The following is a 287,419-nucleotide window of genomic DNA, read 5'->3' as shown; positions in this document are numbered from 1 at the left end:
AAGAGTCCTTCCTGCAAGAAGGGTCCCCTTGGCTGAGCCTCTCAGAGCTGTGCCTTCAAACAGCCATGACTGCTTCCGACGCATTGTGCTCACCCAAAACATAGAAACCTCCAATACATGGACTTCTGGTATCTCCACTGAGGAAGAAAGACTAGCAATACGGTCATGAAGCTGTTTCAGCTGTTTCACAATCATCATAATTCCACAAAATCAGTATTTTTCAATACTGATTTTAGTGAAATCAAATTCTGTCATTTTTCATTCCAGTATTTTGCATTTTCATTATGTCTCTGCTAGCTATTAACTTTGCCATTGTTTAACCTCCACGGTGCCTTCAGTGCTGGAAATAACGCAAGGACCCTTTACTGTCCCGGGGCTCATAGCCAAGGCAGGGTTACTAGGGAGCCACCTCACCGTTGCTCTCACCTGAATCGGGGCTCCCGGTCAGGAGGACGAACAGCACGAACAGCTGAAGGGTGAGTTGGATAAAGGAAGATGAAGGAAGATACCCAAAGAGGAAATAAAGCAAAGAAAGAAATCTGAGACTTTACAATCAACCAACAAGAATTTCTTGAGCACCTATTCACGCTCAAGTCTACACTGGGCATTTTAGGGGACAAGAGATTGACAACTCTTGTCCTTGCTTTCAAGGATCGTGCCAACAACCTGGGCTGCCTAAGAAAATTGGTATCTCTTCACCCTAGATTCCATCTCGCCCAGAGGCACCAAACGATAGCATAATGGTGAAGTTTGTGGACCCTGGTGCCCTCCTGCCTTGGCTGGAGCCCTGCTTTGTGTGATATCTACCAGCTGTGTGGTATTGAGCAAGTTGCTTGAACTCTCCATGCCTGTTTCCTCATCAGTAAATTTCAGGTGGCAATAATGACACCTACCTCGTAGCAATGATGTAAGGATTAAATGACTTAACACATGCAGCATGCCTAGACAGTTCCTGGCACCTAGCAAATGCCCAGAAAATGGTAGCTATGATGATTATTCATTGCGGAAGGGCAACATTATCCTACTTGGTATGGTAATGCTCACAGGGCACGGATCACAATCAACATCTGCATTTCTCTCCATAGCCCATTATAATAGCCGTCATTTGTTGAAACTTACCATGCACCAGGAATCATAGTGGATACTTCATAAAGGAAGAAACTGAGGCCCTGAAAAGTTGGGGCTTCATCAAATGCCTCCCAGGTGGCAGGTGCCAGGAGTTTGTTGTCAGACACACTCACTGTGTGTTCTTAAGTATTTGAGCCAATAGAGCACAGAAAAACGTACTTTCTCCCGCAGACTCTTCTCTAAAATATCAGAATAACAGAGACAGCAGTCTGAACCCAAAGCCTGTGCATGTCACCATCACACTGCAACTCTCTCCTTCCAGTGGTACCATCTATGAACTTACCTAAAATTTTTTTAACTCACTTTTGTTTTCAGCCTGTGCTGCCTTTTGAGGTAGCAGTGAATGTGGCAGTTTGGGGGAAAGAAGAAACAGGATAAAGAAACATTAGGCTTGTTTAAAGAGGGCAAGTTCTAGGTAAAGCAGCTGAGACGTGGAGCCCGTTATATCTGTTTAACGTATCTGGAGGTGGGAGCCTCCAGGCTCATCAGATGACATGTCCTTTAAGTCACATGATTTTATGATACATGTAGGTATTAAGTGTTTTCTTTAGTCCAAGGACCATACTAGGAACCAGAGATTCGATGAGGTACCAGAATTTCCACTCTGTATTAAGAGGCACACTATGCCGGCAATGACCATGAGACCCAGGGACCTTGATCCAGCAGAGAAGCGAGGGCCTCCTCTTAGGCCAGAGCAAAAGAAGAGAGGCCAACTTGAGCCCCTGTTTCTATAGTGTGTGTTCAACACTGGGCAGGCCTGAGTTCAACAAGCGTGGCACCCTTGTTTCTTCATCTTGAAAAGAAAGTAATGATAGCTACCTCCCAGGGTTACAGTGAAAAATAACCAAGGAAATACAGATGAGTCATCCCAGCACAATACTTGGCACATGGTACACACTCTTTATATGTGTGGTTCCCTCTTCCCTGTCACCAAAGAACTGCCCCAGGAGCACCCAGAAACTGGTTAGCACAGCAGTTAAGAGGATGGGCTCTCTGGAGGCAAGCAGCCTACACTAAAATACTTGTTCTTCCACTTAGCTGTGTGACTATGGACAAGTTACTTAACCTCTCTGTGCCTCAGTTTCATCCTCTGTAAAATGGAGATGACAAGTAACTCCCTTGTCAAAGATGCGTGAAAATTTAATGTAGGGAATACAACAGGCCATGCTTAGTTAGGGCTCTCTACACGCTCTAGGTTTAACTCATTTAATTCACACAACCACCCTACAAGAGATATATTCTTTTTTCCCCACTTAGCAGGTGAGTTAACTGGGCTGCAGAGATGTTAAATAGGCTTCCCAGGCTCATACAGACTGCAAATGGAAGAACAGGGACTCAAACACAGGAAATCTCCCTCCAGAATCTGGCCTCTTAGCCCCGATGTTATAAGCCCAGTTAGTGTTACTAGTTATTACTGTATGGTTGAGACACCATAGGAGGATAAGCTGGGAATTCAAAAATGTTCCATTCCTTCTTCCCCCCTTTCCCCACCCCCAGCCCTTCTGCCCTCCTCTGCCCCATCCCCAATCCCCATCTTTGTTGTCATCCAACTCTCACAATGCAGTTTTTAGAAGCTTTATGTTCACCATCATCCAAGATCTCCACTCCAACCAAATTTAGATTAAATGTGATGGTTAAACCTAAGTAGAGTCAAATTCCTCTTTTATTTTGGTTTTATCTTAATCATCCCTTTTATCCACTGGTCCAGAAGCCTGTAATTTCAAACACAGGCACTCAGAGATGCTATATTATACATTCGGGACCATGAGGCACAGTTTGTGGTCATACACATCCACTGCCAGAAAACTTTCTACACTCAAATAATCAAGTCAATTAGGCAGCCCCTGGAGAAAAAATAATAATAATAATTGAGCCAAGAGAATATAGAAAAAATAAAATTTCTCCAAAAGACTCTTTTCTAAAAACAATATCAAAATGTTTTCCTTGAAAAACCTCTCCACTGAGAAGAATATACGTGTGCAGAAGCAAACATCAGCATTTCAGAAACCAGTGACAAGATAGGACAGTGCCCAAGAGTGGAGAATATAGTGTGTAGGACTTTCACAGTCCCCTAGAAACTAAGGAGGAAGAGAAGTCACAGAATTTTAAAGCATAAAGGAATCCCAAAGACCATCTAATCCAGTTACTTGCAAACTCTTTTTAAGTGCAGATTCTTTTGTCCAAATGAAATCTTACCCAGAAGATTTATATAAAAGCTGAGATGCTCTTACTGAGTCAAGAAGCGGGGGGGGGGGGGGGGGGGGGGGGGAGCCTAAAGCTTAACCCACTCTACTCCACTCTCATTCTCTCTCCCTCAACAGCCCTTATGAGGACTCTGCGGAAACCCTGGGGTTCCTCATGGCGCAGTCTGAAAATCACTATTCTAATCCCACTTCCTCCTTTTACCACTGGGGAGAATGAAGCTTAGAGAAGCTTCCCGATCTGCCTGAGGTTGACACAGCCAAGTCAGCGGCTTAGGCAGTCACCTATCTTTCTTCAACAATTTTTCCATGATGAAACCCTGAATCTGCTAATGAACTGCCTTTTGTTTCTTCAAACTATATGTGTGTTTGTATTTGTCTGTGTACCTATTCCCAGTGCTCACAAGAAAACCTAACAAACCAGTCCCTGCTTTCACTTTAAAGTTTAGAGTCTGCCATTTGGATACAACGTCTTGGCTACCCAAGACTGCTGGAAACACAGTGCCAAAAGGCACAGGGTTTATAATGCTGTCCCATAGATGACCTGAGAGAGTATTTCACAGCCCAAATTAGGTTGAGTTTCTGCTCACAGGAGGAAGTGCTAAAAAGTGGGCAGTTCTCAGCGAGACACTTGAGAGCCGGCACCCACGTCAGGCCCCCTGGCCTATTAGCTTTGGACACCTGGCTGGGCCACTAATCCTCTTCGTTTGTCCATCCGTGAAACAGAGGAAGGGAAAGGGAAGAAGCCACTACATGGCTCATTACTCCCAAAAGTGTCAGAAGTTTAATAAGTTAATGTGTATGACGTCCTGTTGGTGCTTAGCGAGAAAAAGCCCCCAAAGTGGTTCCACAGACTGGCTGTTTTCTTCAGCTGGTTGGAAGGTGTAGGCTGGAAGAGATGGTAGACTAGGGGGTTCTGATTAACTTGCTCTATCAAGGAAAACCCTATGATCACAGTAGCTAACGAAGGGCTTCCCACATGCTTCGCTTGCATCCCATGCAATCCTCACCACAGCTGGCGGAGAGGTACCATCACTTACATTAGCCTGATGAAGCCTAGATAGCTTAGTCAAGTTATTAAGGTGACACAGCTGGGAAATGATGGACCCAGAAATCCAAAGGCATCTAGCTGCAAAACCTGAGGTCTTAACCGCTGCCCCACACAGCCCTTCCTTCACACCACATGGGTAGTAGGGAGAATGACGTTGGATGTACAAACACACAGGACCCGGCCAGCCCAGGAGGAAGGCAGCATGGACAGGCACCGGGGCAGGATTTCTGAGGTTCCCCTCCAGCTTGCACGGAGGAGAATTGCTCAGCAAACCCACAGTCCCGCAAAGCTCTCAGAGGCAAGAATTCTCTGCTTGTTCACTGAGTCCCCTGGGCTGGAGGGAGTGGGGGGATGCAGGGGGAGCTGGGCACAAAAGCAGGGTAGAGGTAAACTTTCTGCATGTGAGAACCATGCCCCCCCTCCAAGGAGCTGTGTCACACTCTATGTCACCGTCATCAAAGGGGCTGTGCATAAACCTGAAAAACCAAACGGACCTGTCTGTAGGTGTCACTTATATCACAAGGCTACAGGTGCCTTTATTTCCACTGTACGCTAGTGCCGGGAGCGCCTGCCTTCTCTTGCCTTGAAAGCCTTCTCTTTGGACCTAGCCACCGCCATCCTCACGTAAGCACCTTTTCTTTGCTCTTTTGGATAAACGGTGAGGGGCGTCAGGGCTCAGAGGCTCGCCCTGGGGCCTGGCTCTGTCCTTCCAGCCCCAGTGCCGGCCCCTCTGCCAGGTCCGCTCACGGTGGCCCCGGGAGCCGTCTGCCTGCGAGGGACACATCTGCCCGCTAAGGCTGCGTGGCCACCCACCCCTCCTTGCGGGTCACTTGGCAGAACCAAGGGGACTAAGAGAGGACGCGCGCAGGCGCTCGCTTCTCCACCCCCCAAAGCTGTCTGCAGAAGGGAAGAGGGAGAGCAGACAGGAACATACCCCGCTGCAGGGAACGCTCCCCGCCCCCACCCCGCCTGTCCCCCTCCCGGGCGGCTCACTGAGACCAACAACCGCCTTGCTACAGTTGGCAGCACTTTCCATGAATTTCTCTGTACAAGCTAGTTCAAAGGAAGCCCCTTTTGCCCTCTCGCATCCCCCAGAACAGAAGGCTTCCAGGAAAGCAGTGGTTAGAGCGTTCCCACTGTGTTCTCAGGCCTGAGCAGACCGTGCGGTGTGGGGCTCCGTGGTCTGTCCCCTGCTGGCAGCCAGCGGAAGCACATGCTCCCCGCCCGAACCGGCGCTGGGGACCCACGTCGGGCGGATGGATGCGCTGGGGATTCTGCAAGCTGCAAAGTGCGTCCGCGATCTCAGAGATCATGAGGTCCAACCTCTTCGTCTTACAGATGAGGAAACCGAGACCCAGAAAGGCCAAGTGATTTAGGAGGCAGCTTTGTGTCTTAGTCAAGCTTCAAAACCCAGGGAAAGGGGTTGTTTGCCCATCCAAGTGAAAGCTTACTTTCGTCTCCATGTTCTCTGTAAGAATGTTTTTCATCATCTAAAGTATTCTCGACGGGAGTTTTCGCAGTTTGGTTGTCTCCTTTTCTCGGAAGTCGCCGGATACATTGTCTGCTTTTTAGATATATTGATGATGGTTGATTTTTCCCTCTGGGACAGGAATGAACATTTGTATTATACCCAGTCCTCTGCATATATTAACTAATTTTATTAAATCCTCAGGAAATCCTAAGGATTGGATGGTAAAACCCCCATTTTAGAGATGAGGAAACGGGGACTCATAGAAGGTCATGAATGTTTTTATACCATACTCGTTTGAAAAAAATCAAGAATTTCAGCAGGCTGAGTAGTAAGAAATGTGCCCCATGTCCCTTGCAGCAGAAGTAGGATTTAACCCTGAGGTATTTAATCCAAAACTGGTGAGCTTTGCATTGAAGCCCGTAGCAAACTATACGGCATAGCTTCTATGGGAGCACCGTAGAAAAATAGCTATAAACAAACAAACAAGCAAACTCCTTAAGCAAACTAAGGAAAAATGAGGAATCACTTGATAAGACGTCAGCAAGTTGGTTCTCACAGCTGCTTTGGTTTCTCCCAGAAGAACAAACACTCAAGCACCCAACCCACAATCCTTCCTTAGCAGTGAGTGTCGAAATACTGCACTGGGTTTTCCTAACATGTCCCTTCTTAAGGAGGTCCAAAGGGTGGGAAATTGACCCTGCCTTGAGACCCAGTGGACATTCCGCTGTTGCTGAGGCGTCAGGGAAGAAAGGACATCTTTCTCGCAATGATACTGCCCAGATGGTGGGATTAGGGAGCCCCCTTCTTGGCCCCCTGTGTCCATGTTTTGCACCCTCATTGCCTTGTTCTGCCTGGTGATGCTTTGGCACAGCCAATGTGCAGATGCTTAATTGGGTAGATTTTTGGTCACATGCCCAGAGTGAGGTTGATGATCCTCGCCAGGGTCAGAAAGGAATTTTCCTCCTCTGGCAAACTGGCCAAGGCTGAGTGGTTTGCTCCTTCCCCTCCCTCTGGAAGGCTGAGCAGAGGTGCCTGGTTGCTCGGGCCATGGGCACTGCACCTGTTATTGCTGCCTCTGATTCGTGTGGGGGCGAGAAGCCTGCAGGCCAGTCCCTCTGACTGGGTGGACCCTCTCTGCATGCACTTGGGGTGTGAGCCCGCTCTGAGAAGGGTTCAGAAGCCACTGGAGGCATCCGGGGACCTCAGCATCCATGCCGTCGCTGTCCCATTCCCAAAGGTACCTGCAGCCAACCTTTCTCATGCGCGGATGGGAGCCCACCGTATTCTGGATCCTTTTCTACTTACGACTCAGCTAGAATGGCGACTATGTTTTGGAGAAACTGATTCCAACCGCCATGAATCTGTTGGTGGGCAGTGAGTGAGGGTCCGGAGTGTTTAAGGTGCCCAGATAGCCTGGGGAAAAAAAACGTCCATCTGTTTTGAGACTTCTACACCAGAGTGGGAAAGAAAGTAGCGAGCTCAGGAGGGAAGGGAGAGGAGGAAGTTGGGGCTTTTTCAGACCTAAAAGTTTAATCTGTGCTTACACTGTTTGTATTTTCCTCCATTTTGGTGAACTTACTTGGCCAAGAATTCCAAATATAATCAACGTGTATGTGTATGTGTATGCGTGCCCAGGTCTGGCTGTGTCAGCACACTCAGGTGGGTGCCTGAGAAACTCACGGAGCTGGGGCAGATCTTGGTGTCCGTCTTGTCTGTGTCCTTATTTAGTAGACAGAGCGCTGAGGCTTGGCGAGGCACAAGGCTCAGAGTCATGTCCCCCAGCCCAGCTCTTTCCGTGATGACAAGCCAGCACAAAAAGACAAGTGTGGCTAGAGCAGCAGCCCAAGGAGCCTCCGTAGAGATCCCCGTCTTGTCCTGCTGCTGACGCTGGGTCTATGTAACCTGGTGCTTCTTAGCCTTTTTTTCATTATCACTTCCCCTAAGGAACCTTTTGAGACAATTTTTTTAATCACTCCCCCTAAGTAATATTAATATCACAAATACACTGTATATCTATGTATATACTGCAGCCTTGTGGAGGGTCATAAAACACAGTAATATCTAAGGTTTTTTTTTTTGGTTTTTTTTTTTTTGGTTTTTTTTGAGACAGAGTGTCACTTTGTTGCCCAGGCTAGAGTGAGTGCCGTGGCGTCAGCCTAACTCACAGCAACCTCAAACTCCTGGGCTTAAGCGATCCTACTGCCTCAGCCTCCCGAGTAGCTGGGACTACAGGCATGTGCCACCATGCCCGGCTAATTTTTTCTATATATATTTTTAGTTGTCCAGATAATTTTTATTTCTATTTTTAGTAGAGACGGGGTCTCGCTCTTGCTCAGGCTGGTCTCGAACTCCTGACCTTGAGCGATCCACCCGCCTCGGCCTCCCAGAGGGCTAGGATTACAGGCGTGAGCCACCGCACCAGACCATATCTAAGTTTTTTGACACCCTCCCCCCAAGAACCAATTCTTGTCCCCTGGGAGGGGCAGTATCACCCCAGTCCCGAAGGCCTGGTCTAACTTCAGGCCTGTGCCTACATATCGCTGGGCCTGAATGTCCTTATTGAGAAAGGGGGCTCCAAACAGCTGTCCTTTCCCTCCCCACTAACCCACTGCCTCTCCACAATAAAGAAATCTTTAAGAGCTAAAATGCTCAATTATCACAAGGACCTCAGAGGGGCTACAGAAGAGAGGATGCTGAACACAAAGCAGCCATTCTTCCCGGGCTCTCACGCCTACTGCACACCGGCTAAGTGGCCACTGTCTTTTGTGGAAAGCCCAGAGTTAATAATACCCCCTTCCACTACAATAGCAAAAAGCAAAAGAGAAAAAGAGGGGAAAAAAATCCTTTTTGCTGCTTTTATAAAAAATATTTTTTCCAAAAAGCAAGAAATAATTGCAAAAGAAAAATAGCATGGTGTACACCCGAGAAAGCCCTTAAGAAAATGTAATGGATATAATTTGCCACAGAAGGAATTACTGGAATCAGATACGGCATTGTGTACCGCCCTAGAGAGATTATGGATCAAGTGAGTGGGCTGGTGTCAAGAGGAAACAGTAAAACAATCCTTAAAGGAAGTAAATATCCTATCGATCAAAAAATTCTCAATTTTTATATGATTAAATTCAATTTACCAAATGACTTTTTTAAAATTCCGAATGGCGTTTGAGAGCTATTTGTCAGGCATGAACGAGGAAGATCTCACACGTGCTGTGGAGCTTTGTGTTTGATGGATTCCTGATTGACATGGAAGGCCTAGGGACTGCCTTCTGTTTTCTTCCATTTGGGGTCCACCTCTCCTTTCTCCAAACCCAGTGACAGTCACCTGGGAGGCCCGTTATCCTCTTCAGTGTCCTGAGCCTTCTGGCCCAGAGAGGAAGGGGGTGATTCTGCCCTTAGCATTCACTTAGAGGACCCTTTCTGCAGTGAGTCCAGAAAGCAGAAGTGGCTTTGGGCTGCAGGGGCCCTTTCCTCCCTCATAACCTCTCACCGCATCCCTCCTTATCCTGCCCCCCACCCAGGGCATAAAACCAGCCAATCTGTGGGAAAATCAGAACCCAAAGCCAGGCAGCCTTGACTTCTGTTTGATCCAGCTCCCAGGAGATTCTCGGTGTGATAATCTGTTGAGCACATTAACCCCCTCCCGGCACCAGGAAGGCTTCCTAGCAGGGCCTGGAGACTCTGGGTCATGGCCCAGAAAGATGCCTAAGTCTGAGAATTCAAACTTGGTTATATTGTATATGCATATCTGGACCCCAGTTCTCATGCACATTTGATGATGATGATGGTAGAATTGCAACCATCCCCAAAGAATTGGTTGTTGGTTCCGGAATCACGCAGTGCTGCCCCTCTTGGTATTAGGTTCCATTTGCCGTGTAAGTGAGCCTGGGCTGCAACTGCGTTTTCAGAAACAGAAGCAGATGGGCTGAGAGTCAGAAAAGCAAGGACCTCCCTACCGCTTAACTCTGCCGTCCATTGGCTCTGTGACCTTGAGCAAGTTATACAAATTCCCTGGGCCCCAACTTCCTTAAGTGTAAAACGGTGGGAGTGAGGAAAGAGATCAGACTAATTCAGTATTTTCCAACATGTAGTATTCACATCACTGGTGACATGCTGGATGAATCTGGCCAGGGATTACAAACTTTTCCTCAAAGGGTCAAGTATTGTAGGATTTGTAGGCCAAAAAGGCAAAATCAAGGATATCATGTAGGTACTTACATAATTATTTAAAATGTAACTATTTAAAAATGTAAAATCACTTTAGCTGCAAGCTATACAGAAATCAGTGGCAGGCTGGATTGACTGTAGTTTGCTAACCCCTGATTTAGGTGGTGCATGGATGAACAATTTTTATTTAAACGCTTACGAATGTTAAAAGAATCCTGACTTGAGATTTATAGTAGTGATAAAAATTTTCCTTTGAAATAAACATATTTACAGTAAAACAAAAAGGGAATTGCTTTTTTAAAAATATTTTAGGTAAATAGCACTCATAGTATATGGATTGAGTGAAGTTATCAGTGTCATAGGGAAATGACAGAAATTTGAGAGCTATCTATGCCTGACAAAAAGCTCTCAAAAGTCATTTGGTATTTTACAAAGGTCACCTGGTAAATTGAATTTAACTATATAAACATTAGAAATTTTTTGATTAATAGGATATTTACCTCCTTTAAGGATTTTTTTTCTCTTTTCTCTTGGGACTAGATGAAGAATTAGCTTGGGACCATCTTAAAATTGTGTGTTTTAATATCTCAAGACACTTCCCAGCGGTGTGACTTTGCAGTGCTGTGTCCCCTTGCAAAATGGGGGTAAAACCACACTATCTGGTTAATGTTATTTCAAGAATCAGAAAAAAGAAGTTGGGTGAACAGATTGTTTTAATCCACCAGACCTGGATTCTTTTTTTCTGAACTGTGGGGATGTGGGATGTGGCAGAGATGAGACTGGGACAGGCAGGAGTGCGTGTGAGTGGGCCTCCAGGCCCCTTCGCGTCTGCCCTCTTCCTGGCACCAACCAGACACATTTCCCCAAAGCTCCCTGCCCCCACTGACGTGCCTTGGGGAGTTGGGCACAGCGATTAGGATCGTGGGCTCTGGCTGCCACCGAGGCTCCATCACCTGCCTGCTGGGTGGTTTTGCACTTGTTACCTGGAACCTCAGAACCTCCATTCCTTGTCTATGAAGTAGAACTGCCACCAGTACCTATTTCAGAGTGCTGCTCTGAGCAGACACAAAGAATAAAGCTGAAGTACCGAAGTACTCAGCATGGAGCCCAAAGTGAAGTACTTGTTACAATTGTCATAGGTCCCCACTCTCTTCTCCAAAACCCTGGGTACAGATGTGCTGCAGAATTCAGAATTCTTCAGGTATCAGGAAGGTGACAGAGTATATACACAGCAGAATTCAGAATGCCCCTCAGAGTCCAGGATTGCTCAAAAACATCAATATTTCTGCAGTGTAGCATAGGAATATTCATTAAGTGGAATAAATAAAACTGTAACTATAGTTATAAAACTATATAACACATCTCATTTATATATATGTGTATATATATTAAACAGTATATAAAACTATATAACATCAATTCAGGACTATTTTTTGCCTGGAAATAAGATTGCACCAAAAACATACACACACACACACACACACACACACACACACACACACACACACACATACACTTTCCGTTTTCAGAGCTTCGGATTTCAGAATTGTGAGTACAATCAAAAATAGCAATTCTTGCCCTGTTTTCAGAAGCATATTGTTCGACATTATAAGTCAGAGTACAGGGGATCAGGTGTGAGCAAACAGGAGAACTAAATAAAGAGACAGTTTGCATAATTTGCCACTTTCTAGTTATCGTCTCAACCCTTCTGCCTCAGTTTTCTCATCTATGAAATGGGGATAGACAGGATGTGGCAAGGATTAAATATTGTCATCTGTAGAAAGCACATAGGGGTTTCCTGGCTCCTAGTGGGCAGCATGTGTTTGTTATAATTATTAAAAACCAAGTGTCGCCCTGCTGGGGGCTGTGGCACAGCGTGGCTTCGAGAGCCCGTCACCTCATGCCTCCTCACAGCCTCTCCCGCTGTTGCAGGGTGATGTTGGACTCAGTGACACACAGCACCTTCCTGCCCAACGCGTCCTTCTGCGACCCCCTGATGTCGTGGACCGATCTGTTCGGCAATGAGGAGTATTACCCCACCTTTGAGCATCAGACAGGTATGTACCTCCAGAGGGGCCCCTCTGAGGGCAGGGGGGAAGGGCTTGGACAGGAGGGGGTGCTGGCCTCAGGCACACAAGGCTGTGCTGGGGCCTAGAAATGCCAGTGTTCAGGGAAGAGGGCCAGGGAAGGCCAAGGCAGAAGGAAGGGCAGACTCTTGCAGAAAGGAGGCACTTGGATTCCTTGTTCCAGTGCCTTCCCCATCCATCTGTGGCCCTGGGCAGTGATGGGGTAGGGGGCTCAGTTAACCTCTCTGAGCCTCATTTTGCTACCAGGTAAAATGGAGGTGATAATGCAATATCTTTGGGTTATCATAATATTTAAACAATGTAGCAGAAGAGCAGAGACTGTATGCTGCGGTTGCTGGGTCATCGTGGTTTCACTGACCACTAGCTGTGCGCCAGACCTCGTGCCAAGCACCATCTCATCCTTCCAGAAGCCCTATTGGAAGGACCAACTATTATCCCCATTTTATAGATAAAGAAACTGAGGCACAGACAGGTTAAGTTACTTGTCCAACGTCTCACAGTGAGTTAAGTTCCATGCAAGTTGACTTCAGCACCTATCTTATAATATTACACTGAGGTTATTGATATTAATATTATCATGATTCTCTGAGCTTCTATTTCCTTACCCCTAAAACAGGGATGATGAGAACCGCTACAAAGATTGAGGGAGCCCAAGTGTGTAAACTTTATAGCACGGCACAAAGCAAGTGCTTAGCAAACATGAGTCCCCTTGCTGTCCCCCAGGCCTCCCTCCCCACCCTTCCTCCTCTCTCCACCCAGTTTTCTCCACCTGAGAAGGAAGCCTGGGACCTTGTGCAAGTCCCGTGCCAGAGGGAGGCCAGCCGAGCTTTGCCCTAGAAACCTTCCGAGGGCCCCTGTGCTTGAGCTGCTTGGGTGACTGCACATCTCACCAAACCTGGCTGACTGCTGGAGCAGCAGGTGCACACCCTGTGCTGCGGTGATGCAGGTGCTAATCAAGCTGTCAGCCCTCACCGAGCCCGAATCCTCTGCAGGAGTCAGAAGTCAGTGTTCAGAGGCAGGAGCATCCGGGAGAGCCCATACCTCCAAGAATGCTGCAAAATACCCCTATGACGGGGCCGGGGCCAGGGCACACACAGACTTGAGGCACTTGCCTGCACAATGCAATCCTACATCTGCCCCCCTCCCACACGTGCACACACACATGCACCATGAAATCGCTCACTCGCATAGGAAAGGTCTAGATCATTGCATTTGGACTTGAATCGTGCAGATACATCATACAATTCTCCTTTAGACCTAAGAATCACCTCATTTCCCAGAAAGACTATGAGAAATGTACTCCATCTCTGTCCCTTGAAATTTGGTTAAGAGATTACATCTGAAGGAGGAAAATAAAGACATTCAGGTGTCCGTCCCCTCCCCATGTGTCCCATGATGGTGGGGCCCAGCTCCTGGTGCTTCTCTCTAGTCACACACAAGACCAAGACGGCCATCGTGGGAGGCCCCTCCCTGCCTATTCTGCTGGGTGGCAGTTGGGGTGGCAGTGGGCGGGGACGGCCTTAACCACCTGCCCCGAGCAGTGCCCGGGCACTGGAGCAGCAGCCCCGCACTCACGAAGAGCTCGCACGTGCTAAATGTGAAGTCACCTTTGGCCCTTGCTAGCTGCGCCATCGTAACCTCTCGTGCCCCAGTTTTCTCATCTGTAAAATGGGGACGGCAGCAATGCCTACCTTGTAGAGTTGTCACGGGAATGAGATGAGTTCATATATGAGGAGCGTTTGAGGCACAGTCTGGCACATGGCAAAGCACACAAAAGTGCTTTAAATAGTGAAGGATTAGTGTCAGTTTGGGGGGATGAACAAGTTCTGGAGCCGGAGGGTGATGACGGCTGCACAACAGGGTGAATGTACTTAGTGCTGCTGAACTGTACCCTTAAAAAGAGTTAAAACGGTAAGTTTTATATTATGTGCATTTTACTACAATTAAATAAAATGAAGAGTTAACAGAAGGGATCCCCAGTGGGGCTGCCAGAATGGCTTAAATCCGACCAAGTCTTGGATATGCAGGTGCAGCTTTCTCCTGGCAGAGGTCTCTGCATTACCAACAGTGTCATGAAAGTTGGACCAGGTCACTGCTAGGATTCCTTCCAGAAGCTTCTCTGATTCTTGCATCAGGCAACATCTAAGACATAGCCTTCTCTTCCCAGCACCCACTGAGAGAATAGAAATTCCCACCAAGGAATGAGGCCAGTGAAAATAAAACACCCCTCAGGAGTGTCCCAGGTTCCTAATGTGCCCTGGGGGATGAGCCAGGCTTTGGAGTAGCCACCTGGCCCCTGGACTTCAGAAGAAGCCAAATTATCTCTGATCTCCCAAAGGTTGAAGTGGGTGAGAAACGTTCATCTTGAGTGAGCGCCTCTGGGAGCTGCCTGGGCACCCGGTGAGCCTCACGGTCCCCAGCCTTCCCCAGCATCCCACTGGTGGGAGGAACAGCCGGAGGGGCCTTCTGTCCTTTTCCAACAAGGACACTGCCACCCAGAGAGGCACATCAGTCTGAGTTTCTGCAAAAGCCCTCTCTGTGAGGGATGTGTCAAGGGACAGCTAGGTTTGCCCCTGGACACTGCTCTGCCAACCTTCCCTGCTCAGTGACCAGTGGGCTTGGTGACATCTCTCCTGAGGTCCTTGCCCTTCTCCCGGGAAACTCCATCCTGAATTCAGGGCCTCCCTCGGGATTGTCTTCCGGTTCATCCAGGTTCATCTGCTGGCACCGCCTCTTACCAGCCATGTGACCTCCAGCAGGGTTTTTGAGATATACTTTGCTCCACTGAAATAGAATCCACCTCCCGGAGTTGGAAGGCTTGAATGAGATTCAGTGTACAGAGTGTTTAGCAAAGTGCCTGGCACAAGGGAAGGGCTCGCTATAGCCAGGAACACCCCCTGACCCCCAGTTAGGGGGAAAAACAGCCTTCTCTCTCCTCTCTTCGTTTTTCACACTGAACAAAAGTAACATGGGGTCTCAATCTCAGGCTTCCCGATTCGGATTGTTTGACAGCTTAGGTACCCTGAGACCAAAGGGAGGGAAAAGGAGAAAGAAACGATGTGGCCTCTAGACAGATGATGTCTAGGAAGGGCAGGGAGGAATACTCAGTCTGTTTAGGAAAGCCAGCTATTCTCAGAAAGGTTTCCAATGACTTTAGCAGCATGCGGCTGACCCCTGCCCTGATGTGTTCACCACCAAGGCTTCTGACCCGCCCTCCGAGGTGGGACTTCTGCTCGGCCACACTCAGGCTGAAGGTGGACGCTCACAGATGGCAAAATATTCTATAATTTCATCAACTCACCCTGGCCTTGCCTTCAGCTTTTTCAAAATAAAGAACTATGAATATTGGAAAATGTATCCAAGTGCAGTGAGGGGCTGCGTATATTTCACATGCATATGGTATTTTTAAAAGATTATCTCTCCAATCAAGTTCCCGCAGCCAACCCTCTGATAAGTCATTGAGGATCCTGGCTCCACCCCTCCTTTCCTGCTGGAAACCTTCCCAAACTCCACGTACCCACCCGTGTCTACCCTGACTGCCAAGGTCGCCGTGCCAGCACACTGTACCTTGTTCACTTGGGAATCTTGCTTATACTTTGTCTGAAGCAGAGATTTCTAGACTGGGGTTCCTGATAAGCTCTAGGGGCTTCCAGGAGGTCCCTTAGGGACCACCAGAAAAGAGAGCTGTGGTGACAGTTGCAAAAACCAGCTCTCCCCTCTCCACCCCCACCCTCAAGCAGTTCCTCCGCTTTAATTCTGAAGACAGTAGAGCAGAATAGTTACTAAGGATTGGCTGCAGGAGCTAGAATACACCTATGCAACCTACTCCTAGCTCTGCCACTTACTTATCATGCTTCCTTGAAAAGGGTCACACACACACACACACACACACACACACACACACACGGGCCTCACTTTCTTCTTTTGTTAAATGGACAACATGATATAGGACCTCACAGCATTGTGTTGAGGACAACAAGAGAAAACACAAAGCATTTAGCATGGTGACTGGCACATGCATACAAAGTGCTCAATAAATAGGTTAGCTATTATTACAAAATGTGAGATTTTATTTGAAGAAAGAGCTTTTTGTTAAAAACAAAAAGGTGCAAACCCCACTAATCTTGGGTATTAATATCCAGAAAACCAGGGAAAGAGGCATTTGGATCCCCCATGGGCTTTACTAAGCAAGATCCCTGTGCTGGGCATAGAAGTTTGAGAGCAAAAGCAAAGAGTCGAAGAACCTCTAAACCGAAACCAGATAAGCAAATACAATGTTATCTGAGAGCCTGAGGTGAGCCCTGTGGCAGAGGTCACTCCCCAGGGGGACTGGCCATTAGCCACTTCTAGCCCATCCTACCTGCACCTGAACCTCCCAGGCCCCAGCACCAGGACCACTCAGGGCGGGGCTCTCTCTGCCCTCTCCTAACGCCACACACCCAAGGCCATGGCCCTTTGCAGATACCCAGCCAGGCCTTCTCTTTCCCCACTCGGTTTCCTACGCTGCTCCTGGGATTTGCTTTTCCATCTCAGGGTCTAAATCATGCCACAGGCTGGCCTGGGAAGCCAGGAAGGGCTATTGGCTGGTGCTACACTGGCTCTAGGAGGAAACCTGGAAGCAATTTATCATTTCAGGTTTTCCCTCGTAAAGTCCTTCCTTCCAGTGACAAAGCTGCAACTGACAGTGCCCCTGCTACCCGGTTCATGCACCACCTCTCTTTGGTGCTGCCCCAGGCAAAACACTTTCCCAACTCCCTATGCTAGTAAATCGTGCTAATTATGGCCCGAAGTTGTCTAGCCCAGGCCTCCTCTGACCCAGATTGAGTGTCTCACCCCAGCCCAGCCCTGAGCTGGCTTTGTTCTTGTTTCTCAGCTAGACTAAGGAAGGCCTCGTTTCCCTGAGAAAAAAGGTAGTCCCAAAGTAATAACTAATACCAGATGGCATATTGAAAGCTTACTGTTTTTCAGATACTGTTCCTTATATTCATTGCTACTTTTTCATAACAGACTTCCTACGAGGTTATGATTATTATTTCTATTTTATTGATGGAGGAAGCTGAGATCGAGGGAGGTTAGGAAACTTTGTTAGATTTGCACAGCTAATAAGTACAAGAATGAGGACTCCAAATTAGGAAGGTCCATCTCCACAGCCCAAGCTCAGTCACCCCACACAATCCTGTGACTCTCACTGGAAGGTCCCTTCCACCCCCGGAGGACCATTGGCAGAATCCTAGAATCGAGAATGGGAACAAGAGTGAGTGAATCCCTATAACTGTGGCAGCTGCATCTACCTTCATGGACTTTCCCATCAATGCTCCCCCAATAGGGTGGGGAGAAAAATGAAGTTGTCCTCCAGAGGGACATAGCTTAAAGCCCTAAATTCATGCTACTTTTGCAGTCTGCAAATTTGGCATTCTGTAGCATATCTATTTTGGTGTAATATAAAAATGAAAATATTCCCCCAAATTTTTGCTTTGAGTGAGGCTCCAAGAAAATGAACAATGTTGGCTCCAGAATTTCTATATAGGAAGGGCTTAGGGATGGCAAAAGGACTTGTCTAGAAATGGGTTTTAGGGACCATTGAGAAGATTTTAATTGTCTATAACAAAGAATGGAGGTGAGGGATTAATGGACCCACCCTCTGGCATTTCTACTGAAGATGCACAATGGATATCATGTGACTTCAACAGTCTGCTCTTGTGTACCCTGGGGATACAGCGCCCTCACCGCCACCCTCCCCTCTGGCCCAGTTTCAGACGGATGGTCCTAGTATGTGTCCTGATGATCAAGAATTTTAAAAAGTCACACTGGTTCACATGTGCCTCCTCTTTTAAACCAAAGATGACAGCATTAAGCCACTTTACGCATGCTGGCAATGCAATACAAATTAGCGGGGCTTCTACTATAATTTCCTTATTTTTTATGAAGAAAATAAGCCAAAGGTCTGGAAAGAAACAAAGCTGCTGGCATACACATTTTTAGAAATTAGAAGTGTTTTAGGAAATGCAAGCAAAGTGGTGGCATGGGGAGCCCAGGAGGGAGCCCTAACATTGACAAATATAAATGGATGGATGTAATGAGCCTTTACTATACGCCTGGCCCTGTTCCAAGTAATTTACTTAATCCTTTTAATAGAACATTAATTTTCAAGGAGCCTCTTGGAGCTCCACCTTCACCTCCACCCCTAGCAAATCAGAGCTGCTTTTTTTCAGGTAATTTTTAACTTGAAGAAAATACTATTCAACTAAAAAATGAACAACCACCAAAAAAAAAAACCTCAAAAGTCTTAGCAAGCCCACTCTAAACAATAATCTTTAAGACAATGAACCAAAAGCCTGTGGAATTCTTCATCCCCAGGTGATGGCCAGGAGTGATCCAGCCCATGGAAGAGTTTTGACTGGGCTTTCCCAAATTTGTTAAAAATCAAATAAGTTGCCACATTTAAAAATAGAAATCAGGAGATTTCAATTGACAATCTGGCGCTGGCAATGCAAGGCCCAGCTTTCACTTGGCCGTGGTCAATGAGAGTGAGGCAGCAACTGACCACCTGAGCATGAACTTCCCAAGCCCCACTGTCCTCCCCTGGGGGCCCCTCCAGGCATGGGCGTCACCTGCTGACCCTGTGGGCATTTGGTGCCCCAGCCCAGCTCTGAAAGCTAATAAAGTCCTCCTTCTGGATTTAACTGTAGCCCATGTTAAAGCATCACTTGTGAGAATTCTCCAGGAATTGCTGAAAACTACCTAGAGCTCCTCAATCCTTCTTCCCAATGCAGCTGGCTCTAAAACAAGTGTCCTGACCCACTTCAGACTTCAAAGGAGCTGGCAGAGCCCGATGCTTAATAGTGGCTTGTGGGCACTGGGATTAAGCCTCCCAGGCCCGGCGGCCTCAGCCGGTCGCCAGGCAGAAGGGCCCTCACTCAGCTTCCCCAGAGAGCTTAGATGGTTTTATGAATGACAGATGCGTTGGGAAGATCACTTTACATTTCCAGACAGTACCACCTATTAAGGATAATCAATTCTGTGGGTATAAAACCTCTCCTTTTATTTGCCCTGAGTTCATGTCTTCCAAGCAGCAAAAGCATCTTCTTCATGTTGTTCACTGGGGTTGTAAACACTGTCATCATCATTCCTCCACTCTCTTCCTGATTTTCCAAACCTAGATTACGTTTATCATTTTAATTTTATATGTATATATATCTGCCTGCATCCAAATTTTGTTTCATTCAGTCTTTGTGATGTGTACGTGTACTCACCTTGGTCCTCCCCAGCCAAGAAGAGTGAGGCCCAGGTCCAGAGACGGAAGGGCTGGCAGGGGCCTGACTCCCTTACTGACCGGCCGTGTGGCCCTACAGGGGCCAGGTCACTGCCCAGAACCTCGTCTTCCTCACCTGTAAAGTGGAGATAATAACTGTCGTCCAGTCGGTGGGTGGCACACACTGAGCTCCCACAGTGGGCCAGGCCGGGCTCGGGGCACTCCTGGCTTGAGGTCAAGGGGGAGAACGGTGACTCCCCTGCCCTCTACGGAGGGTGCCTGAGGGGCGCTGAGTGGGGACGGGGGACTCTGAGGGGGCGGTGAGCTGCGGTCCCGAGGACGAGCAGGAATTACTTACACGGGATGCCACGTCCCAGACCAGGAGGAGCCCCTGTGGGAAGACGCTGGGCCGTGAGGCCACCCCGAGGGAGCAGAGCAGGGCGGGGAGGCTGGGAGCCGGATGAGCAGGCCTCCCTCACGTTTGCGGCCCTCCTCCTCCTCCTCATGAGGAAGGGACTGTGGAAACACGCCACCACTGAAAGGAGCCCCCTGGGTGCCCTCGTGTCACTGGGAACCGCCATTTTCTGCCCAGCTCAGGGGGGCGCTGTGGGAAGGACTTGGCTGGTGAGGAGAGAGAGCCGCGGCCACCACTGTTTGGCTCCGGCTCCCGCCAGGGCCCGGCCGCACACAAAGCTGCTCTGTGGGTGAGCTTCAAAGTCGGGGGGGGGGGGGGGGGGGAGCAGGGAGCCAGCAGCACCTTCCTAGTGTCAGGGCCTGCTCCCCCCGGGCATTTCTCCGAATCCTGGGGGCCCTCCTGGCTCCCACAAACAATATGGCCCTCTTCCAGTGCCAAAGAAAATAACCAGGGGGGAGGGGAAGGGGGAGGGGAATGGCGACCTGGCGAAACCTTTCCGTGAAAAGAAACAAACCCTGTACAAGGGCGTCCTACTCCATAAGGCCCTAGCGCTTTGGCTCGGGTCTGTCCTGCTCTTTCGGGTACGCAGCAGCAGCAGGACCTTCCAGGCTCACCTCGACAGCCAGGTGACCCCCAGGCCACGGTGCGATGACACATGGATTGTGTAATCAAGATTTCTAATTAAGCTTTAGAACTCCTTATTTGTGTAGAGTGGTGGAAATGACCAAGAAGTAATAATATGAAGCAAACGAATTTGGAGAGATCAGGTTTTAAGTATCTAAATATTGTTTTTCTCATGACAAATTCTCACAGGTGTTTTGTTACACACCAGATTTTCATTTTTTAAAAAATGAAACTTGGTGGCATGTGAAATTTAGACCTACCACGCCGCTATTTCACTTTCGTCGCTTTAGTTGCTTAATATTTAAGCTCTGCTTCATGCTACCTTTTGTCTGTATTTCAAATCTTCATAAGCCTACTTTGTTTCATAGACTTGAGTGACAAAAATTGTTTCTCATCTTAAGTATGTTCAAGGTTTTAAATGATAAAGAATGTTGTGTAACATTTATCCAATAAAGTCTTTGATTTTAAAAACATTTAAAAAAAAAAGAAAGAAAGAAAGAAACTCTGACTGCGGCACACAGATAGCCATCTGGATCCGGGCCCGGCGCAGGACCCACGGCTGAAGAATTTCAAGGCTCATAAACATCTCTCATCAGAATACCAGGAAAGTCCAAAGGTCCCTTAGGTTTACTGAAGCCAGAAATCAGTAGATAAAAGCACAGGCCGGACTCAGGAATGGCCCCCTGCTTTCCCGGGAGACCCTGCCCACCACCAAGCACCCCCGTGGGCCTGGTGGGCCGGCTCCAGCCAGTTAGCAGAGAGCAGGAGCCGGGTGGTCGGCCTCACTGGCCCCTGGCACCTCTCCTCTGCCACGTAGAGGCTACAGCAGCCTCCACCAGACTGGCAGAGTGTTGGCTCTTTGATCTTCGTGCCTATAAACTATGGTGAAAATTTTTAAATCAATTAAAACAAATCTGTTTGTTTAGGCTCGACTGCCCCTCAATCCGCTCCTCAGTGGGAAAAGAGATTTCTGGAAGGGCTCTGAGTTTCAGGGGGAGCCTCATTTTCCTCCTTGTGAAAGAGCCCAATCACACCCACTGGATAGGATTGTTGGGAGGACGTGAGAAACCTGAGATGACGTTGACAAGGACACGGAATGCCTCGGCTGGTGCTTGGTGAGCAGCGGCACCTGGTGGGGCAGAGGACCCATTCCCTGCCTGGGATCAGAAGTACCATAGCTCTGTTGGGGACAGTGGCAGTCAATGCAGCATTTAAAGGGGGAGTGGCAGTAGCACCGTTGCTGTTTGCTGTGGGGGAGACAGCTCGCAAATGGCCCTCTCTGTCCTGGTCACCTTAGCTGTTCTCTGCCCCCCACGTTTCTCCTCAGCCTTCTCATTCTCTCCAGCTCTCCGTCCGCATCTGCCTCTGCCTCTCTCTCTGGGTTCCATCTCTGCCCTGCCCTGCCCTGCTGAGGACCAGGACAGTGGGATGGGAAGAGCAGTGGCTTTCGTGTTCAGGCTGGGGTTCAAACCCAGCTCTGCCGCACACTGGCTGTGGGATCTTGGGGAACTGTTCCATGACACTCAAGCTCCTCATCCGTGACCTTCTGGGGGACAGGGACCAAACCTGTCTTATCCACCATGAATCCGTAACACACAATTTGTTGCTTCACACACAGTAGATGTTCAACCATAATGTTAACAATAGCATTAAAATCATCCAGGCTCTGTTCCAAGTACTTTTATGTATATTAACTCATTCAATGCAGAACAATCCTATGATAGAGGTGCTATAATTACCCCCATTTTACCAATAAGGAAACTGAAGCTCTCATTTGTTGAATGAATGAATGAACCAATGACATAGCAAATACAAGAATTATTTATGTCAAAGAGCCTGGCCAAGTACCTGGTTCCTCACCTCTTCCGTACCATGTCAGTTTCTCCTGGGAACAATGGAACTTGGCTGTTGAGTATATTAACACCAAACTCAACAGCCCTGTGCATTGGGCATATTATCCCCATTCCACAGATGAGGAAACTGAGGCTTCAATGCCTATAGACCTTGCCCAAGTGGAAAAAATCAGGATTTGAACCCAGGCCTGTTAGACTACTGATTTTGTGCTCTTGATACCGTGTTGTCTGAAACCAAACAAGCGAAGGGCCTTTCTCTTCCCTTCCCCACTAGATCCCCTTTCTTCTAAGCACCAGCACTAGGCCTGGTTACTTCTCACCACTGTCATTCCCTCTCTGGCCCCAAAGTCCATCCACAGGAGCCAGTCCCTCTGGTTTTCTCTGCAGAATAGAAGGTGACCTGGGCCCCTGCAGAGCACCAAGGGCTGGAGGCCCTTTCAACACTCTGGATGCGGGATGAGGATGTCACCATAACAGGTGCCCCCTCCGGGGCCCTCCCAGAGGCTCTCCCTGGAACTGTCACCCCTGACCTCTCTCTCCTCTGGCGCAGCCTGCGACGCTTACTGGACATCAGTCCACCCCGAATACTGGACTAAGCGCCACGTCTGGGAGTGGCTGCAGTTCTGCTGTGATCAGTACAAGCTGGATGCCAACTGCATATCCTTCTGCCACTTCAACGTCAGCGGCCTGCAGCTGTGCAGCATGACACAGGAGGAGTTCGTGGAGGCGGCCGGCATCTGCGGGGAGTACCTGTACTTCATCCTCCAGAACATCCGCACACAAGGTCAGGGTCCAGGGGGCCGGGCCTCGAGGGGAGGGCCCGGGATTGGGACCCAGCCGCTTCAAGAGGTCTTTCCCCTCCAGGTGACTCGCTCAGCAAAATTCTATTGATTAGAACTCTCTGCTAACCAAAACCTCTCAGTAACTGGAAGGTCTAGTATGCTAGAATTAAGAATTTTAGGTAAAAGGGAGCAAGTTGCAAGAAAGCAAGTTGAGGACATTTTTAAAAAAAAGAAAGAAAAACTAAATGTTCAGGGACTGCCCAGGAGCAAGGCTGATAAAAACAAAATAACGCAGTGTGCTCATAAAGACTGGAAACCATAAAGGATAGACAAAAAGGGGTTTCTGCTTTACCTCTCATTAGGCAGAAGGAGAATCGAACTAAATAAGCCCTTTCTCTTCCAGTTTCCAGCGTCCACCTAATTGGCATTTCATCACATTCCTAATAGTCAGGCATCAAATGGCCAGAGGTGGCGCCAGTAGCATTATCCCTTCGAGGTGCCCTTTGAGAGCAGAATGTTGATGAACATGGTTTTTTTTTTGGGTTTTTTTTTCCAATCCAGAAAGGTTTTTTGAGAACATCTAATTCTGTGTCCCAATGTCACAGATAGAGGAACTGATGTCCAGAGCGGTTAAGTGACTGCCTCAAAGTCACACAGCCAACGGCTGATTCACAGAAAATCAGTACCAACAAGGGTTTGGAGATGAGAAAGACCCACATTCCAACCCTGGCTCCAACACGTCCCAGCCATAGGACCTTTGGCAAGTGGCTTAACCTGTCTGAGTCTCCTCTGCCTCCTCTGTCCAATGGGATAATGACACACACCCCCATGGGCTTCTTTTGGGGAGGATTCAGTGAAATATTACCTGGCACAGCATATAAGGACTGGCAATTCTCACATCAAAAAATACCTGTCCCTGGTCCCATTACCTCAGGGATCTGTGCAAAACAAATAAACTAAAAGCCACCTGTTTTTTTCAAAAGCTCTTAAGTTTACCTCTTATTCTAACGAATCCCTGGAGCCACAATGCCACCTCCAGTGGAGGAATTTCAGGCATTCTCTGTGCCAGGAGAGTTTCATGTTGGGCAGTAAAACTATCTACTCCGCCACCCTGCTGCATTCTGAAACCCCTCCTGCAGTGTTTCTCAGCAGGTCTGTGTATCGTGGATTGATTGTGGAGATATCCGTGCTGCAACCAAAGTTTCCTCCGTCCCCATTTGCCCAGGACACATAGTTTCCACCTGTTATCCTAGAATCATTATAATTAGCATTGTGCTGCTTTTCATTCTCAAAGGTGTTTCCATTTGGACCACAAATTATACGGTGAACCGGCTATTGCCTAGTGTGAGCTTTGTGTTACCCTGTAGACTAGGGCTCTGGCGGACTAGAACCCAGACAAAGAAGTTTTGACTCAGAGGGAAACTTGAGGGGGCTCTAGGGTCCAGGCGCCCTCTGGATCAGTGGGTATCACAGTAAGATGTAAGAGCCCAGGAACCTGGGGACGCAGGTCACTGGAAGGCGAGGTTGTGGGATGGGTGGGGGCAGAGAGTGGCTTTCACAGTGTAGGAAGGGAACGAGTCCCTCATCAGTGCTCGATTCTGTCCTTGGTTGGCCCTGTGGGCAGAGTCACCAAGGCATCGTGGCTGACCAGCTCCAACAAGAACACAGCACCAGGAATAAACAATCACAAATGTGCCCTGATCCAGCCTCCTTAGTTAATAGAAATTAGTCCTCATGTTGGACACCAAGAGAGGAAATTGGTGTCCTTTGGCCTATACTGCTACCTGAAAACATGACCTGAAACTCCTAACTCAACCCCAGCCCACCCTGTTCTAAAGAGGAGGGAACCGAGGCTGGGACACCATCTTCCAAATCATCATTAAGCTCGGTGTTCACGTCAGATTTTGCACTTCTTACACCTCATGCCCATTCTCCCCTTTGACCGGCATATAACAGGCATTCAAATCCCAGAAGGATTAGAGGCCACACCAGAGATTGTGGACTCTTAGAGCCAAAGAGGAGCTTAGCTGGTACTTTTTCTCATGTTGCCAATGAGAACACCAATGAGCCCAGAGACTGGGTGACTGGCCAAGACTGCACAGGGTCAGGGCCCAGCCCAGCTCAGAGCCCAGCCCTGCTGGCCCCCCAATCAGCACCCACCCCAGTGCCTGCTCAGAAAACATACAGGAGCTGCTGGGAGACCTGGCCCCAGGTTCGCTTTCCAAATGACCGTTAAAAACAAGGCTGCCACCTCTTAGGATCAGATGGTCTTCAAGATTCCTCTAAAATGAAACACCTCTCAGAAGGGACAGTCACTTCCCTTCCTTCCAACACCTCCCCTGGCCTGGCCAGTGGAAACCAGGATTGCATGGTATGGTTTGTGGATTTCTTTTTCTTTCCCAGGTTACTCCTTTTTTAATGATGCTGAAGAGACCAAGGCCACCATCAAAGACTGTAAGTAACCAAGGCTATGTCAATGCTGTCATTAGACACATGGGCTTGATCACTGTTTTAGGACTGTCCTGGAAAAGTCTGCCTTTTTATAGGGGTAGGAACTGAAGCTTAGAGGTTAAAGATGACATGGCTAGAAGGTGGCAGATGACCCAGGTGTGTCTAAATCTGAAGTCCTTAGTCCCTTTGGTCCTCTTATCCATTTCTTCCTTTCTCTTTTCTTTCATTCATTCATTGAGTCATTCATTCAGTAAATGTTTATTGAACATCTGCTGTGTGCTAGGCCCAGAGCTAGGCACTATGGTGTCAGCAACGAGCACAACTTAGGTCTTGCCCTCATTGATGCAAGGGAGGGGGAGAGACATTAAACAAACAATCCAAATAATAAGTATGTAAGTGCTAATCTTGATGCTATTTATAAAGGGAAAGGGCAGGGTGTTTTGCCCATGATGGAGGAAAGATGGTATTTCAACTGGGATCCAGGGAACATCTTTTAGAGGAAGAGATATTTAAATTAGGCCTAAAGGATGAGCAGAAGTTAGCCAGGAAAAGAGAGAGAAGAGAGTACAGGGGGAGAATGGCATGTACAGAGGCCCTGGGGCAGGAGCATTCTTAGTGTCCTTGAGAAAGAACCAAAGGAGGCCAGAGGGTCTAGCATCAGGTTGTCCAATGCAGGAGCCACTAGCCACATGGGACCAGTTAAATTAATTAAAATTAGATTATTAAAATTCAGCTCCTTGGTCGCACTGGCCTCATTGCAAATGCTCAGTGGCACAGGTGGCTGGGGCTGCCATATTGTACAGCTCAGGTGTCTACCACACCTGGACAGCGCACTGGCAGACTCTCGTAGCATTGGCAGAAGGAGAGGCGGGAGCTGAGGCCCAGAGCACCGCAGGGCCAGACCAGGCACAGCTTTTTGAGTAGTAGAGTTTGGATTTCATTCCGAGCAGGCTGGGAAGCCAATGAAAGGTCATAGCATGAAAATGATAAGATGAGCTGGGCGCAGTGGCTCACGCCGGTAATCCTAGCACTCTGGGAGGCAGAGACGGGAGGATAGCTTGAGGTCAGGAGTTTGAGACCAGCCTGAGCCCTGTCTCTACTAAAAATAGAAAACTTAGCCAGGTGTGGTGGCGCATGCCTGTAGTCCCAGTTACCTGGGAGGCTGAGGCAAGAGGATCACTTGAGCCCAGGAGTTTGAGGTTGCTGTGAGCTACGATGACACCACTGTACTCTAGCCAGGGTGACAGAGCAAGGCTCTGTCTCAAAAAAAAAAAAAGAAAAAAGAAAATGATAAGATGCCATCTACATTTTAAGATGCTCTCTCAGGCTGCTGTGTCTGGGAGAGTGATGGAGGTGGCCCAGACCAGGCGACAGGGAAGAGATGGAGGGAGACGTGGGAAGATGAGGACTCTGTGTTGTCATCTCTGGAGCATGCACTCGAGGAGACAAGTCTACTGATGGTGGCTGGTGTGGGGTCTGCCCAGCGTGGGCTCTGCTCAGTCTGCTCCAACTGGGAGACCAGAGCGAGCCTGAACTCAGGGTTAGGAAGCCTGGAAAGTCCACCTAGAAGCCAGCGCCACAGGCTCTGCCGTGTTCCAGCTTCAGCTGCCTTGGGCAGGACACCGTGGCCTTCTCCCTGGCCCCTGAGGCCCGATCTCTGGCTCTCCCACAGCCCTGACCACCATGCTTTCCAAAAACAGAAATCCTAATGGACAGTTCAGTGGGCACAAGGGAAGGTATGAGAACATAGGGTAGTCACTTACACAATGAGCCCATTCTAGAAAATCCAGGACATGTGGCCACCGTGCCTATGGCCCAGGTGATGTTTCATGGTCTCAGACATCCCCTGACCCAGAAACGAGAGGCCACCTTTTGATGTTGATGTGCCACCAGAGCCAAGACCTGGTCAATGAGGACAAAATGGCACCCTGGAGCTTCCAGCAATGTTCCCATTGGGTCATCAGTGAAAATTAATCACTATCGTTACCATTTATTAAGCATTTACTATGTGGCAGGTGTGGCACTGTGCCAAGCATCCTGCATACATTATCTTATTTAATCCTCATCCTGACCTCATTAGGTAGTGTCACTATCTCCACTTGCCCCTGAGGTAACCAGAGGTGTAGTAGCCTATGAGTAAATGCAGGGCTGGGATTCCAGCTCATCTTCTCAAAGCCGGTGCTCTTGTACATTAAGCACACACACACGTGCACATACGTTCCCAGACCCTTCTATTCACTCTGTTGCCCACTCAGTTGAGACCCAAGGCCCAGGGACTCCTCTAGGTCTGGACCCCATTTGACAATGATTCAGACAACAGGATAATTTTCAAGTTAGCACCCACTGAAGGTGCCCAGGCCCAGCAAGCTAGGAAAGCGTCAGAGCTAGCTGAAGTGAAGCAACCCACTCTCCCCACTCTGCCTCTGCTGTGCCCTGGGCCCCTCCTCCCCAACCTTCTGCAGCAGAAATGCCAGTCGGGGGTACACCAAGACCAAGGGCAAAGCCTAAGGCCCTGGACTCCCTGCTGGTACCTCCCTGCTCCTGAGCCTCGGAGAGTCCCTGTGCCATCCTAGCATGGGCTGCAGGCGCCATGGCTGGACCCACATGTCGTGGGGTGAGATGAGCTTGTTTTGGAAGCCCTGCCCCTCGGGTCTCCACCCCAGCGTCTAGAAGACTGTTGGCTATGATTTTAGTCGACAACTGGAATATATCCTTTGGCCACTTTTTAAAATTTTCCCATCTCAAGGCCAGCCAAACCTCTCCAAATCCCACAGACAGCAACAAGCCCAGGCCATGCCTGTCTCCACACCCCACACTGGGCACAGCCCAGCTGCAGGGACACACTCAAGACGACGACAGTTGCAAGCCAGGGAGGGCTGCACCCCTAGACACCACTGGCATTTGCAGAGAAATTGAGTGGGACCACGGTGCCGCTAAAGCCCCACCAGCCAATCTTGGTGGGGGTTTGATCTGGGAACCTGCCTCAGTAGTGACACCGCAGCAACGCCTCCTGCCCCTCTGCGCCCAACCCCACCCCGCCGCCACCTGCTCCAGCCAAGGGAGGCCTTGTCTAGTCACCCCATGAGTACCTTCAAAGCCACCACTGCAGAACGAGGAGCAGACAGAACAGGGTGGTCTCTGGCATGACCCAGAAGGAGAAACTCCCACCATCCCCATTACCCCGGCTCGTGCCGCCCTGTGCTGTGTCCATCCTGCCCAGCCGGGTACCCTTCCTCCAAAACACAGACGGGAAATCAGAAATCAAAAGGGCAATTTTCTCCTCCCACTTCTTGCCGTTTTGGCATTTCAGTGAAAACTTACTGTCTATTCAGAGTTAATAACTCACCTTTATCTCTATGAATCCATTTGTTTTCTCTCTTCCTACAAGATTAAATCAAAACAACAGACAGGTCTGGGACAATAGTAGATGTCCACCGTAAGAGTGGGTGACACAGAGCGAGTGTCTGGCCATAGCAAATGCTCAACAAACCTTAATAATAATTATTCATTAAATGTTTACTGAACACCTACTATGAAAGACATGGTAAAGTAGTCATTGTGAACATTAGCTTTAGAATGGACACTCTGGGTTCAAATCCTGGCTCCACCATCTCGATAAAAGTCCTAAACTCTCTGGGGCTTCAAATTCCTCCTCAATAAAATAAAAATTGCAATAATATTACATGGGGTTGTTGTAAGGATTAAATGAGATAGTGTATGTGAAGCACTTAGTATTTAGTGAACACTCCATAAATACCAGCTGTTAGTAGAAGAGGAAAAGAAACAAAATGGATCTTTACAGCAGAGTGGACCAGCGCTGTGATTCCAAGAAACACACAGGTGCTATCTATGCAGCTCAGAAGGGCTCTAACCCAGAGGGCGAGTCAGAGAAGGCTTCCTGAGTCAGCTGGGTAGAAAGGGGGCAGGGAGCCTGAGGCAGAATGCCAAGCCCCAATGGAACCCTCTAACCCAAGAGAAGGGAAGAAATTGGGGAGCAGAAAAAGATACGGCTAGAGAGCTGGTTGGGGGTCAGTTTGTGAAAGGCCTAACCAACGTGACAGCCTTCATCCTGGAGAGGACAGGGAACCACTGTGGGATGTTCAGGCAGGGGGTGACATGACCCAGTGGCACTGAGGAAGGTCACCTTGGGCAGCAGAGAAGTCCCTTGACAACACGTCTATTCCTTCACTCAGTAGTGACAGAATGCATTCTAGACTGTAGAGTAGGTACAGTTAGTCCAGTATGATCTAGTGGTTGCTCAGTGATCCTGCACTGTGCCAGGTGCTGGGGGCGCGTCTGCAAACACAAATCCCTGCCCTCTAGTGGACACAGACGCTGAACTACAGAAATAAATACAACACACAATATGCTCAAAGATGGCAAGGTAAGGGGAGTGGGTGTGGAATGCTGGGGAGGGGAGAGAAAGTGCAATTCCAACTCGGGTAGGCGGAGGAGGCCTCGCTGGAAGGTGATTTTGAGCGAAGACTGAGATGAGGGCATGAACCTACAGATATCCAAGGCAAGAGCATTCAGGCAAAGGGAAGAGCTAGCGCACAGACTCCAAGGTGGAATGTGCCTGCATCTTCAGAAAGAGCCAGAAACCAGGGTGGCTGGAGCGAAGCAGGCAAAGAAGGCGGAGATTGGATGTGGGGTGGGAGGGGACAGATCCGGGACTGTCATCTCTTTTTAATCATGTACTACTTTGGGACAATGCTTGTCCAAGTGTCTCAGATGGTTATGTCCAACATGAGTTATCCTTTAACTCAGCATGGAGTTAATGCCCTACCTTCTGCTCTTCATAAGCTCTAGTCTCTTTGCTTTTACTTGTGTCCCTTCCAGTCTATTCTCCATACTGGAGCCAAAGAGATCGTCTTAAAATGTGGACCTTTGCTTTACACTTTGATGTAAAATCCCAAGTCCTAACCACGGCCTGCAAGAAAGGCCCCGCAAGGCCTGCTGGCCTCCCACCTCCCCGGCATCCTCACCTCCCGCTCTGCCCCGGTACATGGCATGCCTGCCTCGCTGGACTCTGCACGTTTGGCTTTGCATGCGCTGTTCCTTCTGCCTGGAACACTCTTCTCAACCCCCTCACCCTGGTTCCTTCTCATCTTTCTCTCTTAGCATAAATGTCTCCTCTCCCTGAGGCCCTGCCCACCGCCCTATCTAAAGTAGGTGCTATGCTCAGTATCTGATGTCTTGCTTCCTTCCTAACACTTAAAACAAGGGGGGATTTGTTTGTGTCACTTGTGTTTGACCTGGCCCATTTGCAAAGTCCACATGAGGAGGGACCATGTCTGCGTGTTCACTCTTGTATTCTCAGCAGTAAATCCAGACAGAACCCGGCACACGGTAGGTCCCCAGTGTTGAATACAATGCCCCTTAAAGGTATATACTGCGTGTCTTTGGCATCTTTGCACCTCCCACCTACTAATCACCCCCAAAGTGCCTAACACGGTGTCTTCAACCACAAAGGCATTCAGTTAGTATGTGCTCATTTTGCTGTGATTTGAGGTCTGAATGCAGCCTCTATATTCCTTTCTACCGCTATAAATTATTGTATTTCAGATGCCGACTCCAACTGCTTGAAAACAACTGGCATCAAAAGTCAAGACTGTCACAGTCACAGTCGAACAAGTAAGTGCAGAGATGCCATTTTTCACATCTAATTTCTTAAAACCATTCCTGAGACAAAATAATCTACTTTAATAAGCTTTGAAACTAAACATTTGAGAGGGACCCATTATTTTCCACGGAAGGTAGTAGAGAAATCAATGATTGCTCTTATACAAGTAATCAAGATCAGATTTATTTCTTTTTACTTGGAAATGGCACTATAAGAATTAAAGTGAGGAAGTAAAGAAATTTTCTCCCCCATGTTGTATTTCAGAATAAGGGTTTATTTTTCCTGGTCCATCACAGTTTCCTCTTATTGAAGTACTCAGGGAAGGATAAGTAAGGGAAACACCCAGAGTTGGCAATCCTGTTAGTCTTATCCAGCACTAAGAAATCTACCCAGCACAGGGTCAGACCTGCAAGTTCACAAATTTGTGTGTAGAAAACAACCACTACATGCTAGACGTGGTTCTAACCCCCTGATACGTATTAAATCATGAAATCTTTCCTATAGGAAAGATTTTCCTATAATAAGAGTACCTATAGGTAGCTATAGGTACTCTTATTATCCCATTTTACAGATAAAGTAACTATAGAGATTGTGGTTACAGAAGGAAGAAGAGGTAAATTCAGGACCCAACCCCAGCCAGTGGGTCACCAGAGCTGGCCCTGACCACCATGTTGTAGAACAAGAGCTTTTCGTGAAAAACAAAACTTGCAGCATCGGTCCACAGACAGCTGTGGCTATGGGATCTCAGTACAACCACACTGCCTGTCAGAAAGAAGAATGAAAAGACCATTTGACTGTCATTTCATTCGTTCCGTACGAATAAATTTGCAGTTCCATAGAACATCTGTGAGCCACAGTACTGCTATCAACTTGGTGTCTCTGTGTGTGTGTTTTGCAATTGCTTTCATGGAAGACAGACGGTTCACGTCTTGGTAAGGTTCTGGGTAAAGCACTCAGTCACAACTATGGGAAATGTCCCCATGAAGCAGCAATTCTCATGGGTTAATGAGATGTACGACTCTTCTCTTAAAGTTAAAAAATACGTATATTTTAAGTGGCTAATTTTTTCCCCTTTTCAAAAGGCCTCCAAAGTTCTCATCTATGGGAATTTGTGCGAGACCTGCTTCTATCTCCCGAGGAAAACTGCGGCATTCTGGAATGGGAAGATAGGGAACAAGGTATTTTTCGGGTGGTTAAATCAGAAGCCCTGGCCAAGATGTGGGGACAAAGGAAGAAAAACGACAGAATGACGTACGAAAAGCTGAGCAGAGCCCTGAGGTAAGTTAACAGCATGAAACAACACGAGCCTACAAGAAGAGTTATATAAAATGGCCGGCCATAGAAAATTACACTGTTTTTACAGCTTTTTACTTGATCATCAAAAGGTCATGAGACAAAACTTGGTTCTTGGTTCCAGGTGGGATTACAGCTTGTAAATTGACACGCTGTCCTTTTCATTCTTGGCAGTGTTCCCCAGGGATCACCCCGTGTCCAGGCATCTCACACACACACACACAAAACACGTTTTGAACTGAGAACGGGGAGGTTCAGTCTTCGAGATGTCTGGGAAAGGTTTAAGTGTAAGCTGATAACAGGGTGTGAAAATACCAGTGTAACCAAAGACCAGCCTTGTCACCTGAGAGGAATGAGGAGAGAGTGTTTACATTCTGTTGTTTTCCTGAGGTGCAAACCCTCCCTCTTCTGCTTGCCTTCACAGATACTACTATAAAACGGGAATTTTGGAACGGGTCGACCGAAGATTAGTGTACAAATTTGGCAAAAATGCACATGGGTGGCAGGAAGACAAGCTATGATCGACTCTAGGCATCAAGCTCATTTTATGGATTTCTGTTCTTTTAAAACAATCAGATTGCAATAGACATTTGAAGGTCGTCTTTTTTAAAAAAAAAAACAAACCTGCAAACATGCTGATAACATTTCTCCACATCTCAGCTTCCGTTTGGATTCAGAGTTGTTATCTACTTGGGGTGCTGGCAGCAACCCTTAAGAAATCCTTTTTCGCCCCTAAGGGGAGGAGGAGATGATGCTTTATGGGACCTCGATCAAACATTATTTCCCTGACCCAGAGTTGCAGAACCACAATAGCCAATGCCATTGGTGCTGATCAGAGATAACCGATTCAATTCTGCCATTAGAGACACATCAAATACTTCTATTCCAAACGTTCCAAAGTTTTCAAAGGTTAACTGTGGCAGCTCACAAAGGGGGAAAAAAACGTGATTAGTTTTATAGTTTATAGTAGAAGGTGGGATGTAAGACATATATACTTTAGATTTTAAATCATTCAAGTCAAATTCCATAGAAAAGTTTCTTAATTAATAAAAGAGCTAAGCCATCAAGCTGGGATCTAATTGGATTTATTACAGGTTAATAGTAAGTTTCTTAAGCAGAGCATCTTTTTGACCATTTAGCAAAACTCCCATGGCCGTCCTTCTGGAACTAAACATGTAAAGTCAGCCACACTATTAATTGTTGCTCAGTCTATTTCCCCTCTTCTCCTGACTGATGGTTGGCATCAGATATGCCACGAGTGTCAACACATGCATCAATTTCCAAATCACTGCTGTTTCTATGATTCAAACTGTCAACAGGATGAAATCAGAATTCATTGATTCCGTCTGTGGTCAAGATGTTAAACCTTTATAGAACTGGCAATGTCCCAGCAACTCTGTAATGGCCAATTAAATTGTGAGTCTCTTTTGTCTTCCTACCTGATGTGTACTCAGATTGCTAAAACACATATTTCCTTGACAAAAATAGTGACAGTGAATTTACACCAGTAAATGTTCACGGGTTCAAGTCTGCACTGACATTTTTTCATCAGTCACTGGTATGTGAGTCATTAGTGACCACAGCTAGGTGGACTGCCCCCAGGACTTCTATTCTACCACTGCAGGAATCGTCACGAGATGAGGCACTGAACCGCTATACAGGCTGAAGGCCTCACACCTAGAGCTTAACTTCAGAGCAACTTGTTTTTAAAAATGTGAATTACTGTAGAATAATCTATTTTTGGACTCATGTGTTTTCCAGGTGGATATAGTTTGTAAACAATGTGAATAAAATATTTAACATGTTCAACTGTCTCTGTATCGTTCAATTCAGCATGGTAGACTCTGTCAGCAAAGCACTGACAACGGGTAAAACCTTTGATGACCCTTCCATTTCCTAGCAGGTGGAGGCTGGAGATTTTTAAAGAGCCTAAAAAGATGCAAGAAATATAAGGAGTAGGCCGGGCGTGGTGACTCACGCCTGTAATCCTAGCACTCTGGGAGACCGAGGCAGGAGGATCGCTCGAGGCCAGGAGTTCGAGACCAGCCTGAGCAAGGGCGAGACCCTGTCTCTACTAAAAAATAGAAAGAAATTAGCAGGACAACTAAAAATATATAGAAAAAAATAGCCGGGCATGGTGGCACATGCCTGTAGTCCCAGCTACTGGGGAGGCTGAGGCAGGAGGATTGCTTGAGCCCAGGAGTTTGAGGTTGCTGTGAGCTAGGCTGACGCCACAGCACTCTAGCCCGGGCAACAGAGCGAGACTCTGTCTCAAAAAAAAAAAAAAAGAAATATATGGAGTAATATTACTCACCACCTTTAATATTAATATCATAAAATAAATGGAGTTCATGAGCCAGCATAGCACTACAGATGCATTTTTGTTTGGTATACACACTTTTTTTTTTTGAGATTTTGTTTCATTTCTTACCATAAATTAAGTGCCTTATTTAGAAATCAGGAGATTTCTAAATATAGTGAATAATCATCACACAAGGGAGATAAGGATAGTTATTCTCCCCATTTAGAGATAAGAGAACTATTAATAATACTCAGGAGGAAAGTAAGTAACTTGTTCCAAATTCCCACAGATAGAAAATGGCAGAGCTTGAGTCTGAATCTGGGACTGTCAGGTTCTACGGTCACTCTAATATACTGACTCTCACTAATTTTATTCTCCTTATAAATTTGGCTCAGAAACTCTTAGGATGTATCTTAATGTCACTTAGAGGAACATAATTAGATAGTATCTCCCAGGAAGTAAGACCTAACTGGAGGAAGTTAACCTCATCAGTATTTATCTTTGAAAGTCACAGTAAGTCTCAAAAGCAGAACTGGGGATACTTCCATGTGTCAGATATTTACATACAGGAAACAGGTTAGATACACGTGATTTTAACCAACTTATTTTTAAAACACAAAATAGAACAGAAAACTGTTTCAAACACTCTGTCTTTATGTGTATAACCAATATTCAAATAATCTCCCTCCCTATTATCAAATTATATTAATTTTTATAAAGAGACATAACTATAGTAAAGTTACTATATTAAAAATATTCACCATTGGGTGCTAATGGATAGATCTATTTTCTATGTCTACTAATATATGTTTCAAAGCATGCTCAAATACAGGAGGAATTTAGGCAAGAGAGTTTGATAGGAGAGTAAAGAAGTTTGAGCTAAAAGATTGAGAGTTTTTATCTGTCTACTAATGGTCTAATGGTTTCCTGAAGCCTACATCTCAGGAAATACCTGAGAGTAAGTACAAACTGGTTTTGAAGATGAAGGGAATAAACATTTTCAAGAAAAATAGATTTTGATTTAGTATTCATAATTTACCTCTAATTACTTCCATGTGATTTTCAAGCATGATAGGCAAATATGGGTTTCAAGAAAAAGAAGAAAATAATTAGTGTTTCTGAGCTCTTATTTTAAAAACTCATAATCCTAAGTAAATGAGTTAATGGGCAAGAGATTTAAGTACTTTTCAAAGTTAGGGCATTTGCTATTTTCTCAGTGTCTCAGAAGGCTATCCAAAGACTATTGATTTAAACAAATAACATAGTAACTTCATGATATTGGTATTTTCATTTTTAAGGGTAAGCATCTGAAAATAGATGATGTTCAAATTCAGAGTTCAATGGTACTTTCCAAGTTATATATGGAGTCAAAAGAAACCAAATACCATTTCTATTCTTACGTACAGATTTTATTGTAAAAATGTAATATGTAATTACAAATCAATCTGTTGCCAAATCATTGCTGAATTTGCATAAATGTAATTCCAAGTGAAAAAAAAAAAAAAGCTGAACTGATGAATTACAGAAATAAACAGTAAGCCATGATGGTGCTAAAGTTATTTTCTGAAGACACTGATGCATTAAATGTGTTTTTCCTATAAGAACCTTAGAAAAATAAAAATTTTGAGTGGATCATCGTTATCTTTTCTTCTTATATAATTATAGCCATATTTTTATATAATAGGCCATGAGGTGATATATAAACATATTAATTTCACCAAGATTTTTTCTTATCAAATAAAATCATACTTTTAGTTAGAAATTTTCCTCCTAGTCATTTTAAATGAATACTCCAACCAACTGTCAAAAACAAGTATGTTTTTTTAAATGATTGTTAAGCCCTAACCTTCATTTTCCCCTAGGGAAATGGCATTAAAAGTCATTCATTACATTATTTTCTATAGAAACCTAAATTATCACTTTAAAGATATTAGCTTGCATTGCACATCTAGCACAAGAGAATCTTCTCTCCAGAGATGAATGGGTTACACGTGTGAACAGTAAGCTTTGCTTCACAGGTGCAGAGCTCCTTGGCCAGGCACTGGGGCCCTCCGGCTTCACAGATTAGCTTTCTCCCTTGCAGACAGGTGAGACCCAGACTGCACAAAGGTGTGAATCGCATTCTGTTTTGAGAATAAGACAGATAGGTTAATTAACTCACAGGCAGCAGCAACTTGGGTATTTTCCTAGTTTTAATTTGTACCCAAACGAAAATAGTAATTCAGAATTTATTCACTTTAAACTGTCTCATATTGTCCAGAGCTAAAATGAAGGGTGGTATGTGTTTTACAGGTGAGTTCTTTATATCTCAAATGAGTTTCTGAACAGCTGCATAAGAAATCTAATAGTTGCAGGTAGTGGCCCCTGAAGAGAACAATGCTAAGTGGAAAGCAAACGTGCCTAACCTAACCTAGCACACACATCCTCTGTCATGGCCAGGCTGCTCCGGGCTCACCTTGGGCTTCTCCTTGTTGTATTTGTCCAAAAGAGTCTGGATGCGTTTCCCATAGTCAGGGTGGACATCACTAAAGTTCTTGACCTAAAGCCAAACAAAAATAAATGTAAGCATCACCCCAACCCCCTACTGTGCCACTCCCCAGTGTCTGTTTCACAGTGTTTATTCCATAGGGGAGGAAGGACATTCCAGCTGAAGGCAGTGCCACTCGGTGGCTAACAATGGTGACCTCGGAGTGAGACTTGGGTGTCCAGTGAAAACTGACATACACCAGCGAAAACAACCTCAGACAAGTCACTTCACTTCTCTCAGCTTCAACATCCCACTCCATAAATGAGCAAGATAATTATGCCTATGTAGTATAATAAAATCAATATTTGCTTTCTCCCCCCAATTCCTGACACAGACCTCCTAAAATCCTCAGAATTTATTGTCTTTTATATGCTATTGCGATGACTTATGGGGGAGAGGGCATCCTAGATAGCTTCAGGATGGAGCCAGAAAGATCACGCATGTGGTTAGAAGGCTAGAACTTTCAGCCCCACACCCAAACCTCCAGGCAGGAGAGAAGAGCTAGAGATTGTGTTCAATCACCCATGGCCAGTGATTTGATTGATCGTGCCTACATAAGGGCACGTCCATAAAAACCCAGACACAACAGGGTTGGGAGCTCCTGGGTGGGTGAGCACATCAAGGTGGCACGCCCAGAGGGGCTGGAAGCCCTGAGCCCGTCCCCACAGGCATCTCTTCCCTTTGGCTATTCCTGAGTTGTATCCTTTATAATAAATTGGTAATCATAAGTAAAGCACTTTCCTGAGTTCTGTGAGTTTCTCTAGCAAGTTAACAAACCTGAGGAAAGGTTGTGGGAATCCTCAAATTTGTAGTCAGAAATTTGCAGAAGTTTGGGTAGCCGGGGCACCTCATTTGGCACTTAAAGTGGGAGCAGTCTTGTGGGGCTGACCCCTAAATATGTGGGTTCTGACACTAACTCCAGGAGTTACTGTCAGAATTGAATTGAATTATAGGACACTCAGTTGCTGCCAAAGAATTAGAGAATTGCTTGTCATTGGTTAAAAAAAAAAAAAAAAAAAACGAAACCCCACAACCCACCTCATAGAGTATTGTGAGAAAAATGCATTTACTGCATATAAAGAGCTGACCACAGAATAATTACTTAATAAGTTACAGTGATTTGTATTTTAAAATGGGCCTGGGCACCGCCTGAATTTAAAGTGAAATATGCAAAGACAGGGCACCTGCAGGGCAACTCCGCACGCCTCAGGTAGGAGTTCCCAGGCGACAGCAGGAGGAAGTGGAGCATGATGAACCGCTATGAAGCCTCACAGCTTCAGCACATGTGAAAGGAGAATGCCAAGGGTTTGAGCCCAGTGCCGCTACTTGCAAGCTGTCTTCCCCATTCTCTCTAGTAAAACGAGATAAAACCTGCCCTGCCCATCACACAGAGCAACCACAGGCTCTCTGCTGGAACTTGAACCTAGGCCCTTGAACACATCCCCGACAGCTGCTAGCCTAGCTGACCCTAGGAAGAGAGAAGCAGCCACCAAGGACAAGGCAACAGTGGGATTCCTAGCTTTACAAAAAGCTTAGCCCTGGGACAGGCCAGGAAGCCAGAAGGGAGAGGGTGTCACATAGCTCGAGGAGTTGCCATAAGAAATACCCTAGTACCTTAGCTCAAAAGTCCAGCCTGCCTTTTGGAAGCAGCTCAGTTCTACCCCAGAAATCATGCAAATTCTACTTTACATCTGAAGGAGAATCAAGATATCATGACATTAAGCCTTTAGACAGGCTTCAAAACACAAAAATGTAAGATCAATATACACACACATACACACACACTGTTTTTTTAGACAGGGTCTTACTACGTTGTCCAAACTGGCCTCCAACTCCTGGGCTCAAGTGATCCTCCCTGCCTCAGCCTTCCAAGTAGCTAGGGCTCCAGGTGCACATGCCACTGCACTCAGCTGATATATTTCGTATCATCCAAAGTTTAAGCAAAATTGTGGCGGGACCCACATTTTGATATTAGATAGACATTACTATCTTGCACAGAACTTTGCTCTAGTCAAACTAAACAGCATAGGATAAAATGCACCCTGAACTCAACTAAATGAGTACACACTGAACAAACAGCTAAGGACTGATGGATATGTCATACCAGACAAAACACGGAGAGAAAATAAGCAGAGGTTGATTGGGGATCATTACCATTTTTTTTAAGTCCTCTTAGCTCAAATAAAATCGAAATGGCGCTTCATTGTAAGGGTTCTCCCACATAGCTGCACTGACTTCCCTGGCCAGCAGGTGTCGCCCTTCCGCTTACAAAGACTCACCGCTTTCTTCTGGATGAAAAGCTGGGCGTCTTTCAGGTGGCCAGCAATGTTCTTACACAGGCGCGTCCTCTCCTCTTCATTCAGCACCTTCTCGTAGAATACCCGCACCTGCTCGGGGAAGAGACGGTGAAGAGAATCCAATAACCGATTGTCACAAACAAAACTCACCTGTTATGCCACTTATGACATGAACGATCAAAAACCTTTTGGAATTTAAGAATAATTTTCAGTTACAACTAAAACTGTCATTTGTGTTGAGTTCTTCACTTTATGTTTTGTTTTAAGCAAAACAGGAAGAATTCATTTGTTGATAATCGCTCATAACTGCTTTTTAATAATGTCCTTATAGTCTCTTATAAATAGATTTATAATTAAAAACCCTACTACATCCTTAATAATGACAACTCCAGAATGTGCAAGCTGTCTTTAAATGTAAACCTGGTACAATACAATCTTTGTTCAATTCACCCAGAACCATGGAGGGAAAAAATCTAATTCATTTATACACACACACACACACACACACACACACACACACCCGTAGCTATTCGGAAGCCGAGATTTCTTTGGCAGGACAGATATTAATAGTGATACTTTGTTTAGACTATTGAGTTTACCTCTAAAATGAATACCAATAGTTGAAAAAAAATAGGTGTTTAGTACCAGATATGTGAATCCTAGTAGCCTCTGCTCAATTCTGAAATTAAAAGGTTGTAGCTATGATTGTATTCTAACATTTCATTCATTCAACATTTATTATCTATAATGCACCTGACTCTGTTCCATGCACTATGCACTGTTCTATTGTTTGTAAAGTCCAATATTTAATTATCCAAAGTATCAAATTTATAAAATATTAAGATGTGTCATTTTTCTAAGCTATCAATTAAAAAATATTTAAAAAATACTTAATCAAGCATGTCTATGTGTGAGTAGAAGAAAGGCCTCCTCTGTCACCTCAATCTACCATCTGGAACCTTAATCTACACCTCAATCTACAATCTTGAACATCTTAAACTTGCAATTCTTGAATTACAAGAGTCTGTTCCTGCAATTCCAATGGAGTGTCGCAGCCTGCTTGCTCATGAGAGTAGAAATTGCCAAATTTTCAGGGATTTTGTAAGCAAGTTGTTAAACATGGCCATTGCAAAAATTAAATTACATAAATTTATAATTAAATAAATTATAGTTCAAACAAAAGTAATAAACACTTGAAACATCACCTTCTAACTAATACATATTACCTATTGCCTATGTTTTTGAGGTTATTTATGTCTTCTGTATCTCTGTGGTGGAAATACTATATAATGGTGATATTGAGCATCATTCTCAATGGCTCAGATTCAGTGACATCATGTTGGTAGCTTGAAGTCACCCCTGGGGAATATTTCCACCAAGAAAATTGACAAACACTACAAACCAGGGCTTTCTCCCCCAGAGAGCCAGCTTGTAAATATTTTTCAACACATCACAGAATAACATCCATATAAAATACTGGCTCTCTCAGAGATATGGTTAATCTACAGCATTAAGAGGTTTAAAAAAAAAAAAAAGTCCCTGTACATATACAAGGTATCCTGGTTCAGCATGTGGCGTGAGAAGCCTCCACTGTAAATAGTATGTAATCGTATGTGTCCTTCCCACCTAGCCCCAGAGTCGGCATTCACCGCCGCTCAGGTAAAGGCAGGTTGGGAGTCCGAAGAAGTTAAACTGGAGAGGTCTCTCAGTGACCTGACTTGCATATTCTTATGCCTGGCCAAAAACTACCATCTATATATAGCTGAGTCACTCATTGCAGGAGGGCATGGACTCCACATACATGACAGCTGCTCTACTTTCTAACCAGATAATGATTCTGAGCCATTTTATCAGCTCCACACTTTAACCATCTACTCTTAACAGCAGGACCAGACTCCTTTTAAAGGAAAAGTGACATTTTTACTAATCAATACAAAGTAAGAGAATGGTTTTTTTTCTTTAATAAGCTTTTTAATTTAAGTGTAACATGTCTACAGTAAAGGGCACCGATCCTAAGTGTGAAAAGTCAATGACTTTCCAGTGAACACAACTGTGTAGCAACCACCCAGATCAAGATGGAACACCCATACCTCAGAAATCCCTCCACAAGGGCTTCTGCCAGTTACCCCAGTCACTGGCCCTTCTCACTACCCCAAAGGCAATTTTTTTTATTTATAATATCATAAATGTCTTGTGGCTCTTTCTGAAATTTACATAAATGAAATCATACAGTCTAGGTTCTTTTCTCTGGCCTTTTTGCTTGATGTCATGTTTGTGAGATTCATCTGTTACGGCTTATTGCAATAGTTCATTAATTTCCATTGTTATACACTGTGGGCATATACTATTTATTTATCCACTTGTTAATGAACGTTTGGGTAATACGAACAGTCTTATAAATGTCTTCCGGTGGTCATAGGTACACATTTTTATTGGGTATCAACTGGATAGTAGACTCGCTAGGTCAAAAGGCATGCATATGTTCAGCTTTAATAGACACTGCCAAACAATTTTCCACAACAGCTGAACCAACTCTCTCTCATGTACCAGAATTCTAGCCATTCCAGCACATGTGTAGTGGCATTTCTTTATGGTGTTATTTTGTATACCCCTCATGACAAATGCAGTAAACTACCTTCAGCCATTTGGATATCCTCTTTCATGAAGTGTCTATTTCAGTCTTTACCCATTTTTCTATTCAGCTGTCTTTTTCATTGCTCAGCAGAAGTTCCTTACACATTCTGTACACAAATCATTGGTTAGATGAATTGCAAATACATTCTCCCACTCTGCGGCTCGCCTTTTCAATCTCTAAATGGTGTCTCATAATGAAGAGTTCTTTTTCTCTCGCTCTCTATGAGCTACTCTGGCTAATACCTACTGCTCTGTCTTCCAGTTCACCAATCCTCCTCTTCAGTCATGTCACCCTCCTTCAAAACCCATCCGCAAAATTCTTTTTTTTTTTTTTTTTTTGAGACAGAGTCTCGCTTTGTTGCCCTGGCTAGATTGAGTGCCATGGCGTCAGCCTAGCTCACAGCAACCTCAAACTCCTGGGCTTAAGCGATCCTTCTGCCTCAGCCTCCTGCCGAGTAACTGGGACTACAGGCATGTGCCACCATGCCCAGCTAATTTTTTCTATATATATTTTAGTTGGCCAGATAATTTCTTTCTATTTTTAGTAGAGATGGGGTCTCGCTCATGCTCAGGGTGGTCTCGAACTCCTGAGCTCGAGTGATCCACCCGCCTCGGCCTCCCAGAGTCCTAGGATTACAGGCATGAGCCACCGCGCCCGGCCTACAAAATTCTTAATTTCAGTTGTTGCATTTTCTAGTTAAGTATGTCTATTCAATTCTTTTTCGTAAGTTAAAGTTCTCTTATTAAATTTTCTGGGCTGTCATCTACTTTCTTGAACCCATTAGTCCCAGTTATTTTAAAACCTGTATCTGGCATTTTTCTTTGGTTCTCCAGCAAGTTTGTTTCTATTGTCAGTTTTTTTGGGGGGGGGGGTTCCCGCTTAATTTTCAGTCATAAGGTCTTAATGTGTTAGGTATGCCTGATAATTTATTACTGAATGCTGGAAATTTGCATATGAAAAGGTCCAGAGATAATTTGAGGTTTGATTTTCTACCAAAGAAAAATTTATGTTTGTTTCTGGCAGGCAGCTAGGAAAGAGAGAAATCACTCTAATCCAGTCTGAGACTGAGCTGATGCAGAGCTGTGCTTCAGTTTAATGAGTGCAAGTTTATTCTGGGTTTGCCTTTCTTCCTGGGCATGGCCCTTCAGGGTTTCCTGCTGACAGCCAGGGGTGGTAACTACAGGCTCTCCTCCTTAGCAGACCCTGAACTCCAATTTTCGTCCCTTCAGACCCATGAGACCGCTGTAAACTCTGCTCAGCTTCCTGACCAATGCTTACAAATTAATAAATGCCTGATGAGGAAAGGATGCCAAATGTCAAGCTTACTTCTTTGCACTTTTTTTTTTTGTACTTCTTTTCTGTCTTGATCTTGGTCATTTAAATCCTTGTTGCTTTGTTAGCTCTCCAAAGACTTAAATGCTTTTTCTATTTTATCTAGCATTTCAACATTTCCCATGACAGGATATGTCTGATACAAGCTAGTCTTCCATAGACAGAAGCAGAAGTCCAAGTGAATCATTTTTAGAGAGAATAAATCTGGACCTTCTATGTATTTCCCATGTGACTCTTATCATCACAAAATGATGCTATGAACCTGTAACAACAGTATTGTGACTACTTAAGAGCATAAGTCCTTTGTAGTGATACGAAAATCTCTCAATATAGTAAGAATGATCATGTAGTAAATTTTAATGTATAAGCAATAGCCTCATTATCTAATTAATTTTTGCAGAGGTTGTATGAGCTGGTTTAATAGCTATATTGACTTCACACAAGCAAAATTCTTTGAGAGGCAGGGAGTGTACTGTAATGTGCTTGGTTTCATCTGCCATCACCAAAAATAATGCAGTTACATAAAGAGCTTAGAGGAACTGTTTTAAGTGCATCTAAATATGGTTTATATCCTAAAACAAAATAACTTCTTTTATATATATATATACATATATTTGTATATACATAAATGTCTTAAAATAAAGATATCCTCATAGTGAATTAATTCATGTCTTTAAGTACATTTTACTTGGAACTCACATTCACAAACTGAGGAACTACAAATAGGTTCTACTGTAACTTCAATACCAAGTTTAAAACCAACTGCCCAAACAGAGCTCTAGAACAATTATACTTTTAACTTTATTCCGTTATTGTGTGTGGCATAAGTTGCAGTAGACACATTAATGAGGTGGCTGTCCACCACCTATAGCCCCTGAAAGAGCCTTTAGAGGAGCCACAGTTGACTAGAAAGAGGACAAGAACTTGACCAGGGCAGTTAACTATATAGGCTGACCAATGGCCAATGGTGCAACCTGGGGTGAAAAGATTAGCCAAGTCAATCTGACTCTATACCTCTAGAATCCGATACAGAAGTATTGAGAGAAGAAGTAAAAGGTGGTCCCCCAAAAAAGGAATACATGAAGAAAGAAGCCATGAAGGGGAGTTAGGTCATGGTCATGGCAAAGCCCCAACAATGATAAAACAGAAGCTATGAGGCAGAGGGGAGAAAAATAGGAAGATAACGGTAAAAATAATTAGTGGTGGAAAGCCGAGGCAGACAGACAGTAGCTAAGTCATGTGAATGGTGCAGATTATGATGGAAATGCCCACACTCTTGCCACCAAGTCTCCTAGAGCCATTTTGGATCTCCAGTTCTGGTCCACTGACTGAACTGGGCTCTCCCACCCAGATCCTTAGATTTGGCTGTACTTAAGCTGTACTTGCTCATTTCTTAGACTGCCATGAGATCACTGTTTCCCCAATCCTTGCCCCCACCCCTTGTACCCTGTCCATAAACTTTGGGGGAAAAAGTCGAGTTCCACACCTTGAACCAAAAGAGCATAGTAACCCAACTCTTCAACTGTACCCAATAAGGGACCCAATTTACAATTAGACATGAGTCTTTCCTGAATTCAATTTAAGACAAATTAGACACTTGGAGAGTGATAGAATATGCAGACATTGACAAAGACAATTAGCAAGTGACTCCCACAGCAAAGAAGCCATTACCTGAGAGACATTGTCATCGTTGGCACTGTTGAAGCGCCGCACGTCTGCAGAACATTGGGTGCTGTGCTCCAGGGCAGACGGCTGATGCTCTGGAGCCTCGAAGCTGTTGGGGTAGTAATTCGGAGCACCACCTTTAAGGGAAAACCACACAGATTCACTCAGGAATATGGATAATGAAGCAAGTCTGCAAATAGTCAATGTCATAAGAAATAAACAAGTGGTAATCGAATACGCATACACAGACATAAACACAACACACACGTTATCTTTAACTTCCAGTATTTAACTACAGGTAGTACTAAGATTCTTAGTGAAAACTGCCATCTTCTACGTGCTCTCAGGGGCTGTCTCACTCAGTCTTTTTTTTTTTTTTTCACCCCCCACCCCACCCCCAAAGCTCACTCAGAGTCTTAATGAAGAGATCTCAAGTCCATTTCAATTCTTCAAATGATCTAATCTATCATGTCATCTGATGCTTACCAGCAGAAGCATAAATTTATGTAGGTTTGATTTGGAGCAGAACCAGAACTTCTGCATCATAGCTTCTGTTTTACCATTGTTGGGGCTTTGCCATGACCATGACCTAACTCTCCTTTATGGCTTCTTTCTTCAAGTATTCCTTTTGTTGGGGCCACCTTTTACTTCTTCTCTCAGTACTTCTGTATCAGATTCTAGAGTTACACAGCCAGATTGACTTGGCTAATCTTTTCACCCCAGGATGCACCATTGGCCATTGGTCAGCCTATACAGAGATGAGACCCAAAGACACCTTTCAATTTGAGGGTTTCATTTGGACTTGGGCTCAGTTCAAACACTGAATCCCAGAATCCTTGGAAGCGACCTGAAAGTTCTGGCTCTGCTCCTTGGATTTACAGACACAAATGTGGAGCTCTGCGTTGTTACCTGACAGCTGCAAGGTCACACACTAGTTAGTGGTAGATGTGGGATTAGAACTCTGGGTTTTCTGCCTCTTGCAGCCCAGCATACACTGTATTTCCATTACAGACCTCTACTTCACTATTCCTTAAATGTTTTTAAGATTCCCAGGGTATCTCTCCTTTACTGACGATGATGACTTTACTCAATTCTAGCTTCACTGTCATGTCACTCCACAGATAAATAAAAAATGGATTTTTAAAAAACTCGTTTTGTAAGTTTGCAGCACTCACTTATTTGGACTTATAGAAAGAAATAGTAAAAAATACAATCAAAACATTTTATATGACTTTCAAAATAAATTACGAGGTTTTTCTTTTTTCATTTTATTTTCCTAACTATATTCTGCTTTTGCCAACATTAGCAGAAGTTTGGATCGTCTGAGCACACACTGCCTAAACAGGAGCAGCCCAGAAACACATTAAATGGTCTGAGCAAACCCGTCTGGGATTGGAATTTTACCCGACTCCCTGCCAGAACAGATTATCTACAGTGGATAATCAAGAGATGCCTGTCCATCACATTGGTCAAGCCACCAGTGTGTGGGGTGGGGCGGGGAAGGGAGGACACTATACACTTATGGAGCTCAACTATTAGCTCAAGAAATTCGTCCTAGTTCAGCCACATCGATATGAAGACTAAAATGCTCCAACAACCAGCCATCACAGTGCTTTCTGTATTAAGAATTAACTGTGAAATATGCCTATTTCGGTAACTTAAAAGACCACAGCCCAAATGCCCTACTTTTAAAATTAGGCAAAGGGTAAGTAAAAATAGATCCTTAAATATTTTTTTCATAAGTATGTCACTATAATCGTAAACAAGAAGCAATTACTCATTAGCAAAGTTCAAAATATACTTAAACCTCTCTGCTTTAGACCGTTTCAGTAAAGAAAGGACAACCAAGGAATATGAATTGAAAAAAAAAAGGGAGAAGAATAAAAATGCAGAAGACACTGGAAGTATCAATTACTTTGTGCAATAACACACCTCATGCCTCTATAAACCTCAGAGATCAGAAATATTGCAACCAACTAATATAATTATTAATAATAAACATGTAGGCCAGGCACGGTGCCTCATGCCTTTAATCCTAGCACTCTGGGAGGCTGAGGCGGGAGGATTGTTTGAGCTCAGGGGTTCGAGACCAGCCTGAGCAAGAGCGAGACCCTGTCTCTACTAAAAATAGAAAGAAATTAGCTGGACAACTAAAAATATATAGAAAAAGAAAAATTAGCCAGGCATGGTGGCGCATGCCTGTAGTCCCAGCTACTTGGGAGGCTGAGGCAGAAGGATTCCTTGAGCCCAGGAGTTTGAGGTTGCTGTGAGCTGGGCTGACGCCACAGCACTCTAGCCCGGGCAACAGAGTGAGACTCTGTCTCAAAAAAAAAAAATAAATAATAATAATAAACATGTAAACTTGTTAAATATATGGAAAAGGCTTAGTGATAATGGTAACAAGATCAAGGCACAAATTTACATATGCAAAATAATCTTAAGCGTATGAAAAATATTCACAGAAAAGAATAGCAAGAAATATAGCAAAATGTAATAGTTGTGACCTTTGGAAGTTGGAAAGATAAGTGAGTTTTTCTTCTTTCTTCTCTTCCTTCCCATATATTTTCCAAATTTCCTTTAGGGCACATGTTATTAATATTATTTTTATTATAGAAAAATAAACTTTGAATGGAGCCATGTATGGCTATAAATATGCATCATCAGTAAAATTTCTGAAGGGATTGATGTAAGCAGACTATTTCCAAAACACATGTGTCCTAAATAGGAAAATAAAATAACTAAGATCTATATTAATATAAACTGTGGAATACTAAAAGGAAAAAACATTAATCAAGCATTCTGTTTGACTAATTAGAATACGTAATTAGAACTAGAGGCTGGTTTGTACATGGCACCAAAAAAAGCAGTTAAAAGAAAAAAATCATAAATTTGATAAATGAGCTCCAAAAAACCAAACTGCAGTGGAGTCTCATCTTACCAGTTGGTTTACGTGACTTCAGCCACATTCACTTAGGAAAAAAACATGAGGGGGAGAACCCCTTGATTCGCTCAATCTCCCCTCCCTCCCTCTCCCCAGCCTGCTCTATCCCCTCCAAATGCCAGCTAGACTTGCTCCCCCAGGGCTTCAACAGAACCGCAAAGAAAAACAAAAGACATGAACTCAGGTTCTGCATGTCCAAGGATCTAAGTCTTGGTGCTTTTGAGTTATGGAATTGTCCATTTTTTAAAGTATCTTTAAAACCTAACTCCTAAGTTGGACGTTACTCTACTATAGCCAGCATGAAAGATCTTTCTCCCTGCCTTTAACTGTCAGAGGAAAGCAAGTACCATCTGAGCGGGGAACTCTCAGTAAAATATGTAAAATAGATTAAAACATGGAGAGTCGCCAGGCAGTTTAAACCTTCACTGCTGGGCAGAAACTCCGGGTTGTGGAGAGCACCCACACGGAACAGGACGGTCTGTGGGGCCAGTCTGAAAGCCACTGGCCTGGTGTCCTGCCCCATCTGCTTCACACACCCTCGACCCTCACAGGGGGAGCCAAATGTCTTGAGGCCTACCCTGATTGTCCTGAAAGCACATGGGGCCGTCACGCTGGTAGTTGGCCACTCGAGCACGGAAGGGACAGTTCACGGGTAACTGAAGATAATTGGGTCCCAGGCGGTGGCGGTGAGTGTCAGGATAGGCAAAAAGGCGGCCCTGTAGCAATAAATGCAACAGATATTGAGTAGGGGCAGTAAGATATAAAATAAGAATGGGCTATAAACTCCATTCTAGAACTTGAAGCACAAAGACTCTGCACATTGGTTACCACAAAACCCTGCCTGGGCCAAGTCTCTTCTTATGAAATGGGCTCTCCCTAACCGGACAGTCCTTCATTTCCCACACCACATGGCCAACCACAAATGTTCACATCTGTTTTAGATAATAACACCTCTTTTTTTACCCCAAATAACAAGTTAGTGTCCCGCCTTATACTGTATTACTTTCCATTCCCAAGGAAGTATTATATTGTAAAATAAATTTCCTAGAATGTGGAATCCTGAATTAATTCCACTCCTCCCCATTCCTCCGCTCTAGGGAAAGAAATCAATCATTTGGTCTTAACAGAAAGCAACAAATGGCTACAAAACCAACTGTATAGGAAATTCTTCAAGGAAACGCCTCGCATGTTGCCTTCTGAGTTATCTCAGATATACTCTGAGCTCTGAGACTTTATAGATATAAACAGAGTACCACAAAAAGAAAGCTATGGTTCAAAATGATGGTCCTACAATGCCAAATGCCAAAGGTAGTGAATCCAAGATTAAATGATGTTACATATTAACCAAGGCAGGATGGTACCCACTTTGAAATTTCTTTCAGGAAATGCTGAAACAAAAAAACTTTATGATGAACTCTATGTTAATTTTAATATCCAATTACTTAAGTATTCTCATTATTCAAAATTCTATGAGGAATTTTTCTTTCACTGATTTTATCGCTGGCCTTGAACCTTAAACTGTATTCTTATATCCCTAATTCTATGAGGCAAAATAAAAACCAAATTGAATATGGCAGCTTAAGCAATTATTTTGTACCCATTCACTCATACCAATATGCTTACTCCAGTTCCACTGTTCTGTCAGTAATTTGCTCTTGGCTGTAGGACTCCACCTCCCATAACCATTTAAAGTAGTTTGAGGCCATGTTGAGATGACTGGCCATGCAACCATGACTAACACTCACCCACAGTTTGGAAGCTGGTTGCCTCCTTTGGCTCAAAAAGTTGTGCTCTTAACTCTATCAACAGGATAGAAGATACAATCGCACCATGAGCCTGGATGTAGCCTTGGTAATTCTGATTCTGTACCACCTTATGTTTATTAGGCAACCCTACCCCACCTAGGGGTGGAGACCAACAAAGGTTGGGAAATGGGCACAGCGAGGCCATAGCCTGACACCAAGTTGAATCTAGGGCTTACCCAAAACCCTGAGCCTGAAATCCCTTGCTGGACCCAGGTGAGAAAGCAAAACAATCTTTTCCTACTCTAGCCGTCAGCCCAACTTCTGCAACTCCTGGCAAAGTGCAGAGTATGAGAGTAAACAAAGGGGCATCTGCATCATCAGACACTCGGGGGAAAGTCTGGGACTTGTATTGTACTTTGTCCATTTCATCATGTCTGGCTCACCACTTTGGATAAACTCATAAAATTTATTAACATGACCTTGGTAAAAGGTAACTGAGAACATTGTCCATTAAGATACTGACTGCCACCATCCAAGCTACCATGCTCATTAGCTCTCATCAGGAATAATTTCAAAGCCTTCCTAACCTGGCTCTCCTCATCCACTCCCTACTCTAATAATGCAACCTACATGTTCCTGCCAAAAGAATCTTCCTTAGGCCCCACTCAGATTGTATTATTTTCCTGCTCAAAAAACCTTAAATCATTCCTCACTGGGTCACCAAATGGCTAAATGAATACAACAGGCCTTCCCAGTTGTATGGCTCCTAAAATGCTCCACGGTATTACAATTCATACCTAAATGACCTAAAAAGTTATAGGAAAAGCTAGGCTAGAAAAAATAACTTAGCAAAACTTACAAAAGCTCCTTCAAATACTTTTTAAAAATTCTTTTAAAAAAAATTATAAACACACTGAATTTAAAATAGATGTATTTGCCAAACTGAAATTAATGCTAATAGAAATAGCGCGCACACACACACACACACACACACACACACACACACACACACACACACATTTTTTTCTTTTTTTTCCAGACAGGATCTCACTCTGTTGCCTGGGTTAGAGTATAGTCATGTCATCATAGCTCACAGCAACCTCAAACTCCTGGGCTCAAGCAATCCTACTGCCTCAGCCTCCCAAGTAGCTAGGACTACAGGCATGTGCCACCATGCCTGGCTAATTTTTTCTATATATATTTTTATAGCTGTCCATATAATTTCTTTCTGTTTTTAGTAGAGATGGGGTCTCACTCTTGCTCAGTCTGGTCTTGAACTCCTAAGCTCGAACAATCTGCCCACCTCGGCCTCCCAGAGCACTAGGATTACAGGCGTGAGCCACTGCGCCCGGCCAGGACATATCCTTTTAAAGGGATTTGTTCTGTGAAGTTTGGATTCTGTCAAGGGTCTTCACTTGAGGATCTGGAGGGCCACATGTGTCCTTGAGGCTGCAAGTTCCCCACCCCCAGCCTAGGGTCACTGTCTTGGCTTCTTCTGCTCCCCAGTTTCCATGCAACTTCTGCTTAGCCTCTAAATCAGCTTGACTTTCTTTTTCTATTCCCAATCCCCAGGTGCCTATTTTTTCTATTTACCACCAAAAGGAGTGATTCTACTTGAGACATATATATATATATCAAACCACATTTCTCAAAACTGAAGAAAATTTTTCTTTTCCTAGAAAAGAAATGCTTCTAGGCCGGGCGCAGTAGCTCAAGCCTGTAATCCTAGCACTCTGGGAGGCCAAGGTGGGAGGATCGCTCGAGGTCAGGAGCTCGAGACCAGTCTGAGCAAGAGCAAGACCCAATCTCTACTAAAAAATAGAAAGAAATTAGCTGGACAACTAAAAATATATAGGAAAAATTAGCTGGGCATGGTGGTGCATGCCTGTAGTCCCAGCTACTTGGGAGGCTGAGGCAGAAGGATTGCTTGAGCCCAGGAGTTTGAGGTTGCTGTGAGCCACAGCACTCTAGCCATGACAAAAGAGGGAGACTCTGTCTCAAAAAAAAAGAAACGCTTCTACTCAAGCATTTAAGGTCCCCTCTGCCACATACCCAATGAACCTGTTCAAACTCAACTCTTCTCGTTGAGGAGAGAGTGACTATTTACAGTTTGGCCTTTTTTACTCATGTCCCTCTCCTGCCCCGTTTTACCTGTTGAAAATCAAAATCCTATCCATTCTTCAAAACCCATCTCAAATGCTACCTGTTCATGAAACTTTGTGGTCAACCTCCTATCAGACAAAATTTCACCTTCTGCTTCACCATGGTACTCTGCCCTACGTTACTGTTACAGAACCTGGCACAGTCTATCACACATAATAGACAGGTACTCAATGTATACTGGTTAAATTGAACTACAAACTAATGAAAAACTTACTTCCTATACAGGCTTCAGATGTTCCTAATGTCATAGCAAAACTGTTACTAAAAAAGAAAAAAAACAAAAAACCATGGGAGTCTTTACTTGTCCTCCAAGGAGACTGAAACCTGAACTGGAATCAGATACTTACATAAGAAGCACCCTCAGTCATTGTGGTCTCATCGAGGGTATAATCTTTAACCTTTGTTTCATGGTCCCAGTCCAAAAACACAAAAGATTGACTTACACGATAATTATTAAGCCAATTATTTTCCTATTGATTCTGGTCCAAGATAGAATTTTTTATTCTTTGCCCTCTTGGAAGGACATGTTGGAAGGTGATGTAAAACATACTGACTGCCTAGCAACACTACCAAGACAAATTGTTGAATTAACCCGCTGCCTTTAGCCCTGGCAACATAAATTTAGTTCACAAAGACCATCCTCAGATCTCCTTACAGATTGAAAAACTCAAGCATCACTATGAAATAATAAATGAATAAAGTTATGCTGATCAAGGTATTATAATCAATCAACTACATTCCCTCCCATTACAGTTACAGACTGAATGGACCATGCTTTGCTCTACAAATACCTAAAGCATTTCTATTACATCTTTTTTTAAAAATTAAGCGACTATTCATGTCTTCACATATGCAGACACTTTACCATGGAATTTAGCTTCTACTTGGTTTATTCAAGGAATGCCTATCTAAGGGTGCTTCACCTCAGTGATTCCCATGAGGAACTAAGCACCCAGATTAAAGTTTAAGTAATGTTCTAGTTAATTCCTCACATAAAGATCATGCCAAACTGCACACTGTGTGTGTGTGTGCACATGGACACCTGCTTGCTTTGGAATATCTCAATCCACCAGGCTTACCTGAAGCATTTTGTCAGGGCTGGGCTCAATGCCAGGTGGCATGTTGCTTGGATCAAAAGCTATCTGTTCAACCTCAGCAAAATAATTAACTGGATTCCGGTTTAAGACCAGTTTACCAACTGGAATAAGAGGGTAGTCCCGGTGAGGCCAAACCTGAAAATAAAGTCATATTCACAATGACCAGACAGCCAACTGAAGGAAATTAAAGCTACCCATAAAAATATGAGCTTTCAAATATAATCAAGTCAGTGAAAATAATATTTTTTAATCTAATAAAACATGGTAAGAACTTCAGATGAGTGTACTAGTTAAATCTTTCACAATAGTTAATGGTAAATATTGACACTTTCCCCAGGCAAAAGTACATCAGCTTTTCAAAATGTGTTCCCTGCCAATAGCAACATATGAAGCCACTTATATGCATTAAATGAACTTCCAAATAGGAACATGGAAGTGAGATACAGGTGAGCGCTCACTCACAGGCCCGGAAGCTCTGCAGTGGTACCACTGTACTGTGTCTATGACTTCCCCACCATTGTGAATGCTTGACTGGAAATTTTTTTAAATTAGGTAAGAAACTTAAAAAAGAAAACAATATAGTTGTTACGGACTCACCTTGGTGACATCAAATGGATTAAACGGACAAGCTTCTGCCTGATTAAATGTCATGACCTGGATGTACAAAGTCCAGGAGGGGTAGTTTCCTGTGGCAATGGCATTAAAAAGATCCCGGAGGCCATAGTCAGGATCTTCCTGGGAAAGTCTGGCTGCATCTTCGACAGAAAGGTTTTTGATGCCCTGGTCAGTCTACAAAATGAAGGAAAGAAGCTCAAACTGCAACTTACTGGCAAAGTTATCAAAATTTAATCAGTAATTCATTGAAGGATTATGATTTCAGTCTTTCGGTAGTGTTACCCAAAGACTGAAATTTCTTTACAACAGTACTTCAGTGGTTTAAATCTGATACTAATGAACTTATCAACAAGAAATTCTACTTGATTGTCTTGATTTTTTAAATTTCAAGAGAATTCTGCCTACACATTTCATATTTAAAATTAGTCCTATCTTTCCCTTTACATATTCTGTATTATTTGAACTTTTTACTCATGTTATTTTTGGAATCAGAAAAAAAACAAAAATATATTTTAAAAATAAGCAAAAAAAAAATCAATAAAATTAAAGGACTTCCCTTTTTTCATAAAGTAATTTTTAATTCCCATTTTATAATAGCTCAAATCAGTTACTGAAATTGTGCTCAGCTAGAATCCCTCTACAATCACCTCTTCCTTTTTTTTTAAGAAACCACAGAATCATAGTTCATAGAGTTTAAAGAACTTTAGTATAACTACTCTGAACCAGTTCTCTGACAATAAGCGGGTAAAATTAGTATTCTAACTTTCCGAAAAAGCCATTAAAATCCAAAGAAGTTATGTCACTTTCACAAGTGCTCCTACTGCCATGCCATACTGCTCTTCAATGGATGTCCACCTTATTCTGAAAGACCCAACAAGCCAAGTGCCATGGAAAGATCTTAGCAAAAATCAACTTTGAAGGCCCGTCTATTTCTACCACAGAAATCCCGACTCTCTCTAGTCAGTGGCAAGGTTTGAACTCTTTTTACCATTGGACCAGAAGTGAAGCCACCTTCAGGATAAAAAAATGAAGGTCACTGTCTGCGGATTACCCAAAGAGATATTACATTAAACTGTGCAATAATACTGAAATATCTTTCTAATTTTAACTGAAGCCACTTGGGTTTAGAAAAGAATAATTGTAGGTCAGAATAATCTAGATTGATGATTCCATGTAGATCTCTGGCTACTTTAGGGCCCTCTGCTGAACAGACCCATAAGCAATCCAATCTTTCTGGAACTGTGAACAGCTTGTAGTAGTATCCCAACATTACAGCGAAAAGAACTGGAGTACAAAGAACATTTATACTATGCCCCAGGCCACAGCTATCTAGGAGAGTGAAGATTTAAGTTCAGGCTGGCCTAACTCCAAAGCTACCGACTAGGCTGGCTGCCCTAGATACAATCATTTAGTCTTGCTCTAAGTGACAACACACTGTTCCTTTTGCCAATTACAAGCCAATGGGTCACTGTTTCTTAAAACTGTTACTTGTCAAAGATTATAGATCCAAGTCATAAATATAAAGAGAGGGGACAGTTTTCCTGTTTGACATGTCCACATTAGCTGTTCAAATAAAGATTAAGACAGGATTGAAGAAAGCAGGAATTTGGGGTGTCTTCAGAGGGAGACTGTGTTTGCCATGAGCCCACCTTTGTCTGCTTATTTTAGCACTGCTACTTGGAAACAGAAGTTCTCAGGCTTCTATTTTTAACAAACCCTCTGGAGTTCTCTGGGAATATCTCTAACACCCTGGCCATCACTGGTAATATTGCTTATAATAAATGTGCCAAAATCATACCAAGAGGGCCCTTTAAAACATTTCAGTTGATCAAAAGGTTCTAAAGGCCGGGCGCGGTGGCTCATGCCTGTAATCCTAGCCCTCTGGGAGGCCAAGGTGGGTGGATCGCTCGAGGTCAGGAGTTCGAGACCAGCCTGAGCAAGACTTCGTCTCTACTAAAAATACAAATAAATTATCTGGACAACTAAAAATATAGATATAGAAAAAATTAGCCGGGCATGGTGGCGCATGCCTGTAGTCCCGGGTACTCAGGAGGCTGAGGCACTAGGATCGCTGAAGCCCAGGAGTTTGAGGTTGCTGTGAGCGAGGCTGATGCCACGGCACTCACTCTAGCCCGGGCAACAAAGTGAGACTCTGTCTCAAAAAAAAATCAGCTTCCCCAAGAGGGAACTGATTTGATCTAACTACATGAATGTAATGAAAAAAACAGTATGTTTTCTGACATATATAATTAATTTTACCTATTTGCCTTGTTCAACCTCAATAAATTCTAAGTAAATGGATGGATGACTTAAAAAGTTAAGAGAGATGTTTCTGGAAAAATAGCAGCAGATCTTGGAAGTGATGGTGAGATCGGTATACGCTCCAATCTGCCTTAGTCCTCTTACAGACCCCAAAAGATATCTATGCTCAGGACAATGACTCAGGACTAAGAAAGGCAAAGCATCATAACACTTGACTGTTTTCTAGGGCTGACCCCAAACTCCAGCAGAGAACCCTAGAAAGACCAGGCCAAACCAGATGGAAATTTCCTGTAGCCTTCAGGCTGTATTATCTTTTTACCTTTGAGCCCAAACCAAAACCTTTCTCCAGAGAGAAAGGTGCAATCTCAGTGTGAACCTGCCAGCATCAGAAACATTACACCAGAGAGCCAGCACAAAAGGAGTATATTTTTCTAAATATTATGGTGATGCCCACAGGGTCCAAAAAGAGAAGAAAGCTTAAACTGTTGAATTGTTGACAGCAACCATGTGCTCTTACCTCTGGCCACATGTAAACATGTAAAGAGACCAAAGAGAGACTATACACAGTTTGTTGTTTTTTTTTTTTTTGAGACAGGGTCTTGCTTTGTTGCCCGGGCATGAGAGAAATAACGTGTTCATAGTTCACTGCAACCTCAAACTCTTGGGTAAGTGATTCTCTTGCCTCAGCCTCCCGACATAGTTATTTTTATCAGGCAATATCAATTTATCCACTCAGGTGGTAGCCAAAAAAACACTCACGGTGCCAATCAACTAGATCAACACCTCCCATCCTTGGGGGTGGAGGTAAAGGAAAGGTAGGAGAAGCCTTAATCTTTGCTCAATCCTTCAGGAGAAATAAGGAGAGGTGTGTGGTAGGGGCCTTATGCCCTCTGTCCCAAAGGCAACACGTACCTTGTAATGGAATTTGCAGTAGACTGCCTCTTTCTTTGCATTAACCAGCTTGAAAGTATGCGACCCATATCCATTCATGTGGCGATGTCCATCTGGAATCCCTCGATCACTGAACAAGAAAGAAACCTAAGGGATAGAAATATAAAGCCTAAAATTTTTCAGTTTAAATCAAAACATCCTAGATTTTTAGGACTTTCTTAAGTTTCCAGAAAACCCCTTAATGACATGAAACATACTGGCCAATTTCCCATGGGAAGGGTTATCATTATTTCATTTAGAGATAATAATAAACAGAAAAATTTTAAAGCATAACAATATATAAATCATTAACAGCATGACTCAAAATTCTACAAAGGAAAGCTAAAAAAAATCTGAACAGTAGCCTAACTTGCGATTCAAAATTTATTTTAATAGCAAATTTGGTACTACTGTCCCCCCATTTCCCTAATACAGAGCTTTACTTCATACTAGAGAAATTCATCCTTGACATTGCTAAATATTAACTGATAACGCTTCTAGCTATCTATCGTCAACACTTAAGGCCTATGAATGGGGGACAATTAACAAAATCAGTCATTATAAAACTCTTCATGATCAAGAAATCTGAGGAAGCCTCCAAAAATGAAAGTCAGAAGCCAATTCCAGTAAAATATCCCAAACTGGAGAAACACAACAAGAGGCAAAATTAACAGTTCCACCCCAGGTGATGTATTATAACACAGTGAAGAAAAGGGCTCCCACCTGATGCAGAGACTCCGGACGTAAGCTCCAGAAGTCCCAGACCATGTCCGGATCCTTCAGGTGCGTCTGAGGATTTCTCTTTTGGCTGTGGATAAAGGACGGGAACTAAACGGAAAAAGAGAGAAAAAACATCTAAAAACTAAGTTGACAGGAATTTTAGTGTTTTACATTATACATGGCCTATTCCTAGGCTTGTACATTATAATTCTAAACACAACCCTAGAATTTTAAACTGCCAAACCATAAAATAAAATTTACTCGACATATATATAATTAGTAGCTAAGATACTCTAAAGTATTTCCAATATACTCAAAGCTATAGTATCTCTTTAAGGACAAAAATGTACCACAAACACACACCGCCTGCTGACCCAGAGCATGTAGAGACACCCTTTATTTGTTTTAGGGCAAAGTCCCTCTTTTTACTAATCTTCAACACTCTGCAAGCTAAACTGGACTTAATTTCCATTAAGTCAATGAATCTTGAAATCTAAGACCAGTGGTAACTGTTGTTATTTGATCTTATTAAATACAGAAAAATGACCTTAAAAGGCAATCCAGACAACCCACATTCTCTTCTTTCTGCCTTTCTAAGGGCTTCTCCTCAAATGCCAATCTATCTGAAATCAATTTAAATCAACAACCATTTGTAGAGTGCAAAATACTCTATCACCTACCAATATGGCATCCCTGATGAAGAAAATGGGGGTATTATTTCCAACCAGATCCCAGTTACCATCTTCTGTGTAAAATTTCACTGCGAACCCACGAGGGTCACGAACTGTGTCAGCTGAGCCCGATTCTCCAGCTATAACATTCAAATGGAAAAATGAGGCGTAAACCAAAGTACTTTGCAACCAATAAGCCTAAATTCATAAAGACACATCGGGATCTACTCTTTCCAATCCACTTCCTAGAAGTAAATGGTATTTAAGTACCTGTGTTATTATGCTTCTACTACCCACCAGCTCATGTGGTCTATAAGTCAAACAAAAGAATTAATTGAGAGGAATAAGAGAGTATATATAATAACAGCTGAGAGATTATCTATTTAACATAATAAGATAACTTTGTTCAAACAGGTAATTAAAATTTTAATTAAAATAAGGAAGAGAATAATTCTGAAGATTAAGGTAGTGAACAAAAAGAATGTGAGTTGTCAAAATGATGAGGTTAATATTAAGAAAATGAGTTCATTCTTATCCTTCATTTATTTTTGCATTTCAGAGTATTTTAAAAGTAAACAGAGACTGACACAGAAACAAAATTAATCATGGCTTGTGGTGTGTTGAGATGTAGTAAGATAGAATTCACACTAGCTATGTGACATGTGAAAAATCACTTAACGTCTCTGAAATGGAAATAATTGCACCCTGCAAAGGAGATCTACAGATTAGAGATAATATCTAGAAAGCACCAAACCATGGTTGGCATAGAGTTAACCCTCAGTAAAGGGCAACTCTTGTCGTGGTTATTGAATAAGATCCCCATTCTATACTTCCGTTAGCGGCAACCACTTATAAGAAATTTCTTTCCAAATATCACAGAATTGCAGCTCTGCATAAGTATGATTTCCTAAGACTTCAACAAACAGAAATGTAAGTAACTTCCCATATGTCTCCAAATATTTTTTCGACTATAAAACCTTGCTGTCATTTGGAGAAGTCCCTGTTTCCTATTTTCTAATAAGTTTTTCTTGAAATGAAGTTATAAATGTCCCAGATAAGGTATAGGCTGAATTAAGCATTACCAGTCACGCCAACAGACTGACTTACCAACGGTGGAGAATCGAACTGCAATGGGAGTTCTCTTTCCAATATGCTCAAACACACTTGCCTTGGAATATTTGGTAATGTCATGCGTGACCTCAAAGTAGCCAAAGGCTCCTAATGAGAAAGACACAGAAATCCTCACCGTGAGACCACTGCTCAGACCATCAGGCCCTTAATAGGCATTTGGGGGACAAGAGAAATCAATGGTTTGGCACCAGCCTTCTGGGAGCTTCCAACATGATGGGGGAAGGGGAAATGCCCAAACACAAAATTACAAGAGTGAAATGCAAAACCCTATTATATATCAGTCAGTGCTGAACTAAGCACCACACAGCTGAAGCCAAGAGGAAGAGATGAGTGAGGCTGAAAGTACTTAAGGTTGACCCAAGGACACAGGGCCTCAGAGGGGTCTCAGTCAGGCAGAGCCTAGAGAGAAAGAGAACAAGGACAAAAGAAAATACAGGGAAAGAAAGAATAGTTCCAACACTTAACAAGGAAACAAGGACGCCACAGAGCCAAGCAAACTGAACAGCACATCAAGTCATGATGGAAAAGACACACACAAGGCCGGGTGTGGTGGTTCACGCCTGTAATCCTAGCACTCTGGGAGGCCGAGGTGGGAGGATCACTCGAGGTCAGGAGTTCGAGACCAGCCTGAGCAAGACCAAGAGCGAGATCCCGCCTCTACTAAAAATAGAAAGAAATTATCTGGACAACTAAAAATATATATAGAAAAAATTAGCTGGGCATGGTGGCGCATGCCTGTAGTCCCAGCTACTCGGGAGGCTGAGGCAGTAGGATTGCTTGAGCCCAGGAGTCTGAGGTTGCTGTGAGCTAGGCTGACGACGCTATGGCACTCTAGGCTGGGCAACAGGGCGAGACTCTGTCTCAAAAAAAAGACACACGCAAAAAAACTGGAGAAGCTGGAAAGAAATATTATCCAAGGAGATTAAGAAATTCGGATATCCTAACTGGAAGTCCAAGTAAGCAAGCTAAGCGAAACATTTTCTTCTTTCCTATGGAGCTAAAAAATTGAGTTTTTAGCTTTCTTTTAAATACCACCCCCATCTTTTGTGTCCATTATAAAAACAATATAAAAGTTTCACAGAAGTTTTGGACAAAAGGGAAGGAAAAATCCCCACAAACCCACCACTCTAATACAACTATCCTCAATTTTGCACTTCATTCCAATATTTATCCTGTCAGTGCACCATTTAAACTTAGTTGCAATTACAGTGCACGTGTCTATGTCTGTATTTCTGTAGAGCAGCAAGTCCTTGAATAATGTTTTGTTCAACGTTACTTCATTATAACGTTCATGAGAACAAAAAATTGGTTCCTGGCTGGAGCCAATCTGTGTGCATTTTGCATGTTCTTTCCATGTCTGCATGGGCTTTTCTCCCAGTACTCCCACAACCCAAAGATGTGTACGTTAGGTTAACTGGCATGTCTAAATGGTCCCAGTCTCAGTGAGGGACAGTGTGTGTGTGAGTCCGCCCTTGGATGGAAAGGAGTCCTGGCCAGGGTTGGTTCCTGCCTTGCACCCTGAGCTGCTGGGATAGGCTCTGGTCACCCGTGACCCTGAACTAGAATAAGTGGGTAAATAATTACCTTACTTGTTTTTATTACTCTTTCTTAAATGTATGTAAAGCTCACATTTACCTCAATGTTTAATATAAGAAGTAGTTTGGTCTTTATTTAGAAGTTTGATGATGTTTTTGTGATCAAAAATATGGTTTAGAAATTTAACTCGTTTATCTCAATTAACCTATGACAAAACTGGTTTTGTTATATGTCATTTTGCTTAAAGGTACAGTTTCTAAGAACCTATCGACATCATTAGGTGTGAACTTACTGTATTTTTATTCCTTCACTCAACTGCATGATAGAAGAAATGGAAGATTATCATTTTTAAAATAAACTATTTTACATTTAATGTTCAATCCAAGGAAGTAACTATCATTTAATTACCAATTCCCCCACTGATGGACATTTTTCCTTTCTCCCAGAATGGAGATTTGGCATTTCTATTAAAGGTCCTCCAACCCTTTGGGAAGTGATTTTTGACCCAGGTGCTATGAAACGAGCCTTTTGCAATAAATGAACACCTGCTCACCTGCTCCTTTAGCATGCACGACTCTCTCGGGAATTCTCTCGCGGTCAAAGTGAGCCATTTCATCAGTGAAAACCACATCCTGAACGAGAAGGGGCCCACGAGGCCCTGCTGTGATAATGTTCAGTTTGTCTCCTATTGGGTTACCAGCCCCAGTGGTCAGGACATCAGGTTTCTATGTGAAGATAAAGGGAAAAACAGCGCAGAAGAGTCAGTACAATCAAACCCTTAATTTACAGTCACAGGGTACATTATTTTACAATATTTATGCCATCTGCCCAAACTCTTCCTAAATTTCCGGTGTCAAAGAAATACTACAATATGTGCCATTACCTAAAATTTACAGTCAGATCTCAGAAATCCTTGACAAATCTCAACACCAACCTGCTAAGAAACCTGCTCTGAAGAACAGAAAGACAGGTTGTAGCCTGACAGTTTGCTCAGCACCTGCTCTAGAGAGAGCCATTGAGCTCCACACAGGAAGCCCCCAGACAGAAAGGCCCCCAAGAGGGCCATATATGCTTAACAGTGAATGTCCAAACCAATATAGAGAAGACTGTTTCCAGAGAAGCTATGCGGGTTAATGCTTTACCCAGAGCTTACAAAAGCTCTGCTACTGCTGAGGGTGTTCAAGTGAGCCACCCTGCATAGTGCGTTCACTTCCCTCAAGCAGCATATGCCAGCTATTCACAACACCTCTTTTCAATAAAAAAACAAAAAGTCAATGGCTTTTATTGTCACTGAAAATAAACTGTTATTGGTAAGATGGATTATAGCATTAATGTTCTACAGATGTCAAATGTTTTTGAAATCGGATAGGTTATTTTACTACATTAAAGAACTAGTTTTAATACACCCAGTTCTCCAACGTCAATTGCATCAGAAGCCACTTAGCTGTCCTTCGTCTAGGGTGAGAGCCGCATTCTTTAAGCCCCACATAATCTTGGGCAGCTCTTGGCTTCATCCAGTTCCACGGTCATACAGGATTTTTAAACACAGACAACTGCCTCTGCAGTGTCTTCCTCTGGTCACTGGGGAATCAGGAGGCACGTGTGGGTGAAGCAAAGCTAAGCCACCTCCACGCTAGGAGAAGAACTCAATAGCGTCTATTGATGAAAGTCAACAGACCAACTTCGCTCACCAAGAAAAGCACTCTGCTTAGTATGTATTTCCACAAACCTGGAGTGCAGTATGTAACTTTTACTCCCCATGCACTTCTGTCCTGCATATTAAAATAAAGTTAACACCTGCCTCTTCTCTAGAAGGCGATGTGGTGGGGAGTGGGCACTTAAACTTTGAAAGTCCTGTGAGCTGTTTGAGGAAAGACACTGAATAAAAGAGAGCTTGGAATTTGCAAAATTAATAAACAAGACTCTCACACACACTGTAAATGCCCCTTGCCCACTAGAATGATGTTCTCATCAAAATGGGAAGAGGCCAACATGGCACCAGGCAGAAACTATGAGTGCCGGCACCAGAGGCTGGGTCTGACTTCCACCTCTGCCAATTACCAGCTATGTAGCTACTGGAAAGTTATTTTTGAGTCTCAATTTTTCATCTGCAAAATGGACAGAATAATAACTACCTCCTAGAGTTAATATGTGAATTAAAAGAGCTAAATGTATGCAAAATGCAGGCCACACATTAGGCACGTGTACACTGCCACTTCACTGGCTACAAGAACATGACCTGACAGCAGAAGCAGCAAAGCATTTTAGCTTTTATTTTTCTAGTAATCATGACAGATGCACACGCTTCCATCCACACTCCCTGGCTCTACCCACCTATATCCCCAAACCCATCTAGCAGAGCCCCTTCCAAACCATCAGAAACTTTAAGGGTCCAATCAATAGTTACCAGTCACACCCCTGTTTTGAAGATACACATGTTGCTAATACATGTGACCCTCTGCAGTTTTTTTTTAAGGTAGAAAATGAGTCAGAAAAAGAACGAACAAAATTGTACAACTTCCCCTTTAGTTTAAGCCTAAACCTTAGTTTCCAACATTGGCTGTACATTGGAATCACCTGGAGAGCTTTCTAAAGCATGCTGGTGCCTGGGTCATCCCCTAGAAATTTCTGGCATACGGAGTCTGGGTGAGGCCTGGGATATTTTTTAACTCCCTAGGTAATTCCAAAGTGAAGCCAGGATTGAGAACCACTAGACCTAGAGCTTTTGGATTATCCCAAATTAAAATAGTAAAAGAGTCAGAGCAAACTAATTCTGTCTACTCTTTAAAGGCTCTTTTCACCATATAAACAAGGCACTACATGAAGTCTTAAAAAAAAAAAGAGAGAGAAAGAAAAGTAAAGGGACATCCTATAAAGGAGAAGAGTAAGAGAGAGGATACCAAGAAGCTTAGTAAAAGGAAAGCTAAACAGGTGAGAGTGTCACATGCTTGCATCCCTTAGGGATACGGCAGAAGCAGAGGCAAGAAGCAGAGCAGCCGCATTTTAAACGACAGATAAATTAACCGCAGTGTGGGGATTGGAGGTGGGGACTGGGCCAGGCGCTTTAATAAAAAAAAAAAAAAAAAAAAAAAACACAATAAAAAAGACAAACAGACCCCAAAGACATGGAGCAGGGGAGGGCAGCACCATCCAGACAGCAGGGAGGACCGGGGCAGAGAGAGAAGGCAACTTGTCCCCTGCCCCCGAAACTCCACCAGCACGGGGGCTCCTGTGTGGGGCTTCGGGGCAGAGATGGCACAGCTGGTGGGCTGGGACACAGCTGGGACACTGCCACTGAGAAAGAGATGAGACCACATCACATTCCCTCCCGACAACCACCAGGTCAGGGTAATACGGTCCAGAACAAAAACCACGCCCAAAGGAGACAGGTACAGAGTAAGTTGGATGAATGAAGAAAGTACTGAAGCATGAGATAGTCTTGCCTGATGACACTCAATCACGGAATCTTAGAGTGGGAACGCTGGAGTTATGCCACCATCAACCCTCCCTCCCGCCCAGTGCAGGAATTGCTGCTAGAAATGACCCGTGGTGTTGTTAAGAAAGTAGTCAGAGATCGTAAATTGTCTCGGCAAGGCAAAATCTTTACTTCTGATCAGAAGGGTGCCCAGCGGCAGTCAGAGCAGCCAGCCAGCACACGGTATGGGGGGGAGGGCAGGGGTTTCACCTTTTATCTGTAATGGAGACCTATGGCTGTGTCTCATCCCATTGGCCGGGATTTTGACTGCACAATCTTGTTCTTACCCAGCTGGCTAAGGTGTGTTGTTAAAACACAAAGGAAGAGGAGGTAAGGGGGCTTAGTGTAGTAAATGTTTACAGCTGGCAGGCTAGTCAGGCATAGTAAGGTATGTGGAACTGTGTTATATCCTGACACTTTGGCAGAAAAGATTAAGCCAAGGTTATTTCTCCCTACATCCCCTCCACATCAATCCTGTTAAGAAATGAAACGTGGGTTTTGAAGTTACAAATGGAGCATTCAGAATCTGTTCCATTTCCCCACTCTGATAGATTGATTGTCCTAATTTATAACGGCTTTCCGCACACAAGCTCTGGTACGTGCAATTTTCCTTCAAAATGAGCATGGCAGGAGGTGGCGGGAACAACCAGAAAGGAAAAGGTCGCTGACTTCAGGGGGTGTTAGGGCAACATTACATAAGAGGAACTGACCTCAACTGAAAGATAACAGAAGGTGGAGTGGATGCTGCATATTTAAGATAAAAATACTTAATGCAGGCCGGGCATGGTGGCTCACGCCTGTAATCCTAGCACTCTGGGAGGCCGAGGAGGGTGGATCGCTCGAGGTCAGGAGTTCAAGACCAGCCTGAGCAAGAGCAAGACCCCGTCTCTACTAAAAAAATAGAAAGAAATTTTCTGGCCAACTAAAATATATATAGAAAAAATTAGCCGGGCATGATGGCACATGCCTGTAGTCCCAGCTACCCGGGAGGCTGAGGCAGTAGTATCGCTTAAGCCGAGGAGTCTGAGGTTGCTGGGAGCTAGGCTGACGCCACGATAGTCACTCTAGCCAGGCCAACACAGCGAGACTCTGTCTCAAAAAAAAAAAAAAAAAAAAAATACTTAATGCAATGAAGATTTGCTAAATAAAGAGAGGGTGGGGCTGGGGAAAGGACCACACACGTGATCTCATGTAAGCCTCCCAATAATCCAGTGAGATCAACATTATTAATCCCATTTAATGGGTGATGCTATACGCTCAGAGAACTTAAGTACCTTATCCAGATCTCAGTGTAGTGGCACAGGCTTACCTGTTACATACAACAAGCATGGATGAGCAAAGGGATTTCCTCCAACTTGCAATTATTGTTTGCATATCAATTGAAAAATCACGTTAGAACCAGAATTTTCTAAAGATAGAAAAGCTTTTCTGTGGCTGGACAATTTTAGGAGCTCTCTCTTGGGAAAAGCAGCATTTGTAGCTGTTAAACGTTTACATCTTCCTGGCTGCTAGTTATCCATGACACCTGACACCTGTACATGCCTCTCCTGGAGCACACTCCCTACCCTGCCCACGCCACCCCTCAGATAAGGCTAAGGGCATCTTTTTGTGCCACATAGAACAAACTTATTAGAATTACCTGTTTATTTCACTGTTGTCCTCTGTAGACTGTGTACTCCTTTTACATCTCTATCCCTGATACCCTAACACGATGCTCAGTACATAACAAATGTGTGTGGACTCAACATGTAAATAAACTAAACTTATGGGCCAATATGAATGGCCAAGAAAGATTCTTTCCAAGCAGGCGGAGGAAGCAGCAACAGCCTACCCCTCTTCCTGCATCTCCCCTCCAAAAAATACCAGGGAAATCTTTTAATTCACAACTTCAAATTCTGAGCAAACACCTTTAGACAAACTTGTTATGAAAACTGCTGCAGAAATTGGCTTGGCTAAAAACCGGCACTATGATTAGAAGTAGGAACTTCAAGTAAAATTCCATTTGGACTTTGTTATTTTTATAGGCTTCTTTTGGCCAGAGCTAATACATAGGTTAAGAAATTTTCCTGGGGTTGGCTTTCTCTGGTGAAATAGTTTATCAACATGGTTTCCACTTATTAGTACCCTTCTGAAAACTATAAACTCTGGTTTATAAGCTGAGACTTCATCACGGGATGCACTTATATATCTTGTAAACAGACTTCATCATGGTTAAGCCAACAGGTGCCTCAGTTACAAGTCAACATGAGTCAGATATTCATCCTACTTTACATATTGCCTAAATTATCCTATACAAGCCACCTAAGCTGCTCGATAAATGAGGCACTAAATAAAATATTAAATAATATATCAGGGAAAAAGGGAAATCCAATAAGGGTAAGAGAAAGAAAAAAATGAAACCATTTTCTTGATAAAGAACACAGACAGTTACTGCTGGTGCTAAACAAAGTATAATGAAAGACATCTCAGCAGCATAATAACTGCTACGTGATCCGCAACCTCTGTGGCCTTAGGCTACCAACAATGCACAGAGCAAGGCAGAGGATAATACATCTAATAGGCAAGCAAAGAATTGCCTAGACTTGGTGTTTAAGTCCATGGGGGTCTGAGAGAAAATAAAAAATGCTTCTAAGAACCCCAGGGAATAGAACTAATGGGTAGTTTTTTTGTTTTGTTTTGTTTTGTTTTTGAGATACAGTCTTGCTCTGTTGCCGGGGCTAAAGTGCCGTGGCATCAGCCTAGCTCACAGCAACCTCAGACTCCAGGGCTCAAGCAATCCTTCTGCCTCAGCCTCCCGAGTAGCTGGGACTACAGGCATGTGCCACCATGCCCGGCTAATTTTTTCTACATAGATTTTTAGTTGTCTGGCTAATTTCTTTCTGTTTTTAGTAGAGACGGGGTCTCGCTCTTGCTCGGGCTGGTCTCGAACTCCTGACCTCGAGCGATCCTCCCGCCTCGGCCTCCCAGAGTGCTAGGATTACAGGCATGAGCCACGGTGCCCAGCCTAGTTGGTAGTTTTAATTTCAGAAAAAATAAAGTAAAAGTTGCCTTTTACAAGGAAGATAACAAATGTCAGACTTTAAGGTCACATGGATGGACCTCTAAGCACAGAATGACTGAATACAGCTCTTCCCTTATCTAAATGAGAAATGTTTTTCAAGCAAGGCTATGTCGTATTATTTTGTACAAAAGTAAACACGTCACAAGAGCTGCTAATATTTTTTCCTCTCTTCTTGGTGAACTGCCAAGTCACTGGCTTTGCTCCTTAAATGTTTCCAGCCAGAAATGTCAAAACACTACTACTGGCTTTCAATAATTAGCAAGCATTTAGAATAATCCTATTGAAAATAAAACCTTTAAAATACACAGAATAATCGGTATTGCAAAAGAGGTTTTTCTGTCTTGAAACTGCCTTAAGTCAGTCTGGTAACACTCGGACCTGGCCTAGTCCTTCAACCTTTCAAAAAACCAAGGAATAAAAGGAAGGGTTTGGAAAGACAGGCTCAAAAAATGAAGGAAAACTGACCCACAAATGTAAAAGTTTCATTTACTCTGTATTAGAAGCCGCAGTAGTCATCATACGTAGAGAGAAAATTAAGGACAAAAAATGAGAAAATAAATGAAATATTTGTTTATTTTACATTTTGCAATTAGCCTCTCTTACTTGGAGAGAAATTATGGAGTGGTACATATATCGGCTAAAAAATAGAAGTGAAAGCTTAGGAATTTCTATTTCATCTTTCATAATGTCTCTCCCACATCAGAGACTTATTAAACCTAAGTATCCCAAAGGAAGACCCAGGGCATTCTAAGCTGTGAGCAGCAAAGTTCCTATTTAAGTTCTATTCAAAGTGACTGGCAATACCTGTAGAACCACCTCCTTCCTGCCAATGTACTTTAAGAGAAAGACATAAGGATTTTTAAGTGAATCCAAGTCATACCTATCACTATCACATGGGACTGAATGGTCACTTATTAAAGCTTACAAAACTCCCAATTCACTTGTCAGCAACAAAATTTGACCACAAGGAGAGACGCCCAATAAATTGCTTTCACATTGGTTGGCACTCTGGTTCCAAAGGAGGATACACCCAGCTGGCACTCTGCATCTGGTTCTTGAGGGTGGAGACAAAGAGTGCCCTCCTACGGTAGTTCCAAAATGTAAAGCTCTCCCAGTCAAAGATCAAAGATCAAAACTAATTGGGGAGTGGAAGGGAAGATACTAATACAGAGCTGCCTACTTATATAAAAGGATTTACCAAGCAAGAGATATTAAAAAAAGATATATAAAAATACCATCTGTTGCTTTCATAATCTTCTAACAGAGAGAATATTTTAATATCAGAAAGTAAAGAGGACATATTCTTTAAAAAGAGATCTTGTCTGCCCATCACCACTTCACAAGAAAATGGCTGGATAGATTTTCATCAAATGTGGAATATATGTTTTGGATAATGTGGTGGAGTCAGCTGTCTGGACACAGAGGTAGACTACATTTCCCAGCTTCCCTTACAGTTAGTTGTGGCCTGTAACAGAGTTCTCAGAATGTAAGTGGAAGTGACCTTGGCCCCTAAACCTCCCACATACCTAGACACCCCTCTTCATGCTTTTAACCTTTGTGTGGCTGGATGGCGATGCCCAGAGCAACCTTGAAAGCCATGAGTTGACCAAGGGGGGACCTCCTTCAGCCTGGTGCCTTCAATAATGGTGGGGAGCAGAGTACCCACCCGCCCCCTTCAAACTCCAACCAATTTGGGCCATGATGTAAGAGAGACATAATTTAAAATATGTTTACACCATTATACATGTTGGCATCTATTACAACAGCAGTTTGCTCACACATGATTTCACTTAAAATATGGGCTATGAATCAATAAGAAAAAGATAAACAACCCAATTTTTAAAAGGACAAAAGATTTGAAGACACTTCAGAGAAACACATAGTCAATAAGCATGTGAAAAAATGCTCAGCATCATTAATAATCAGAGTAATGCAAACTAAAACCACAACAGAAACCACTTCATACCCACCAGCTAAAATTAAGACTTACAACACACCATAGGACGTGGAGCAACTGGAACTCTTGATTAAGTATAAAATGGTACAAGCACTTTGGAAAAAGGCTTAGCAGTTTCTTATAAAACACTCACATATTATGACCCAACAAATCCATTCCTAGGTATTTTCTAAGAGAAATGAAAGCATACATGCACAAAAAGACTTGTATAATTAGCACAGAAGCTTTATTCATAATAGCAAAAAACTGGAAATAGCTCAGGTGTCCAGCAACAGAATAACCAAATGGTGGTATAATCATACAATGGAATACTACTCAGCAACAAAAAGAACAAATTACTGATACATGAAACAACTTGAATGCATCTTAAAAGATGTTTGCTAAATGAAAGAAGTCTTACACAAAAAAAGGTACATGAATCAATGGTTCAAAATAATTGCAAAACAGTGGCTGCCTGGGGCAAGATTGCAGGGATTACTGGGAATGACCAGGAAATAGCATGAAGGAGCTTTCCAGGCCAATGATAATCTTCCATATCTTTTGATAAGACTTTAGGAATCACAGTTGTAAATATTTATCAAACCTCATGGAATGATACATTTAATATTTACTCATTTCATTGTATATAAATACTATCTTAAAAACATAAACACAGGGCCGGGCGTGGTAGCTCATGCCTGTAATCCTAGCACTCTGGAATGCCAAGGCGGGTGGATTGGTTGAGCTCAGGAGTTCGAGATCAGCCCGATCAAGAGTGAGACCCCATCTCTACTAAAAATAGAAAGAAATTAGCTGGACAACTAAAAATATAGAAAAAATTAGCCAGGCATGGTGGCGCATGGCTGTAGTCCCAGCTACTCGGGAGGCTGAGACAGAAGGATCGCTTAAGCCCAGGAGTTTGAGGTTGCTGTGAGCTAGGCTGACGCCACGGCACTGTAGCCCGGGCAACAGAGCGAGATTCTGTCTCAAAAATAAATAAATAAATAAAAATAAACAAACTAACATCGGTTGATTTGCATACTCAATGTTTAGGGGTAAAGTATACTGGTATCTACAACTTATTCTAAAATGTGCTTTAAAAATTAATGGATTATTGGACATATGAAGGGATGGGCAGATGGAATAACGTGTAATAAAAAGATACATAGCAAAATGCTAATTGTACAATCTAGATGGTAGATCTATGTATATACACTGCACTAGTCTTTCAACTTTTCTGAATGTTTGAAATTTTTCATAATAAAGTATTTGAAAATGGCATAGGCTATGAGGCATACGCACAATTTCTTTTGGAGGGTCCTGGAGGGGTCATCTCAAAGAAGCAAGCAGTTTTCACTCAGAGGAGGTAAAATTGAGGAACAAGACATCAATGTGACTGCCAAACAGGACAATGTACACAGTGCACTGAGATGCCATGGACAAAAGGAGATAGCACTATTCCAACTGTAAGTCCTCCAGCATGCTTTGTGAGTGAACTGTTTTTCACATGGGCAACTAGGTTAAGTCAATCAACAGCAGGGACTTAATGATACAAGAGTTCATGATTCTCCCAAAGAAGAAAGAAGCAAGCTAGTCTCGGAACAAAGGGAAGTCCTTTAAAAATGAATATATTTTGTTTTATGAAAATCTCACTACATTGTCTACATTTTTCTCAATTCACCAAGTATTCATGAAAACTCCAGTGTGAACCAGATTTAGCAATGGTATGGAAACAGTCCTGGCCCCATGAAGCTGAGTTTTGTTTTTGTTTTTGTTTTTTGAGACAGAGTCTCGCTCTGTTGCCCAGGCTAGAGTGCCGTGGCATCAGCCTAGCTCACAGCAACCTCCAACTCCTGGGCTCAAGTGATCCCACTATCTCAGCCTCCCAAGTAGCTGGGACTACAGGCATGCACCACCATACCCGGTTAATTTTTTCTATATATATTTTTTAGTTGTCCAGCTAATTTCTTTCTATTTTTTTAGTAGAGAAGGGGGTCTTGCTGTTGCTCAGGCTGATCTCAAACTCCTAGCTTAAATGATCCACCTTACTCGGCCTCCCAGAGTGCTAGGATTACAGGCGTGAGCCACCGCACCCGGCCTGAAGCTGAGTTCTAATCTTGAGTCTGCCACTAACAGGTTGTATATCCTTGATAAAGACTCTAAGTCTCTTTAGTTCACTTTAAGAATTCCTGAAAACTTGAACTGTCCTAGTGGTATATAACAAAGGACAGCGCCAACAGGAGAGATTGTCCAGACCCTTAGAAGAGAATGGCAGCCTTCCCCCAAACAGGGAACCATTAAAGCAATCCATGAGCACTTAGCATTGCTAACACACTAGTTTAAGAACACTAACAGGATTTTGAGAAAGAGCCCTATGCAGGATGAGGAAAGGGAAGGCTCCAGTCCTCTCTCTGCCATTAACCAGCAGCCATGGGAACTGGGCAAGTCTTCAGCTGGGCCAATCTGCCAAAAGACTCAGTCCAGATGCGGTCTCATCCAGTCCAACCTCCTCATAGATGCCCTCTGAGACTCTGTACCCCTAAGGACAGGACAGGCATGCCTCCCCACCACCACTGAGCTACAATCCTGCTCCTCTTTAAAGTTCCTATGCAGATGTTAACTGCTTTCTCCAGCCAAACTGGTAACTCCCTTTACGCTCTACAGATAACCTCTACTAGAGCCCTCACCACGCTGGGGGGTAATTACCTGTTTCTGCATCTTATCTCCCACAAGAGACTCTGAGCTTCTCAAGGGTGTTGTTCTTGCCTCATTGGAATGTGTACACCGTGTCCCAGCACAGTAACACATGCAGACACTCAACGAATATGTGTGAATAAACGCATTAATTAATCCCTAATGTCACTCCCAGCTCTAAAACTCCAGGCTTTATGTTTTTAAGTGCCAGTGAAATAACGGATGTAAAAATTCCTTTATTTAGCTGGCTTAATGCTGTGCGTACTACGTTCCACTCACCGTGTCCGGCCGGTGCTGGTGACATCAAGATGATAAAACACGGTCCCTGCCCCCTTGGCACCCCGCAAAATGAATGCGTGTAGATGTTGTTTTACAAAGATCAAAGCTAGAGCCTGCTTCCACTTCCCCCCTCACTTCCTTTCTTGCAGCTGTAGCTCTCTGCCTCTTTCCAAGCTGTGACCTCTGTCCCAGCTGGCAAAAGTGCAAAATTCGGAGCCAACCACCCGCGCCCCGTGGGCGGCAAATCCTGCAGGCCGCAGCCCCCGCCCCAGACCCCTCGCCCCTCTCCCGCGAGCGTGACAGCCCACGTGCACCAAGGCAGCCCCGTCCCCGCCCGGGAGCAGCGGAGCAGCCCCTCGGAGCGCAGCCGCGCCGGGGAGCGGGGCCGTTACTCTCCGACCACCCACTTTCGCGCGGGCCCTCGGTGGCTCGGAGAGCGCGGGGTGTACCTGCCCGTTCCGCTGCTCCTTCCAGTGGCTCATCTGGTTGCTGGCGGGGTCCCGGCTGTCCTCCATGGTGTCCGACTGGCGTGGAACAGCGTCGCAGGCAGCCTCGGCAGCAGCGTCTCCTCCCTCGGCAGACAGACGCGTCTCTGCCCCGCGGCTGAAGCGGGCGACTTCAGGCTCCGCCAATCAGCACCGCCCCCGGCCCGCCCCCTCGGGAGGGCCGCCTCCTGATTGGCTGCCCAGCCGTAGGCGGGATGGGATTGGAAGCCCAACGGGCGACGAGCGGGGACTCCCCGAGGTTAGGCGGGACCGGAGGACGCGGAGAGTCTGGGGAGTGGAAAGGAGGGGAGCCGCGGCGACGCGGTAGGTGGCGAGTCCCGCCCTCGGGCCCCAAAAGCCCAGGTTACCGAACCCCGGGTGGGCCTCTGGTTATCAGCATGCCTCGGACTGGCCTGGCACCCGGCGACTGATGGCCTGCCAGTCTCGCCAAGGCATGCCTAGAGTCGACCCTGCTGGGCGGGGCTTTGAACTTTGTAACTGTGCTGTCTCCGCTCTTAAAAAGTCAGAAATCCTGGGTTGAATTCCTCTGTGCAAAATTAAGTTTTGTCATAGCCTAATATAAGTGTTGTTTGCAACTGAAGGACGGATACTTTTCTTCTTCTCTCTTAACTCTTCTTAACTTATTTATGGGTTATCTCTTACTAGACTAGTATACTAATTATTTAATATAAAAACACTCTGAAACTTTATCTCAGTGCAGATGGGTGTTGATTTCCTCCTTCACTAGAGAAAAACAACTTAGAGGGATTGGCTTGTGATTGGAAAAATGTATTCAACTCTGCTCCACTGTGCCAAATTGGCTTCTTTAAAAACTGCAATAGTGCTCGCTTCAGCAGCACATATACTAAAATTGGAACGATACAGAGAGGATTAGCATGGCCCCTGCGCAAGGATGACATGCAAATTCGTGAAGCGTTAATAAAAAAATAAAAATAAATTAAATAAATTTAAAAAAAACTGCAATAATATGCTTCCCTATATTTTACTCCCAGACAAGAATTTTGAAAAACTCTGTCTTTAAGAAGCTATACTGAAGAGTAAAATACTTAGTAATATTTGTAAACTTGAGCAAAATATTTATTAAGTTACTGACTAGTTTTGATTGATTTCTCCCCTTAAAGTACTAGGATTTATCTTTAAACACCTTGAGATATAGATATATAGATATGTAAATACTATATACTATCATCTTCAGATTTTAAGTTTGATTTTTTTTTCCAATAGGACTACATATAATGAGTGGATATGTGATAGTGGAAATTTCAAGTGTTGTTCTTGATTTTACAAAAGTGTGATAACAAGAGTCTTGGGCATAGGCTGGGCGCAGTGGCTCATGCCTGTAATCCTAGCACTCTGGGAGGCCAAGGCGGGAGGATCGCTCAAGGTCAGGAGTTCGAGACCAGCCTGAGCAAGAGCAAGACCCCCATCTCTACTAAAAATAGAAAGAAATTATCTGAACAACTAAAAATATATATAGAAAAAATTAGCCGGGCATGGTGGCACATGCCTGTAGTCCCAGCTACTCGGCGGGAGGCTGAGGCAGAAGGATCGCTTGAGTCCAGTAGTTTGAGGTTGCTGTGAGCTGGGCTGACGCTCCGGCACCCTAACCCGGGCAACAGAGTGAGACTGTGCCTCAGGAAAAAAAAAAAAAGACTCTTGGACATAAAAGTTTAATTCTTGCAGTTCATTGGAAAAGCAGCCCGCAAATTGATCTTTAGTACCTTATTCCTTTCCTATATCACACGTAACACAATTGTAAAGATGCTGTTAGGTGTGTGATTTGTTTAATGTCTTCTGCTACTCACCCCATCTATACTGCCACTAGACTATAAACCCTTTAGGGTAGGGACCCCACATCTAGAATTTATTGAGCACTTAATATGTGCCAGGGATTATTCTAAGCTTTTGTGTGTATTTGCTTAGTTAACCCTCCCAACAACCCTATAAATTAGATACTAATGTTATTCCCATTTTACAGATTAGGGAAACTCAGGCATAAGGAGGTTAAATAAATAATTTGCCCAAAGTTACACAATTATTAAGGGATAGAGTCAGGATTCTAGCCCTTTCTGTTCATCTTCAGAGCCCATGGTTTGTTGAATAAATGAATGTTGATGGAATCAGACAAATCATTTTCTTCATTAACTAAGATAAGTATCAACAAAATCAATTTTTAAAAGACCTGGAGTCTTTGACTTTTGTTTTATTTTTTTTTTTGGCAGAGTCTCACTCTGTTGCCCAGGCTAGAGTGCCATGGCATCAGCCTAGCTCACATCAACCTCAAACTCCTGGGCTCAAGCAATCCTTCTGCCTCAGCCTCCCAAGTAGCTGGGACTACAGGCATGCACCACCATGGGTGGCTAATTTTTTGTATATATTTTAGTTGTTAGAGTAACTTCTTTCTATTATTTAGTAGAGACGGGGGTCTCGCTCTTGCTCAGGCTGGTCTCGAACTCCTGAGCTCAAACAATCCGCCTGCCTCGGCCTCCCAGAGTGCTAGGATTACAGGTGTGAGCCACCGGCCTGGCCTCCTTTGTTCTTTATATATACATTGTCCTGTGGTTGGTTGGTTTGTTTTCTTTCTTTCTTTTTTCTGTCTTTGTTTACTGTTGGTTTGGATTCCTAAGGAATTATTTCCAGAGAAAGAGAAATGGAGAAACAAGACTGGTTTCTGATCTTATCGTATCTTGTATTTTAAAAGAAGGTATGTGCTAACAAGTAATGACAATGAATTTATATTGCTATATAGGTAGAAATTTTATTCATTGGCTTTATGACTATAATTTAATTACAGTTTAAATGAAACACTTCTAAAACTCAGCCCTTATTTTAAAATACTCAAAACCAAATCTAACTCCTAAAGGTAATTCTAAGTGATACATTTGGTAAACAAATTCTGTCCCAGGTTTTAACATTTTAGTCATATAAACTCATGAGTATTTTTGCTGGTATTGAATAAAATTGTTATTTAGAAAATGCTGTCTCTGTTCAGAACCCAAAGAAATAAAATGTACTGGCATGTGTCATAATGTTATTAATCCTGATATCACCAAATCTAAAACCAAGCTTACAAAGTAGGCCATATAATAAATGTTCAAGAGAAAGGGTTGGGCAGTCAAGTAGGGATCTTTAAAGACAAAGTTCCTTTCATTAGTATTGCAAGAAAAGAATGGAAAGGATGAACTATAGGTCTGGTGGAGTGGCAGGTGTATAACGCAGGAGGAGTAACAAAAAAACCAACGTAATTATTATATTCTGTTTCCACTCCCTGAGAGGCTGAGAATGTTCTACATATTTCAGTTCAGTTCTCTTCACGGTGCCCTTGTGAGGCAAATTCAGAGGTAGGCAGAGGGGAGAAAGAAGACAGTAAGAGAAAGGATGAGTTCTAATTCAGAATCAGCCGTTGTCCAACCCATGGAGGAGCAGGAGAAAAAATTTAAAAAAAGAAGAAATAAAAAAAAAAGAAAATAATCAGCTGTTGGCTTTGAGGGAAGGGGGTGAACATCACCACGGCCCCGTGACTCCAGCCTGCTGTGGACCGGCTTTGAACAGGCAAGAGGAGGTGGAATCTGCAAAATATTTTTTCTATAGCTGCACAATTTGCAAAGGGCTGTTCCTTTATTTACACATTCCTTTACTGGAATTTACATTGACATTTAAAATTTTTCCTACAACAGCAGTACAGTGACAGCCTTCCTCTGTATTTGTATTTATTTCTTTAGGATCCATTTTCAGAAGTACTTTTTGGTTCAAATCATTTGAACATGTAAGGCTCTTGTGACATATTGTCAATTGTTTTCTGCAATATTTAAGACAATTTACACTCTCACTGGCTCTGAGAGTGTGGATTGGAAATAAATTTTTTTTTTTTTTTTTGAGACAGAGTCTCACTCTGTTGCCCAGGGTAGAGTGCCGTGACGTCAGCCTAGCTCACAGCAACCTCAAACTCCTGGGCTCAAGCAATCCTCCTGCCTCAGCCTCCCGAGTAGCTGGGCCTACAGGCATGTGCCACCATACCCGGCTAATTTTTTTCTATATATATTTTAGTTGGCCAGATAATTTCATTCTATTTTTTAGTAGAGATGGGGTCTCGCTCTTGTTCAGGCTGGTCTTGAACTCCTGACCTCAAGCGATCCACCCACCTAGGCCTCCCAGAGTGCTAGGATTCCAGGCGTGAGCCACCGCGCTGGGCCTGGAAATAAAATTTTAAAGAAAGGTGAGTAGCTGGATTCTAGATGTTTATAAACTACATGTTGTATTAGATTCTTCAGAATGGAGAACACCTCTCATGTTATGTTCAGCCATTACTACTACACCACAGGATTCATTCATCCAATCTATTGAATGTCTGCTGTGTCCTAGGTCCTCTGCCTGCTAGGCTCTGACAGTACAGCAGTGATGGAGGTAGACAGAGGCAAATAATGAGGCACATATGAGCACACTGAGGTGCAGAGAGGTTAAGTAACCTCCCAAAGTCACACTAGCTAGTTAGTGATGGGGTCAGGATTCATACCAGGCAGTGTGGCTCCGTAGATGATATCTCCACTCCTATATTGTTCTGCCTGCAATAAACTGGGCAGGAATGCAGGAAGATCTGGGGTGAGTGTTCCACATTCTTAAAATATAACTAAAGCATTGTACCATCTCCTGCTCACCAGAAGACCTAGCATTATGGGATCCATACTGATGTAAACCAATTGTGAAATCTATGTTTTGCACCCATATAATTGAGACTGCAAGAAAATGACATTCCATGCTGTCTTTGAAAGAAATAAAGGGAAGTGATTATGGATTTGCGATGCAAGAGCATTGCAAGCTAGAGAGCCACAGTACTGAGGCACAGCCAAAGGCAGGGAGAAGAGGCCTGGGGAAGGGGCAGTTTGCAGAGCAGTAAGGATGAAGGGGGAGGAGGAAGACCCACAGCCACTTCTTTTCCCTGATAGCAAAGGGCAGGCAGAGACTCAGACTTCTAAGGGAGTAGGAGGAATATACCCTGGGAAAACATGTCCATTCAAAGACTCAGTTTCCACCAGCCAAGAGGATCCATTGGCCTGTATTATCACTTACATGCAGCTCCTGCCAAGGGCACGTGGACGTAAACAGATTCTATTCTGAGGCATTGTGACACGAAGCAAAATTCTCCCTATTGTGCCGAGTGTCAAAAGCAATTGCTCCATGCAATCTGAAGTCAAAGATCTATTTACTTTCTTAAAGTTTAAAATCTTAAGAATACAACATAAAACATATACATTATATGCTTACCGTCTAGCTTACTTTCTGCCACCGTTCAAAATGTGCCCAAATTATCCCTCCTAGCCTTCCGGATTTTGTTTTGTTTTGTTCTGTTTTTTGTCCCTTGCCCTATCTTTCTCTCATTATTTGATTTAGCAAGCACTAGCTTAATTCTCTGAAACTTTGCACTGGGATTACATTCCTCCTAATCCCATCCCCATCCAGTATTCTAAAGATCAGTGAATAACAATCTCTGTTACTTTCTCCTGCCTAGCTGGCCCCAGACATACAAAACAACTTACCTGATGGATCAATTATGGAAGATTCAATATTAGAAATTGTAAAGACCCTTTAAACTCTGCCACCTCAAAGGAAAGCAGAAGCCACATGGCTCTGCCTGTGAGCCTGTGGTTTACCATGTTACCTTCTCAGGAAGAACTTCTATAACTTCCTCATTTAATCTCACAGTCTCCTCTGACATTTCCTGCCATGCCTTCCCTGCTTTGTATTTTCTCCATGACACTTCTCACCTTCTAACGTACTATCTAACCGACTTCACTGGTTTATTGCATATTTCCCTCTACTAGAATAAAAGCTCCTTAAGGATTGGTGGGTTTCTTCTGCTTCATCTCAGCACCTGGAAGGAAGAGTTTTCTGGCACTCAGTAGGTGTTCAACCAACAGTAGTAATGAATGAAAGGATTCACTAACATCAGGATAAATCATATTACAAATAAGCAGAGTAGGTGACATTTGGCCTTTAGGGATTCAAGAGAGAATTTGATCAGATCCCTTGCTCAAATATAAGATACACCCCCTTCATTTCATTTTTAAATATATTTTCCTGGCCGGGCATGGTGGCTCACGCCTGTAATCCTAGCACTCTGGGAGGCTGAGGTGGGAAGATTGCTTGAGCTCAAGCGTTTGAGATCAGCCTGAGCAAGAGCGAGACCCCCTCTATACCAAAAATAGAAAAAATTAGCCAGGTACAGTGGCGTGCACTTGTAGTCCCAGCTACGCAGGAGGCTGAGGCAGGAGGATCCCTTGAGCCCAGGAGTTTGAGGTTGCAGTGAGCTCTGACGAAGCCACTTCACTCCAGCCTGGGCAACAGTTCCTTTAGCACTTGAATGCTTTCCCATATTCTTTCCAAGAGTCTTCTTTTAACAAATAAATATATCACCCACATCATAAGCCTCCTAACTATGGTATACCAAGGAGGACATAACATCACTTCTGTGGCATTCCTACCAAAAATGCATAACCTGAATCTAATCATGTGCAAACGTTAGGCCAGCTCAAATTTAGCAACACCCTACAAAATAACTGGCCTTTTCACAATGTCAAGGTCATGGAAGAAAAGGATTAAAGAACTATTCCAATTTAAATAAGACCAACAAGACATGCCAACTAAATGTAAATAATGTTCCTGGATTGGGTCCTGGGACAGAGGAAAAGGTTTAAAGAATATCATTGAGACAATTTATGAAATTTAATATGGGCATAAACTTAATATGAATAATAATACTGTATCAGTGTTAAATTTCCTGGTTTTGTTCATTGAACTGTGGTTATGTAATCTCTTACATAAGAAATTTATTTTGTTCTTAGAAAATACACATTGAAGTATTTAGTGGTAAAGAGGCTTGATATCTGCAAATTACTCTTAAATGGGTCAGAAAAAATGCATATATGAACACATATAAATAAAGAGAGTAAGCAAATGATAAAATAAATAGGGCAAAATCAGGGTAAAGGGTACATTGGAGTTATTTGTACTATTTTTGTAACTTTTTGAAACTTTAGTATCATATATCAAAAATGTAAATGTTGTCCTAGGAAAGGCCATACCTAAGCCTTTTCTCAGGTAATACCTTAAGTATAAGTCATTCAGTAGCTGAGAGCCAGAATGAGGCCCAGGGCAGACCTCACATGGGGGTGAAGAAGTAGCAAGAGCAAAGAAAGGAAGATAAGCACGAGGCAGAAGCATTGAATTCAAACTTCACCTAGGTCATAATTTTGCCTTGGACCCAGTGACTTTTAGGAGGAACATGTTAAGACACAGAGAAGTTAAAAAGATAGATAAAAAGATAGAACTTAAAAAGCAGGAAGCTATAAACACAGCCAGGCTTCACAGAGAAATGGCAATATGATTTTCTTAATTCTTACATTAATATATATTATGAGATTTAATGTGTTAATATTTATAAAATCCTGAGATCATTTCATGAAAAAGTACTTACTCTAAGCTTACCTTATATTATTATCCTGAGGTAAAGAATTGCTTGACCATGAACTTTCGTTTCTAATTTTTTCATTACTGTATAATTAGTTATTAGTTCAGTAAATGGCACCTATTATCTTCAAAATAAGCCCTGATCTTATGGCTGCCTTTGGTGGTGTTTGGAACACGACCTATCTTTCTGTAAGATCCCGCTGCTAGACTTAGAGATTGTTCTGTATGTTGTTCTGTTGGCAGGAACCCTGACAACATACGTCTTAGCGTCTGAAGTTAAGTAAGTAGAGGAAAAGTACCCTAACTTGAAACAGCACACATTCCTTAAACCGTCTGAGCTTCTGTTGGCCAAGTGTCTACAGAAATAATCCATCGTGAAGTTAACCTTGAGCAAAGGGAAGTGTGATGTTGGAAAGGGTCTGGGGCAGTTGAAGCCCACAACAAACAAAAGGTGCCAAAAATATCAAGACTCCTCATGTGCCATAAGGAAGTTCCCAGGGAGCATCAAGCTTGGAGAATGATTCAGCAATGCCCAACCACAGGCTGCACAGACGGCGGATTCAACACAAGCTTATGGTCCAAAGTATTGCACTGGGCTGGGGGCAGAACAAGTATGTGGTTTATACCAGAAAAGACACATGCCCTCCTTTTACCATATTCCTCCAGGTTATTATTCTCTACCAACACAAAAGCCTTATGACCTAAAGATGAAAAAAAAAATCATTTGTAACTGTCCAAAATATTATGTAATATGAAACACAAAAGTCTGTGAAATCAGCCATATAAATTGTGAAACCAAAGTTCTATTTGTTCCATGTCAGCGTAGGAAAAAAAGGGGGGGTGGGGCATATATTTAAAGATAGAAACTAAAAAAATAGAAAAAATTATGAGTACAAACATGTGGGAAGTTCTATCTACACCGTGTCAGACGCTCCAAACTCTTCACTCCCGACCATGTAGCCACCCTTTGCATCTGTTTACGGCTACATCCAGAAAATGAAAAGCAGATGGCAACATTGTCACTGCAGCCAATATTTGTAGCAAACATTCCATCCCTCCAAAGCATTAGAAATTTGTGAATGTGGAGCCAGAAAGACTGAATCATAATTAGATGCAGATGTGCTATTATTTTATACTATAGTGGACCTAAAAGAAACAGTGACCTAGGCACAAAGCCAGTGCCTCCCTGAGACAGCCCCAAACTGCAATTGGAGCAAGGACAGACTTCACTGTGGGGACCTGTCTGAAAGAAAAGTAAAGAGATAAGAGTGAGTTGATGAGATTAGAGAGTCAGCCTTTATCAGTTTAAAAAAAAAAAAAGTAGAAGAAACAAAGACATTAGAGAAAACAAAAGTGTTGATCAAGACTAGATCTCTACTCTGAAATGTTGAGGAAAGTACCATTTGTCCAGGATAAAAGGAGGAAATTTGCATGGGCAAAGTCCAGGGAATAGTGGAGAAGGCAGAGATAAAAAATGGCTTTGGGGCCCGGTGCTGTGGCTCACGCCTGTAATCCTAGCACTCTGGAAGGCTGAGGCGGGAGTTCAAGAGTTCAAGGAGTTCAAGACCAGCCTGAGGAAGAGCAAGACTCCATCTCTACTAAAAATAGAAAGAAATTAGCTGGACAACTAAAAATATATAGAAAAAGTTAGCCGGGCATGGTGGTGCATGCCTGTAGTCCTAGCTACTCGGGAGGCTGAGGCAGGAGGATTGCTTGAGCCGAGGAGTTTGAGGTTGCTGTGAGCTAGGCTGACGCCACGGCACTCTAGCCCAGGCAACAGAATGAGACTCTGTCTCAAAATAATAATAATAATAATTTCTTCTCTAAGATGTGCTTTATTGTCTGGCAAGGTTGTTTAAAAAAAAAAAACTTGAATTTTTTTTTTTTAAGCGCTGAGAATCTTTTATACACAGAGGAAGGTGAACAAGAAAGATAAGCAATGATGTGCGTAGAAGCTAACAGTGGCTCCAGCCCTCAAGGGCCCTGTGAAGCCGGGCAGAGTCTGGAACGGACCAGCCAATGCTTCCCAGTCCCAAGGGTAGGGAAAGACAAGAGAAGGGATGTGGGTACACAACCACAGTGACAGTGTAAACACACCCCAGGGGCCACTCACACTATGACGCTGGGCTGGCTAAAGGGAAGCCATTTGGCTTCCAGTGTGCTTGTAGGTTGTCATGTCCTAAAAGTTTAGAATTAACCCGCTGCTTGCTTACACAGCTGCCTGGCACAAGATTAAAGAACAACCTTAAGGAAAAATAGATCAAAAGTCCAGAATAGGCCAACAGCAGACTGCTGATAACAAGTCCACCTGACTGTGGTTCCCAACCACCCCCTACCCCAGGCCGTGGCCCATTACCCTTCCGTGGCCTGTTAGGAAACAGCCAAGCACCACCACACCCGACCCCACCACTCCCACCACCCCTACCCCCCACCTCCCATCCCCCATCAGTGGAAAAATTGTCTTCCATGAAACCAGTCGGGTCCCTGGTGCCAAAAAGTTTAGGGATCACTGCACCGGCAGACCTATTGTTTGCTGATAACCACAGAGCAAGTCATGATGACTTGCACAAAGTTTGCTTTCTGCCACCAACTCCCTTTATTCCTTCCCTTTATAAGTTGCTTAGAAAGCAGAAGAGATGAGACAGTCTTTGAGACAATAGTCTGCCATCTCCTCAGGCTGCTGGCACTTGAATATAGCACCTTTCCTTTACCAACTCTTCTCCTCTCACGTTGGGCAACAAGAGCTGTGTGGTCTCTGTGACTGTAATTCCACTGCTGCCCCTCACCTCCATCCCAATGCCTTGGATTTCCTGGCTGCAACAGCAATGGAAAAACTGAAAGCCCTTCTTGCTAGAGCTGTTGGCTGGGCTCTTCACTTGGAGCCCAGGTCCCTACCACCAAAGGCACCACCATATCTGGCATCTTTTCTAGTAAACTGCACCACCGTCTCCTTGGCAACTGTTGCCTCCTCTCATTGAGTTGCCATGGCCTCCACCAGCTTTTGCTGCCTCATCCAGGTACCTCTCCTGGTCACAGCTCATGTGCCCACCATAGAGTGAGACCAACAATCCTGGTTTGTCTGGGACAGAGGGGTTTCTTGGGACATGGGACTTTCAGTGCTAAAACAGGGAAAGTCCCAGATAAATCAGGATAGTTAGTCACCCCACTGTCATAATTGCCACAACTCCACCACCACTGACAGTGTCTTAGAATGCAAGGTGGGAACAGTGGAGCACACTTCTGTACTAAGCCTACTTATCAGGAGCACATTCTGTCCTAAGAAAAAGTGCAGGGACAGTTTCTTTTCCACCTTGAGTGTCCCACTGGGCCCCCAGGGGAAACATGCACCTCCATTTTCCTGGAAGGAACCATGCCACCTGAGGAGGCTGCACTGCCTTCCCTCGGGCTATTCTCTGTGACAGCTCTGTGTCCTTCCTGTTGTCCCCAGCAGAGATGTTGCCTCCAGCAAGTCCTCCCGTCTCACCAGGCCTCTTATCTCTGGGGAGGACCTTCACCGTACAACCTGAATCATGTGAGTATTTAAAACTCACTGCAATTGTCTATATGTGTGCCCCAGTATAACCTGTAGAATATTCACTTTTTTTAACCTTAAAGTCTGCTAATGTGTTATGCTCAATGGTAAAGTGTAGGAAAAGGATACTTTCAGATAATTTTTTTTTTTAAGACAGAGTCTCACTCTGTTGCCCAGGGCTTGAGTGCCATGGCATCAGCCCAGCTCACAGCAACCTCAAACTCTTGGGCTCAAGTGATCCTCCTGCCTCAGTCTCCCGAGTAGCTGGGACTACAGGCATGTGCCACCATTCCCGGCTAAGTTTTTCTATATATTTTTAGTTGTCTGGTTAATTTCTCTCTATTTTTTTTAGTAGAGACGGGGTCTCGCTGTTGCTCAGGCTGGTCTCGAACTCCTGAGCTCAAACGATCCTCCCGCCTTGGCCTCCCAGAGTGCTGGGATTACAGACATGAGCCACCACGCCTGGCCAGATAATTTTTTTAAAAGAAAGAAATGAAATCTTTAGAAGAGAAATTTCTTCTTTCTTTTATTTTTTTCTTTTCCTTTTTAAATTTAAATTTAACAGAAAGAAGAGAAATTTCTTAATCTCATCAAAAGCTTTTTACAAAAAAAATCAAAATAAAATTAATTTGCTAGTTTTTATAAAGCCATATATGCTCACTTCTAGTACTTTAGAAAACAGAAAAAATATATAAATTTAACTCCCCAAATCCCACCATCCTAAAATAAACACTGTTAATATTTTTATCAATTTAATGTATATCCTTCTAGCTTTATCTATGCATATGTATGTACTGAGATATAGAAAGCTTTAAATAAAAATTAGATTATGTAATATATATTATTTACAAATATGTATATATACATACTATATAACTTGTTCTTTTCACTTATTAATATGTCATAAACATCTTTCCATGTTGATAAATAAAAATCTGCATGATCATTTTTAATGACTACATGATATCCCACGTATTCCAGAGTAGTCCATGGATCCTTACTCTAGGCCTCCTTTAGCTTGAGTAGGTAGCAGCAGAAATTTCCTAAGAAGTTGTTAAGAAAGCATTTTTCTTAGGGACTACCTCCATTTCACTGTAGTGTTGGCACCTCTTAAAAGCCCACCATAACTCCAATTCCTAAAAATAGTTTGCAGAGTAGCCCATAAAATAAAATATCTAAAAGTGCATCTTTATCAAACATCACCAAAAAGAGAAAATATTTAGAAAACCTGGAGGCACTCTGGTCTGATAGACAATGATTCATGTAATGTAGCCAGGAAACCTTCTAGAAAACAAAACCAAATAGGAGAAAGCGACTTAACTGCCAAATACTGGCAGTGTGATCCAAAGAGGTAAAAAGCAAATTCACAAGAACTGAATAAAGAAACTAGCAATCAGGAAGGAAGTACAGGCAAAATCACAAGACCAAACAGAAAAGCAGCACTTAAGATAAGAAAAAGAAAGCAAACATGAAAAGGGCTGTTCAGAACTTGGAGATTACAGGCTGGGCGAGGTGGCACAATTACAGCTCACTGCAGCCTCAAACTCCTAGGCTTAAGTGATCCTCCAGCCTCAGCCTCCCCAATAGCAGGGACTAGAGGCACACGCCACCATGTCCAGCTAATTTTTAAAAAATTTTTTGTAGAGACGAGGTTTCGGCACGTTGCCCAGGGTAGTCTTGAACTCCTGGCTTCAAGCAATCCTACTCCACAGCTGTGCTTTGTGTATCTGATAAGCAAGTGAAATTTGGGTGTTGATGTTAACGTGGCTCCATTTGCACCCTGAGCCTGGTGAAGTCTGAGGAAAGTGCAAGTTACAACCATACTTTGTCAGAAGGTGACCAGGTTAGAAGTAAAGTACTGCATGGGGTGTACAGGGATAACTCAGTTTGCCTGGAACTTAGGATCTATGAAAGTATTGATAACTGGAGGATAAGTCATGAAAGGTAGGCTTCTCCCAGGTGCTAAGCAACCTGGAAGGCCAGGCTAAGGGCTACGGACTTTTAAGACTTATTCAGTAGAAAAAGGAGACATGCTGAAATGTTTTAACGTATAGTGACATATTCAGAACTGTGTTTTAGGAAAATTAATATGCCAGCAAGATAAAAAGAGACCATAAGACGGAGAGAGTAGAGATCAGAAACCCAATTAGAAGATCTCTTCTAGATCGTTGACATAAGAGCCGTGGGACAGATTCTAGAGCGATCAAATCAGTGAAGTAGAATTGATGAGGATTTGACACTGTATCAGACACGTCACTAAATGCTATTTGCAAATAATGATGTCCTATGAAACTCTAATATATTTCAAACTTCCTGAAAGTTAATGCCTAAATATAACTATTTGGGATAGGAAAAACCAAAGTACTTTTCCTACTTTCATTGTCACTGTCACACTTCTGACAGCAGATGTGTGTGGGGGGGAGGGTTCCCCATACATCAAACAGTGCTCCAGCAGATACCCGCTGGGTGTCTTACAACTTAACTCAATTTTGACGCTATATACCTGGAGACAGCATCAGATCCCACACGATGAGGGCTCAATCCCACCACACTGCACCCACTTCAGGTGCCAACTGCAAGCCCCAGGTTGTGACCTGTGCTTCTGACCAGCTAGCTATAAACCAGGGTTCCCATGACCTCCTCCTTGGGTTTGGTTATTTTACTGGACAGCTCACAGAGTTCAGGGAAACACATTTATTGGTTTATTATAAAGGATATTACAAAGGATAGAGATGAACAGCCAGATAGAAGAGATGCACAGGGCAAGGTATGAGGGAAGAGGTGTGGAGATTCCATGGCATCGATGGGCACACCACCCTCCTGGTACCACCATGTGTTCAGCAGTCTGGAGGCTCTCTGAACCCTGTTCTTTGGTGTTTTTATGGAAGCTTCATTAGGGAGGGATGATTGATGACATCACTGGTCACTGGTGATCAACTCAAAATTCAGCCCCTCATCCCTCATCACTCCGAGGGATCGTGGGGTAGGGGTGACAGTTCCAACCACACCTTCGTCTTTCTGATAACCAACCCCTATCCCGAAGCTATATAGGGGGCCCCAGCTTCCAGTCATCTCATTAGTATAGGAAAGACATGCTTTTCACTCCAGAGGTTCCAAGGGATTTAGGATCTGTGTGCCAGGAACCAGGGACAGAAACCAAATATTAATATATATTTCTCAGTATATCACGATTATCACAATAACATTTGACATATTAATCTAGAGTGTTGCCATTCGGGTCATTGAGCAAATAAATTCATTCATTCAGTGCCTACAACTTCTCTTACTAAAGCCATGTATGGATCTTTCTTCTACTCCTTGAGCCTTCTAGCTACAGGGCACCTGTGTCCTTCAGATTATTTTCATCTTCTCCACAGTTTTTCAGTCGTTTCCACTCATGCTGTGTGGCCAGGGATGACCAAACTCCAGATAAGCTGTCACTCTTTTCTCCTTTTGCTTCTTGGGTCATATCACTTTTATGCTTGAGGTTGTCTTTGAAATGTTAATATACTGTGAAGACTCTAGCCATATTTGTACAAAAGAGGGGTTTTTATGTGTAGACCTGGAAATCTAACTACTGTTTAGATCATTATTTTCATAACCCAGTATTCCAAGTTCAAATATAAGTGAAAGGAGCTAGCTAGGGCTACAAGACATTTTTGCCAAGTCACCAGACCTGTTAGAGCACCCTAGAGAAGAAACCAAAATGTAAGAAAGAAAAAAACAGGTGCACAGAGAATCCTCAGGTTCCCAGGAACGGACGTGGTTTCTGCAGTGGCCCTGTGTAAGTCCCCATGCCCTGCCCACCGCTGCATGTCTGCTTGTGTTAGAGCCCTGCTCGCCCCAGGCCCTGCCGTTCCGTGAGAGGACCTCGATCCTCTCTGGTTGCCACTATGAGTCGGATCAGTGCATGCCATTGCTTGGCTTGTTCATTTGACAGCTAGACATTTTCTGTTCCCTCCTCCAGATTCAATTTCTATCCTTCTCTATCCTAATCTGTACTCCAGGAGTCTTTGGGGGGGGCGTTGACAAAAAGCCATATATATTTATTGTGTAAGACATGATGTTTTGAAATACGTATACATTGTGGGCTGGCTAAATTGAGCTAATTCACTAACACATTACCTCTCATACTTACTGTTTTGTGGTGAGAACACTTAAAATCCACTTTCTTAGCAGTTTTTGAAAATATATTGTTATTAACTATAGTCACCATGTTATACAATAGATCTGTTTAATCTACGCCTTCTGTTTAACTGAAATTTTGTGTCCCTTGACCAACATCTCCCTGACACCCTCCCCTTCCATCCTCGAGTAACCACCATTCTACTCTCTACTGCTATGAATTCAACCTTTTTGGATTTCACATCCAAGTGAGATCATGTAGTATTTGTCTTTCTATGCCTGGCTTATTTCACTTAACGTAATGTCTTCCAGCTTCGTCCACGTTGTTGAGAATAACAGGATTTTTTTCTTTTTTATGTATATATGTATCATACATAAGGATGCTTATGTATGGTTAGATACACCACATTTTCTTTATCCATTTATCTGCTGATGGACACGTAAGTTGATTCTGTATCTTGACTGTTGTGAATAGTGCTGCAGTGAACATGGGAATTCAGATATCTCTTTTACGTACTGATTTTATTTCCTTTGGATATCTGCTCAGCAGTGGGATTGCTGGATAATACGGTAGCTCTATTTTTGATTTTTTAAAGAATCTCCATACTGTTTTCAGTAATGGCTGTACTGATTTACATTCCCACCAGGAGTGTACAGGAGTTCCCTTTCCTCCATATCCTCCCCAACACTTCTCTTTCATCTTTTTGATAGTAGCCATTCTAACAGCTGTGAGGTGATACGTCATTGTGGTTTTAATTTGCATTTCCCTGCTGATTACTGATGTTGAACATTTTGTTTTCATATACCTGTTGACTATTAATATGTTTTCTTTGGAGAAATGACTATGCAGGTCCTTTGCCCATTTTTTAAATTGGGCTATTGGTTTTCTTGCTATTGAGTTCTTTGAGTTCCTTATATATTTTGGATATTAACCCCTTATCAGACATACAATTTGCAAATATATTCTCCCATTCTGGTGGTTGTCTTGTCACTCTGGTGTTTCCTTTACTGTGCAGAAGCTTTTTAGTTTGATGGAATCCCATTTGCCTATTTTCACTTTTGTTGCCTGTGCTTTTCGGGTCATATCCAAAAAATCATTGCCCAGACCAATGCTGTGGAGCTTTTCTTCAGAAGTCCTGACTTCCCCATGCACTTGGCTCCGTGGTACCCTGGTTTCTTGTTGGGTTCAGCCAGTGGGAGGCTGCCGTGATACGGGAAGTCAGGAGGAGAGAGAGGCCAAGGTATTCATTATCTCAGCTCCAAAGATGGATTTACCTCAAAGCTAATGAAGCTGAAACTTCAGAGTTTTTCACCTGCCTGTGTTCCTTCCAAACCTCTTGGAAGAGTCTTCACAATGTGTTTACATGTAACGTGTTTTCATTAAATTTTGGAAGTAAAAAATTTTAACCACTATTGAACATGACCATTGTCTCTGTCCACTCTAATTCTCCTCCATCACACTGCTTCCCTTATCGGGTGTCACTGTAGTAGCTGTAGGTATTTTTGGCAACTGGCTAAGGAAACATTGAGTTGGAGATCCATTTAGTTGGGTTTAGTGGAATACAATTATGTGACTAGCAGTCTCTTCCATATATGGTTAAGTTAAGTTATTGCTTGTGAGGTTTCAGAAGCTAGAAAGCAGCAGAACTTTGCCTGACTCTAATGCTAAGGCTCTATGTTGCTTTTCCTGTATGTCTGGTGATCATCAATGAGGCTTAGGCTACCTAAAGTCACTTGCCAACCTTGACACTCTACCCACCTCTGTATCAGACTCCAGCACACTTTTGTGGCCTCATCACTCAGGTCTCATCCTCCACCACTGTACTCCTCACTCTACCCACCAGGAATTCTTGCCTTTGCTGAACTTTGCTTTGCCTGCACTCTTCCCTAGGCCTGAAACGGTCTTGTCCAATTTCAAGCACTCAGCTTCTTATTAATTTCTTACTGGTTTAACACAAAATACAAACATTGATGAAAATAGTATAAAACTCATAATGTAGTACTACAGCAAGAGTGGTTGATACGTGTCATCGATTCAAAGAGTGTCGTTTACATTTTTGCGAATCTCTTTGTTGTCTGACATAACAGAAGACAATTAGATTCTCATATCTGCCCTTGCATTCCATCTGTTACAATATCACATGTCATGTAACTTTGGAAAACTCTACTATACACTCATAAGAGAATGAGAGTGAGAAAGGCAAATTACGTCTTAGTATTATTAAGATAGTTTGGACCTCATTGACCTCCTGAAAGAGCCTGGAGACCAACAGTGTTTTCTTGACCACACTTTGGGGACTATATTTTGGATAGAGGGAAATGGGCACTGATTTGGGAGTCAAGATCCTTGGGTGTTAGTCCTACCTCTGCTGCCTCCTACCAATGTGGCCAGGAGGACATTATTTAACTTTTTTTTTTTTTTTTTGAGACAGAGTCTCACTCTGTTGCCCAGGCTAGAGTGCTGTGGCATCAGCCTAGCTCACAGCAACCTCAAACTCCTGGGCTTAAGCAATCCTTCTGCCTTAGCCTCCCGAGTAGCTGGGACTACAGGCATGTGCCAACATGCCCAGCTAATTTTTTCTATATATACTTTTAGTTGTCCAGCTAATTTCTTTTTTTTTTTAGTAAAGACAGGGTCTTGCTCTTGCTCAGGCTGGTCTCGAACTCCTGACCTCCAGCAATCCTGCCGCTTTGGCCTCCCAAAGTGCTAGGATTACAGGCATGAGCCACTGCGCCCGGCCTATTTAACTTTTTTAAAACACAGTTTCCATATCTACTGAGTGAAAGATCCAAAGGGAAGAACAAAAAATATTGCTAATGCTAAAATTCTTAAATTCTTTAATTTGTAACCTACTGTTTACTAAAAGAAATAATAGCTGCCTTCAAGTCACTCTGGAAGTTATTGAGATGTCAGTATGATCCATCCAAATATTAATGGAATAGTAATATTCCCTGGAGTTGAATGTCACTTCTGAAGGCAGGTATCAGAAAAATACAGAAGGAAAAAAATTATAGTGTATCTAATTATGACTTATGTTGTTGAGAAATTAATATACATATTGAAACTCTCAATCTGAACATTGCCAAACATCATTCAAAGATAGGATGTGGTTATGATGAGGCATATTAAAGCTTCCTAGGAAAATTACAACAATGACTCCCAACTTTCCATTAGCTAGGAATTTAAAGAGTTGCAAATATGTGACCAGCCTCAAAGATACTTTGTATGAATGTTTTAAGCTCTAAACAAGAAAAGTAATTATGGACAAAACAATATTACTAAATGCTGAGAAAAGTTCACGTTTTAAGAACCAAGTTTAGAAAAAACAATCCAATCCCCTCTGCTGCTTACTAGTTCAGCTGAACTAACGCAGGAATGGTTTTTGTAACTTTCCCCACCCTTCCTGGGATGTGTCCAGCCCATTGGGCAACATTGTTCTGGAACATCCAGTTAAACTGGATCTCTGGAGGTGGAGCTAAGGTTGCAATTCATCAATCTGAGATGGGTACACCAACAACATAATCCCTGCTTTTCCTCAACTTTTCCTGGGCCTGGATCTTATATCTATACCCACTGGCACATGGGGGTGGTGATGTTGGTAAATGCCTAGGGTAAGAGGGAGGAAAGAGGGTCTGGATCCACTGGAGAAGTCGGTTATTGTTAGGTCAGGCAACATCAACACAATAGACATCTGTTCCACTGAGAAAAGACCTTTGTTGAACTTATGGAGCTGTCAGCATAAGTCATGCTCTTTGGGTATATCATGTAATGATCTAACCTGTAGAGAGTAGGCTGGAGTATCAGAATCCTCACCCCTACAGTCAATGGAAGCTGTCATTGCAGAATTCAGTTCTCTTTGTAGTTTCTGCAAATGTGTACTGATTATTAACTTTTTGATTTATAGCTTAAGGGCTATAGGTAGAGCTAGCTAGTATATTGCCAAATCAAATTCTGCTGGTTAGCCAGTCCTCGGCTGTTCCACATTCAACAGGTTTCTACCGGTGATTCACATGTGCAGGCACCAGGGGTTCAACAGTTAATAAGACAGTTATGATCCTTGCCCTCTGGATCTTATGATCTAGTTGTCCTCCAGTGAGCAATATTACAGTTCCAAGAATTAGTCAATCACCTGTTCCCAAAGGACAATTGACTGAGCTGGAAGGAAAGATCCAGTTTCCTCCTTTTATCAATTTAAAAATAACTGAAAAGATTATATCTGTCTATCTGGGGTTCAGAACTACTTGGAAAGACAGAACAAGAACCAAGCTCTACTGTCACCCTCTTTGGTAATATTCTGCTCTCCAGCCTTGCTTCCTCCCCAGAAAGCCTAATTTCACATTTAGAGTCCTCACACCAGTAAATCTGCTGACTCATGCAAGAATCAATGATTATTGATTGATTACTCTGGCAAAAGCAATATGTTCTTTGTCCAGTATATTGCCAACTGCTAGAACACCGTTGTGTCATAATTTTGTTTTTCATGAAACTTTCTCTCTTTTTAAAACCAAAGTCCATACTCTGGTGTCTCTTCAGATCATATAAATCTTTGGCCTTTTAAAACCAAAGTCAAGGCCAGGCGTAGTGGCTCACACCTATAATCCTAGCACTCTGGGAGGCTGAGGCAGGAGGATCACTTGAGCCTCAGAGTTTGAGGTTGCTGTGAGCTAGGCTGATGCCATGGCACTCTTACCTGGGCAACAGAGCCAGACTTTGTAAAAATAAATAAATAAATAAAAATAAAAATAAATAAATAAAACCAAAGTCAAACAGAAAGCTGAACACACAGGAACTATTTCACATATAATTTTAATTGATGGACAGATTTAAAGGGATTTAGAGCTTTAAACATTAAATAATGGCATTATTCTCTATTGTTTTATATGTACCAGGAAAGTCTCATCTACCTTTCATAAGCATGAAACATTCCTCTAAGTTGGCTTGCCAGATTAATAAAAGGACCTTTGTACCAAAGATTTTAAAAATGTGTTAGACTGAGACAAAATTGTGAAATATATTTAGGAGTGGGAAGACAGGCTGAACTTCAAGGACCCAGTGAGTTCGATGTCTTTTAGCCTAGTGTATCCAGTTAGAGCAGTTGAATTTAGGAGAAAATTGACAAGCAGTTCATATTCTAGCTGTCTCAAAAATATTTGTTTTAAAAGAAGACCCAGGAAAAACACTATCAATACAAAGCATTGAATGCTCACGAGGAATTTAGGCAACACCAGAAAAGTGTCTTTGTGGGGGAAAGAATGGGGCGGAGGGAGAGAGAAGTGGGAAGATGTGAAAGAAAAGAAGAGGAAGTTACTTCCATGTTGTTCCTCAATTCAGTGGGAAAGTCACTGATAACCACTCCTATATCATGGATGAAGAAACAAAGTTCTAATTTCTCACTTCCTCAAGGTCACATGACCAGAAATGCAAAGGCTGATCTGAAGTATATTCTCCTGATTATAAACTTCATGTGCTTTTCTATTACCCAGGCATTGCTACTCATCAATTGTGCCAGGCATGGCATATCTAACATTGTGTTTCATTCTCACAACAACCCCATGAAATGAACGCTGGTCCCAATTTCAAAATTAAGAAACTGCCTCAGAGAGGTTAGGTTATTTTGCAAAAGATCCCACAGTAAAACAGAGCATTTAGGAAGGGAGTGATTTCAGAGGTCTGCCCTTTCTATTATTTCAGTGTTTCTCAAACAGATGCTGGGGGTTTATAGACCTATTCTGAGAAGCCTGTTCCTTTAAATTTTGCATTTTTATTTTAAAGAGAGTGTTTAAAAATTAATAGAAGCCTATTTTGGATAGCCACGTAATGCAAGGAAGTTTCAGTGCAGGCATTTGTATTTATGTTTAGACTCATAGTAAGACTTTAACCTTTAATATGTTGGCAACAGTGTTTGATTGCCACTGGGTTGGTATGTCCTCATGTCGAAATGACAGCAGTTCTCTCACATTTGTCCCTAATGCCTGTTAGATTCATACCAGCAAAAGGCTATCTGATGTCTATGTGCAATGGACAAAGGAAGTTTTACCATAATTGAAACAGAGAAAAGTGCTAGAATATCACATGGCATACAGTAGTAAGGCAAGCTGAATTCAAGATAATCTATTGCCCAGGTAAACCATTGAACTAAAAATTAGATAACACAATTGCTCAATAGACAGAAGTCTCAGCAGCCAGAAAAATGCAAAGACAATGGAAAGCAACATTTAAAAAAGTATAAAATTATAAACTTCATTAAAGCTTGTTTGCTTCATTCTCATGTAATTAATATATTTTGTAAATCAGTGGGCAGGGACCAATAAAATAGCTTTTATTACATTTTGGAATATATTTTGTATCTCATGGAAAGAGTATCACAGTGGACATTTGCTATTTTTGCCCAAGCATCATTGTATCTACTGGTAGAAATATCCTGGCTTTTATTTAAGTAGCCACCCCTTCTCTGCAGCCCTTGTGGCTAGTAGCTACTGTACCAGACAGAGCAGATTAGCACATTTCCATCATTGTGGAAAGTTCTATTGGATACCACCGATCTAGATTTCAACTGAGATGATATAGAGTAATAGTTATTAAAGTATTTTATAAACATCAAAGCACTTATAAACATCAAAACCCTCATTATTATTATTGTTATTATTAATCATTTCAGCCACTGTAAGGGAGTGATTTTCTACAAATAAATTGAGTTCTCCACAGAGCACAGCTATCTCCAAGAAAATCTTTTAACACTTTAATAAAATGATCATTACTCAATTACTGCTTAATCTCTTTCCCTCTTGCCAGTTTGTTTAAAATAAAGTACCTTTCCCCCAGAGTATTGTGTAATTTTTTGACTCTAGTAACTTTGAGTCTGTCCTGATGGCTCAATTTAAATACAGGAAACTGTAAAGATACTTAAGCAGTGAACATGGGCATGGCTCTAATCAGAGCTTTGCCCTCAGGAATCAAATTGGCTTGAATTTGGACTGCTACAGATTAGGAATAGTATAGATTTTAACTGTTTAAGTCACAGTTTTCTATCATAGAGCTTTTGATTTCAGAGATACAAGTTTCTCTTGTATCTAAACTTACCCTCCAAACTCTATCTTAACCCAGAAACTGAATTCACTTAGACAGCAAAAGATAACTGTGTAAAGAATAAAGCATGTCCCCAAAAGCTTTGTCCTTAGAAAGCTCTTCCATAGAGCCAAAAAAACAATACCGGTCAATGACATTCATTCCACAAAAAAACAGATTTCAGTATTTGTTTCATAGGTTCTTTTATACCTTTTAAACACATACTGAAGACTGAGGATCATTTGCTTCTGATGTTGCAAAGAAGTCATTTATTCCAATGGCATTTTAAAATAGTTTATCTACACACCACTATACAATATATACATGTAACAGAATTCAACTTGTGCCTCCAAACCTATTTTTTAAAGTCAAAAAAATTAATTAAAAAAAATTTTAAATTGCAATAAATTCAACCTAGCAGTAAACAATAAATAAATACTTTGTCTAGAAATGCAATTAAAAATAGAACTATAAGAGGAAAACAAATAGGCATACCTTGCAGATACTGTGGGTTTGATTCTAGACCATTGCAATAAAATGAGTATAGCAATAAAGCGAGTCACATAAATATTTTGGTTTCCCAGTGCATATAAAAGTTATGTTTACACTGTACTGTAGTCTATTAAGTGTGCAATAGCATCATGTCTAAAAAACAATGTACATGCATTAATTTTAAAATATTTTATTGCTTAAAAAATGCTAACTATCATCTGCGCTTTCAGTGAGTCATAATGTTGTCTGCTGACTGATCAGCGTGGTGGTTGCTAAAGGCTGGGGTTGCTGTGGCAATTTCTTTTTTTTTTTTTTTTGAGACACAGTCTCGCTCTGTTGCCCGGGCTAGAGTGCTGTGGCATCAGCCTAGCTCACAGCAACCTCAAGCTCCTGGGCTCAAGCGATCCTCCTGCCTCAGCCTCCCAAGTAGTTGGGACTACAGGCATGTGCCACCATGTCTGGCTAATTTTTTTTAATGTATATTTTTAGTTGTCCATATGATTTCTTTCTATTTTTAGTAGAGATGGGGTCTCGCTCTTGCTCAGGCTGGTCTCAAACTCCTGAGCTCAAACAATCCACCTGCCTTGGCCTCCCAGAGCTCTAGGATTACAGGCGTGAGCCACCGCACCCGGCCTGTGGCAATTTCTTAAAATAAGACAACAATGACGTTTGCCTCATCAACTGAGTCTTCCTTTCGCAAAAGATTTCTCGGGGGCATGTGATGCTGTTTGGTAGCATTTTACCCAGAGTAGAACTTCTTTCGAAATTGGAGTCACTCCTCTCAACCCTGCCACTGCTTTATCAGCTAAGTTCATGTGATATTCAAAATCCTTTGCTGTCATTTCAACAGTGTTCACAGCATCTTCACCAGGAGTAGAGTATGTGTTAAGAAATCACTTTATTTGCTCATTGATAAGGAGTAACTCCTCATCTGTTCAAGTCTGATCATGAGATGACAGCAATTCAGTCCAATCTTCAGGCTCTACTTCTAATTCTAGTTCTCTTGCTATTTCTGCCACATCTGTAATTATTTCCTCCACGGAATCTTGAAGCCCTCAAAGTCATCCATGAGGGCTAGAATCAACTTCTCCCAAACACCTGTTAATGTTGATATTTTGACCTCCTCCCATGAATCATGAATGTTCCTTTTGGCATCTAGAATGGTGAATCTTTTCCAGAAGGTTTTCAATTTACTTTGCCCGTATCCATCACAGGAATCACTATCTGTGGCAGCTATAGCTTTACAAAATGTATGCCTTAAATAAAAAGAGTTGAAAATTAAAATTACTCCTTGATCCATGGGCCACACAATGGATACTGTATTAGCAAGCATGAAAACTACATTAATCTCATTGTACATCTCCATCAGAGCTCTTGGGTGACTGGGTGCATTGTCAATGAGCAGTAATATTTTGAAAGGAATCTTTCTTTCTGAGCAGTAGGTCTCAATAGAGGGCTTAAAATATCCAGTAAACTTTGCTGTCATCTAGGCTTTGTTGTTCCATTTATAGGAAATAGGCAGAGCAGATTTAGCATAATTTTTAAGAGCCCTAGGATTTTTAGGACTGTAAATGAGCATTGGCTTTAACTTAAAGTCACCAGCTGCATTAGCTGCTAACAAGAGAGTCAGTGTGTCCTTTGAAGCTTTGAAGTCAGGCATTGATTTCTCTCTAGCTATGAAAGCCCTAGATGGCATCTTCTTCCAATAGAAGGTTGTTTCATCTACACTGAATGTCTGTTGTTTAGTGTAGCCACCATCATCAATGACCTTAGCTAGACCTTCTGGAAAACTTACTGCAGCTTCTACATCAGCACTTGCTGCTTCACCTTGCACTTTTATGGTACAGAGACAGCCTATTTCCTTAAACTTCATGAACTAACCTCAGCTAACTTCAAACTTTTCTTCTGCAGCTTTCTCATCTCTTTCAGCCTTCATAAAATTGAAAAGAGTTAGGGGCCTTGCTCTGGATTAGGCTTAAGGGAATGTTGTGGCTGGTTTGATCTTCTATCCAGACCACTAAAACTTCCTCCATATCAGCAATAAGGGAGCTTCACTTTCTTAACATTAGTGTGATCACTGGAGTAGCACTTTTAATTTCCTTCAAGAACTTTTCCTTTGCTTTCACAGCTTGGCTAATGGTTTGGTACAAGAGGCCTAGGTTTTAGCCTGTATCAGCTTTCAACACACCTTCCTCACAAAGCTTAATCATTTCTAACTTTTGATTTAATGTGAGAGATGTCCAACTCTTCCCTTCACTTGAACACTTAGAGGCCACTGTAGGGTTTTTAACTGGCCTAATTTCAATATTGTTTTGTCTCAGAGAATATGGAGGCCTGAAGAGAGGGAGACAGGGGAACAGCTGGTCAGTGGAGCAGTCAGAACACACACAACATTTATTGGTTAAGTTTGCCATCTTTTATGGACACAGTTTGTGACATTCCAAAGCAATTACAATAACACCCAAGATCACTGATCACCAATCACCATAAGAAATATAATAATAATGAAAAAGTCTGAAATATTGTGAGAATTACCAAAATGTAGCACAGAAACAGGAAGTGAACACCTGCTGTTAGAAAAATGGTGCCAATAAACTTATTCAATGCAGGATTGCCAAAAACCTTCAATTTTTTAAAAAAATCAAATTATCTGCAAAGCACAGTAAAGTGAAGAGCAATAAAATGCGGTATGCTTTTACATTTTTGAGATTCAAAAGGTGGATAGATGCCACTGCAGAGATTTTAGCAATTAGTTGCATCTTCAGGGATGAATGATTGTAAGAAGAAAAAACTCTTGCAAGCTATGAAGACATTATTAATTTGAAGTCTCTACGCAGGTTGACTTAGTGGGGAGGAAAGTAATTATTTAAAATCTTAGAACTAACTGTCTTCTCTTTTGTCTCCTAAGAGAGTTAGGGAATGTGTAATCTATGTTAATGAATTATAACATGAATGATTATACCTCCAAACCACAGCCTTCCCCTTGCAGTCAATGATGGGGAGAGACAGAGAGTGAGCCTGGCCCAGGGTCCGGCCCTGACGTCAGTGGAGGGGAGGAGGCCTAGAGCTCTGGGGGCAGTGGAGAGAGCTGCACGATAAAGACCCAGTGGTGTGAGCGAGAGGGAGAAACCTAGAAATGATGAGGGGAATTTCGAAGAACACAAGAACCTGATACGGTTTTGTTATGTGCTGGATAGGACTGCAGCATAATCACCACTACCCTTTTCTCCAAATTTTCAGTAAATGTCTGATTCTGCAAATGACTTTTTCTTTCTTGTGGGGATAACAGACATTAAGAGAATGTGACTGAGCTGCATGTACCTTGAATGTGAACGTGTGCTGGTGGTAGTTGGGGGGGGGCAGCCAGCCCCAGGCTCCAAGCTCTATTGTGAAACAGCAATACTCACACTATAGTGGGAATGGGATCCCCTGGGGTGCTGGGGTTGTTAAAAGGCAGATTCTGATTCAATGGGTCATGGTGGGGCCTGAGATTCTGCAATTCCAACAAGCTTCTAGGTGGTGCTGATGCTGCTGGTCCAAGAACCTATCCCCCTCCTTGTGGCCCATGTTCCAGGCGCCCTACCCAAACAGCCCCAGCCCATGTGCGGAACTGCACAAGCTTTGTCCCTGGGTCCATTGTCCCAATTGTAGGCCACAGTGCTGTTATGAATACCACTAGCACTGAGGCTTGCTCGAAGAATGGCTATTGGAGAGCAGTGGACAGAGCTTAGACATGCCTAGATGTGCATGAGTGCATGTGAGTCTCCTCGTGGTGTGGACAATGGGGAAAGGGGCAAGGAAAGAAAAAAGCGGGTGCACTAGGGGTGGAGCTGAGGGTGGGCAGGGTCCAGGTCTCCCCACACTGCCGAATTCCAGGGAAGAACCAGAAGAAGTCCAAGAATTCTAAATTTCAGCTTGGTCTTCTAGGTTGTGGTGAAGGCCACCTTGATATTTGTCAAGGTAGGAGGAGAGTACATAGTTTATTTAGTAGTTTCTTATATATTTAGACAATGAGCTTCCCTTCTTATTCCTGCCTTGCCCTAGCTCTGCAAATGTTAGGGGCAGGTCTGTGCAAAGAAGACAGGCCTCCAGCCAGACCAAGAGTCCTGCTGGAGCTGGAACCAGCCAGAAAGAAATCTCACCAGGAATGCGCAGAAATTCTGGCAAGGGTGTGCAATGGGAGGCCTGAACTGACACCTGGGTTACATTTAAATATTTGGAAGTTATCAAAATATTAATATGATAAGGCAAAATATGATAAAACTGTACTCAATAAAAAGATGGCCTCATCCCCAGAAAACTTGCAATCAAATTAGAGAACATTAGAAAATAAAAGTCAAACACCACATTAGCAACAGTTTATTTTGTACTTTAAAGCACAAGAGGGACGATTGAATACTCAAGTAAATTAAATAACACCTAAAACGTTGAGTGTATTGCAGTTTAGTTTAGTTTTTCAGCCAATAAGGCAATGGCAAAAACTAGAGAGAATTACCAAATATTATTTCAGCAGTCTGTACTTGAACTTTCAACCTGAAGGGTTAAGGTAAGATTACAAAACCAGTCACACCCCTGTGTACACAGAACACCGTGGTGCCAAAAGACTTCTGCACAAGGTCATAGCGAGTCCTGACCAGTCAGACTGGGAACATACTTGCTTTGAGTACCCATCAGATTTTCTTTCTTGTTGGCTAAACGCAGTGGCTATTAGAGATGAAGTTCAGCCGGGTTGATTAGGGGCAGCCTGAAGTGTACGGAGCATTAGTCCAGGAGCCAGACCCCTGGATCTTAGCCTCAACTCTGCACTCTAACAAGCTGTGTGACCTAGGGACGCCATTAAACCTCCCTGTGGACCATCTTTAAGTTAACAATACTACAATGCCTTCAGGACATTCTATGGTGTATATGAATACATTATTATTTTCTCTCTTCAGGTACTGCTGCTGTTAATTTCTGTCACCAGAAGAACTCACATATATATCACAGAGAAGAATAGGAGACATAAACCAAATCTCATTTTTACTGGTGAGAATACTGAGGCTAGAGTTCAGAAGGAATTGTTATCAGTTAAGTCTTACACACGGCCGGGCGCGGTGGCTCACGTCTATAATCCTAGTATTCTGGGAGGCCGAGGCGGGCGGATCGTTTGAGCTCAGGAGTTCCAGACCAGCCTGAGCAAGAGTGAGACCCCGTCTCTACTAAAAATAGAAAGAAATTATATGGACAACTAAAACTATATATAGAAAAAATTAGCCAGACATGGTGGCGCATGCCTATAGTCCCAGCTACTCGGGAGGCTGAGGCAGGAGGATCGCTTGAGCCCAGGAGTTTGAGGTTGCTGTGAGCTAGGCTGGTGCCACGGCACTCTAGCCTGGGCAACAGAGGAGAATCTGTCTCAAAAAAAAAAAAAAGAAAAAGAAAGAAAAAAAGGCTTACACACAAAGGAAATTTATTGACTTGGAATTAGAAAGTCCATGAATAGGCAAAGTTTTTAGGTTCACATCTTTCTAGGTTTAAGTTCAATGACAAGGTGAGCTTGTCAGTTCTTTGGTCACCTTCTGAGTTCCTTGTTCTGAAGTCTAGGATCTTGTCTGAATTTCCCAAGAACCCCCATGAGGTATTAATAGGTATTGCTATTCCCCTTTATTAAATACAAGTACCTACTTCATGAAGTCATTGTGAATTTTAAAGTAAAACCATGCATGAAAAAAAGTACTCAGCATAATCACTGGTACATAGTAAGAATAATAAATGTTAGATATTCTACATACATATATGTTTATATCTGTATATTATACATATCTCATTTTTATTATACATATTATTATATATGTTTTATTATCTGCACTAGTGGTCTTCAAATTGTGCTCCAAGGAAACAAAAGTTTTCATGGGTTCTATAAACAATGAGATATTTGCTATTAATAATGAAAATTACTAAATGAGGAATATATTTATTGATTTTTAGTGTACTTTATGTACTTAAACATACCATCTAAGACTTTGCATGAAAAATGCATTTCACTGCTAAAAATAGATTTAAAAACTACTGATAATATTCCAATCTATTAATTTTATTAATGATAAAAACTAAAGCACAGAGAGCTGAAATTTTTTAATTCTTGGCTTTGAACATCTTAATACATCTGTTAGGACATATTCAGTTGCAAATTAACTGGCTTAAATAATAAAGGCAAAACATCAATCACATAACAGGAAGGTCCAGAACTAGGGTCTAATTCAAGGTTGGATTGATTCCACAGCTCAGTGACATCATCATGGCCTAACTATCCTATCTGCCTTCCCCTGTGGGTTTCATCTGACACCTGGCTTCCCTCATGGATGCAAAATGGCTGCAATTGTTCCAGCTTTGAAACCATCCCAGGTCATTCAAAAAAAGAGTGTTTGAATGTCAGCATTCCAAGTGATAATTCTGACATTCACTGTGATTGGATTAGTTTGGGTCATGTGCCCACCTCTGAACCAATTACTGTCTCCTAGGGAATTAAATATGCCCTTCAGGGAACACCTTAGAAGTTGAATTGGATAGTTCAGCTCCCTCCAAAGCACACTGGCTGTCAGATAGGGTATATGCTCAAAGAAAAACCTGAGTATGGTTAGAAAGGAGGAAGAAGGAATGAGCACGTGGTAGGCAACCAATAAATGTGCCCTACACTATGTGACTTTGGGTAAGTCACTTCCTTTCTCTTACATATAAAATAAGGTTTTGGATTTGATGAGTGATCGCAAATGTTAATATGCATTAAAGTCACCTGAGTTACTCATTACAAACTGCTTAAGGCTTCATGCTAAGGCTCCAGTTAAAGGCTCCATGCTAGGCAGTTTATATTTTTTAATAAGCTCTACAGATGACTCTGATATAAGTGGTCTGTGGACCACTCACAGAGAAGCACTGGACAAGATCAAGGTTACTCAAAGTGAAGTCCAAGAACACGTACCAATTTGTCAATGCTTGTCACTGCTCTGTGTGAGGTAAGGAGCATGCTCCAGAACACAAATCAGCTGTGACACTAAGTCAGCTGAATTTTCACAGGCAAGACTTTCTTGATGAAAGAAGTTGTACACTGATAATTGGATGGCAGTAGAGTTTTTCCTCTAATTGTAATAGTTATCTGGGGGGATCATTTCTACCACACGCTGGTAACCAGAGACTAGAGAAGGTAGGTCACAGTGGAACATACAGGGATCCAACCCAGGGGGATCCAGAAGGCTCTAAATGCTGCAAAATCTAGCATTTCAAGCAGCAGCATTGAAGGAGTTAAGGCACAGGTATTTTGCATGGCCCTGGGGGCCTTTTATACTTACTGTGCCACTGCTGCCAAACAAATAATGCACCAACTTCCTTAATGTGAAGCTCTGGGATTAGGCAGCTATTTACAGGAAAGCTAAATTCAGAAATGGCCCCATGCCACTGATGAAGGCTGGGCAACAGGGCAAGTTGATACCAATCCTTGTTTTATTTAGCTTTCTTGATGACACACATTCTATGTGACAAGTTTTATATCCTTCTATTTGTATGTTCCTCTGGGGTACGTTAAATTACAAACCACTATTTTGTAAGAATGGTTTCAAAAGGGATAATGTTTCAAAAGTTCTGTTGGGGTCAGATAAAGGGACTTAAATTTAGGAAATGAGATTTACCAATTTCAATGTCCTTGTATTTTAGAGTTAGACAATTAGAGAAGTGGTACTGGATAATATAAAAAACCCAGACCCTGGCAATAAATAGATCTGGGCTCCAATCCCAGTTCTTTCCCTTCAATTGCATCACTTGGGCCTTATTTTATAAATGTGGGTAATATTTGTACCTACTTCTTAGGGGTTTTGTGAGAACTATAGGAGTAATCATCTAAAGCACTTAGCACTTAATAAACCAAATTAAATTAAATAAACCAAATTAAGTCAGCAAATTAAGATTGGCCTGTAATAACCATAGCAGAAGTACTAGTCGTACTGGTATGAAAACCATGCTCTGGTTTTTCTCTGAAGAACCACCTATTCCTTCCCCACTCTCCCATGCATGGGCTTCAGGATGAGTTGATACCACCCCAAGTTCCAGTCATGGACACATGACGAAAGCCTGCCCACTCAGGCCATTGTATTCCACTGGCGTAGTGATGGCTCTGGGGTGGAGAATATGACCCAAAGAGCCAATGGGAGACAATGACAGCTGTGCTGGGAAAGCCGGGAGAAAGAAGCCTAACCTTATTCTGTTGAACATGAAGCTTGAAGAAGATGCCCTGTGGCTTTTGGCAGTTATCTTGCTTCACATGAGAAAAGACCCAAAAAAAGCCAACACAGGGAAAAGCAGAGCACAATGAAGAGAAATAGTCCTGGTGACATAATTTGATGGTTAAATTCACCTGTGCTGAAGTTATGGTTAAATGAGACGATAAGTTCCCTTTTGGCTTATACTATTTTTGCAATCAAAAAAGCCTGAATTTGACTTACCCAGATGCATGTTTTAAAAATATTTATGTTAAAAAATTGCCCTGGAAACTCCCCAGCCCATTTTCTCAGGCTAACATATAAATAGATTAAGGGGAAACAGAGCATGTGATCATTTCAATAGGTGCAAACCAGAGACTCAAAATCTGATGTCCTTAATGATGTTTTTGAAAAAAGAAAAGAGCTTTTAGCAAACTAGGAACAGAAAGAATGAGCAACAGGGTAATCCTTGATAAAATCTGATAAAGGGTATCTGGAAAAATAAAACCACAGCAAATAACAAACTTAGTAGTGAAATCATTGAAAGTTTTCCCTTCCAGATTGGAAACATGACAAAGATCACTCTGATTACAGCCTTTACTTAATATTGTTGGTTATACTGGAGGCCCTAGATGGTGCTGTAAAGGAAAGAAAAAAAGAAAGAGAGAGGAAAAGAACTATAAAATATGAAACCTAACATCATTTTTAGATTTTATAATTACAAACATAGAAAATCCAAAAGAATCTACCTATACATCATTAGAGTAATAAGAGATTTTAGCGAGGTTGATGGATAGAAAGACAATATACAAAAATAAACAGCATTTCTATACTAAAAACAAAAAATTAGAAAATGAAATTTTAAAAATCATACTATAAACAATAGCATCAGTAATATTAAGTACCTAGAAATAAATCATTTTTAAAAGGTACAAGATCTCTATAGGGATAATTCTGTAAGTACATTGAGGTATATTAAAGAAGACATGATTAAATGGGAAGACATACCATATTCATTGACTGAAAGACTCAACAGAGTTTGGGTTTTGTTTTGTTTTGTTTTTGAGCTTGACAAGCTGATTTCAAAACATATATAGTAACGCAAAGGGCCAAAAATATTCAAGACAACCTTTAATAATGAGAAAAATGTCAGAGAATTTGCTCTAAAAGATACCAAGATACATCGATATCAAAGCTACAGTAAATAAAACAGTGTGGAATTGATACAGTGATAGACAAAGAAACCAAGAGGTAACACAACCGAGTACCTAGAAACAGACCCATGCAAATGTATACCTTGATTTAGACAGAAGTAGCAATACAGGGCATGGCAAAAGGCAGTATTTTAATAATGATACTGAGACACTTGATTATCTATGTGGGAAGAAATGAAATTGGACTTAAAAAGTTGCTGACCTCATCACTAAGCAGGAAAATGCAATTTAAAAATCATAATAAAATATGACTACGCATTCATCAGAATGGCTAAAATGCAAACCATCCGAAATATCAAGTGTTGGTGACAGTGTGAAGCAATACGTATTCTCATGTACTGTTGATGGGAGTTTAAATTGGTTCAGTCACTTTGGAAAATAGACTGCATGGTCTATTAAAAGGGAATAAATGCATAACCTATAACTTAGCAATTCAATCTGGCTTTAGGTACATAACATACAGGAATGTATGCATGTGTGCACAAGAATACACATAGAAGCACATACGTGGTTTGTAATAAGCAAAAGCTGGAAATAATCCAAACATCCAACAACAGGGAAAAGGAATTTTTGTGCTATATTCATACAAGAGAATACTATATAGCAATCAAAATGGACAAACAGCAGCTACACACAACACGAGTGGATGTTAAAAGCAGTCGAAAGGCTGGGTGGCTCACACCTGTAAATCTAGCACTCTGGGAGGCTGAGGCAAGAGGATCGCTCGAGGTCAGGAGTTTGAGACCAGCCTGAGCAAGGGCAAGACCCTGTCTCTACTAAAAATATTAATAGAAAAAATTAGCCGGGCAACTAAAAATAGAAACAAAACAATTAGCTGGGTGTCGTGGCACACACCTGTAGTCCCAGCTACTTGGGAGGTTTAGGCAGGAGGATCACTCGAGCCCAGGAGTTTGAGGTTGCTGTGAGCTAGGCTGACGCCACAGCAGTCACTCTAGCCCGGGCAACAGGGTGAGACTGTTTCAATAAATAAGTAATAAAAACAGTCAAGAAACAAGACAACAAAAAATGGTAAAATTACATTTTAAAGTTGAACAAGAGCAAAACTTAAAATGTATTGTTTAGAATGCTTACAAAAGTGGTCAGATGATAAAGAAAAGTGAGGATGTGATTACTAAAAAAGTAAGAAAGGCAGGAAGAAGCAGTATGATGGAAAAATCACAAAAAGGGAGATCCAACTCCATGAGTGCCACCCAGTAGGCCTTTCTGTGTGGTGCAAATGCTCTAGATCAGAGTGGGGCAATACTGTAGCCATTCATCATGTGTGGCTATTGAGCACTAGCAATGTGGCTGGTGTGACTAAGAAGCTGAATTTTAACATTATTTCATTTTAGTTCATTGAAACTGAAATGTAAACAGCCACATGTGGCCAGTGGCTATTATTTGGGAGAATGCAATATCTAGTTTGTATCAAGCAAGTTTCCAAAGAGAAACTGAGGGTTAACTCACAATCGAGCAATGTAAGGAGGGTTCATTTATGAGACAACTAATCGCACAGGTGCAGGTGTACAGGAAACATAAGAGATGGTTTTGCAACCTGAAGCTAACGGTGGTCAGCCATGACCACCCCCAGACCTGAAGAGACAAGGGAAAAGTGTGGTTCCTGGAAGTGGAAGGAGAGAAAATTAAGTAGATTCTGTCATATTAAGAGAAGTGACCTTTAGTGGAGAAACCCAGCCATCCAGAGGTAACACCACACCAGAAGCCAAGGGAATAGACGCCCTGCCACCACTCTCTTTCCTCCCTGCGGTCTCCTGCTGGGGCTGCCCTCGGCCAAGCCCAAGAGGGAGTCAGACAGCAAAATCTCTCACAGGTCCAGGTCAGCCTCGCAGGCCAACAGCAGGTGGGGAACAGAATGGGGGACAAACACAGGGCCTTCAGCACATGGCCCTTGACCCAGATGTTTGCTTCGTTATTATTTATTCCACTATACTTCTATGTTTTTCCTGTATGAGATTATAGTGTACGGAAAAAGGAAGGAAGGAAGGAAGGAAGGAAGGAAGGAAGGAAGGAAGGAAGGAAGGAAGGAAGGAAGGAAGGAAGGGAGGGAGGGAGGGAGGGAGGGCTCAAAGAGGAAAGACAGAAAAGGAAGGTGAATAGAAAAGAAAGAAAACAAACCTGACCAGCTAGCTCCTGCAGTATGTACTGGTAAGAATCTGATGGATTTATCAAAACTGAAAAATAGTAACCAGAAGTCTGAATAAATGAGTGTTATCAAATGTTTTTGTCCAGCCAGTAAAACAATAGAATTTTTAATTTTATACATTGTATTTCTTAAACCTGTGATGAACCTTAAACAAGAATCTCATCTATTTTTTTAACTTTAATACTTTCTTTCTAAAGTCACCAGAAATTAAATAAAAACACATAACAAGCTCAGAAATGCCACAAATACCACAATGGGGTGGGCCTTTGATTTTGTTTGTCTTCCGATAGCGTGGGAACTGCACCTCCACATTCTGGGTAAAACTAGAGCCATGAAAGTGAACTATGTTTTTTTTTTTTTAAATGTGTACATCAGTCAGGAATGCTTTGGCTAAAAGTGAAAGACAATCTGACTAACAGTAGTGTAACACACAGGGATTATTTTCACCTATTAAAAAAAATCTGGATATGGGCAGCTGCTAGTGTTGACTCAGTGGCACCATCATTTCAGGGCTGGCATCTCGCAATTTTTCTGGCCTCTTCCTCCCCATCACAAATAACCAAGACAGCTTCAAGTTGAAGCCAACTGGAGAGGGGTGGCAGGAGGTATTATAGAGCATACGTGTCAATATTTTGCCTTAATCAGGAAGGCAAAGCTTTCTTCCCAAACCCCCGACAGATTGCCTTCTACATCTCATAATCTAGAACTGTGTCACCCCTAGCTGCAAGGAGGCTGGGAAATGATTATTTAGCTTTTTCAGCCTTGATAGGGAAATTGGCAAGGGAGAAGAGGATTGGATATAGCTATTAGCTAAGCCAGCTGAGTTTGGGGGTTTTTTTGTTATTTTTGTTTTTGTTTCGTAGAGACAGGGTCTCCCTCTGTCTCCCCAGGCTGGAGTGCAGTGGTGTGATCATAGCTCACTGCGACCTCAAACTCCTGGGCTCAAGCGATCCTCCTGCCTCAGCCTCCCGAGTAGCTGGGACTACAGGCATGTGCCACCATGCCCGGCTAACTTTACATACATATAGTTGTCCATATAATTTCTTTCTGTTTTTAGTAGAGATGGGGCTCACTTTTGCTCAGGCTGGTCTCAAACTCCTGAGCTCAAATGATCCGCCCACCTCGGCCTCCCAGAGTGCTAGGATTACAGGCGTGAGCCACTGTGCCCGGCAAGGCAATATCTTTTTAAAAGTTTAAATCCACACACTGTGACCCATAATCCCACTTCTAGGAATTTATACTATTGAAATAATTGCCTGGGTGGAAAAAAATCCATATATAAGAAAGTTTACCACAATATTGTTGGTATAGCAAAGAAAAACAGAAATTTAGACAGAGAGAAAGGTAGAAAGAAAGACGGGAGAGAGAGAGAGAGAAAGAGAGAATGAGGGAGGCAGGGAATGAGGGAGGGTGGGAGGAAGGAAAGAAGGAAGGAAGGAAGGCAAGAAGGAGAGAGGCAAACTACTCAATAAAGCACTAGCTGGGCCGGGTGCGGTGGCTCACGCCTGTAATCCTAGCACTCTGGGAGGCTGAGGGAGGTGGATCGTATGAGCTCAGGAGTTTGAGACCAGCCTGAGCAAGAGTGAGACCCCGTCTCTACTAAAAATAGAAAGAAATTATATGGACAGCTAAAAATATATATTGAAAAAATTAGCCAGGCATGGTGGCACATGCCTGTAGTCCCAGCTACTCGGGAGGCTGAGGCAGTAGGATCGCTTAAGCCCAGGAGTTTGAGATTGCTGTGAGCTAGGCTGACGCCACGGCACTCTAGCCTGGGCAACAGAGCGAGACTCTGTCTCAAAAAAAAAAAAAGAAAAAGAAAGAAAGAAAGAAAGAAAAGTCTAAAGAGGCTGCTATCTGAACTCTGAAGATCATTTCCTCCCACTCCATTTGCAATTCAGCCATACCTGTGCTGGGGCTGCCTGCAATCATTCCTAATATTAAAGCATCCTTGCTTAAGGGCAGAGACTTCTTCAGATTTTGGACAGAATTCATAAGTGGGAATAGTTATTTGGTCCCAGATTTATCCACTTGGGAGATTCAAAACTTTTTTATTTTAAATCCACTTCCTGAGTAAAAAAGCTTGACTTTTGGGGGACAAGTTCACAGCAAAATGAATGAGAGCGCCATCTGCCGGGAACACCTGAAATTCCTGGATTTGCATATTGAAGAGCAAGTTTCCTGAGCAGAGCATTTGCATCATCTGGGACCCTCTGGTTAAAAATAAGGATTCACAGGCTCTAGGCCTACAGATTTGGCATTTTACAACATGTTTTGGAGGCACTTTGAGGTTTAAGAAACTAATGCCTTAATTCCCAAACGTGCCTGCTAAGAATCATCTGGGAATGCTCATTTAAAATATTTTTACTTGGATCACATTACAGGCTTACTGAATCCAGATCTCCAAGAAAGGGGCTTGGAGCTTTAGATTTGTATAAAAAAGTGCCAGGTAAATATTAAAAGATGAAGGTTTGGTAAATATTGCAGAGTTGAATGTCATATTTAATTCCAGAGACTCTCTATACCAGGGTAGAAGAGCACAGTTGGTCTTTTTTTAAAAGCAGATTATTGATAACTGGTATATGGGACATCTAGACATGGGGATTTGGCAACATTATCATCCTTGTCCTCCCTGGGTTTTCTGTCCTGTAATTCACCTGTGTAGTTTTAGGTTTCAGCCCATCCCCTAAAATTTTTGCCCTTAAACCCCAGACTCCCAATAGCTTCATTTCTGATACCAGCTAACAAATTTGTGATGCCAACTGCCTGATGGGCAGAACTCCTATGGGGAGACCCCTGTCTGCTTTGCGAACCTTCCTACCTGTGCCGCACACACGCACACCTCCACCCTCCTTTTCCCCGGGGACTCATGTCCTAGTTTCGAAATTACCATTGGACTCACATTGTGTCCAACAGATAACCAAACGTCAGCCTTGTGCAGTGGTGAGATGGTGAACTAGACCTGCCCTAAGATCTATCTGGATTTAGGCCAAAGGTCCTGCCCCATCACAAGTGCCTGAGCAGACACACAAAAGATGGCCGATGTCTTCTCTTCTTCAAGTTAAATTCAAAAGTCCCAATTACTTTAGAGTAGCCCTGTGGGATTAATTTTCTCTGCCCAGTTAAGCCAGGGATAGAGCGGGTTAAAAGAAATACAAATAGAGCCTTAAATAACTATGGGTTATCATGAATACGGTAGAGGGAGAAACAGAATGCAAAACTTCCCAAACAAAACCACCAAATCCTTTTTTCATAGACCATCTTATGAGACCAACCATCCTGCAGAACATGCTTTGAGGAAGGATTTTTTTTCCTTCTCCATAACCATCCTGAGGGCTCTTTGTTTCAAATTATCTGTGTTTCTCTTTAGCCCTGAGGTCCAGAACAAATACCTGTGTCAGGAATGGGCTAATCTAGCTTGCATGGAATTGAAGGATACCTCACAGCTTCCATATCATTGGTTCCTTTTTCAGCAACTCAGTGTTCTGCTTGGATGTTTGACTATAAAGCAGCTCTGCTAACCATAGCATGCTTGTTTGTCTACCACCTTGGTCAGCTCTCCTTGCATTCTGCACTATTTCCTTCCTTATGGTCATACCATTTCTCCCCCAGGCGCACCAACCTGTGTGGGTCAAAGAACTGGATATGGCCTTTGGTCATGGTTTTCCACCAAGTTCCTGGGAGGCTGCCTGAAAAGTCATGTGTTGGCTCTAGACCCCTCCACCCACATGCCCAAATCAAGCGCTGTGCTTTTACGGATTTCATATAAGGGCCTGTGTAAGACTAGAAAAAGAATTTATCAACTAAGCAATTTGAAAACTGTTCATTTAAATTACCATCCATGCCCAGGCATATAGTGTCAAGTGTCCCGAGAACAAGCAGAACAGTTGTATAACACCCCAATGTGGCACGATGTGGCAAGCAAACCTTTCGTAATCATCTTGTGGGTTCCCGCTCAGTGACTCTCTAACGTTGGCAGCTGGAGCTATCCAAGCCCCACCTCATCCTCGATTCTGAGACAAGCCTGGCACGTGTTAGGGAATAGTGGAGGATTCCCAGACCACCGAGAAGTACCTCAGAGATTCAGGATTGGATTACATGACCTGTGACTCCTGACCTGGCTCAGAAAACCTGGTGCCCAAACTCCTGCCTTGGACCCCAGAGTCCCAACAACTGGGCCCCTGTCTGGACTCTCTGCATCATCCAGTTCCTGAAGGCTCAGTCCTTCCTTGCCCCCTCCCTAGGGTTTTGGGAACTGCAGTCTCATACCCATCACCCTGGTAGGGGCCCTCTCTCTGAATGCTACTTACCATCTGTGCTTTTGCCAGTTGCCAGGGGTGGGCACTGCCAAGCCCCTAAAGGCCTGTTTGATTTCTGGATCCAAGCCATTCCTGGCTTGATCTGCTCTCATCTAAACAGCTTATTGTTTCTGCCAAAGCCAGGCTTAGACTGCCTTTAAAATCCAAGCTGATAGGGAGACAGAGAGACAGAGAGAGACAGAGAGAGAAAGAACAATAGATAGATGAGTCTCCTGCTCCCTTAGGCCTGAACTTCTCTCAAAATGTTCCCTGAACAGTCAGTGGACCCTGGACCTTGTATACACAAGAGCTAGTTCTCTATGTCCCCAGGACTTGTTCAGTCTTTAGCCACCCTTGGGGGACAAATCTGTCTCTTCCCTACATACTTTCTCACCAATTCAACATGGACTTTGATGACTTGGCAATGGAAGTTTGTCTTACTCCTTACACTTGGGGCTAAGCTCACATTCCATTTAAGACCTTGTATATGGCTTTTCCAAATGGTTTTTATTGCCCAAGGCCCTGAAATCTGTCTCCTTTCCTGACAAAGCTGCCACTGAATTCCACCAACTCTTTGGAGAGGCCTAACAACAGCATCCATAGTCAGGGAGTTTTTTACTTCTTAGGACCATTGACCTCTTTGAAATTTTCATGAAGGCTACAGACCTAAGCTCTCCAAAATGGCAGCACTAGCCACGTGTAGCAATTCAAGCTTAAAATTAAATTAATTAAAATTAAATAAAATTTAAAATTCAGTTCCTTGGTCACACTAGCATGATTTCAAGTGGTCAACAGCCACATGGGATTGATGGCTATTGTATTAGATAGCACAGATATGGAACTTTTTTTTTTTTTTTTGAGACAGAGTCTCACTCTGTTGCCCGGGCTAGAGTGAGTGCCGTGGTGTCAGCCTAGCTCACAGCAACCTCAGACTCCTGGGCTTAAGCGATCCTACTGCCTCAGCCTCCTGAGTAGCTGGGACTACAGGTATGCGCCACCATGCCTGGCTAATTTTTTCTATATATATTTTTAGTTGTCCATATAATTTTTATCTCTATTCTTAGTAAAGTTGGGGTCTCACTCAGGCTGGTCTCGAACTCCTGACCTCGAGCGATCCACCTGCCTTGGCCTCCCAGAGGGCTAGGATTACAGGCATGAGCCACCGCGCCCAGCCCGGAACATTTTCTTTATCACAGAAAGTTCTATCAGATAGTGCTGCATAGACCCTGTCCCCAGAATAAAGCAAATCTGTACTTATATAAAAACTGTTGCAGGCAATTTCAGATGATTCCTTAGCCCACCTCCCCAAGGTATGAGGAACCCCTCTCACATATGGATGAGGAGCACATGGTCATTCTGGGGTATGTGGAGGAGGCAAGTAGAAGGCGAATCGCAGTTCAGGTGTCAGTAATCCTTTTCCCAATTCTTAAGCACATGTGGGTTCCTTGAGGGTTTGAGAAGAAACCTGGCCTTTCATTCAGTTGTCCCATTCATCATGTTAGTTTCATTCATTCACTCATCCAATATTTACTGGGCTCCTACCTTATTCTCAGACTGACCTAGCCAAGGGGATACAAGAGTGAACAAAATAAAGAAGATCCCTGCCCTCAAGGAGCTTATATTCTTGTAGGAGAGAAAGACATTATTTTTCTTTTTTTTTTCGGCCTGGATACATTCTGCAGAGAGAAAGACATTAAACAAACAAGCAGGTAATGCTCCCTGCTCTATAAGCTTCATTTTCTTCAATGCATTTCAAATCTATTTCTGTAAGCCTGAACATGTCATTCGTCTGCTTAAAGCTCTTCCTTCCTGACTAGTAAATTAAAATCACCTATGGGAGTTTAAAAATATATATAGACATAGATACAGATATAGATATAGATATGCCAAATGCACCACAGGTGATCCACAAGCTAAATTAAACTGGGCCACTCTCCAAAGTCAAGGCCATAATCTACCTTTCTCCTAAGAGAGTTCTGCCTATACTTAAATAGCTAGGATTATAAAACCCTCACTTTCAAGATAAATTTCAGGGTATTTTGTCCTCTAATCTCCAGATTGTTTTTGATTTTATAAGAATTGTATAACCAAACTGCAGACCTCACCCCAGGTAAAGTTTCCAAAGTTTATTTCAAGCTACCTCCCTTCTGTGATTTTTGCACAGGCAATCCCAGATCTGCTTTTTAATTGCTTACTCCACTGGGAATTTCCCCAATGTTCTTTTCAACTTGTCCAACCACACGACAAATGTTTTTCTTCAAGATTACGTTTGGGCAAGACCTGAGTTGGGATATTTTCTCTTCTCCTAATGTAATTTTCATTCTTATAATCAAACACATTACCACCAGATTTGCTTAATGAAATGCACACATATGTATAAGAAGATATATCCTTTCTTTCCTTGATCCAAAGTTTTGTATTTCACCACACTTGCCAACTTCCCAAAAGATTAACTGGAGTCCATCGGTTGGTTCATTTCTAAGATGGCTGGATGTATGTTTTGTTCTATCTCTGTCTCTCTTCCTTCTTTTCTTTCTCTCACATCACACAAAACATAAATCACAGACACTCTAGATTTACTTGGTACTTCTAGTCCTCAAGTTGACTAGAAGACCTTGGGGAAAATTTGAACGACAAGAGATCTACAGTCTTTCATAACTTTGAAACCCCTTTACCAGATTTTCCCATAAGGATTTTTCTCCCTTTTTTCCCAGAGGAAATCAAGTCCTGAGAGTCACAAAACATTTATTTCAAAAGATAAGAACATTTAATAAATATAACCACACTACCATTACCACATCAAAGAAGTAACAATGATTTTGTAAGAGCAAATATTGAGGCAGTGCTCCTGTTTCCAATGGTTTCATAATATCAAATATTTGCTGACTTTTTTTAAAAAAAGAACCAAAACACAAATAAATTCCACACCTTGGAATTGTTTAATAATGTCTTTTAAGTTTCCTTTAATGTATAGACTTCCTCTTTTTCTTTCCTTGCAACTTATTTATTAAAGAAACTCAGTTGTTTGTTCAGTAGCATTTCCCCATGGCTGAATTTTGCTGAATATATCCTTGTGGTGCAGTTTAACATTCACGGGGCTCTGAGATTTGCCTCAAGGCATGTTTGATTATCTTTACACTTTAAGTCATCAAGTAATTTGAATATATTAATAAAAATTCCATATGCTCTTTTTCCCAAATAAATACTCCAGATAATTCCCCATATAGCCTCTCCATGCAGTAAGTTCCCCGTTGTAAATTTTCAGCTGAGTAATTTTCTTTACTTTTGAAAGGTGCGTACAACCAAGAAATAACAAAGAAAAAATTTTTTTACTTCCTCTAGATAGCCAATAGAGGGCGACATTTCCTTTAATATTATTATATTCCCCAAACAAGTTTTCAGTTACGTCAAATTTGTTTTCGTATTTTTGACAAGTTGAACCTCATTACCTATTTTGACTTCCAGTCTCATGTCTGTAAGATGCGATGTGTTCTCTGTTGATTTGATCTCTGCTTATTCGTGTTTTCACATTGCATTCTTGACTCCGTTCCCAATTCTAACCATCAGGCGGCGATATTGCATTAATAAAGACCCGTGGAAAGGAAAAAAAAAAAAAAAATTAGCTAAACAGCCAAATAAAAAGCAGTTTCAACGGGGGAAAGGGTCATTAATTTAAGAAAGAAAGAGACAAACCAGACATTTCTAGTTCGTATCCAACTCACGACCCAAGGTCAGAACTGTGTAAAATACAACACAAAGGAGCCATTCAGGAGTGGGGGGCTGACGGCGGGGGCATGTGCACAATCCCCTCCTTGAGTTTGCGGTTTCCCCGGCGGGGCGCGTGGACATTCGCGCACGTGCGTGTCACGGTTACGGGGCAGCAGCGGCGCGTGCGCGGCCCGGGCGCGGATCTGCTGAAGCAGCAGCGCTCGGGAGGACGGCTTCGGGACTCATGGCCCGGACAGGTTCCGTCGGCGCTTCCAGGAGGTCAGCCATTCATCCTCCCCTGGGGGATACTGAGTCCTGAGGGGCATGGGGCTCGCGCACCGGCACTCCACGGGAGGCTGAACACCTGCATTCAGCGAGCTGTTCCCAGCGCAGCCAGTGCTGGATCTCTCTCTGTCTCTCTCACCTTTCTCTTCCTATAATCACAGCCCCACCTCCACCCACCTGGGACAAACAGGATCCACCTGATAGCAATTGGTATTATTATACGGAGGTAACAGGGAAAGTCACGGATCCTTTGGAGAGTCTGACAAAAGTTAGGACCCTCTCCCCAAAGTAACACTCGGAAAACTGCGTGTGACACTACCAGCGGGGTGGAGGAAGGCCTCCCGGAGCCCGGCCACTTAGCAGATCCCAGGTGAAGAAACTCTGTCCTCCCTGGAGTCCAGATAGCACCGTGAAGAACCAGACGGATTTGGGAAGAGAAGCAAGGACGTCCTTCTTCCCTCCAAACACAACTGGCGTTTCATCTCAGAACACGGAAGGGGCTCGGCAGAAAGCGGAGGAGAGAGGTGGTGTGCCCGGCCTGGCCCGCTCCCCCACCCCGCCCCCCGCGGGACGCTTGGCAGCAGAAGGCTTGAAAGGGAGCCGCGAAAGCCCAAAGCCTGGATGGCGGGAAGGGGACAGCACACAGTGGCTTTTCCTTGACGTTTTTGTTTAAACCTTCCGCTCCGGAGCCTAAGGCTCCGACTGCTCCTTTCCCGGGCTGTGCTCCCGGCTCCCTGCCCGCCCGCCGCTCTCCCCCCTCCTCCTCCCCCATCCCGGCCGCGTCTCCCGACCCCGGGCCTCCAGCCCCGCCTCCGCCGCCGCGGGGTTTCACCGGCGGCGGAGTGAAATCTGCATGGTGACCGCCCCCTCGGAGATCATTGGTGCAGCGCCTGCCCGTCGCGGCCGATGATTGGTGGGCCGCCCGGGGTTATTTGCATGCCGGCCGCCGAAGGGTACCCAGCTGTGCTGCCGGCCGGCGCAGCTCAGAAGTTTGCCGAGCGCTTGCCAGCCTGGCTGGTCCCGGACTCGCGCTGTGCCCCGCACCGCCTCCTGCCGCCGCCGCCGCCCTGTTCTCTCGGGATTCTTTCTCTGTGGAGGACGGACGCTCTGCTGCGGGACGTAGAGGTGGACCCGGGGGAAGTGCGGAGGAGGAGAGGCGGGGGGCGTTCCGGTGACAGCTTCGCGTCGGGACGCGGGGCGCGTGGGGCTTCCCGCGGCCGCCGGGCGGGCGATGCGGCCGCCAAGCCCCGCGGCGCAGAGAGGAAGGAGGGCGTCCCGGAGAGCCTAGAGCTTGCTTCTGCCCGCCTGGGGAAGGGGGCATGGAGTTGTGATCGCCCTTCATTCGACGAGGCCGCCCCCGGCAGGCTCCCCATGGCCGGGACGTACAGCTCCACTCTGAAGACGCTGGAGGACTTGACCTTGGACTCCGGGTATGGGGCCGGGGACTCGTGCCGCTCGCTCAGCCTCTCGTCCTCCAAGTCCAACTCGCAGGCGCTCAACTCTTCCGCGCAGCAGCACCGCGGGGCGGCCTGGTGGTGCTACTCCGGCTCCATGAACAGCCGCCACAACAGCTGGGACACGGTGAACACGGTGCTGCCCGAGGATCCCGAAGTGGCCGACCTCTTCTCGCGCTGCCCGCGGCTCCCTGAGCTGGAGGAGTTCCCCTGGACCGAGGGAGACGTGGCCCGGGTGCTCCGCAAAGGCGCCGGCGGCCGGCGGCTGCCCCAGTTCTCCGCCGAGGCGGTGAGGCGCCTGGCCGGGCTGCTGCGCAGGGCGCTCATCCGCGTGGCCCGCGAGGCGCAGCGCCTGAGCGTGCTGCACGCCAAGTGCACCCGCTTCGAGGTGCAGAGCGCCGTGCGCCTGGTGCACAGCTGGGCGCTGGCCGAGAGCTGCGCGCTAGCCGCGGTCAAGGCGCTGTCCCTGTACAGCATGAGCGCCGGCGACGGGCTGCGCCGGGGCAAGTCGGCGCGCTGCGGCCTCACCTTCTCGGTGGGCCGCTTCTTCCGCTGGATGGTGGACACCCGCATCTCCGTGCGCATCCACGAGTATGCGGCCATCTCGCTCACCGCCTGCATGGAGAACCTGGTGGAGGAGATCCGGGCCAGAGTGCTGGCCAGCCAGAGCCCTGACGGCGGAGGTGCCGGGGGCGGGGAGGTGTCTGCCGAGGCCCTAGAGATGGTCATCAACAATGACGCCGAGCTCTGGGGTGTCCTGCAGCCCTATGAGCATCTCATCTGCGGCAAAAACGCCAATGGTAAGCGCGCGGGACCCGGGCCGACCCAGGGAGTGAATTTCCTAGACAAGGCTGGTGGGTGTGCCAGTACTTTGGGAGAAAGCGTTTGTTCTGAGGCTGGAGTTCATTAAACGGCTTTTGCCAGAGATTGTGCTGAGGGTGACTGGCTTTTGGAGGGTGAAGTCGTGGTTGATGTTCTCCATCCTGTTCTGCGTGGCATTGTGACCATCTGGGGGCCGTTCACTGATTGGGTGAGACTGAGCCTCTTGACCGAGCCATTCCTGAACCTCTCTTGAAGTACAACTTACTGCTCTTCTGCTCTTTGCCTTACTTGACTGGGTCTCTAGTTGCTCTCTTTCTCCAGCAGCTGGGCAGATTGGCTGAGATTCTGGCCCCTGGTTTTCTCAGCCAGAGGGTCTGAACTCCAGGACTTGAACCTTGGATAACAAATGGGCGGAGGGGAGCGGGAAGCCCAAGACCTTGTGCTGCGCCTAGGCCTTTGCTGGGCTAAAGGATGTGCTCTCTTGGGAGAGGGAGGTGTAGTGGTGGGTCCTTAACCATGTGTGCCCAGGGGTGGCAGAACCTGGTGACTCCTGAATCCTCTTCCCAGAAAAAGAACCACATGTTGGCTCCCAGGGCCTTTATTCCAAGCTATCGGTAACCAAGTGAGCCATTGGTTAAAACTCTGTGTTGTATTTAAATGCACAACCTTATGGGCTTTCTCAAAAGGAATGATGACCCACCCAGTAAACCACATTTTCAAGAAGGGGTACGGAGGGACAGTGCCAAGCCTGGGGAAAGGAACCACTGAATGTTTTTGCGCGTCTCTGAAGAATGGCATGGCTTTAGTGCAAAGGGTGGAAGTGAAGCACTTGATTTTCTCCCTGGCGATGTTATGGTGTGACGTGCGTTCAACAGCAAATTGCCTATCATGCTTCAATTTCAGCAATCTGCACCATAAATTATTTAGAATGGTACTATGGTTAGACATCCTTGTAATCTGATTGGAAGGCCATTTGAGGGGCAGCTTTCAGTGGGAAGCAAGCAGGCAGTGGAAGAGGCCAGATGGGTACTGGAAAGAGATAAAGGAAGCCAAATTCCAGCGTGGTTTAACATCATAATAGCTGAAATTTAAAATAACAATGTGTCAGTCACTGCTCTTAGCATTTTATGTATTAACTCAAGTAATTTTAGCAACCCTATTAGGCAGGTACTGTGTGGTATCATCCCCATTTTAATGATAGGGATAGGGAAACCACCATACCCAGCAGTTAAATAATCTGCCCAAGATTACTCAGATATTAAGTGACAAAACTGGAATTTGAATCCGGGCAGGCTCCAGAGTTTAAGTTTTTAGCCACTGGAGGAGAGGTGACAGTCTTTCTTTTTATGAGTCCAATTCCCAAGGAGAGCAGTTGACTTGTGAAGCCCCATTTTGAAAGATTCTCAGCATGACTTACTTTGACATTCTTTGGTTTTGTTTTTAAATTCTGGCACTGCCAAAGCAAATACCTGGAATGGAAGAGCATTTGCCTTTTAATTTTCCTCCTCTTAGGTCAGAGTTGAGGTCAGTCCAGAGTCTCAGTTGATGATGTCACTGCTGCTAATTGTGCTTCACCCTCCAGGTTTATGGCACCAACACCGGGAATACCACCTCCAGGCCAGGAAGTGGAGGGCAGGGGGATTTCCACCTGTCGTCATAGCTGAGGGGAAGAGTTCTGTACTTTTGGCTGAGGGGCGGCCCGCCCAGACTGAACTCAAAGAAGTAAAGCCTCCTAAGAGAAAAAACTAAAGCCCTAACCCTGTAAACCAAACAAGAATGAAGGTGGAATAGTAGGTGCAAAACAAAACAAAAACTTGGCTGTCATGCAGAATGGGTGCCCAGCACATTGAGAAACTGCTCCCCAGTTTTTCTAATTGCAAAATAAGGCTAGGAAGAACAGCTACCTGTCCGGGATACCCTGAAAATTGCTAGAAAACAGATGTTTTCTTCCTCTAAAGGGCTTCCAGCCGAAGAACCATTTCATATCTAGGGTCAGCATTCCTGGGGATTTCCTTTACAAGATGGTTTTTGACTCCATGATTTGACCTCTTCCTTACCCCTACCCTAAACAGTCCTCCCTAAGCCATGGTAGTCAAGATTCAAGACTCTCTGTGTGACAGACAACAAAGCTCCCTGGATACTCAGAGCCGAAGTATCTCCCTCTGTACATTCCCTGATCTCCAGGGAACTCTCTTGCAGGCAAGGTAACCATTCGCTTCCACTTAGTAACGTGGATGTTCATTTTTTATACATGAAAACCAGGGGGTGGCCACATTAAACAATAACTAGGCTGATTTATTAAGTCTCTTTAGACAAAGTGAAATGAATGTTTAGTAGAGGAGTAATGAATTACTTATGCCTGAAAGCTGGCTTCAGAAGGAAGCATAAACTGCTTAGGGAAAAAAATGGAGAGATCCAAACCTTTATATTGAAATTACCCTAAGGCCAGCAAGTTTACAGTTTACACAGCTGAAAACCAACTGGGGGAATGGCTACACATGGAGGAAGAGTGCTGTTAGTATTCTTGTCCTGCTGGTCTTCCCTTTAAATTATATATTTATTGTTGTTAAGCCTGCTAATTATACAGCATGGCACATGCATTTGACTTAGCTATATAGGGCTTTTAAAGTTTTAGTGTCTTCCAACCAGGAATTTAAAGGCCCTGATCCATCTATTCCTGTCCATTACTCAGAATGCTGGACAAATATGGTTTTGCTCAGCCTAAGACAGATAATAAAAGTTCTGTAGCATTTATAAAACATCATCCCAGCTTCACAGAGTAGCAGGAGTTATATATTGTTGCTCATTTGGTATTGATGTCACAAGTCCCAGGGCAATGCCATTAAATGATGATATCTTCATGACTTCCTCCTTATGGGAGGTAGAAAAACCACTTCAGTAGAGTAGTATTTATAAACAGGGAGCTTGCAGAAAATAGAAACTGACCCCATCCACTCCCCTTCTCCCGCTCCTTCCTTGACTTCCCATATGCGAGTTTGATGCTGAGCATCACTTGTGAGTTTCTCCTTGGCTGTTTTTCTTACTAAGCTTTCATGAGCATCGATGGCATTTGAGAAAATATTCTTCGATTTCTACATTCTTAGTTAAATGGTAGGATATTGGTGAGAATATCCTTACTCCAAAGCAGTATCCAGAATGTACACATGTGTTGCCCTATTATAGTGGTGAAGAATACAGGCTTTGGAGTCACTGCGAGGGTTTGAAGCCCACCTCTGCTGTTTATATGAGTGGCCTGGCACAAATTTCTTAACCCTTCTAAGCTTCAGTTTTGCCCTCTGTAAAATGGGGAATAATAAAAGCACCTAGCTCCTAAGGTTGGTATGAGGATTAAGTGAGAGCATAGATTTAGAGATCTTAGCACATAGTAAATCCTCGGCAAATAGCATCAGTTCATTCAACAAATACTGTTTGAGCACTGACCCTGTGCCCATCACTGGTAAAAGTGCTGTGGATGAAAATGGCGGAAAGTCCTCCTCTCTTGAAGTTTATAAACCAGTGGAGGAGACAAGAAAAAGTAAACAAATAAGGATTTACTCTTAGTAGTAAGTACTGTTTACCAAAAAAAGGGGCAGAGTAAAGGGGTAGTGTGACTGGGGCTAATTTAAATGACGGTCAAGGAGGGCTTCTCTCTGGAGTTTCATTAGTAATAGCCGGTAATATCAATACTGCTATCTAAGGACTTTTAGGCCAAAAATAGTAACTGTGGACTTTTCTGAATTATTCCATTATTTCCCAGCCGAGGCAAGTCTCAACATCTCATTCACAGCTGAGAAAGAAGAGGGTTGCATCTACATCAGGGATGAAACCTCTTTTCCTGGTTGTAGAATTCATTTAGCGAGGGGATTGTAGGGTGTCTTTCCACTGAGAAGCAACAAAAGGAGCAAGGGTTAATTGAGCTGGCTAGGTGCTGTTTAATCAGTTTCCACACCTGGGTAGTCTGAGGGAGGCGGGCAGCTTCCCTTCTCTTTGACCATTTGACTGAAGCCAAGAGAGCTGGTAAAACTGAAACAAAGCAATCTTTGGAAACAAAAACTTATTTTTTTTTCTTGCATTCCTGAGAAATGCAACCTCAGCCTTAAGTAGTTAGAGGAACAAGGTGGAGTTGTTCCACTTCCTCCTTCAGAAAGCTTTTACCTGACTCCCCCAACCCCGACTGGAAGAGCCGCCTCTCCTTGATAGTTTCCACAGCACCCAGGGCATGTTCTTGAATCATTTCCTGCTTGTGTCTGTCTCCCATCAAAGTGTGGGCTCACAGGCATGGTTGTCTCCCCATGCCTTGCACGGTGTCTAACGCATAATAGGTGCTCCCATAAATGTTGGGCAAATGATAGATCCCACTATACATGTTTAATTCCAAAATTTGCATTTGAATTCCTTTGATACCTTGGAAGAAAACTCCTATTTCTAACTGAGGCAGAGAATTTCAAGTTCTTGATGAATAGAGGCAGCATTGTGCGGGGGTACCCACACCATAAGGACATTATTCAACCTTTTGATACCCTAATTGCTAGCAGAGTTCCCAAGGCCAGCTGTGATGAATAAGATGTGAGTTGGGTGGGTTTTCAGGTTAGGAGGATGCCTTCAGTGTAGGAAATCTAATCCTCTAGGCAGCAGATAAATTAACAGGAGGATTGAGTTGAAAGTTTGCTTATGAATAGCAATACCAATCTTCCCCTTGCCAGCAGAACTGCCCCAGAGGACAATTTATGTTGATGACTTATTGCTCAAAAGAAGTTGCAGCTGTGTCCCACCCCAGCTGCCCCCGGTCTGAGACCTGAACCTAGGTAATCAACTGCTGAGATCACCTGGGATGCATCAACAACACATAAAGTTCTGAAACAAGCCACAGATCCTGCTGCGCATCCTCAGGTCTGTGTTTATTCCTCCTCACCATGAGTATTTCCCCTTGGCCTCTATTCCCTCACTTCTGCAGCTATAGTAATAGGTCTGACTTTTCCTGCAGCATCTTAATTAAGACTTTTCTCATCTGTGATCTTGCTGGGTCCCCATAAAAATCCTGAGAATGGGATGTCCTTTCACAGAAAGGTCTCTGGGAACCCAGAATTCACAGCTTGGTAATGGATGGGCCAGGACTAAGTCCCATTTTGCTCAAGCCCCAAGCCTGTGCTTTTCCTGTAAAGAATCACAAAATCTAAGGTAGCAAATACAGGTTAGTATTTGGCCCCCTTTAGATGGCAGCTGGGGTCAAACTCATAGCAACAGCAATACTTATTAGAGATCTTGTTTGTTAATGGCCTGCTGTGTCCAGGCACTTTAAATCTGTTAGGCCAGTGAATCTTCACAACCACAGCGACAGACCAGGCACTTGCCGCCTGGGTGTGTATCTTTCTCTGAAGAAGGCTGCTACTCTGTTTAAATGCTTCTTGCTGGCTCTCCTGGCCCTGGAAGCATGCCCTGGAGGTGCCATTGATTTTAAGGAGCCATTATTGCTGCTCTTGAGTGGGCAGGGAGCTCTGCTGCCCAGGGAGGGCCTTACAAGTGTCAGCCGCTGGTGATCAATAAGCTCAGCTGAATAGAAAAGCTACAGAATCCACTTCCAAAGGAGGGTGAGTCAGCTCAGGGAAGGTGGACACACAAAGGATGGACAGCACCAAAAGGGATCCTGGTCTTGGGGATCTGAGCTTATGGGCCCTGGAGTTGGCAGAAAAGCCTTCATGAAGGGGGCTTTGGTTTCCTCTGAGTCCACCATGGTGTCCAGCTGCTGAGTAAGTCTCAGTGTTTGGAGCACAGGGAAAGAATGAATCAGTGGCTTAACAAAGCACTGAAGTGCCCTGGCTTTGCAGTCTGAGTAGGTCCCAAATTGCTTTTGCCTCTTACTGCTCCATATCCTTGAGCAAGTCACTCCAGGTCTCTGTTTCCTCTACTGTGAGATGAGGGGCCAGTGCTTGTACACAGGGCAGCTGTGCCTGGTGCATACTAAGTGCTTCAGGAATGGTAGGGATGCTCTTGGGCTTGGTGGTAAGAGCACAGCACAGGGTGGGGCTGCCTGGGTGTGATTCCTGGTAACCTCACTTGTGAGCTCTGTGACCCTGGGCAAGTTGTTTCACTTCTCTGCCTTAGTTTCTTCCTCTATAACTGGGTTTCTCGACCTTAGTAGTATTGACATTTTGGACTGGATAGTTTTTTGTCATGGGGCTGTTCTGTGCATTGTAGAATGCTTCATAGCATGCCCCCCCACACACACACACCAGTCGTGACAATCAAAAATGTCCCTGGGCTTTTCCAGATGTCCCCTGGGGAGCAAATTCACCCGAGGTTGAGAAATACCACTCTACAAGACAGGACAGAAAATAGTAGTACCCAACTCATTGGTTGGTTGGGAGAATTTAAGAGCCTCTATAAGGGATTTTGCATTATGCCTGGCACATAAAATATTCTCATTATCATTAATTTTTACAAACTTGTGTTGAATGCATTGATCATGTTCACTTTGCCAAAGTGGGAGTCTCTAGTGCAGGGGAGGATCATGACCCAAGATCTAAGGCAGACAAGTATTACTCACAAGGCCTTCCTTGGTGACTAACGGGTTGGTTTGTGGAGGTAGGAGGAAGTTATAGAATCTGGCAAAAGCACCCTCAGTTATGCTCGGTTGCCCCCAAGACAAAGTGGCTTGGTAGTGGACGGTGAGATCAGACCTCTCCCTCTGAGCTCATGTGTGCCCCTGCCAGGATGACAGCGACCATGCAGATCCAAAGCTCCAGGCCGCCAGAGAGCACTTCTGCTGTGGATATCGCACTCTGCTTGTTTTAGCCACCACGTCCTGAGCCACAGAAATGGCAGGTGTTTTGTGTTTTGCTGGCCTGTCATGTAAACACACTTTGTGGTCTTCTTGCTTGTTTTAAAAAAGGCCTAAACGGTTTTGCAGCTTTGGCTGTGTGTCTGGGGCTGCGTGTTGTATTGGGAGGAGACACTTAAGGAACACAGCCCAAGTAAGCCTGAGCAATGCCACGCTGGCGTCATTAATCAAACACTTACCGAGCGCCAGCTACATCCGAGGCAATGGGGACAGATTGGAGGAGGACAAGAATTGATCTTGCCTGTCATGGAGTTTAGAATCCAGTAGGGAAAGCACGTACATGGATAGTTAGGAAGGAGTTTGTAATCACTGCCTTCCAGCAATGACGAGGACGACACTGAGTCTCCACTTACCACATGCTGGTGCCAAGTCATGAGTGCTTTTCAGGAGCTGTTTCGTTTAATCCTCCCAGCCCCTCTGTAAGGTAGATACATATGATTTCCATCCCATAGATGGGGACCTTGAAGCTTTTGGTAATTAGAGAGCTCAAAGGGAAGAGGGGCTGCTGTGTGGAGGAGGTGGCACGTGTGCCAGTGATTCGGGCAGGCAGAGCTGCGACCGCGACGGGGGAGGTGGTGCAGAGCACTCAGAGCCTTCCAGACAGCAGGAACAGTGTGAGCAAAGACCTGGAAGCCGAAGCGTGTGTTGGAGAATAACAAGTGACCCTGTTTGGCTGGAAGGTTCAGATACATGACAAGGAGGAGCAGGGGAGATAACGCAGTGCAAAGGGAAACTTTCCCACATCTTTTATCCAGATGTTCAGGAGCCTGCCAGAGTGCACGGTGAGAGTGTTCCAAAACTTATTTTTATAATTCAGAAATCAAATGTGTCTGCTCCCCAGCTCATCTCAACCACAGCCCCAGACCTTGCATCTCTCGGTGATGGAAAGCTTGACCTCAGAAATGCACCTTTCTGCTGTCCTAGCAGCGAAAGTAGTGAAAGACCTTAGCCGAGCAAGCTCGGGTTGAACAGGGATGAAGAACAAGGCTCCAACCAGCCTTGCTTCTCCTGTTGAATTTGGATTCTGACTCTTCCATTTCCTCCATGGCCCTGAACATAGCCTTCCAGGCCAAAGCTATCCCAGCAAAGAATGAAGGTCGAGTCTGGCAAACTTGTCAAATGAGGCCATTGGATTGACTTTAGCCGAAACAGGGTTATCAGTCGTGGCCGTGGAAAGCAGCATAAAACAGGGTGAGATAAGAGGATCCCAGAACTTTTTTTTTTTTTTTGGTTTTAAGTCTGACTTGATATACAGTATTCAACTTCCCATTTAGGGTTTATCATATTGGAAAATAAGAGCTCAGTTCTCGGAGAGGTTCACTCACATACTAATTCTTGGTTAAGGTGTTTCCAGAGCACAGATAATAAAGATTTCCAGCATGTTAAATGTTTGATATTGTGGAACCACCTTAGCTCAGTGTCATCTGAATGAGAGTCCCCAAGGCCCAGCTGAATCCTGCTGACGATAATAAAATGTGGTAGATGATCAATGGATGTGCTAATAACTGAGGCGTTAGTCCTGTTCCTGACCCTGGTGTTACAAAGGAATTTTCTTGTCACTTGAGAAAGATAAACTCCATGAACATATTGCAAAAATACACACATAGTCATTTGTAGTTAGTGATTTGAGGCCCACTATTTGCTTTCTAAAAGTAAGCTGAAGAGAGTCAGGCCATGATGGAAAAATTAAACAGGAAAACTAAACTTGGAAGTGCTGGAGATACAAGGTTAGGGTTGAGGAGAGGTTAAACTGGACCTCAAAGAGTATGAAGCGGGCCTTTCAGTGCATGAAAACCATCCCTACAATTGAGGCCAAGCTTTTATTGAAACCTTTACAACTTTTTTTAGTCTGTACCTTTTAAAATATGAAAATCAGTATTTGCTGTGAGGAGAGCTATTAATAAACACAAGCCTGAGGCTCACACACCAAGTGAGTGTATGTGCACCAGCATCTAGAGCATTCCAGTGCAGAGAGCTTGAGGATTTGGATCCAGAAAATTCTGGGGTGGAGCTTGGCCCCTCTGTGACCTATAGTGAGTGAATCATTCCGTCTCCTTGGATGTCTGTTTCTCTCTCTGTGGTGTGGAGAGGTTGAACTAAATTCTCCAGGGACCTTTCTGTCTCTGATAATGTTTCTAGACCCCACATGGACACTGTGAAATCATTTTCCGAAGGTCAAGCCCTGTAATTAGTATCCTTGGGAAAGAAAGCCCAGGATGGAGCTGGACATGCTCTCCGAAGACCTGGCTTGCTAGTAGGACTAAACACCAGCTTTTTTATATTAGGATTAACTGTGATTACTGTACTTAGGGTTTTCCTTCCCCCTTTCCCCAGAAAGATGAGTCCTGTGTGTGCCGGACAGCTGTGTCCAGGCCCTGGCAGGCCAGCACTGTGGCGAGATCCAGCCCCGAGGTGACTTCATGCAGCCGGTGTTTGAAGCCCTCCTACCCAGACTCGGGTATTTATAGCAGAGGAGAAGCTAGGGGAAAAAAAATTAAATATGCTACACCCTTCTTTATACTATGTGGGACAGAGACAGGCATTGTGAGGAATTTAGAAGGCAGAGCTGTATAATCCAGCAAGATATTTTTAAATGCTGTTTGTTGCAGTTGGCAGGACCAGTGTTTCAGAGAGGAGGGAAAATGAGAGTAACTGAGAATGACAGGCTGCCAGGAATCCTGAAGGCCCAGACGTGGAGCTCGGCACTCTGAGGTGTATGGGCCCTAAATCCCAATCTATTCACAGTCACGTAGTTTGGGCAGGTCGGGATGAGAGACTAGAGAACTGGGGTGGCTCCTCTGTCCATCTTACCCACCAGCCCATGCACTCGTCAAATCCCAAGTTGAAAATCAATGGAATATTCTGGAGAAGGCAGAACATTCAACTCATCTCAGCAGCCGGGTAAATCAAGTTGTTCATGGGGATACAATTTAGGGGTGAGTTACTTGCAGCTGTTCTTCTGGACTTGATCCTCCCAGGACAAGCTGGGACCCAATTCAGCAGCAGGTGAGAAGGCTTCAGGGGCAGAGCTGCCTCTGAAAAGGCATCGGGATGACCCCACCTGTCCTGAGGATGCTTGTGAAGTATCCTAGGTAGTTGGTCTTTGAAGAGACAGATAGTGGTTAGAACAGGTGAGGAGGCCAGGAATTGGTTTTGGGGTACAGTCACTTGTTCATCAACAAATACTGAGGACTCTCTCTGTACTGGGCGCTGTTGCAGGTGTTGGTGGTAGAACAAATGAATAAAGGAGACCTGAGGAGGAGAGGGCGAGGGCCCTGTGGGTGATGAGGAGGAGCAGGGCATGCTGGGGACACCCCACGAGGCCAGCGTGGCTGAAGACAGCTCTGGGCAGAGGCAACAGTAGGTGTTCCTGGTGGGTTTACGGAGCTCCAAGGAGACCCATATGGCTGGGGTGAGTGCAGTAGGAGATGCAGCTGGAGAGGGAATGGTCGGTGGTGAGTCAGGTAGGGCTTTGTGGGCCATCGTGTGATAGTTCCCTGGCTTTTAATTCTGAGGAAGCTGGAAGCTATTGGAGGGATGTAAGCACAGCGTGACATGATCTGATTTGTATTTCAACAAGGCCCCTCTCTGCTGTGTTGGAAATGGACAGTAGCATTGAGTTGGAAGCGGGGGGACCAGGTAGGAGGCTTTTGCAGCAATCCAGGTGAGAGGGGATGGTGGCCGGGGCCAGGGTGGCAGCCGAGGAGGCTGTTGGATGTATTTTGAAGTTAGGGCCGAGGGCATCTGCCAGCAGCTTGGATGTGTGAAGTGTGAGAGAGGAATCAAGCGTGACACCAGGGTTTATGGTCCGAGCAACTGTAAGCAGGGAGTGGCCTTTGACTGAAGTGGGGAGAGCTATGTACGGAGCAAGCAGGGTCAGGCCAAAGATCCCAGTGCGGTTAGGGTTGTTTGTCTCCAACTTTAGCATACAGAGAGACACACGGGGCTGGCTGGGAGCAGGCCACCTTGAACTGAAACGTCGCCCGCCTTTGCCCTGCCAGAGGGCAGGCACAGCCCGGCAGGGCTGGGAGGGGCTGGGGCCGTAGAGATTTAATTCTCAGCCTTTTGCAGTCTTTGGTTGATGGCCTCATGAGCCTCTGAATTTAGCTCTCTAGTGTCTTTGCAGGCAGCCAACAGGCCTTAATGAAGATCATCAGCTCTGTTGTTTCCTGTCATTAGCATGGGGCCTGTTTAATTAGGTCCAGTTGTTCTGTGGATCACTGTGACTGTGTGTGAATGTCCTTCAATTCTAGAAAAGCGAGACTCCATTTTCAGGCAGCTTTGGATTCCTGGAGGTCAAGTCTGGGTCAGAAATTTAGCCAGAAAGAGAATCCTCTGAGGTGGTTTGAGAGGGCGTAGGGGCCTAGGGCAGTGTCAGAGTGGCTTGGCATCCCTGTGCCTGTTAGATGTTTTGACCTCAGCCCCTCAGGATGGGCAGGGTGCCCAGAGTGGATCAGAGATGGAATGGGAAGAAGTTGCCACTGCCTGACCTCAGGTGGTTACTTGGTGTTCCTGAACCTCATTTTTCCTCTTCAGTTAAATAGAGATATTGGCCAAGTGTGGTGGCTCACACCTGTTGTTAGAACCGGTTCCCCGTTCAGCCCCAGGAACAGAGAGGCAGAGTCCAAGGCTGCAAAAGGCAAAGGAGTTTATTGGCTGGCTCGAGCCAGGGTCCAAGTCCCAGAGCACCAACGCAGTGGTCTCTTTAAGAACTAGGACCCCGCCCTGGGGTAAAAACTGAGCTTTTATGCCTTTCAGTAGGTTACATACGCTGTGCACACCATTCCGCCTCCCCCCTTAGTTCATTTGCTCCTTCAAAGGTGGCTTGATCAAGTTGTCTCCTGATTGGTTGGCTCCAAGGTGCTCCACGTCCCAATACTTTTCCAGCTGTTTTGCAGAGTCACTGGGCAGGAAGAGGAGGACCCATCCCGGGAACTCTTGACTTAGGCCCACCCGTCTTGGGGAAACTGAAACTTAGGCCTGTGTCAGGAGATTCAGCCTGTCATGGAGTCACTCCTGCTCCCCCTTCTGCCCTTCACTGTAATCCCAGCACTTCAGGAGGCTGAGACAGGAGGATCACTTGAGGCTAGGAATTCGAGACAAGCCTAGGCAACACAGCAAGACCTTGTCTCTACGAAAAATAATAAAAAGTAGCTGGGTGTGGTGGCGTGTGCCTGTGGTCCCAGCTACTCAAGACGGCTGAGGTGGGAGGATCACCTGAGCCCAGGAGCTATGATCAGGCCACTGCACTCCAGCCTGGGCAACAGAGTGAGACCCTATCTCTAAAAACATAAAAATAAAAAATGGGGATATCATAGTTTCCTATCTCATAGGATTGCCATTTTAGTGGTTTTTGAATCCTAGATTCTTATTAGAATCACCTGGAGAGCTTAAATATTAATGTGTCTGACTATGTTAAGGCCCCACCTCCAGGTCTGGAGTGGGGCCCAGACCATGTGGGTAGAGCTCTGGGGAAAGTCTGGTACACAGTGAGCACTCAGACATTAGCTGTTATTAGTGGTCAGAGCATCATTGTTCTGGAGTGATCTCTTTTGCCCCACCCAGGATGGTGACTTTCCTTCACTTCACAGCTGTGCCGCCTGGGCTCACTGCTCATCTGGAGGGGCCACGAAGAACACCCAACAGTAGCTTGAATTGTGAGGTTTACATGGAAAGGGCGTAGTTAGATCTAGAATGGCAGCGGCACCACAAAATGTTATTTACCCCACTAGTAAATGAAGTGGGTACTGTTAATTCTACCTTTAAGAGGAGGAAACAGAGACAGAGAGGTTAAGTAACTTGCTCAGGGTCACACAGGTAATAAGTTGTAGAGAGTGCAGTCAAACCCAGGCAGGCTTGCTCCACATTCTCTTGCCCCTGACCGTGCATGTTCCCTCCCCAGCCAGAGAATTCTCAACTCTGATCCCCACCAGCGCATTCCTCCCATGGGTCAGCCTTCACAGAGTGCCTGGCCCTTTGCTACGTGCTTCACATATGTCATATATAGCATGTCATTCTTATCATATATATTTTTACTTCCATTTTGCCGCCGAAGAAACTGAGGCTCCGGGAAGTTCAGGTGGCATAGCTAGTAAATGACACGGCAGGATTCAAACCAAGGTCTGTTGGGCTCCCAAGTCCTCATTTACCCTGCTGCCTCCCTCCTCCTGCTGTCCTGGGGAGTGGCCGGCTTGCGGATGTAGCATTTGCAGGGATTTCCTGAGCAAAGAAATGAATAGGTTGGGGAGAGCAAGAGGAGCTGAAGCAAGGCCAAAGCATCGCTCACGACTTCTGAACAACCAAGCCATTTAGGTGCCTTAAAATAGCAGGTCACTCAGCAGGGTGGCCGTCCTGAGACCTGTGGGGAAGGTGTTTGTTTTTCTGCGTGTTTAGAGACATGTCCTGCGAAGCACGTTGCTTCTCTTCTGTCAGTGTGAATGAAATCGCCTCTGAAAGATGGTGTCTTGGCTGCTTAAAATAGTTCAAGAGGAAGAATGTTTGGAAGCTGTTAGCTCCCTGGGTCTATTTCCCTGATTTACAACACCTTAGAGAGCCTTAGAGAGCCGGGGCCTCTCCTTGTTTACCCTTCTGGCTTTTCCTTTCTACCTTGTTTGAGTCCTTGTGTCATCAGAAGCCAAAGGCATTTGTCACCAGAAAAAGTGGCAACCTTTCTTAAGCAATTTAATTGGGGGCCCTTTACACATTTCATTTTTTTTCTTTTAAGAGAGAAAAAATGGAGGAGAAGCCATTTGTTTTGGACTTGGCCATTTCTCTCTTCCAGCTGCAAAGGTTCCAAGAGCACAGCCGTGGCGTTTGCTCTGGAGTGAGAAAAATTTATTTTTCTGTTCACACCGAGGCCTGCCCTGGGAAGTCATGAGTTTTCTCGCAGTCTTCATCCTGTGGTGCCCAGGAGACCTGACAGGCTGTGGGAGAGAGAAGCCACAGAGCTGCTCTGTTCCATGTGGAGGCCACTAGCCGCATGTGGGTATTTAGATTTAGCAAAATTCAATAAGGTTACAAAAATCACTTCCTCTGTCGCACAAGTCACATTTCTAGGGCTCAATCATCACGTGTGGCTAGTAGCTACCATATTGGACAATCCGACTGTAGAACATCTCCACAGCAGACAGTTCTATGGGACAACACGGCCACTAGAGTCAGTCAGTCGTTGGTCACTTTGGGCCAGCTTTCTGGGTTTTCACAGGTCTAAAATTTTAAGCCATTCCCCAGCTTCTCAGAAACCCTCTGTTTGCAGAAACAGGAAGATTCATGGAAGTAGAGATTAAGGTCATTGATTCTTGTGGCTCTAACCTCTTGACCTTTGACACCATCGAGTTTTATGATCTCCAAGCTGTGTGGCCTAGGGCAAGTCACTCAGCCTCTCTGAAGTTGTTACCTTGTCAGTGAAATGGTGACTTTAAAAATACTTCCTAGGGATTTTGTGATGATTAAACAAAATTGCAAAATGTGTGTAAAGTAAAACAATTAGCATAGTGAGAACTTAGATGTATTATCAAGTTGTACATGCATTTTGTCATTTGAGCCACACAGTGTCCTTCAGAGGTGGAGACTGTTACTGATCTCAAGATGGTGAGCGAGGCTTTAGGGCGTGCACTGCTACTCCACTGCTGCGCCTACTGCTCATGTCCTCAGGCTGGGTTCTGCCTCTTTCCTCATGAGCTTGTGCACTGACCCCTGGCCATAAGTCAGAGGACGTCTGATTGAACTAGGAACCGAGCTCACTTTCATTCAGGAACTGTCTGTTCCTTCCACGGTTTGAGGTGAGCCCTTTTCAGAGGCATTTTGCCTAAAGCCAACCTGTCGATGTCCACTTGGAGAGCTGCATCCGGGAGACCTACCCCAGAATCTGGGGCTTCTTGGAACTTGAAGTTTACCCAAGAGGTTAAGGTTTTTAGTGCTTCCCACACCTTGTGGTCCTTGTGCATCCTTCACTTTGAGGACTGAGCCTAATAGAGCCCTCGGTGGGATTTTAGCAGAGGGTGTCTCTGGGAGGAGCATCTTTGAGAAGAGTAGGGTCAAGAGAGGCCTCTCTTGAAGCTGCAGAAAGGATCCGTCTCGAACTTCTGACCTCAAGCAACCCTCTTGCCTCTGCCTCCAGAGTACCAGGATTACAGGCGTGAGCCACTGTGCCCAGCCCAAGAAAGGATCCTTCTGAAAGGATATTTGGTCACACCTGGGGCCTGGGTTCAAACCTTGACTCCACCATTCAGTGGCCTAGAACATGTAGCTAATTATTTAACTTTTCTATGCCTCACCTTTCCCATCTGTAAAGTGGAGGTAATTCTAGAACCTGCCTGGCAGGCTGGTTGTGAGATTTTAACAAGATGATTCAAAATAAAGCACTTAGCACAGCACCCGGCACACAGCTGCTACCAGCTATGAGCTGCTATTGCCGTTCCTCATCATCGTTGCTTCCCAGTGATGGTGTTTGGTGTGCTTTTTCTCTCGTGTGTTTGCATTTTCTACTTGAGGATGTATTACCTGTCATAAAAGTGACCCAGGAGGGGTTAGCACATAAAGTGAATGTCTAAGTCAAATATTTCTATCATGGACTCCATGTGGTCTTTTTTCCTCCTTTCCTCCTTTCCCTTCTTTCGGGAGGATGGTGGGGAGAAACAGCACCGCTCTGTGAGGTTACCATTCCTGCTTCCCTCCTGCTGGGTTGGGCTGTATAACAAGCACCACTCAGTCAAACAGTGTAATCAGAGCTGGGTTATTTCTATAGGATTAATTTGTGGTGTGAAGCACCCATATATTTATGCAATTGCCACTCATTTGCCAGCACCCAGAATGTCCTAAATCTGCCACTTGTAGTGAAATCCAAATAACTTGGAACTGTATGTAGAGAATCCACTGATTTTCATCACAACTGTTACAAGGGATGAGTTTAAACTTGGGGAATCCAAACGCCACTGAGAAATGATGATGTCCCCACTTTCCGATGGTTCTACCAAGGGAGGCACCAACTCAAAGAGAAACTTAGAAGAAAGGAAGGACACGAGGCCAGGATATTGCATTATTGTGTTGCCATTTGTGTAACTTGGGCCCCACTGTGGGCCCTCCCAGGCCGAGCAAATCGTCCTTTGTGTAGCTTCCCTGGCACTGACAAATCGCTTGTGGTTAATGGGTAACACTGTCTCTTCTTGTCAAATAGTTGCTTTGTTTGTTATCTGAGCTGTGGTCTCCTCCATTATCAGTACGGCCCCTCAAACCTCAAAAGAGCGCAGTGTGTGGTGTGGGGTGCGTGTGTTGACCTGTGCCATGAACCCACATATCTGTTCCTCCTCCTCTAAAGTCCGTCATTTCCAGGCCTGGCTGGTTGCTGAAACATCTTAAAGCGCTTTAAAAATTCATATTCTGGAACCCACCCTGGTATATTAAGTAAAAGCCTCTAAAAGTGGGGCTAGAACATCTGTATTTTAAAAACTCCTAAGGTGATTCCAGATAAACAGGCAGATTTGTGAATCTCATCTGATGTCTCTGGGAAACGGGTTTTGTTCTGGGTTCCTCTAAGAGTTTCCACTGGGCAAAGGTCCCCCTTGAGGGGGCACAGCTTGGGAAAGGCCGGGCAGAGAGGTCTTTGTGGATGGTAACATGAAAATGCTCAGAGTGATTTGAGCAGGGAGAGAGGAGGAGAGGTGTTGCCTTGGAAAAGGTAAGAATGGCCAATGTTTATTGGATGCTGCCTTGTTTAATCCTCAACTAAGTGTGAGGAGGCAGTGGTAAGAATAGAGGTTGGTATTTGCTGAGTGCCTACTATGAGATGAGATAAGATAACTAAGTGACTTGCATGCGTTATCTCATGGAATCCTCATTATAGCCTATGAGCTGAAGGTCCTATCATTTATCCCTATATCACAGATGAGGAAACTGAGGCCTTGAGATGGTTAAAATGACTGTCCAAAGTTGCACAGCCGGTAGCAGAGCAGGCATTCAAGATTAGTGCAGTCAGACTTCAAAGCCTGTGCGTTCCATGCAACAAGTGTGAATCAAAATCCATAGGCTATTAGGAATGGATCAAATAAGAATTCTGTGGCCGGGCGCGGTGGCTCATGCCTGTAATCCTAGCACTCTGGGAGGCTGAGGCGGGCGGATTGTTTGAGCCCAGGAGTTCAAGACCAGCCTGAGCAAGAGCGAGACCCCGTCTCTACTAAAAATAGAAAGAAATTATATGAACAGCTAAAAATATATATAGAAAAAATTAGCCGGGCATGGTGGCGCATGCCTGTAGTCCCAGCTACTCGGGAGGCTGAGGCAGTAGGATCGCTCGAGCCCAGGAGTTTGAGGTTGCTGTGAGCTAGGCTGATGCCACGGCACTCACTCTAGCCCGGGTAACAGAGTGAGACTCTGTCTCAAAAAAAAAAAAAAAAAAAAAAAAAGAATTCTGTGTCATAAGTAGAATGTCAGTCTTTCAAAAAGAATGCTTTATGCCAGGTCTCCTCAGTGCTTTGTCCCTTGGCCCTTCTAGCCCTGGCTTTGAGCACTTTGTCACCCTCCTCCAGACCCTCCAGTCAGCTGCGCCCTTCCTCCGTGAGGCTGCCCGTGTTCTGGTCTGCTGTTCCTCCTTCACCCCTCTCAGCTCCTGCATGCAGCTCTTCTCCCAGGACAGAGACTAAAGTCGGGGCCTTCCTCGATAAATAAGTCAGATTCGGGGAGTGCTGCAGTCACCACCCGGGGTGCCAGCTCAGCGAGTCTGGTGACTCGTGCTCAGGTGGTCGACCTCCTCTGTAGACTGAGAGGCAGCAGGGCTTTGTAATTGAGGGTGTGGGTGTGCAGCGGCACTGCCTGAGTTCACATCCTGTATCTGCTTCATCCTTGATAAATTACTGCACATCTCTGCGCCTCAATTTACTTGTCTGTAAGCTGGAGATGATACTTCCTTCATATGGTAGTGGCAGGGACTAAGTGAGTTATACCTTCTAAAATGTTTGAAACAGTGCCTGGTACATGAGTGTCCAGTATATCAGTCATTATGGTGATGGCGGTGGTGACGACGACTATTTGGCCATGTGTCTTTGGTTATCCTTCCCTGGGTGTGGAGAGGGAGCTCTCTCATGTGCTGGCACACCCTGGAGAGATCTAGTGCTTTGGAGACAAATCTGGGTTTAACCCTAGCAGCTTTGTAATGTGACCCTGAGCAGGTCCTTCAGCCTGTTTTTGTTTTTTAATCTCTAAAGTGGGAGTGACAGTAGTACCTGCCTTATGGTGTTGTGAAGGTGAAGTGCAACATGTAAGCAACACATCTCATGAGGTGCATGGGCTCGGCTGGCCCGGAATGAATAGGAGGAAAAATGAGTTGAATAAACTTTAGTAATAAGGGAGAAACATCGGCTCAAAAGTTTACATACATAATGATACATGTTAACAGATTTGTTTCTTTCTGAAGGATTACATTCCAGGTGTAATAACACTGTGTAAAAGGGACAGTGGGGGGATGGGAAACATGGATAATGGTTTTCTCATGGGGAGAGGGGAGGGAGGATCATATGGTTTAGATGTAGGCAGATGATTATCAAGGCTCTAGCTTTTGTTTGGGGGGTTAGTTCACATTATTATAACTAATTAAATATGGTCATGAACCAAGGATTATGATAAATCTAATTTGTGCACCTGAGGTTAAAAATCAGTGAGTTCTCAATAGGTGGTAGCTATTTATTATTATGCCATGACCACCTGGACCATGCCACAGGCCACCATTCATACCCTTTGAGATTGCCTGTCATCTGTGCAAAATGCCCTAAGAACCGAGTTTTTCCTGCTCCGGCCACAGTGGCTTCCACATGGGGAACACAGAACAGTAGGGGTATTTAAGTTGCCTTGTTTCTTAGGTTTGGGGCAGGTCTTGGGCATAAGCTCTGAAATAGCTGAACAAAGATGGAGTTGTTTCTGTCCTTGCTGTGCCAGTTGTAAAGGCTTTCGTTAGAGTCGCTTTAGAAGCATTTACCATAGCCAGAAGATTTTCTTTCCAAGGGAAGGAAACGTTTGGGTTGGATCTGATGGTGTTTGCCTTGGTATGAGCCTAGACCTTTCTGCCTCCTCTGCTACCACCCAGCACTGTGACCTCTGCCTGTGGCTTTTCTTCACCTGTGGTTTCCTTCCCTTCATGGAGAGGGGAAGCATGGAGTAGTCCGACACACCTCAGTCATGTGCTCCTGGTTCCCTGGCATCTGGGTGTAAGTGGTCCTCACATCCCGCCCCTCCCCTCTGAATTTGACAGGCCAGAGGAGACAAGAGCTTAGGTTTTGGACTTAGGGAGATCTTGGTTCAATTTGGGGATCTTCACTGTGTGATTTGAAGTAGAGGCATTATTTGTTTTTCTTGTGGTTTTTTTTTTTTTTTTTTTTGAGACAGTCTCCCTGTGTTGCCCGGGCTAGAGTGAGTGCCGTGGTGTCAGCCTAGCTCACAGCAACCTCAGACTCCTGGGCTTAAGCAATCCTACTGCCTCAACCTCCCGAGTAGCTGGGACTACAGGCATGTGCTACCATGCCTGGTTAATTTTTTCTATATATATTTTTAGTTGGCCAGATAATTTCTTCCTATTTTTAGTAGAGATGGGGTCTCGCTCTTGCTCAGGCTGGTCTCGAACTCCTGACCTTGAGTGATCCACCCGCCTCGGCCTCCCAGAGTGCTAGGATTACAGGCGTGAGCCACCGCGCCTGGCCTTTCTTGTGTTTTAAATTGAGGTGTATAAAGTCCAGAACTTAAGCGCATGGTTTGATGAGTTTTTACCCAGGCTTACACCTGCACAACCTACCCAGCTCAAGATCAACATCTAAAACACTCCTGCCCAGGAGGTGCCCTCATGGCCATTCCCTGTTAGTATCTACCCCAAGTAGCCATTATTCCTGACGTTTGTCACCACTGGTTAGTTTTGCCTATTCTTGAACTTCTGAAGGTGGGTACGTTATTAAACATTTTTGAGCCTCAGTTCCTTTCTTTTTAAAAGTGAAAGTGTAGCAATTGTGCTGTCCCATTAGGAGAATCAAATGAGGCAACTCATATAAAATCATTAGAGAAATACTTACGAAACAGTTAACACTCAGTAAGGCAAAGCCATTTGTCTGATTGCCATTGTCAACTTCAGAGTCTGTGCCTGTCTCACCCAGACAGCAGGCGTCTTCCTTCGGTGCTGACTGCAGCTCCCTCCACGTCCTTCCATGGCCTGTGACTCCCGAACACACTTCAGAGTCAGAGATTGTTCCATCAGGCTCTGAGAGTTTCTTACTGAAACCAGTTCTTCTTGCTTAATAAGGCAGAGGAAACAGGCAGGAAGGCAGAGTTCTGCTGCTTCTGTCACTTTTTCAAAGAGGGTCTGTTTGCTCTATTAGCAAAATCAACAGAGGCCTTGCTGGATGGTGGGTTAGGCAGGACCAGCTCTCCTGGGCTGGGGTCCCGGGATGCTAGGTTTGCTGAAGGGCCAGGAGTTGGTCACTTTGTGGTTTCAGACGCAGCAGGAGATATTTTTCCAGCTCCTCCTTAAAAAAACAAAACAACCAACAATATCTACTCCTGTGATTGGCTAAAATCCTACAGTTGGAATTTAATTCCTTAGGTCTATGGTTGCAGAAGCATCATACGCTGAGTGTGTTTGGGGCGGGGAATGCATTGTGGGAGGGTAATACTTCGGATATATGATTCCATTTGTCCATAGTCAGAATGATTCGTGGCGTATCCTTTCTTGAGGGTAGGCCTTCATGAAGGAGAAGGTAGAACTGTGCTTGTATAGGCGGCAGAGACGAGGCGGGAGGCCAGGAGAGGTTTATGAGGGCAAATGCCCTGAATTTATGATGTGGTCTAAGGCTAGGTCTGCTCACAGCCCGTTTCACACGCATTTGCAGAGCACCTCCCTTACATCAAGCGTGTCACAAGAGAGGTGAAAAGGTATAGTCCCTGCCCTTCAGGAACTTCCAGTTGGAGAGCAAGAATTGAACAGGTAGTTGTAATGTAGCCTGTGTGCTATCCTGGGAGGGCCGTGGCCCCTAAATCAGATTGGGGGCATGGGGTTATCATAGTCCTGCAGGTAGTGTCATTTGTGTTGATCTGAAAGATAAGCAGAAATTAGCCCTCAGACATCTAAAACATGTGACTCATACCAGTGTATCCATAGGACTCTCATCAGGAAATATATTTCCAAGGATAACTTCTGCTCACCCCACGCGTGAGATTTGGCTTTTACTGAACTACTTGACTCTTTTGCTAACGGTAAAGCCACTGGTGTTTTTGTTCTTTGTTTTGTTTTTGTTTTTTCCTTTCTCAACAATCTTGCAGCCCTTCTACCCTGTGCAATGTCATTTTGAATATGTGGGTCTTCTGACTCGGCAAAAGGTTTTCATTTCCTTCTGAGGTGGGTAAAAGAAGCTGGATGGGAAGATCTGTTTATTAAACTGAAGACTTTATTAGTAAGAATTTATGAGTAAGAGAGGAACCTTGCTGCAGAGCCAAAACAGAGATATATGTTTGTTACAGGGGAGATACCCACTTGGCATCGCTCACATGGCTAGTCATGGCGTTTGGGGCCAGCATGCCAAATTTCTCCAGTTACCATGGGACCCAGACTTAGACAGGAAATCATGGTAGGATGGGAAGGAGTCCAAAATACACATGGCTGGTATACAGGCTACAGTTAGAAAAGAGAGTAAGAGAACAGTCTATCTATTTTCCTGAACGAGTATTGCAATGTCAAATGGGGTTGTTTTTCTAAGACTCCTTACATTTTATGGACCTGATTTTTCAAGCTTTAATTTTTTCCACGTTAAGCAATACTTAGGGGAGTTGAAGTGACCCTTTTACATGTTTGTGGTGAGCACTTCTTAGGCTTGTTATGTATGTTTTTTAAAAAGCCTCCAAACTAAAAAAGAAGCAGAGTCCCTTCAGTCAGGAACTTTTTTCCCCAACACCTGGAAGGAATATCTTTTTGGTTTTACCGTGGCTGTCTCTTTCCTGCGAGCAGCACATTTGAAACCCAGCATGGCCTCCTTTTATGGGATGTGCCAGTGGAACATAGGAGCGGGTCTGCTGTGAGGCTGGGTTTCTTGGAAATCTCTGCTGCCAAGTCCAGCAACTGAAATTTCTCATTCATAAAGAAGCACATTTGCATCCTGCCCGTGAAGTTGTTAAAAAAAATTGAAAAATCAGGAAAGGGATCTTACTTGTACTTTTGCAGATGTAGCTCTGGAAAAGTTCAGAAGGGGCCTGAGTGCACGTAGCTTGGGAACAGTTCCAGGTCTCCAGAGGAACATTTAACAGGTCGCTATTGATAGCATTTTCCATGAACCGCCCTGACATATTTCTTGGGGCGTGTGCTAAACTGTTGGTGAAATGACAGCTATTGCATGGGGTTTGCACCCCTGTGCCCCATCGACAACTATCTCTCTCTGCTGGGTTGGGTATAATTTATTGATTGAATTCATTTCATTGAGTTTATTGCCTTTACCCCACACTATGATCTTATAACCATGGTCATTTTATGAGTGAGAGGTGATGACGATAATCCCTAATATGGGTACAGTGCCTTATGGTTTTTACAAAGTACTTTCACATTCTTTTTCATTTGATTTCACAGCTCTTATAGCTACCATTTATTGTCTTTACTATATGTCAGACACACTTCATAAACTTAGCCTTATTTAATCCTTGAAACAATATTCAGATTTATTCCTATTTTTACAGATGAGGAAACTACAGCTCAAAGAGATTGGGTCTCTTACCCGAGATCACATAACTAGTTGAGGGTGGACTAGAGATTTGAACCCAGATCTACCCAACTCAAAGCCCACGTTCCTGATGCCATGTAGGACTGCCTCCTATTCTCCCTGTGTTAGAGGCAAAGGGCTTTGTTATCCTATAGAAGAAAATGCGGTGCAAAGGGGTTTATTTGAGGTCCCATGGCCAAGAAGTGACCCAGCAGGGACCAGAAGTCAGGTCTCCTGTGGGACCAGTGCTTTGTCCTTACCCAGGACAGGTTTATCTGAGCAGTATTCCCCAAGTGAGGTCCCTGGCGCTTCCAAGGCAGCAGCCACTTGGTCAGAAGTGGCCAGTCCTGTGCTTATACTTCGGAGCAGATAGGGAGGAGTTCTGGGAATCCAGTGCATCATTCTCATATTCAAGTAATTTGATTGAAGCTAAGAAGCCATAAAGTTGCTACTTAAAAGTATTCTTCTTTTTAAAATTTCTGCATCAGGACTCTTTGCAGGCTGCAGACACAGTTCAAACCAATTTCAGTACAGGAAATTTACTGGCTTATTTAAAAGCCCCTAAGTAGGGTTGGCTTCAGCTGTGCTTTGATTCAGGGGTTCAGTGGTGTCTTTGGGACCCTGTTTTTCTTGCTTACTCACTCTGGCTTCTCCTGAGTTGGTTGCATTGTCTGGCAGCCTTTCTCCTGTGATTATAAACTGGTTGCAGCAGCCTCAGCTTTAAAGCCTAATGAAAAAAGAGGCAAGTTGGCTTCTCTGATAGCTCAAAAAATTATGGATTTATTGGGTCCGATTGGCCTGGCTTAGGTCATGTGCCCATGATTGAACTAATCACTGCACTCCAGGGCCACATACTTCCGCCACGCTGGGAGGGAGGGTTGGAGCCCTCATGGTCTCTGAACCATAGGTGGGCTGTGGATAGAAGAGGAAGGGTGGATGCTATGGGGACAAGGTGCTGGGAGATCTTGTGGTGGGAGGTGGCCTGGGAGATCTGGAGGGCAAAGTAGAATGGAAAAGCCAGTCTTAAGGGAAACACATTAGCCAGGGCAAAAGTAATTTCTTTATTTGAAGAGTTTCAACAGACCATTAATGAGAGTGTCTTTTTGTTGCTGCTGTTAGAGCGAATATTATTTATTATATCCACCGACTTCAGTGTATATTTGTTCTAATGGAACCTTCCCTTTCTGGAAAACACTTCTTTAGAGTGCCTCTTAAATATTCAGATTAAAAGTTTGAGGGAGAGAGCCATTTAGGCCCTGAATAGCTTGCAGACCGGATTTATTTCTGTCTTAATGGTATCTTAAATTATGCCAGATGAATTAAAATGTCCCATCTCCTTCTTCCAGTCTGTCTCCAATTCAGTGTCACCTTGACATGCTTGACGTTTTAGTTAGACTGTTTGGCCTAAGGTGCCTGTTGACAAATACTATAGAAAAGTTTATCTCATAGATTCTTGTTTTTAATCAGCTGCAGATGCAAATGGAAGGTGTGACGGTATTAGAGACCACATGTTTTCAGGATTCTGGATGGCAAAGTGGCTAATTTGCTTTCCATTTCAGAACTAAACCAGAAAAGGAGGGATGTTTATTAAATGTTCCTTTTGGAGAACCTACGGCTAACTAGATCCAGATAGTGTGAATATTGAGCCAACAAGGGTTCCTTGAATGCCGGCCGTGTGACCGGCGTCATGGAGTACACAGAAGGAGTGGTTTCTGCTCTGGAGGAGTGAACGATGCTGTTGCAGTAATAACAGAACCTGTTTATTTAGCAGTTACTATGTGCAGGCGTAGTGCTGAGAACTTTGCGTCAGTCGTCCCATTTAATCCTCACAACACAGTAGAAGGGCAGGTACTATTATCCTCATTTTTCAGAGGAAGCAACAGAGTCTTTGAGAGGTTAAGCAACCTGCCCCAAGTCACCAAGCCAGTGAGCTTCAAAGCCAGCCTCACATAGGGCTCTCTTCAGCTGCAAAGCCCGTGTCTCACTTTAATGTCGTGGATGGAGACTGTCATTGCAGGATTTCTCACAGTCAAAAAAGCAAGTTCTCTCCTGATAACAGATTTCATCACTCTTGAAACTGGAAGCCTGGGAAGAGAGAAGATTGCCTGACTGTGGAGGCTGATGCCTTTCCAGAAGGACGATACTGGGTGGGCCTCCTGCCAGCCTGTGGCCCACATGACTCCTCCATCTGTTTGACTTCTGACTCAGACTGCCAGTCCAGCCTGTGTGCAGCCCGGGCCGCAGGACCAGCCCAAGCACAAACCAAGTCTTTTCATTCTGGAATTGGGCAGAGCCAGAGTTGCCCAGGGCCGTGAGGCCATGGTAATCTCAATATTTTCACTCACTGTGCCAGGTGACACATTTGAGCGGGCAGGCAGCATGGGGGTGGTAAGTGCTAAACAGACTGCGAGGAGTTGGGTCTGGGAGGCAAGACAGCAGACAGTGCGTTCTAACCAGGCACACAAGGCTGCCAGGGGCTTGTTTAAACTGGATCCTGCCAAGGTCACAGAAGCAGAAAACATACTCCAGAACTCTTTCTCCCAGGCAGGATCATTTGGTTTTTAGATTTTTTTTTTTTCCTTCCTTTGTGGTTTCTTCTGGGAGAAATATATCTGGGAGAGGGGAAAGAGTAGAAGTGAGCATATTTTCTCAAATCCTTAACAACATGAATGTAGAGTCCCAAGTATTGTATGATGCTATAGAGTTGAGAATTTACCCCCAAGCAGTGAGTGTGTAACACTGGAATGGAAATGGCTTTTTCTTTTTCTTTTTTTCTTTCTTTCTTTTTTTTTTTTTGTAGGCAGTGTTGCTCTGTCATCCCAGGTAGAGTGCAATGGCGTCATTGTAGCTCACTGCAACCTCAAACCCCTGGGCTCAAGCGATCCTCCTACCTCAGCCTCCCGAATAGCTGGGACTACAGGCACGTGCCACCACACCTGGCTAAATTTTCTATTTTTTGTAGAGACGGGGTCTCGCTCTTGCTTAGGCTGGTCTTGAACTCCTGACCTCAAACAACCCTCTCACTTCGGTCTCCCAGAGCGCTAGGATTACAGGTGTGAGCCACTGTGCTTGACCGAGATGGCTTTTGCAATAAGGCCCCTGACTCCTGTCATTTGGGGGGGTTACTTTCCTTCAAAAGCTAATTGAGATTGGAAAAAATAGGGAATGAGTGAAGATAACTGAATATGCCTGCAGCCTGGGAGTGAGAGCCAGGGCCTCTCAACAGCTGGGGTGGGTAGAGTCCCGGGGTGGGGAGCAGAGGATCTTCCTGAATTGCACGCGCTCCATTCCATTAGAAACATCATCTTCTCTGACATTTCATATAAAAACTAGTGTTGTGATGTCCCTCTTTATCCCTAGTAATTTTCTTTGCTCTAAAGTCTACTTTATCTGATATTATTGCCACTTGAGCTTGCTTTTTATTTATTTATTTTTTTTTTTTGAGACAGAGTCTCGCTCTGTTGCCCGGGCTAGAGTGAGTGCCGTGGCATCAGCCTAGCTCACAGCAACCTCAAATGATCCTACTGCCTCAGCCTCCCAAGTAGCTGGGACTACAGGCACGCGCCACCATGCCCGGCTCATTTTTTTCTATGTATATTTTTAGTTGGCCAGATAATTTCTTTCTATTTTTAGTAGAGACGAGGTCTCGCTCAGGCTGATCTCGAACTCCCGACCTTGAGCGATCCACCTGCCTCGGCCTCCCAGAAGGCTAGGATTACAGGCGTGAGCCACCATGCCCGGCCTTGAGCTTGCTTTTGATACGTGTTTACATCACGTATTTTTTCCATACATTTGATTTTAATTGGCCTATATCATATTCCAAGTGAGTTTCTTACAAAGAGCACATAGTTGCATTTTGTTTACTCTCACAATCTGTTCTGTCTTGTATGTTTAGACCATTTATATTTAATGTGATTCTTGATTTGGTTGTAGGTTCTACCTTCTTGTTCTGTTTTTTTGCTTTTTTATCCTTTCCTGCCTTTTAGATTATTTGAACATTGCCTAGCATTCTTTTTTTTATCTCTTGTGTTTTGACTGTATCTCTGTAGTTTTTCTAGAGGTGCTTTAAGAATTAAAAAATATATACTTAAGTTTTCACAGTCAACTTAAAATCAATATTTTCCTACTTCAAGTGGGATGTATAGAAAGCTCACTGCCCTATAGGACCCTTTACCTGTGGTATAAAATCTAATTTCAGAGCCCATGCTAACCCATCAGAGTGCAGAGAGAGGAGAAAGACGTGCAAGAAATAAAAAGTCGTTTTTACCTCATTCATTCATTTAGTAAACATTTATCTAGCATCTGACCAGAATGGAGAATCCCCTCCCTCCTGGGCTGGATAATCCATAGACAAATATTAGTAGTAAGAATAGTAATAATAACATCTAACTTCGTTGAGCACTTGTTATGCACCATGCACTGTTCTGAGTTCTTACAGGCTCTTGTGTTGTTATTCCAACAACCCTGTGATGCTGGTGCTATAACTGTCTGAACCTTATAAATGAGAAACTAGGGCACAGAAAGCTTAACCTGCCCAAAGTCATCCAGCCGGCAAATAGTAGAACTTTGGACCCATTGATTTTTTTTTTTTTTTTTTTTAATCTCTGAATTGTCAGATGGTCTCCATGGAGGAAGAATGCCCAGTGGAACGTATATTACTAGTTCTGTCTTGGGGAGCTTGTACTCTCCACCACATTCAGAACCTCTCCTGCTGATGGTCTACTTAAGAGGCTCTTTTTTTTTCCCCAAGCCAATTCTGTTTCCTATCCCCCTGTAGACATTTATGGGAGACCTTTGTGCTGGGGATTATGCACATTAGATCAAAGCTCTGAAAATTTTGACTCAAATCTGAGATTAGAACTGGAAGGGCCTCTAAATGTGGCCTAATCAGGGCACTTTTCAGATGTGGACTCGAGGTGCGAGGAAGGTGAAGCAGCTTGGCCACGGGAACACAGTAGAGGCTAAGCCTGGACTGGACGTAGGCCCCCTGGCTCCTGCCTTGCTGCCTCTGTGCCGGCGTCTGCTTTCTTGGCAGAAGGGCATGAGAAGCTGAAGAGTAGCAGAGCTGGAAATTCTGATCTATAACTGAACAGGGACAGCCGGCGGTCCCCACAGGGGAGCCCCTGCTTGCATGCCAAGCCTCAGAAGGCTTTGGCAGCTGGGCTGTGCCATTTAGTAACCTTCTGGAGGCTGATCCAGTGGTCTGGCGATACTGCTTACCAAGGGCGAGGTTTATTTGTAGCCTTAGGTTTTGCATTTCCTAAAGAGGCAGGAGTGGACCCTAATGAGAACTGCTTGAGAGTAACTAAGTCGAACTGGCACCTGCTTTGTAATAGCACGACCTAGTGTGGGAATGGCAAGTATAATAGGTATCACCTCATGGACCAAACTTAATCAAATGAGAACTGTCTGGAGTAATGTGTGAAATTCAGGCTCAGCAGAAGGATTCTGAGATCCACTGGTGCTGCCTATGGTGGGCTCAGGAACAGGGGCTGGAGACATGTCTGTCAGGTGTTCACCACCGTAAGGGTTAAAGGAAGCCTGGGATTTTAGTTTGTAGCACAACACCTGCCCTCATAAGATTGTTGCAAGATACCAGCCCTGCATTATTTGGATGGATTTTGCATGCCTTTATGGCCAATTATGTATTAATATTATAGTTTAGATTGTTAGGGGCCCTGGAGGGCTGGGAACTGCTGCAGATACTGTGGGGTTGTTTCCCAAACAGACGTTCAGATTCCCCTGCCCCTCCTGCCTTGTTGCTAACAAAACTGTGGCTCGTTCAGGAGTCAGAAGCAACGTGTATGTGAGTCTGGGCTTTCCCTGCTGGCCTCGAGTCCTGACTGTGCCGAAGGTTGTCGTGATTTTAGGCCTCTTGAGAGTGACTGGTTTAGGAATGGGTGTGTGACCCAATTCAGGCTGTTGAGGCACGAGACAAGTCCACTGGAAGGGTTTTTCTGTCTTAGAGGGGTGACCCAAGTTTGAGGTCATCAGACTTTTGGATGTCACGTGAGGATGTGATGTCTTGAGCCGCAGCAGCCATGTAATGACTGTGGGAAAAATAGGACAAAACCCCAAATCCTGATGCAGGCCAGAGGGGGCGGGGAGAAATAACTTGGGTCCTTGACAATGCTGAGTCACAGAAGTAACCAACCCTGAAACCACCCTACTCGGGACTTGTTGTTATGGGAGATAATAGTGCCCTTGACTGTTTAAGCCACTTATTGTTGCTTTTTGTTGTCTGGTTTTGTTGATCTAGGAGCATCCCAGTGATAGACACCCAGTTCACAGGCATCTTTCTGGGTGAAGCAATATTGTCCCTAATAGGTTTTCTTTTTCTTTTTTCTTTTTTTTGAGACAGAAGAGAATTAACCTTTAAACTCCATCCTTACCCTCCTGCTTAAACCTGTTTTTCTTTTTCAAGCTGATTTGTTAACATTTTTCCTTTTTCTGTTGAACTCCTCTTGAATGTGGCAAACTGCTATGATTTGTCTGGAAATGTTTAGGAAGGTTTGATTTCTGTGGAATAGGAAATACACAGCTGTTCTGCTCCCCTTACGATGACTTAAGCCATGACTTAACCCAAGGTAACGTATCTTTAAATAGTGTGAAGTAAAACTTTGTGTAAGACTTTGGTGCACATGGCTGAAAGAAAGATATAAATCGTGTTGGGAAATTGGGAAATTTGCACATGCTGCTGGCTAAGAGAAACACATTCTCAAGAGAGGGAAGGCAGTGAGCTGGCCTTGCGCAGGGGAGATGAACTTAGTTCAGTATGTTCTGGAGAATTCGGGAGCCCTCCAGTGTGGACACATGGTGCCCGTGTGCCTTCCTGTGTGGAGTAGGTACTCAGTGAAGGTTGGGCGAGAGAATGAAAGAGGCACTCAGCCCACCCAGTGGTGCCTTGGGCTTCCAGGTTCTACTTTGCTTTGGAGAATAGATTCTGCTGGAGTGAGGTATGTCCATCCAGGTGACCTGTTGTCATAAGTCTCTGAACACCTGTGGGGGCACTGAAATGCCCCATGGCCTTTTTAACCTGGGGATCATCTAGTGACAAGTTTTTTATCATCAGCTGGACTGCTTTACCACTGAGTACATTTTTAGGACCCTGCCTTTTGATATTGATTGCCCAGAAAATGCAAAATATTCTAATGTTAGCCCAAGTCTAACATCCTTAAGAAAGAAAATCTGCTCCTTCCTCGAATAAAAACCTGAGTGCCTTCCAAATCCAACACTAAATTCCTGTTTGGGTAGCCTATGCATGTACTTGGGGGAGACGGACATAAATCATGTCAAGGTCTGTTAGTAGAGGTCTTAGGGAGTGGGCTGTGTGTTAAGAATACAAATAAGGTAACATGTATTAAGGGGTTAGTATGTTCCAGGCACTGGGCTAAATGCTTTATACCTCTTAGGTCATTTTTATACACCTGCTCTCTAAGAAGTGGTGGTCTGTCATTTTCCAGGTGACAGAACTGAGGCTGGAGAGGTTAAATAATTTAGCCCAAGGGGAGGAGTGATGGTTAGGGATTCACACCCAGGTCTGGCTGACTCCAGAGCCCGTCTTGGTAACTACTTCACAAAGATGGCATCACTGCATCTACTGAACCTATGTCGGCCATTCCCTTCTTGCCCCAAACCTGCCCTTGGCTTGGAGCTGTCCCAAACCTAGGTGTTCCCTCCCTTGCGGCCTAGACACCGGCCTGCCCCTCTATGACAAAGTCAGAAGAAACCCCGGGTGAGCTTTGCTGAGGACGCTGACCTTCTCCAGTTGGCTGTGTGGTGACCACCTGGAGTCAGCGGGATGGTGGGAAAGGCTTAACACACAAGGCTTCTTGTGTATCAGACCTGGGCCACGTTTCATTTCATTGTCTTGCCCTGGGTCATCTGTTCTGGAGTTTGGGTGGTCTGTGCTTCAGAGCTAGCCCAGTTACTCCGTGGGGCTGACAAGATGTTGTCCCCCAGCTGCAGGAGCCTTTGCTGTCACCCCTGCTAAGACAGTGCTGGGCTCTGGCACTAGGGTTTCAGGCTGGAAAGAGCTGCCTTTGGCAATACAGCTGACTCAGGCTAATAACTGGGGCAGGGCCTTTGAGAGGCATGCAGGCTTCCTTCCTTAGCCCTGAGATGGTGTTTCTTGGTGTTTGTGGATTACTTGGACGGGTGGTTAAGCCGCCCGAGGAAGACCTGAGAGCACGATGCTGGATCCTTATCATGTTTTGGGTTGCCTCCCAACGCAGAACATCGAGTTCTGACTCCCCAGCTGGCGTTAAGTGGAAAATAATCCCCTGGGCTTTTGGACCTTGTACTTACTGGGTGATTCACAATCTAGTAAAACCATCTTCTTTCAGGCTTCCCAGAAACCTAAGTTGGAATTTTGATGAGTGCGCCATGGTCTGTTTAGTAGCTGAGACTCGAGTCACGTCCTGGCCCTGCAGCCAGCTGACTGAGCCACCTTAGGCCAGTCCCCTGACCCCTCAGAGCCCATGTTTTCTCCTTGGGGGAGTGTTGGGGCATGATTTTTCTAGGCGGTCTCTGGGTTGCCTTTAAAACGAGCAATTCTTAATCTTGTTGGCCAACACTTCCCCTCCTGTTCCTCATTGCATCTGTGCTCTCCGCCCACACCTCCGTTTTGAGAAGCCTGTGGGCCCAGAGCCATCAGGGGAGAATATGAGATGGGCGAGAGGGGACAAACCCCAGGCCCTTTACCCACAGGAAGATGATTAGCGGCAGGGTAGATAGGCCTGTGAACAGCACATGCATGACCCTGATGGGGATCTGAGCAGAGGGCAGTGGAATCAGAGCGGTGATTGCCTGCGTCAGGCCTCAGCAAGCGAATCTGGAACATAAACAAAGGGCACAGGTGATGTGCGTAACCTACCCAAGAGAGGTTATGTTTTTATTGAACACCTGGAAGTCCATGCCGTGAAATGCCAAGGGTTCTCACATGCATTTCTGGTTGGAGCTGTTCTAGCTCTGTGGGTTCTGTAGTTGCCTGCTAGCAGGGCAGAATCACACAGTCCTTCGGGCCTGTCCCATACACAGTAATTTTGCAGTCGACACTGATGAGGCCTGAGTGTTTAGCCCAGATCTTTCAGTTCTTTCCCATGTGCCTCTCTGGGCTTCCCCAGTGAGGTCATTAGTGTGTGGAGGGTAAGAACTGTATCACAAACTTCCCACATATCTTTGGTGCTACTGCTTGCCTTGGGCACACACAGGTCCTTTGTGTACCCTTAATGTAGTCAATTAGGACAGGCCCAGCCAAGCTTTATTTATTGTTGGAAACTCTGTGCAGTTTTTATTGTTGCAGTTTTATCACATTCAAGTACACACTGTGTTTAAAAAAAAAAAAAATTCCGAGGCTCAAAGATTATCTGTAAAACTGGGTTTCAGCGTCACCAGTGGAAAGAGTAACTTGGCCTTCCTATTTTCACCACTTAGCCTGGTAGTTGATGATGAAATATTTGTGGCAAACACATGTTTGCGCTTGGTCACTGACTTAAGCCTGCGGGTTTTGGGGGAGCAAATGAGCAGAGCGTAGGAGATGATCCAAAGGGTATCTTTTGCCTCCCAAAGGAGCAGGAGGCTCACACAGACCATCAACTGGGTTGGACCTGAAGTTGTGTTCAAAATGAAATCGTTGTTAGAAAGCGAGGGCTTAACTACCGTGGGGAGTTCTTGTCTCTCCAGAGGGTTCTGATTTGCTGATGCTTGGCAAAAATAAAAGGGAGCAGTTTGTAACTTTCCAAATGCCGGTGAGACAAGTGCTGCCGTGACAGCCAGAGTCTGCGACTGACCACAGAACACGGCCTCACATCGGGTGCCCTCAGCTGAGGGCTGTGCCCCTTGTTGCCTCTCCCCTCTGCCTTCCCAGGGTGGGGGCTCTGGAGCATTGGCTTTCTCCCTGCCCTGTGGGTACAGCAGAGGAACGTCTGCATTTTTTGCCCTGTTCTAACAAGTCTGGCTACTTGGTCCCAGAGTTGGTTCTTGTCATGTCAAGTGTTGGGTCCAACAAAGCAAAATATTTTTTCCTTAAAACTTTCATTGCAAACATGTAATCATCAGCTTCATGCTGACTGGTTAGAAATTGCTGTGCAAGCTGGCGTTGGACAAATGATCCTAAGCCCCTCTGATTCCATCTCTGTGAGGGGAAGGGGCTTGCCACCTGGCTGGCACAGGCGTTGGGAATTCTGTGTGTCAGAAGCACCGAGATCCTGCCATGAAAGGCAGCTGAGAACACGGATGGTGGCAGCTCCTGTCACTCCTGATAGGAAAGGGGAAATGGAATTTGAGGAGACCTGTGCATTTAAGAACTACAGTCGTCGTGGAAAAGCCTCAGACCCCTCAGAGGCCCAAGTCAGGAAGGCCCCAGGCTCAGGTAATTTCAGGGAGACGCAGTTCTCCCCCTCAGCGGAGGCCGGCCAGCCCGAACTGGGCGTGTGTGTTTGGTGAGATCCGGGAGCCTCAGTCTGCTGGTTTCAATCAGGAGGCGGCTCGTGGTAACTGGGGCTCCTCTGCCACGGTCTGGTCCCACTTAGGTTTCCAAATGCCAGGCGAGCGCGTTTCCACAGACAGAGGTCCAGAAGGCCGGGCCTCTTTTTAATATGGAATTTTGAACTCTTCTGGCAGAGATTTTTCCAGTCTCTGTGTTCTGAGAGGAGGGTAAGATCGTCTGTGGCGGCCTTTCTGGAGAAGTCATTTGGAGAGACGGGCTGGAGCGTGGCAAGATGAAGACGGCCGGGGCCGTCAGGGGCTGATTGTGCCTTGTGAGTGCAGCGGCTCGCTGGGGTTCTCGGGGCAGGCCGGCCGCGTCACGTGCAGCCACCGCGCCCCCAGAAGGGCCCCACGTTTGGCTTAATGATGGACTGTTGCTGTCTTGAAATTCTTAATTTTTGAACAAGGCCCTCCCCCCATTTTTATCTTGATCTAGGCCTCAAATTATGTAGCCGGTCCTGCCAGGAGTGTCCAGACACAGGCTGGGGCAAAGCTGGGCTCTGCCACTCACCAGCCGTGACCCAGAGCCAGGCGCATGGGAATATCCCAGGTGGTATTGTCCCTCGTCACACTGTGACCACTATCAGCCCCTCCCCTTTGCCACTGTAGGTTTGGGGACCTCAAGCCCTCTTGGCTCCAGGACGTTGTTTGTTCGTTCACCACACTCAGGCAGCACCCACCACTGTGGGTGAGCCGGGTCGTGCCCTCCTGACCTGCCCCACCTTGGAGGAGAACTTGGCCTTAGCGTCAGCAGTGCTGGGGGAAGTCCCTTTCTGAGGACAGTGAATCTCGGTTCCTTCCTAGGCATCACAGGGTGGCGATAGTGGTAACACTAGCTAGTGCCTTGTGAGTGTGCAGTGCCAGGCACCGTTCCTCGCGCTTTGCACACATTCACTCATTTCTCCATAGAGTTGCAAAGGCCTACAGATGAAGAAACTGAGGCAGGTGAACCCTCCCAGTGGCATCTCTCCCACTTACACATCATCTGTGAAGTGTGCGTGTGCGGTGACGACTGTCTCTGAGAGTGTTTGAGGTGTTCTTCGGACATCCGGCTGTCAGATGGCCTAGGTCACAGGGACTAGGTTGTTTATGAGGGACGGAAGGGCCTTGACTTAACCACAGAGCCTTGGCCCCAGTGGGGCAGGGGATGGGAGCCCTGGTGAGCCTGACAGTGAGCTGCCGGCTTGCTTGGAGCCAGGTGCCTTGCAAGAAGCTACCAGACGCTTCAAAGAATGTGGTCAGACCACATCCTACCCAGGAGACAGCTGAGGTGTGCGGGAGTGCACCAATGGGATGCTCCGTCTGGGGCCAGCCCTTCGGGGCCAGCACCAGGAGCAGTTTGGGGTGTCTGGTCATTCTCTTCCTCCTCTTCCCACTGCCAGCCTTGCTCCAGCTGCTGACCGCATTCCAGGGAAGGTTCCAGAACCCCTTGAGCAAGAAAAGGCACATGGGCTCCTGTATAAATTGTCCACTGACAATGAGCTGCCATCCACTTTCAGTTCCTTGCCCATTTCTAAATCAAGAATATAGATTTAATTTTAGTGTATGTCATTTCACTTGCTAAAAGATGGGTTTTTCTCCCCCTCTCCTCAAAGAACATGTATGTTTGAGGCCCAGCTCTGCTACCTACTGGCTCTGAAACCTAACACAAGTCACCTTCTCTGAGCCTGTTTCCTCCTATAAAATGAGAATCACAGAACCTAATGCACAGGGTTGTTGAGGGGAGTGAATGTTGTAGTACATGAAATACATAGTTCGTGGCATATAATAAGTGCTCAATAAACATTAGTTGCTGCTGCTGTGAAGCACAGTCTGAGATAAAGGAATATCTTGGAGAGAGCTTGTTTCTTCTTAGATCAGTTGAGAAAGAAGAAGAAATGGGAACTCTGAGAACGGCAAACCAATTTGAGACTGGGAGCGCTTTAGATTACGGTGTTTTTGATGTAGAAATAAAAGAACGTTCTCCTGGGCACACAAGCCAGACACTGTCAATGGAATGCCTGACAATGTGCCTTCACAGTTTGTCCCTCATACTCCTCCAGGAGCCCCCGAAGGGGGTCACCACCCCGGTTTACAGTGCAGGAAACTTGCCCAATTTGAGCCCAGATCTTCTGACCCTAAGCCCAGTATTTCTCTGAGATACACCCCTCCCTGACAAAATGAACAGACAAGTGTTTTCCTAGGAGTCTGTTGAACCAAACAGGGACTATTCAGGGGCACCTGGATGTGCTCAATTTGAAGATGCCGTCCCAGGCAGAACCACCTGTTGTTCCATTGGGTTATTTTGAGTTGCTTTCTTGGAATGAACAAGTAACTAGAAGTCCTGCCCTAGCAGAGTGGTGGTTGATTGAGAGACGGTGTAATAATTTCCCTAGGGCAGAATACTAGTAACCAGGGCTGGGTTTAAATAATTGCCTCGTATTATAAATGGACACCTTATTTTTAAAAAACAAAAAATTTTTTATACTCAGCCCTGGAGAATAGTGTCAGCTACTGTTCCTGAAAGTAATGTGTTCATATTCTCTCTCATCCATTCATTCATTTTCTCTCTCTCTCCCTTCCTCCACCCCCCTTCTCAATTAAAATAACCATAGCAGCTCCATAATCTCTACTTAGGTGAGGCTGTCTGCCTTAATCTGGTTTCAGGGAGTGGCTGAGGGATTGGTTTAAAGGGCCATTTACATCGCAGGGTAAGATTTTCTTTTAGAGTACGTTTATTTGGATTGGTTTGGAGCTGAGGATAAGGATGAAGGCAGCTGAGGCCTGTCCAAGCCACTCTGGTGTTCGCAGGACTCAACATCACCTTCTTGGCACTTTGAGAGTCCTCAGCAGCAGATAAATTTAGAAGCACTTGCAATGTGCTTTTCTGGGCCTGCAGCATGGAAGTGTGAAGTTCCTGTCCAGTGTCACCTCAGAGGTGGCGGCTCTCAGGGGGTCGAGGCAGCTCTTCCGGCGGCTGACAAGCCAAGGTGTGCGTGAGGCCTGCCAGGGTCTGCTGGAGACACAGAGACCTGCAGCCAGCGGAAGGCTGGAGAGCTGGGGAGCTGCGTCTCTGCACAAGGTGAAGGTCAGGCCTCTGACCGAGGGCAGTGGAGGGGCCAGGCTGGGTGTAGAGCCCCTTGGAGCAGAGAAACATCCTCCCCATGTGGCTTCCCCAGGACTGTCACCCTAAGCCTGTACCAACCCTCCATCAGGACCTTGGCTGAAGAGAGGGACCACTGGGGGAGTTGCCTCTCTTCCAAAAATGGCGCACACATGCACACATGTGATCTCAAAGCTGTTCGCGAGTGTGCCATGTGCATGGAGCTGTGCTAGGGACTGAGGCTGTGAGAGGGCAGGGTGACAGTGGCACTGATGGGGGAGACGTACATTAGACAGTACCACCTTGACGCAGCCCACCCATGGAGGACAGCCATGTGCCTCCCCAAATGGGCAGACCCAGTCGGGTCAGGGAGAGCTCCTGGAGCCAAAAGCCGAGGCAGGAGGAGTTGACTAAGCAGAGTGTGGGTGCTGGGAGGAGGGGGAGGGAATAGTATATGTGAGCGCCCTGAGGCAGATAAGAACAGGAACTTAAAGATGGAAGTGGTGAGGCGGAGGATGGTGTGGCCAGATCTGTGCAGGGAAAGGAAGGATTGCTCCAGCTGGAGGGACGAGTGCTGGGGGGAGGCCTGTGGGGGGGGCCGTGGAGCGCTCCAGGGGAGAGAGGGGAGAGGCAAGGCAGGCTTGGAGAAGGGAATGGCGTGGAGAGCAGCAGGTGGTGACAGATTTGAAAGCTGATTGGGTAATGGGCAGGTCAGTCTGGACTCACAGCAGGATAGACGCTGAGGCTTTGACTGAGACAGGGAGGGACACGGGACAGGACCAGGCTTGGGAGGGAAGAGTGAGTTTGGGGCATCTGTGGGATACCCAAATAGGTACATGAAAAGTTGGATGATGGATCTGAAGGTAAGGATTAGAAAGTCCACAGCCTGTCGATGAGCAGTATTTTTTTTTTCTTTTTTTTTGAGCCAGAGTCTCACTCTGTTGCCCGGGCTAGAGTGAGTGCCATGGCGTCAACCTAGCTCACAGCAACCTCAAACTCCTGGGCTCAAGCAATCCTCCTGCCTCAGGCGTCTGAGTAGCTGGGAATGCAGGCATGCGCCACCATGCAATTTTTTTCTATATATATTTTTAGTTGGCCAGATAATTTGTTTCTATTTTTAGTAGAGACGGGATCTCGCTCTTGCTCAGGCTGGTCTCGAACTCCTGACCTTGAGCGATCCGCCCGCCTCGGCCTCCCAGAGGGCTAGGATTACAGGCGTGAGCCACCGCGTCGGCCGAGGTACTGCTTCTGACATCCTTCCTGGGCTCCTAGCTCTTTCTGTGTCTGGTCTCATCTCATTGGCAGGATGGGACACACTGTGTTCATCCCGCTTTCAGAAACACAGAGGGAGGCCCGGGGTGGTGGGGGAAGGTACCACCCACATCCTACAGGTGATCGGTCTCAGAGTCAGGCCCAAGTGATGGCTGTGTCACGGTTAAGGGTGATCCAGATTTTATGGGGACTAAAGTTGAGAAAAAGAACCTGGCCGGGCATACTGGCTCATGCCTATAATCACAGCATTTTGAGAGGCTGAGGCAGGAGTATTGCTTGAGGCCAGGAGTTCAAGACCAGCCTGAGCAACAGGGCAAGATTCACTACAAAAATTTTAAAAAACTAGCTGGGTGTAGTGGCACACGCCTTTAGTCCCAGCTACTCAGGAGGCTGAAGCAGGAGGATCACTTGAGCCCAGGAATTTGAGGCTGCAGTGAGCTGTGAGGATACCACTGTACTCCAGCCTGGGTGACAGAGTGAGACCTTGTCTCAAAAGGAAAATTGTATTTTTGCTTCATAAGTCATTATTGGTCATAACAATCATTTTTTAGGATAGTTGTCGAATTTGGGAAATTGCAATTACATTTCTTTCACTTATAAGTGGTGAGATTTGGAAGACCTTCCCACAGACTAGTTTCTGACTCCGTATATTTCAAGTTTCGTTTCTCCTCCACTCTGGCTTCTGGTGCTGAGCACCGTAGTGCACATTCATGCCCTGCTGTGGCCTCTGGCCCCGCACCTTTGTGTCACAACACATTTTGCAATAGGAGCCCTTCTGGATGTCACTGGTACACAGGGTGGTTAGTGATACATTAACTCCACATGGAAGTGGCTGCTAACCGCTGAACCCCGTTGACTGGTCCCCAACTCAGCTTCCTCGGCCACCTCCCAGAAATGCCCACCTAATGCGTGGGGACACGTGGTCAGTTGGAGTGGAAAGAAACAGTGGTCTCACCTGACTGTGGTTGATCTTACTTGGGCAGATTTTACGAAGACCCCCTCCGAGGGTCTTGGAAGCAACCTGTGCCTCTGGGGGCTGCCTGAAGTTTACGCCTCCTCGGCTTCATGGTAAATGTGCCTCTGCTGAAATCTCAAATAGTCAGACTGTGGAGGCACAAGTCACTCAGGATGGTGGCACATTCGTGTCCTGTCAGTGCCAAAACTTTGTCATTAGGGTAAAACTTTAACTGTTTAGGACCTAAGCATTTGAAAAGTGTTTCACACAATTTCCTGTTTTCTTAAACAGTGACCACGTTGAGCAGATGTGAATGTGTTCTGGATGCCTCAGGTCACAACATGAGGAGTATTATAGCGCTATGCTCTCAGGGAGTGATTCACCCAGGGACCCCAAGATGTGCCCAAACGATGGCCCCACACTGTGGTCTTGTTTAAGTTTTTATGCCTGCTTTCTGTCTTTGTAAATTTTTAAGCCCCTCTATTGATGTTAGCTGTCATTCCTTGTTGCTTTGAACAAGCTATGGTTGGAGGAACACAACCAGCCAGCTTCCTCTCGGGCAGTAGTCTCTTTTGAGTACCTGCTGTGTTGGGCCAGGAAATGCACCTGTAGCAATAATGACTAATAATCACAAGCGTCCACTGCGTGCTTGCTCTCCATCAGGTGTGCCAAGCTCGTCAGGTGTGTCCACTCATGTAATCCTCAATGGTAGCCTAGCAGGTAGGCGCTACTGTCACAATTCCTATCTTGCAGGTGAAAAGGCCGACGCACAGAGAAGTGAAGTAACTGGTCCAAGGTCACATAGCAAGAGGAGGCAGGGCTAGGATTCAGTCCCAGGCAGTCCGGCTCCAGAGCCACGTTCCTAAGCACTGTGCCCCACCGCTGCTCAGTGTGTAATCTCTCATCTGACAGCACGATCAAAGAAGTGTAAACAGACTACTTTCAGAATAAGGAAATTGAGGTTCAGAGAAGTTAAGTAACTTGCCCGAGGACCTCGATTCCAACATACTCACCTTTTTTATTCCACCATGTTAGGACTCTTAGAGATTCATCTCACCAGGGGGCTAGACCCAAACCATTAATGTAGGAATCGGCACGATCTGTGTCCCCAAGGAAATTATACGCTGGAAAGTGTGTGAAAGGAAAGAATTGTGGTGTCCTCTCCTGGGAGAGCCCTGAGCGGGGTCCACAGCATTTCTGTTGACTGTTCAAACTCTCTCCTTCTTTTCCTGCTCATCGGCTGAGTCCTGAAGGGCTGGGGGCTGGGGACGTGAGGTGTTGAGTTCTCCAAGAGTTTTAGCATGTCATGGTAATACCAGTTACGCATATGAGGAGGTGGGGGAAGATGTAGGGATAAACCTGTGATCCGGTTAGGAGAACGTGGTTGGTCACTTCTCAGTTCTGACGTCCGGGGTATTTAGAGAAGTGACCTGGTTGTTTTGGACCCCTCCTGTTGTGATCCGGTGACCTGTTACCCTCTACGAACACTGTGAGCCTTGGTTGCTGTTGAACGGTTCTGTCAATACCAGGAGCGGAGGGCTCACCTGTGTAGCAGCACAGGCCAGGAGTTCAGATGACTTGGGACATCCTTGCAACTTAGGATACCAAGATCTGATTGAGGGATTCATTCAGAAAGATGTACAGGGAAGTCCGCCCCATGCTCAGCGGCCCCATACTGAGTCGTCTTGAAGTTGTTCTGCTTTCCTTCCTTCCTTCCTTCTTTCTTTCTTTCTTTTTTTTTTTTTTGAAGTCCTCTGTCATGCTGTTAGCTGTTACTGCTTGCTGCGACTGGAAAACCAAGTAAGCAAGCTTCAATTCGGTCAGTGGGCACCTTTAAGTACCTGCCCCATGTGGAACTTATCAGAACTCTCGTATAGCAGAATCTTCTAAATAACTTCTTTGAAGGTTAAAGTAATATTTGTTTATAAAAAGTAAAAGAAGATGATGACTAAAGAAAATGGCTCACCTTCCAGTCTTTTCCTAAAGTAGGACTACTCTTATTGCATGGCAAAAAGCAAGAACACAGCCTCCTAGGGAATGTCTTTTGAAAAACAACTTTCAGGCCAGGCATGGTGGCTCAATGCCTGTAATCCTAGCACTTTGGAAGGCTGGAACATCGCTTGAGGCCAGGAGTCTGAGAGGAGCCCAGACAATATAGTGAGACCCCTCTCTACAAAAAAATTTTTAAAACTTAGCCAGGCAGGGTGGTGCACACCTGTAGTCCCAGCTACTCAGGAGGGAGGATTGCTTGAGCCCAGGCATTTGAGGTTGCAGTGAGCTATGATCATGCCACTCTACTCCAGCCTGGGTGACAGACTGAGATCCATCTCTAAAAATAAATTAAAAATAAATAAAAATAAACTAAACTTAAAAACGACTTCCTGGGTATATAGTGGGATCCATTTGCTTCAAGCTGTGTCTCCCCTGCTGGGTCTACAGTGTTGTATTAATATAAGGAGAAAATTAGTTTAGAGTCATGGTTCTGAGACCTAGTAAATGTTTAGTTGCCATATGAAAGTTAAGTTTTATTCACTGCACTGTGCTTAGAGAGTGGGCTCTGATACTTTTAGAGTTATTTTTTATACTAACAAATCAACTGAATCCAAGTTGTATCATTTCATTTAATTGAGGTTTTGCTGACTCAATATTATTAAAAGTAAATATGTGGATTGATACAACATTACTCTGTCAATATTAGCTTTCCTGAGACTAGCAACAGTATGTAGAAGAATGTCTTTTGTCTTAGGTGACACATGCTGCAATATTGATAGAAGAAGCCATGTGTCTACAGCTTTCACCAGCTTTCACATGGTTCAGCAAAAAAAGAGAAAATAGGCCCAGCACAGTGGCTCACACCTGTAATCCTAGCACTCTGGGAGGCCGAGGCAGGAGGATTGCTTGAGGTCAGGAGTTTGGGACTAGCCTGAGCAAGAGCGAGACCCTGTCTCTACTAAAATATGAAAATCAGCTGGGCATGGTGGTGTGCACCTCTAGTCCCAGCTACTCGGGAGGCTGAGGCAGGAGGATCACTTGAACCCGGGAGTTTGAGGTTGCTCTGAGCTATGAGGACGCCACTGCACCCTACTGAAGGCAACAAAACAAGACTCTGTCTAAAAAAAAAAAAGAGAGAGAAAAGAAAGGTGGCAAAATGTTAACAGTTGGCTAATCTAGGAGAAGAGTATGCAGGTATTCATTGTACTATCCTTTCTCTGTAAGTTTGAACATTTTCAAAATGAAGAGTTAGAGGAAAAAAGTAAAATTCTACTGCTTTGTCCTCTTAACTGTCTCCCTGAAGGTGGAAATCATCATGAATGAAATGTATTGAGTTATCTGGTCTTTTTCCCTCGATTCCCTTTCTTCTCCATTTGCTGGTCAGGCCCCAAGCCCAGTGGGGTGTGGGGTGTGTATACAATGCTCGAGGTGATTTTCTTCCAGGAAGGTGATTGACTGGATTTTCCGGTTTGCTAAAAGAAAGGAGGCCCATGTGGTGTTACTGCCCCCCTGGTGACGCCTTCTCGAATATCAAATATTTCAAACTGCAGGATTTTCCTCTTTGAGGAGAGAAATGTGCACGTGTGAGGACAAATGTGTGCACGTGGAAGCAAGCTTGTCCCATAAAGGCGCTGTCATTCACACGCTTAAGAAACCACCGCCAAGAGCGTGGTCCCTCGGGCACGTGTTGTTGAGTTTAGTGTGAAGATCCAGTTTAACGTTGTGATTTTTCAGATGGGGACGCAAGGGCCTCTTCTAGATCAAGTACACCTGCGTGGGGTCTCATTCAAAGTCTGTGTTTTCGTTAGCCTGAGATGTGTGCCCTGACGCTGCTCTGAGGATTCTTACCTTGCTCAGGTGTCAGCACGTGCGGCAGAGATTGCATATGGACAAAATTACCCCTGAAAACTCCTTAGGTGGCCCGTAAAGTACACTGAGAGGCACCTGGGCACTGAGGCTGGGAGAGGGAGCACAGATTCACGTCCTGTCCACGTTCACTCTGGGGCCTGTGCCCTTTGAGGAGAATGGCAGCCCAAATCCCTGGGCCATTCCAGTCAGCTGTCGTGGTGGGCAAAGAGCCCTCTGCAGTGGGCGGCCTGGGTCTGAACCCCAGCCCCACCACTCCTAGCTGTGTGTCCATGGACAAGCTGCTGGACCTGAGTCTGTTTTCATCTGTGCAGTGGGAATCATGCTCACCCCATGGGTTACTGGGAAGATTAATAGGAAGTGCTTGCAACAGTGCTGGCACATAGTTAATTTTATACAGGAGTCCCCCACTTATCCTTGGGGAATACATTCCAAGACCCCCCGTGGATACCTGAAACCATGATAGACTGAGCCCTACATATACTGTGTTTTTTCCTATATAGTAACGAGCAGGTAGTGTATACTCCATGGATATACTGAACAAAGGGATGATTCAGTCCTAGGCAGGATGGGACAGCGTGAGATTTCATGCAACTCAGAACGGCTCACAATTTAAAACTTATGAATTGTTTATTTCTGGAATTTTCCATTTAATATTCTTGGACCATGGTTAACCAAGGGTAAGAGAAACCACAGAAAGCAAAACCCCATGGATAAGGGCGAGGGACTGCTGTTTAAGTATTTGCTGCTATTATTTTTTTTCCATGAAGTGCAACTCTACTGTAAAGGGTCAAAAGTGGCATTAGAGTTGGCAGTTAAAGAAGAAAACATTTGGCCGGGCGCAGTGGCTCACGCCTGTAATCTAGCACTCTGGGAGGCCTAGGCGGGCGGATCATTTGAGCTCAGGAGTTCGAGACCAGCCTGAACAAGAGCAAGACCCCTGTCTCTACTAAAAATAGAAAGAAATTATATGGATAGCTAAAAAAAAATATAGATAGATAGATAGATAGATAGATAGAAAAATTAGCCGGGCATGGTGGCGCATGCCTGTAGTCCCAGCTACTCAGGAGGCTGAGGCAGGAGGATTGCTTGAGCCCAGGAGTTTGAGGTTGCTGTGAGCTAGGCTGATGCCACGGCACTCTAGCCCGGGCAACAGAGTGAGACTCTGTCTCAGAAAAAAGAAAAACAAAAACATTTGATCTCTTCCTTCTCTGGGCAGAAGCTTCTACATGATTGTGCTCATGTAGTCCTTGCAGTTAAGAGAACCTTAGATGTGGGGAGGCTGTTTCTGATCCTCTTATCAGAGTGTGAAGTAAAACATGCTTGATTGGTTAATAAAAACAGAAGATGGGGTTAGAGAACATTTGTAAGCCGTGCGATGGGGCTGCCCAGAATAACAGCGCTGGTGGTTGATGGCTGGCTGGCCTGTGGTTGGGGGTGCTCCAGGGAAGTGCTCAGCACAGGACGTGACCTTTATGTCTCTTCTTGGGCCTCCCCACAGCTCTCCTTGACCAATGAAGTAAGCTGACCACTGTCACCTCCCTAAGTACCGTAAATCCAATAGCAGAGTGGGGAGTGGGAGATGCTAATTATGTGGTCCCTCTATTTGGTTCCTACCTGAGAAACCGTCCTGTGGCCTCTGCCTTAAATCAAAGGCCCGAGGACAGGAATGTTGAGACCAAAACCCATCAGGAATAAATCTGCCAGAGCCAGGAAATTGGGTTGTGAGGTGTCTTATCAGGTGCTGATCTTAACACTGCCCTGGCAGAGAAGCACCAGTGACCCTAGATACAGAGAGGGCTCCTATCTACAGCTGGGGACCTTAGGGCCCCCGACCCCAGACAGTGAGTCTGTGATGCCTTCTGGGTGGTAAGCGGAAACTGCTAGGATGTCCCAGCTGCCCTTCTAACTGGGCCCCTGAATATGTCACCTAAGTTTAAATATCTCTGGAAAGGGTTAAAGAGGTCTGTTTCTTGGGGAGTGAGGCTCCTTGGCATTAGCAGATCATGGGAACATCTTGCTTTGCTTACTGCCCCCCCCCCCCAGGGTATTTTCAAGGCCACAAACATGGAATCATTCAAGGGCCACAGCCTAGCTGACTGACACAAGCTGGTGAGAATTCACGTGCCCAGGTCAACCCTTGATTTTAGCCCTTTCTGGCTGTGGCCTGAGCCTCTCTCTGGCCTGGGGAATGAGGGGGCCTCCTCACAGCAGAAACTTTCATGGCAAGAATTCCTGCTCTCAAGTTCCCTGAGTAGAGTATTCCTTGATGAGTTTGAATCTGTCTGATCATAGGTTTCAGACAGGAAGGTAAGAGTTTAATTTTAGTAGCAATGCCAGGGAGAGATTAAAATCCTGTCTGCATATCATCTGAGAATGGTTAAATAAATCATAGCACTCAGATACAGTGAAATTTATGCACCTCCATTAAAAATTACATCTTTAAAGGAAATGTAATGGCACAGGGAAAATGCTCACCAGAGATCCAGTTGTGGTGGGGAAGAGGATGCAGATGAAATCTGTATATATGCGGTGGTCCAGTTCTGCAAACACGCACACGTCGTGCATGAAAATATACCAAGATGTTACTCTCTTGGGGGTGGAAATACATGTGATTTTTTTGTTTATATTTTCTAATATTTGCTAAATGCTATACCCTGACGTGTGTTATGTTTAAATGTTTTATAATGTTAAGTGTGCCGTAGTGAGGACAAACTGGAGAGCTCTGAACACTCAGAGGTGGCTCCCTCTCTGGACTGCAGGCAGAAGGTGATGCTAAAACGAGAGTGTTAACCAGACAGCAAAGCTCAACAGCATTCCCCCTCTTCTCTTCCTTTTAGCTTTGAGGCTAAGCCTTCATGCTTTGCTGGTGGATGTGATTACACCAATATGTGTAAACTCATTGCTTATGCTAGCTTTTTGTTAGGCGGGAAAATTACACATTCAATTTAGATTTTTAAAAATCTTGCTAGAGTCAAGTGATCATTGGGAAGATCCAGTTCAGGTCCACAGACCCTTATCTGCTGTCCCAATAGCTGAAAAACTCTGAGAATACATTTTTTTGTTCTGCAGTTCATTTGATGGCAAGATGGACTCCTTTGAACAGTACTAACCATAGGAAAGGAGCATGTGGACAGCTCCCTTCTTAACCCTAAGTCACGCAGGTGAGCCAGGGCGCTGTCAGAGGCCTTCAAGGCTGTGAATCCGTTTTCTGACGAAGACATGTCCGGCAATCAGAGACATGAGACCACAAGGATGTAGGTAAAGCTTATTCTCTCCTTCCCTCGTGCCCCCTCATTAATGGCAAAGATTAAAGACAATCATGTCTACCCTACCCACAGGGATAAAATAGATCCTCCCTTCCCACCCTCCCTCATTCCCCAACAAATTGGGTGGATGAGTGTGTGTAACTAAAATTAACCCAACTGCAAAAGAGTTTAAGATTCACATTTATTTCACGAAAACAAACACACACAAAAAGACAGAGCAAAGGAAGGAAAACAAAAGGGTAGAAGCATTTACGACCCTTAACAGGTGGATCCAGACTAAAACCTTCTCATTGGTTATCTTCAGTGAGTACCGAGACTTGGAAATTTGCCCCCACCCCCAATTTCTTTCTTTTAAAAGAACAGAAAATGAACAAGCTAGGAGGAGATGTATGAGCTCTGATTATGCCCAATTACATTTGGCAAGCCCAAGACAAAAATTAATGGGACCAGATTATTCTTCTGCGTGAGCTGCAGTATTGCCCGGCCTAACTATTTTAGCTCTTGCCATGCTGTAGATCGTCAAACAAATTAATAGCATGCTAATGGGTGCCTTTCAGGCTTCTCGTTTATATTAATGAGTTCCACTCCATCCGATAACCAGTGATTTATAGCACTGGAACTTGCAGCCCGGCTATAAAGATTGTCCTTTGTCACTCTTTCTGGGGTGGAGCAGCCAGCCTAACAAGCTAAATGGTAGGGTTTTGTAATTGAATTCTAAACTGTGAAACGCCTGATGCGAGAACATTTCATTCTGATCATGGCTTTGGAAATTGAAAGGCCTTCAGTGCGTCTCCCACTACCCCAAGATGAATGCAGTCTGATTTGGGTTTCCACAACTTGTGAAGCAGGGGTGTGACAAGATTCTTAATGGAGGGTATTCATGCTGAGCTAGCGTGGCAGTTAGATTCAGCGGGCTGTAAAATAGCTCCTCTAAAGAAAACAGTATTTTTTAAGAGCCATAAAAGAGACCCCCTTCCTCCCCTTGAAGGTATTCCCACCCCTCACCTTCACCCCACCACGCACAGGCAGCAGAGAGCTCTGACTGTGTGCCAGGCACTGTGCTACCTACTTTATTTTTTGTCTCATTCAATCTTTATGAAGCAGGCAGTAATGTAACATTATTCCCATTTTACAGAGATGAAACTGGAACACAAAGAGGTTGCGTAGCCGACCCCTGTTCTTAGAGGTACTGAAAGGCAGAGTGAGGATGCCAACCTGAGTAACACTCTGCTGCCTCCCAGGTCACCTGCTTCTCCTGGTTTTGTAGCCTTCATTCCGAGGCAAAAGCAGTGCAGAACGGGAGCCCCAGATGAGCAAACTCCACATGCCTTGGGTATGAGGGCCCCAAATGTAGTTGCTGTCAGTTTGAGCCTGAGAAAAGAAAAGCCAGTTAACAGATGAAAAGGTTCATTCCCTGGAAGGCTTCAGATGGGTTCATTTGCTGAAATGTCCTATCAGGGGTGGTGGGCTGGCTGGCCGGCCCTTGATGGAGCAAGATGTGCTGATTTGAGCCGCCACCTCTCCTACAACCTCCGTGGGCTTTGCAAACAGCCGCCTTCATTGTTTTCTGTGACTTCCCAAACACAGATCCCCCAAATAAGGGAACCCGATACCCTTGGAGATCTTGGCTTAAACATCAGAGGAATGTCTTGCTTAAATGATTATTATTATTATTTTTTACATCAATTTGGGTTCATTTTCTCTGGTCCATGACCGTCGTGTATAGCTGTGTCCTAGAAACAATCCGAAGGCAGCTTATTTTTCATAAGCAACAGTCTGGAAATTTAATTGTTATGCCATTCCTGCCTCCCAGGCCAAACCCCTGCCCAATCCATCCTTTTTACCTACTTTGACTTTGATTCTTTTAGTTCTTCCTATATTACAATCACTAACCATTCCAGAAAAACATCTGCTAAAAAGATCCATCCCCTGTAGTGGGAATTAAGTACATATTTTAACTTCAGACGATTCTACTTAATGTTTTCTACATTACTTAGAGCAGAGGATTAATGCAGACATCCCCGAAAAGCTCCTATGAAACCTTAAGCTGTGTCTTCAATCACTCAAACTGGTCAAGAGCCGGAATCTGAAAGGAGGGTAAGGAAGTACCAAGAATGAAATTAGAGCAAGGATCTTTATTAATGTAAACATCCACGCAGGCCCAGTTGTACATAGGATACACTAAACTCTTTTGCTTTGATGTTCCCAAACCCAACGGTGTCTTTGTTTTTTATGAGAAGACCAGAAAGTAAAAATGGCTTTCAAAAATAATTGCTCTAAAAGAAGAGAGAAGAAACAAGATTCTTTTTTCCCCTTCACGTTTCTTTCTGTGACCTTCTGTGTTTTAAAGGTAGAAATTAAGGCCTTCCTTAGTTCTGTGGTACGAGTATGCCGTAAGTGATTCAGCCTGCCTGGCAGTTGGCAATGAAATGTGGATATATATTTTGTGGTATATATTGGAGTAGTTGATAGCCAAGATTCCTGGGTTTTGGTTCCATTTCGTACACACCGCCTGTGATCTTGGGCAAGTCATTTGGCCTCTGTGAGCATCTTAGTCTGTTTGTGCTGCTATAACAGAGTACCTGAGACCAGGTAATTTGTAAAGAAGACAAATTATTCCTCCCAGTTCAGGAGGCTAAGAAGTCAGAGATCAAGGTGCCAGCAGGGTCAGTTGTCTGGAGAGGAACGTTGTGTCCTCATGTGATGGAAGGCGGAAGGGCAAGAGAGCCGAACGCCGCATGAAGCCCCTCTTGTGAGGGCCTTGATCCCATTCTCCCGGGAGGAGCCCTTATAACCCTACCACCTCTTAATGCCATCACACTGGCAATGCCTGAATTTAGGAGGGGACACGTTCAAACCATAGCGCTGAGTCTAAGTGAGATGATTAAAACTAGGTACGCTATCTGTTTATACCCAGCTTGAAAATCCTCCAGTACAGTATGTTTTCATTTTAAGACGTTCTGCCTTAAAGCACATTAGAAAAAGTTAACTAGAATTCAGCTGGCATTCTTTAACCACTTAAAAAATACTGTAGTCAAAAAGATTGGAGAGAGAACAAGCTCAAGGTGCAAAGACTAAAGAGAGGCAGGGGCCTTTAAGGAAAAGCAAGTTCATCCATAAATTCATGGAACACCTACTGTGTACCAGGTGTGAGGCTAAGAAGAGGAGATATGAATGTATACATAAAGTGCCAGGACTAAACCTACATTTCCTTCGTGAAATAGTTTTAAAAGATGTTTCCTGTGCATGGTAAGGCCTTTTCTGGCTAAACTGTTTATGCAAATAAAAGCCAAACTTATTGTAAGTTTTCTTAAAACTCATGAGTAGGATATGGTGGTAATTTTTTCTAGGTCTATGAGTAAGTCAGAGTTGTCCAGAAGAGAAGTTGGGACTTTTCTTACACACACACACGGTTCCTTCACCATCCTGCTGTAGCTGAAACCTGCCTGTCCCCTGGAGGACACTGCTGTCCCTATGGCCCTTTCAAGCAGTGGTTGTTTATTTCTCCAAGGCCTGGAAAATGGGTCAAGACCCTTCTTATTGTCATTTCCACACCATTTCCTCCTATTTTCTCCTTTAAAAAAAAAAGAAAGAAAACTATATTTGAAGCACACAGGTGCTCAGATGACGCGCCTGCTCCCCGTCCTTGTTTCCGTAACGTGCAGGTCTTTAGGTGCCCACCCGGCGCCCTTGCACGGCCTTGCTCCCTGCGGTAACTCCGGCCTCATTCTCGGCCACCTCAGCCTCCACGGGGAACACTGGCCTCTGGGTTCCTCGACCTCCTCGCTGCCAGTGGTCTTGTCCTGTATCTCACTTCAGCCACCTGTCCTCAGGTCATACCCTGGGTCGTTTCATGACCAATGACTGCGTCATCTCTGAAGTCACCTTTGCAAACCTCCCTGTCTGTGACCACCGCTCCCCATGTCTCCCCACCGTCCAGCGGTTCCTTCACCCTAGTGGGTGCTCCCACTGTCCATGAACCCCCCCATCTTTTACTCTCTCCCTCCCCTCCCCATGGCCACCCACACTGCCCTGCCATTCACCCTGTCTTACCCCTTCTGGAAAATCCTAACCTTGGTTGCACCTGCCCCCTGCCTGTCGGCACCCAGGCCGCTCAGCGTGGCTGGAGAACGTGCACACACCACGCTCACTGGCTTCACTCTAAAGGTCTGCCCTTTTGTGGGCTGAATGCTTGTCCCCAGCCCCTCACCCCAGGATTCATACGTTATAGTCCTGACCCCCGGTGTGATGGTGTTTGGGAGGTGGGGCCTTTGGGGGGTGATTAGGTCATGAGGGTGGAGCCTTCACGAATGGAATTGGTGCCCTGGTGAAAAGGACCCCAGAGAGCTCTCCAGCTCTCTTTCTGCCACGTGAGGACGCAGGGAGGAGTGGCCAGTCTGCAGCCCAAAAGAGGGCCTTCACCAGAACCCGGCCACGCTGGCACCCTGACCTCGGACTTCCAGCCTCCAGAACTGTGAGACACTTCCCGTTTACAAACCACCCAGTCTATGGCACTTGCCTGTGGCAGTGCAGATGGAGCATGGTCACACACCTCACGATCTCCTTCATTCCATATTCACTCGTACTTTCCGGCACCTCCTCTTCCCTCTGAAATCTTAAACAACTGCTGTCCCCTTCACCTTCAACTGCCGGCCTTGTCGTATATGAAAAAACAGAAGCAATCAGAAGGGAATTTCCTTACATTTTCTTTACCAGATTAAATGCTGTCCCTGCATCTGTGTCTGTGTACCCTGCTCTCTCCCTCCAGAGGGTGAGCGGTTCCTCCTGTCTGTGGCCGGCTCCCCACTTGTACGTTAGGATCCCCCCACCTCCAGCCTATGTAGGCCCCTCGCTCCTGTACTCCTCCCCGCCCTGCTGGGTCATTTTCACAACAAATATGCTACCTTACGTACAGGTACCACAAGTCTTTCCGCTTGACCCTGTGCTCACTGTGCCCTTGTGTTTCTGTGTTCCTGCTTATAGTGACACTCCAGGAAAGCATTTTTTTTTTTTTTTTTGAAGACAGAGTCTTGTTCTGTCACTCAGGCTGGAGTGTAGTGGTGTCATCATAGCTCACTGTAACCTCCAACTCCTAGGATCAAGTGCGATCCTCCTGCTTCAGTCTCCCAAGTAGCTGGGACTACAAGTGCACACCACTATACCCAGCTACTTTTTCTTATTTTTTGTAAAGACAGGATCTCACTATGTTGCCCAAGCTGATCCCAAACTCCTGGCTTCAAATGATCCTCCCACCTCAGCCTCCCAAAGTGCTGGGATTACAGGGATGAGCAACCGTGCCTGGCCTGAAAGCATTGTCTGTACTTAGTGTCATTGTTTTCTCACTTCTCGTTTTCTCTTGGCCCTATCACCGCTTAAGGTTTTATTTCCACTCCATTGAAGTTGCTCCTGTTAGGTATCAACAAGCATCCTTCACCCACCTCCCCGAATGTTCACATTTTACCATGTTAGCCTACCCTTACCCCATCTGTGTGTCCACACATGCAAGTTTCTTCACCTTGCGAGTGCATCACAGCATTTGTCACAGCTGATCATCGCTCCTTCTTGGAATTGTTCCTTCCATTGGCGTCTGGGGCACCACACTCCTGATTGTCATCCTTCCTCAATGGCTTCTCCTTCTCTGAACCTTTTGTGAGTTCTTCCTTCTCCTCCTGAGGGCTGAGAGAGCTCTCCAGGCCCAGCCCTGGGGTCGCTTTGCCGTGGGGCCACCCCCTCCTGTGCCCCAGTGCCCTAGGTGGCCTCTCACATGGGTGCCAGCCTGGGTGCCTCTGTCAGCCCCGGAGTTTCCTCCTGCCTCATGTTCCAACAGATGTCACATACCCCCAATTGAGGTCCTGGTTTCACCTCCCCTGCTTCCTTCCCAGTGTTCCCCACATCAGTAAGTGACACATGTTAGTTGCTTTGCCAAAAACCTAGCAGTTTTCCTTGATTCTTTCTGACATCCCATACCCCTTCCATTGGCCAGACTGTTGACTCTGTCATCAAAAACGCTCCATTTCCACTGCTGCTGTTCCCGCCTGAGCCACTGTTCTCCCCTGCACCTCCCCTCCACTGCACCCACGACTCTACCTGTCTCCCCATCCCCACTCGTGTTCCCTGAAACCAGAGCCAGGTTTTAAAACTGCAAATCTGTGTGTGATTTCTTCCTTTGATTAAAACAAAATAATGCCCATCTTCCCATGCCACTCCCCTGACCAAAGACAGCTTGTCACATTTGAAATCTGAGGTCCTTCCAAACCTGCCTTCCTCGATGTCTCCTTTATTACCACCCATTGCAGACTCCCCCTCTTAGTGCAAGTCTCTGCTTCACTGCCACCTCCTCCAAGAAGCCCTCCCTGTGAGAGAGCTCCACCTCCCATCCCTCTCCATTCTCTTTCCTTGCTTCATTTTTTTCCCCCATCAACAACTGCTATCTGCCATATGTATTTTCTTATTGTCCATCATGCACCCTAACACTAGAATGTTAGATTCTTAAGATAGGAATTTTTCTGTTTTGTACCAAATACCCTGGCACATAGGGAGTATTCCTCAAGTATTTGTTGAACAGACAAACCAGTGGGCAGAGGCAAAATGACCGACTGGTTTCTGACCAGAGTAGAGACCAGTGGCCAGGCTGCCATCTTCACAGACCATGAATAAAAGAATCCCCAGGGAAACTGGCTGTTTTCCGGTGAAGGCCAACATTCGACCAATTTGCGGAGTGGGAAAGATCATCTTTGTGCCACAAGGCATGCATGTAGCTTCTGCAGCTGTTTTGGAAGCTTCCAAGTGAGTCTTTGCTAAATCATTCCCAGTCCTCTCAGAGAACACTAGGGCTTCTCCTTCCTTCATTCCTGGGGAGGGGGTGGGGTTGTAGGATGAACAGAAGAAATGTGTTCTTGAGACCAGTGGACTTACGCAAGGGTCTCAAACAGAATGAAATATACTGTGTGCTTGACTCAAGGCCTGTTTAGATTTGCTCCTCCCTTCCCCAGTTCAGTAGATCTAGAAAATATATGGGCGAGGGTCGTGACTCAGCAAATGAGCATATATGGCTTACGTTTAGATGTGTAAATCAGTTGAGTTCAGGTTCCTGGTGCATTCATTTAAATGGTACCTTTGTATTTGTGTAAGCCATTCTAAAAGCCTATTTTGAAAAATAACTCTCATTAGCCACAAGCAGGGATGTTTCTTTTCAGACCATTTTGCCCAACCAAAAGCAACCCATTTATGTGAAATAATAATTTCAAAAAATAAACATAGCAGTTGGAAGAATAGTTTTCAGTCTTGCGCCCCACCCCTGAGAGCACTTTGCCACGTCTGTCCTACCCTGTGAGAGTTTTACAGCACATGTGTTCTGCTGATAGTGGAGTCGCAGGCTTTCCTCCTTGCAGACGAGGAGTGTGTTTACAGACCTCCTCACCAATGCCTGTGTGCAAGGTTGGCCAGGAAGCAGAAGCTGGTCCACTTGGGATGAAGACATCAAAGCTGATTCTGATCCAGTTAGAAAAAGATACCATTGTCTTCTCAATTCCCCAGTTATCAGGCTGTTATGAACACTTAGCCAGTTTCCTTGGGGATCCGTGTGGCATTGACTTGGATCTGGAGCTCATTGATATTCACACATAATGACAGACCCCAGTCCCTCCTACGTGCAGGGAGACAGAGAAACCCGGAAACCACTTGCTTCCTTTTCACTCTGCAGATGAAGTTTTTCAGGGTTTGCACAGTGGCTGTAAAATGCTATTTTTCCTCAGTTGGTCTTAAATGAGTGTTAGTCTCTTGTGTCTTAGAAAGAAGAATGCAAATGCTTTATTGGGAAAAAAATTTATAACTGTTTCCATTTATAGCACTTCAGAGAATGAACATGAGAAATAGTTTAAGCTGGTAATTTTAGCTATTAGTGCTGGCTGTGGAATTCCGGGAGACACTTACTCCTCTGTTCAAGTCAAGATGATTTTATCCTTTCCTGCATACCCTTTTCTTTTGTTCCACGGTGTTTTTTCCTCTGAAGTTTTTCTTGAAGGCTACCTGCCCTTGATGATGTGTAGATGATTTTCAAATCTGCCATATGTGGTTAAGCTTCTTAAAATATCTACTGCCTTCAACACCTATTACAGAAGAGAACCACACTTTTAAAGTTTAGCAAGTATTTTCTGGGGGTAACTTGGATCGGCATGGACTGCTGAGGTCAGGGAGGAATTATCTATAATTATAGATGTAATATAAGGTGTAAACTTTAACTCCAGCTGCCATCTCTGGATGCCCGTTATCCATGGGAAGGAGCAAGGGAGGACAGCTACTTTAGCCCAAATGCAATCCCACTCTAGCAAGACACATGCCCTAGTTCCATTTCTTCTATACTTTTATCATTGGACGATTTCAGTTTTGTCTTATGATTTTGTCCACATCTAAAATTCCATTGTGTAGTGTCAATACAACTAATTGGCTGCAATTTAGGAGTCCCTCTCAAATTTATCTGTGTTAATTTGTTTTAATGAAGCTATTGGAGGTAAAAAAAAAAAATTGGTACTAGTGGAAGACAGTTGGGAATAGTGGGGACTAGAGTTAAGCTACAGGCCTTGCCTAAAAGCCACTCAAACTTCAACTTAACAGCTGTATGAGCCAGCCAACACACACCTGGTCTGATTGGGCCCAGGAGCAGATTCTTTATGAGATATTCTTTGCCTAGGGGATGATGGCTTACCATCTCTCAGGTTTTAGTTACCTGCTCCCTGGCCTCCCTCATTCTGGCCTGCCTGGAAGGGCATCTCATCAGTTGACTTTGAACTCCAGAATAAATCATTTGGATGGGAAGGAAGACTTGGGGTCAGGGTACGGCCTGAGCAGAGCTGGTTTGTGAGGTCTCAAGAAAGCCATGAATTTCCTCCCAGAGTCAGGCCTGGGTAAATTCCAATTCTGCTGCTTACAAGTTGTGTAGCTTTAGGAGGCAAATTGCCTGGCCTCTGTAAACCTCGTTTTCTACCTCTGAGAATGGGGATAATGATAATTGGGTTGTCATGACATTGAATAAAACAATGTAGGTCAAGTACTCAGCACAGTAGCCAGCGCATAGTAAACACTACATTAGTGGGCTGTTGAGACTTTAGAGATTTTGTGGATGTGCCTTGGTGAACCCCTGAAATTAATTGCAAAATGTTGTGTTGATGTGTGCCACATTTTTTCCTGGGCAAAAGATCCATTACCCTTCATCAGATTCTAAAAAGTGGGCCAAGATGGAATAGGAACTTTGATGTTAAGGGAAGCTGAGTAAGTTGTTTCAGAACTCAGATGTTTGAGAATTGACAAGCAGGTCCTCCTGGACCTAGAAGTACGAGTATCAGTTTAGCTCTTGCCACCCCCGTCAGTACTTGACTGATCATAGATTCATGCCATTGACCCACTTTCTTCAAGGGCAGAGCCAGTTTTTCTGGCAGTTGATGCCAGAATTGGAAAAGCAGATTCCCATTTAGCAAACATGACTTCAGAAAATGGCCATGTTGCTGGTCTCCATTTGAAGGCAGAGGTAGGGGTGGGAGTGCATGATTAATAACCCCAGAAGGACTGTGAAGGTCACTGCTGACGTTAGGACCAGATGCAGGAGTGTCCAGGGAAGGCTGTGCTCTGTGGCAGGGTGATAAAGCAGAGCGTTTCTGTATATATTCTGTTCCAACCCCTGCACCTTCCTGGTGCACCTGAGGGTGATCTCTGCAGTGACACAGAAGCCTGGCCTGTAGGGGAGTGACCTTGGAAATGTGGCTGAGGGTCATCTCCTTGTCATCTCCCTGTGGGCCCAAGAGCTCCCTAACCACCCACTCCCACCCCTGCCCTCCTTCTGGGCTGAAAACATGACTGAGACTAAGGAGTCAGTGGGGAAAAAATCACACACCTGGAGAGCTCTGTCCTATTACAATGTTTTCAGACCTGATTTAAAGTGCTCTGGAAGTTGGAAGGGGCACATGGCTTGTAGGGGACCCAGCCATCGGAAATCTTTGATGATTCTTGCACTTAGGATAACTCAGAAGAGTGACTTCATCCCTGGTGTTTCCTTTGTTTATGCAATGGGGTATTTTTAGATGATTGAATAGAAATTGGTGGAGAAAAAGACAGATGAAAGGATGGATAGAGGAACAGGCAGATGGACAAACGATAATACAAGTATGGCAAAAATGTAAGTGATAGGCTGTAGTCTAGATGGTGGCTCAATTTTGCTGTATGTCTGAACATTTTGGTAACAAAATATTGGGGGAAATGAGTTGAAATATCTGAATAAAATAAAACACAAAATAGAGAATTTTCATGGATTTGAGATTCCACACACCACCCCTAGCCCCACCGTTTTCCCATTTTGTTCACGCTCTGTCTTCCTCGTGGTTTATTCATTCTGTGTTGAGCACCTGGGTGTCATGTTCTAGGCGTTATGGTCACAATGGTGCACAAGGTAGGCCTTCAACTGTGGGGCTCACATCCTCTGCCTGTTCTGGAAGTGTGGGGGACAGACAAGTGACAGTGAGATGTTCCATAAAAAGGGGGAAAAAAAACAAAGCATGGAAACAGGAGGGGGTTGAGCTGCCATAGAGAGAGGGCTCAGGAAAGGCTTCTCTAGGGAGGGGACATTTGAGGTGAGATCGGCATGATCAGAAGGAATCAGCCGTGCAGGGATGCAGGGAGGCGCATTGCAGGTGGGGACAGCTGGTGCATTTGAGGAAGGGAGAGAAGGCACATGTGAGAGGTGAAGGGAGTGACTGGGAGGCAGGTCAGAAGGTAACCAGAGGCATACCTGGTAGGCCCTAGAGTGTCCCTGTGATTGCGAGAGACAGGCCACTGGGCACACCTCTGGGTACCATTCACATTGCATGCAATGGAAGGGGGTCCCCGAAGTCAAGTAACGTATGTGGAAGCCCTAGTTTGGGCAGAGAGGCTCTATGTGCTGTGCAGAAAGCTGTCTTAAAAACTTAGAAGAGTTTTAAAGAAGTGGCTCTACTTGGTGAGTAGGACCAGTTGATCATTCATGGTTGCAGAGTTTCCCCACCCCGATCTGAAGAGATCATCTATTCTACTGGTGCATATATTTTTAAAATTATCATATGGTAAAATTGACTTTTGGGGGTCTGTGTACAGCGCTATGAGTCTAACACATGTATACATTTGTGTAACCACCACTGTGATCAGAATACAGAACAGTTCCAGCCCTCCAAAGAGCTCCCTCCTGCTGTGCTTGGTGGTCACACCCTTCCTGTCTCCCAGCGCCTGGCAACCAGGAATCTGTTCTCCATCATGATGGTTCTGTCTTGTGAATATCACAGAAATGGAATCATGCAGTATGTAGGCTTTTGAGACAGGCATCTTTCCCTCAGCATAATGTCCATGGATATGTTTTTAAACCTCCAAGGAGATGGGTTGAGAGTAATGGTTAAAAGGCTTTTGCTTTGCTGGGAGCGAGGCGAGGGGCAGAAACACCATGAAAATGACAAGGGATGGTGAGAACCAAAACCAGGAGTGGGAGACCTAGAGGTGGGTACTGCAAAAATGAACATTAGGGAAGGAACCTAGGGATGTAAACAGTAGTCTTTTTTAAAGTTTTATTTTAATTTTTAATTTAATTTTTTTTGAGACGGGTTCTCACTATGTTGCCCAGGCTGACCTCAAACTCTTGGCCTCCAGTGATCCTCCCATGTCAGCCTCCCGAGTAGCTGGGACTACAGACAGTTACAGTGTTTTCTTCTATGAATGTGCAGTGTAAGTCTCCTTTGTCCCCTCCCTCCACTTGCTCTCCCAAGAAACCTCCCATAATGCCAAAAAGTCAACTCCTGCTCCAGGGGGCACGTGGGCCGAGGACAGAGGCTACCCATAGGGTTTAGACCAGGGGTGCCAACCTTTTTGGCACCAGGGACTGGTCTCGTGGAAGACAATTTTGCCTCAGACAGACCAGGGTGGGGTGGAGTAGGGTGTCGGGGAGGGCAGGGGTTCCAGGCTCAGGCAGTGATGGGTGGCCTGTTTCGTAACAGGCCAAGGACCTGTCCAGGCCTCGGCCCAGGGTTTGGGGTCCGCAGGTTTAGACCACCCCAGTTACAGATCAAAGCTGCAGAAGGACAGCTTTTAGCTTAGTAAAAGAAGAAACAATGGAGTAAAAGGACCATGAAAGTGGTCCTCCCAGCATCCTGGGTGTATGTTCCCGAAAAGCAGTGAGAGGCGCAGGCCAATTGAGATGCCATAGAGCCCTGTGCTGGGGGCGGGGGCGGGGTCGGATAGCTCCACCCAGCTCTTAGAAAGGGTGGAATTCCTGAGTGAATCTAGCATTTTATGCACGTGTGACAGGACCATGGGGGCAGGGCAGCCATCCCCTGTGTTCCCTCACCTGGCCTCCCTGAGATAACATGTATAGAAAGGCTTTGTAAACTACAAACCTATTGTGCTCTTTTTATTGTTTCTACACCTTCGTGGTTAAGAGGCCTGTGAGATAATTAAAAGAGGGGGGAAAAAGGGCCACCCTGTTTTTTCCATTGGCAAGGATGCGTTGCCATGTTCCTCTGGTTACCGGGAGAGCAAAGCACGCACCAGGTCCTGCTACATAATGATGAATCCCCGGAGACCCCCGATAGTGATCGATAGTGCCCGCCTGCCTCTGGGGCCTGCATAATGAGCTGCACAGCCCCGCCAGAGTCACCAGCCAGCCTCGGGGAAACCTCCCCTCCCCCACTGTCCACTTGTACAACAAATGTCCCCCTCCCCACCCGCCCCCTCGGTTGGGTTTCCCTTTGATTGGCAGAGGCCCTGTGATTTCCGCCTAGATTGCCTGACAGCCCCTCCGCCTGGTCTAATTATGCCGGGGCTCGTCTCAGGCCACGGTGACCCCAGGAAGGCTTTATCAGATTGTCCAACTGACCGTGACCAGCTCTCCAGCACCTGCCTCCCTGGCTGGCTGAGGACGGAAGGTGTTTATACACAGCGGAGCTGGTGTCTGATTGACTGGCCAGGGTCCTGGGCTGAGGACTGCCCGGCTGAGTGTCAGTGATGAAAAATGGAGTCTGCCTCTCCAGCCAGCCTCATTAACGCCCCTGCGGGTCCAGACAGTATCAGGTGGGGGCGTGTGCAAGCACAGCGCCTGCTGCCATTGTTCAGGGGCCTCCGCCTCCGGGACAGGCTTACGACTGCAGCAGTGTGACTCACGTCCATCCCTTACCATTCTCATTTATTTATAAATATAGATATTCATTTTTAGTCATTTTATTTTACAAATTTTTGTATGTATTTTTAAGTTCTCCGCTTCATCCATCTTTCTTGTTACTTAAGTATTCCCCACCTCTTGTTTTATCCTTCTCTGATTCCCCCTTAGTGTGACCTCCTCAGCTCCGTCCTCTACCCTCACACCTTTCTTCCAGCGTCAGCTTTCACGGAAGCCAATCTGCAATTACTGTTTGGGGGTGATTTATTAGTGTTATTAAAGTTCCGTTTCTGAACAGAATCTTTGGAGCTGCCCACCTTTTCCAGGCACCCCAGGGCCATTCTGGCTATACAAAGAATTCCCAAAAGGCCGCCCAGGCGTCCGGGCCAGTCCCTGTGGTCACTATGGCAAATGACCCATTTCGATGGGAACGTTGAATCATTGAGGTCCTTTAGGGTTCCAGTGGGATCATTTGCTAATTAATCACTAGTGAGCCGAGAACCTAAGGGTTTTCTAAAAGCCCATCCATCTCTGCCCTCCTGCGTGATGAGATTTGGCCCATTGTCTCCGTTAAGCGCAGCATCTCTGGGCTGAGCCTGGTTCTGCTATCTGGGAAACCATCGACAGGGACTTACTGCTCGAAGTGTGGCCTCTCTTTCTTCTGACTGAGGCCAGAGAGTTTAAAAAAAAAAGTGAGCTGTGGACCAGCGGCATCGGCATTACCTGGGAGCTTGTTAGACGTGCAGAATGTCAAGCCCCGCCCCAGACCTCCTGCTGCAGAGTCTGCATTTTGACAAGATCGCAGAGATTCCTGTGCATGGTACCGTTTGAGAAGCTCTGTACCAGGTCAGTAAAAATCCAATGAGGGAAGCCCTCCATTAGATTTACCAAGAAGTAAGAGAACTCAGCAACTTCCATAAAACCGGCTAGTGAGTTCTCCCTTCCTTCTCTTCTCACTTTGGAGGGGACCTTGTTAGGAGACAAGAAAGCCAGTTGCAAGTGTAGCTGCTGAGAGTGAGGAACCAAATGTGGCCCTTGGCCCCTGGGACTAACTTCCCTGGCAGCTGCTTCTCCCTATTCTTTTTTTTTTTTTTTAATTTTTATTATTTAAAATTCTTTTCTTTTTTTTTTTACACTAGCTGAGCCACAGCTGATGCTTCTCCCTCTTCTTGGGGAAATGCTTTGCTGTTGAAAGACCACCTACAAAAAAGTGTCCTCAAGGGCCACCTTGTGATGATACCCTCTAGCCTGGCTGGCATTTAGTTACAGTTTTCTGTTTTGACTCGTGCTCTAAATTACTACCACTTGCCTTTGGTTAAATTTGGAACTTTGAAGCTTATTACATTTATGGGATTTTTTTCTCAATATATATTTTTACACTCGCTAAATAGACATATGTGGCTGCTTTCATCAGAAGACTTTAAAATAACTAATATGTTCAACATAGATAAGCTTTAAAAATATGGATCATGAAAAGCACATTAAAATCATCTGTAATCTCACTGCTTGGTGTCTTCAAGATGTTGATGCACACACACAGATTTTCTTTACAAAAATATCTCACTTTACTGTTTTATAACCTGCTTTTCACTCAATATGTTATAAATATCTTTCTAAGTCAATAAATATAGCTCTTCTATGTATTCATTTTTAATGCCTTACAAAGTATTTCATTATATGGAGTGTTCTATATTCTGAGTGTTTTTCTTCCCGCACCCCCCAAAATTCATGTGTTGAAACTTAATCACCAACATGACATTATTAGAAAGTAGGGCCTTTGGGAGGTGATTAAGTCATGAGGGTGGCGCTCTCGTGAATGAGACTAGTATTTTTGTAAAAGAGGCCCCAGAAAGTTACCTTGTCTCTTCCACCACGTGAAGACACAACAGGAAGGCACCATCTATGAACCAGAGAGCCGGCCCTCACCAGACACCAAATCTGCCTCAATCTTGTAATTCCCGGGCTCTAGAACTGTGAGAAATAAATTTCTCTTGTTTTATAAGCCACCTAGTTTATCGTATTTTCTTATAGCAGCATGAATGGATGAGACATATATAATGGACTTACGTAGTCCATCACCTATTACTGGGCATTTGGATTTTTAGGATTTCTTTCCTCTATTATGTCAGCACTGCTGTGAACTTCATCAGTACCAAAATATTTGCACGTGGTCTAAATGATTTGTTTAGGATAATTTTTTGAATACATTTAAAAAGTGTAACATTTGAACAAGGGGAAGGAAGCAATGTTCCGAGAGCTAGAAGGCTGAAGGTTAAGACTTGAGTCCATCCCGGGGTGTAGGTTTATAGCTATTAATAGCAACTTCAGATGAATAAACTGTCAGCATCTAGAACTCGATGGTGCAGCTTCATTGTGGCAAATGGCTCTCAGGAATCGTCTGGATTTTCTGAAGAAAACAAATCATCTGGGTTCTGGCCCTTATTGGCCTGCCTAGCGGGAGACCACAAAGGTCTGTGCTGGAACTTCAGAGCACGGCTGGCAAAGCATTGGCGATGGTTACAGGATTGTCTCTACAGAAGGGCCCAGGGGAGGTTCAGAGGCTGGTGGAAGCGGGTGGGAAGCATGATGCTGTATGTACTTGCCGGCCACACCCTGGGTTTCAGGAGGAGCCAGGACAGTTCCGAGACTTGGGTGTGGGCAGCTAGCTAAACAGGGAACTTGAGGTGCTTTCAAGCCGGCACAGAGCCGGGAGTCAGGATCCAAGAATGGAGCGGCCTCAACACTGAGAGGCAGATAGGGATTTGAGGGCCAGCCTGGGTGGCACCAGGACCCACTGAGTAGGAACGTCTTGGAAATCTCTTGCCAGGTGTACTCCAAAAGAATGTCTAAACCTGGGCATTGATTGAGGGTGCACGTTCCTGGACCAGAAACAACTCTGCTGGGTGTCGTGTTGCTGCTGAGACTGTGGTTTGGGGTGACCATTTCCATTCCTAGACTGCCTAAAAGTTGGCACTTTGTCCTAGTATGTTCTGAGCTCCCCCATTGGAGGCAATGACAGCCTCTTCAAATGTCGCCACTGCCTCCTAGCTTGAAACAGCCTCAATTTGCTTCGCCTGTGCCACAGTTAGGTCATTTCCCATTTTCTTCATTATACTGAGGTTACATACACGTCTTAGGAAAAGCAGTATGGTGCGAGTGTGACAAAAGCACCCAAGGATTTTGAGTTCACCACCTTTTCACTTAGCTGTCTGGCTCCTCCGACTTCTCAAGCCATGGCCCAGGAACGTGGCCTCACTGTCTTAGCTCCAGACTCACCTCCTGCCTCCTTCGCGGTGCTGTGTAGTGTGGCGGTAGAGCCTGCACACGTGGGGGTCCCGTCCCAGCTCTGTCCTTCCTACTTGTGTGACCTCAGACAAGTCCTTAACCTCTGTGTGACTCAGTGTTCTCATCTGTACAGTGGGGACAATATACCTATCACATAGGGTCCTTGTGAGGGTTAAATGAGTTTACTTATAAAAAGCATTTAGAATAGTGACTGGCTATAGAAGGCATTTTCTATAAGTGTTAGTGCCTTCTGGGGTTTAGATCTCTGTGTCTCCAGCCTTTTAATCTTAACCTCTTATTTCTTCTTGAGAGCAGAATCCCTGTCTGATCCATTTATCCCCTGCTGTGCAGGGCAAAAAGCAAAGACTCATAAATATTTGTTGGACAGATAGGTGGGAGAAACTCAGGCTATGACACCAGATAGTTCTGGCTTCAAATTCTGGCTCTGCCCCTAACTGTCTCTGGACCTTTGACTTCTTGGTTTCATTTCCTCATGTGTGAAATGGAATAATGTAAACTCCTCTTAGGGTTATGGCGAGGATTAAAGCACACGCAGTGAGCTAATGCTCATTCTGCCTTGTTAACTGGACAATTCATGCCGGTGTTTGGGTTGCATTTTGAAGTAAGAGGATGGTCTTTGGTTTCTGTTTAGTTTTCCCCAGTGATTGTGTGAACACTGGGAAGAAAACAGGACACCTGTGCATACACGCCGTACCCATACGGCTGCATTTCTGTATGTACTTTTCACAGGCCATTATCAGACATTAGACCACCCCAAAGGTGGTGGTCTCCATACCTCCACAGTGGCTGGGATCTTTGGGCATCTTTCCAGCCTATTTGTGGTGCTGCTCTGACTGAGAGCACATCTACCAAGTGTTTCCAAGTTGGCATTGAGTCTCCTACTTGGAAATGCCAGCACACAGCTTTGTGTGCACAGTGATTTAGTTCCCAGGAAGGCGCCTGTGAAATGTCCACTCCCACCAGGGTTTGGACATTTGGGAGACCTGAGAGACAGTTATTAGTGTTACTGACAAGCTCAGACCATACCAGGGGCTGTGGGAAGTCAGAGAGGCATGATTCTGTCCCTTGCTGCCTTCACAGACAGGTAACACTCAGCCATTCCCTCAGTGCATCAAAACAGAGGCTGGTACATGGTACAGCCTTAATTTCTCTATCAATAGGTTGGGGGTGATGATTATTAACTTAGTGACCAGTCCCCAAAGTGATTCTCAGAATACTCATCATGTAAAGATGGTAAAAACAAGAAAAAGTTCCATGGCCAAATGTGTTTAGAAAATGCATTGCACTGTCTTTCCTTCTTGACATTTTATAGTATACATGTGCATATTCAAGGCTCTGAGAAGTCCTGCAGTAAAGAAACAAATTTAACATTATTTAACCTAGTAGTGTCCAAATCAAATTCGCCATGAACTTTTTTTTTTTCCTATAACATCTATTAGCATCCCTAGGAACTAGGAAAATACTGAAGAAATTCAAGGTTATCTAGTTATCCCAAAAGTTTATACAAGTGATATGTGAATATTAAGAAAGGAAAATCTTATTTTTTTAATAAGACATTTAGAAAATGTAATTAAAAGTATTTGATGCTGGGCATGGTGGCTCACCTCTATAATTCCAACACTTTGGGAGGCTGAGGCAGGAGGATCACTTGGGACTAGAAATTTAAGACCAGCCTGGGCAACATTGTGGGATCCCCATCTCTACAAAAAAAAATAAAAATTAGCTGAGCATGGTGGTGCATGCTCGTAGTCTCAGGTACTTGGGATGCTGAGGCAGGAGGATTACTTGAGCCCAGGAGTTCAAGGCTGTAGTGAGCTATGATTGCACCACTGCACTCCAGCCTGGATGACAGAGCGAGACCCCATCTCTTTAAAAAAATTAAAAAATGTTGATTTTTTTTTTCTTTTTTTGTAGCCACTCACTTTCAGATTTGATCATAAAGTTTTCGATGTCTCACCAACCCACTGCCCTCTTGAAATACTAGGGTCATGATGTGTTAAAAGGTGCCTCCATGGGGCTAAGTCCTAACCTTGGGAAATAAAGGTAAACTTTGAAATTTCAAAGATGTTCTTTATGAGACCCTAGAGTAACTAGGGTTGCATCCAGGTAGTTTCATTTGAGCCCTTAGACACATACTTCTCAGCCACGTGGGCATCTACTGTTGCCGTGAGGGAAGGAGACGGGGATCCACGGGTCAGCGTTCTCCTGGACCTGGGAGTTCACTAGGTCCCTTCTGAAGGCTCTGTGCCAGCTTAAATAAGAAACAATGGATCAGCTGCGAGCCCTTGTTTATTATTGCAGTCTCCTAATCGTGCATCCCTCTCGTCCCTTCCCTTCTGTGACTGGTCAGGCTAATTTGATTTGACATCCTGGCATTCGAGATTTGTCAAGTATTGTAACCCTAAGCAGTACTAATATTGAAAGCCATGCTCGAAATTTATGTAATCCAGATGTACATGTCAATAAAGCAGAGATGTGGAATGGCAGGCCTGGGGTACGGGAGGGGAATGGGGGTGGGCGGGGAGCGTGTGTGGAAGAATCCTGTTACCCTATATTTTTTCCACATGGTATCTATAGCCAAGTATATACCATGTGGAAAAAATATAAGGTAACAGGATTTTATGTATTAATATTTTCCCTTAAGAATAGTAACTGGATTATGAAGTACAGCTTCAAGTAAGTACCAGCATTGGTTTTATTTGTAGCCAAGAATAACCGATTAAGTTTTGGGGAGAAGGAAGGCGATCTATTTTAAACGCTTTTTAAAACTTTTAAATTGGTCAGGACCCTTCAACAGTGTGGTCTTGGAAATTATTAGTCACCCCGAATCAGGATTTTTGACATGGCTCTCTAATAGTTGGATTTTTTTTTCTATTTGAGCATGTCATTTTTCTAGTTGGATGTCATTCAGAGGTCCCTCCCTAAGAAACAAAGGCTTTGACCTCTGAGTTGTCAGTTCAAAGCCCTCCCACACTGGTAATGCCCTAATGCCTTTTCCATTTTCTGGAATCTCAATGAGTAAAAAAATTATTAATAAATGTGAAAAAGGGTCTATTCAGGTACTTGACAGTGGCCTTGTTTGCAGGGTTGAGTCCAGCAGTGGCCCCACTGTGTCACCTCTGGCAGGACAGTCACCCTCTCGGGCCATGGCTTGTCCTACCCTGTGTCCAGCTGACCCAATGGGAATAGTGCAAGTACCTTATCTAACAGGGATAAGGTCAAAAGTTTTGGTGTTCTTGACATGAAAGGGTGGCCGAGTATATTATTATTCCTTAGCATGCTGTGCATAATTAACTACCCTTAACTAGACCTGGTAGCCCAGGGAAACTGGTCAGACCAGCTAGTAAATGCAGGTGGAAAATGATCTCGAAAGGGAAGCAGGGAGTCAGGACCCGCATAAGCAGAGCTGACTTACGGGAGACGGGAGACGAAGTGTTCACAAAAACCAGTTGCAGCTGGTACCAGTGTCGTCTGTGGCTAGTTCTAGCCAGGAAATCAAGGATCAGGTTGCTACTGTAGCCCCCTCTTGGACAGTATAAAAGGAAAACGATGCCTGGTATACCGGGGACACTTGTGGCATGCCATCGTTCCCAGTTTCCCCTGCACTGGACGTCTCTGGAGAAAGTCGGGTGTGTGGTTTCCACCAGGCATGGGGTGTTTTTCACCAGGGTGCGAGCCTTGTTTACTGGCCTTTCTTCTGTCATCATTAGTAGCCTTAATTCCAAAAGGGGGAGGAGAACGTTGCCTGTGACTCGCACTCTCCCCAGCGCAGCCTGTGGGCTGCAGCCCTGTTCTGAGTCAGTCCTGAGTAAGGAATGCTGTCCTGGCCCCAAGCCAAATAGATTCCAAATGATGGAATCTGATGTTTCCTGTTGGGTTTTGAGTAAAGGGAGTCAGTGTGGTGTGTGATTAGGCCCCATGGTTTACCTCGTAGATATTCAAGGTGCAGGGAGCCGGACAGATGAGGGATCTGGAGCAGGGTGCCCAGGTGAGTCATTACCACCCTGCAAATGTCCTTCACCTCCGTGAGGCCAGGATTGGGGCCCCAGGCAGGAGTCGGATGGTTGAGGCTGCCGGTCCAGTTCTCTGCTGACGTCATCACCCCACTCAGTCTGGAATGACTGGCAGCCTCTGCCTGGCTGGAAGTGGAAAAGCAGGAAATGTTTCCAGATTGGAAACTCACCGTGGGTTTTCAAGGCACGTTTGCACGGTATCACTGTGTGGCTAACCCACCTGTCTAAGGGGATCCCAGGGCTACAGTGGGATTCTGCAGATCTGTTGGTCTGACCTTGTACCTGTCAACCAGAACACAGAGAAATACCTGCTTGGCCAAAAAATAAATAAATAACCTGTATTTTTCTTTTCATTTTTTAATGCTATTTAGCTAAGATGTGCTTTTTAAAAATTATATATATGTATATATGTGACCCATTTCAACCCACTACTTAATGCAGGAATGTACAAGATTGTACTTGAAGGGCTGTAACCAGAAATGAGCCAACTATAAATGGATCATAGCATTAGAAGAGGGTAAAATGAGAGTCCAGCTGAGAGGAACTGTGGTGCTCAGGTAGTGCAGCCTGCTGGTTAAGAGCTCCAATGTGGGGGTCCGGCAGCCTGGGTTGCAGTCCTGGCTCTGTGGCTTACTGCCTGTGACCCTGGCTTCTGACCAGCTGTCTCACTGTGAGATGGGGTGACAGTTCCACATCATACATTAGTCGGAGAATTGAGTGCACTTCACACAAAGTAAATGCTTAGTAAGTGGTAAGTAATTGTTGTCGTCCCTTCTCCCATAGCAACAGCCTGTTCTGGGTGAATGCCCATGATGCATGCGAAGGTGTCTCAGTTCCTTCCTCTTTCTCATTGTTCCAACACTAGTGCATAAGGGCTGCAAGTTCCTAGGAACTTTGACCTTGAAGCCAGATAGCAGCCACTGTCAGTTCTCTCTAGGGGGTTGTAGTCAGATCAGGCCTGGTTTCCTGGTTGCCCTGAGGTCTGCCAGTGTTGCTCAGCCGTGAAGCCCATCACCGGAGCCACAGTGCAGATGGATGGGGAGGGGTCTCTAAGAGGAGGGCTGAGCACTTGGGGACGCTGTTGTCTGGGGTCAAATGCTGGCTCTGCCAGATGGATAGGCCAGGAGGACCAGCCCTCTGTGTCCTTTCCATGTCCCTCGCCGGCTTACTCTCTAAAGCAGCAAACCTCGAGTCAGCTGAGGTTCCCCATCAGAGAGACCCCAGGCCTTCCAAAGCAGGCCCACCTTGGACAGCCTGGATTTTTCTCTCCAAGTTGCAACACGGGTTTATTCTAAGACAAAACAACGAAAGTAGACCCCCTGGTGTTTCCTTGGCTCATTTCTGTAAAGCATCACAACCATTAACCAAAGGAAAAGAAGGGCCTGACTCCTGTGACAGAAGTCAGGCCAAGATTTCTCTCTTCCCTCCCTTCCTGAGACCCAGAAATAGTAAAAATAGTAAACATAATAATTGCTAAAAATCATGGAATGTTTGCTGAGTTACAGTACTGTTTAAGTACTTTACATATATTCAGTTATTTAATCCTCCTACCCTGTGAAAGAAATGCCATTATTGCTTTTACAGATGAGGGGATCAGGGCACAGAACAGTTAAGTAACTTACTAAAGGTCACACAGCTAATAATTGCCATGCCAGTTTTAGAACCTAGATGGTTTGGAATTAAGGCTACACACTTAATCACAGCCCTATACTGCCTCTTATGATACTTATAAAATAAGTTATAAAAATAAACGATATACACAAGTTATAAAATGGCCTAAAACTGTACATGTACATTATTCCAATGTCAATTTCAGAGTTTTGCAATTATACTCCAGTTATGTAAGATGTAACCATCTGAGGAAAACTGGGAAAAGGGTGCACAGGACCTTTCTGTTCTATGTGTTTTAGAAGCTTCCTGTGACTCTATAATTATTTCAAAATAAAAGATCCAAACAAACAAGCAAATGTTATGATCAAGAGTATATTGAATTCTTATTGTATTCTGAGCACAAGCGCTGTGCTAATCACTTCATGTTTATCATTATATTTAATTCTACCAGCGACCCAATGAAGTATGGGTACTATTATTATTTGAAGTTACACATGAGGAAACTGAGGCATGGCAAGGCTAATAAGTTGGATAACATCAGTAGGAAGTAGTAAGGCCACTGGGCAGGACCCATCTCCCTGTTTTATTACAAACAGCAAATGAGATAAAGCATTTGGTCTATGGATTCTCTGCAAATGCTGATTTCCATGCGTGAGCCCAGCAAACACAGAGCCCTTGTAGGTGCTGCACACAGTCTAGCATTAGCCAGTCAAAGCCTCTGCTGAGGTTTGGCTTGTGGGATGCCAGAGATACAAGGACAAGTATGATGTGGTTCCACCACCAAGGAGCATGTGGTGGAGGCAAGGTGACTTCATGGTGCCAAAGGCAAGCTCTGTGTATTTATAGTACGAACCCAGAGCAAGCACCTACCTAGCCCGGAGCTCCCTCCCCTGGAGCCAGAGTCTGGATGGTTGGACCCAAGCCAGGCACCTTCCTGGGATGCAAGGACACAGTGAGGGTTTCAAAGAGGGGGCGTTATCAATCACCATGTTGGATGGCATCCGCGATTATCATCTTCATTTCCATCAAAGGTGTCTTATGAAAGGGTATCGTCAAGTTCAATTTAGTCTGAATCAGGACACGGCAAGGACTTATTATCTATTTCTGCCCTGGGCTGAACCTGTCTTGAATAATTCAGTGTTCATCTACTTCCAGACACCAGCCTTTTTTTCCCTCCCCTCTTTATTCAGGATCATGTGGTTGCTTGTTTCTCCCTGTCTCCTCTCCATTAAAAACCCACCTAATCTTTGGTTGCAGTAATGAGTGTTTTTAGGAAAGAGAATCAGCTTTGTGTATGCATTACAAGGTGGTGTCAGCTGCATGAAGTCTAGAGACAGGCCTCAGGGCAGAGGCGGTACGTGGTGACCCAGGGACATCTTTTGACCAATGTTCTTTTTTTTTTTTTTTAATTCTTATAACTTTCTCTTACAGATGCTAAAATTTGAACTTCATACAAATTCCATGTGCCATGAAACATTATTTGTCTTTTGATTATTTTTCAATCATTTAAAAATATAAAAACCAATCTTGGTGGGTAGGACTTTAAAATTTCAAAACTTGGAAGGGTGCCAGATCTGGCAACAGTTGGCTGAAGCTGAGTGGTATCTGTGCCCTTTAGATAGGGCAGATGCTCTCCCCCAGCCCGAGACTGTACTGGTTCTCCTCGCAGGCCTGGCTCCCGTGAGCGTCTGGTTGCCAGCCCCTGACATAGAAGGAGGAAGACTTGCCTCCAGGGTGCAACAGATTAGATAATTCAGGAGCTACTTGGGCCATGGTTGGTCCTGAAACTCTGCAGGAAGGTGCCCACAGCTCCATTTTTCTCTTAGACCAGGGTATATCTCTTGGCTGGGAAGCCTGGATTCTAGAGAATTCTCAGCTCTGCACCAACACCCTGCTTGCAGCAGGAGTTCTGGGAAAGTTATGTGGGAGGTGACAGATGCTGACGTGAAGAGTTGGGGGTACATGCGTATGTCGGTGGTGAAGGAGCTGATCTGGAGTGTTTGGGTGATGCATCACCAGATGAGGAGTCCGAAGACATAAGTTGCAGTCTGGCTCTACTACTTACTAAGTGGGCATTTGACTTCTTGGAGTCTTGGTTTTCTCATCTGTAGAATGGGGGTAATGTCCACCGTGCCTACCCCAGCAGGATGAATAAGAGGATCCGGTCATGTGATTCTGTGAAAATGTTATGAATTGTAAAGTTGTACTGAAAAATTCAGTGGCAGGACAGCTCTGGCGGTTGTGGAAGAACACACAACCTCTCTGATATCTGGTGGTGTGTAAATCCAGGCCGGCAAGCTGGGGCCTGTGGCCAAGTCCTGCCCCCAAGATTGGTTTTTATCTTTTGAAATGGTTGAAAAATGATCAAAAGACAAATAACGTTTCAGGGCACATGGAATTTGTATGAAGTTCAGATTTCAGCATGTGTAAACACAAGGTCACCGGGACACGGCCACGCCTGTGTGTCCACGTGTTATGGCTGCTCTGGCACCCCAGCAGCAGAGCGGGGTGGCTGTGACAGCCCACGTGGTCCACAAAGCATGAAATGTTTGCTCTCTGACCCTTAGAAAAGTTTGCCACATTCTGGTGTGGATCATAGAGGGGCAGTGACTCAATTCCCACTTCTTTTTCCTCATTTCTCGCGCCACCCAGATGCAGTTGCCGCTGCAAATAGGTGGGCTGAGGAGTATTCTCAGATCGAAAACCACGTAGGCAAATCCTCTATGACACACAGCGAATCTGTCCTTCATGACAGAGCCAAGAATTTCTCTCATTTTAATTCCTATCAAGCAACACTTTCATCCTTCCTTTGGGCTCCAGCTAGGGGCACTTCCTGATGAAAACCACAGCATTTTTTGTAAAACCGATCCTCCTCTTGGCAACAACCACAAAAAGAGAAGAGGCTATTCCTGTCACAATGGGCATTTCTCCATCGCATTAACCACAAAACGGGCCTGGTCGATGGAGCATCCTCCCCTCGGCCGCGGATTGACAGAAAACACAAAGGGAACCCGCTGCCCTCGTAGGCCTGTCAGGGCAGTGTTAGGGACAGAATGTGTCCCCCAAAAAGCTATGTTGGAGTCCTAACCCCTAGTCCCTCACAATGTCACCTTATTTGGACATGGGGTCATTTCGGATGTACTTAAGTAAGATGAGGTCTTACTTGGGTAGGGTGGGCCCCTCATCCCACATGACTGGTGTCCTTACAGTAAGAGGGACGTGTGAATACAGAGGCAGACAGGGAGGATGCCATGTGATGTGCAGCGATGCACCTGCCAGCCCAGGAAGCTAGGAAGAGGCAAGGAACGATTCTACCCTGGATCTGGGAGGGAGCATGGCCCTGTTGGCACCTTGATTCCCGACTTCTCGTCCTCCAGGAGTTTAGCAGATTACATGTTTCTTGTTTAAAGCTGCCTAGTTTGCAGTGCTTCATTGCAGCAGCCCAAGGAAACTCCTCCAGCAGCCCGCCACCCTGTCGGTGCAGCGTTCTGATACCTTTCGAAGCACTTGGCGTCATCCCTGTTCTACAGAGGAAACAACAGAGGCACAGCAGGGGACAGTGACCTGCCTGAGGTTTTGGCTAGTGGCAGAGCAGGGCTCAGACTCAGGCCTTATGGTTTCAGGATGCCACGGTGGAACGGCGTCTTCCCCCTGCCTGGTCCCTAGCACCCTCTAAGAGGGAAGGGCGGGTTCACCAACTGATGGCCCCTTCTGCTTTGTGTTGCTCAGTCAAGGAGCTCCGGGAAGGTTTGTTTTCATTTTGTTTTGTTTTTTTCTTTAACTGTGGCCATCTGAACTCGTTTACTTGAGCTCTTAAATGTGTAAGAGAAAAAAAAGTCATTAACTTAAAAAAAATGGTGGGGGGCATGTTTTGCATACATCTGTGCATTATTTACAATAAAAATTGGGAGTGGCTAAATTTCTTGGCCACTTACGTGCATCTGAAGAATGCACCGGAGAGATCCTTGCGGAGATACCCCAAATGAAACCTCGATGTGGAAGGCAATTTAATAAGGGAAGTCCCTGGTGGCCTCCTGGAAAGCATAAGAACACTGATACTTCCTTCTTAGGTAGCGCCTGCTCGGCCCAGCTCTCGTGTGGCAAACACAAGTGAAATCCGCACCCAAAACCGGACGTGGTGCACTTTTCCTTGTTAGGATGATTCCTTTTAAAACTTCTAGCTCACTCACTGGTGAAGAAGCTCAGGTTACAAGTGAAATCTTACCATTGAAAGTCTGAGATTTTTTTTCTGTTTAAGATCGTCTTTTTCTGTGTTATGAATATTTTCAAATATACAGACAAGTTGTGTTCAGGGTTCAGGCTTAGGGTTTTTAAACTACATGGATAGAAACTTGGGGAGGGGGTGGGGAGTAATGCCATGGTGATGGGGAAGAGGCTGGGGCTGGGGTCCAGGAAAGAAAATTTGGGGAGTTCCCTCCCTGACCGCGAGGGGCCTTCAGAAGGCCAGCAAGACTGGGCCCCAGTGGGGTGTTCCTGGCCAGTTGAGTCTTGCCCCCTCTGCCGTCCTGCCCCAGGTTTCTCCGTGGAATCGCGCCAGCATTGGCTGGCTCTTCTAAGGGCCGCTGCCTCTTGGGCACCCACGAGCTGGATGCCCAGTCTCAGCGATCAAGGACTTAGCAGTCATGACATATGGCTGGCAGCGCCCGACATGCACGTCTGCTTGCTGCCAATAAAGAGAATTGCTTCTTTCTGTGAACGGTATTCGTTTACATCGAGAGAATTTCCCTCTCCTATTTCTACCACTACTCCCTCCCTTCCTTACTCCCCTCTCCTACAAAAAAAGAAAGAGGGGGGAAAGCTTTTTGGGAATTTGTTTTTAGTGGGCTCACTCAAAAGGAGCTTTATGTTTATTTTCTGAGTGGTCCTCTAGACTGTTGTGTCCATTTATCATGCCTCTCCCGCCCCCATCTCTCCTCCGCTCTGAAAACCTAAACTTCATCAAACTGTTCCTAACGACTACCACATGTCTACCCAGGGCACGGGCGGCGGGGGAGGGGGAGCTGGGAAATGAAGAAATCCTCCAAGGAGCACAGTAGCATATTAAAATTCAATGGCTTAGTCATCAGAGTTTTCAGCCCAAGCACCGAAGAAAAATAAATGAATGTTCTGTAACAGTCCTGTGGATCTCGGAGGAAGGGGGTGGCGGAGGGAGGGAGGGAGGGGAGATGTTGTGGTTTTTAGATAGAAGAGCTCATGCTGTAGAGAACAATTAGGGCCTTTGCTCAGAAACAACTAGACACACTGTTTTCCTGCTCGCTGGAGGAGGGCACAGTGTCAGGGCTAAAAGGGATTGGTCTGGTTGGCCAGCCCAGCTCACAGAGGAGGAAACCGAGGCCCAGGCAGGGGACGCCACCCCTCCAGAGTTGTATAGTGAATTGGTGGTAGAGGTGGAGCTAGATCCCTGGACTCAGCACCTCTCAGGGAGGGATTTTCCTTTGGCTGGTAGGTCTGCTTGGAGTTGCTGGTGGATGGGACCCCTTTGGGTTACTTCTGGGTTTTAAGAGCATCACCTCTTGGGCTGAGATCCGCCACGGTGTCCCCAGGGTATCAGAGGACCCAGGGTACCTGCTTTAGCATCCTCTCCACCCACTCCCCACCCTGGTGCGGAAGCGCTGGTAAGGCCTCTCCCCGCCGCCCTCTCTCTCAGCCAGAGGAAGGACCGTTTTATGCTGCTCAGGTTCTGAGGACTGTCAGAGGCCTGCCCCTGAAGCTTGTTGCTTTTGTTCTATTATCTCTTCCATCCCTGCATCTTCCTGGGGAAGAACGGGCCAGATACACCTTTCCTTTGTTTTGGGATGAAGCAACCGGGTCCTAAGGAAGTGAGCTGACTTGGTAAAGTCCCGAGTTGATCATCGAAGGATGGCTCTGCAGTGTCCATCTTCTCATGCCCTGCCCTCCACAGCAGATTAAAATCCCGTTTGGTGACCGAGAACTCGAAATAGGGAGATGATGTAAAATCTTTGGGCTGGAAGAGGTTTTAGAGAACGAAGCCACGCCCCCCATTCTGAGGATGTGGAAGCAGAGCCAGGGTGAGGAAGGGTCACCGCAGCGCAGGCTCAGGCTGGCAGAAATGTTGCGTCCACCCTGGGCGGTAGCTCTGGGACGCGCTCTGAACAGCGTCGTGTCCCGGGAGGCACTGAGGTGTGGCCAGTGCGTGACACCCACCAAAGGTTCAGAACACGAAGAGCGTTATACTTGACCATCGTATTGGCTTTGAGTCTGTTTGGATTCCTTTAGATCAGCGTGGGGGAAAAGCTGAAAGAAAGAGGTAGAGAAAGTAACCATGGAACTCGACTAAGTGTTGGCAGCAAAAAGTCAAATAAAATCAGATTTTTTGAGCAAGTTTGAAAGGTCTCCCTAGAGTAGCCAGGCAAATTCCCACGGATTTGGGCCATTAAGCCTCCATTTCCAAAGTCCAGTCTTGCTTCCCCTGCATTATGGCAGAAACACAGCCATATCCAGCCCTCGGACCCATCCCTCTTCCTGCCCACAGCCCGGGAAGGAGCCAGGGTCCGCACATCACCAATGTGCTGTGGTCCACACGTTGCCATGTGCCCTGATGTGCTGCCATTGAATTGTAGGAATAGTGGAAACAGAAGAACTTGTCTCAGAGGGAGAAACTGAGGCTTGGAGAGTGAGAGAGAGGTGTGCCAAGGGAGAGCCCATGTTAGGCTCCCAGCCTCTGGCTCTCAGCCTCAAGCCCTGCCCACCGCACTCCCCAGTCATGGCTTCCCTCCAAGCTGCTTCTAGAAGATCAGGTGTGTTTGGGGGCTCTCCTGATGGTGCTGGGACTCCCTCCCTTTTTCTCCTGCTGAAGAAGCCTGGTAATGAGACCTGTGTCACCTCCCTTAGAGAAGACATTGGAGAACTTTCCCTGGCAGACCACTGATCTTCCAGAGCAAAGCCAGCCAAATGTCAGACCCCATAAAGACGTCAGCGTGTCAAGGAGAGCTGCCTGGGCCCGCAGCACCCACATACACCAGCTTTGTTGGCAGGCAGTTTAATGTTCTTCTCTCTCATGGACCCTGAATCGTAGCCTCCCCAGCAGATGTCAGGGTGGGCTAGGGTGGGACTCGAGGACAGCCTTGTGCATGTCAGATGTGCCTTGTTTTGTGGACTAGGAGAAAGGGTTTCTGGGGGCAGGTCTGGCTAATTCATCTTTGTTTCCCCACTGTACCTAGAGTTGAGTTCTGTTCCCAGAAGAGTGCTCATGGCATGCCCAGGGAATGAGTCCTATGCCGGCCGGTGCAGGAAGGCCCTAAGCTGGTGCCTCTGTACCTGCCTGGCTTGCTGGCCTCTCCAGTGGTGAGTCAGCCCCCATGCAAAAGAGCCTCAGGGAGGAGCCCGGTGCTTCTGACCCAGATGAGCTTTGGCTACCTGGGCCTGTGACAGGTGACAGTAAAACAAAAACCTGAGCAGACCTGCATTTATAAGCGTGGCGGAGAAGGGAGCTCTCTGTGCCCAGAGGTGTGTTCATTAAAAGCAGAGAACCTGCAAAAGAACTTATGTTCAAGCCCCACCTCCTCCCCACATCCACCCGGCCTCATCCTGCTGCTTGCTTTTGTTGCCATAAAAACCGATTTTATTTCCCTCACTGAGCCTCCATTAATGGATTGCTAACCAGGACCCGAAGTTTGGGAATGGGAAGGATGAGTGTGGACCTCATGCAAACACTCGCGTGCACACACGGACTCACATATAAGCCCAAAGAAACAATGACTCCCCTCTGTGGCCCCCCCACACCCCCCAAAAGCAGTGTTTCTCGAGAGATGAACCCTTAACCTGCTGAGCATCCACGGCCCAAAGGGCCTAATGAAAACCAGAGCTACCACCGGAGCGTTCCTGATGCTCAGCCACTCCCCAGAGCCATTTAGCACTAAGGCCCTGGGCTGGGAGCGAGCTTAGTTCAACACAAATCTGGGGCCCATTATCTCCTTGGCCTGGTTTCGTCTCCTGTGGCTGCCTCGCTAGTCCTCTCCTGGCATTCTGGCATGCTCCATTGGGTCCCTCTCCTCTGTGCAGTTTTCAGGGACCTTGAGAACATAATGAGATGGAATTTGGGTAACGAGATGTGGAGGGCAGTGTAGGTACCACCCCCCCACACACCCCCAGGCCGCTGGGGGTTTGCAGGTGAAAACCTCTGGCAAGAGGCAGCAGGAAGTGTCCTGGCGTTGATCTGGCAAGCTCTCATGAAGGCTCTTGAGAAAACAGTATTGCATTATTGTCACCATTTATAATAGCCCTTTATTTGAGCTCTGCTGGGACAATGCTTCAAACAAAGCTGAGAGGAAGAAACAGTCCCTGCCGTGGGGCCTTGTAATTTATCATGGCTAACGGAGGAGGAAAGACCCACTGGGGGAAGGCTGTGGGGGTGGGCTGGAGACAGATTCGATAGTTGCTGGAGGTGTAATTGGACAATACCCACAGCCTCTCTACGCATCTCTGCTTTGTCGCAAGGGGACTGTGTTCCCACCGCTCCTTTGTCCTGTCTGTCCCACTGGATCCGAGCCCCTTGAAGGTTCTGAGGATAAAGTCAGGCAGACTGAGGACCCGACACTGCAGCCTGACCTCAGGCAGGTGCCTCTGCTGCAGGGAGGGCACCCAGATTAGAGGTCACGGGAGTCCAAGCCTTTTGCTTCACTAAATTTAGACACGATAGCTGCAAAAAGTAGATGACATAGCATGATGATAGAGGACTTTAAGGAGCGTCTTTGCATTCCTAAGAGAAAGGATCCAAACGCCATGCTTGGTCCTAACTAATGCCACCCTTTACGAGAGTCCACTCTGTGCCGAGCACTAAACCTGTTGCATCTCTGGGCACCGTGTACTTCTTTGTCCTAGAACGGTCTCGAAAGTGATTGCCTTCCCCCTTTTCATGTCAGGATGTGAGGCGGTGTTGTTTTCCTGTTGGGTGCCAGGCACACCGTACCAGGGGTATGGTGGCACTTTGGGGCTGGAAGGGCTCTGTGGAAACCAGCAGCCCATCCTGCCAAGTCGGAAGTCCTGCTGTCCTCCAGAAGCGCTGGCAGCCAGGAGCTGCAGCTGTGTTGCAACAAGTCTGATTTAATTTGGGGGGTGGTACAGACAGCACTGTGTGGTGTTTGTTAAAAGCCAGAATAATACAGCTTATTCACCAAACTGTGAAAATGGCTATTCCTCGGGGTGGGGGAAGCCAGAGGAGAATGTGTGATAGCATTTTAAAAGAGTGAAAATGCTGATAATTATAAATTTATTATCATGCCCATTATTGCGTGAGGTCTAAGTGGATTAACCCATTACAGTTAAGTAAAAAGTTTTGGGTTTTCTTAAGGTTTCTTCCCTTCTCCAGGGTTTATAATTCTATTCTGACAGGCTGGGCGTGGTGGCTCACGCCTGTAATCCTAGCAGTCTGGGAGGCTGAGGCCGGAGGATCACTTGAGCTCAGGAGTTTTAGACCAGCCTGAGCAAGAGCAAGACCACATCTCTACGAAAAATAGAAAAAATTAGCCTGGCATAGTGGTGTGCGCCTATAGTCCCAGCTACGCCGGAGGAGGCTGAGGCAGGAGGATTGCTTGAGTCAGGAATTTGAGGTTGCTGTGAGCTAGGCTGACACCATGGCACTCTAGTCTGGGTGATTCTATTCTGACCTATTAGTCTATAAGATGAAAATCCAACCATTGTTTGTCTTTCATAGTCCTTGTTATCACCACCTTGGTTCCTCAGACATAAAAATTAGGCAGGAAAAAAAGTACATTTTTCACATAATGCAACTGATACAAACCTAAAAGTATTGGTGATGGGGAGGATTTTTATAAGTTAAATTTTCTTTCAAACGTATGAGGAAACAGGCTACTTACTGGAATCCTATGGTAAATAGTTTTGCGAAGCAAGGACGCATGCAGCTATTTGTCTTTTAGGTAAACCCAGACCTCTCCTGACCACAGTGGTGACGCTGTGCCCACAAGCGGATGTATTGACCTCTCTGGCAGCATTTCTGTCCTTACGTTAACCTATATCCTTTCTCTACAAAATCTTTCAGGCTACTAAACCTAGGTGAGGATGATTAAGACAGAAGATGTGAAAGTGCCATACGAAGTGTCATTTAGACGTAAGGGCTCTATAAACCCCACAGGACAGAGGAGTATGGCTGCAGAGTAGGGTGGAAATCCAGAGTCTCAGTTTCCCCTCAGATCTACCCTCACCCTTTATATGACCCAGGAAGGGACACTTTGTCTCCTTGGGCTTCAGTTTTTGTGTGAATAAACTGAGGGAGCGCAGACTGGAAGCTTTGAGAAACCCATGAAACAAGTAACTGTTATGGAATTCTTCCAGTGAGGCAATGTTAGGCCACATGTCCATTTAAGAGAAACTGTTAATGCCTCGTCAGTATAGATTGATCCCTTGGAGACTGGGGGCCTGTGTTTCTGGACAGCGTCCGGGGAGTAACCCTATCCGGGAATTCTCCTCAGAGCCCTGAACCGCAGCGCATGCTGCCGTGCCCCCTTCAGAGACCCCGCATCGAATTACCCTGCGCTGGCAGTTGGGACCTTGCGTATTTATTATTCAGGAGGCGGCACACCGCCCTGCAGAGTGCAGGTACTTTATCGGCCGGGATCAGATGGGTGATTGCATTCAGAAAGTCTTCATTTTGTATTCAACTTGCTTCTCCCTGTTCCACCTGACCATGTTCCTCAATGGCTTCCAGGGTCCTTGGGGATTTCGTGGCAGGAAGCTTCCAAGTGCTGGACGGTGGGTATAATTCTGTCCTCTCTGTGCCTGGGCAGGGGCCCCCAAGAAAACAGTCATTCCAAAGCCTCACCTTACATTTAAAAATGGAGGGTTTTTTTGTTTGTTTGTTTGTTTAAGTTTGTTTTGGAGGTCTCTAAGGATTTGCTGAGCTTTTGAGGACAGCTGTAAGTGTGGCCCTGTGACCCAGCCAGTCCTCAGGAGCCATTGATTGGTTATATTCCTCAGTGTTTGAGTGTCACGTCACCTCTCTGTAAGGCTCCAGGCCAGATCCCAGCTACTGAAAGGGAGAGAGGAGACAGAGACAACCCACAGAGCCTTGAATGTCAACAAAAGGCAGAATTTGTACGTCACCCAGGGAAAAGAAGTCTGCCTGTGTCTGGGAAGAAAAGGAGCTGGGTAGGGAAGGATTTCAACAGAGTTGTACATCTCTTCTCCATCCTGACCCCAACCCCACAAAACACCTTAGATGTGTTCATTGTTTGCAAGTTTCTATGGTGGTTCTTACCTGTTCCCCAAATTACTTCTGGGAGCTTAGGGTTGCTGGGTCCATTTCCTCCCTTGTCTCTCTGCCTTGTTCCTGCTGTCAAATCACCACACCTAATTCCAACCAGAGTTGTCAGATCTGACCCACCCGCCCTCGTCCTGGCTCAGTGGCGATGCCTAGCTACAGCCCAGGCCAGACGCATGGGCTTGTGGCCTCCCTGGGGAGGACAGGCAGAGAGCAGAGGTCAGGCTGGGGTGGAGAGACCAACCCGCATTGCTAGACCAAAATGCTAACAAGCCCAAGCCCAAGAATAATTGCAATAATAGTAACAATAGCAATAATTGACAATAGCCGCAAACATATATTGAGCACTTGGACTTCATCAGGCACGTGTTCAACTCTTCACACATATGATAAGGTGAACAGAACAGTGGGCAAAAACAACTAGGTGTGTAAATATAAAGTGAGGTGTCCCCCCACCCCCACCACACGCATACGCACTGCACCCCCCAAGTAAGAGCAGGCGCTTCTCTAGAGCCCCTTACGTGCAGGGCACAGTTCTAAGGACTGTACGTGTTTAACCCACAACAACCTTAGGGGGCAGGAATCGTTACTGTTTGTATTTTATAAATGGCAGAAGTCAGAGGTCAGAAGCACCGAGAGGTTAAGTAACTTGCCCAGAGCAACACAGGATTATCTTCAGTCTTCTATTGGGTCCCTAATTCCATCTCTACACAATCCTTGACAAGTATGTATCTCATCTATAAAGCAGGTATGGTGGTGCCTCCCTCTGTGTCTCTCTCATTGTAAGGATTAAATGAAAGAAATTTTTAAATTGTCGGGGAAGATATGTGAGGGGTACACAGTTATGGTCAATAACTGTTAGAATGAGTGAAACAAAGTTTACAGGCCAACATGACAACCCAGGAAGTTTGCCCTGGGACCCTTAATTTTGAGATTTTTATGGGGACAAAGCAGATTGAGGTTTTTTTATTTTTTAGAGACATAGTCTCACTCTGTCGCCCAGGCTGTAATACAGTGGTGCGATCATAGCTCACTGCAGCCTCAAACTCCTGGGCTCGAGTGATCCTCCCACCTCAGCCTCTGGAGTGGCTAGGACTACAGGTGCACATCACCACACCCAGCCAGCTTTTTAACTTTTTTGTAGAGACAGGTTCTATGTTGTCCAGGCTGATCTCAAACTCCTGGCCTCAAGTGATCCTCCCAGAGTGCTAGGATTACAGGTGTGAGCCACTGCACCCAGTCAGATTGGGGTTTTTTGGAGAGGATCATTACAGAACTCTGCCAGAAGGTCCCAAAAGGCAGCCAGGGGCTGCCCCTGCCTCAGCCTTTCCTTCCCAAAGGACTAGTGCGGGCCGGGGAGACTGAGGCAACATGGTCCATGATTGGTTGGGATGTGCGTTGGAGGGTTTGGGTATTTTCTGTGTGATTATTAGCAACCCTTAGGTAGAGAATTCTCCTGCAGGTGTACATCAGGGTCCATCTTGGCTAGAAAACAGGTTTTCTCCTCTCTGGCCTCCTGGGTTTTGTGGCTGGGTGTCCTGGTGTTAGAACATGAGCTTGACTGAGCCTGAAGGCCCAGGGCCCAGTGGCTTTGGGAGGAAAGAACGAGAGTAACTGTCACATCGCTTGGCTGGAGGCGGTTTTGGGGTTTTTTATAAACAGATCTGAGGTGTGATCTTCTCCTTGTGCTGTCCAGTATGGCAGCCACTGGCCTCATGTGACTATTTAAGTTTACATTTTAATTAATTAATAGGAAATAAAATTTCAGTTCCTCTGCCACATTAACCACATTTCAAGCGCTGAGTAACCACACGGGCCAGTGACTGCTTGTGGGACAGCACAGGTACAGAACACTGCCATCCGTGCTAGAGGCTGCCCGATTCTTCTGGGTACGTAACAGCGGGCCTGCCCTTGCCTCGCTGTGTGCCGTGGCCCCTTCTAGTCGAAAACATTCCCTCACCTCTGGAGTCCCAGAGGCCTCCTGGAGGCACAAGTGCTCTGAGTCGCTTTTGACAAGTACCAATTCCAAATGCTTCAGTCACATGTTTTTCTTCTCTGATGCCATAGAGCCAGCACTTCCTAAGCCATACGTGGCTCCTGGGTTCATTTTCTTTTAATTTTTCCCTCTCACGTGACGGCCCAGAGGGCATTAGATCATTCCAGAGCGGTTTTCCTCCATGTGTGTTCAGAATGGACAAGTCAGAATTCAGAGATCTGTCTGAAGACCTGTCTTCATAAGAAACCAACCCAACACGACCATGACCAGCTGCTCTTATTTATAATAATGCCTGGGCATCATTGCGTGTATGAGAAATAATGAAGTTGCATTGTATATTTAGAATTTTTAAATTTCTTAAATAAGTTTGTGTTTTAACAGCTCAGCTGCTCAGAAGGCATTTGACTACTGTGAGTGGCTCTGTGTCTGGGTGAGCCCCGGTGTGGTAGCGATTCAGAGCTACCCAAGAAATCCTGGGCTGGAGACAGGGCAAACTCTGTCTCCTCCTTGCAGCTGCCCAGCTATGACAGTCCACAGAACGGAGAACTGGCCAGCGAGATTTTTCAGGACATAATTTTCCTTTGGATAGCCTGTGGCTCCCCGTCCACCCGCTCTGGGGAGTGGGGAGAGAGAGTGTGTGTTGAGATAAGAGACTTCATGAACCATTTTTCGCTTGGGAAAGAAAGAAGACAGAATCATTGGCGACTTTGCCCTGTATGTGTGGAAGCTGACACCAGCCTTGTTTTCCTCCACCGAGCCCCCGAATGTCACTCTGTACAGGTTGCCGACACCGTGTCTCATTACCGATTTGATTCTCCCCCTCCCACTGCACCTCCTTTTCCCTAAACAAACCCCCTGCAACTGGAAGGTCAGAACCCCGGACAGCTTTTTACACAGCCACCATATGGTGTTTGCTTTAGCACAGATCCACAAACGATGTGTTATTACAGTGGAGGTGCAGAAAATTATATGACAAAACCGGGTTTGTTTCTCTGCTAGAAACTGAAGGCTGAAATACTGCAGTATTCCTTCAAGCCTGACTCAGAAGGCAGAAGGGAGCCTTTCCCAGAATTAGGGGGCATTCACCAGGGACCCGAATGGAGAAAAAACAAAAAAATCAACATTGCACTGGTCACTAGTGGCTGGGCCAGTGGTTTATTTTCTGTCTGTGTTTTATTAAGTTCATGTGTTCCATTTGACTGTTCCCCGTGTGATTTATGTCTGCTTCCCCCACTAGATTCTAAACCGACTACAGCGTGGGCACCACAGTCGGCCCAGACTCACTGGTTGCTGTACCACGTAGGAAATCACAAGTCTGCACGGCCAGAGCCCTCGCGGTCCCCCTCGGCAAGGACCAGCGAACTTCATGGAGGCACAGTTGAAGGGGGGATGTGGTAGTTTTAAGCCCGAGGGAGTGACGGCCAAACAAGGCAGTTTTGTCTAAAGTGTCCTGAAAGATCCTTTCCTTGGGAGACAGAAGAGTCTTCCTCGGGTGGTGCAGGGAGAAGGGGACACTTGTTCCAGGCAGGAAGACACTGTGATCACCACAGGCATTTGGCTTCCTCCGTAGCGACCTGCTAAGTTTCCCTGGCTGCTTCTTCAAGCAGGGCCAGGTCTGTCTGCAGCAGGGCAGGGGCCGGTGCAGTTGCCGTCTCAGGAGCGCTGCTCCTTGTCACTTTGAAGGATGAAGAGAAGAGTCCCAGGCCCCTGGTGTCTCTGGCCCAGGTGAGGCCTCTGGGCAAGTGGGGACAGCGAGTGGCCCAGGTACAGGTGATGAGTTGGGAGAAGGTGGCAGGGATTCTCCCAAACTCATTGTGCTCCCAGCCCAGGCTGGGGCTTTTGATTTAGCCACAGGTGAGCATTGCTGTCACTGGGGAAGAATGCTGAGGAGATAACTTGGGTTGGGCCTTCCTCTCGGTGGACGTGGGGATTAGCTAGAAAGTGGAGGAGGGAGCTCAGGGTCGGCACAAGTAGGAGGTTTCCCCACAGGTGGCAGCTGCTGAAGCAGCTCTTCCCTGTGTGGTGCAGGGATAGAGTCAGGACCCAAGCCGTGCATGGGCCAGGTGACAGCCACCTGGGCTGAGGCAGGGGAGGACCAGGTGTCCAGGCTCCCTGGAGATCCACCCAGCCTCTGTGGCCCAGCTGACAGTCTCACTGTCTCTGCTACTTGGTAAGCGAGGACTCTGGTTGCAACTTAGGCAAACATTTTTGAGTATAAGATGGAAATGAGAAAGAGGATTGTTAGAATAGAAGCAGGCAGAGCCCAAGGCCAGGAGAGCTCCGGAACCCCAGGAAGGTGTTGGGACGGGGACTGGAGGATCTTGCCTCCCCCTGACCCCACCCTGGTCACCCTTCCTACCCACCCTCCCCTCCTACCTCTCCCTCAGCCTCTTCTCCTCTCAGCTTTCTTCTGTTCTGGGAGTTTCTTTGTAAATAGGGTGGGGTGGGGGGCAGTGGGCATAGGAGATGCCGAAACACTCAGGTTAGGAATCCTGTCACTGTCTTAGGGGTCAGTGGCCTGGTGGGGCTGGGGTCCGGCTGTCCAGTTGGTACCGTCCCACAGTGACTGAGGAGGGCCAGTGGAGCAGTGGTGGCTGTCAGCTGCCCAGACACTCCACAAGGCCCCTATGCTGAGAGCAAAGTCAGCCACCAGCATGGATAGAGGTGTGTCCACTTCAAGGAGCAGACTGAAGGGGGGGAGTGGGGGAAATGCGGGGGTTCAGGAAGGGGCCTTTGCCTCTGGCCCCTGCACTGTGGCCCCAGCCACCGCTATCCCAGGTGTGGAGTCACGAGGCTCTGGCCAGTTCCGGTGTGGGGACCATCCCAAGTCACCTGCATGAACCCCTGGAACCTGAACTCAATACCACTATCTGAGACTTACTGTCAGTCTTGGATCTTTCATAAAAATCTCCTCTTCCCAGGCTGGGTTGAGGGCATGAATGCGGCCTCTCAGACCCCCATGAGCACAAACAGAACCACGACGACTAGGAGTCATTTTCGCCTCTTTCTATCTTCCCAACTCCTTTTTTTTTTTTTTTTTTACAGTCTGCAGTGACTTCTCATTTTACTTATGGAAGTGTATTGCGCTTTTGTTGCTTCATGAGGAACAACTGTGTCCTCAACTCCATTTTAAGTTTCTTTGGTGCAATTCCTTATATCTGTGTAGGGCTCCAATGGGGAGAACATATTCACCTGTTTGTGAATACGGAAAACATTCACCTGAAAAATCGTCTCAGAAAAGGAAGTTGAGGAGTCTTACCCAAATGCATGTAACACCATGAGATAAAGTGAGAATTCTCCACGTTCTTTCTTACAGCCCAGGGACGGTGTGTGGCTTCCCCTAGCACATCTGACACCCCGCTGGGCATAGGAGTGGACGCCTGGTCAACAGTGACCAAGGGGAAGGAGGAGGACAGGGTCCCTTTAACAAAGCCACCAGCCCCTGGCATTCCCTTGGTGCGTGGGGAGTGTGTCGGGGCTGTGTGCCTCTGGCTGTATTTGCATGCAGGTGGCCCCCTCTCGAGACAAGCCCTGCCTCCCCCACAGCAGCTCGCACGCAGCCGGAGCAGAAGCAGCATTGGCGCTGTCTGAGCAAGCCCCTCACCTGTCACCGAGGCATGACTCACAGCCGAGTGATGTCTGAAGTCAGGGCACAGAGCCCTAGCCCACGCCCACGGGCAGCCTCACCTGTTCTATTTTGGTTGTCATAGAAGAAGGGAGCAGCCATTCTCCGCCTCTGAGAGGCTCCTCCGACCCTCCCCCGGCAGCAGCCAGGCCAGCCCATGTTAAGAAGCCAGGGTAGAATGTTCCTCTCTCAGCCCACGAGCTTCTACCTGCCAACTCCATAGGTACAGCAGCAGGAGGGGTAGGTATAGAGAATAAAGCACGTGTTTGATATCAGACCCAGGTGTGAGTCCTACTCTGCCCGTAACTAGCTATGTGACCTTGGGCAAGTTACTTAACCTCTCTGAACCTCAGTTCCCTCATCTGTAAAATGGCAATGATGGTTATCTACCTCCCCGTGTTATCTTGAAGATTAAATGGACAGAAGGTAATTTGCAAAGTGCGTTTACACAGGGTAAGATCTCAGTAGTGGCAGCTGCAGCTTGGTTAAGGGAGGCAGATGATTTTTATGCTGCAGAAAGAAGCTTGGGGTTGGTGCCGCCCCTCTCAGGGAGACTTAGCCCAAGGCTTTTGGGGTTTGGGGAGGATGGGTCTGGAGACTGGAATGATGAAGCATCCTTCTGCCGTGGCTGTTCCCTTCCCACGTCCCTCTTTCAGAACAAAGTTTCATGTCTGTGTCTGCAGAAAGCAGATCCTAGGAGCCATTTGAGAAATTGTCTCAGTTGGCCAAAACCCTGTCGTTTGATGTCAATAAATTCCACTTTTTTCCCCCCACAGGAAACAAAGCTATTTGGGCAAGGAGGGAAGAGATTCAAGATTCACATTTATCATTACTTTATTCAGCAGGTACTTACTGCGTGTGCGCTATTCGCCAGGTGTTCTCGTGGGGGCTGACTCCCTCCCCCCACAACGACAGTCTGGAAGCATTTGGCGGGGGCGGCACTCATAAGGCCCCCTAAGGAGACCTGGGGAGTCGTCTCTTGCACTGAAGCCTTCGGGGTCTCCTTATTGCCAGTAGATAAGATGCAGGGCTCTTACCGCCTCCATACCCTCAGCCTCACCCCTTCGCCATCCTTCCCTCCTCTACTCTCTTGTGAACACACAGCCCCCCACAACCCCTCTTCTTTCTGTTCCAGGGCAGCTCGTGCTTTTCTGCCTCTGCTCCTCCCTAGAACCCCTACTCCTCTCTCTCTTTGCCTGAGCTTCCCAGCTGTTCTTCCAGGACCAGCTCAAGGGATCGCTAAGTCCCCAGTGAAGCTTTCATAGTCGCTGAGCACCAGTTATTCGGCCAGAGCCACACAGACTCCTTGACACCAGTAAGGTCATGTTCTACAGCCGCACTGTGAGCTTTGTGAGAGCAGGACTGTGGACGGGGTTTCTTCAGCCCTGCTGATGTGGTGCAGGGACGGGCGCTTAAGAAGTGTTGACTTGACTGGGACAAAGTGCTGAGTGAGATGTCCATGTGGGGTCAGCTCAGAGGGCCTTCCCTTTTTCAGACGGTCATGGAATGGCCTGCCCAGGTGGCCTTCCCTCTTGTGAACATTCTAGGCCCTATTGTATTAGAGTATATGCCGAAAGTGCCTTCTCTCTGAGAAGCTTTGGAGTGGAGGGTAGTTATTCTGATCAAAGCCACTTTACAGTTGTTGCTTTTGTAGAACCTGCACCGAACAATGGATGTTTTTATGTGATGCTATTTGACCACTTCTCACTGACTTTTCCATTTGCTCATTAATACCTGTGCAGTGTTACATTGGCCACAGTTGGAGTTCAGGGCCAGAGTCTGAGACTTGTCCTTAAAGGCCCAGGTTTCGATCACTGATTTGGCAATGGTCCCGTTGGCCCTGGGGGGTGCCAGTCATCACCACCTTTGCAGCAGGTGCCGTTGCAAGTGTTTTTACATTTATACAGTGCATGATAGTTTGTGACACTTCAGGTAGACATCAGATCGTGACTACTTCCATAGACTTTGTAGTTGAAATACCCTCAACCTCAGTGTGTCCTTTTTAAAAAAAGCTCTATGTTTGGAGTCTCTTAGGAAAACCACACCTGTGAGCTAAATCACTTGTTTTATATTTTTAAGCTGAGGGGAAGGTGCCATGGTCACATCAGAGGCCCGTGCAGTGCCTTCAGGTTCCCTCAGAAGGTAGAGTCACCTCTGAAATGGACCAGGCTACAATTCTGCTTGACTTTCTGCTTTTGAATAATTCCTACTTTGGGGAACAGCTGTACTGGTTCCTAGGAATGTGGAATGGAATTGGAGTAGTAATTAAAGGTAGTAAGGAAGTTTGTTTCGTTTTTAATAGGAAACTTGCAGTTAACCCTTTTTAAAAAATAAGCAATTGCTCCTCAGTGTCCCCTTTGTGTAAATGTGGGTTTCCCCACAGTGGGTTCACAAGCTGAACAAGGACCTCAACCCACCAGATGCAGCTTTCTGTTCTCCCTGTGCTTGTGTAATGCACTTAGCACATGCATGTGTCTGCCTAGCATAAGGCATAGATGCTCAACAGGTGTGTTGATCATCTTTCTCCCCTGTGCCTCTGAACCTATTTCTTCATGTGCAGAATGGTGCCAATAATAGCTCTTCTCAAAGTTGGTGGGAAGTTGAAATGAAATGGTGCATGTAAAGTGCTTAGCAGGGAATCTGGTTTCCAGTAAATGCACAATCAGTGTCAACTATTGCTGTGATTGGCAGTATGAGTCATTGGTTTGCTGAGATTTCTTGGCCCTAGGTGGCCCTTGACTCCTCAATACACATACAGGTGCTCCTCAACTTAAGATGGGGTTATGGCCCAATAAACCCACCATAAGTTGAAGATATCTTAGGTCGAAAATGCATTTAATGCATCTAACCTACAGAGCATCCTTAGCTTAGCCTAGCCTACCTTAGATAATTTACATTAGCCTGCAGTTGGGCAAGATCATCTAACACAAAGCCCATTTTATGATACAGTGTTGAATATCCCATGTAATTTACTGAATATGCTGTGCTGAGTGGTTGTATTGCAGTGTGGTTTCTGCTGAATGCATATCACTTTCCCACTATCATAAAGTCGGAAAATCTTGTTGAACGTGTAAGTTAGGGACATGTATCTCTAGTGCTCTCTTCAGTCTTGTTGAGAGCAGAGGTGGTGTTGGCATGAGTGGCATGCTGGCAGCCTGTGACAATGGCGTCCATAGCTCCACCAGCCCACAGGCCAAGACTGACTCACATAGGAGGTCTTGGCCAAGCTTTTAAAGAAATTGAACTGCCGGCTGGGTGCAGTGGCTCATGTGTGTAATCCTAGCTCTCTGGGAGGCTGAGACAGGAGGATCGCTTGAGGTCATGAGTTCAAGACCAGCCTGAGCAAGAGCAAGACCCCATCTCTACCAAAAATAGAAAAATTAGCTGGGTGCAGAATAGCTAAAAAAATTAGCTTCTCAGGAGGCTGAGGCAGGAGGGTCACCTGAGCCCCAAGAGTTTGAGGTTGCAGTGAGCTATGATGATGCCACTGCGCTCTACCCAGAAATCGAGCAAGACTCTGTCTCAAAAAAAAAAAGAAGAAATTGAACTTCTGGCAAAATGTGCTTTGTTGAGGCTCAATACAAAAAAACAGAGTGAGACTCTGTCTCAAAAAAAGGAAGAAAGAAAGAAGCTTAACTTAATTGAACTTCTGGTAAAATGTGATTTGTTGAGGCTCAATACAAAGAAACTCACTTGTGTAATATAGATATGAACTTAAAAAAAAAAAACCCTAAAGAAATAAGTGAGGTTTTCTAAGAGTTCAAAGCAAGTTGAAATGGCTAGGTATACAAATACTGAGAAAAAGGCTTAGGGAGACAAAATTCAAACAAAAAGCCCTTTTGTGGAAGCTTGGATAAGAACCTACCCACATTAGCCACTCTTGTTGAACTTGCTTAAGAAACGCACATAATTGCCTGACTGGTTTTGTTGGCTTTTTTGTTTGGTGGAAGCGTCTCCATTTGACTAGAATTCCCATCTTTTAGGAAGAGGGAAGGATGGAGGATGAGGTGGTGTCTGGCTGCTGCCGAGGCCTCGAGCTCCTGCCGGATCCAGCGAGTGCACCCCCCACGCACACACCCCTGAGGTCCTGCAGGGGCCTGTGCCAGGCATGGAGCCTGGATGCTGCCAGGAGCTGGCGGCAAAGCCAGCCCCTGCGTGAGAGACGTTTGTGGCCCCAGGATGAGGACAGCCTCTACCAGATAGTCTAGCACAGCACGGTGGCTGCAGACACCTGGGGACAGCTTAGGAGGGGAGCGGGTGGGACCTGCAGGGGGAGCAGCCCACCAGAAAGCCCCCATTTCTCTCCAGCTTTGCACAGGACCCCGTCAGAATGCACTGTCTGGAAGGTGGCATCCCTGTGAGTCACCCGGCCAACAGCTTCCGCTCATTCCACCCCTTCCCCAGCCTCCTTTGGATCATAGAAGAAAAGCAAACCAACAAAACCCAGCACAGCTAGAGACAAACTGCTGTCCTAGACACAGTCAGGCCTCACATGTGCCTCAGGTGTCCCCACACCTCGGTTACTTGAGAGTTAGGCCTCAGGTCTGCCCAGCATTTCCTGTGGTTGGTTTGCAGTTGGCTTCTGTAGAAAGATCTGGAATTGGATGCCCAGTCCTGGGTGGTTTGCTGCAGGGGGTGCTTTCCTTATAAGAAAAACCAAAGACTGCACAGCCCTCTGCCTTTAGGGAAAGTAGGGGGGTGGCTGCCTGGGTCTCTCAGCTCTGGCCACGGGGACTGTGTGTGTGGAGGGGAGACAGCGCTGAGCCTACATCACCCGGCCGGGGAGTTTCAGTTTTATTGCGTGTGAGACAGAGATGCGTGTGTCAGTCCGGGGGCTGGTATCGGTCATCATTATCGTGGCGATGGCTGCATTTATGGAGGGTTTGTGTCCCCATCCCGAGTCAGGTGCTTTGTGGGGATGTACTCATTTAGTGTTCGCAGCAGTCTTATTAAATAGACCCTAGTGGCCCAGTTGTGCAGATGACGACAGAGGCCTCAGGAGGCTTAGCAAACTGCCCAAGGTCGCACAGCGCTTAAAGTGGGGGAGGGAGCGTGAGTCGGGGAGGATATTTAGAATAACCCAGGCCCACTGACTCTAAGCCCAGCTCTTACGCACTCTGACGAGTAAGTGAAGTTAAATGAGATGAGCTACAGGAAAGGCTTAACACAGCACCAAGTAAGTGCCCACTCAGTTATATATAACGAGATATCCCTGTTTCCTGCGTATTTCATTCTGCATTTTGTGCTCAGGGCCCAGCTGTGGATTATTCCGGTCCCATGCTGAAAATGTGCAGGGTTTTCAGTCTCTTTGTATTGCCGGTGAAACTGCTGTTTATCTGCTTTTCTCGCTGCAAGTCAGCCCGGGCCAGCTTCCATTTTCATTTTGAGTTTTCAAAGGTCATGGGAGTCCTGACAGGTTGCCCTCTTAGCTCCTACACATTTAACAAATGGCATTGATGGTCATCAGCGACCTCTCTAGAGGTCAGCATCACTTTCCGGGGTGGGTGTGGCCTGCTGTGTCCAGGCTGGCTGCTGAGAGAGGAACCAGGCTCCTTCTCTTGGTCTCGCCAGGATCTGGCTCCAGACAGGAGCTGAAAGAAACAGTGGTGGTTTGTGAATTTCGGAAAGGGGAGTGTGTCTTGCAGTGCGGGACTTAAGCCAAAGCTTCGATTCCCATCCTTTCTCCAGACACGTCCCCTCTTCTCCTACGGTGCAGAAGGATCTTGGCCACAGCCAGATAGAGTTTTCCTGGACTATTTTTTAGGAGCCTGTAGAATTCCCTCGGCTGAGTCACTGCCCTGATACCTGGGGCTGGGGCGTGTCTTTGAAGAAAGAACCCTGCTCTGGACGCCCAGGGCTCGGTTCTGGTCTGGTTTGGTGCTTGACCTTAGGTCTGCCCTGAGTCTTCAAGCTTTCATCTTTCAAACACAAAGTCTGTGCCAAGCACATTCCACAGATGATCTCACTGAATCTTCTAGAAGCTTTATAAGAGAATCAATATTGTGTTTCCCATTTTCATAGGTAATAAATCTATGAAATAAGGGTAAGACTAGGACCTCCCCCCAGGATTATTTTTGCTGATTAAAGGAGCTATTGAATGGGAAGTAAGTGGCAAGCAAGCTAGAATGTAGTTAGTGATCTAGACACGTTAGTGATTTCTGTTCTCCATGAGGAATGTGGGGCTTAGGAGGGTTAAGCGATTTGCGCAGGTCAAGAGGCTAGCCTTTCGTCTTTGTAGCGGGATTGGAAATGGGTGTGTATTCTCACATCTCTCTTTCCCCTCAGTGCGAGATAAGCAACAGCCTCCCCACCTACAGCTCAGGGCTGCTCTTAGGAAGCCAAGGTTATCTCGGGTGTGATAGCTCTTTGACAAGTAGAAAGTTCCAGCAGCAACCTCTGCTTCCTTATCAGGTTCCCAGCTGCAGATTGCCTGTGGGCTGGGCGGGGCAGTCTGTGGAGGGGGAGAGATCCCAGTCTGAAGGCAGCCCAGCTTCCTTTCGCTGGGCCAGGCCTGAGGTGACGTGCTCAGTCAGTTGCCTCCTCCTAGCTGTGACTGGGTGAGTTGTTTGACCTCTCTAAGTGAAGATGAGGATTGTGCCTGTCCTGTAGAGACTCTGAGGACTAACTGAGGCAATGCACGTGCGAACCACTTAGCTCAGTGCCAAGTGAGTGCTCAGGAGACAGCGTCCTGTGGGGATGAACTAGCTCTGCCACACAGCCTGCTGGCAGGAAAGACCCCAGGTAGTCATTCCCCCGTCCCCCCACCCAGTCCCCTTCTCCCTCAGGACGCCAATACCTCTCCCTCCCTCTGAGTTAATGCATTAACACAGCTGTAGAGCTCTCTCACAGTATTCCTACCCCTCCTGCCACCTCTTCTCTCCACTCACTGAGCGCCGTGGGGGTGGCGCTGTGGAATGGCACATGACAGGCGTGAGGTAAGCCTTGGCCTCGTTATCCTCAGTGTTACTACAGCTGCATGGCAGGTACTATGTACCAAGCACCTGACCATCCTCATCTCATTTGAAGATCAGACCCCTCGATTCCCAGAGTCAGGGCAGCCTGGGTGTCCCGGCGGTGGGAAATGGCTGTCCTCCGGGTCTCTGCTCCCACCCCCGGCCGCCTGCCTTCTCGGTTCAGTCATAAGGCCCTGGATCTGGAGGGTGTGGCCAGATCTGACTCATGGGTGACACAGAGGCACTTCACAGATCTGCAGTCTTAACAGGGAGGCAGAAGGTGTCATCGCACGCATGAATGAATCCTGTTTTTATTTATAAAAGGCAAAAGCCCACACTTTCCATGTAGAGTTGTCATGTGCAGGGGGATTCCAGGAGCACAGTTAAGGCAAACTGTGGCCATGCAGAGAGATCTCAGATGCAGGGCTGGGGCAGCCTCATCACAGCCTCTACTCTTGCTCCTCTCATCTGTTGAGGCGAACAAGCTCGGCCTGCAGAACCTTCATGAGACACCCCAGAAGGGCTTCACAGCAGCCCTTGGGGGAGCTGTGGCCTATTTCTGACTTAAGCTCAGCTTTAGATCCTAAAAGCTTGACATGGTTCCATGATGGTGAAGGGGGAAAAATGTTCACATGTTAGAATAAAAGAAAACCGATTTTATATTTTATCTAGAGATGAGTACAAGCTTGACCTTGTCTCTTAAAAATAAATTATCAACACTGGAGTTCTGGATGTGGAAGATGCAAAAACAAGCTGCTGGGTTGTCTCTCCTTCTCGAAGCTGGACTCTCAGAAGAGATGTCTGTATGGATCCTTGTGACCTTCCATACCTGCCACTCCTCAGTTTCCTCACCCCGTCCTTGGTTCCTGGGCAGCAGGAATGTCATCCGCTGGAAATCCAGAGGATGAGGTGGGCACCCTTGGACTGTCCCTGGTTGAATGCCACCTCCTCGCCCCACCCCCTGACCCAGCCCTCTAGATGCACGCAGTGCCTTTTCCTCTCTTTTAGGCCTTGGAAGTAGAGAGATTAACTCACATAATCTTCACAACCCCCCATGAAGAAGGTTGCTACCGACGAAGAAACCAAAGCAACAAGAACTTAAGTAATTTACCCAAAGCCACGCAGTGATGGTAGAACTGGGACTGGAACTCCAACCATCTGGCTCTCAAATCCTCCTTCTAACCACCACATCATAATGCATAATGCAATGTCCAGAGAAAGGACAACTTGACTAAAAGGTCTCCCAGCCCCTGTCTCTCTTGCCCTAAAAACCCTATGAACTTGGCCTCTCTAAAGATTTCAGCCCAAGCATTCAAAAGCAGTGTCCTCTGATGGAACTGGGCACAGGAGATGAGTGACCTAAACATGCCTCGGTGCATTATTAGTTTATTATTAGGAAATCCTCACTGTCTCTGCTGACAGGCAGGATCCCCTTCAGGCAGCCGGTTGGCACTGAGGAAGCAAAGCGCTCTCGGTGGGTGAGGTCACACCATGTGCTGCGGCCAGGTGGATCATCGGAGACTCCCTGGAATCGTGGCCTCCAGCCTTTGAGCCTCTCCCGTTGGCAGCTTGGCCTCACCGCTGGCTGATGGAGTCGGTTCTTCAAATGGAAAAGTTTCGGAAACTGCGGGAAGGAGGGCGTTCTCTGTGAGCTCTCTTGGCTTTGAGCTACTTGTAGGGGGTGGAGTGGGGGAACGTGCACACACGACCTTTTCCTTCTCAACGGTCCTCAGGAGCCCAGAAAAAAAATGTGCTGTGATGAGTAGCAGTTGCGGTTATGATGATTTTCATATGAATTGTCAAGTCTTCTGTGTCCATTAACTATCTTTTGTGGTGAGGAAATTGATTGTGGAACTGAAATAAGAAGCTCCACCTGACTGTTAAGTGATAATGCAGCCCCCAGCCTCGTCGTGGCTCTATGCAATATTTAGGGGAAAAATGCCTCTGTGGAGACAGACACCTCACTTTTCTGGGAAGACAGCCCATTTGCACTAGAATGTCTTCCTGGCCCTTGGTGGCCGGTGGGTCTGCAGTGGATCCTTGTCTAGAGGGGGCTGGGGCGGAGTGCTGGCGGCCGTTAGCCCTGGCGCTCCCGTGGACGCTTGACAAAGGGACTTACCTTGTGCTGCGGTGCAAGTCACAGTTCCACAGAAAGGCCTGTTTTGCAGTCTGTTTGGGTAGTTGCTCCTGCTGGCAGAAAGCCCAGAGTGGGGGTAGGACAAAGGCAGAGGCGTAAGAGTGAAGTCTTGGCTGGCTCAGCCGCTGAGTAAACTGCATGACACATTTTTGACAAGCCCAGCAGGTGGGTGCACAGATCCAGGCGCTTGGGATAGGGCAGGATGGCGAATCAACCCCCCACTTGTAGCCGCCTTACCTCTCGCCCCTGGTCCTTATCCGGTGTTTTCATTCTGCACATGCTTATTGGGCACCTCCTGGGTACCAGACACAGGCCTGGCCTCATGGAGCCTCCAGCCCAGCAGGGAAAATGGCCACCAGTGATTACAAAGAGAATGTGATGAGTAACGGGACTAAGCCCAGGGAAGAGAACAGTCCTGAGAGATAGCAGGGCTTGAGGCCAGCTCAGGCTATCAGCTCAGGCCAGTTTCTTTGCTTCCATGCCTGGTTTCATCATATACAAAGTGGAAGTAAGGCCTCCCCTCACAGGCTGTTGCAAAACTTACCGGGATTCTGCATCTGGATTAGTATTTGTACAAATGCATATGAATACGGTCATTTATATGGCACATCTCCATTCAAATACTTATTGAGCACCTACTACTATATCCCAGGTACTGTTCTAGATGCTAAGAATAGAGCAATGAATAAAACAGACAAAAGTGCTGCCATCATGGAGATTATAAAGTATTTGGGGAGATAGATTATGCATTCCACTTATTTTATTGCCTATCTGGTGATTAGTGTTATGGAAAAATTAACACAGGAACTGTGAGTAGGGAGAGCCGGTCAGATGCAGGTCAGGGAAGCCCACACTGACAAAGTGGCATTTGGGAAAAGCCCTGAAGGAGGCGAGGGAGCCAGCCCTGCAGATGCCCAGGGGAAGGAGGACTTTAGGAAGAGGAATAGTTCAAAGGCCCTAGTGTGTTTGAGAACAGCAAAATGGTGGCCAGTCTGAGAGGCGGGGTGTGGGGGGTGATACAGGGCTTTAAGGCCAATTCAAAGACTTGCTGAGAGTGCGGTGCCGGCGGCTCAGGAGAGCTGTGAATAGAAGAGCGGCACGTTCAGATTTGGCTTCTTGGTTGTAACAGGTCTTGAGTCTTTGTTCTGTTGGGGGTGGATGGAGCACAAAGCGAGAAGTGGGAAGATAGGCGAGGCTATTGCAGGAGAACAGGCCAGTGGTGGCCGCTTGGGCCAGGTGCTATCAGTAAGATGGAAATTGACCTCCTGGGGAGGACAGTACATTTCTGGGCAAAACTGGCCTGCTCTGTTCCATCGGGACCTGCCTTCTCAGATGCCAGAGGAAGCTGATGGCAGCCACAGTGCCCTGACCCTTGGGTGCCCTGGCACCCTGCCAGTCCTTCTTGAGGAAGCCAGGGTGGCTCAAACAAGGCTACCCTGCTCAAAGTTAGACTTTTTTATCCTCCCCAATAAGATGAGAGCTGCAGAAAAACAGGTGGGCTCAGCCTTGGAAGGGGCATTTTTAGGATTTCATTCCTTTGTGTGTGGGGGGCTCCTACGAGCTTTCGAGGCTGTTTATACCCGTGGCCAGATCCTTTCCCCATATGCAGCAGTAACTTAGAGAAGGAGCTGGAGATCCTGAATTACCTCTAGGAGACACCTTGGCTTCTTTATTACCATGTAGCCTGGGGCTCTTCTCTGGGTCCCCACTGAAGCCAGTTTGAACAGGGAAAGCTCAGATTTACTAGAATGATAATTCAGAAAGTGAGAATAGCCTTTACAAAGAGCATGTTCTGATCATAATCATAAATCTGGTAAAGGAATTTATAAAGATAACAGGAAAACTGAAATCAAAACATCCAGGAAAATCATGAGGATCCAGTCACGGCAATAGTTATTAAAGCTACCAGTATTGAATATTTACTCTTATCCATTTACACGTTTAATTTCCATAACAACCTGGTAGAGCAGGTGCCACAGGCTCCATTTTCCAGATGGGAAAACTTGGACACGTTCACCACATCACAGAGGGGTTCAGTAACTTGTCCTGGACGATCCAGAGGTAGAGAATCTGTCCCCAGAGCCCCTGCTTTTGGCCACAACACCATAAAATCTCTCTAAACAGCTTGCTTTTCTCATGCAATTGAAATGATTTTAAGTCTTTATGCTTACGTTCAACTTTCTCATAAACTTGAGGTTCACCAAGGGGAGAATACTATTTCCCCTACAGATCAGAGCTGCCAAAATAGTCCTAATCCCTGAGGGTTCCCAGATGGCTCAGGCACACCCAAGATGCAGGCTGTCTGCAATGGTCAGGGCAGAGGAAGGTGCTAATCCATCAAGGGGAGGCCCTCCCTGCTGATGTGAATGCATTTCTCTCCCCCTCCCTGGCTCTTTGTGTCTTTATCCTCCTCTCTCCCTCCCGGCCTGGCCAGCAGGCCTGATGTATCGGCATCTCAATCACTTCTGCTTCCCCTGGAGATCAAGGCCTGGCCTTGGGCCCCAGGCCTCCCGGAGAACATCAGTAAGTTGGGGGGAGGGGTGCAGGGACGGGATCAAAAGAGAGTGGGGTCCTCTGGCTTCCAGCTACCTATAATCTGCTGCTGAAAATGCTGCTGCCAGGGAAATCTGGAAGCACAAGGTCCTTCTCTAGCCCTAGAAATAAGCTCTCTGAAACTGTCAGATGAACCAAACCAAACCAGGAAGAATTTTTGTTTTCTTAAAAAGTACGTTAAATCAAGTTCTGTGTCTTCCGACCTTCACCTTCCAGAGGTAGAAGATAAATGTGAATTCTTTAAACTTCTACTACAAAAGCAATGGAAGGAAAAAATTTCCATATTTTCTCAGTTTTTCAAAATGCATTTTTTACCTTTCATATGAAGAGACCATTCCAAATGACCTCTTCTTGCAAGGGGAAAAATACTCCCTCTATTTAATTCTTTTTCTCCAGGCTCTTTTTCCGTTTGTAATCTCCCTCTCCCAACAAAAATCTCCAGGGGTTTCCTACCTGGCCTCTTCCCTCTTCTTCCTTGCAGAGCTGTCCCCACTGGACTGTGGCCCACGTCCACTTATGTCTGTCCACCCCAGCACCCAGCAGCAGCTCTCTCCGCCTGGCTGCCAGCCCGCCTGTGAGCCGGGCCCAGGGGAACCAGGTGCAGTTCCTGCCCAGACCACACCAGTCGCTCTGGTTAGGGCTTTGCTACCTGGAAGCCTTATTTCAAGGATGGTCCGCTCCGCTCTGCCTTCCCAGCTCTGTTTCCTCACCTGGGGAGCAGAGACTGTTCAATTAGCTTACGCTGACCTCCTGCGGCTAATTAGTGCCTTTAGCCTGGATCAGGAAAAGCAATGAAAAATGGCAATTAGGAGTGGATTGCTTGTTACTAGGCGTGGTGTCAGCAGGACCCGTGGCTTGTGGCTTAGAAGCCAAAATGGGATCCGCACTCAGCATCCGGGATGGCTCTGATAGGCAAATCCTCTTAGGAGGTGGCATCACAGGCACCAATTTCTTTCGATCTTCCCCTCTGCATCCTTCTTCCTTTATGGTCCTCTGGACAAAGGCCAATTCATTAAGTACTGGGGATGTAGCAGCTTACTGAGGGTTCAGGATCCTTATCACCTCTGATGACCATGATAACAAACAGTTTATTGAACTCCTACTATGCATTAGGCACTGGGTTTCGTGCTTCGTGTGATTTGAACATAACCACTAAAGAGAAGAAACCACATCCATTTTACAGCTAAAGAAGCTGAGGTCTAGAGCTTAACTTACCTGGGGTCATGGTTAGACAGTTGGCTGAAGGCATTCATTGTTTTCTAGAAATTTATTGAACATCTACTATGTGCCTGACATTTTTCAGGCAATCCCTGCCATAAAGAGCTTTCGATTTCGGAGGAGGGGTCGGGGAGCAGACATTGAACAGGTGAACAAAACAGCAATCTGTACAAGTGCTTCAAGGAAACTAAAAGGGGCGCTCTTCCATGGCAGAGCCGGGATTCCTGGAGTCTCTGAGGCTAGCAGGAGCAGATAGCATTACCTGTAACCTGGGGATCTCATCGGGCATAGTCAGTCACCTGAACGTCCCCAGTGCTTTGCACTGCCTGGTGGGCCGGTGTTTTCATTAGGAAAAGATTCTGTACGAAGTACCTTGCTCAAGTTTTCTGAGAGGCAGAGCCAGAGCTGGCATTCGAGGTGTTCCCACGGTGCTGGGCTTGGAGGCGCAGGAGGGAATTGCATCTCTCTTCCAAGAGGTGGAACCAGCCCCCGTGCCTGGATGCCTGGGTGCCTCCCTCGCCTGGTCTCACCCCGCCTGGTCTCTGGTCTCACCCCCGGTGTGAGTAGGTAGTCTCCTTATCAGTGAAATTAACCCAGGAATCTCCCTGATGGGGAAACCCTGGGTAATTTACAGTGCTCTGATGTTCTGGTTACAGCCTCTGCTCTAGGAGGGCCGGGGAGGAGCAAACCTAACGATTCTCATTATCAGCTGATACCAGGTTCCCGCTTGAGACTGGAGCCCCCTCCCTTTCCTTATGCCTCATTGAGTAAGGTTTCTGCAAATAGCTTCTCAGCATGATTTCACTCCGGAAGTGCATCTGAGTGACTCATGGCCTGCTTTGGGCACCTCCTCCAGGGAGAAGCTCCTACCTCTGCCCCCACCCCAGCAGGGGAGGAGAGGAGAGAAGGGAAAATCCCTCACTGAGGCACAGAGGAGGCCCTGCCAGAAAGCCCAGGCACCCAGGGTGGAAAATACCTGCAGCCCAGCTGGGCTCTGCTTTGAGTGCCCTGGGGCAGTCAGCTTCTCTAGTCTCCTGAAAGAGGGGATCGAGCTGGAGACACAGTTCAAGCCTGGGGGAGCCAGAAAACTGTGCAGGTCTTACTATGTCTTGCCAAACACACTAACCTAAAAAGGTGTCCACAAAACATAGGATTTTGACACTAGGTAAAAAATAATTTCATTATGATCCTATTTGAAAAAATTTGGTATGTTAGAACATGCACAAAAAAGGCTATGTGAAGGAAAATTCCACACTATATTAATAATACTTACCTTTGGGAGGTAGTACTACAAGAGACATTTTTTCATTCTGGCTTTTAAATGATAATTATATTTACCTTCCTAATCAGAAAAAAAAGTTTTTTAAAAAATAAAAATCCTGGCTGGGCGCGGTGGCTCACGCCTGTAATCCTAGCACTCTGGGAGGCCAGAGCGGGCAGATCGTTTGAGCTCAGGAGTTCGAGACCAGCCTGAGCAAGAGCGAGACCTCGTCTCTACTAAAAATAGAAAGAAATTATCTGGACAGCTAAAAATATATATAGAAAAAATTAGCCGGGCATGGTGGCGCATGCCTGTAGTCTCAGCTACTCAGGAGGCTGAGCCAGGAGGATCGCTTAAGCCCAGGAGTTTGAGGTTGCTGTGAGCTAGGCTGATGCCATGGCACTCTAGCCCGGGCACCAGAGTGAGACTCTGCCTCAAAAAAATAAAAAATAAAAAAATAAATAAAAATCCTAATGCACCTAGCCCAAGTGTCTTTAGGGTATCAGCATCATTAAATACCTAACAACTACCAAAAGTGACCGTTAAATGCACAAAGCAACTGGGATGGACTTGACATTCACTCAGCAAACATCAGCTGGCTCCCTAGCCACTGAGGACCGAGCCACTATGACAGGGTGTCTCCCCTCACCAGGGCCTAGCACGGCAGAGGGGGAAATACGTATTCTTGGCCATTGTGGCTTCTGGTCCCAGCATAGGGGCTGGCCCCCACTAAGGGCTCAATGAATATTCTGTGAATGAGTAGATGTGGAAGTGGGTGGATCCAGTGCGGTCAAGTAAAAGGCTTTGCAAATTGTAGTGGGTGCTCAAGGGAAAGATTACTTGCTCGGAATTAGGGAAAAGGCATGATATTGCTTCTGGGATATTCCCTTTCTTTAGGTTTTATTTCTTAATATTTAATAAATTTTACTTTAGAACAGTTTTAGATGTACAGAAAAGTTACAAGAATATTGCAGCAAGTTCTCTAATGCCCCACACCTAGTTTCCTCTATTAATATCTTTGTCATAACTAATGAGCTGATGTTGATACATTATTATTAAAGTCCATACTTCATTAGGATTTCCTTAGTTTTTATCTAGTGTCCTTTTTCTGTCTCAGGATCCCATATCACATTTACCTGTCATACGTCCTTAGATTCTTCTAGGTTGTGACAGTTTTTCAGACTTTCTTTGTTCTCGGTGAGCTTGACAGTTAGGAGGAGTGCTGATCAGATCTTTTGTAGAATATCCTTCAAATTGAGTTTGTCTGAAGTTTTTCTCGTAATTAGGTTGGGGTTGTGGGGCTTTAGGGGTGGGGAGGAAGACCACCGAGGGAAAATGGCATACGCATTGCATCAGGTCAAGAGTCTGTGCTGTCAACGTGACTTATCATTGATGACGTTAACCCTGACCACCTTGCTGGGATGATGACTGTCAGGTTTCTCTACTCTGAAGGATTCTTACTCCCTCCCCTACCCCCGCCACTTTCCATAGTGTAGTCCTTAGAATGAAGTCACTATTCACATTGCGCACCTAAGAGATGGAAAGTTATGTTCTACCTCCTTGAGAAGTATCTGCTTAAATTATTTGGAAAATTGGGTGGAATTCTTCTGTATGGGAGATGGTTCTACTCTCACCCCATTTAATTATTTTTTTAGTCTTTAGGCATGAATGCATTGGTATTTATTTTATACTTTGAGTCATAATCCAATGCTGTGTTCTTTATTTTGTTGCTCAAATTGTTCTAGCTTTGGCCATAGAGAGCTCTTTCGCTTGGCTCCTGTGTCCCTTTGACGTGTCTTGTCATTCTGGGATTCTTTGAGCACTCTTACTTCTGGCACTGAAAGGTGCTCCAGTCTTAACTTGCATATTCCCTGCCCCATTCCTAAAATCAGTCATTTCTCTAAGAAGCTCTAATTTCTTTCATTAAAGAATGGTTATTAGAAACCAGGACCTGGGCACCGGATGTGCTCGTTAATACTGGGGTGTCTGGGACATTGCTTTTGGAAAAATTTTCAGAAACGAGAGAAAGGATTGCCAAATCTGTACGAAGGTTTTATGATGAAAATAAGGAAAGGACTGGAAGAGGTGCTCTGAGCCTTTTGTCAACAACTTGAGGCTGACACCATGGAAGACATCTGTGGCCCCTGCCCAGGGGAGAAGGGGTGTCATAAATAGACACATAAATGGCCACAGATGCTTTAGGGAGGGGCCATCAGCCTTTTGGATCTTAAGGGGACCGTCCTCATCACCAACCTACCAGAGCCTTCCCTGGCCCCCCCCCCACCTTGCCCTATGTACCATTCTGAGCCCATGCTGTGTTCCAGGCACTGCCCTAGGCACTCACTCCACCCTAACGGCACCCTGAGAGATGCTGTAGGTCCTGTTGGCCCCATCTTGCTGCCGAGAGGCTGAGGACTTGTCCAAGGTCTCTGGGTAAGTGACTAGCACAGCATTTGAATCCCAGCATGACCCTCAAATTCTCCTTCACTGAGCTGTGCTGCCACGGCATGGTTTCTGAACTTGTTTGCTTAGAAATGCGAGGGGGGCCCATTTGATGGAGTTGTGGGTGTGATGCAGGAGTGGACTGTGGTGTCCCCAAGTTCACTGTTCTACGCCCACCCCCTGCTTTTGCTGGTCAGAACGGTCGTCTCAGGGAAATGCAAAGGCAGGGGGTGTGTGCATGTGATGAATGTGTGTGACTGTCCACACTACAGGCTCTGCAGGGACTCCTGGAGAATTCTTCCCCATCCTTGGCAGGTAGTTGTACCCAACCGAGGGCCCTGCTGCTAAGAACTGAACATCAGAGGGCTTCAGAAGAGAGGAAAGTGAGCATATCTACAAAGGCAAGAGGCAAGTGGCCGGTAGAACTGAAACAGGCAGCAAGAACTGTGTAGACATCTGAAGGCGTGTTTCAAAGATATTTAATGGCATAAGAAAATGCTTTTTGGTGTAATAAGTGAAATGAAACAACACTGTAGGTTTAAAAAATATATTAATAATGGTTCTAAGTGATGGGATTATGGGTGATTTTTATTTTCTACCTTGTACTCTACTGTATTTTCTGTATTTCCTCCAGTAAATATGCATTAATTATTCTTATAATGATAAAAGTAATGTAATGTGAAGCTAGTGAGGGAGCTTAATCCTTAAGGGTCATCTTAATTTTGTAGGATTTATCTCTTGTTAAATGTGCTTCCATCTAATTTGTACTTCTTTTAAGGAAGCCCATTTTAGCATAGAAATCATTGCCAATCTGGTGGCAAAGAACAAGTAATTTTTCTTAAAGAACTATCGCATCATGAGGTGCCACTTCACTAGGAGGGCTACAACCAAAAAGACAGACAATAACAAGTGTTGGTGAGGATGTGGAGAAACTGGAACCTTCACACACGGATGGCACGGACGTAAAGTGCTGCAGTCACTGTGGAAAAACAGTCTGGTGGTTCCTCAAAAAGTTAAACATAGAATGACCACATGCCCCAGCAGTTCCATTTGTAAATATATACCCAAGAGAAATGAAAATGTAGTTTGCACAAAAACTTGCACATGAATGTTCGTAACAGTGTTACTCATAATGACCCAAAAGTGGAAACAATCCAAATGTCTGTGGATGATGGAATAGATACATTGTGGAATATCCACACAATGGAATGTCATTCGGCCACCAAATGGAATGCAGCTCTTCTTGGAGGTCTGGGCTGTTGGGGGAACAAAGGAAAGTGGTACTGATACAAGCTACAACATGGTGGACCTTAAAAACATTATGTTACGTAAAAGAAGACAGACACAAAAAGCCACATATTACGTGATTCCATTTATGTGAAATGTCCAGAACAGGCAAATCTATAAAGACAGTGGATTAGTGCTGTCCAGGGCTGGGGAGATGGAGAGTGGGGAGAGACTGATGACTGCTAATGGGCACAGGTTTTCTTTTTAGGGTGATGAAAATGTGATGGTTTCACAGCTCTGTGAATATACTAAGAACATGGATTTGTACATTTTTAAACGACCAATGTTACAGTATGTGAACTATATCAATTTTTTTTTAATGGTCAACTTGAACTCAAAAGTGCTGGACCCAGTTTCCCTGTAACAGGGCGTGGAAGTGTGTGGGCTCCACTGCTTACTAGCTGTGTGATCGTGAGCAAGCTGCTCAATCTCTTGGAGTAGCCGTTATCTTACGGTAAAATGGGGATACCATTATGTCACAGGGGACAGTGTATTCTGACCCCATTGCTCCATCTCCTTGTATCCTGTAGTCCGCAGTTGTTAATGCTCCCTAAGGAGGCAGATTTGTCATTTGCGTGAGGGGATCCCGGTTTGCTTTCTATTCTCATAAGGGAACCCCTTTGTTAAAACCATCCCTTCCAAGAGACTGGGCTGCTGGATTTGAGGCAGGGGGCAGTGCCGACCCAATTTGCCAAGTCATTTTCAACGTTTATTTGAGGCAATAAAAGTCAACTAGGCAGTGTCGTCTTCTAAACCTTGTAGCTAATAGTAGAAATGTCAGGGGGCTTCTAAGCTCAAAGCATGCATGCACGTAGCACAGGTGTTTATTTTTAAGATCCTTTCTTCTGTCTCCCTTCTTCCCCCCTTTTCTCTCGCTCTCCTTCTCTTTCTTTTTAAGGAAAGGGAACAGGAGAGCAATGGCCCGAGAGGGTGGGCTCTGCTGTCGGCAAACCCTGTGTGGAGTCAGAGCTGTTGTTTACAGCCAGCGACTTCAGCCATAACAGTGGCGGGGACTTACACTGCGACACTTCGACATTCTGCTCCCTGGGCCAGCTTTTGGCTCAGGACCAGGCCTGGGCTTGGGGGCCAGACTGACAAGCCCGCCTTTTCCCTTCTGCTCTAGCGTCTGTGCCCGAGCCATCAGCCCCTGCCCTCTGCCGTCTGCCCTCCCTGACAGCCGCCGCCTCATTAGCCGTGCGACTGCAGGAGACAGGTGTCATGGGGACGTTCTTCCTTGAACTTGTAATGCCATCTGAAGCCAAACCCATTATTTTGGTTTGCTCTAATATTGAGAATACCTCACTTTTGACTGTTTAAGACTAAAATAAATCCACATTCTCTGAACATGGGTTTTTCATGCTTATGAAGCTCCTACCGTGTTCTTGGAGCTGTGTGAACTACAGAGATGGTAGAGAGAGGGAAGGAGTATAAAGAAAAATAGAGTTTCTGTCCTTCATAAACCAAAAGTCTAGTAAAAAAAGATTGTTGCTGTAATAGATCACCCCTACCTCGAGCCTGAGAACCAGGGGAGAGGGGCAGAGTGCAGTGGCGATTAGAGACAGTGACACCCTGTGTCCTTCGTGCGCCCACTCTGTGCCGTCTCAGTCGATCCTCGCCCTTGCTCTCTGAGAGTAGATTCTATCCCCATTGTACAGATGAGCAAACTGAGGCTCAGAGTGGGTGTTAGTTGTCCAAGGCCACCCTGCAAGTAAGGCTGGGTCTGCCCAACTCAAGGAGCCTGTGACAGAGGTGGGGGCCCCACACGGGAAGGCAGCTGGGTTTACAGGGTGTGGACGCAGGGCCAGTGGGTGGAAGCTGCAAGAAGACAGAATTAAATAACGAGAACTTTCTAGCAGGTTCAAAGAAGTTACCTCCTGAAATTTAGTCAAGGAGATGCAAGACTCTAATTCTTTCTCACTTCGCCATCTGGCAGTTGGCTTGGGGAGTAGACGGTAAGTTCTCCAAGGAGGCAACGAGGTGTTTCAGCCTCAGTGTAACTTGGGGCGTGCCGATGGGTCAGTGCTCCCGTAATGAGACTGACGGTGGGCTGCAGGCAACCCCTTTCCTCTGTGCTCTGCTCGCCTGGGCCTGGCGCCTGTGGCGCATGGTGCCGCATGGTGCCGCACACTGCAGGAGCTGCAAAGCAGGGGTGACGGTGGCCCGAGCTAGAGCACAGGCCACCCAGGCAGGAGCAACATCCCGTGCAAAGACAGGGTCGGTCTGCCAAAGCGAGAGTGGGGAGTGTGTGTGTGGAGGCGGGTGGCAGCAGCCCGTGCTCGTAATGAGGATTATGGGGGGAAACGTAAGATGGAGCTGGGGGGCTTCCGATCAAGAAGTGAGGAAAGGATGGGGGGAGCAGGAGAGGAGAGGATTTCAGGACACAGGGTCCCCCTCTGTCAGTTGCGCTGCACAAAATCCAGGAAAGATCCAGCCCAGCTGTCTTGGAAGGACTGACGGGGCTGCCTCTCTGGCATGTTGCCAGCACAGCTTCGGTTGGGGAGGGGCTGGGGAGAGGGGTCCTGCTGAAACAGGCTGATTCACTATTTCCACTCGGCCTCCGCCGTGTTGGTGGGCAGATCACACGCCAGCCTCATAAAGTCACTCTCCGCTTGTCCATGTGACGTTTACAGCCCCACGGGGAGCTGGCTTTTTAATGAGCCTAATTTGAGGCTGTAAGTAGGAGTTTGTAAAACAAACAGCGAGGGGTCAGGGCAGAGCCCAGAGTCGCAGTTTAAACACACGGGGTCACACACAGCCCTGCAGACAGGCCAAGACTCCTCCGTGCCCAGGGCAGCGGGAGGAAGGTGCTCCCCAGGGAAAGGCCTGCCTGCCCAGAGAGCTTGCTGCGGGCTCTGCCTTGCTCCAAAAAACGGGGGCACTTAGCAGGAGACCTTCCCATCTTGCTTTTGTGCGCAAGGTGCTTGAGAGGCCTCGCTTTCCCGTAGGGAGGCAAGGAGTCCTTCAGGGGTAGGCCTGTGTGCAAGTCCAGGGTTAGAGGTCAGTGCACCCCAGGGCTTCACATCCAGCCCTAAGGGGCCTCTGGGAGTGAGAGTCTGTTGTGGCTGGGAAACTCCACATCGCCCTGCCCCTTGATTCCATTTCTGTGAGAGCCGGTTTTCAAATTAAGATTGAGCTGCGGGGTGCTGATGTCTGTTACAGGCCTGCTAAGGTGACCTCTCCCTACAAGGCACCAGGTGGAAGTGGAGATTCCTCACCACCCACGTGATTGTCCAGGGCTCAGTCTGAGGGGTGCGATTACAAGCAGGGCCGTCTTCAGTGCTATGGCATGGGGTGTGGGACTCAGGGACCACTCACTGCCTCAGGTGAGGTCTTCCTGACTCCCCCAAAACAGCATCAGAAAATACTGTGGGCCTTTGGAATGGTGTGCACCGCAGCCGTTGAAAGTGATGAGGGGGAAGCTTTGGGGTCGTGGACAGATGTCCCCGAGATACTGTTAAGTGAGAAAGTCATTAGAGTTCGTGGAGGAGTTCCTTTTTCACAGTAGAAGTACAGATGCACACACACAGGCACAGGTGCGTATGCAAAAGCTGAAGGGACATCGTACCAGTGTTGGTGGTGATTGTCTCAGGGCGGCAAACTGTGGTGATTTTTATTTTCTTCTTTTTGCCTATCTGAATTTTCTACTTTAAATGAACTGCGAGTGAGTGGAGTTCCACAGACCGCCCTGCAGTAGACACGTGGTCTGCCCAGAAGATCCCCCATGAAGGGAGCGTCCCGCCCTGGGTCTAAGCTGAACGAGGGCTGGCGCTGCCGTCACCACCTCAAGCCCTCAGGGTGTGGCCAGACCACCGTGTTCCTCGTCGCATCCGAGGGGCATTTCCACAGCTGGCCAGACTGGACAGCGCACTTCCAGCAGTTGTTTTCAACCTGCTCCTTGGGGACAGGGGACCTGAGAACGGGGAGCCTGCGTTGTCATTGGCCTCATCATATGATTTCATTTGAGCAAAGTGTCCATGGTTTAAATTTTTTTTTTTTTTTTTTTTGAAAACTGCTGATTTCCAGAAACTCTCTTGTATCGGAGAATCATTTCATCTGCAGATCACAGAAAACCTGACCTTTCTGGGCTGACTTGTGTTCCCTTCGAAATCACATGTTGAAATCCTAACACCCTCCGCCCCGGACTTCAGAATGTGACTATATTTGGAAATAGGGCCTTTAAAGAGGCAGTGAAGGTACAATGAGGTCACTGGGGTGGGCCCGAATGCAATATGACTGGTGTCCTTGCAAGAAGAGGAGGTTAGGACACAGCCAGGCACAGAGAAAGGCATGTGAGGACACGGGGAGCATGGCCATCTGCACGCCAAGGAGAGAGGCCTCGGAAGAAACCAACCCTGCTGACACCTTGACCTTGCACTTCAAACCTCCAGAACTTTGAGAAAATAAGTTTCTGTTGTTTAAGCCACCCAGTCAGCGGTATTTTGCTGTGGCAGCCCTAGCAAATTAATAGACCAACGGACATTGTTTGTAACAAGAAATTCAGGGACAGACAGTCCTGGTGTTTTAGCTACTTGGTGAAATGGTGAGAGACCCAGGCTTTCTGCTCTGCCAGCTGCAACATATTGGCTCCGGTCTCACTCTTGTCCCTTCATACAATGCCATGCCTCTCCCCTCCATGTTGCAGCAACTTGGGAACAGCATTCCAGCCTTTGCAGCAGGGGGCCTGCCTCCTGGTTACATAATGGCTGCTGTGGCACCTTCTTCAGACAGTATGTGACAGTCAAGACAGTAAGAGCAAAAGCCCTGCCAGCTGGGCAGTCTATCCCCTTTGATCAGGAAAAGCAACATTTTCCAGAACCCCTAAAGTCTTGAATCGATGTCTCATGGTCCAGAACTGTCTCATGGCTATAAAATAGCCTAGGAAGATGTCCATCAAGGCTGCTGGCATATTGCATGGCCATTCTGGACAGAATCGGGGTTCTGTTAGCCAGGAAGGAAAAGGAAGGGTGTTGGATAGGTCATAGCAAAATACCACAGCCTGGGTCAGCCCAGTATCAAGCATCCAGTGACTGTTTTCTCACATCTTTGTGCGAAAAGATCATAGTGTTCATCAGCATCCTGGGAGTGACAAAGTAACGCCTGAGAGGGATGTACCCGTCTCAAATGCATGTTCTACAGCGACCTCCTTTCAATAAAGGAGCATCCTCCCTGTACCTCCTCCACCCCCTTCAACCCGCTGTGGTATTGTGTGTTGCCGCTCAGCCACGAGATAACCAGGGAGCCTTTACTTCTCGTAAAGTCCATAAAATCCCTTTGGAGTTCTTTGAGTAAACGGGGGCTTTCTGAAACATCCTGTTATTTTTCCTCCCTTGCTGATGATGACAGCACATAGCAGGAGTCCTCTTTTTAGGCTCTCCTTCCAATCTTCTAGTACAGTCATGCATTGCTAAACGACCGGGATATGTTCTGAGAAATGTGTCGTTCGGTGATTTTGCCATTGTGCGAACATCATAGAGTGTACACACACAAACCTAGAGGGTATAGCCTACTGTACACCTGGGCTCTGTGGTGTAGCTTATTGCTCCTCAGCTACAAACTTGTATAGCATGTTATGTGCTGAATACTGTAAGCAACCGTAACACAATGATAAGTAGTGGTATATCTAAACATAGAAATGGTAGTGAATACATGGTGCTACCGCCTTATGGTGGCTACAGCATTACTAGGCAATAGGAATTTTTTAGCTCCATTGTATTTTTATGGGGCCATCATCACATATGTGCTCTGTTGTTGACCAAAACACTGTTATATGGTGCATGACTGTACCTACTGCAGACTCCTTCTCTAGTGTTCATCAGGGCACATTCTAATTATTTGTCTACATGCTTTTCCTCTCCTCTAGAGCAGGAACTGGCCCTTACTCACATCTGTAGTCCTAACACCAAGCTCAGTGTGATTATTAATAGTCACATGATGAATATTTGGATAAGTGAATGAATGGTGAGAATAGCATAGTAAATTTCCCTAGACAAATGGATCAATGGAACAGAATAGAGAGCCCGGAAGTAGACCCACATAAACATAGGCAACTGGTCTTTGACAAAGGAGCAAAGGCAATACAATGGAGCAAAGGTAGTCTTTTTAACAAATGGCCCTAGAACTACTGGACATCCACATGCAAAAAAATGAATCTAAACACAGAAATTATACACTTCCTAAAATTAACTCAAAATGGATCAGAGATCTAAGTGTAAAACACAAAACTATAAAACTCCTAGAAGATAACACAGGAGGAAATCTAGTTGACCTTGGGTTTGGTGATGACTTTTTAGATATGACACCAAAAGCACAACCCAGGAAAGAAAGAATTAATAAGCTGGACTTCATTAAAATTAAAAATTTCTACTCTGTAAAATTTAAAATGTATGCTTTCATTCAAGAGAATGAAAAGAAAGATAAGCCACAGACTGAGAGAAAATATTAGCAAAAGGCACATCTGATAAAGGACTACTATCCAAACGATACAAAGAACTCCTAAAATTCAATAATAAGAAAACAAACAACCAATTAAAAAATGGGCCAAACACTTTAACAAACATCTCATCAAAGACAATATACAGATGGCAAATAAGTGTATGAAAAGACACTCAACAGCTTTTGTCATTTGCAATTAATTTGCATTTAATTGCAAATTAAAACAGCAACATACCACTACATACCTGTTAGAATAACCAAATTCCAGGACACTGACATCACCAAATGCTGGCAAGGATGTGGAGCAACAGGAACTTCAGTGCATTGCTGGTGGGAATGTAAAATGGTGCAGCCACTTAGAAGACAGTTTGGCAGTTCCTTACTAAATATATGCTTACCATACAATGCAGCAATTGCACTCCTTGGCGTTTACTGAAAGGATAATGTTTGTCCACACAAAAACCTGTGCACAGATGTTTATTAGCAGCTTTGTTCGTAATTGCCAACACTTGGGAGCAACCAAGATGTCCTTTAGTATAGGAATGGATAGATAAACTGTGGTACATCCAGACAATGGAATATTCAGAGCTAAAAAGAAATGAGCTCTCAAGCCATGAAAATACATGAAGGAAACTTAAGTGTATATTGCTAAGGGAAAGAAACCAGTCTTAAAGGACTATATATGGTATGATTCCAGCTATATGACATTCTGGGAAAAGGTAAAACTATGGAGACAGCAAAAAGATCAGTGGTTCGCAGGGGTTAGGAGGAGGGAGGGATGGCTAGGCAGTGCACAGAGGACTTTCAGGGCAGTGAAAACACGCTGTATGATGCTCTACTGGTGGATATGTGTCATCCGTTTGTCCAAACCCATAGAATATACAATGCCAAAGTGAACCCTAATGTGAACTGTGTGCCAATGTGATCATGATGTGCTAGCATGGGTTCATCAGTTGCAACAGATGTGCCATTCTGGTGGGGCATGTTGACAATGGGGGAGGCTGTGCATGTGTGAGGGCGGAGGGAATGTGAGAAATCGCCGTGCGTTCCACTCAGTTTTGCTGTGAACCTAGAACTACTCTAAAAAGAATAGAGTCTGTTTTTAAAGTTTCCATAGCCTATTCAGATCCTATTCCAAATTTGAAGCCATCAGTGGGCCTTGGGACAGAAGGTTTCAGGGCTTTAGAGAATGTGTTCTCTGTCTGTAGGGCTTGTTAACTGCAGCCCTCTCCCGTGTGTTGCTTTGGTGGGTGTGTGTGTGCCGGAGGTGAGTGAGATATGAAAGAAGTGAATGTTACCTCTGGGCTATGGTGTCCCCAACGCACTTAGCATTGGGGTGTCCTTGTACTGGCCCAGATTGCTGGCACGCAGTATAAATGAACCAACAGAAATTCTCCTGTTCTTTGTGGGTTACCTTTTTGCTCTGTAAAGACCGATAGAAAGTTCTACTACTTAAAGGTGATCTAGGACATCTAGGACCAGTTTTTTTTTCTTTCTTTTTTTTTTTTTTGAGACAGAGTCTCACTCTGTTGCTTGGGCTAGAGTGCCGTGGCATCAGCCTAGCTCACAGCAACCTCAAACTCCTGGGCTTAAGCGATCCTACTGCCTCAGCCTCCCGAGTAGCTGGGACTATAGGCATGCACCACCATGCCCGGCTAATTTTTTCTATATATTTTTAGTTGTCCAGCTAATTTCTTTCTATTTTTTTAGTAGAGATGGGGTCTCTCTCTTGCTCAGGCAGATCCCGAACTCCTGAGCTCAAACGATCCACCTGCCTTGGCCTCCCACAGTGCTAGGATGACAGATGTGAGCCACCACGCCCGGCCAACATCACCAAGTTTTAAAGGTGATTTCAAAAATACTTTCACTTATGGGTTAAAAATGATCCCTCAAAGAATTCTAGTTACAGGCCAGGCACGGTGGCTCACGCCTGTAATCCTAGCACTCTGCGAGGCTGAGGTGAGAGGATCGCTTGAGCTCAGGAGTTCAAGAAGAGCCTGAGCAAGAGTGAGCGCCCCTCTCTACTAAAAATAAAAAAATTAACCAGGCATCATGGTACACACCTGTAGTTCCAGCTACTTGGGAGGCTGAAGCAGGAGGATCACTTAAGCCTAGGAGTTTGAGGTTGCAGTGAGCTGTGATGATGTCACTGTACTCTACCCAGGGCGACAGAGCAATACTATCTCAAAAAAAAAATTTTTTTTTTTTTGGTTACAAAATAATCTGTGACCTTTCTCTTCTATTTTTAAGTGCTTAGCACAAAACTATAAGAAACGGGCAGTTTTTTTGAAATAAGAGCATGGCTTAGGTGGAATTTGGATGGTGAGTTCCACAGTGAAGCGTGTTCTAAGAGCCAGCATGGGACTCTCTAATCTAAATGCTCCTGTCCTACGGCTTTGCCTCCAGCTGCCAGATTATGTGTCTAAAATGTGCATATGACCCTGTCACTCAGCTGCTTAACCTCTCCAGTGGGTCCTCCTTGCCCTCAGAGGCCAAGCCCTAAGACTGTGACCAGCACCCTGCACCCTGGTCCCTTCCCAGGGAGGCTGTCATGCCCCACCCATCATGCTGAGCTGTCCCTCTCAGCCCTTATAAGGGTCTCTGGATTAACACAGCAAGCAGGTCCCAGGGTCAAGTCCTACTCACCACCTGTTTTTGTGTAACCCAAAGCTAAGAGTGATTTTTTTATTTTTTAATAGTTGAAAAAATATATTAAAAGCATATTTCGTGACATATGAAGATTAGTGAAATTCCAGTTTCGGTGTTCATGTGTTCACATGGAACACAGCCACGCCCATTTGTTCAAGCATTGTCTGTTCACACCACACTGGCAGAGTGGAGTAGTTGTGACAGAGACTGCGTGGCCTGCAAAGCCAGAAATATTTACTCTCAGACCTTTACAGAAAAATTTTGCTGATCCCTGTATTAGTAGTGGCACCAAGGGGAGTGGGGGGAAGAGGGCAATGATCTCCATTAGCCACCCCCAAACTGCCCCAAATAATGACATAGTCTAAGTACAAACAATATGCTTTCTATATGAACACAACTTCCTAGCAAGCCCCCTAGGGCCCTCCCCAACCTATTACTGCCCCTGAAACTTCCCATTCAGGCTTTGGAATAGGTTTTCCTCTCTTCCTGCTTGGGAGACTCATTCCAACCCCTTTACCAGACTGATCTCTACTCATCATCAGCTGATGCGTTCCTTCCTCCAGGAAGCCTTCCTTGACCACCAAGCCTGGGGAGTCTGGCTTAGAGAACCTTTGGACCCTTTGTGCTGAGTCACAGCCCTTTGCATGCAGTATTGACTTGGCTGGCGTACTGTCTGCCTTCCCCCACTAGGCTGTAAACTTCCTGAGGGTAGGGACCCTGTCTTGTTCACTTTTGTATCCCCAGAGCATAGCTGCTTCTGGTGTATTATTAGGTAACCAATAACTGAGTGAATGAATGCAGAATAAGTGACCCCCATCTGTGGGGAATAAAGTATGATTCTTTATCCGTGAGGACCATAGTAGCCTTTAAGAAAATAACAGGATAGAACGGCCTTGAGTCCATCCTTCCTCCTAATGGTGATAATAGCTTTTATATAGTATCTGATGGCTTTATCCCAAAGCTCTCGGCCCTGTGAATTAGGCCATTTATAAAAATATTTCTGTTTATTATATGTTTACTGTGTATCAGGACTTTTGCTAAGTGCTTACTTATATAACCTCTTTTACTCCTCAAACAACCTTGTGAATTGGAAGCTATTATTAGTCCTGTTATACAGAAGAGCAAGGTGAGGCTCAGAGAGGTTAAGTAACTAGTCCAGAGTCACACAGCCAGGAAGTGGCAAGGCTGAGTTTTGAACCTCATTTCTCTGACTCAGGCTCTTAAATCATCTGGACTGTCCAGTAGTCAGTCCCCTTTGGAATTGGAACCAAAGCTGACTAAAGCAGGTTGTGTTTATAAGCGGGACTCTAGTGCAGTACTTTTCTGACTATACACTTATATTCTATTAATAAATATCTTGGCCACCTGCCCTGGACCTTGTGATGTTTGCATATTTTTATTAAAGCCCCGAGGGATGACCTGTGTGGGTCATGGGTGCTCAGGCTCCTTCCACGCCTTTCTTCGTCTCCAGGCGGGCACGGGAGACCTCGCCCACTGCCCTGTTTCTCGCCAGCAGCACTGATCCCCAGCAGCCTCCTCTCCTGACCCGAGTCCCAGCTGCGCCCCAAGCCCAGCGTCGGCAGTGGCCAGCCTCCTTTCCACCAGTGGGGACCTGGCGTGTTGTGTGAGAATTTTTCCCGACTCTCCTTGTTCTCAGGTTCCAGAACGTTGCAACCTGCACAGGTCACAGCAGGTGCCAGAAGGTCAGGCCACCGCGGGGCTGCAGAATGACCATACAGGCCCAGAGCAGCAGGTACACAGCTGGGCTGAGTGTCAGCAGGGTGCCACAGGAAGTCCACTGGTGACGCAGCCCATGAGTCACCACCACCCCCGGGCCAGGTGAAGGGGCTGGCTCACAGCAGGCTAATTCTTGGAATGAGACATGCAGACAAAGTCTCACTCTCCTGGTTAGCAATATAGAACAGTTTCTGCCTGCGTTTCTTCCAAAATCAGTATCCCCCTCCTCCTCCTTTCAGTAAAATTTCTATAAAACAACTAGGTTTTCCATTTATTTATCTACCCATCTATCCTCTATGAGCTCACAATGGTTTTGTTTAAAAGTGTAAAGAATAATGAGGGAAGAATCATTTAAAACTGTACCACGCAGAAATAACCATTTTTTATGTTAGATGACCTCCATTCTGAGTTCTTTACAGGTAACTAGATAATAGTGGTTTCCATTTAACAGTCACTTTTTTCTTTTCTCATTTAAAAATTTAATTTCAGGTTGGCCACAGTGGCTCCCTCCTACAGTCCCAATGCTTTGGGAGACCAAGGTGGGAGGATCACTTGAGGCCAAGAGCTCAAGATCAGCCTGGGCAACATCATGAGATCCCATCTCTACAAAACACAGGGTGTCAGGCAGGTGGGAGGGGCATGGAGGGGAGGGTATGTACACACCTAATGGGTGTGGTGCGCACTGTCTGGGGGATGGGCACACTTGTAGCTCTGACTCGGACAGTGCAAAGTCAATACATGTAACCTAAAAGTTTGTATCCCTGTAATACTCTGGAATAAAAAAAATTTTTGTAATTAAAAATAAACAGGAGTTCGAGACCAGCCTGAGCAAGAGCAAGACCCCGTCTCTACTAAAAATAGAAAGAAATTATCTGGACAACTAAAAATATATAGAGAAAAAATTAGCCAGGCATGGTGGTGCATGCCTGTAGTCCCAGCTACTTAGGAGGCTGAGGCAGGAGGATCGCTTGAGCCCAGGAGTTTGAGGTTGCTGTGAGCTAGCCTGACGCCACGGCACTCTAGCCCGGGCAACAGAGCGAGACTCTGTCTCAAATAAATAAATAAATAAATAAATATAAAAAAAATAAAAAGCTGGGCATGGCAGTGCACACCTGTGGTCCCAGCTACTCAGGAGGTGAAGCGGGAAGATCACTTGAGCCCTGGAGTTCCACCCTGGGATAAAAATTTAATTTCAGATAACTAATTTTATGCCATATTTGAAATTATCGGTATTCATTTGCTCAGAAGAGACATTCTGTCTCTAAGTATATCTCTTCCCCCCTCCTATGTTTCTCATAACCATTATTTTTACTGTGCTAATAAGTCTTATTCACTCTAAAAGGTCTAGAAAGCATAGTAGATCAAAAAGTATTTTTCTAACCCTAGCATACTGAGAGCCACTCTTACCTTGGGGACTGTTGAGGGTCAGTTGGGAAGAAGGCTGATATTTAGGGTGCTCAGTCTGTCTCATTCCATCTCCATCCTTAATCCCTCCATTTACTTAGCGCATGTGTGTGTGTTGAGTGTGTGGCCTTTATGTAAAAGTGGCTCAGCATTGTCCTTGGCTCCCAGGAATTAGTCTGCTCACCCACTGTGGCTCAAGGACAGCATATGACAAAGGACCAGGTCACATGGTGAGTTTTTCTTTTTTAAGAGGCGCCAGCTCCAAGACTCGTGCTTCCAGGGTCACTCAAGTTCTCCATGTGTTACATCAACACTTTGGAGAGAGGCCACCCAGAATCTCTCAGAAACTGTTCTAACAGCGAGATCTTTTTCCACAGGAGAAAGCTCAGTGGCGCAACTGTTAGCTCGCTCCCCCACGCTGCCCAGTGTTGTGACTATTGCGTTGGTTTTTCCAGAGTTCACCTTTAGGTTTAATTTCCTGAAATTGATCTGCTTGGTTACTCTGGCTTCATTTTACTCGCTCGCAATGAGGGGAAATGGCAGTGAACAGACTGCGTTTTATAAGGTTTTTGCTTCAAAAAAATTAAACAGCCATCCACGGTCTCTGCTAGTTTGTTTGCTTTCAGGCAGCTAATAGTCACCCTCTGGGCCTATGGCAGAACTGATACTGACCCCAAATGAATCACCAAAACGCCAGCGAGCCGGGCTTCCTCGTGGGCCTTCCAGGGCTGTCATCTCTGCCTGTGGGGCTGTTGTTCTGTGGTGGTCCCTTGTTCTCCCTCTAAATCCTCGCTCTGCATGGAGCCCCCCGAGAATTGGATGCGCCAGCTGGAGGGGAAGGAGGCAGCCCCTACACCCACTCCCCAAGCAGGCCCACCACCCGCGGGCCCCAAAGGGAGATGAATGCCAGCCTGATATCCAGGGTGAGCGTTGTTTTTTACCACTCTTTCCTAGGAGAGCGGGGCTGCAGCCGTGAGCGTGTCACCCTTCATCAGCCTTTGGTCTCGCTGTTATTTTACTGCTCAATGGTGGGCTCCTGGGCCCCGGGCCTGACTTCACCGGAAGACCAGCTTTCCCCAGTGGTATTCCGATAACTTAGCCAGAGTGAGGTGTTAACCAGAGCGTGATTACTATTTATTTTTAATTTCCTGACCTTAGAAAGAGGGGGGGAAGTGCGGGGCTAACCGGACGGCGAGTGCGAAGGAAGCGTTGGTCCCTGGGTTGGAACGGGGACAGCCTGGTGTGGGGTGGTGGTGATCGGTGTGGGCTCCCACATCCAACAGGCTGGGTCTGAAGCCCATCCCTCCGTTTCCTAGCTGTGGACCTTAGCCAGGTGACCCAGGCCATCTACATCTCAATGTCCCCCACTGGCAAATGGGGTTAGTGACAGTGCTCCACTGCCAGGGTCTTTGTGGGGGTTCAAACGCTTGTTCACCCCGTCCCTGGCGTAGAGTGACTACTCAGTACATCATAGCCCATTGACATTGACTTGTGACTGACGGTTAAATCCTGTTTCCCAGACTCAGTTTAGACGCCTTCATCTTTCCCTGTCTCCCGCCATTTTGTTCTCACTTGAAGTCTTGGGCCCTGCAGTATCAGGTCCCACCTTGGGATGGATTTTTCTGTGGATGGTTGACAATTCCTCAGGGGTACTTAATTCCACTCAGGCTTTTCCTCTTAATTTCCTTCATCTTGCTCTTGCCTCAACCACCCCGCTCCCCAAACCTCTTTGAACTTGGTGTCAGGAGAAATGCCATTCACTGAAGGTTTTTGGTTTTTTAGAATCGATTGTCCTTATACTCCATTCGGGTCTCTCGGAGAAATATTCATGCTTCAACTTCTTAGCACTTTGTTCTGGTACGACTAATATATATAACAACTGGGCACTAAACGTACCACATATAACATTCTAGATCAGAGAATAGAAACACTTTAAAAAAAATCAAAAGGGTTAGATTATGTGGGCTATTTAGAAACTGTTCAGTGGGGCAATATAATTTTTGTTTTCAGAAGATTATGGATTGAACCCCACCCAAGCTTCCAGTGCCTAAGAAAACTGGCAGAAGACGCCCTGCCAAGTTTCCGCACAAGGGCAGTAACGGCGTAATCCTCTGCATCCCGGTTTCATTTCAGAGACACTAGGGACAGGCCATGGCCCTGCTGCCTGGGCAAAGGAGTTCGCCTGAGCTGGGCGGGTAGTGGGGCCGGTGGGGGGTGCCGGGGGCAGGTGCGGGGAAGGATGCTGCACACATGGGCTCGCCAGGTGTCTGGGCCCGCTGGCATCACATGGCCGCGGAAAGAACGTTTACAAGCCTGGGGAGCGCGCCGGTGATGCGTCGTTGAGTTTGAAGGACAGTTACGTTACAGTCCTGACGGCTTTTTGATGAATAGTCAGAAAAGCTTAACTATAAACCTATCCAGTTTTACACAGAAAAGAGATCTTTTTTACATGTAAAATAATGTTTGTGTGTGGGTAGGGGGTGTTGTTATAGCTGTGGAGGAAATTAAACCATAGGAAATAGTTAATAACAGGCTCTATGTTCCTACTGTTGACAATTCACTAGTTAAACGGTGGAATGAAAGGGGAGAAGTGGTTTTCAGGGGTACACGGTATTGCAAGAGCACACACAGGGCTCAGAGTCTAGGAACCTGGTGCTGGGGGCACTTGGGAATCTATGGAATCGACCCCCATAGTTTACAGAGAAGCGAGGGAAATACCCATCCATGTGGCCTTTGGGATAAGCCCTGCTTCTGAAAACCTTTCCACCAAAACTCTGGCTTGTCACTCCAGTGTGCAGTCCAGCTGCTGCTGGCGGCTTGGCACGTGCTTGGAGGAGAAAGCGCCTCTGCAAGCTGAAACCCCGGCTGAATTCCTGCATGTGCCCTGCAGGAAGGTGGGATTCCCAGCTCCCAAGTCCGGTTTTCCATCTAACTTGGTGGCACGCTGTCTGGGCTCAGGTGGAGAATCACTTAGGAAAGAAACGTGTTGCTCCCCACCACGCCCTGGGACTAGAATAGGGCCAATGACCAGCACTTGGAAAGAGCATAGAGGATCGAGGATCCCCTGTGCACAGGCTTCATGAGTCTGCCCGGGAGATGCTGGGAATTTTCCCAGTTACCTGGCAGAGTTATTTTCCTCCCTAAATTTCAGCAAAGAAAAGAAAGGTGTTAATCTATTCTTAACTGTGCAAAGGAGTTTGGACTTCTCCGGGAGGACAACAGGGAGTCATTGAAGAGTACAAAGCCAGAGCAGGGTGACAAGAGTAAGGGGTGGTGAGGAGGCTGCTGCAGTGTCCGGTGAGGGGAGATGGTGGCTTGTGCTGGGGTCGTGGCAGTGACTGATTTTTGAGCTATTCGGGTGGTGAGGGCAGCAAGGCTTGGTGGTTGGTTGGAGGTGGGGGAGGAGGGAGAGAGTTGGTAAGGATGACTCTTGGGTCTCTCGTTGGCACCTGGATGGCCATGGTGTTGTGCTCAGAGAGGGGCCGGTGGAGGAGGAGGCAGAGGCTTTGGGGAACAAGATAATGAGTTCTGAGACCCAAGGGTTGGGCAGCCAGAATGAGAAAAGTTGAGGGATGGAAGATTATGGATCTGGCTGTAGATTGAGAAATGTATAGTCCACAGCACGTGTGCGTGGAACCGTGTCTCAACAGAAATGCTGGCTTGATAGAAGAGGAAGTTGAAGGATAACTGGCTCATGCTGACTGCTTCACACTCCGTAATTCATTTCACAGAAGTGGTCTGAGTGATGCATGTGGGCTCCCTCTGTAACCGTTGCAGTGTTTAACAGGGATCGGTTCCTTATTAACTAATAAAGGAATAAAAGGAAACATTCCAGCATGCTTTCTCTTCCATCATGACTAAAATAAACACTTTTTCCTAAGGATTTTACTAAGTGGAAAAAAAGAGATGCCCTTTTTCTTTTCTTTCTTTTTTTTTTAATTCCTTTTTTCCATAATGACTGTCCTGGGTCCATTATCCTAAAACTGGAAATTTGTGTGGGGAAAGAAAGAGATCAAGGTCTTAAGAGAATTTAAAGAAAATATTTTCCATCTCCAGGGAGAACTGCTGAGGAATGGGGCTTGTGTCGGGGAGAGAATTTAGCATTGACATGAAGAAGGCTTTCTTATGGAGCAGATTTGGATGACAGGCTGTGGCACTGCGTTCTGGAAAGATCGGCGGGGATGAGAGAGACAGCCTCTGCCTGTGGAGTTTCACGGGAGGCCTCCAGGGATCCTTGGCAAGGATGCTTAGAGATCCATTAAAGGGAAACTCCTATTTCTGGGTCTTCCTGTGAATTTCCTGCTCTCAAACCTCAGACCTAAACAGAACCCCTCCTCTCTCAAATATCCCAGGTGCTGCTTTGCTCATGAGAAGACAAGGTGGCCAGAGTGAGAACGTAATTTCATGTCAGCGGCTTGAGAATGAAGAGATTGAAATTCTAGCCCCCATTCAATTTCTGACCCTCAGTAACCTTGGGTGGGTCATGTAACTTTTTCGGGCCTCAGTTTTCCCAGCTGTAAGATGGGTGAAGATAGTAGCCCATGAAGTCCTGGGGGATTAAATGTGACAATACGTGTAGGTTGTTACCACGAAGCTATTATTGATCATAACTGCCCCGCCTCCCTTGCTGGAAGAACAAATTGCTCAATGTAAAAAGTCTTTCAAAAGCAAAAGGTGCTATGCAGCAGCTGTGATGCTATCAATTACCATTATTAATAATAGGTTCATAATTACTTTTGCTGTGGTAGTAAGTGAAAGCCTCTCTGGGTGGGTGATGACTAGGAAAGTGGGAACTATTATTAATGGAGCTGCCAGCTCCTGTTACTGGCTCCACTGACATAATATTTCTCTCTGGGAATCCTTTGACAAATCAGCTGAATTTCCTATTCCCTTGCCCTAAACGCTGTAAATTTGATCCACATGTCTCCAGTGTTGTTTCTGTAGATTAATAATGGAGGGGGGAGGGGCCCAGCCCGCACGAGGGCTCTCCCAGCTGTTTGGGCTGTCTGTGGGTTTCAGCTTGTAGTTGGGGTGGTTTTCTCTTTTGTTTCACTTGCTTTAATGCTTACAGCCAGCTCGTCTCTGTGTGTTTGGTTACTCAGCTGTCAGAGTTTCTGCTGTAGGGAACAAGGCCGCGGTAGGGGGTGGCTCTGGGGAGAGTCCAATCATGTCCTCCTCCTCCTCCCACAGAAAGAAAGCTTTGAAGCGGTGCTTTGCCAAGTCAGCGCTGGATGTGGTGGGAGGGGTCCCTGCCATGCAGCAGGGGCAAAGATTGACAGGGGGCAGGCCGCAGCCACAGCAGCACAGAGGAGGGCAGGGAGGCCTGGGTCAGGGGAAGGGCAGGCGAGGAGGGCAGGACTGACCATCAGCTGAACCTACGGAATGGTGGCCAGGACGTGGGCCGGAGGAGGACTGCTGTTCGTTCGTGTTCAGCCAGGAAAGAGAAACACACAAGGCTCAGCTCAGGGGTGTCCGTGGGTGAAACGGGCAGTAATAATACAGCTGTGTGGTCACACGAACCAGCCACCAAATAGGGACCGCCATGAGCGAGCCCCTGGAGGTATGTTGGTTGGACTCTGGGCTCTCAGAGGGTCAAGTGTACACATTCTGGAGCCAGTCCAACCCGATTGGAATCCTACAGCTCTAGCGCTCATCTGAGCAAGTTTTTCAGATTCTTGAATGTCAGTCCCCCGGTATCGAAGATGGAGCCAGCAGCGCCCATCTCATAGGATGGTGGAAAGAGTAAGGGAGACAGTGTGAATAAAGCCGCGTTCCCAGCACAAAGTGAAAATAGCAGCAGCGACACTCAATAGCACTTCCTCTGAGCCAGGCACTGGCCCGAGCGCTGACCTCCAGTCACTCAGTTAACCCGAGCTGCAGGCCTGTGAGCCAGGGACTCGCATCATCTCTAGGTAACAGATGAGGACCTGACACAGAGAGAGCAAGTGACCTGTCCGGGATCACCCCGCTGGTTATGTGACAGAGCCAGAATCACGGACCCCAGCCCTCCACGCCGAGGCCCGTGTCACGGCTCTGCCGCACCTGTTGCTGCTGTTGTCCTTGTCACACACATCACACATGTCCAGGACAGGGAGTTCTAACCCAGACTTGGCCACATCCCAGGGGCTCTCCAGTTATATCAAGGAATTTTAAGAGATTTTTCCCAAAAGTGACTGATTAAATTCCCGTGGGTATTTTTCTTTAAAAAATAAAAAAAGCTTGGGGGTGGAGAGTTGGAAAAAGAAGATGTGGCAATCAAAGAAACAGCAGTTACCAAAAGTCGAGAATCCCTGTTCTAGGCTCCAGCTGCAGCTAGAATCTCTGTGGCCACATTCTCGGAGGAACCAACATGTAATTTTAAACCAGAGTCTGATTTTGCTTTTCTGGTGCTTTCTAAGAAGCGACACGGTGAGTTGGAGAAATTTACAGGCTGTCACCCTGTGGGATTGATTCTGACAGCTCTGCTCCACTGCTGTGGATGTGCTAATGAAAAACACTAATTGGACTTGGCCAGTGGCTGGGACACGTCCCTTTCTTGGAGTGGAAACGCAGCATCCCTTTCGAGTGGTTGCTTCTAGCACAGGGAAGGGAGGGGACTCCAAGGGTAACACTGCCCTTCTGGTGGGCAGGATGGGCATTTACGCCTGACTCAGCCACCCCTGAGGTCCGTGGAAACAAAGCCAGGTCTCTTTGTCTCCTTGGAACCCCGAACTAGCAAAATGCTGAGCCGACTCTAGCACTCTGTAAATATTCAGCGAGTGACTGAGTGAATGAATGAACTCTCGTATGGCCCGCCAGCCCAAGAGGGCCAGTTCCTCGGGCAACTCCAAGAAAGGATGGACTCTGCTGGCTTAAAACCACAGCCTCAAGTAGCACCGTCCACAGCGAAAGGTTCTGCATCCTCAGGGCTCAAAGAGGTTTCCCTGCTGACCCCCGCTCTGCCAGGAGAAGGGGAGCAGGCCGGGCCTGCGGAGCATCCCCTGCTTCCTGAGTGTGACCTGTCTGCCTCGTGTCCCCACAGGTGTCCTCTCCCTCCCCGCGTACTTCAGCCCCTACAATGGCGGGTCCCTGGGCCATGATGAGCGAGCCGATGCCTACGCCCAGCTGGAGCTCCGGACCCTGGAGCAGTCCCTCCTGGCCACCTGCGTGGGCAGCATCTCGGAACTGAGTAAGTGCGGCAGCCCCGTCCGGCTGGGTGGTGGAGCAACAGAGGGAGGCTCCGAGGGGAAGGCAGGGAGAGCGCGGCCTCTGGGCTCAGCTGCCGCGGCGCCTCCTCCTCCTCCTCCCCCTCCCCTCCCCTCCCCCCTCCTCCCTCCCCCTCCCCCTCCTCCCCCTCCTCCTCCCTGTATCTTGCCTTCCCTGAAAGCTAGATCCCTGTAGACCACAGGCTGCAAACTGGTGGCCCACGGACATGTATGGTTTGGCCAGCATGTGGACTTAGTCACACACAAATCAGGATTTCTGGTTTCTCTTGAAAAATGAGATGATTTAGCAACACTGCACCCATTCCTGCACGGCAGCGACCAGCGGGAGCTGAGGGGCAGTGCAGTGGGTGGCTCACATTCCCCACTTTGCCACTCACCTGGTGTCTCATACCTGGCCATCTCACTCGCTTTACCTGCCTGGCCCCAAAGGATCTGAATTTGTAACTGGAACTCTTCTTGAGGCCCTGAAGCCTCAAGAAGATGACAGCAGAGCTCCTCTGGCTGAAGGAGGGTGTGGTCGGGTGGCCCCTGCCAGGACATGGGGCACAGTTGGAAACCCTTGGCGTAGGTCCTTACCATCCGACAACTGCTTGAAAGTGAAATCCCATGCCACCTCCTGAGCTCTCCCTCTGGTTACCCCAGTTAATATTTGAGAAATCAGACTGCACATTCTGCCATCTTAATTCCCCTGCGTTCTGTTGAGACCACCCAGTGCCGGGCAGTGACACGTACCAAGCGTCATATAGCATGTGGCATGGAAACAGAGTGTCTCTGCCCCAGCCTCCTCCATCTGTGATCCCCTTGAGCGATGCAGCTTCCTCCCTCCGTCCATTCTTCTTCCCCCTTCCCAGGACAGGAAGTGAAGGTGCCCAGTTCAAGGTCACCGAGCAGATCTGCAATAGGGCTGGGAGAGAAGGCGGGATTTCCTGCCTCCTGGCGGTATTACGGCATTCAGGGCCTGCAGGTTGCCACCTGGGTCCCCCACCCCTTGAGGGACCCCACAGGAAGTAGGTTCTGGTGTGTGGCTTGATCTCTGTCCCTGTTAAATGTCTCCTGGACCATGGGCTGTCTTGGGGCCATGCACAGTCTGTGCTTTGGTGAACCCTCCTGCTGTGAGGACAGGGAGGGACACACACAGCCCTCAGTCCACTGGAGAGCACCGAGGTTTTGCTTTGCTTTTGAACATTAAGTGAGCAAAGACACCACTACTGTGTGCAAGACACCAACGCAAAGCATCTTGCTCAGTTTTTCTCATTTATTCCTCAGAACTACTCAGTGAGGTGTGTCCTGATGAGAGAGCTGAGGCTCAGAGCAGAACAGTGATGTTCCCCAAGTCATGTGGCCAGCAAGGATCAGAGCAGCAGCCTTGACTGCAATGGTGTCTGGCTTTATTGGCCACACTCTTAATCACCCAGCTATGGGCTTCCTGGACAAGGCTAGCAACCTGGTCACCAGCGTCTCAGGGCAGCGGGGATCAAGGTCAGGGCTGGTCCTTGGCCTCTTCTCATGGTGCCCCCCTGTGTCCACTACAGTCCCAGCCAGGCACGAGGAGGAGTGTTCAGAAACTTCCCCCTGGGGAAGAGCTTGACATCCTTCCATCCCTGCTGGTGAGCCCAGGGACCAAGCACTGAGTCCTTGGCTTTACCTTCTAAAACCACCCTGAGATTTAGTTGGCCCCTTTCTCCACCTCTGCTGCTACCAGCCCAGCCCAAGCCTGGCCATGCAAAGCATAAATGGGGTGACGTCACTCATTTGCTCAGTACCTGTGCCCTCCGCCCCACCCCCATGGCTTACACTCAGTAAAATCCAAGACCCTCACCACTGACCAGGATCCCACACGTGACCTGGCGTCATCCCCTGCTCCTCGTATCAGGCTCACTGCACCGCAGCCGCCCGGCCTCCTGGCCAAGTGCCCTCCGCTCCGGGGCTTTTCCTCTGCCTGCGACATTTCCACCCCCTCCTTCACTTCTTCAAGTGAAGGCACCTTCTCAGACAAGCCTTCCCTGAGCTCCACACCCTCATTCCACTGTCTCCCCTCGTGTGGTCTTGGTTTTATTCAAAGCACTGATCACCAGTTGACATTTGTTACATATTTGCTTGTAAACAGTTTGTCATCTCTCTCCTCTGCCTGGAGTGGCAGCTTCATGGGACTAGAGATTTTCTCTGTTTGGTCCACGGCTGTATCCCCAGTGCTTGGAACAGCACCTGATGCTCAATGTGCGTGTGTGTGTGTGTGTGTGTGTGCGTGTGTGTGTGTACACGTGTGTGCATGTGAGCGTGCATGTGTTAGAATAAATGAGGTCTATCCCACTCAGTGTCTGTCACCTAAAACTCACCAAGGATTGGTCCACATCCTGGCCCAGCCACTCCTCAGGGCCGAAGGGAGAAGCGCGTCCATAGCCTCTTTTCACAGACAGCAGAACAGGCTGAGTCCCGTGCCAAGATGTCCTGCCCCTCCCTCTGAAACCAGGGTTTTCGATAACCCACTGTGGAGGAGGGAAGAGACAGGTGGAGGCAGATATTGCACTTTTTCTCTCTGAGACTAAAGAGCTTAATGAGGCTAGTGATACTTGGCGCTGAGCTCCTTGGACCTGCCAGTGTGTCCCGGGTTTTACATGCATCAACTCCCTGCACCTTGCCAAGACCAGCCTGCCAGGTAGGGTAAGAAGTTTCACTCTTGTATCAGGCCCAGCATCCCAGGGAGCATGGGCACCTGCGTTTTGCTCTGTCCCTCCCTACCCATGAAAATTTTAAAGGGAGAAAATAGGAAATTAAATAAAAAGTAAAACACTTCTTTTTAAAGGCACCCAGATATTATAGGCCTTATTTTGAAGACGGTGCAAAATTCCAGACTCTCGCCTGCTGCTTTTATTTGATGCCTCGTAATGAGGGTTGGGAAGACCAGAGTGAAACCCGCAGCACCTCTAATCAAGTCTCTCACGGTTAACAAGGGGCAAGGACTTGTTGTTCCTTGTCTGGTGGGTGTTTCTGGGCTTCACACTAAGGTTTCATTGCGCTTAGGAGCAACTGATTCTCAAGTAGAAGGAAGTTCATGAGAAGCTCTGAGGACCCACCTGTGCTAACCTAAGAGCTCAGCCCAGCCCGGGCCAGGGCTTCTCTCAAGTAGCTCTGAATGAATGTCTAGCAAAATGAAATGAGACAGGTAAAATGCAAGCCTAATTTTTAAAATTATTTTTAGATTTTCTAGACATAAAATTACTGTCAAGTTGTTTTTTTTTTTTTAATCATTCTCAATTTCTGAAATTAACTTGTTATGAACCAGTAAGTTTGTGGGCCTGTCCCATTCACAGTCCACACTTTCCGTAGCAATGGTGCAAGGGCCAGGAACGTGTGTTTGGGAAACAGGGACCCCAGTTGAAGCCCTAGCTGATTCACTTACTAGCCGTGCAACTGGGACAGATCATTTAACTTCTGGGAGCTTCTTTCCTCATCGGTAAGATGGAAAATACCCCCCTGTACAGGGTGGTTGTGCAAATTAAATGAGATTTTGTCTGTCTTTTCACATCTGTCGCAAAGCCTATAGAACATAAAGTGGCAGGGAGGAAAAATCACCTGAGGAGAACACCCCAAGCAAGCTGCTTCCTTTAGCCGTAAGTGGGTCTCAGGACTATAGCTTTTAGACATCTGATCAGAGTTGTCTGCAGGCATCTGTCTTCTGGTCTTTGAGAGAAACCGACCACAGCAGGGCTTGTGTGGAAGAAGCTGGGACCTCCATCTCCAGCTGCCTGCACGGTTTTCCTGAACCTTCGGGGGGTCTCTCTCTGTTCCCAACTTTTCTTTTAGGAAACTCTTAGGAGAAGCTTCCATTTCTTTCTTGATTTCCTTGCCTGCATTCTGGCTGGAAATGTGCTACCAAAGGGTTCTCCACCAGGAACAATAAAACAACAATAAAAATAATTAATGATAAGGACTTCTACCTTGTCGAGCCTTTGAAATGTTTCAACAGGATTTCTCTTTGATGCTATCACAGACTCTTTGACTTCTCCTCCTTGTGGTCCTGTGGTCCTGTCATCCTGCCAAGAGTTATGACATTCGGGCCTGGACAAATGGGAGCCAGGTTTCAACTTATTGCAGCCGACCTAGCTGTCCAACTAGCTGCTGTGAGGCGGGGTGGCCCAGTGGTTGTGACACCAGTTTCTACCACCCAGGAGCCTGAGGGCAGGGCTGGGATCTGGCATTTCAGGGCTCAGACTCCTCCTGTCCTGGGAAATGTGGGGCAGCCTTGGACTGTAGGCAGTGGTCCTGGAAGGAAGAGCTCCACGGGATAGAGGAATAATAAGACGACAATAACGACAGTGTTACATTTAACATTAATAATAGTGTTACATTTAACCTTACCAAGTATTTACTCTGTGCGAAGCGTCATGTTAAGTGCTTTGCATTTATTATTTCTTTGAGTCCTCAAAATTGGTAGGGTAAATACTATTGTTTCCATTTTACAGATGAGGAAACTGAGGCTCTGATGATTGCATAAAGAAACACCCACTGGAAGGAGCAGAGCCCTGATTTTGAAGCCAGGCACTTCTGACTCAAATCTGTGTTCTTATTAGTTTACCTGGTGGTTTTCAAACCTGAGCGGACGTTGGCATCACTGAGTGAACTTTCGCAAACTGCAGATGCCCAGGTCCCACCCAGGCCAATGACATCGGAACGTCAGGGCGGGGCTGAGTGTGAGGAACTCGCTACCCACAGCCCTCTTGGCGCTGGGGTTTGCTGGGAGTGTGCAGCGCAGTGCAGGAGGCTGGACCACAGCTGCAGGGACAAACAGAGTCAGCAGTGCAGGCAGCAGTGAGGACCCAGGGCTGGGGGGAGAGGACAAGGAAGACTCTTTCCCCGTGGAGGTCTCCAATTCCAGGGGTGTCATTTGTCCCTGCTTGGAAACCCAGCACCATCGCTGTGGCTGTCACGGGAGAATTTGGCAGCTACTGAGCTCGTGTCAAGCCTCACCGGAGTTATGGTTAAAGATGAAACGAATTCATCAGGCTGTTTTGTCACTCATTCTCCAAATGCCTCTGCGTGCCTGGTATACAGTAGACCCTGCGCAGGGCTCCGGGGACACGGCAGGATGGAGTACTGGGCTCCCGGAAGCTGCGTGGGGAAGGTTGATGGAATAAATGAATGAACTGGGTCTGCCATACATTTAATAGCACTTAACTGTCCAAGTGAAAACCTGTTTGCTTGTCACCCGTGTCCCCAAGGCTCCCTATAAGGAGCCACCACAGGCGGGGGTGAAGCTGAGCCGCAGGGTGGGGGCCGCCCTGAGTTCTCAGGCCTGTGGGGAACAGGGAGGAGCCGCTTCTCCCAGAGCGGAGGTGCCTGCAGGTGCTGGGGCTGTTTCAGCCTCTCCTTTCTCAGCATTGTGGCCTCACACAATGATGGGACGTTTCCTGTCGGGGCTGGTGGGATATTGAAAAGGCTTAACTTGGGCAGAAACATAACACAGGATATGGGGACCCGAGACCCCACAGACTCCAACAGGGCAGGCCCCAGCCCAGGTCACAGTGAAGTTCATGGACTTTGGAGTCAAACAGGCCTGGATTCAAATCTAGACTCTGCCATTTACTAGGCATTTACTAGGCAGGCCCCTGTGGCTCGGTAACAACCTGTGTGCACCGTGGCATCCCAGTGACCAGAACACCTGGGGTCCAGAAATGTTTGTTTACCAGATAAGCCTCAATTGCTTCATCTGTTAAATGGGAATAATACTGACCCCCTAGCATTGTAAGGATCAGATTCCATCTTATTTCTAGGGAATTGCATGCGTGGCACACAGTAAGCCCCTACTGGGTAGCGGTAACTGAGGTGATGAGGGTGGAGGGACCATCTCTGCTGGAGAACCTGGGGCACAAGACAGCCAGGGGAAGATCACCGGAGAGCCTGGTGCTGGCTGTCAGAGGCTGGGAGAGGAGACCCAGAGAGATTCCCTCGGTCCAGGAGCTGGGGAGAGGCCCTTGGGGTGGCGGAGAGAGTGGGGATGTTGAAAAAGAAACCACATTAGCATAAGTTCTGGAGGGGACAGGCCCTGCCAGTGTTTAATTCAGCTGTTAGGGCAAGGCGGGAAATGAAAGGGAAACTAAATTGCTGTTGTGTGTCTAGGTGACAGTTTCCTCCCCCGCCTGTTGGCTCCGGGTAAACAGTAATTACGCACTGAGGCCAAGGGAGCTTTCACTGGGAGCATCCTTGGAAGAACGTGGGCTGTGAACTCAGACTTTGTCTCCGTTTCTCTCCCTCCCTGTCTGCCCTCCTGCCCCCACCAGGTGACCTGGTCTCCCGCGCCATGCACCACATGCAGGGGCGCCGCCCCCTGTGTCCAGGCGCCAGCCCTGCCCGCCAGGCCCGCCAGCCGCCACAGCCCATCACCTGGTCCCCTGACGCCCTGCACACGCTCTACTACTTCCTGCGGTGTCCACAGATGGAGTCCATGGAGAACCCCAACCTGGACCCCCCGAGAATGACCCTGAACAATGAACGGTAGGGATCGTTCTTGGGCACAACACCTGGTGGGGAGTGCTTCCAAATGTGCGTTGACTGACTGACTGACGACTGTCCACCGACAGGGTGAGGGAGCTGCTCTGGAGCTGGCCCGCTGCCTGTCAGGAGGCCTGGGAATTCAGACAGAGGAAGGCTAGGCCCTGGCCTGCAGTGGCATATTTTGTTTTTACCCTAAGCCAGTGCAGCGTGGGGTCACTGAGGCTCAGAGTATGGGCTTTAGCCTCTGCCGACGCTAGCACCAACAAGCTGTGCTGTCTGAAATTCAGTTGCCTCTTTGTAAAAGGGGATAGTCACACATACCCAGAAAGGTGGTAGTGCGAACTGAGTGAGCTAGTGCTCTGAGGAGAGCACTCAGGACAGGCGCTGGGTGGTAGCTGGCCCTTGGTCAATGGTGGCTGTCACCTCATTGATGTCCCTGCTGTCATCGTGTTGTCAGGGATCTTGGGCATGTTTTGCTTCATTCATTTAGTTTACAGACAAGACCATCATAGCCCTGCCGTTTTTTGAACTCCAGAAGGTTAGTGGTTGAACAGCCCCAGGACCCAGGCCTACAGCTCCCAGTCAGGTGCTCTCTCTACAGGGTCCTAGCCTTTTCCCAGCAGGGGGCAAGGCTGCTAAGAACAGATGCACAGGTTGTATACTGCACAAGGGGACTCAGAGAGGGGCATGAGTAGGGGATGCACATAGGGCCACATCAGCCTGAGGGCAGGATGCCTTTTCTAGTTGGTCTACTTAAGAGGGCTGCCTTTTTGGAATTTTCTCCCTAGAAAATACATTTTTTTGTAATTTGCTCAAAACACCATATGTGCTGGCATGAGCCTCGCCTGGAGAGCTCCGCATGGCCACTCAAGGCCAGGTCTGCCCGTGGCCTCAAGAGTTGTGTGCGTGAAGGTCCGGGGTGTGGGGAAGCCTTGTGTTTGGTTTAGGAAGCCCCATCTGCGTACATTTCACCACGCAGCGGGGCCCAGGAGAGGCAGGGAGCCCAAACGACCTGGCCCCCCGTCTGGAGGAGGGTGATCTGAGAGCTCAATATACGGAGTGTTGGGGTGCCCCAGTCCTCCCGCCCGGCTGCCCGTTGTCTTTGGGTGGCGCTGGGTCTCATCAGCTCCACGGTCTACGGCCAGGCCCACTTCTCCAGTGCCTCGACGGTCACAGCACACGAAGGTGCTAGTGGCTTTATTGAGCATTGACTGTGTGCTGGGCACTGTGCCGAGCCCTTTGCAGGGGCGTGTCATCATTGTTTTATCTCCCTGGGATTGGGGGGTAAATGCAAGCCGAGCAGGGCCACGCTGGGCCTGACACAGAGCAAGGAGGCCGCAGGTGCAGCCCCGGGTGTCCTGAAAGAAGCGTCCGTGGGCGGTGGAGCCGGAGCAGCCCCTGCGCCCCAGCTGCTTCTGCTTTGTGGAAAAGCCTTGTGGTTGCCGGAGTTGGCTGGGAGGAGAAAGGGCAGGGAAAACATCTGGGGAGGAGGCAGCGGAGGAAGCTGTCTGGTGAGGTCCCCGAGGGCGCTGGGCCTAGGCCTGGTCACCCAAGCAAAGCTGGCTGGGAGGGGAGGGCCAGGAGCCTTCGTGGGGCCGCTGCCCTGGGCTGGGCCACCAGCCCTCAGGCTGTGACCTGGCTGTTGGCCACGGGGCTGGCAGGCCCGCCGGGCTGGCGTTCCTCTGCTGGCACTTTCCACGGCCCCCCTGGACATCTTTGTCCTGCCCTCTGGCTCTCCTCCTGGGAGGGATCCCAGCCCCCGACACTCTGACATACAGCATCAGGGGTCCTTTGTGACCCGGCTGCTTGTCCGTATGTGGTTGCACCAGCTGAGCTTGCACAGCGATACACACATGTGCCTGTGCTTAGATTGCTATTTATTTTAAAACCACACTGTGTCTGCAGCACAAATAAGTTGGTAGCAAAGGTATTTTTCCATGAATCATTTCAAATGAGTATTAGATATGTGGGAATTTGGAACCACAATTAGGAAAAAAAGAAGCCAAAATTTTTAAATTTTGACGCTGAAAGGAGGACACCCTAAAAACACCAGGCGAGCAGACAGCCCGACGGCTTCTGGTGGCCCGGCTCCTGGCCGCAGGCAGATCCCGCCAGGCCTGGGCTCACTCCACCCCGGAGGCCGCGGAGAGCCTTCCTGGGGGCCCTGAGCTCACGGCACCACGGCAGGCCGGGCTGGGCCCACACCCCCTGGGGGCCCCGCCACCCTGAGATCCTCACCAGAGCTCTGAGGGAAACCCTCTCTCCTGCTACAGAAAGTAGCTGGAGGGTGCTGGGGCTCCAGGGTGACAGATTCGCTTTTGTGGGTTTGGGGACGTCTGTCTGTCTCTCTCTCCCTCATGCCCCTGAAGCTCCTTCCTCTCCTGCACCTGGGAGCAGGGGGGACTGAGTCCCCCCAGCCAGAATTAGACAGAGACTCCGATTTCAGGCGTGACAGTGGGTGTCTGGCCCCGGAGGCCTTCTGTATGGGGACTGATGGCTCTCTGGGTCTGTTTCGGATTAAGTGACCTCCTCCCCTGCCTCACACATGTTGGGGAAGGAGCCCAGTTTGGTGACGTGGCTTTGGCAGCATGGCACCCTTAACAGTGCCACTCAAGTCTGTGCTCCTGTATTTCTGCTTTGAAGAAACACAGCCAATTCCTGCCCATTAGGGGCCGTGTGTGACCACAGCCACGCTGATACAGGGAGGTGACACGTGTTTATCCCTTTTGCGTGGGGCTCATTGTGGCGTCCCCTGCTGGGCCACGTGCTCCTTCTGCACTGCTGGGGGAGGCATCTCTGCGTGCAGGGCCTTTCCCCAGGGCTGCCTGCTCTGGGTTTGGGTGGGGAGATGATGGGAGGGGTTACAGGGACAGCAGGAGCACAGGGTGGCGAGCGGGGCAGCCTGGCAGGGAGCAAGAAGACTTCCCCACGTCATGCTGTCTGCCGCTGGCAGGGAGCCTGGTGCCTCCACAGACAGAGCACAGGCCTTGGGGCAGAGGCCTGGGCTCAGGTCCACACAGGCCCCTCCGTGCCTCAGGCTCCTCACCTGTAAAATGGGGCTATGTAATTCTGTCTGGGAGGACAAAGTGAGACAAGAGACAACATGTGCTCTTGCTTTTAAAGGACATTTCTATTAATGCCGACTTCTGTTTCTTTGATGCCCACAACACATCAGCAAGGGAGGTGACGTCAATCACCTCCGTTTTGCAAATGAGGACAGGAGGCCGTAGAGCACCCAGCTGGCACGTGGCTAGGTGAGGGTTCGAACCAGATCCCTCTGCCCTCCAAGCCCTTCCCTTTCCCCGTGCCAGGCTACAGCTTTCCTGACTGGCTGCTGAGACCTGGTCCTACAGCTCTAAGACACCCCAGGTGGGCCCTGGCCTTTGGGGCTACCTCCTCTGGGGCCGCTCCAGCCCACCTCCCTCATCACCCTGGGTAGGCACCACAGCTGGACCCTCCCGGGTGCCTTTCGCACTGGCAGCTTTGCACCCGGGCACCAGGCAGGCGCAGGGCAGGGTCTAAAACACAGGATTAGTCACAGCTGCTGCTCTGCAGGGTGTGTCGTCACCCGAGATCAAGCTCAGAAAGTGAAAGAACCTCCTGTCACGGATCCAGGAGGTTGCCCAGGGAGACCGGGGACCCTCCTTCCCCAAGGCCAGGGGGGGAGGATGGACAACCATCTGGTTCAATGTGGCCCTTGCTGTCCATGCCTGCGGGCAGAGGAACGGGCTGGCTGGAGTAGAGTCCCAGGCAGAGGATATACCTCCTCAGTCATCGCTCTCCTAGGGAGCAAGGAGTCCGGGGAGGTAGGGAGGAAGACTGCACAGACACACAGGGAGGCAGGAGGCCTGCCAGCTCGCCGGCTAATTGCTGGAAGAAAACATCACCGAGCAGAGAAGATGGAGAGACATGCAGTCCTAGGTGGAGAGGGGCCGAGGTAGACAGAAAGTGACCGATTCTGTGCATCAGAGCTGGCGTGCAGGAGGGCTCTGGAGTGCATCTACCATTCAGCAGCAGCAGAGAAGCCAGACCTTGAGTTGTGGCCAGGCAGGGACCGTGGGAATGGCAGAGGCCACTGGTCCACGGGGGGCGGGGGGGTGTCCATTGCTTACACCCCAGGCCCTGGCCCCTGCCTGCTCTCCCCGGTTCTGCATCATGCCCTTCGTGGAAGGGTTCAGGCCTCAGAAGGTTCTGGGGCCTGCTGGTGTGCGGGACACTAAACCAGGAGGAGCATGGGGACCTACCCAGAGTCTGACTTTGGGTGGAGCCTAGAAACATCTGGTGACGTGATTCCTTAGTCAGCCGGAACAGCCCAATCTGAGGAGGGAACTGCTATGCAAAGGTGTGTGTTTGAGGTCGACCTTGCCACTTTCATGACCTTGAATCAGTCACTTAACCTCTTCAAGGCTCCGGTTCTATAGACAACTAGCATTTAGTTCTTACAATCACCTGTAGGGTAGGAGGGCTGAACAGTTAACATACTTTTAGAAGCATGCCTGGGACATAGCAGATGCCACCTGAGTATGAATCAGCTCTTGTGATTACTGACATGATGACTTGTGTCAGGCAGAGGAGTGGCATATGCAGAGTGTGTGTGGCAAGAGGAAACGCGGCCTCCAGGAGAGGCAGGGGAGACCCCCCTGGTCCAGAACGGAGCCGCAGAGCAGTGGGACCTTGTGGGCCAAGACAGGCAGAGGGCCAAGCTGCCGGCCGAGACGGTCCTGCTCCTAGTAGTCTACTACTCGCGCCTGGCTGGGTTTCATTGGCCCCTCTCCCCCACTTCCCCTCTCAGGACCTGAACCCCTCTGAGAAAGAGGGTGGCAGAGGGTCCGGGAAGCTGCCCCAGAAGCCCCAGGCTGGAGCAGTGTGATGTGTGGCCCTGCACCTAGACAGGTTCAGGAGGGGCCAGGTGTAGGTGTGATCCCAACCTTCGTCCCCAATTCCCATAGAGCTCTCTTTGCCGGGGCTACCAGGGCAGGCAGCTCCTTTTGCTCAGAGGCTGAAGCCCTCAACCACGTGAGGTCCTGGCAGAAGATAAGTGTGTGTCCAGCCCAGCTCTTGCCTGCCCTGTTCCGTGTCACACTGGCCAAGGAGTTTCCCGCAAGTATCTGGACAGAATTTGGCAGAGCCGAGCCAGCACAGGGCCGGCCCTGGGGACTCCATCCCCTCCATCTGGGGATGCTGAGTCTGCCCTAGGGTAGGAGCCTGCCGTGAGCCTCTTAGGTCATTCCAGAGGTGTAACACGTCAGCTGTCCTCCTGGGCCTCAGTTTCCTCACTGGTAAAATGGTGAACACAGTAAGATGGCTACTACGGTAAACGAGACGATACAGCAATGCCCTTAGCTCAGAGCCTGGCACATAAACAGTGCTTGTGGATTGGTGGCTGCCATCCTCCTCCTCCTACAGTGATCATAAACACGTTTGGATGACATGTTTGACGCTCAGAGTAGGCTGTCTTCACTGAGGTAGTATGACACTTCCTAAAATGTGATTTCAAGTGCTATCTGTATCAGTAATAGTACTAATACTATTCATACTACTCCCTGCTAATATAACCACTACCATCAGTAATACTACTAATACTATTAATACCACTCCTTGCTAATATAACCACTACCACCGTGACTAATAATACAACCACTGAGATTGCGCCTCCTATTACAAGCACAAACACTACTACTAATTATAGCTGGCATTACTGGGCACGCATTAAGAGACAGATGCCATCTTAAGTGCTTTACTTGCTAACTCATATTTCTCCCTGTACTTCTGTTGTATGTTTCAGTAGATAAAATACAGTGGAGAAGGGATAGAAGAGAAAAAGAGCGGCTTATGTGACTGAGTTCTGGTCTAATGAGGGAGACAAAACCAAGACAGAAGTAAAGAATGAGCAAAACCACCAGACGGTATAAGAGGAAGCTTGGCCGCATGATGCGTTATGTCGGCCCTCAGGATCTGGGGCCTGCATGGATTCAAATCCCAGCCCTGCCATTTGCAGCCTGGGTGGCCTCAAGCATGCCATTTAGCCTCTGTGCCTCAGTTTCTTCTCTTTAATAGGGGATTAATAGTGCCAAACTCAGGGATGTCATGGAGATCAATGGAGTTCATATACGTAAAGCACTTAGAATAGCAGCTGGCACACGGTATCAGTTATCATCATCATCATCATCATCACCATCACCATCACATTCAAGAGGGTGCCTGAGAAGGCCGGAGTGATTGGGGGATGGCATCAGAGCAGACCTGTGGTTTTTACACTTGGCCTTAAAGGACAGCCACAGAAGATTGGGAAAGGTGCATGGTGAGGGTGCCAAAAATCACAGAAAGACTTTTGTTGTTTCAAAGCACATATTTCACAACAGAAATGGATCTACACTTTAATACAAAAATTAAGTGGTTTTTTTTTTAAGTCATCACTGATTATTGTTTATCTAGGCAAATGCTTTGAGGTCAAGCTCTAGGTCAGTGGTTTCCCCGCAGGGAAGTGCATCCTCAGAGGTGCTGTCCCCCTTTTCTGGCTCCATGATCCGAGCAAGTCACGTTACCTTTCGGAGCCTCGGTTTCCTCCTGTGTGAGGCGGAGATCCAGGCGGTGCCTGCTTCCTGGCGTGGCTCCCCACATTCTGTGGAAATGCCCCTGGCACAAGCGCGGTCCCACATCAAGGCGCCCCTTTGTTCCATTCCAGATGCAGAAGGGAGGATATTTCCCCCGACAGCACTTTACATAAATAAGACGTGCCCACGGATAGGCTGTATGTTCAGTCTAAAGAAACAGGCTCGTTAATCTTTTGCTCAGCTTGCGAAAGTGTTTTCTTATCAAATAATAGAGATGATGGCAGTGGTGGCTTTATGCTACTGACTTGTGAGTCTCTTAAATACCATTTCAAGAAGATTTGCAATGTTAAGCTCTTTTCTCTTTTTCTCGCCCCCTTTTTGTGCATTAAATTTCCATCTGTTTACCCAAAATGGAAGTAAATGAAATAAGAATAGCTATTGGGTGAATTAAATACTTATTTCCATGTATTCCCCAGACTGGCATAAACAATAACCTCTGGAATGACTTGTTCCCAATCCCCGTTGTGCACAGGGAGCAGCCCCTTCCACCAGGCATTTCCCCCTCAGTTTACCCTCTTTGTTTCCTCCAGAGCACCTTCCTCTACCTGAAATTGCCTCGCTGGTGTGTGTCCCCTCCTCACACCTCTAGAATGTAGGTGCCACAGGTCTGCCTTGTTCCTGCTGTGTCCCCAGAACAAAGAACAGTCCCTGGCATATAGTGGACAGTTAAATATTTGGTCAGTTAATGAATTAGGCAGTAGAGCCTAGTGGTTAGGTTCTTCGGAGTTGGAAAGGCCACAATATGGGGTCCCTGCTCTGCCATCCCACACGGCCACACCAGCTGTGTGACTTTGGGCGAGTTATTTGCTGAGCCTCAGTTTCTCCAGCTTGCAGGGGAAAATGGCTTGCCCTGCTTCCAAAGTTTTTTCGTGGCGATAAATGAGGTGATCACATGTAGAGGACTTGGCACGGAATATAGTTTCGTACACGGCAGCTGCTGCCGTCAGTGTAATTGCTATTATGAACCTGTGGAAGGACTAAAAGGAGTAAGTTGTGTTTAATGCACAAATAATCCAAAAACATGGGTGAATTTAAAAATCACATCTATAGGGCAACAAAGTCAGCAGGAAAAAAAATTTTTGTAAATGAAAATCACATCTACTCAAAATGCATGTTTTCTCTCCCTCTCGTATGCCCCTCCCGCCTTCAGTTTCTGCCCTTAATTCCATCCTCACTCAGCCCTGACAGTAGCCTGGGAACCAAGTCAGTGGCAGAGAAGGGGAGGTAGATCCAGATGTCATGGAGGACTTTTCGAGTGAGGACCATTCTGGACAGAGACATCTGCAAACTTTAGCTTTATCGCAACCCACCGCCCAAGGATTTTAAAGAGCTCTACAAACCGGATTTCAGTTACCCGTTGGATCAAAGACCAAGCAGACTGTGCGTCAGTCACTCTCTAAAGCTGGTGTCCCCGTGTCCCTGGCCCTCAGCTTAGCCACAGTGCCTACGAGCAACGGGCTGCAATGGCTAAGGGTCGGGCCTGGGAGTGATCTGACCTGATTTATTTTTATGTGGACTGGAAGCGCCTAGACAAAGCGTCACAGTTAATAACGCACTTTCTTTCTTTTTTTTTTTTTTTTCCTGAGACAGAGTCTCACTCTGTTCCCCAGGCTAGAGTGCCATGGCGTCAGCCCAGCTCACAGCAACCTCGAACTCCTGGGCTCAAGTGACCCTCCTGCCTCAGCCTCCCGAGTAGCTGGGACTACAGGCATGCGCCACCACGCCCAGCTAATTTTTTCTATGTATTTTTAGTTGTCCAGTTAATTTCTTTCTATTTTTTAGTAGAGATGGGGTCTCGCTCTTGCTCAGGCTGGTCTCGAACTCCTGACTTTGAGTGATCCTCCTGCCTCGGCCTCCCAGAGTGCTAGGATTACAGGCGTGAGCTACCGCGCCTGGCCTCAATAACACACTTTCAATACACAGCTCTCTAGTAAATCCTCGGGCTCACTCTCGGAGGAAGCCGGTACCATTCCATTACAGAGTGGCCTCAGCTTGGAGGAGCCAGACCTGAGGTCAGGTGTGGAGGTGTGATTACAATAAAGCAGTGAGTTCAATCGTTTGGAGTGGTAAATCTCTTCCCATCCCAGGAGAGGGAGGGCAAGACCCAGGAGCTGGGTCCCTCACTCAGCCCGTTTCCCCAAGTGACTGGGGATGCTCTCAACACTTGGGGCCTCTTTCCCGACAGCGAGAGTTGGCAGGCTCTGGGTGGCCAACCTGCGGGTGGGCGTCTGCCCAGCATCCGAGCAGGAGCGAGCCAGGGATTTGGGGCAGGAAGTGGCAGTGCCAGATAACAGGGAGTGGAGACAGGACAGGATCCTGGCCCGGCCTCTGACAAGTGCCTCCAGGGGCTGCCCGTTACATACAACTTCCTGTCCCATTGTTGCACCCACCGGTCCTCCTCACAGAAAAGAGGACTGGGAACTGCCGGCCTGGGGGCTTCATTCATCTGGAGTGTTTTTGTAACACGGGCAGCAACAATCCCCTTTGTCTGCAGTCTTGCCAGGATTCTCCGTGCAGGGAAATCCCAACTCTAAAGGGAGTTGATTTTGCTCTCTTAAGGAAGGCAGCTTCCCAGGCTGAGCTGAGCTGGAGAGTTTTCAGACCCTGCGGATGGGGGAGGATGGGGGCGCTCGGGCGAGGTCTGGAGCCAAGCTGGGCTGCTTTCTGGCTGGCTCCTACTTGCCTGCCAGGCAGCTCTTCAGATCTCTCCTCCCATGAGACCAGCCGCCCCTGACAGCTGTGGCTTGCCCCTCCCCCACTTTGCTGCTGTAATATTTGCAGATTTGGGGGAAGAAGACTCTTAGGGGCACAGGGTGCACCTCCTGAGGCTTTCCCAGCCAAGTTCGGTGAGAGCAAAAGCCGGTGTTGGGGCAGAAGTGGTGAAGGGGCAAGCCTTCTCTTTCACACCTGGAACCAACCTCGCAAAGCCTTCCCTGGACTAGGAGTTACAGCTCCCTTGCAGGGTGGCTGTGAGGGTCAGAGGTGATATATGCAAATGGCCTCATGCTTGCCTGGCACATAGTAGGCCTTCAGTACCTCTTAGCAGTGTGGCTTTGATGCTCAGAAGCCAACGGCAGAGCGTTCCCCGAGGCCGCACTTGGGATGTGGGTGCGGCCCCGTCCCAGCAGCTCTCGCTGTCTCTCCCTCTGGCTGGGCTGGAGTGCGCCCCCCACCCCACCTCAACAGCTTAGGTCAAATCCACCACGTCAGTCAAGAATCTCGCCTTATACGTGTGCACCTCTGTCAGGCCTCGAGCCCCCATGTCTCTGCCTCTTCTAGAAGTTTCTGGAAACCCTTCCCCCAACAGTCTGAATGGGTCATCCTTCTGCCTCAGACTGGGGGTGTAGGGAAGGCAGTTGCTGTGCGATTACACCTGGCTGAATCCAAACAGGGTCACCTCTCCTGACAGTCCACACAAAAGCCCCCAGCCCTGCCCCGCTGCCCTGCATGTGTCTGTCGTGAAAGGAAGCGGGACAGCTAAGCCTTGGGGTCCTGCCAAGCCTGCCCTGTTGGCAGAGGCTGATGGGTGGTGGCAGGTGCCCTCGGGAGGGGAGTGTTTAAGCAGGTTGGAGGTCCTCCCCTGTCTGGCTTCCTGGTGGTGAAAGAGCTTGTGGTCTCTAGTCAGCCACCGTGCATGGGAGAAGAAAGCAGGTCTCTGGTGTGTGGCAGCAGGGAGCCCCGTGGGTGGGGTGTGCCTGCTAGGCCGAGGGAGCCGCTCCCCAGCACCCTGGGAGAGGCCGGCTCTCGCATCCCTCTGTCTCAGGTGTGTGGGAAGCGGAGATGCCCAGGCCTGCTGGGGCTACCATGCCGGGGAGCTCGGTCCTGAGAAATGGGGCAGATGCTATGGACCTTGCACAGCTAGGAGCCCTCCCTGCTGCGTGGGACAGAGTGGAGGGGCGGTGGCCTGCATGCAGCCTCCACTGAAATCTGTACCATCTCACCCACATGAGATGCCACCTAGGGTCAGGCCCAGTCACCAAGGACCCTCCTCGGAGGCTCAGGCCACACTGACCTCTGCAGGGCCACGCTTGTCCTTTCCTCTCCCTGGCAATGGCTGCCCCCCGACATCCTAGCTGCCCTCCCAGAAACTGCCTTGGCCCGAGCCTGGTCAGCTCCCCCAGGAAGTTGTTCCCGGTAGGAACATTCTCATGTGAAATGGCTGTGTTTTTATCTGGGAAGCATTGTCTTTGTTTCTGAAGAGAACCATTTGCTAATACCCAAGCCAACTCATGTCTCTAGGAAGGAAAGACAGAGCAGTTCCCCCTTACCTGAGGGAGCTCTGGAGCCTGGAGCAGGAGCCGCCCCTGAGAACCCGTCAGCACCCAGAGGACTTTGCCTCCTGCCCCCGGGAGTGAGAAGTGTGCCACACATCTGTCAGTCCAGAACTCGAGTTTCTCCCATGGGCTCTGTGCCCAGGGACAGGGGGACACCGTCTAGCAGAACAGTCTCTGCCTCCGGAGAAGTTCCAGTCCAGGGGAGAGAGCAGATAAAAACCATACAAACTGAGTAATTGCAAACTGGGTGAGTGCAGTGCCGGCTCAGGGAGCAGGGCTGGTGGGTGGAGGGGGGACCAGCTTCAGGGTGGGTGGGCAGGGCGCCCCCCACCGCCTGGAGCGGCAGGAGCCGGCAGAGGGGCCGCCGTGTGCCCTCCTAACAGCACGGTGACCATATGTTCCAGTTTGCCCAGCACGGCTGTAGTTTACGCCTGGGTTGACCCAGTACTGGTAATAGCTCTATTTTTCCCTCTTGAAAGTCGTCCAGTTTGGGTGACAAATTATGGTTACTGTGCCTCATGCCCAATACCATCCCTAAGACCACGGAGATGAGCCAGGGCCGGCTGGCTCCTCCGAGTGGCTGCGGAGCGTGCTCTGTAAGAACTCGGGCTCAGGGTCGCCTCTGCCAGTCGCTAGGTGCGTGACATGGGGCAAGCGACCTCACCTCTCCTGCCCTCAGTTTCCCCATGTGTGGAATGGGAATAATAATAGTACCTGCTTCATAAGGCAGGTAGGAGTGAGTGAATCTGTGAGTAAAAAGGGCTTAAGATCGTGCCAGATGCCTGGCAAAGGCTCTGGAAAGGTTAGTTCTTGGTGTTTTCTGGCATTCCTGGGTGCCCTGATTGTGTCTCACATTTGACCTCCCTCCCCACGGCTAACGGGAGCTGTTCGGCAGGGAGGAGGCAGGGAACCCACCCATAGCCAATCGGGACGTGGCTGCTTCTCAGTCTATGTCCATGTGAGCGTCTGGGCAAGCTCCATCGGGGGCCTCTAATCTGTACCAGATGAGCTTTAATAAGAAAAGTGTATTTTCCCCGGACAGCCCACAGCCCACGTCAAGTAGAAGTCACCTAAGCCCAAGTGGAGCCGCTGCCGTGGGGTTGGTGGCAATGCGAGGCAGCCAGGTGGATGGGGAAGTAGGACAGGGGTCCGAAGAGAGGAACGTGCCTGACTCTGACCCTAAGAGGACCCAGACCATTCTGGTTTACCAAGCAATTCTAGAAAAATAATCACTCCAAGATGTGAGCTGCACTAGAATTGCTTCCTTTGTGCGGGGCGTGGACTCCGAGTTCACTGGGACAGCGTTGGGTTTGTTCTGCGTGGACGTTCTGGCTGGTTTAGGCCCTGGTGGCTCTGCAGCGACCTTAAGGAAGCCATGGTGAGGGCCCAGAGCCGGCACTGCACAGCCTGCTCCGACCTTCCAGAGAAGTCTCTGTGTGGAGCTGTCACTGGGTGGGAAAAGCTTGGCATCTCTGTAAGTTCCCTATAGTGCCACTTGGCACCCCCAGCCCCAGCCCAGACAGCAAGGCAGGGAGGGACGTGGGAGCAGAGAAGGGTGAGTCCAGGGGGAAATTAGCACATCCAGCCTCGGCTTGGCTCTGACTTCTGTTTTAGGTGGGGCAAAGCAGGGGGGAGAATTTAGGGCTGAAGGTGTGAACATCACGGCCATCCTCCCCCTGGATCATCATCTCTGCTTGGTCCTTTCCTGGCCTCCAAGGGTGCGCGCAGGCGAGGTGGGGCAGAGGGGAGCAGGCCTGTGCCGCAGAGCCCTGTGTGCTCACGGCCGAGGGTAGGAGTTCGGCCATCTCCCCATCTTCCCTGAGCGAAGTGCAGGCCTGGTCCCGAGGGCCTTCCCAGCGGCGGGAAGGGGTGCAGAGGGCACAAACATGCTGGTTGCAGACACTTGGCCCGCCAGGCTGGGGACAGAGGCACGAGGCTTTCTTGTACCTGGGGCTCGGGTCGCACAGCCTCTGGTTACAGGCCTGCGCCCCATCTGCCAACCTGACTCTCTCCGAGGCCCCTGCCCACCCCAGGGAAGAACAGAGCCTGCTTTGAGCTGGAAATTGGAGGCGGTTCCTGTTCCATGTTGTTAAGACACTGCTTATAGGACTGTAATCCCAATAAATCATATGCTTGCTGAGCAGGGCAGGGTTTATTTTTATTTTTTTCCAGGCTGCAGGGACCTCTTAAAACCAAGGCCTTAAGAAGTTTATTCTCTTTCATTTTTTTAAGGGGGAAAGATGGCTTTTGCAGGCCTGGTCCTGTTGAGGGGCCTTATGCGACCCTTGGATTGATACAATCACACGCATCTGTGTGGTTAATTTAAAGAGAGATGATTATGGACGCCCGGGGCTGGCTTCCCTGTTGCTGCTGAGCTGGCTGTGTGACCTTGAGCGAGGCACTTAGCCTCTCTGGGTTTTCTTTTCCTCCTCTAGCAACGTGAGGAGAGCAGGTGGTTGGAGAGTTCCCACACTCTTCATGTAAAAAGATCCGTTTTCATTGGTGTGTTTCATGGGCTCTCCCCACATGGCAATAGCTGTCCTTTTATGCACACAAAGACAATTGCTACCATAAAGCCAATGACCCTTTTAAGTGGCTTTGTCCGTCACAGCGGTGACCGGATTTGTTTGCATGTGTGTGTGACAGTATTTAGATTAGGCCCAAACAGCACTTGGGGCGTATCGGGCTGCAGATCCCTTGAAGTACTTCTCTGCCCACCACCCTCCCCGGCACGCTTGCCCACGACCCACGGCCTCTGGGTCTAGGCTCTTTGTTGTTGCCCCTTCCCCTGTGTGAGTTTCTCACTGCCAAGGCCGAGAGGCTGTGCTGCCAGAAACGGTTTCCAGCTCACACTCGACATAGTGGCTGCATTTGTTTTCTCTGTTTTACGAGCTGGGATGGAGAAGGTGGTGGGCAGCTTGCTGGCAGGCTTCCGCGGGCTCTCCATGTTTATGCTTGCCGTGGGGGCAGGGCAGGAGTTGGCTGGACTTTCAGAAGGCTGGAGCTGAGGCGTTTAATGGAACCAGATTTCTATAGCCTTTTCTGCTATTCTATATTTTCTCCGTCAACAGATACTAAACTAGTAATAATAGTTAACATTTATGGAGGACTTACCATGTTCCAAATGCTGTGCTAAGCACTTACGTGCAGCTTCCAGCTGTCTTGTGAGGTGGTCTCTTACTTATACCCATTTTGCTGATGGAGCAACTGAGGCTGGGAGAGCTGAGATGACTTGCACAGAACCACACAATTTAACCCACTGCGAGCACACTAGGTTCCAGCCCAGGCAGCCGCCTTCTGGAGCCCACACGCTCGATCACTGTGCAGTAGCTACGGCCATGTGGAGTCTGTGGAATAAAAGCAAAGGGGTTCTCACCATGGAAGAAGTTGAGAAACCACTGAATTAAGCAATCTCTTCTTTAATAGGAAGGGCCCAAAGAGGATGATGATCTGCCCAAGGTTACAGGGCCAATTCAGTTGTATCAAAGAAACTAGAACTTTCCCCCAGTGAGGTTGCTGCAGGGAAGTCGTCTAGGATCCTGAGTCCCTGGGCCAGGAATGCACATGCAAACCACAGGCCATTCTGGATGCGCCAGACCACGTGTCCCCAGGCCTGACACCAGCCCCAAGCAGTGTTGTCGCAGGGATCTGCCATGGTCTGCTAGGGTAGCAGTCCTCAAAGTGTGGTCCAGGCACCCTGGGGGTCCCAGAGTCCACAGGGTCAAAACTGTTTCAGCAATAAGATGCTATTTGCCTTTTCGTTCTCGTTTTCTCACTAGAGTCTGGGGGAGTTTTCCAGAGGCTGTGACATCATGATGTCATCACTCCAACGGCAAATGGATGTGAGCACATCTATTTGTGTGTTTTAACGTTTTCTCAGTTTTAATTCCTGGCACAGTTGATATCAGTAGAATAACACACACAAAAGCTCTTTGAGGTCTTCAGTAATTTTTAAGAGTATAAATAGGGCTCTGAGACCAAAAAGAAATTTTTTTGAAGACCACTATTCTGAGATATCGGACCCAGCTAAGGGGCAATTCAGCAGGCAGAGGGGCCGAACGCAGGGGATTTCTTCAGCCCTGAAGCATTCGCTGGTTCTGGCGCTGCAGACGTCTGCGTGCTGGCACGGACAGGCCAGGCTCCGCGTGGGGCAATGACAACAATTGGGAACCAGCTGCCTCCTACGGGAGGGAGCAAGCAGAGAGATCTTGAGGATGGCTCACACATCGGTCATTCCCAACCTTTCACCCTGGAGTTGTGACACAGCCACACTGTTGCAGATGGGAGTTTCTATAGGGGTTTTCCAGAAGGTCCAGTGGTGCAGGCCAGGTCGTCTCAGCCTGCCCAGTGGGCTAGATGAAATTACCAGAAAGGAAACAGTAGCCTGAAACCCACAGCCCGTGGGAAGGATGTTCCTGAAAAAGTCCATGAATTGTTTAGCTTTTACCTTCCCGTGGACACAGGCCAGGGAGGTGGGTATGCCGAGGAGAAAAGCCTGCAGAGGCCAGTGGGGTGCCGGCACAGATGGGCACAGGTGTAGGTGGGCACCAGATTTCTGTCTGTTGAGAGCATTAATCGGTGTTCAATTCGGGAAACAGAGAACATTCTAGATGTTTTAAGTGGAGAGGGATTTAATGCAGCGAATTGGGTGCTCACAGAGTAGTTGGAAGAGCTCCAGGAGCAGGTTCTAGGGTGAGCATCCAGGAGTGACCCCAAGGACAATACAGAACTTGCCCATCAGCAGACTGGCGCCTGCCCTGTGAGACAGCCCTGCGTCTGAACACACACCTGGAGCTGCAATTCAGGGTGGGAGCTGGAAGCCGAGGTCTTTGCTATTGTCTCCATCACTTCTACCACTACCTCTGAAGCACCAGGAAGGTACAAACTGGACATTGTAATGATCTGTAGGGGAAAAAAAAGAAACCTCATCTTTTCATGGTCTGGTTTGCTAGCAAAAGCAGACAAAGGGGACACAAAGGTGGCCTCTGCCTTGCATTCACTTACCAGATCTCAGGAAGCTTCGTCTTAATGGTAAAACCTAATTTGCATCCAGAACCCCAGCTGCAAAGGAGTCTGGGAAAGGTAGTTTTCAACTTCCTACATCTCTAGCCAAGATGGTAAAATGAAGGCCGAGCTTCCCCCCACCGAGGTAGTCAGTCCTGTGTTTTTCTCATGTGCTGACCTAGTATGCTAAGAAGCATGGAGCAGGAGAATGAATCAACACACCATCTGATTGGACTTCATGGATTCCCAGATCCCCTCTTGGATTTCCCCTAGTGCAGTGGGAGATGCCCACTTAGAGGTTTCGTGGCCACACCTGGGGTTTTGTCCCGGCCGTTGGGCACAGTAGGGAAGAATAGCTGGCAAATCCACGAGTATCTTTCCGGCTTTCCCTGGAATCAGCAGGACTGATACATAGAAATGTGTCTTTAAGCTTGTATTCTAGCTTTGTCATATAAGAATTGTGAAATTCAAAAATATTTGGGGGGAATTTAAATGGGCATTCATGATCAAGGGAGATCTTGTAAACAGAGGGATAATTCATGAACGGATTGTTCGCAGACCACACAAGTTCCCCCCAGGGAATCCCAACTTCCCACTCTCATCAGTCAGCACGAGGCCCTTGAACATTCTGGGCAGAAACATGATTTGGTTCGTCACCGAAAACCAGGGGTCTTCACACTATACGCATCTATGCTTTCAGTCAGTCAGCACTTACTGAGGGCCTGTTGTGTCAGGCCCCAGGGTGGGCGTACTTGGGAGAACACAGAGGTGAGGAAGGCATCATTCCTGTCCTTAGAAGGAAGAGTCAGGAAGAGAGAGTCTGAGAAGGCTTCTGGAAGGAGGTGGCATTGGAACTGAGCCTTGAAGAATAAATAGGATCTAGACCAGCACAGATGGGAGCTCCTCAGTCTCACGAGGGAGGGGCAGGGTGGGCGTGAGGACCGTGAGTGCCGGTGGTCTGGTGTGTCCTGGTGGCAGAGGGGAGGTCTTGGGCATCCTTTCCCAGCCTGCGGCCCCCTCCGCACACCGATGGGTACATGCGGTGGACCAGTTAAGTGACTCAAACCCAGAAATATTTCCTGAAATGACAGAACCAGCACATCCAAATAGCTTCCCAGATGCAGTCCCTTCAAGGTCACATGTGATTACAGACAGTCCCTGGCCTACGATGGTTCAGTTTCGGGTTTTTCAGTGTTAATGATGGTGTGAAAGTGATACTCGAATGCAGCGGAGACCACGCTTTGGGTGCCCACGTCCTGCCTTTCCGTTTCAGGCATAGCCAGCAAATACACGAGCTGTTCACTGCTGTGTTATGAAACAGGTTTTGTGTGAGACGATTTAGGCTGATGTGAATGTTTTGAGCATGTTTAAGGTGGGCCAGGCCAAGCTCTGACGTTCAGTAGGTTAGGTGTGTTAAACACATTTCCAACTTAAGATATTTTCACCTTACGGTGCGTTTATTGAGATGTAGCCCTGTCCTAAGTTGGAGAGTATCTGTATTTTCTTTGCTAGTTTTTTTAAATAAAAGCATCCTTTGCCTTCAAGGAGAGAAACTTGTAAAACTTTGGAGATGGCTTAAGCTTTTGGAGGCCCGAGACAGGCATTCCGAGGGCAGTCTCTGGCTGGTTCCCTGTCGGGCAATCTCTGGCTGGTTCCCTGGCGTTGGCTTGCGCGGTAGCCGAGAAGAGAGAATGGATGACTGTTTCCTGGTCACGGTACTTCGCTGCATGTCAAGGGGAGGGACAGCAGTGACAGCACAGGCCCAGTGCTCCAAGAGCCCAGAGGGAGCGGGGGTGCCTGGGGGACTGGCTGGCTGCCCTGGCCTGGTGCCCACTCCCTGGCTCAGTTTGAAAGGAAGGACGAGGGTGGCAGGCAGCAGGAGGGGCCGGGCACGCAGGCAGGAGCTGGGAGGTGACTTGGGCTGTCATCAGAGAGAACAGCCTCATTCCTGTGACCCTCCGTGGGAAGAGCTCCGTCCACTCTGGGCAGAGCAGGCTGGGTGTCCACTGAGTTATGAAGCCAAAGACTGGGGCCCCTCCGCGGCAGTGAGACATGTTGGACTGTGAGGGGTCTCCCGAGGAGGTCTCCCAAGTGACCCTCAGGAGCGAGTAGACCCCTCCCTGGGTGGAAGGGGAAAGGCCTGGCAGAGAGGGTGGGGCCTGAGCACGGTTTGAGGCCCTGCACGTGTCACACTCTGTGTGGATGGCGCCCCCTGGTGCCACTGAGCGCACTTACAACGGTGTCCCGGGAGTTCGCAGCTCTGAGGCCTGGCGGGACGGCCTCTCCCTGCTCCCGTGGCCTCCTGGTGTCACACGGGCCACTAGGGCCATTCCTCTCTGTGGCACTTGGGGCTGCCACTCCTCCCTGAGCGCCAAACTAGGGGCCACCCTGGCCTGGCTCGGGAGGTGACACAGGCCCCGGCTCAGCCTAGGTGCCAGGTGAGGAAGAAACGACTGTGAACGACACACATATGGTATAATAAACATCGTCTCATTTAGCCTCAGAACAACCCCGAGAAGGTGTCACCGCCTTACAGATGGAGAAGACAGGCTCAGGGTGTGTTTGTCACTGTAACTCGCTGCTGGCGGCACAGCCGGGTTTGGAACCAGCGCCTGGTAGACTCTGCTCTGCACCCCGCAGCCCAGGAGCCCGTCTCTCCCCTCTGCAGAGAGGGAGACCTGGAGACTCTGGCTGAGTTCTCTGGAGGGAGCAAGAGTCCCCGTTCCCCACACTGGTGAACCCCTTCTGTCACTGGCCACCGAAGGGCCCTCGGGCTCCACTAATGGCCTGTGACGAATTCCGGGGCAAGGCGCCCATGCACTGGGGGTACAGTCGGGGTTTCTGCGAGCAGAGGGAGCAGGTCCCTCCAAGCGGTGACTAGCCTTGGTGGCCGTCCTCTGAGAGTGCGTGTGCCGAAGGTCCCCTTCTGCCCTCAGGGCACAGCCACCCGGCCTGACCCTCTCTCTGCTGCCTCGCAGGCCCTTCATGCTGCTGCCGCCCCTGATGGAGTGGATGCGCGTGGCCATCACCTACGCAGAGCACCGCCGCAGCCTCACCGTGGACAGCGGCGACATCCGGCAGGCAGCCCGGCTGCTGCTGCCCGGCCTGGACTGCGAACCCCGGCAGCTCAAGTACGGAACCGGGGAGGAGGGAGGCCCCAGGATTTGTGAGCAGCCCCCACAGCTCCCCTGCGCTCCCTTCTTCTCCCGGGGGTGTGAGGGGGTCAGAGAGCAGGGGCTGCAGCGCATTCGAGCTGCTCTAAGCGTGTCCTCTGCAGACGCCAAGGCTGAGTATTGGAACAGATCTATGCTAGACCTCGCTGCTTTCTGGGACTGCTGTTCTGCCACACGGTGCAGACGGGCATTTGGGTTTGGGCAGGAGAGCTCACACGTCTCTTTGGGATGGTTGGGGGGTGACAGTTGGCAGTGGGCACTCTCTTTCTTCCGTCCCTGTGATTGCCACCCTTCTCTCTAGCCCTTCCTTTCTAGGTGCTTTATCTTAGTCCTCACGCCAACACTAGAGAAGGGACGCTGTGCCCACCTTTCAGATGGGGAAGCTGAGGTCAGGGAGGAACAGTATCTTTTTTGCCCTCAGACACTCAGCCAGCAAAGTGCCTTAAGTCAAACCCAGGTCCCTACAGCCACAAGCCCTTAATTTCCTTCTATAAGTGCCTCTCTTGTAGTGGACTAGTTCCCTGAAGGAGCTCTTCTTGGAGAAGCTCCCTTCTGGCCATCCTTGGCCTCTGAGAGCCTTATATATGTATTTTTTTTTTTCCTGAGACAGTCTCACTCTGTTGCCCAGGCTAGAGTGCCATGGCGTCAGCCTAGCTCACAGCAACCTCAAACTCCTGGGCTCAAGCAATCCTCCTGCCTCAGCCTCCCAAGTAGCTGGGACTACAGGCATGTGCCACCATGCCCGGCTAATTTTTTTTTCTCTATATATTTTTAGTTGTCCAGCTAATTTCTTTCTATTTTTAGTAGAGATGGGGTCGCGCTCTTGCTCAGGTTGGTCTCAAACTCCTGAGCTTAAACGATCCACCCGCCTTGGCCTCCCAGAGGGCTAGGATTATAGGCATGAGCCACTGCACCCAGCCCCCTTATGTCATTTTTTTGACCCCCTTCCTAACCCCAGTTATGGCCTCCTCTGTCTCCATGGTGAATGCCAAACCTCATTCTAAGATGTGAACTTTCTACACTTTGGCCCAACCAAGGCTAAAGCTGCCTGTTGGACATCTGTGGTGTGCCCTCCGTAGGCACAGGTTTTACCTGTGACTCTCCTTAGTAGGTTGGGTTGACTGCAAAGAGGATTCTAGGGCACCCTCTGCCACCCCTTTGGTATTTCTGGGCCTCACCAGGAAGCCTTAAGGAGAGAGAACGTAGAACCTGGGCATAATGCTTGTTTTATAGGCCGAGGTGCAGACTCCTCTGTGCAGAAAGTATATAGCTAAGTGCAGTGGCACAAGCCCAAGCTGGAGTTCCTTTTCCTGAGGGCAGCCCCTAATACTTGATTTTAGATGAGACTCTTGTTTTCTGCCAGCCGACAGCTCCTGAGAGCTCAGAGCACTTCTTAACGTGTTTGTAGAAAAGCAGAAATGTGTGCTCTTCATGCCACAGAACATTATGGGGACAATCATTGCTGATCTGATCACAATTCCCAGACCTCCCCCTACCCATCCTCACATCCACGCAGCCTCACACAGCTGTGTCACGGGTCACCGAGAGGCAGCGTCCCAGCAGAAAGAGTCCACGCACAGTCCTGCTCACACGCCTCCGGGTCTCCTCTGGGCAGACCCGAGTGCTGTTTCAGTTCCTTCCGGAGGCTGGATGCCCGAGCAGCTACTGAAAAATTCAACCAGGATCTGGGTTTCCGCATGCTCAACTGCGGGAGGACGGACCTCATCAGCCAGGCCATCGAGGCCCTGGGTCCAGACGGGGTTAACACCATGGATGACCAGGTATGTTCTGAGAGCTCAGGCCGGACTCGGGGATAAGAGCTGACAGCTCACAGCTGCCAGAGTTGGTGGCACGATCCCCTCGGTCCTAAGCCTGCGACTGGTTGGCTCTGTGCTTCTAAGAGGTGGGCACCTCCTGCATCGTGCCCTGCCGGTTTGAGTGGAACATCCGCTTGGAGACTTCTGGTGGGCCGTGGAGAACCTTTGTGATGTGGATTCTGCTTCCTTGGCTGGGCCGCTGGCACCTGTCCCAGGTGGCACAAGGCTGGGAAGGAGTCCAGAGGCGTCAGCTTGGCGTCCGGCTGTGGCTAACAATCGCTAGCGCTTCATTAGAACATGCCGTGTGCTGCTACTCGCCAGGCCGTGGAAGCCCTTGCCTTCATGGAGCTGACGTTCTAGCGGGGGAGGCGGATGATAAGAAACATACACAGAAAACATAAAGAATATTAATGAAAAGTGCTAAGGACTAAAATGAAGCAGGAAAACGGATAGGAAATGTTGGAGGTGATTTACAATTTTAGATAGATAAGTTTTTGCGTTTGTTGTGCTGTTTGGCTTTTGCTGTGGACAGCGAACGTTTATACAGCACTTACTATGTTTCAGGCGTTGTTGTAAGTGCTTCTTGTGGATTAACTCATTTGATCTGACAGCAGCACTATGATGTGGTGCTGTTACTTTCCCCACTTCATAGATGAGGAATCTCAGGTAGGGAGAGGCTGCTCTACCTAAGGTCACACCACTGGCAAGGAGGGGAGCTGGGATGAGAAGAGTCCAAGCAATCCGAGTCCAGACTCTTAACCACCGTGGAGCATCCTATTGCTTTCTCTGACGCTGTTTTGAGAGCACTGACTGCACATAATGGCACTGTGTGGTCTGGACGAGCTCACAGAAACTCAGGGAAAGTTGAATGGCAGTTGGGAGTGAAGATAGTGTCCTCAGACAGATGACAGCGTGTTGCAGGGTGTGACGAAGCTCCAGGTGAACCGCAAGGCCGGGGGGACTCCAACGGTGGGACAGGACAGCCAGGGACGGCTTCCTGCTGGAAGGGTTTGAACTGGGCCTGGGGGGGGGCAGGACTGGGACTGAGCAGAGAGGAGTCGGGAAGGCACCGTTCCAGGGAAGAGGACGATAAGGACAGGAGCATGGAGGCCGGGCAGTCGGGGCAAGTGCTGGGACAGAGGTGGGGGGACACCAGAGGGCCGTATGGGGCTTCAGGAGGACAGCGGCAGGTGACAGGCTTGGGTGTCGGATCTCTCAGAGGCCTCTCTGTCGACGCAGGCTCCAGGGCTTTTGTGGGGGCTTTCGTCCTGAAGGAAGGAGGAGGTGGAGTCTTTTAGGGCCCAGCCGGCCACGTAAGCGCTGTGGCATCTTGGAGGAGTTCGTCTCCCTCCCTGAGGAGCCTGTTTGCTTACCTCTAAGATGGGGCATAATGGTACCTGCCACGGAGAATTGTTGCAAGAAGTTTGCATCTAGCACAAAGTAAATGGCTCAGTAAACGCTTCTGCCGGCTCTTGTTTCCAGTATGGTGCTTACTGTAGTCATGTTGTTGTTGACGTGATGACAGTCCCTGGAATCTCTTAATCAGCCTCTTTTTATTTAGCCCCTTCATATGCCTGGAGGTGGGGATGGGGACAACACGAAAAAAGGAGTTTCTCCTCACTGGGCTCATCCCGTGGTTTAAACTCCCAATTGCGTCCAGATGTGTAGAGAAAAAAGAAGTCATATATGCGCACGGGGATGAGACCAAGCCACGTGCCCCCCGCTGCAGCTGGCTTTTCTCTGAGTGCTCGGTGTTGTTTGTCCCCACACCGTGGTGTTTACAGACTGCTCTGCGGGTAAACACTCCTCACCCCGTGACTAATCGGGGCCATTTCTTTATCTCTGGGCACTAGGCAAGGATTTATGAGGGAAGGAGATCTTGTCTGCACACAAATAACCTAATAAATAACATCGCAGGGCGCCAGACACACGCTTGTCGGGACCCAGCTGTGGGATAAACACTTGGGCCGTGGCCTTTGCTGTTGGCGGCTGCAGAGGAGGATGCCCGGCCGGGAGGCGGCCCGCTGCCTGCCCACCTGAACGCGGGGGTCGGACTCGGCTCTCGGAAACTCCCAGCTGCCCCGTAGCTCCACGTGTAAAGTCAGACGCTGCTTCCCCCTCTCGTGGGCTTCACAGCTCGTGATGACCTGGGTTCTGACCCGAATTCTACCTCTTTCCAGCGTGTGACCTTGGGGAGTTAATTCCCCTCCTCTGCTCCTCATCTGTAAAATGGAGATAATAACAGGACCTCGCAAAGGGGCGTACTATGGTGATTAAATGAGATCACTCAGCACGGTGGTGTCCATGCAGGGGGCCCGGGGTGGGCTGGCGTGTGGCAGTAGAGCGTAGCAGCAGTGACGGGGTGGTGGTTATCTTGATTAGTTAGCTTTCAAGGCAAGCTCATTCTGTATGAAGCACAATTATACATATTAACTCACACTCGTTACAACCACCCTATGAAGGAGATACTGTTGTTGTTCACGGTTTAAAGATCAGGAAACTGAGGCACAGAGAAGTGACTTGTAGAAAGTTGACAGCTCCCCCTGGCAGAAGTGGCCTTCGCACCATGTCTGACAGTGCTTCGCAGCCCTCCGGGGTCCCGCGGTGCCCATGGTGATGCCCCACTCTCCCTGCCAGCATCCTGTGGCCCGTGGGCCCGGGAGAGCCCAGCGTGAGCAGCCGTGCCAAGCAGGAGGCCGGGCCCGAGGTTTCTGGGGCAGAGGGTGGTGGGACAGTGGGATACGTGTGGTGTGTTCTGTCTTCAGACGGTTAAGCGTCTGGCTCTGACCCACGCAGGGTATGACGCCGCTGATGTACGCCTGTGCTGCCGGGGATGAAGCCATGGTCCAGATGTTGATTGATGCCGGGGCAAACTTGGACGTCCAGGTGAGGAGGCCCCAAAGAGCCGCACCTGGGTCCCAGCCCAGCAAAAGACCACACCAAGGTCTCCATCGAGCATGCTGGGTGTGTTGTTTTGAGCGCCTGAGATGTGTCTTGGAGGTCTGCAAAGACAAGATGCACAGAGACCACAGTTAGAAAGAGGATTTGGGCTCTGTGTCTGAGAGGCATCTTCTTTCTCCCTTTCACCAACCTAATAATCCCCAGCCATCCCTACCATCCCCAGTTACTTCTAGCTCTGCCTCCCTCTGAGGCATAAAGTGCTTCCCCTCTGCCACCTTTTGCCCAGGGCAGGCATCACTAATTGAACATCATCCTTTCCTTTTAAGCCTTGTCCACATGATGCTCCAGGCACACACTACAAATCAAATGTAGAAAGCACTTGAGTTGGCTCCTGTTCACCATCCCTGCAGGGTACTTCCTTCACTCAGGGGCCCGTATCACCTGCACAGGAAACACTGATCCTTTGTGGGGTTTTCCAGGTTCCAAGCAACTCTCCCAGGCACCCATCCGTCCACCCCGACAGCCGGCACTGGACCTCGCTGACATTTGCTGTGCTGCATGGACACATCTCTGTGGTCCAGGTGAGCTCCTGCCAGGTGAACTCTGTACCCCTCCCTCAGCTTGCCAGGTGAGCTGGGCCCCAAGCACAGCCCCAGCCGCAGCTGCATGAGGGGTTGCCGCAAATCTGCTCACCTGATCGACAGCAGCGACCCACCCAGTGTGCCTAAGGAAGGGGCTAGGGGAAGGATACACGTGGAGTTTTAGGAAACAAGACCCAGGTCCAAGCAGCACCCAAGGCCCGTTGTGCCTCTTGACAGCTCTGTGTCCCCTTTGGTGAGTCTCTGGGCATGTCTGCTCGGCAGTCTCACCCCCAGCCCTCTTCCTGACCCTTCACTGTTCTCTCCCCTCGTGAGTTCTGCAGGGCCAGCTGTCCGTCCCGTTCTGTCCCCTCCCCACGAACAGGCTTAGTTTCTCTGTTTCCCAGTTCCGAGGGGACTCAGATTGGCACAGCTCACCTGTCAGCCGTTACCCACTGGCTGCTGCACAGCAAAGCCCCGACCTCAGCTCGGACTGGGCCTGCAGGGCCGTGCCCTGGGCTTGCCTGGACTGGCGCCCAGTTTCACCCCATGGGCAGCCTCTGCCCCCACGGCCCTGGCACTGGCACAGCTGGTTTCTGACTGACCAATCTCCAGCAGACGGCCGTCCCCCTGTGCCCCTCACACCACAGGGGACCGGGGGCAGCCTGGACGCCTCACTCCTGGCCTCCTGGCGGGGGCAGGCGGGCTTCCCCTAGACTGCCGCGCACGCTCTGAGGAAGGCCTGGTTTCCAGGAGCCTGGAAAGGCTGGAAGGTCACTCCCTCCAGAGCAGCCGGTCAGGGCAGGTGAGACGGAGCTGAAAGTCACCCACTGAGTCACACCAGCACCACCCCTGCCCTGAGGCAAAGCCAGGCCTGGCTCAGCTGGCACTGCTTGGTATCTGTTAACCCTGCCCTGTCTGTGCCCTGGCAAAGCCGGCCCTTGCTAGAATGGGAAGAGGCCCCCCGCTGTTCTGGACCAAGACACTCTGCTCCAGCCACCACCTGCCAGCCTGGGTTGGTGTCAGACCTCTCCGGCGAGATGCCTAAAAGCTGGTTGTTGAGCATAGTTTTGTTAAATCACCAATAATACTCCAAAGCCAGCCTCTCTTCCCATTTTGTAGATGAGGAGGACTGAGGCTCAGAGAGTTGAAGGATCTGCCCAGGTTACTCACTGGTTAGCAGCCAGCACTGGCACCCTGCTCTTTCTGACTCTAACACCTCCTGCCACCAGAGCCTCAGTTTACCCCTGTAGACTGGGGGCGGCACTTTCTTTCCTGCTTGTGTGCATGAGTTCTTGGGAAGGCTGTTGCAGCCAGCTTATGAGACAGCATTTCAAAGAAAGAAATAGCTCAGAAGTCCTCGTAGCTTAGGGGCTTGGGCTAGGGCTACAAGAGTTGAAGATGCTAGAAACTTTGAGCCCTGAGCGTAACCTGGAGTTCTAAAGTTCCAGTCCCTCGGCTGCCAGGTAGGCTGCGTCTCAGTCACATGCCTGGAGAGAAGCAAAGTCTCTGTCCCACAAAGCCTCCACCAGCCCTTCCCAGATGCCCCACCGTGCTGAGCGGTGCCCCCCTCCTCTGTGCCCCTGGCAGTTGCTGCTGGACGCTGGCGCCCACGTGGAAGGTTCTGCAGTCAACAGCGGCGAGGACAGCTTCGCGGAGACGCCCCTGCAGCTAGCCTCTGCGGCCGGTAGGTTTAGCACTGCCCTGCCCAGCGAGGGTCCTTCCCTGCAATGTCACCCAGCCTCCCTGGGGACATAGCTGGACGTACAGGGGTCTGTGGCGGGCCTCGCCTGAGCCATTGAGGGGCTTCCCCTCGCCCTGTGCTTCTGCTGAGCTCGGCGCCAGGCAGGACCCAGCAGGGCAGGGAGGCCCTTCCCTCTGGGGCCCGGGGAGGGGGCGCGGTGGCAGGGCACAGCCAGCCGCCTTCCTCCCGTCTCCCTCTCACCTCCACGTCACCCCCACCAAATGCAAATGAACGCGGGGTTTACTTATTTCTTCCTTCGTTCAGAGTCTGGAGGATCCCTCTCCCCCTTCGCCGTGCTCAGCACCTCTGCTCAGCCACCGTCTCACTGTCCCCGACGTTGTCCCCCTTGTCTTCCAGGGAACTACGAGCTGGTCAGCCTGCTGCTGAGCCGAGGCGCCGACCCCCTCCTCAGCATGCTGGAAGCCAACGGCATGGGCTCCTCCCTGCACGAGGACATGAACTGCTTCAGCCACTCGGCTGCCCACGGCCACAGGTGCCCGCCCGGGACTCCTGCATGTGTGACGTGGGCACCAAGATGAGCCTCCGTTTCCCCAGCGGGAGCAGAAGAGCTGGGCCCGGACACTGGCCAGAGACGGGGGCCTGTGTGTTAGGAAACCAGAAAGATGAGGGTCTCCACCAGCGCAGGGGCCCGGATGTTAGAGGCCCCGAGGTGCCGGGTGGTGGGCACACGAGGGAGGCTGGTTCCTGGCAGGCCTGGGACTGGAGCCCGGGCGGCCTGACGCCCAGGACAGGCCGTCCCATTGCCCAGGAAGACTCTGCCCTGTAGCTGCCAGGGCCTGCTCGGGACCACGTGGCTTCCCATGCTGCCTGCAAGGCCTCAGGGGCCCCGGGAGCTTCCACACCACGGACGGCTGAGCCATGAACAGGCTCCTGGTGGCTCTGCGTGAAATCGCATCCCGCTCCAGCAGCAGATGGTGGAGCTCGCTCTGGGGGGCCGGGCCCACCTGGGGTGCAACGGGGCAGCAGCAGGCGGGAGCCAGGGCTGTCAGGCGGCACCGGGGCCAGGGCGAGCCTGGAGGAGAGGTTATTAGAGGGCAGAGAAGGGGCCAGAAAGGCAGGGTGGGCAAGCAGGCCACCTGCTTCCGGTTCCCAGACTCGTGTTGCCACGAGACACATGCTCTTGCTGTGGTCCCTTCCCTGGGACCCCTTTTCCCTACGCCTTTCCCAGCCCCCCCATTCACCCACGCAGACTGCCCTCAGCCTTCAGGTGCCATGTCACCGTGGCTGCCTCCAGGCCACTCCATCCCTCCCCACGCCCGTATTCACCCCCACCGTGGCCTCGCCACCCTGCGTGGGGTTCCCTGCCTGCCCATCCTCCTCTCGCTCTGTCTGGGGCACGGGAAGGACCCTGGGGACAGGCACCAGGGCTGCTTCCCCTTCACACACGGAGCCCGGCACAAGGGAGGTGCTCTGCAGACTCCTGAGCCAGCAGGGCCTCAGATGAGGCGCCGACTCCAGCTGTCTGGCCCCTGGGGGTGGCCCTGGTCCTGCGCAGGGTGCAGGGGGTGTGCGGAGGGGCCCGCAGGGCTGCTGTGGAGGAGGTCGGCACACAGGGTGGCCTTTTGCATCCTGCTGTGCCGCTGCCATCCCAGGCGACAGGACGTGTTCACCCCCCGTATGGCGACACTCGGGCCCCACAGGGCTAAACGCAGTGGCGGGGGAGCCTGCTCTGTGCAGTCTGACCTTCTAGGTGTTCGTTCGTAAACCTGAGCAAATTCTGCGTCATTCACCTCACTTCATCCTTAGGAACAAGAGGGGCGACTGAGCCCTTAACGAGGCGTGTCCCCCGTTTCAGACGCTCTCGCACACGTAGCAGCCGTTTAGGCCCTGCCGGGCTTCAGGCTCTGCATTTGATGCCTTCACAGCAGCCTCCCGTTAGCCCTGGGACAGGGCGACGCTGACACCCTGCTCTACAGTGACAAAGCAGTCAGGGCTCAGAGAGGGCGGACAGCCAGTCTGAGGTCACACAGCCAGGATGGCAGAGCCTGCCCAACCCCAAAGCCTGTGACTTCTCCGCAATACCAGGGTGGCAGGAGGGAGGGGCTCCCTGCACCCTCCCCCTGACCCCCCCAGCTCGTGGGGACTGGTGTCCCCGCGTGGCAGAGGCAGACCGGGAGCTCCCTGAGCCCGCGATGCCCCGCGGCAGCCCGTCCGGGCAGTGGGGCGCTGGGCGGCAGCTCGGGCAGCCACTGCCTGCTGTGGGACCTCAGGCCCCACCCTCCTCCACCCCCGGCCCGCAGGAACGTCCTGAGGAAGCTCCTGACGCAGCCGCACCAGGCCAAAGCAGACGTGCTGTCCCTGGAGGAGATCCTGGCCGAGGGTGTGGAGGAGAGCGACACGTCCAGCCAGGGCAGCGGCAGCGAGGGGCCCGTGCGGCTGAGCCGGACCCGCACGAAGGCCCTGCAGGAGGCCATGTACTACAGCGCCGAGCACGGCTACGTGGACATCACCATGGAGCTGAGGGCGCTGGGTAAGGCCGCGCAGGGATGCATGCACACACGCACGCACATATGCACGCATGTGCACATGTGTACACACACACATGTGGACACAGTCACTCCCTGCTGCCCTTCATCAGGCCAGGGGGGCGGGGCCCACAGGGCGGCTGGGCACAGGGCGTGGCCAGGCCAGGAGGTGCCCTGGGCCTCAGACAGTCCTCAGAGTGACACCTCTCGAGGGCTCGGCCCCAGCCCTCTGCCCTCAGGCTCTGTCCTCCCCGGCTGCCCCTTGGCTGGCACAGCTCAGGGCTGTGTAGCGCACTGAGCCCCGTGAGCCACCCTGCCTGTCCTCGGCCAGCCTCCGTCGCTGCTTCGGTCTTCCAGTCTGTGGACTGTCTGTGTCCTCCAGGGAGGCTGTTCAGACAGACACACAGACTTGGGTCAGAGCCCGTGTTGGCCACACACCATGTAATCTCTCCAAGTCTCCATTCCCTTCTCTGCCCGGGGGTTTGGTGCTCACGATCATCATCTAGGAATGGGATGATGTCACCTAAAGCATGAGGCGCGGTGCCTGCTGCGAGCACTTGGAACCCGGCAGCCAGGCTGTCATCACAGGGCCGCCACACGCAACCCCCCGGGGCTGGGCCGGAGCAGTGAGTCGCCTGCCTCCGTGTTCCTTGCTGTAAAGTGGGGCTGTCGCTCCCACCTGCGGTCGGTAACCTGAGGGTGCTAGCACCACCTCCAACAGCGTGTCCCTGGGAATGCCATCTCTTGTAATCCCCAGTGAGGCCGGGGCTAAGAAGCCATCTCTCTCATTACCAGGAACGTGACTAGTTTATGTCTTGAACTGCCCCCGGCAGCTGTAAGCGACTCTGGGGCCCCACTGACACGCTGTGGGGAGCTCGTGCACAGTCATCGTCTGCCCCGGGTGTGCACGGACAGGCCAGCCTCCTGGGGGCTGGGCCCCCCTCTGTGACAGGGGCAGGTTCACTTCAGGGCCTGTGTGTCCTTGAATGCCCTGCGTATTTTCCAGGCACCCGAGTCCACCTGGCCACCCCTCCAGAATTAATAGGTCCTCCCTAGCAAATAATTTTGGGGTCCAACAAGCAACAGGGCTCCTGTGGGCCGTGGGGCCACACTCACAAATCCCCCGCCGGGCTGTCAGTTTTCAGAGCTCGGGTTCCCTGTGTCAGGCCACAGCCATTCCTCCACCTCATCCAGAGAGAACCTGGAACTGCCCTCTGACCACCCAGCAAGGCCTGTTGGCGTGAGCTAGGGCTTTCACTGTGTGGCCGAACCAGGCGAGACAGCCGCTCAGCACACAGCGAAGGGGCGGTGGGGCACTCCACGACACGGGGCACGTCCTGCCGGAGAACGGTGGGGTCGGCATGGGCAGCGCGCTGCCAAGGCGCGTGACTGCCTGCCTTTCCCTGCCTGGGCCAGGTGTGCCCTGGAAGCTGCACATCTGGATCGAGTCGCTGAGGACCTCCTTCTCGCAGTCGCGGTACTCGGTGGTGCAGAGCCTCCTGCGGGATTTCGGCTCCATCAAGGAGGAGGAGTACAATGAGGAGCTGGTGACCGAGGGCCTGCAGCTCCTGTTCGACATCCTCAAGACTAGCAAAGTGAGTGTGGCCGGCAGCCCCCACCCCACGCCCAGGGAGCCCCGGGTTCCCCAGCCCACAGCCCCGACCCGGGCCACAGGACAGACGGGTGGATGGACACACAGACAGGCAGACACAGGCACCCCCACGCACACGGACGGACGCCCACCCCCAGCACGCAGACTCAGCGGCCCGGCTGCAGAGGGCAGGGGCCGTGGATGTGTCTGGACTGGAACTTGGCCAGAAAAGCCATTTGGGGACTCGCTGATGGAAGCGCAGGCATCTCTTGCCAAGCCAGATCCAGCAGGAACAAAAGACAGCGGCTGCCCTAATCCAGACCTGGACTTTTGACACCAGCCTGACGTATCTGCTGCTGTAATCAGCGGCACGGGGACAAGCTAACGGGCCTCTCTCCCTCTCCCGCAGAACGACTCTGTCGCCCAGCAGCTGGCTGCCATCTTCACCCACTGCTACGGCTCCAGCCCCATCCCCAGCATCCCAGAGATCCGGAAGACCCTGCCGGCCAGGCTAGGTGAAGGCCCGTCTCCATGCACCCTGCCCTCGTCCTTCCCTCCCTCATCTCTGAGTGCCAAGGCCTCGGCCTCAGTCTCTCTGTCCCTCACCTTTGTGTCCCTGCCCCGACACACACCTCGCAGCACACTTAAGAAACTCCCAGAGGTGGACGCCTCGGCCACGTCCCTCTCCCTCCCTTCTTCGCAGATCCTCACTTTCTGAACAACAAGGAGATGTCGGATGTGACCTTCCTCGTGGAAGGAAAGCTGTTTTATGCACATAAAGTCCTGCTGGTGACAGCGTCCAACAGGTAGGCAGCCTCGGATAACAAAGCCCCAGCCCTAGGGATGCAAGGGCAGCTGGTTTCAGATTCGAGGTGACAGAGGGCGGCCGGCTGGGGCTGTAGCCCACCTGCCCCATGTGGGGAATTGAGGCAGGCTGGGTGGGGCAGGAGGAGTGGGCCGGAGTCCTCCAGGGGGAGGTAAGAGGGGGTCTTCTTTCTGGCCCGGGTATTGTTTTTGATTATTAGAAAACATAAATATCCTGGAACAAGGAGTCAGTGTTCTGGCCACAGGCGTCAGATCGCGTGTATGGGGGCAGCAGTGACAGAATGGGGCTCAGCCCCGCTGTCAGCACTGTGTAAAATGTCACTTGCTGAGAATTATTTTGGGAGCACGGCAGTAATCTTTCAAATGCCCTGTCTCCCGGTAGCGGGTCAGGTGACGGATGGTGCCGTCACTGCTCAGTGATGGACAAAAAGTCACGTTCAAAACCTGCCTTGTTCCGTCTCCTTTGCTCCAGGTTTAAGACGCTGATGACCAATAAATCAGAGCAAGACGGGGACAGCAGCAAGACCATTGAGATCAGCGACATGAAGTACCACATTTTTCAGGTGGGTGGGTCTTGGTGCGGCCATCTGGGGGAATGTCCTCCCCCCAGGAGCCTGCCCTAGGGGGCAGCTGTGCGTCGCTCTCCTAATTTTCCAGGCTGCTCCCAGTGGTTCTGTGTTTTGTTGAATCGTCGGCCCATTTAGAGCATCCGGGTCTTTCCCTGTGCCAGAGCAGCCATCAGTTGTGCGGCTGCAGCTTCAGAGCCTGTCCCACAGGTCCCGGGCTCTTGCCACTGGACAGGTGGGCCAGGCAGCCTACAGACGTGTGAGGACAGGCACGTGCCACACATGTGGCCTGGGGGCCCTTGTCGTCAGAGTGAGCTCCCGGCACATGAGCATCACCGAGAGCTTGCTGGGAATGCAGGACCCCAGGCCCCAGCCCACGCCTCCTGCACCAGAACATGCATCGTCACAGGATGCCCAGGTGGCTCGTGTGCAGTTTGGGGAGTGCTGGTGTAGGCCGGTCACTGCCCCCAGCATCACCCCCCAGCCATGCTGGCCAAGCAGAAAAGGCCGTGAGGAGCACATCCTGGTTATAGAAGATGAAAGTCAAGTCTTCTAGGCTCTGGGTTTTGCAGAACACAGAAAGTTACGTAATAGAAACTCCTGTCGGAGCCAACGAGGTCTGGAGGCAGAGCCCTGGCTGGGATCTCAGCTGAGCCCCGGTGAGAGCTCCTTTCGGGAAAGCAGTGACTGGAGACTTCTAGGTTGTGCAGGGGCTCAGGGCTGACCCTTAAGGGCTGGGACTGAGGCCAGGAGGCAGCAGGTGGGTGGACCCAGGGCCTTGCCCTGCGCAGGGTGGGTTTGTGGTGGAATGGGTGTGATCCCAGGCGGCCACCATCTGAGGTGGCTCAGTTCCTCTTTCATGTTCCCTTTAGTCACTTATTTAGTATTTAGCCATTTATGGGTGGAAGGAGCAGCAAACTGGATGGATCCTGCCCACAAGGAGACAGGACTATGGAAGAGTGTGATGGTTGTGGTGAGGGAAGCCCAGGGGGTTCTTGGGGTGCAGGAAAGGTACGTGGGGAGATGAGGGATGCCTCCTGCAGGCAGTGACGGGCTGGGGTCTCAAGGACTGGGCCAGGCAGCCAGTTGTCCGGGGCTCCAGGTGGAGGGAACAGCACATGCTAAGTCCCAGAGGCCAGAGTCTGTGACGTGTGCAGGAAATGCCCTCTGGTCTAGTCTGGACAACAGTTCAGAAGAACATCCAGAAGTGAGTCTGAAGCTGCCCCACGGAGCCATAGCAGGGAGGGCTCAACCTTTAACCCAGGGACAGTTGGAAGCTCTGAACGTTTGAAGCAGAGGATGAGGTCGTGAGCACTGACGGCGAGGCGGGCCTGGTTCTGAGTGCTTTGCCCGTTTTCCACGTGAGCCTCAGCACAGTTCTAGGAGGTGTCGGGGGTATTGTCATCCCCTCTTGGTAGGTGAGGGGCCAGATACGCAGAGAAGTTGAGTAACTTGCTGAAGGCCACATAGCTGGGGAGAGAGAGAACCAGAACTCAAAGCTAGGGTGTTTGGAGTGGCCAAGTTTGCATTTAGAGGTGAAGAAGGGGTTGAAGGGGACATGGCTACTTCCAGGGGGCCAGCTAGGAGCAGGTGAGGAGTCCAGCTGAGTGGCTGGTGCTGGGTGGTGGCTGGTGGGATGAAGGGAAGTAGAGCAGGGGAGTGCAGATGGGCCCTGGTAACTGACGGCCGTAGGGCCCAGGGTCTGGCACAGGCAGCAGAGTGGTGGCTCCTCCCCGTCCCCTGATCCGAACTCTCTGGGGAGGAGGCAGCTTGGGACACGTGTTTGGCTAAGAAGCCCAAAGTCCAGGTGCGCTGGGGTCACGGTCAGATCAACAGGAGGCAGGTCCGGGAGGGGCGGCCGGGATTGGTGGGGAGTGGAGTGCACACGTGTGGACATGGTGGCCCCGGCCGGCAGGGGAGAGTGTGCTGACTCAGCTGCCCACCAAGGCTGCCACCGCTCACCTGGCACAGGGGAGGGCTGAGCAGCCCCTTGATGACTTCTCGGGGTGGTTGGGAGGTAAATGGGGATGTCAGGTCTCACATGTGGGCCTTGGAAGTGTCCGGCCCTCCCTTACCCGGCCTCTCTCTGAGTTCTGCTCCAGCCTGGCCCAGGGCACCGGCCTTGCCCCGTGGGTTCTCTGGGAATAGAACTCTGCCATTATGTGGGGCGTCACTTCAGGGGGGGGCCTCCAGACTTTGGCTCCTGCGTTCTGGGCTCCCTTGGAGGGGTCGGCCTGAAGCCACCCATCCAGCTTCCCTACCAGCCTGGGAGTTTCAGAGCTGTCTCCAGATACCTCGCTGGCTCTCACTGTGCTGGGGAGGGCGGGTTACTTGTGTTTTCTGGAGGAAGAAGGAGATCGAGGCAGTACAGTCAGATAGAAAGATAATGTGGGCCACGTAGCATAATTTAAAATGTACTACTAGTACATTAAAAAAAGCAGGTTAATTTTAATATATTAGTTAACCCAGTATAGCCAAAACATTATCATTTCAACATGCAATCAATGTAAAAAGTTAGAGATATTTTGCAGCTTTTTCATACTGAGATTTCAAAATCCAGTATGATTTAACAGAGCACATCTCAGTCCAGACCGGGCACATTTCAGATGTTCAGCAGCACAGTTCTAGTGACTTGCCCAGGTCACTGTCAACTAAACCCAGGCATTGGGGACTGGCTCAGAAGGGCCCAACCTTGCCTTTCCAACCTGGCTTCTGCAGTCTGGGCTTCCCGGCGGCCCCTGAGGGCCGAAGGAAACTGCTGCCTGCAGCTGGTCCTGCCTGGGGCTTTTCCTCGAGCAGCCCTCTGGCTGCCTAGCCCCAAGGGCTGCCCGGTTTTGAGAGGCAGGTGACCCACGTCCTGCCAGGGGCTGCCAGGCTGTGCAAAATTAATCTGCCGTTGCCTGCAGCCTGCCCAGCTCCCTTAGCAAGGCTCCAAGCGAGCAGCTTTGTGGCCTCATATGCATTCAGGTGGCCTCAGGGAGACGTATGGACCACAGATGGCTGGGCCTTGCCAAAACCAACTCCCAGGATGCAGCAGGAGGTCGCTGCAGGCTGTGGCCGCCTGTGTCCCTGGCCCAGGCCCTTGCCAAGGGGCTGCCCTGAGGCCATCCCTTAGCAGAGTCCTGGAAGATGCGATCTGCCTGCCCACGCCCACCCCAGGCCTAGGCCTCCTGGAGGGACAGACGGACATTTAACGTACAATCCCAGGCTCCACACAGATCCAGCAGGGGTTGCAGGAGGCCCTGGGAGCTTCCCACTCCTCTGAGGGAGAGGCTGACGTCCCCCATCTCCCGGGGGAGGCTGGCAGCCAGCCTCCTCTCCTGTCCCCTCGAGGTCGGGCTGTCTCCTAGACCCTCTGGTGCCTCCTCAGCCCAAGGGCTGGTCCTAACAGAGCCCGACTGTGCCGGCAGAGCTGTGTTTACTTACACACTTGCCAGTTCCTTGCTGGGGCTGTTTCTTTAGCCAACTAGAAAGAATTGTTTTTCTTTTTTCCAACTGGGAACCTCACTTGCTCCAGCGCGATGGCAGAGTGTGTAACTGAGACCTTGGCACAACTAGATATAGTTCCCCTCCCAGACCGCCACGTCTGGTGGCCTGGGCTCTGTGCTTTCGTTCCCAGGGAGTCAGAATGTGTGACTCGTCTCCACAGCGGAGTCCTAGCACAGACAGGGACAGGCCAGAGGTGGCTTTCTGACGGTAGCCGGTTGTTAGACAGTCGTCTCCTCCGAGCCCTGTGGCTCTGTGTAAAATGAGCCATGAGCAGGGTGGGGCCGGGGGCAATGCGAGAGCGAGGAGACCCGAGGGATTTGAATCAAGTCATCTTCCTTCCCTGGGCCTCAGTTTCCCCAGCTCTGAATAGCGTCTCGCCTCTTCGGCCCATGGGGCTGTCATTAGGATCAAAAAGAAACCACCCCACGGAAGGGAGCGTGTCACACGGGCAGAGTCAGGAGAGAGGGTCTCGGGATTGGCTTCTAGAGGCAGCGTTCTGGGGAAAGACCAGTGTTTGAGCGTTGGGGGACCAGCAGGCAGAGGGACAGGATGGGAGGGCAGGCGGTGCGCCATCCTGCGGGGGCTTGGTGACGTGGGTCCCTTCGGCTCACTCGGGCCTGTCCCCTGCAGCTGATGATGCAGTACCTGTACTACGGAGGAACCGAGTCCCTGCACATCCCCACCGCTGACATCCTGGAGGTGAGTGCCTGGGGGAACGGCCCCATCTCCCACTCCCTCTGTGAGGGCCTTGTGGGGTCCGTTCCCTGCCCGGAGAGCAGGAACTGTGCACACAGGCCCCACCTGGGCTTAGAGAGGGACTCCCCCGGTGGGGATGGTCAGGGCGGCCAGGAGGACCGGGTGGGGAGCTCAGGGCACCCAGAGCTGGCCGTGGGCACCCAAGGCCTGCCTCGCCTCCCTGCCAGCTGCTGTCGGCTGCCAGCCTGTTCCAGCTGGACGCCCTGCAGAGGCACTGCGAGATCCTGTGCTCCCAGACCCTCAGCGTGGAGAGCGCCGTGAACACCTACAAATACGCCAAGGTGAGGCCCAGGGACGCCACCAGCCCTCTCCCACCACATGGTCTGCTCCACGCAGCCTGGCCGTGCTGGGGGTGGGCCGGGAAGTGCAGGGGTAGAGGCTCGGCCCGGCCTCCCTACACCACCCTGCAATCCACAAGCTTCTTCCAAAAGTGCAAAGACCAAGTCACATCCCTATGTAAGCCCTCCAGAGGTTCTCCTCTGCCTGCAGGCTGAATAAAAGCCGGCCCCAATCATGCCTCACACGCCAGGGGCCGCCCACATCTCCCCTCGCCCACCAGACCACACAGCCCTGTGTTCTCAGCTTGTCCCCACGCCGGGGCTCTCATGACAGCTCTTCCCTCTTCCTGGAAAGCTCCTGCCCTAGCTCTTCACCAGACCAGCCCTTTGCCTTCATCAGCTGAGGTCCCCAGGCCGCCTCTGGCCACCCTGTCACTCCACCACAATGCCAGCTTTATCTCCTGCACAGCCTCGAGCACTGTCTGCACCTACCTTGCTTGTCTGGGGTTCCTTGGATTCTGTCTCCCCCGAACTAGAACATCAACAGCCTTGCAGAGACCTTGACCTTAGAACCTAACGCCCAGCGCCTGGCCCAGGGTGGGCATTTGGTATTTGTCGAATGAATGGTTATCGAGCATTTACCCTGTGCACGCTCATGTGCCGGGCCCTGTGCTGGATGCTGGACAGTCCCTGTCCCTGCCCTTAGGAAGGGGCTTCCAATCATGGGGATGACTGCCACTTAACGAGGCAGCGTGACAGTGCGATGTACGCAAGGAAAACGATGGGAGCCCAGAGTAAGACTTCAGTAACATTCCTGGTGGCACAGCTGGGATTTGGACCCAGATGGGTCCTTCTCCAAGGAGATGGTTACGGAAGCAATTCAGATAAGGGGAGGTGGCCTCAAGATGCAGAGACAGGGAACAACGCCCCCAGGACCCGGGTGAGGCTTAAGCAGGACGTTGGCCATGTGTAAGACTTGGGGGAGGGTGGGTGGTTTCAGGTGTGGCTGTGCTAAGGCCATGGGCCTCACGGCTCCTCTCTCTGCCCCTGCAGATCCACAATGCCCCAGAACTGGCCCTGTTCTGTGAGGGCTTCTTCCTCAAGCACATGAAGGCCCTGCTGGAACAGGACTCCTTCCGGCAGCTCATCTATAGCCGCAGCAGCAAAGTGCAGGGCCTGGACCCGCTGCAGGACCTGCAGAGCACCCTGGCCGAGCGCGTGCACTCTGTCTACATCACCTCCCGGGTGTGAGGCACCTGCGGGGGTGGCAAAGGCCACCCGGGCCTGTAGACATGCGAGGGCCCCGCCAGGTGGTTGTAGGTCCTCTTGGAGCCAGGCTCTCGGGGGCTCAGTTTCCCTCTCCTTCCCCAGCTGCCAGTACTGGTGTTGATCTGTCCTCGGGTAGGCAGTTGAGCCCTGAGCCCACCTGTCACAAGGCAGCCCACCCTCAGCTCCTCTGCCCCAGGGCTAACAGTTTGATGTGGCCAAAAGGTGGTCCTTCTCTCCAGCCCCACGGTTTGCACCTTGAGGGCCCCGAGCACTCACCTGTGCGCCCTGTCCCCTCCTGCAGGCCAGCAGCTGGTCCTGTCCCCTGTCTGCTCCAGTGCTCTGACCAGGCCCTAGGGCCTCAGGAAGCTCAGACTGTGCCAGCTGGGCTCCGGGGGCAGGAGGATCCCCATGACCGTATAGAATGTACGCTCTGCCTGGGCCCCAGGCCATTTCATTCAAAGGCTGGTATTTCTCTTCCTAAATGTCACATAGAAAAGGCTGCCCAAATCCCTGGACTTATTCCTCAAGGCTTTGAAAGGCTTAATACAGCCCCCCAGGGGCCTGGGGATCCCCACACAGAGGGCCACTATTGAGTCCCCCATTTTCTTTGGTGTCTGGGCCTGCAGACCACCCCCCACTCCCCCCCACCCCCTGCCTTGGGACTGCCAACTTGCTCAGTTAGGTAGAGGGCAGGTTCCCAGCTGACGGCGTCTGAGCCCAGGGAAGCATGGGGGTGCAGGGGGCGCACGGCAGGAGCCCAGTGACCTCAGCTCTTGTTTTGCTGCCGTTTTGGGGACCAAAGTAAAGCGGTTGAAACCCCAAGCCTGTACTTAGGTTGCCTCTGTTGGCTCAGGAAGTGGAGCCTAAACATCCTTCCTGGCAAATTTCCTTTGAGGCCTGGCGAGTGGGGCAAACACTTCTCCATGGGGACAAAGGACAGGGCTTCAGTGGAAGGGAAGGGCTGGGAGAAGAGGCTCTCCTGCCCTGTCCCCTGCCCGACACTCTCACACTCTGGGCTCTGGGCACTCTCCGACAACTGTCATATTTATGGGCCAGACACTGAGGGGGCATGGAGGTTGGCTTGCTCTGGGTGCAGCTGCTTCAGCTGTCTGGCCACACCTTAGAAACTATTTATTCACCAAAGCCCCCGGGGCATTTCAGGAGGTGTCACCTGGGCCACCTTGAAAAGCCCCAGGGGTTTGCAATCTTGGAAAATATTTTTGACTAGCTGCTTGAGCTGGATGTATAAAGGAATAGGCGTTATTTTATTGCTGTAATATTGTATGATACTTTAACTGTACATTAATGTTGTCACTTATTGTAAATGTCCCATGGTTTTATTAACAATAAACACCCATTAACAATGACCTTGGCCTGACTGCTCAGAGTTCAGGGCTGGGGAGGAGTCCATTGGGGCTGGGAAGAAATCCCAGAGCCTGTTCTGTATAACTCAGGTCTCCTTGTATTTCAGAGGGAAAGACCACCCCACCATCAAAGCTATGCTGTGGCCACCCCACACTTACCTCTCCCCAAGACCAGATCCACCCCTCACCCACTAGGGGCAGGAGCTAGTACTTCCCTCATTTCGTTGTCCTCATCTATGAAATGAGGTAGATGATACAGCTCACATTCACTGAGCACGTATGTGCCGCTAGGAGCCACATGACTGAGGAATAAGACAGCACTGGGCTTTCCTGACCACTGTGCCCAGACCCCTCCACAGCTCCTGCCATGGACCTAGCTTGGGACTTGCCTTCAGAGGCGCCTGTAGACCCTAGCACAGCCCCTAACTGCGTGGCCCGCCAAGGCGGGGCAGGGCCTTCTCCCCCCAGGCCTGGCATGATGAAAGGCACCTGTCCCTGGGTGGCTGCAGCCTCCAAGCCCTGCTGAGCCCGAGCTGGCTCTGCCACCACCCGGACACTGGCAGAGGTAACGAGACAGGGTGGTGAGCCATGACTCGGGCCCAAGGGTTTTCTGGGACTTGGTTGTAGTTTAAGGTGCAAAGCCCCAGCAGAAATAAAGGCTTTTTTTTATAGAAATTCCTGAGGTCACTGAGAACCGGACGAGTTAGGGGGATGACAGGAAGACTTTGCCCACCTTTCAGCTTTGCTGGCCTGGGGAGCACAGCAGGGTAGCACAAAGCCCTCCAAGGGCCTTGTGGCCACCTGGACCCGTGCTGCCCCCTGGGGGCCGAGGGCGGAGGCACACCGCTCTGCACCCTGCTCCCGCGCAAGAGGCCCGGGAAGGTGCGGGAGGGGGTGGGGGTCGTTCCTCCCCAGCACTTGCGATAGGACAGGGCTACTCTTCAGGGGTCTGTGTCCAGTAAGTTCCCCCACTCCCTACACCCACAGCTCCACAGCACATGCCTCGCTCAGGACCCAGCCTAAAAAGGCGAGATCTAGTTACGCTCTGGCTCTAGGTGGGGGCTCAGCCATTTTCTTTTCTCTTTTGGGAGGGTAGGCAGGGGGGTTAAAAGGAAGTGGAGGTAGGAGGGGGCAGCAGGGCCCCTTTGAGCCTTCGTGAAGCAGAATCACACTTTTGAACAAATATTTAAAGTTAAATAGGAAAAAAAGTCATCATTCTTCCAAAGGGCTAGACTCCAATGAAAATGATCACTTACCCACAACTTACCCGCAGCTGGACCTCCCCCCAATTCGGGGCCGGTACCCCGGGGCCATCCCTGCCCCAGCTGCCCGCTTCGGGCTATTGGCAGCCACAGGCAGGCTGGGGGAGAGGAAAGTGGGCTTCTCCTTGCAGGAACCCTTGGTAACAAGGGCTGAGCGCATCAGCTCCATACAGGGGTCTCTCTCCTCCAGCTCCACAGGAAACCCCTCTCCAGCTGTGGAGGCTGCCAGAGTCCACTCCTGGGCCAGCAAGGCTTACAGTAAGATGGTCTCCCTCCGAGGCTGGCTGGTCTCCTGCTGACATTTCTCTTTCCTTCCTGCTCTCTGCCCATTACCCCTTCCCACAAGTCCCCCATGCCAGATGCAGGGTGATCACAGCTTTCTCAACAGAACCAGCCACTGCAGGGAGCCTCGGGCCTTTCCCTTGCAGGCCTCCTTGGACACCCTCTGCAGCTGCCCTGATGTTTAACTTCACCAACTGTTTATAAACATCAAGGGCATCCTCTCTCCTCCCTTAGTCTACAACTGCCCATCTAGGCCCAGGGGGCTTCCAGCCCCACCCCCTCCTCCAGGCCTGCAGACAGGGGCTGCTGCTGTCGTAATGGCCTCAGATAATGAGTCTACATTTTTCCAAGGTGACAGTCACTTATTTCCACCCCTCCCCCACCTCCCAGCCTCAGCAGCCCCTTTGTGTCCCGTCTCCTGGTCACTCCAGAGCCCTCTGGGACTGCTGGGCCAGATGAGCAGTGGAGTCACTGAAGCAGGCCAGCATTAGCCCCTGATGGCTCGGGGCGGGGGTGACCATTTAGGAACCTTCTTTGTTCAGCCTTCTTCAGCCCCTTCCCCATCCTGGTGACAGCATTCGTGGCTGGCCTATCTGAATTCATTTCACAAGTGACATTTCCTGAGACAGCCAAGCCTTACAGATGTCACTCTGTCTGGGGGCCAGATGGTGAGGTCTAGGGGAGGCGTGCCTTTTCAGGTTTGAAGGAGAACCCAAGATCACGACCACAAAACGCAGAGACCTGTTTCGGAACACGCACTTGGCGAATGAAAGGGCCTTGTCCAAGGATACGGAGCTGTTACACAGCCAGGCAGTCTGCCTGCAAGAGTGCGTGCTCTTTGCTGTCCAAGTGGGACACTCTTTTCTCCAGCTCAGGTTGTGGCTTTAGAACACAGCCAGTCCTTAGCATTCCTGGGGCTGGTGCGAAACTGAGCAGCTCACCGAGTTAGATCTGAGAGCCCGGAGCCACTTCGTGGGCACTGGCTCTGTGCCAGGCACTGTTCTGAGCTCTTCTCCTTCGACCTCAGCCACCTCTCTCTCACCAAGGCCCTGTGAGGGCAGTGCTATTCTTTTTACATGTTACAGACGTGGGCCTGGAGGACAGGCAGAGCGAAGTAACATGCCCCAGGTCACAGTGAGGGTCTGCAGGGCAGCCTGGCTTCAG

General features: G+C 47.4%; 3 protein-coding genes and 1 non-coding gene across 5 annotated transcripts; 3 read left to right on the top strand and 1 right to left on the bottom strand.

Annotated features, from left to right (window-relative positions):
• Positions 1–4,915: 4,915 nt before the first annotated feature.
• On the top strand, positions 4,916–34,204 carry ELF5 (E74 like ETS transcription factor 5). 2 transcript variants are annotated; one of them, XM_045557785.1, is made up of 7 exons: positions 4,916–5,004; positions 11,948–12,072; positions 22,797–23,030; positions 25,432–25,482; positions 31,045–31,113; positions 32,185–32,380; positions 32,820–34,204. In XM_045557785.1, the coding sequence occupies exons 2-7, from the start codon at positions 11,952–11,954 to the stop codon at positions 32,914–32,916; spliced, it is 768 nt and encodes a 255-aa protein (XP_045413741.1). In that variant the 5' UTR covers positions 4,916–5,004; positions 11,948–11,951; the 3' UTR covers positions 32,917–34,204. The 2 variants fall into 2 exon arrangements, with proteins under 2 accessions (XP_045413741.1, XP_045413740.1); XM_045557784.1 differs by lacking the exon at positions 4,916–5,004 and adding an exon at positions 6,846–7,088.
• A 1,880-nt stretch (positions 34,205–36,084) lies between these two features.
• On the bottom strand, positions 36,085–73,015 carry CAT (catalase). Its single transcript, XM_045557783.1, has 13 exons — positions 72,859–73,015; positions 61,518–61,689; positions 59,405–59,515; positions 58,307–58,437; positions 57,630–57,734; positions 56,889–57,014; positions 53,697–53,888; positions 53,082–53,234; positions 48,672–48,810; positions 45,160–45,290; positions 39,504–39,611; positions 37,153–37,236; positions 36,085–36,820 (listed from the first exon to the last, which is right to left on the bottom strand). The coding sequence occupies exons 1-13, from the start codon at positions 72,922–72,924 to the stop codon at positions 36,755–36,757; spliced, it is 1,584 nt and encodes a 527-aa protein (XP_045413739.1). The 5' UTR covers positions 72,925–73,015; the 3' UTR covers positions 36,085–36,754.
• A 720-nt stretch (positions 73,016–73,735) lies between these two features.
• LOC123643052 lies at positions 73,736–73,842 on the top strand. Its single transcript, XR_006736628.1, has one exon. It is a non-coding gene; the product is annotated as a U6 spliceosomal RNA (small nuclear RNA).
• A 42,614-nt stretch (positions 73,843–116,456) lies between these two features.
• ABTB2 (ankyrin repeat and BTB domain containing 2) lies at positions 116,457–283,461 on the top strand. Its single transcript, XM_045557782.1, has 17 exons — positions 116,457–117,745; positions 239,307–239,453; positions 245,769–245,982; positions 264,853–265,005; positions 266,663–266,828; positions 269,661–269,750; positions 270,245–270,346; positions 271,934–272,030; positions 272,445–272,580; positions 274,349–274,578; positions 275,990–276,168; positions 276,574–276,679; positions 276,868–276,970; positions 277,462–277,552; positions 281,675–281,743; positions 281,968–282,081; positions 283,132–283,461. Exons 1-17 carry the CDS (start codon positions 116,863–116,865, stop codon positions 283,327–283,329), a joined length of 3,078 nt encoding a protein of 1,025 aa, XP_045413738.1. The 5' UTR covers positions 116,457–116,862; the 3' UTR covers positions 283,330–283,461.
• Positions 283,462–287,419: the final 3,958 nt, after the last annotated feature.

Source organism: Lemur catta, chromosome 7, assembly GCF_020740605.2.
Source record: "Lemur catta isolate mLemCat1 chromosome 7, mLemCat1.pri, whole genome shotgun sequence".
Lineage (NCBI taxonomy): Eukaryota > Metazoa > Chordata > Mammalia > Primates > Lemuridae > Lemur > Lemur catta.
This window is presented reverse-complemented; position numbering and strand designations above follow the sequence as displayed.

Coding starts and splice junctions, on each gene's coding strand:
- ELF5 (XM_045557784.1), top strand. CDS start 7,063: ATGCCGTCGCTGTCCCATTCCCAAAG. Junction 23,031..25,431: donor CCAGAACATCCGCACACAAG/GTCAGGGTCCAG, acceptor TTTCTTTCCCAG/GTTACTCCTTTTTTAATGAT. Junction 32,381..32,819: donor AAGCTGAGCAGAGCCCTGAG/GTAAGTTAACAG, acceptor TTGCCTTCACAG/ATACTACTATAAAACGGGAA.
- CAT (XM_045557783.1), bottom strand. CDS start 72,924: ATGGAGGACAGCCGGGACCCCGCCAGCAACCAGATGAGCCACTGGAAG. Junction 53,889..56,888: donor ACTGCAAATTCCATTACAAG/GTACGTGTTGCC, acceptor TTCATTTTGTAG/ACTGACCAGGGCATCAAAAA. Junction 37,237..39,503: donor TTTTCATCCAGAAGAAAGCG/GTGAGTCTTTGT, acceptor GTTTGGCTTTAG/GTCAAGAACTTTAGTGATGT.
- ABTB2 (XM_045557782.1), top strand. CDS start 116,863: ATGGCCGGGACGTACAGCTCCACTCTGAAGACGCTGGAGGACTTGACC. Junction 266,829..269,660: donor TTAACACCATGGATGACCAG/GTATGTTCTGAG, acceptor TGACCCACGCAG/GGTATGACGCCGCTGATGTA. Junction 276,680..276,867: donor GACCCTGCCGGCCAGGCTAG/GTGAAGGCCCGT, acceptor CCTTCTTCGCAG/ATCCTCACTTTCTGAACAAC.